This window comes from Haliotis asinina, chromosome 9, assembly GCF_037392515.1.
Source record: "Haliotis asinina isolate JCU_RB_2024 chromosome 9, JCU_Hal_asi_v2, whole genome shotgun sequence".
Taxonomy (NCBI): domain Eukaryota; kingdom Metazoa; phylum Mollusca; class Gastropoda; order Lepetellida; family Haliotidae; genus Haliotis; species Haliotis asinina.
This window is the reverse complement of record NC_090288.1, coordinates 57,529,277-57,779,181: the sequence shown is the minus strand read 5'-3', so window position 1 is coordinate 57,779,181 and position 249,905 is coordinate 57,529,277. Positions and strand designations below refer to the sequence as shown.

At 39.5% G+C, this 249,905-nt stretch overlaps 11 protein-coding genes, 1 long non-coding RNA gene and 2 pseudogenes across 14 annotated transcripts; 6 read left to right on the top strand and 8 right to left on the bottom strand.

The window, feature by feature from the left end:
• Positions 1–8,479: 8,479 nt before the first annotated feature.
• On the bottom strand, positions 8,480–12,283 carry LOC137295560 (mitochondrial potassium channel-like). Its single transcript, XM_067826955.1, has 2 exons — positions 11,937–12,283; positions 8,480–11,566 (listed from the first exon to the last, which is right to left on the bottom strand). Exons 1-2 carry the CDS (start codon positions 12,159–12,161, stop codon positions 10,715–10,717), a joined length of 1,077 nt encoding a protein of 358 aa, XP_067683056.1. The 5' UTR covers positions 12,162–12,283; the 3' UTR covers positions 8,480–10,714.
• Positions 12,255–55,420, top strand: LOC137295558 (origin recognition complex subunit 5-like). Of its 2 annotated transcripts, none has more exons than XM_067826952.1 (14): positions 12,255–12,550; positions 43,415–43,554; positions 44,176–44,268; positions 44,839–45,018; positions 46,477–46,551; positions 48,267–48,378; positions 48,711–48,841; positions 50,526–50,665; positions 51,589–51,641; positions 52,147–52,259; positions 52,414–52,470; positions 53,713–53,823; positions 54,238–54,350; positions 55,069–55,420. In XM_067826952.1, the coding sequence occupies exons 2-14, from the start codon at positions 43,435–43,437 to the stop codon at positions 55,112–55,114; spliced, it is 1,344 nt and encodes a 447-aa protein (XP_067683053.1). In that variant the 5' UTR covers positions 12,255–12,550; positions 43,415–43,434; the 3' UTR covers positions 55,115–55,420. The 2 variants fall into 2 exon arrangements, with proteins under 2 accessions (XP_067683053.1, XP_067683054.1); XM_067826953.1 differs by lacking the exon at positions 12,255–12,550 and adding an exon at positions 40,656–40,710 and having other exon boundaries at positions 55,069–55,419.
• Positions 26,478–40,478, bottom strand: LOC137295559 (LHFPL tetraspan subfamily member 3 protein-like). Its single transcript, XM_067826954.1, has 3 exons — positions 39,886–40,478; positions 29,455–29,694; positions 26,478–28,235 (listed from the first exon to the last, which is right to left on the bottom strand). The coding sequence occupies exons 1-3, from the start codon at positions 40,292–40,294 to the stop codon at positions 28,078–28,080; spliced, it is 807 nt and encodes a 268-aa protein (XP_067683055.1). The 5' UTR covers positions 40,295–40,478; the 3' UTR covers positions 26,478–28,077.
• Positions 55,421–66,015: 10,595 nt separating the features above from the next.
• On the top strand, positions 66,016–132,801 carry LOC137296184 (reelin-like). The gene is made up of 58 exons (XM_067827897.1): positions 66,016–66,302; positions 74,634–74,865; positions 75,358–75,428; positions 76,323–76,428; positions 77,418–77,514; positions 78,089–78,140; positions 78,323–78,422; positions 78,731–79,601; positions 80,540–80,688; positions 80,914–81,065; positions 81,948–82,060; positions 82,321–82,529; positions 83,012–83,140; positions 83,535–83,644; positions 85,414–85,477; positions 86,085–86,318; positions 86,790–86,951; positions 87,237–87,476; positions 87,799–88,098; positions 88,552–88,689; positions 89,574–89,760; positions 90,574–90,779; positions 91,359–91,518; positions 92,237–92,407; positions 92,820–93,034; positions 93,952–94,100; positions 97,763–97,970; positions 98,792–99,036; positions 100,009–100,197; positions 100,636–100,906; positions 101,417–101,557; positions 102,819–102,996; positions 110,802–111,001; positions 112,114–112,190; positions 113,179–113,341; positions 113,576–113,693; positions 114,141–114,361; positions 114,756–115,039; positions 115,872–116,025; positions 116,837–117,089; positions 117,277–117,418; positions 117,876–117,986; positions 118,266–118,434; positions 118,623–118,763; positions 118,984–119,161; positions 119,474–119,667; positions 120,565–121,110; positions 121,518–121,710; positions 124,736–124,911; positions 125,388–125,494; positions 125,808–126,043; positions 127,077–127,238; positions 128,477–128,715; positions 129,221–129,375; positions 130,023–130,239; positions 130,683–130,797; positions 131,051–131,229; positions 132,093–132,801. The coding sequence occupies exons 1-58, from the start codon at positions 66,101–66,103 to the stop codon at positions 132,133–132,135; spliced, it is 10,824 nt and encodes a 3,607-aa protein (XP_067683998.1). The 5' UTR covers positions 66,016–66,100; the 3' UTR covers positions 132,136–132,801.
• LOC137296200 (beta-1,3-galactosyltransferase 9-like) lies at positions 104,516–108,922 on the bottom strand. Its single transcript, XM_067827935.1, has 2 exons — positions 108,792–108,922; positions 104,516–105,913 (listed from the first exon to the last, which is right to left on the bottom strand). Exon 2 carries the CDS (start codon positions 105,893–105,895, stop codon positions 104,630–104,632), a length of 1,266 nt encoding a protein of 421 aa, XP_067684036.1. The 5' UTR covers positions 105,896–105,913; positions 108,792–108,922; the 3' UTR covers positions 104,516–104,629.
• Positions 132,802–133,475: 674 nt separating the features above from the next.
• LOC137296188 (protein CFAP20DC-like) lies at positions 133,476–166,451 on the bottom strand. Its single transcript, XM_067827905.1, has 21 exons — positions 166,369–166,451; positions 163,189–163,409; positions 162,723–162,809; positions 160,539–160,632; positions 160,299–160,371; positions 159,153–159,267; positions 155,522–155,678; positions 154,037–154,128; positions 153,567–153,654; positions 152,120–152,211; positions 151,390–151,438; positions 150,898–151,086; positions 145,535–145,663; positions 144,770–145,102; positions 138,726–138,876; positions 138,023–138,125; positions 136,627–137,079; positions 135,871–136,116; positions 135,432–135,511; positions 134,868–134,965; positions 133,476–134,333 (listed from the first exon to the last, which is right to left on the bottom strand). The coding sequence occupies exons 2-21, from the start codon at positions 163,207–163,209 to the stop codon at positions 134,194–134,196; spliced, it is 2,790 nt and encodes a 929-aa protein (XP_067684006.1). The 5' UTR covers positions 163,210–163,409; positions 166,369–166,451; the 3' UTR covers positions 133,476–134,193.
• A 231-nt stretch (positions 166,452–166,682) lies between these two features.
• LOC137296010 (uncharacterized) lies at positions 166,683–173,204 on the top strand. Its single transcript, XR_010957617.1, has 4 exons — positions 166,683–166,778; positions 170,720–170,775; positions 171,681–171,768; positions 172,973–173,204. It is a non-coding gene; the product is annotated as an uncharacterized lncRNA (long non-coding RNA).
• Positions 173,205–175,456: 2,252 nt separating this feature from the next.
• LOC137295789 (heme-binding protein 2-like) lies at positions 175,457–182,078 on the bottom strand. Its single transcript, XM_067827333.1, has 6 exons — positions 181,824–182,078; positions 179,420–179,529; positions 178,138–178,216; positions 177,702–177,831; positions 176,878–177,049; positions 175,457–176,248 (listed from the first exon to the last, which is right to left on the bottom strand). Exons 2-6 carry the CDS (start codon positions 179,515–179,517, stop codon positions 176,071–176,073), a joined length of 657 nt encoding a protein of 218 aa, XP_067683434.1. The 5' UTR covers positions 179,518–179,529; positions 181,824–182,078; the 3' UTR covers positions 175,457–176,070.
• A 936-nt stretch (positions 182,079–183,014) lies between these two features.
• On the top strand, positions 183,015–188,812 carry LOC137296719 (heme-binding protein 2-like). Its single transcript, XM_067828549.1, has 5 exons — positions 183,015–183,092; positions 185,068–185,164; positions 186,318–186,447; positions 187,427–187,607; positions 188,379–188,812. The coding sequence occupies exons 2-5, from the start codon at positions 185,072–185,074 to the stop codon at positions 188,560–188,562; spliced, it is 588 nt and encodes a 195-aa protein (XP_067684650.1). The 5' UTR covers positions 183,015–183,092; positions 185,068–185,071; the 3' UTR covers positions 188,563–188,812.
• Positions 188,813–202,874: 14,062 nt separating this feature from the next.
• LOC137296357 (uncharacterized) lies at positions 202,875–204,880 on the top strand. The gene has a single exon (XM_067828140.1). The coding sequence runs from the start codon at positions 203,056–203,058 to the stop codon at positions 204,418–204,420; it is 1,365 nt and encodes a 454-aa protein (XP_067684241.1). The 5' UTR covers positions 202,875–203,055; the 3' UTR covers positions 204,421–204,880.
• A 4,246-nt stretch (positions 204,881–209,126) lies between these two features.
• On the bottom strand, positions 209,127–214,216 carry LOC137296466 (heme-binding protein 2-like; annotated as a pseudogene).
• A 1,410-nt stretch (positions 214,217–215,626) lies between these two features.
• On the top strand, positions 215,627–220,615 carry LOC137296262 (heme-binding protein 2-like). Of its 2 annotated transcripts, none has more exons than XM_067828013.1 (6): positions 215,627–215,713; positions 216,757–216,839; positions 218,059–218,137; positions 218,444–218,573; positions 219,229–219,400; positions 219,816–220,615. In XM_067828013.1, exons 2-6 carry the CDS (start codon positions 216,769–216,771, stop codon positions 219,991–219,993), a joined length of 630 nt encoding a protein of 209 aa, XP_067684114.1. In that variant the 5' UTR covers positions 215,627–215,713; positions 216,757–216,768; the 3' UTR covers positions 219,994–220,615. The 2 variants fall into 2 exon arrangements, with proteins under 2 accessions (XP_067684114.1, XP_067684113.1); XM_067828012.1 differs by having other exon boundaries at positions 215,645–215,713; positions 216,757–216,866.
• Positions 220,616–223,280: 2,665 nt separating this feature from the next.
• Positions 223,281–226,442, bottom strand: LOC137295685 (heme-binding protein 2-like). The gene is made up of 4 exons (XM_067827166.1): positions 226,353–226,442; positions 225,031–225,190; positions 224,513–224,693; positions 223,281–223,464 (listed from the first exon to the last, which is right to left on the bottom strand). Exons 1-4 carry the CDS (start codon positions 226,440–226,442, stop codon positions 223,281–223,283), a joined length of 615 nt encoding a protein of 204 aa, XP_067683267.1.
• Positions 226,443–239,680: 13,238 nt separating this feature from the next.
• On the bottom strand, positions 239,681–247,649 carry LOC137296465 (heme-binding protein 2-like; annotated as a pseudogene).
• Positions 247,650–249,905: the final 2,256 nt, after the last annotated feature.

Below are 249,905 nucleotides of genomic sequence, written 5' to 3'. Positions count from 1 at the left end.
CCCATTGTCCTAAATATAGATCTGTATATCATGCAACATATTCTAATAAATTCAATATGGACGTTCCTGCTCGTATGTTGGTCGAAAGAGGCGGTTTGTTTGCAGTATTAATCACGGGATTATCAGGTCTAGACATTGCAGATTTTACAACACTTCCTAATGGTGTAAAATCATTTTGTCCACATTGCATTCGCCCCAAAGCCAAGAAGAAGCCGTCGGCTCCCGCGTTAAACACGAACAAGGAAGCTCTACCTTTCTTACATGTGCAAATGGTTGGTGAGAGTGGTTATGGTATGTGTAAGATCCTCTCTAATTAGAAACACGTCGCTGGGCCGTCCTAGTCTCATCAACGTAACAAAGAGGGTATCCATTATCACACGCTGCTAACCTCACATAGTACTACGGTGCAGTTGTTAAATATATTTTTAACACAGTGGCAATAGGAACTCGACATGAGCCATGTCTTCACTGTACACAGAAACACAGCATCCAATTAAGTGGTCATGTGTCGGAGACCGCGTGGTCTGTATCAGTGTGTTCCACTGTTTGTTTGAATGTCCATGTATTCTCAGAGGCTAACGTTCTGTGACGTGGAATCTTTTCACATGCAGTCTTGTGAATTAATTATTAGACTTGAACGGTGTGCTAAGATGGACGATGTTCTAAACGCAACCAACCACTTGTTCGAATTGAACGAAACTCCAAAGAAAAGTGACCAATTTGAGACAAAATGTACAATAATGTTAACTGTAAACAGGGATAATCTACAATCTGTATGTAGTCTCCCTGCTTTAAAGGACCAGGCTATCAGACGTTTATCATTTCCACCCAGTGCAGCCTTAAGAAATGCAGAAGACCCAAACCACCACTATTCATTGTTTTCAAACACACCCAGGGGACAAGGAGAGATGGAGCGCTACAGGTATGCTTCAGTCTGGTACGTAGTAGTGTGTCGTTGCTCATTGATTCAGCGTCCGCAGGGACACCATAGACAGTAACGTCCCAACGTCCCAGTAACGGCCCAACGTCAACACCAGTGGATTCGAACTATGTATGTACCCCTGACACACTTTCCAGACAGCAATTTCATACAGAATATACCATACTTGGGAAGAGAGATGCATCTGCCAGAACAATTCCATGCGTCTATGGCACCCGTGCAAAAGTCGGAAATCCAACATTCAAGCTTGGCGCCTGAACGTCGACGTCAACGTCTACAGTGGAGCAGACACCAGTTGCGATGGGGAACACAAGTGGAGAAGAGTTCTCTTTGCCGAGAGTCACGTGTCTTTCTTCACCGACTTGACAGGACACGAGTCTCCGGGAGCAGAGGCGCACGCTAGATCAGTCCATGAGTGGAAGGGGGTCGCCTTGGAGGTGGGGCGTTCTCCGATGGGGTAACAGCTGCAGCAAGGACGCCATGTGACTGGGGGAAACCTGAATGTTGTGAGGTGCCAGGACGAGGTTTTACAAATGACAGCTTTACCGTTTTCGCAACAGAAAGTCCCCGGAGTGACGTTTTAATAGACAAGTCCAGACTGCAGACTACGCCCCTGTCAGAGCAATGTTGTTGCCTGGCCCTGGTTCACAAGTTTCCCTGAATTTAATTAACACATCTGGGATGCAATGGACAATGTCATATATGGCGTCATCTGATTTCTCTAACAATGCCGCATGATCTCCTCCATATCCCGTCTTAGATGTTGAATGACCCTCCCCTGGACATTTATTGACATTTAGTGTCATCACTGAGGTGGAGGTCCCAGTGGCTTGTAACGCCAAAACTGCGATGAAGGTATGTACTGTCAACTAACGGGGTCTTAGCACTATATTAAAAGACGTGAGACACCATTTGGAACTTATGACGACACAGGTTCCCTTCAGCAATGTAGAAAGGGCTTCTATACAGTGCTAAGACCCCTTTTGTGACAGTGTACATACCTTGACAGCAGTTTCTAGCGTTACAAGCCCTTGCGGTGAAGGTGCCAGACCTACACCAATACATCAGGCGGGCACACTCGCTACTAACAGAGTGAACCCCTTCTTGTGTTGTGCAGAGTTCCATATTCCAGTACTGATCGTTACCATGCCTTGACACATGTGTCCTGCCATGGAATACCATGATGTTCGCAGCATTTTAACTCTGACTGTATTTGTTGTTAGTATGTCGCAGTAACGTTTGGTTTTTAGTATAGTAATGTCCATAAGCCCTTCAAAACAAAACTAGAAAGTATAGATAACTGTTACTTAAGTAACAAATTGAATTCTCTTAATTGATAGTACATTTGAAGAACCGCCGAACAACCGTGATAATAGACATCAGTATATAGCGTATACCTACTGTGCCGCTAATGGATAAGATCATTGTAAGACGTCAGTCAGTGCACGTCTCGACGACAATGGTTCTATATGACCACCGGACCAACCTTCGCATATGCAAACGTTACCCTTCCATAGCAAATACGCAAAACTTTTGACTGTATGCTATTTTAGTAAATAACAACAAGAAGGTGTATATTTGTACAATGGTTATCGTCATAGGCAAGAATATACATTAAGATGGGTTAGGTCACAGATAACGGCATAATACACCTTGATGCTTTACAGAATGTGTATGTTTGTAATACGTGTCACTTTTACGTTCAAGAATCCTGTATTTTTTTTAACAAATTCTGCACATAAATTCTTTGTTTGTTTGTTGACAACAAAGCGTTTTATGTGTGTCACATCACAATCACAACGCTTGTCGTAATAAGCAGCTAATGGGATCGGTTGGTTAGACATGCTCACTTGCTTGACAAATGTAATCGTATCCCGATTACATAGATCGATGTCCATGATATTGATCACTGGTTTGTCTGGTCTTGACACGATTATTTAAAGATCACCGACATATCGCTGCAATACTGCTGAATGTTGCCGAAAGCAATAAACAAACAAACAAATCTGGAATTAATTTGGCACAACATAATATTCATACACCAATCATGGATAATGTAGTGTTCACGAAAGCGTATGACTATCAACATTCACTTGACGACAAGGGACGTATTGCACTTGTATAATCGGTTGGGGGACCCCTTGTAGAAATAAACATTTCATGTCCCATTCATGGAAGCTTAAGGCAATACTCTGTGAGTCGCGAGGACATTTGGGAGTTGATGTCAAGAGAACCGTATATATAGATTCCAGACATCAGTGTCGTACTGCCCGTCACTTCCGCGGGTTGTCCCAAACGATGAACAGCGATTTACCAGGATGATGACAAATGAACTTAATGACAGCGTAGAGCGGAACTCGGGGTTTGACCGTACCGGTCCACACTTGCCGCATCCCCGTGAAGTCATCGATGTAATTGCTTAAAGCACACTAGCTTAGGTTCACGAAGTGTTGGGATGCTAATACGGGGCAGTTTGATGACCACACAGATCAAGTTGATTAAATACAATACGAATATTTGTTTAAACAGACCGGATTCTGCTTCCTAGACGCTCAGTGAACCCAACAAGGCTGATATGTCCGCCCTTTGAACCGTGTTAGTGATAGTCGTGGATGTACGATGTTGAAAATCCAAGGATGCGTCACAGAATAGGCTTAAATGGGAAATATGTTTGAGAAACCAGGGCACATACGTGATCTTTTATGTCTTTGCGTTCATTTAAATCCTTATGGCCTTGCTAATAATTCAACAGTTTGATATAAATTGTGAGTGAGTGTAATTTTATTAATTTGGCGGGATTATCCAAAAATATCACAGGATTGGACACACAAAAATGGACTTCATACATTGTAGCTGTGTGTGGATTCGAACTCATGACGCCGCAAGACAAGACCCACACCTTCCACCCAACCATTATTTTGTTTACTAAGTACCAGAGATCATATAATCTAAAGCAGGCATGGCAAGTAGAAATCACAGATATTGCACGACGTCAAACCACCATTATGAGAAGTAAAGTGAATTTTAATAACAGATGTATGGGCAAGAAACTCCTCAGATGGCCAGGCTTAGTGAGACGGTGAAGGCGAACATAGACAGCATGGATCATTGTTCACAATATCAACCATTTGACTAGATTATTTCACCGAAAGTCGCCCCATAGCTGGAATATTGCTGACTGCAGAGTTACACAAACACTTGCGCACAGACATGAATAATCCGCACCTGAACCTTCACGTGTACGTTTTAATGTTTTCGGCTGTTTTAGGATATCTGTGCGTTTACATGAAGTATAAATTCAAAGATATCTAACAAATCACTTTGCATTTTGATGCTCTGTGGTCTAAGCTGAATATTTAGTAGCTACCATGTTCCTACATTGCCGGTTACAGATAGGCCAAGAAATTAATGCTTTTAGCAATATTCGAACCCCGGCCTTCGGCGTCACGAGCGAACGCCTTAACCACTAGGCTACCCCACAGCCCCTGAGTAATGACGTCATGCTGATCGAGGATGTGTTTCCTTCCAGGAATGAAACAAATCGGCTCTCATTGTTAATGCTTGAATACCTGCCATTTTAACCTGGCACATTTTGGCATACCTTGCCACAAGCATTGAAGTTTCTGGTCAAATCCTTCCTGCTGACATATTTGGTCCTGTTTTCCGTGGAACGTTCTGGCTTAAGATAAATGTTGACGTAACCACGGTAACCACGTCTGGTTGAAAGTTTTGTAACGTGTTTGACGCGTTAATGTCCGCGAATTACATGTGTAACGTTGTCACGTGTTGTTAGATGCCATATTTTCACTTATACATCTTTATGATTCACAGCAAATCGTGTTTCATTGCTTGAGATATGTGCTAAATAACACACTACTAACCATTCGCCACGATAACTATTGTTTTCAAAGAATAGGAAAATGTTACACTGACAAGGTCCGCATGTACTAAAGAGTAAAAGAAGATGAATATGGTACACTAACTCCACATAATGAATTTTGGCTATCGAGCCTCAACCGGACAAGCTATGTATGTTTGTGTGCATGTGTGTGTGCGCGCGCATGCGTGTGTGTAAATGAATGCTGACTATGACCAATAATGATGTATGACATATACTGTTCAATTTGACGTCATGTGCAGCTCGTCCATTTCGCCTTCTGCGACTGCATTACGTCTGCATGTGTATGTAGATTAAGGTGTTAGTATTCAGTACAACCTGCAGTCGTCAGAACAATATTCAAAACAAATCTGCCAATATCAAATCAAACCCAACAAAACACCAATGTGGCAAGTACCTTATTCACTATATTAAGGATAGTAGGTGGTGTTAGGTACTGAGTTAGTCCATGTCCGTGTAATAAAATGAAACCTTTCTTTGGGTGATTAAAATCGAAATATATGACACACAGAATGCATTAACACCGTTGTCCTCTATTCACAAAAACTCTAGTTCATTAAAACAAATTGGGACCTTCGCTTAGAAATAGCCGTGGAGTAAGGAATCAATTTAGTGAGTGAGTGATATGAATTTATCCCCGCGCTTTCAACATTATTCCAGCCAAGTATATTATGATATAGTCACCAACATATCACCAACAACTTAGGTTACTCATTGTACTTATGTTGGGAATTGAACCACGGACCAGTCGTGTGTTTGCTGTGGCGTTTAAGGTTATTTTGCACAAATAAATGTCAAATCATTATGACAGAATGGTATATTTAGGAAGGGTTCTGTCAATAGTGTCACGTGACGCGATGGTGCAACCAATCAGTGCCCACTTCCGTTGCACGAGTTTTTCAAGCGCGTTAACTCAAGACAGAAACAGAAGCAGACGTCAGGTTTGTTTCACAACTGGACCGCCCCAAGTAAAACAGATGCCACCAAACTGGTGAGAATTCATTTAGAATCGTAACGTTGTGAAATACATAGTGCCATGTCACTACTACTTACGCGCTGTGGTTCACAAATGTTTAGCATTAATTCGATATGCGTCGTGCAGCATAAACACAACTGTTCATCTATCGGAGTAAACGTCAAAAATGAACGATACGGAAAGAACATAAACATGTATACTTTTCTTAAATTCTTTTATCCTTCTTATTATCTGTCTGAATAATAACAATGAATAGTACATCTAAATATTTCTCATGAACGTTTATTGGCAAAATGATGTTTACACACGGCTGTCACCAGTTTGTCAACATACAAATGACGGCCATGGTGACTGTTAAACAGTACGTAGCTCGCATTATAAATGCACAGCATGGGGTCATTGTTTTAGTTGTGTGAGTTTATTATTTAATATTGGGTGTTAGACAGACAACTAAGTGTGAGCGCAATATTTATCAGTTAAGTGTCGGGTAAAGGAGGGTGCACATCCAGATGTCATGGCTGTAAGTGGAACAGACAAGGAACTCGATGGTACTGTACTTTATACGGGGATCACAGCTGTGTTTATGGCATTACGTTTGCAGTGTTGACTGCAGACGGGGTTCGAACCACCGCCCTTCCACTATCCGGCATACGCTCTATCCGCTAACCATGAGTCAGATAATATTGAATAAACTTGTAAATCACATGCATACACATATATACACATGGGCATTTAACTGTGAATATCGCTCATCGAGGAAATATATAAATAACCTATACTGTCGAATTCCATGACGATTAAAGATTGAATGGTTCCGTTGTCCTTGGTAATACTTTGAAGATAAAAGTGGTGTTGAGACTAATTTCTGTATGACGCTATTTTTCATCTTTCCGACGTGACTGAAACATGAAACTCTCCATTAATGACTGCTATTGTGTTCTATACAATTCCACTCGGAATATAGCATACTGGAAAAGCCATTTTAGGCCAATACTCACCCATTTCTGATTGACCTCTTTGATTGGCATTTTAGAAGTTGAGTGGATGAAGAATGATGACCATATTTATTCTGTGAAAAGCATAATATATGAGGTTGTACATCCATAAAGATTGTCATCATTCTCGCTGCACCAACAGGAAAAAGTTTAGGTCACATGAAGTCCCACGCCCGATAACGATGTATAAGTTTCATTGTATTGCATAAATGTACTATTTGCAATGATCGGTTTATTACGATGGATAGTATGAATCCTCGATTTAGTTTCGACGATAGTAGAGAAGTGACTTGGATTTAATGTCAGTTTATCATAACTCTCATATATCACATACTAAGACGACCAAGGTGCCTGGACATCCGTTACACATTACAACTGTCCGTGATCATGTGGACTCCATTCCGAGAGAGCCATGTTATGCTGGACTTCCCTGAGAAGAATGCAGTCTGTAGGTTCAGGGGATGTATGTTGCTGGTTAGATTGTTCCGAGTTCACCTCTGCATGCATGGTGAAGTCAGTGGTTTTGTGGATGCTGTCCACACACAATGATACTCCAGTTACCGTAGACAGGCGGCTGTGGTGTCAGCTGAGGTCGTCCAGATGTTCCACCGGTTGTGTTCATATGTGTGGCATCCCTTTTTAACTGTTATAGCCCAGGCAGCATAGTCTTTCCACAAGCACTGTAAAGTATTGTTATTCCCAGTAAAATTGAAACAATGTGACTGAAGAACAAAACTGTAACCAGTAGGCATGAGTTGGAAATGAAACAGTGTACTGTTTGGTAAGATACCGTTCAACCATGGAATGTCTAAATAGCAGCTATAATTCAAAATCAATTTTCGTCCATGATTTCGTCAGTTTTAATTCTCACATGCTTTGATAAAAACGAAGGTTGAAGTGAAATATAATATGGTTTTACCTGGCCTTCAAGAATATGGCACTAACACAAAGTATTAAGTATTAATTAATATAAAGTAAGGTTCATGCATGCCAATTTCTGTTTGTATAGCAGTCTACATGCATGTGCATTTGTGTATGTGATCGTCCAGATCTCCACTTTTATACAGTGTAAAAAACAATGGCTTAGTTTTACATGACATAAGGGGGATCCACAGGGGTGTGTGTGCACATGTGCGTAACCCCTAGCCCCTCTTTTCTATTGTGTGTGGGTTTTTAAAAGCTTTTTGTTGTGTTTTTTTACCACTCTTATAAAACGGTGAAAATCACTTATGCTAGTCCCCTTTCTCAAAAAGTTGTATCTGCCCATACATCAGTCAAACTATGCATGAACCAAGCCAGCAACTATCCCGTCTGAGGGCAGGGGTTCTACAACACAGAGGCGGTCCACGTGAGGCTGCATAAAAAAATTAAATGTCTCTTGGGCACAATTCTTTAAACAATGACGTCAGTGGTAGGACTATAGTTTTAATTTTTGATAGGAAAAAAGTGATGAAGAAGGAACACATTATGTTTTTTTCCTCTCGGAAATACAGCTTGGGAAGGTTAGCACGTTTTCATGAGCTGTAGATTCAGTCAGTCCTTCTTACAGACACTCATCCTTATAGTGGACAAATGTATGATCAAGATGCGGCCAAGTCAAAATTAATTTTTGTAATGTCAATAAAAAAGTGTTACGCACACAAATAAAAGTGACACGTCAATGCCAAAGAAACATTTCACTTTTTTTATTGAGCCTTATCAGTGGCTGGAAATCAATGTACATGTTACAGTGTATATCACAGTGTTCTGAAAATACTCCCTTCCGAAAAAAGCAAACCAACAGTATGAGCAAAGATACCCACAAAGGAAACCAATCCTGGTGGAACCGAATGTATGTGTGATGTGTGTGTATTCGGCACACAAATTTGTGTGTATTACTGGAATATTGGGATAAAACAGTGGATGCGTGGGGGGTGGGGTAAGCATGTGTATGCATGTGTTGCATGTGTGTGCATGTGTTGGGTGGGGACAGGGTGGGTTTGGGTTGCATACACTGGTTCTTGGAAGTGTCAATATGTCCTGTATGTGGAGGGAATGTGTTGTCTGTTCTAGTTTTGTTCTTTTTAAGTATAAATCCAGAAAACATCTCCCATAACCCATGTGGGTGGCTAACATAACAAATTAGCTGTTAGTGGGGAGACTTAAATAAGTACACACACAGTCACACACTCTCTCGCTGGATTTGTTCCTCTGCATATCACTAGACATACAGACAGACAAAACAGCTCCTCCATGCAGAAAGAAGAGGAACTGGGAAGTTATAAATATATGATATATTTTTAGACTTCAAACCCAAACAAAATTTGACTTATCAAAAGGATAGGGGAATTTCAAGTATATGCAGTGTAATAAATATTATGTATGGCATGCATCTCGCATTTGTATTTATGTTCAACTTGTTCAATGGAACACTCAATAACTTTAGCATACTGCTTCACAGACATGGCAGGGGAGATAACTTCATTGATACTACCTCCCTTCCTCTACCAGGCCTGCAGTTGAGGATCACATCATGTGTCTGAATACATCCCAACATATTTTACAAGCGAAACACAACTTCTTCTCTGACTTTATAAACTAACATATTCATAACAGGCAACAAGGCAATCATCACACAGAAACTCCGACTGATACTCTTCATACAACAACCAGTGTAACAATCCATAAATATGCAAGTAACCAGCAGGTAAATGCTCTAATTATTTCTCTTTCTACTGCTTCCTGTCTCATGCTTTTACCATAATTATATTTCACAGATCACCTACTGGACCATTATGCAACTGTAATACATTTTGATATGTGCTTTATTAAATATGTCACAGATCTGATTGCTATGAGGCTCATGAATTTATAATGCCCTAAAAAAAGGCAAATGCATTAACTCGAAACCCTCGAAAAGATGCATGCAACTTATTATATCTCTCCTCCTGGACCTATCATGATCTGTGGCCATCTTCCAAATTTTTCAAAAGACTAAGTCATCAAGTGAACCCATCAAAAGTAATGTAATAATCAGCAAATGTAAGATAGGATTTACAGTACATAATAATTAATGTCCTATGGCTGGAAAATACCTAATCTCTAATACTCAGTCGCTCTGTTTACCACTTGCATTTTATAAGCTACACACTGCAGAATAAAATACTCTCATCAACAATGTTTTACTCTGTAAGCGAGTGAGTTAGCTTAGATTAACACCGCACTCAACAGTATTCCAGCTATATGGTGGCAGTCTGTAAATAATCGAGTCTGGACCAGACAATCCAGTGATCAACAGCATGAGCACTGACTTGTGCAATTGTGAATCAATGACATGTGTCAACAAAGTCAGCGAGCCTGACCACCTGATCCTCTAAGTCGCTCCTTATGACAAGTGTTAGTCACTTACTTGTGTGGAAAAACACACACACAAGTTGTTTCAGAGGTAAGGATTCTGAAGGAGGAGCAATTAAATTATTCCACACACAAACAACTCATTTACCACATTTGATTTATATTTGATGTCATTTCATCCACTATCCTGAAAATGACACATTCTGAGGATTCACACTGTTACTTTTTTCAAAAGACTCCCATTAAAAATCACCACTCTCTATTTGATTAAGGTTTATCAGTGCACAGTGTCATCATGATTGTCATCCTGCCACACAAATGTCAACAGGATTAGGACCAACTCAGAGGTGGTCTACAAAACCATATGCATATATTGGTCTGGAATGTCGTCTACAGATGAAAAGACCACCATCCTTTACATACTGTGTCAGCACAACTGTCTGCTCTTAGATAGTATCAGACAAGTAGTCTACATTAAATTGAAACGTTTACCTGAAAACTATACCTTTAGTTTTTTTTTAAGTGTTTATGATACTCATTTTTTTTTTATTCATATAACAGGAACTGTTACTTCAGCTTCCCTTGAAGAACGACAGAATGATGGGTATCGTCAGAGCGAGGGCACCATATATAAATGTTGCTGTTGCCAGTGAGTTCATTTTCATCTTCCATTCAAGGTTATCCTCCGTTGTCTGAAGAAGTGTCTTCACTTCTGGTCCAACATACACAACACTTGCTCCCTCCTCATCCTTTCTTGTCAGACCAAGAATCTTCTTGATGTCCTTTATTTCAGCATTTAGAAATAACTCCTGCTTCACCAAAGTTTCCAAAATTTTATCTGTTTGCTCATGGAGGGTGTGTTTATTTGCCACTGGAGCAGGGAGTGAGGCTCTAACGGTTGATGCACCTTTCTTGTCAATTGCTGATTTCAGATCTGCCAGAAAGCTGTCAAAGGTATCAAACTGGGTTCTTATAGCACTACACAGCTGTAGTGACAGATCTTTCAACTCCTCGTTACTGGAGACAGAGGTGTGTACAATTCCCTTCATCTCTCTCATTCTTAGGTAATTATTAACAGTTGACCCAGTGATACCAATAATGGCTCCAATGATTGATCCGATTATAGACCAATATTTTGTTTTCTCTGCTTGTGCTCTTTCCTTTTCATGACTTTCACGAACTGCAGCACTAAGGAGGGAAAAATACTCTCGTTCCTGCTTTTCTAGGTTACGTATATCCTCGACCATCTGGTGTTCTTCTCTGATTATTGAGTGTTCCATTTTGACAATGTCAAGATAGCGATCATCAGATTTGTTGGTCTTGTCAAGTTCTGCACTGACTGTTTTAAGTCGTGACTGGATTGTTCCAAGCTCTTGTTGTTTTGCTCGCCGCTCTTCTTGAGATAACAAGAATTTTGTTTCTCTCTTGAAAAATATGAAAAAAATTATCTTAGTAAAACATGAATACTAAACATTTCATAGAACAAACTCACGAAGACAATTTATTTCCTTTAAAAGACTTGAGGAAGTACATCTTGATGCTCAGAATCAAATTTTATGATATTGGGAAACCTCTGGTAGTTAATGATTATTCAATGAACTTCATAAACTCCAGTTAGAAGCAAACCACTATAAGCTGTAATATGGATGACGGCCTTGTCATCTAAAGTAACGAAAAAATGAGACAAAATGACATTAATTATGAATTTCCATGTTATTCTGGAAGTTTTCATTCTATTTGAGCAGAGACCATATAATATGGTCTCTGATTTGAGATTAATAAGTGCATACGAACCTGTAAGACATTGTTCTGCGCTTCCTTAACGAGAGTGAGCCCTACAAATTCTTCATATTTCTGCATCCAGGAGTTTATTAGGCCCTCGACTTTCGTTTGACCGTTCCCATTCCCACTACCGAGGGCACCAGTTTGTATGCGGTGCTTCCGCATGTAAAAACTTGGCTGCCACAGACAGAAACGACCCACTGTAAACAGTCTGCTTGACGCACTCAGTCGATCCATGGATGATTGTACTGCAAGACTGTTGGTTATTCCGACGCGTGTGTAAATAAATAGTACAGTTCTAAGAGGGATAATCTTATAATACAGAGTTCCAGAAGCATGACAGCAGGACAAGTTGATGAGAGTTATCTTTCCGTGACTAAGAAATCGCTACTGTTTTCGGTTCCTCATGCTGATTTGCCTGCCACTTGATTCAGCCAATCATATGGCATAATTTTGAAACCGGTTGTATGTGTTTTCGATAGACGTCGCTGTAGTCAAAATGGCGCTAAAGTGAAACCTTTTGAGAAATGTGACAGGACGGTGGACATATAATTCCAGTATAGTCTCACTTTGACAGAGCTGTACAATACCAGTGTTTATGAAAGAAGGTTTCCTCAGGATTCCATGTAAGTTTCTGTTTCGTCGTCTCATTTATTGATTCTGATGTGCTGTGTTCAGATTTCGATAGTGATGCCTGTGACGCTTAGACCAGGGAGCCTATATAGAGAGTTGTAGAGTATCCCTGCTTGGACTAACCATTTAAGTTTCCTTTGCTCTTAAATGTTTCCGTAAGTTAAATTTCGCATATCCATAACCCAGTCATTTTTTTATTTATGGGAATTTTTCAACCAAATTTGGTGTGTTACTAGAATGAAGTTTCAAAAACAACAAAACACTTTGATTTTCATATTAAAAAAATGTTAAAAAGTTCTTAGATTTACAAGACACCCACCCTGAGAAAAAAATACACATTTTTTTCAGCCATTTTTTTTGTTAGGAACACTTTAAAAATATTTCTGCACTTCCCAAAAACATGTTTTACTATTCTAGTTCTGTGATGGTATCCTGTCTATCCATTTTGGTGACGGCTGTCACATACAGTCAACTCTGTCACACTTGTTAATTACAAACACAAGATAATTAATTGAGACGATTTAATCAAGAAGTAACAATAGAGCAAGCTGTATAAAATGCTTACAACCGACCTGAGTTTTCATCAAGATGTCTGTCACGAGTACACCACCTGCTAGGCGAGCCTGAGTAGAAATTACGCCATTGATCAAGAAAGAAATCTGCCTTTTGGAGAAAGAAAAACCCCAGACAACACAACAACAAGTCATCACTTTTGCCGAGCAGAAGTTTGATGTGAAGATTGGACGATCAACCGTATCTGACATCCTGAAGCAGTCTGCTAAGTGATTGAGCATATCTACGACTAATTCCAATGCTTCAAGAGCTAGAAAACCCCAGCAGGAGGATCTTGAAAAGGCGTTATTTTTGTGGTTTACTGATGTTAGGAGTAGGTCAATTCATGTGAATGATGAACTGTTAAGAGAACAGGGGAGAAATTAGGAGTTACCAATTTTGCCTACAGTAGTGGTTGGGTGACTAGATTCAAGCAACGACATGGAATTAAAATGCACAAAATTCATGGTGAATCAGCCTCAGCCCCACAGATCGCTGTAGTTGCAGGAAGAGAAGAATTGCAGCAAATTCTGGCAGAATACAATCCGTGTGACATTTATATAACTGTGATGAAACTGGTTTGTTTTACAAAATTGAACCAAACTCCACACTCAGCATTTGCCCCGTGTCCGGTAAGTAACAATCAAAAGATCGCCTTACTGTTATGCTTAAGGTGAACACATCAGGCACTGACAAACCCAAACCACTGGTAATTTGGAAATTTAGCAAGCCAAGATGTTTTGGTAGAACTTTTGATCCTAATTCTGTGTGTCACTGGTATGCAAACAAGAAGGCTTGGATGACAGCGCTGATCTTCAAAGACTGGCTTGTGAAATTTGACAAACACATGTGCACACAGAGACAAACAGGTGATATTACCGGTAGACAACGCCCCTTCCCATGCCTCTGTGGATTTAACTAATGTCAATCTTCATTTTCTGCCTCCCAATATGACATCCCACATTCAGTCCCTAGATGCCGGAATAATTAAGAATTTCAAAGTTCTGTACAAGAAGCAACAGATGACATTTCATCTTGACAACGCCAGCGCAGACACGCCTTTACCACTGGACATAAAACAAGCCCTACTGTTCGTTCGATCAGCGTAGAGAGATGTGAAGCAGACAACAATCATTAACTGCTGGCACCATACAAAAGTCCTCCCACCCACTGACAGCCAGATCGACCCTGAAGATGAACCGACTGAAGATTTCCAAGATCTACAAGAAACGCTTGACAAGATCTACCCGGACGCACCTGTACCTGTCAGCGAATTCTTGGAGTATGATGCAAACTTGCCATGTGAGGAAGCCTTGACTGAAGATGAAATTATCGAGATTGTCCGACCTACATTTACTGCCGACGAGGAAATAAGCACAGAAGAAGACCAGACAACTGAACCAGTGGTTCCCAAGCTATCGGAGGTCAAAACATCTTTGAACATAGTGCAAACATTTCTGACACACCACTTAGATGTGTTTGATGTTAGTGACCTCGACTTCCTTGACAGTTTGAAAACGAAATTGCTGAGGGCCTCCGAAAAAACTGAACAACCAAAAACAATCAAAGACTTTTTAAAATAAATATGAAATATTGTTCACCAGACGTCAACATTCTAGGGTAGAAGCAGTTGTACGAAAACAGTAGCACATTCAACATCCGGTTAATGATGGCTGCTGATGTGTGGTAACAAACGTGAGTTCTGTGTCAGTGTAGTTATGACATTCATGTGAATGTAGGTATGAATCTGATTGATTATATGATTTTATATGTCGGTTATACCTTATATGAATGTTAATAAATGATAACAAGAATGTATTGTTATTATTTTTTATTACTGTGAATACTTTTACATATGATAACTGGATGTAGTGCATGCAACAGAATGGCGATCATGAGCGTTAGTAAACAGTGATACATTGTATTATCACACAAATACATTAATCCGACATATTTCTCTGCACCCACAAGTGTCGGATAAACGAGAGCTGACTGTATGTACAACATACAATATGAAAATCTGGCCCTGTAAGAGTAGCACCATATCAATAATATTTTCATTTTTTTCCCTTTTTATACTAAGTTTTCATGATTAATGTCTAAAGGTGAGTAAAACATCATCAAAATAGCAAACATATTCATTGTCATGGTACAACAGGCCTTTCTATCCCCAAAGAGAGACAGAAACATTAAAAAAAAAAGAATATTTTACAGCTTTCATAAAAATATACGTTCAACCTTAAAATTTGAAGGTCATGTGATACAAACATGTAAATGTATTTAGAAGAATATCTAGTGTTCTACCTTTAAAATTTTACAGAAAAATGGAAAAAGACAATAACTGTAAAAGGCAAGTTAGATGTTAACGAAAGTTTGTCAAAATAAATAACAACCAAGTAAAATGTAAGGACGTCTTGCTCCTTTCTTAAGACAGGAGCAGCCACATGAACTTTCTTCAAGTTTCCACAGACAACATAGTACCACTACAAATTGAATAAATTAAGTTCTTCTCCTACAACATGATCCAAAACATATATATCACTGGTAGTAACATAAACAAATCTCAGCTAAGCCCTTTTATATCATTTACAATATCTCATACATGATGGATTGACATCATATCTGATACTTAGAGGTAGAGTTGAGGTCTGTTTTGGATGTGATCATATACTTAAGCAAATACTTTCCAGCAAATACAGTTTTATTTGCAATAATCCTGCGGGCTTATGTATCCATTTTGGCAAATATTAATGTACAACATATACAGACATATTGTTATTCCTTGAAAGACTACCTAGTCTTGTTCTTTCAACTCACAATCACAAATTATCAATACATGGCAGGTACAAATGCCTCAAAGAAATCCTAACGACAGCATACAGGTCAAGTTACATGTTAATCATGCAAATCTGATATAACACTAGCCACCAATTTGTGTCACTTTGCAAAACATAAGTAGCCAGGCTTTTTGTCTTTCTTCTCTTCATTTGGTCAGCCCATGCAACTGAAAATGGAGATAAAACAACATAAAATGTCATCATGCTCAACTGTCAAATGTTACTATCTTGTGTATACACACAGTCAATCACATTTTAATTCACTGTCAGTAGTATTTCATTTTTGATAACCATGTCAATTCCATAAAAAAGTATGGCAACTCTGTCATTGTGCACGCTATTTACTTACACCAAATATGTGTTAAAATAGGATTGATTGGCGGTAATAAATGACTTACATTCGTTCATTACTTCAAAGATATATCATATCGCAAGTATGCAATATGTTATCACATACCTGTTTAGCACCAAAGATGATATAGCCACGCTTGTTGACAAATACGATCTCAGCTGGCAGGCTCTGTATGCATCCTTGTTCTGGGGCCTCTCAATATTAATGAGAGGCTCTGGAACCAGGATGGTTGCTTCATCTCAAGTGAAAGTTACTTCAGGTATAGACAATGGGGTCCTTTCCATTTTTATTTTGACATCAACACATTGTTAAAAAAATACAATTACTAGTGCAATTTGAAGCTGGATTATTCTTCTAACTATGTGAATTTTTACAAATGTGCGCTTTGCATAAATATGTCTTCTACACTTCGGAAGTTTTTACCTTCACAAAGTCAACAATTGACGTCATATATCTCAAATTATGGGAAAAGGTGTATCTAACTTTGTTGTCCTTCTTTTTATTGGTTCATTTGTATTCTTTGTCCAATCAGAGACAAGGTTACAAATGCGCGTAGACGTAGTCCCCTGTTTTTACCCCGTTTTCTGACAATGTTTTTGTGCTTACAAGAAGAGCTGTTTCAGTTATCTCCCCTGGCTGGATATCGCTAGTTAAATGATGCAGCAAATATAGCAAAACAAGTTGCAAATTATTGCATCTGATAAATGTTTGGATAAATGACATGGAATCATCACACAGGTGACAGCCTTAATTAGCATGATTAGGCGATAACTGGATTAGGTATTTTGTTTGAACCCAATCACACGTCTCAACTATTTCATGAATTCTACACACTCGTATTTTTGTGAAATAAATAAATCTCAGTGACTCAACCATGTAGCAAACATCTGAATGACAATACCTTGTTGATAACATCAGGGGCGTGATCAGCACCACGAGTGCCCACGAATGAGTGCTCGATCCTGAACGTCGGTGCACATTCGAGCGGCATCTTCATGATACATTGAGTAGTTACAGCAGAAATGGAAATGTGTGGCATTTTATAATGCTAAATAATAAAAGTGAAGTGTTTTCTGGGCATCAGCATGTCACTTTTATTTGTGCGGGTAACAATTTTTTTTATTGCCATTTAAAAAAAAATAATGTTCACTTGTCCTCATCCTGATCATCCATTTGTCCACTTTAAGAATGAGTGTCTGTAAGAACCAGTGTCACTGTATCTACAACCCATAAATACATGCAAAACGTCCCAAGATGTATTCTGAGAGAGAAAAAAATATAAAATAATGTTCTTCTCTCATCCCTCTTTTTCTATTAGAAATTTTTAAAGAAGTCTTGCCCCCCCACCCGTCACTTTTTAAAAGAAATGTGCCCAAGAAACATTTAATTTTTTTATGCAGCCCAAGGCAATGCACATGTGCTACTTGCTTACAGGAAGTAATCATAACATCTCAATGCATGTCCTTCACCTTTAAGAAGTTTGTATTAACTATATAGCATTAACTTTGAACAATATGTATTAGTATGAAAATAAAAATTTGGATATCACAACAAAAACTCAAAGCGGTTACTCTACTAAGCTATACTTCAGAACATGGTAACAGCACGAACAATACGCCAAAGTGCTGTCACATAGCCTTAGTTTTGATTATAAATATTTTATATTGGCAGTGTTCTTGAATAGTGTCTGACCCTCAGACAAATCTGACAGATTTGCCAATGGTCAGACAGAAGTTCCCAACCTGCTGGCCCCAGTGTCTGACTGAATATATTACAATAACTTGTCTGAAGTTGTTATTTGTGGCATGTGACACTTGTTCACTGTTTATAAATTTATGTTTATAATGTTTGCCATTATATAATGTTAATAATTTCAATGCCAATTATGAGAAATGTTAAATCTGAAATGTGAGCTTATTTTTATTCTGTGGGTCCTGTTAATTTTCAGTGGGTCAGACAGACATCTGAAACTTACAGGACCCCATGTCCTTTCACTTTGAAACACCATTCATAAACATTGTATTGATAGAGCAAAACCTGCAGTTAGAACTACACAATGCTAGAATATATCTCTCTTGATGAAATCGCAGTTTCAGATGCTATATTTTTCCTATCACTGCATCAGAATTTATCTAAAAAATCATGGTAAACTGCAGGCACATATGCACAGCTGATAGCTATTTCCTTCTCTGTATACAAGACAGATACGCATGGTAATCTTTTTCCTTGGATATAGTAATTAGTATAATACAATGCATTGGAAAAACAAATTAGAACTGGAGTGGTAAACAAACTTAACTGTCAGTTTACTGTCTTTACTGTTGAACTTGTCCTATCGGGGTTTTTTCACTCAGAGTGATATGTAGTGCTGTTTTCTTACCCCCTAAAAAATGTTTCAGAAAACTGGAACACATAGATATGCCAAAACCCATTCCAAACTGAGGGGCCCAGATCTAAGGAATTTCCTGTGATGCTGCTGTTGCAGTTGATGCTGCTGTTGCAAGTGTTGAGCCTAAGCCCATTTAAGGATACTCATGAGAATTGTTTTGATGGCATCAACATTAATAGAGGATACTAAACTACCTTCCATGTAATACCATTTTTATAGTATAGTAAAATTGCGACATCAGAATTAGCGTTGTGAGGTCACAACTTTAAACCATTTTGACGTCATACGTCAAGCAGTATTACACTAGTGCAATATTACCATAAAAATATTACGCTGCAGTATCTTCAACGGGCGAGTAATAACAGTAAATGCTTATTTAGTCAATAAGTACAGTGTAATCCCCCTTATTCCTTGGTGTCAGGTTCCCCTCTATTGTAACAGTTTAAATGGATTTCCCCTTTCCCCTGGATGCCACACTGTATCCCGAATAAAGATACAGAAGTATGTGGAAGTGACTGGAACTCTTGACCCTACTGCTGTGCTGTATGCCATCGTCAGACAGAACAGTCTGAGCACAGTCAAACTGTTGCGCAAATGGGGTTGTGCAGCGTAGAGAATATGACCTCTCTTCTTATACGCAAGCGAAGAACGGTCTGATATACCACTAATTGGGCTTAAAATGTCTAATAAAACATATTTCAGATGAGTGATTATTAAATATGGGGCTGGGAATCTGAGAGCACAACCTAATGAGGAAATGGGAGTGTACCTTTGATGGTAGCGATATTTTATTTTGACACGAAAAATATTTTTTGAACTGAAGGAAGGGCAGTGTGTCGGCAACTTTTGCTTGCTTCACTCGCATATAAAAAGACTGTCCATATTCTCTGCGATGCACAACCCCATGTGCGCTAGTTTGCCTGTGGTCTGAGGTATTCCATTTTCAACAGATCACATACTTTAGAAGTGACCAGTGACTATACCTGACGAGGTTGTATGCATTTCTGATCACTGGAAAGTTGCTGGAAAGTGCCATACATTAACATTGACTTACAACTATCTTAGCGCTGAGAGAGCTTTGAAAATCTATGTCCAGAACTCTTAAACAATTTAATGTTTCTTCACCAAGCTCGATACATAGATAGTTCTGATGGTGTACTGGTGCCTTTTTGTAATTTTTGAATGCTGAATAAAATATTTTGGTGTTTACATGGCAACAGCTTTGACAGACTGAAATTGGTGATTGTGCTCCTTTCAGGAGCAGAACTGTAAAAACCATTCGTTACTCTCCTTCCACTTTTCTGTGTACACACCAAAACATTTGGCATAATCATGACTTGTAGACATATTCGTGAAGGATATTTTGCCATTTCGGAAGATGCTGATGACTTTGCCTTCTTGCAGAGTAGTCATTTAAACAGGTATAATTTATGCTCTTCATGCCCAAAGACTATGATACAACTGCATATATAAACACACGATTCGACAACTGTACCTAGTTAGCCATGATCAATCAACACTATTGATTTCATAATCCACTCTTAGGCTGAATTGTTATGCCAGACATGAGTGATGCCAAATGCTTGAAAATATACCCGTGGAGATACGGGTCAGAATTGGTCATCGGCAACCCATGATTGTTGTAAGAGGTGACTATTGAAGGATATATTTAATCTTACCTCGCACATAAAAGTCGTTTTCTGATTGGCTAGGCACTCTTCCAATATTTACAATGTACCCCACTTACAAGCGATGTACATATCAATATCTTTTTACCCTGCTGCAGGTGGCAGCACTGTGAATGCATATCGATGGAAGGGAGATAATTCTATATCTGTTTTTCTAACATCATCTGCAAAATCTACTGATGACCACGAAAAGATTTGCATCGCATTCCTATAAATAAATTTTGACAAAACGTTCAAATGCAGTCTCTATGAAAATTAAGATGGGTAATTACACTGCAGAAACTTGACTAAGACAGTATCTGCTGGGAAAACATCAAGGTGCAAGATTTGAATCGTTTGATTCACACAGGATACCTGAAGTGTATTAAATTATTCACATACTTCAAAAAGTTCAGAATTAACATTGAGGTGTTCGGTAAGGTAAATACGTTCACTGGTCAGTTGAGGACCATGGGTTAAATTACCTTCCATGTCGAGGGGACATCAACCCATGCCCCCCATGTGACCATTGAACAACTTGTAATATTTATCAATATTTAATATTTATCAATGAGTTGACTTTTACTCTGTGAGAGTATCACAGAGTAAGTATAAAATTGTATCAACTTTGGACAGTTACTTATATAAGCACATGACTTTGTAAGTGCTGTAATTGTAAACAAGATGCTGATCCACAATTCATTTGATCCGTTTATTTCATAAAGTATAGAACAGAATTGTAGTGGTACTTGTGAGATTTTACAGCAGCTTCTATCAGATTATTTTATTGAGGTAAGTAGATGTAATAATTAATTCCACGGCAGCACTGACTGCCTGGATTTGATTCTCCACAAGTGCATAGTTACATTATGTGATGTTTATATCTTGTGTCCTATTCTGTTGCAAAAAATAACATAAGGTTCATAAATTCAATTTGCATTCTCACTACAGGGTTCAGTTCCTGGGTCCCTAGCTGACTCACTGATTACAATAATGCATTGCCTGAGTGTAATTATGGAAAAAATAGTACAAATAGGTTAAACCCACCTTTCAACTTGTTCCCCATCTTGAAGGAATAATTCCTAAATGTCAGAAATGTGTGAAGTGTCATATAATCTTCCTATTTTCACTGAGCACCAGGGTCTTAAGATCTTTTGTCAGTGGTGATAGGAAACCAAATCTGGCAAGAATTCAATTCACTAGTGCTTTTATTGATATTTATGGTTCAGCCTTTCATACATATAGTTAAGCCTCGTCAGAATCAGCAGGATGCCCATTGCTACTGAAAATGTGCGTGCGTGCGTGCGTGCACGTGTGTACGTGTATCGGAATACATCTGTTCACTATTGCTCACCTCACTCCATTATATCATCAAGTCTTGGAAATGAAGAAGAGTATTCCCTTCTTGCTATACTTGATAAAATACACGAATGTGTAGCCCAACCAAACATTGATGACTCAAGATGCATGTGAAATGTGTCTGACAACATTTGTAAACACCCTCCACTACATTCCCAAGGGGGCACTGGGGTAGGCTAGTGGTTAAAGAATTTGATCATCACGACAAAGAGCCGGGTTCGAGTCCTCATATGGGTACAGTCTGTGAAGTCTGTTTCTAGTGTTCTGTGCTGGAATATTGCTGAAAGGTGCTTAAAACTTACTCACTATATTTCAAAACAACACTGATCCTGGATCCTTCCCCATGGTTATTGTAATCGTTATTAACCTGGCTTCTGTTTACCACTTTTTGGTGCCTTTGACATTAATGAAGATGTGTATCCACGAACATCTTCGCTTGAATTGCGTGAGTAGATAACATGGGATCAGTGAGTGAGGCTCACGAATGTTGATATGTGCCATTTAGTCCCAGATATGTCAGTCGATGCTCATGATGTCACTCAGTGTACCAACACACTGTACAACAGCTTGCAAATTGATGAGTGTAGAGTTAAAGAACGGACTAGATTTGTGTTCCTATAGAAGGACTGCTTAACCAAGGATTGAAATGAGAGTGTGCGTGCATGTATAAGGGGATTGGTTAGAGTGAGTGAGTTTAGTTTTACACCACTTTTAGCAATGTTCCAGCAATATAACGACGGGGACACCAGAAATGTGCTAAACACATTGTGCCCATGATGGGAATCAAACCCTGGTCTTCCATGGGACAAGCAAATGCTTGAAACTGCTAAGCTACCTCTCCACCACTCCCTTGTTAGAAGTGGTATTATATAGCAGATGAAGTTCTCACGAGACATCCCCCACCAGGTGCTGTCTGTATGTCATGAATATCAGTATCACAAATGATAAAAGCTAAATATCTTAAACAGTGGATTATTCTTTTGGTATTATATAAATTATAACGATAGTTTCAGATAATTTGCCATCACTCTGTATGACTGATAATTTTACCTTCTACAGTGATCACTCATTCCTTACCTGTAATGAACACAGGTAGGTGAATATATTTATTAGAGCTGTTGCTAACCACTGTTACTTCAACTGAAACCTTGAGCATTCTATGGTAAGCTAATTGTAGGGCAGACCTGAGGGATTATGGGATAAAGAAGAACATGGGTCGGGATATGGTGACATGGGAGAAAATAATACCTGTGCACTCAGTAGTGTATCACTGGCAATGACTCATCATTGATATCTGTCTTCATGTTTCTCTTAAAAATAGTGCACAAACACAGTGATTTACCATAGGTCCTATAGCGGGCTATATTACAAATGAATTGCAGACATTACCAGTAAGATCTAACCAAAGGTCTTTCAGTGATTGGGTCTTAGGTGTATATCATGACTCATTGAGATGCCATGAACTGGATATTCAAGGTTGTTGATGAATTTGCTACAAATTATCTGCAACAAAAATATGTTTTGAGAACAACCTGGTGCACTTCATAGAATGGAAACATCAAAGTAGTTAACAAGGAGATATATTGCAACAACTACAAGATGCCATTGTGAACATGTTTCGTGCTCATTGTATAGATACAATCAGTCACTGGTTGGTCTGAACTGTCTGACAGAAGTCTTACCTGTCCTTAGGACTGATTTGAAATGACTGTACTAATGTTATTATCTTGTCCCTAGCTTTCAGCCTGATCCATGTAGTGATGTACGGGGGGATGTCAGTAAGTTTTGAGCCTTGCATAGAAAAACACAAAATATTGGTATGAACCACATTTATTTTTCAACATAGTCCCCTTGTGAGTCAAGACACTTGTTAAATCTTTTCTGCCAGGCGCTGATGCCATCTCTGTAGAAGGCGCCATTTTGGTCCTCAAACCAAGCCTCAGTAGCAGCAATAAGCTCATTATCATCCTGAAATCTACGACCATGCAAGTGTTTCTTGAGATTTGGGAACAGATGGTAATCACTTGGTGCCAGGTCTGGAGAGTAGGGGGGATGCAGCAAGATTTTGGACCCGCATTCCTGGACAGCAGCGGCTGCAATGCGAGAGGTGTATACTGGAGCATTGTCTTGATGTAGAAGAATACCATGTCTGATCTTGCCCCGGCGCTTGTCCTTGATTGACTGTCGCACTTGCCTCAACAATTAGCGTAATATTCCCCATTCATTGTTCTTCCTTTTGGTAAGTAATCTATGTGGATGACGCCTTTGCTATCACAGAAGACTGTTGCCATTACCCTCTGCACTGATCTGGAACTTTTTGGTCCTGGGAGAAGTGACGTGTTTCCATTCCATGGATTCTTGTTTACTCTCAGGATCATAGTGGTGGATCCACGTTTCATCACAGGTCACTAACCTAAAGTGAAAATCTTCTGGATTCTTGTCGTATCTGGTTAGCATGGAGTTGCTTCTGGTGACCCTTGTTTGCTTCATTTCATCTGTAAGCATTCTTGGCACCCATCTTTTTTGCACACCTTAGACATGACGAGATGTTCATGAAGAATTGTCTCGATGAATCCATGTGAAATGCCTGTGGTCTCCTCTAACTCGTGGAATGTGATTCGACGATTTTCCAGCACAAGTCTATGCACTCTGTCAATGTTTTCTTGGCTAGTGCTTGTTGTTGGGCGACCTGGACGGGGGTCATCTTCAAGACTCTCTCTACCATGCTTAAAGGTCACATGCAACCAAAAAATCAAACATAATTAAAACACATTTATCACTTATTCATGACATATAATATACATTGCTGCTTTTAAAAAAACAAATAAACAAAATTATAAGCGTACAATCGCGATTCAAAGGTGCAATATTTTGTACTTGGGCTTACTTCCCCCGAAACGAAGCCCTCGGGAGACCGAACCCAGTCATAGCGGGTGGATATGCACTCAAGTGTAACGACGGCTTCCGATTGGCTGTTTCATTTGCTGATATGCTGAGGGTTCATTGTGTGTACAGAAAGATGATCTGTTTGATGGGCATGTTAGAAGTATAGCCAGTCACAAGAAAGTAAGATTCTTTATGGATAACAACTTCTTTTTGTGTAGTTGATGCGTCGTTTCAGTATGGATTCATATACTGTTGTCAAACAAAATCATATACACTAAAAGAAGTCGTTATCCATGAAGAATGTATATAGAGATGTTGGGTTTGGAAAATACATGTTCTCTGAATTTTTGTTCGATCCAATCAAAAATTATCTCCGCAGAGTTGGTGAACTGGAAACTGTCGTTCGTCCAAGTACGAAGCAGGACTTGAAGCTGACAAGAGTTTGCACCAGTTTCCGTCAGATCCAGTCATCCGAAAAAAATGAATGTAGTTTGTTTGCAACCCACAGACATAAAAACATGTCATGTGTATCACACGTGCCTAGTTACATAATGTGGCAGACACGGGACTCGGGTGCATGAGTCATAAATCATCTTATTTTCTTTATGTCGTATAGTCTGATAGGTGTTAAGTTCAAATTGCACGTGGTCAATGATTGAAGCTGTGTATTGCATGTTGTCTTTAGCAGACAGACAGGCAGACATATAGGTGTGAATAAACCAGACACTGAGCTTTCTCTGTGACAGAGACTGCTTACCACAATCAACAAGGTTTTTCACGTAAGAAGTAGATTATGTACTTGTTTGTGTACACAACCAAGATTAGACTACTGCTCACGACCTCAGACGCTGGGCATGCATACTGTTTCAAGCTCCGCGAACCTATTCACTGCACATGCGTTATGGACGCAGCGCAGCAGAGCTATTGAAACCAGTTTTCCCCCCAGCGCTGGGGGGAATTTAGTGAAACGTTTGAACTCCGAGTTCGCGGGCTTTTTTTTCAACTTTATAGGTTGAATTGGCATTTTTTATGATTTGTTTCGGTAAGTGCATACCGAAAGGTATCAGAATCTGCAAAGTTGTGTTTTATGTTGCATGTGACCTTTAAATTCACTGACCTATCGTTTGATGGTAGCAGATGAATGGGAACACTTCCCATAAACTGCTGAAAGCCTTTCTTCAATGTTCTTCGCCGAGTTTCCTTCAAGAACTAAAGGCTCTATACGCAATTTTATTCTTTCTGTCAATGTGAGCTGTTCAATAACTTCTGAGAGTAGGATACCAAAACTTATATATCACATCAGCTACACCCCAAGGTTCAATATCATACCATAGGCAGTGACACCTGGGTATGAGAAATGCTCAAGGCTCAAAACTTATTGACATCCCCTCGTAGCATAAGTGCTCTCTGCTATATATTATACTCACTCGCTCGCCCGCCCCCTCACTCACTCACTCACTCACTCACTTACTCACAGTAGTCTTGTTTGTGTTTGTGGGGTGGTGGGGTAACTTAGTGGTTAAAGCCACATCAAAGGTCAAGGGTTGATTCCCCAAATTGGTACAGCGTGCGAAACCCATTCCTGGTGTTCCCTGCTTTGATATTGCTGGAATATTGCTAAAAGGTGTATAAAACTAAACTCACTCAAACAAAACAACAAAAACAAGCTGTTTATTAACTTTAGTGTTTAAACTGGGCCTAGGGTGATTGTTCGAACATTGTTGTACAGGTATTAACCTGGGCCTAGACTTTCAAAGCTGTCTTAGTGCAAATATAGTTGTTAGTTATTGTTAGCATATGGCTCTTACGATTATCTTAGCAGTAACAGAGCTTTGAAAATCTAGCCCCAGATCAATGGATAAATAACAATAGATGAAATGTTTCAAATATTTTATTAAAACGTATGAATCAGTTTAGTTCATAGATGTATTTTTTCATTCTTGAATGTTCTTTTTTAACATGGGCACAGATTTTGTTGTAAACATATAATAAATAACATGTCATGGATTAGATGGCACTGCTCTTTTGCATTTTTGAAGCAGCGTTTAAAATCCTGCCCGCCCAACTGTCAGGAACAGTCTGTTTTCATCTTGGACTGTCAAATTTCAAAATCTGGTAGATATTTCTTTGATCTTGATTTTGAGGCAGAAAATGCAACAGATTTCTAGTTTCTAAACCTTAGCCTTAATGTTACAATACATGCTGATTTTTCATGTTGAAATCCGGCGAGACAAGCTTGTATCTGGTCTGGTAATGTTTTAGAACTACCAGTCCAGGTGTGTGTCTTGGAATTTTGGGAGTTTTAAACGCTGTTCAAAGATTCTTGCTTAATTCTCTCTTCAATAACTTGACAGTCGTTGTGGTTACACACACAGCAAGTTTTCTTGAACTGCTACCTCAGCAGGATCGTATCAGTGCCTACATGCTTTCACTTCAGTCAGGGGGAACAACTCTGCATGATCTTTGAGAATAAAAAGTTATAGCTGTACAAATGTCTTAACCTCATTTTTTACACCTCTTAAAAGAAAAAAGTTCTCAAATATATGAACATGAAATCACAGATATGATATTTTATGAACATTCACAACCATTTTGAAACATTTTTTTTATAAATGTTATATACATCATGTAAAAATATGTACAATATGTTGTGTTTATGCTGTTGTAGATCGGGTCATTTGTTTCAGTATATATTTTTGTGGAATAAAGACTACAAACAATTGTATCGATTTTATTTCAGAATTTTTGCATAATGTTTTCAAGGCACATTTCATTGAAAATGAAAGTGACTCACAATGTCCTATGGTTTCTATAGAAACCTGTTTGTAGTCTGTTTTCAACCAAAATATTGAAGCTGTTAAAATATGTTGCCAGGTTATATTTGTAAGCAGTGATATGTTTTAACATTTCATAAAGTCTAGGAAATAACATAACTAAACATATTTTTAGTACCAAGATAAGATAGGTTGTAGTGTATGGACACCTGTCCTTAATTAATCGTGTTTTATGTACAAAAATATCAACTCTTCAAAAACAACCCAACTGACTTGACCATTTGTTTGGGTTACCCATTTTTCCCAAAACAAATTGTTTGGTGAGTAAGAGACAAATTTTCGCCATTTATTTTCATTTTGACAAAATGAGGACTGCACTGTGGAAAACATACCTAGACTTATGGTCATTAGTTCCTTTGAAGGTCATTTGAGGATGGGGACAACATTATTCAAAAGGTTTAGCATTTGGAGGAATATCCAGCTTTCAAGATGGCTGCATTCATGTTTGTATTTCGTATTCATGAACGGATCCTTTTATCAAAATAGGAATAGGTGAGTTCGGTATTTGTTTTCGTCCCATTGTATATCCCCTTTTGATGACATCGGAACAAACTAGCTATCAGTGCCATATGAAATGTACAATATCTGACACTTGTGCAGTCCATGGCTAGTCTGAGATTATATCTGCAGTCAACTGCTTTTCTTTAAAGCTGGAAGTTGCCATTGCCTTGCCGAGGACCAGTCCTGCTTGAGAAATCCGAGTATCGGTCAATGTCTGGTTGCATCTCAGGAACCGTGACGATGGGCTTGATTGGCACTGAGTGCTTGGAGAGCGTGTCCCCTGAGTAGCCATTCAGTTCAGCTGGAAAAGACATCATTGATTTTACATCTGGGCTGGGAGTGGTTGTGAATACACAATGTCATTTAGAAAGTGATCAAAATTGACATATGTGTGGGATTACACAAATTCTCAGTAAAGTATTTTTGTACTTTTCTTGGGTTGGGTGTACGATCCGTCATTCAAAACCTAGACCTGCTCAGTCACCATGACTCCCACAAAGTTTTGGCTAAGCGGGTCATGTGGCTGATTTTGTGTGCTGGTGATTTGGTACCTGACTCTTGGGTTTGGGTTCAAATCCTGGATGTCACTTAACCCAACAGAAGTATTAGCATCAGCACTTTACTGAGATAGTACTATCCCAAATGTAACTTGTTATATAGGAGTGGTTGGTCTTTCAGCAGACTTGACTGACATTACATCTGAGTGGCTGGTGCATATAGCATACTTAGGTTTGTTCAGTCTCTATACATGTTATAACATATTTGGGGATATAGTCTATATTACATATGGTGTAATTCTTCAGTCAGTATATATGTTAAAAGGGTGTTTGATCTTTATAACATAAGGCATGTTCAGTGTTCGCGTTTACGCAGAAACATGCATTTTTCACCCCCCCCCCCAAAAAAAATAATAAAACCACGCAAAAAATATTTTGTGCGCATTGTTTGGACGCATAGATTTTGATATGCATAATTTTAAAAAGTACCTTAAAACTGCAACATATAGACAAACAAATGTTAACATGATTCAGGATTGTACTGAAAATTTTACACGCAAAAGATTTGGACTAAATATTTGTAATTGTATATCTGCACACACTCGTACATGAATGGGGACATTGTAAGAATGGGAAAGCCACATGAACTCTGTCTAGTGGCTGCAAGAGTTAAATGAACCCCAGAGAGTTGAGATTGCTAATTGTGCCATTTGAAACTGACATCCAATAATTGAGGGGAAAACAAAGCGCCTTTGAGCATGTGATATGGATACAAGTGCTGTATAAATATATATGAATAAAAAAATGTGAATGAATGAAACTTTGTGTTCAGTTTCTACACATTATAGGGATGTTTGTTCCTTATAACATAAGGTATGTTCAGTCTTTATGCATGTTATATTTCATTGCTTATGAGAGGCTGCTTTTGGTCCGTATTTTTTTTCATGAGCAGGAATATTTAGCCTGACTTTGTCATATTATATTGCAACTAAAAACAATGACATTTGTGACATAGATACTTACATTTTGTGACTGTGCCTGTTGTGGAATAGATTTCAATCTTTGCCCTCTTGGATGCGAGGAAGAATGCAAGTATAGCTAGGACCGCTGCATCAAAGATTCCAAGGATGGCAAGAATATATGCCCAACGGATGCCACACTCTCCGAGACGATACTCGTCAGCGGCAGAACCGCACACACCCCGGACTTCCTTGTGATCCCAGCCACTGGGGAAGATGACGCAGGCCAGGAACATAAACACAGCTGGAAGAGAAGGACACAAATGTCATATTGGCTACTGTCATCATGCATTTGTGTTTATTGTTTGTGTCATGAGTGATTTGGGTTTTATTCTGTTTTCAGCAACATTCTAGCAAGGTCACAGACTTCATACGTCAGTTTGTGTCAAGAGGCTAAAATCATAGATGGAGCATTGGCATAGAAGAAGAGTTTCAGAATATTGCATGATGCTGCATTATAACTTTGCAGCTATTCTGAGATGTATGATTCATGTGTGTCTTTAAAGGTGACATATTTTTACTCTTGTCAAAAGGGTCTTATGTGTGTTTTTGGGAAGGGAGCAAGATGCTTGTATGTTTGCATTTCTGAATGAAGTAAATTTGATAGCACCATCTCATGTCATGATAAATTAAGATTTAAAGAAGTAGCTTCTTTTGGGTTTGTTAAGTGATGGTGACCATGATAAAAATAAGTTCAAATTGGACCATGTCTGACTGTAAACCTCTAAATCTTTAACTTCAGCATAATATTAAGGTTGACTACATGCTAAAAGTGTGAATTCCTGATAACTAACTTTTGTAAGAACACATCTACATCTAAACAGGAAAAATGGAATAAGCATACAACAGGTGGCTGACTTTGTGTGCTGGCAATTAGGTGCCGGACTCTGAGGGTGCGAGTTCGAATGTGACTCAACCAAAACAGTACTTGATTTTGTACTTTACTAAGAAAGTGACATCCCAAATATGACATATTTTGCCATTTTCTGAATTTCATCGTGTATTCATAGCTTTAGGCTGTGGGAGCTGTGCCAATTTACACCTATCAGAGGGGTACACAAAGTACGCAGTCTAGATTACCAGTTGTCCGACTTTCATTTTTGTGGAAGTCGCGGTGGCTGAGTGGGCTAGGCGGACGACTTTGTGTGCTTGCGATTAGGTGCCTGACTGAGGGTGCGGGTTCGAATCCCGGATGGGACTCAACCAAAAAAGTACTTTACTAAGAAAGTCAGTCTAAGTAAACTTTGTCTCGGGGTATTTCGTTACACTCCACCACTGAGTCTAACAAAACCTAGTAGAAGGTCGTGTCAGGTAACCTTTGAGCAACCAATGACAGTCCAATCAAATGTGAGACGATTAAATAGATTTAACCAATCATACAACGGCTACTATTTAGGGATCGGAGTGACTTTCAAAATATTCAGGTCACCGACACAGATCTCTCCACAACAAAAATCAGCATATGACACAGTTATTTGACCTGCAGTATATATGCTTTGGGTTTCTGTTGACAATAATGATGGTTGCCATTAGCTAATATTTCCGCAAGATAACATCCTTGAATATTGTCAAAAACACTATTTTCAGCAACTGTTTACTCACCGTTGTCATGGCTGTACATACGCCATGTGCATCACCTGGAAGCGATCGTACTCTAAATAGCATTCGGAATTGTTCGGGTACGAACCTTTTCGAGATGAAAAGTTCAAAAGGTATGTGCGAATGTGCACTTTTGTGATTTGGTAAGCTGTGTTCTGATTGGTCAATCTCAAAGGTTACCTGACGCGACCTCCTATAAGGTTTTGTTAGACTCAGTGGTGGAGTGTAACGAAAAGTACTGAGGATAAGTTTACTTAGGCTGCTAAGAAAGTGAAATTCCAAATATGACATGTTGCAGTTCTTAGTGGCATTTAGAAGTTTAGAGCATCAAGGAAAGCTAAGAATATACGGATGTACACCCTCTGTGTTACAGTGACAGCTATGGGATTTCTTTTGTGAATGTTCTAACACTGCTATCAAGATCATCATCACTTACTTAATAACAGTGTTGGAACCTTCTCCAAAACATTGCTCACTGTAATGAAGAATGACTACACAATGCCATTTAGAAAGGGGTCAAATGTAGCATCTGTTATTTTTGGGATAACACTTGCTTAGTAAAATACATATTCTAGTACATCTGCTGGGTTGGGAAGAAGTTGTTCATTCATCTATAGTTATCCTTCCTTCCTTACTAATGAATTACTCAATTACTTGTAGTACAGACATACAGGTAATTACCTTATAAAGATACTGAAGATATGTAAAAGAATTGACATAATCAAAGGGATTGAAACGAGTAAAACTTCTTAGAGGTGTGATCAGGTTTGCAGTAATCCACCTGTCTACAGACCGGCATTAATAGCAGTTACATAATTTATAACAATAGGTAGATAATGAAATATACCGGTATACCTGTAATTAGCACAGGTGTGTGACTATATGTATTGTTAGCCTCTTACTACCTGTGGCCTTGAGGGGGTGGAAGGCTTTCTACTGTAAGCTAATTGTAGAGTGGGCCTCAGGGATTGTACTATAGAAAAACAGCCTAGGGTCACTTATTTGGTTCAGCTATCAATAATACATTTATTTGTATGAATGTGAACCTTTGAGTCGGATTTAGCAATCTCAAACTAGCCTTCCAACAAATAAATAGACATTTTCTTTCATGTTTTGTGGAATTCGACAAAGAGTTTTATTAAAATGTTGTTTGTTTTTTTGTTTTTGATGATCAAGTATCAGAGATCAAGTATAAACAATGGATTGTTTCACCAGCGTCCAAAAAAGATATCTGATAGATACTTACCGGCAAATATTTGAATCAAAGATATTGCTATAAAATAGTTTAACTAACAGACAGTCAAACTTTTATGTTATTTACTAATTTGATAGTAGCCGGGGTTTAATTCCCCATATGGGTACAATGTGTGAAGCCTATTCCTGATTTTGCATGGTTATTGCTAAATAACCATATTCACTCACTCACTCACTATTTCGAAATAATTTTATTGGTGATAGAGTTTATTCCATATATCACAAAAGAAAGTTGATAACAATACAAGGATACACCTTACCCTGTAGCATTCACTATCTGCAACTGACTGCACAGGTGTCTGGATGAAAATCTGATAATGTGTATATGGCCTGTAAGTTGGTTCATTGTGTTTGCATGTGTGAGCAGATAATGCTTTTGTTGATGAAATTTACTCACTCGTCCAGTTTCTGCTTGGATTATTGTCAGACATTCCTGAGTATGCTTGAACATATCTCATTCTTCTTATTGACAACGCCCATCAATAGCCTGTGTCAGGTAGTATAATGGCCTTCCCATGTCTTTCCCAGTGTTCAGTATTTAGTATCTTGGGTTAGTTTTTTTTAGGAATGGTTTCCTGTTTTTGTCTGGTGTCCCATTATTTATAAAGTAACCTTGCTGACCTCATTGTAGGGGTTATCGTCATGGGAATGATTTGAAATGGCTGAAATGGACAATGGATTCTACGGCTTTTGGTACAGCATCCTGAGAGCATTGATCCTCGAGTGCAGAAAAGTAAACTTCTTTTCCGTTTGAAATTTTCAGACTTACCAAAATTCACAGTACCTATATATTTTTCCATGTTATATATGAAAATACCTATGTTACAAATTGTTATTGAGTTATGAACACTTCTTTTTTCTTTAAAAAAAGATTTTCTGAAGCATAGTTTCCATTAGACAGCAGATTTGTTATCTTATAAAGAATTTAGTAGTTCTGCACTAAATTTGATGATTCTTTTAGTGGTTGTACACAGAGAAAATATTGATAGTTTTTGCAGATCTACAATAAAATATGTTAATTGTTCTTTATTTTGAATCAATCCAACATTAAATGGAAAATATGAATTTTAGTGTTTCAGTATTTCTGTCTTTGGAGACATAAAGATAAACAAGTAAATATTCCTTCAGGTGAATGTCATTTATTATCATGGTTGGAATAACTGATTGTGCTGTTCACAGATAACCGCCATAAATACTGCGCTGATACAAGAGCATGTTAAGAGTGTTATACATAGAGTGGGGCCTTAAGAATGCAGTAAGGTGTGTTGTATGGCATACCAGCTTGTACATGGTTATGCTTGGTATGTACATTAATATGACAGCACTTGTTCATTTGGTCCATATTGTCATGAGGGCTTATGTCGAGAATACAAACTGGTAGGAAATATGGGTGGCGGGTGGCTTTGCATTTCATGAAATATTAATTTGGAAACCTTCTAAACCTTTATTTGTGACCCTGATTGGGTGTCCTGAGATTGTGACATTTCCTGCTACAGCCATTGCGTACAGAGACCTTTATCTCCCTTTATGTCTAGGACTGGTGAACACTGAACACATGGATGGCCTGAAAATGATATGCTTGTCTTAACAGGATTTGGTTGTCAGACTCACACTGGTATAGCTGATATTTGGCAGTTATATCCGAATTGTGTGGAATGATGCTCATGATATCCATCACTGGTTTGTCTGGTCCAGACTATAGTCCTTACAGACCTTAGTCATATAGCTGGAATACTGCTTAGTGCAATGTTGAAGTGAGTGGGTGTGAGTGAGTTTATTATTATGCCACACTCAGCAATATTCCAACCATATGGCATCGGTCTGTAAATAATCAAGTTTGGTCCACACAATCCAGTGATCAACAGCATGACCAGCGCAACTGGGAACCAATGACCTGTGTCAATCGAGTCAGCAAGCCTGACCACCCGATCCCATTAGTTGAACACCATGAATATGATACCTGAGACATGGTGATGGTTTTTAGTGCTTGATATGGGGATAACAATCTTTGATACAGATACTGCAAAATATTGTAAAAATTTGTCTATGAAATATATGATAATATCTGGCTATTACTGATGGTTGTCTTTAAGACTTTGTTACATACACTACTAATAAACCTGTTTTCATGTGAATTGATAATTGTAATTTGAAATATTAAAAAATATTAAAACATATTTAACTTTTGTCTTTAGAAATAATCAAGTCTCTTTTTAAGGCTCAAATGCAAAAATTTGGAACAGTGAAAATATCTGGCGTTTTCACTGACACTGAAGGCATATGATAAGCTCAGGCGCAGGCACACTGCAGACAGTCAGCATACACTGGTATTTGCTTAGAGGACCAACGCCATTGTATCTACTCCTACAAATATGTACAACTGATATCATCTACTTGGAAGACCACTAGAGGAACATGTTTTTGACACGTCATTTCTCACTAATCTGGTTTGAGGTGTTGCTTGTGTTAAATTCTTAGTGGTCCTCAAAATCTTTATCAACTCAAACGTTTTGCATGCAAAAATTTATTTCATACAATCAGAGTAGATGATTGTGAATTACTTTTACGAGGCTGTGGAATGTTTTTTGCAGAGGTTGAGGACAATTTCAGTGATAAAGAAATGGTATTCCATGTTCTAAATATGTGGTATGAATCACTGTTTTATTTGTGAATACACTGCAGATATTACCACACTGATAAACAAATTATCCCTGTATTTATGACTTAAGCATGTTTACAGATGCCAAGGACACTTGTACTCAATACCATTGTTTTTTTAAACAATAGTGAGTACAATATATTGTAATGTCGCTAAACATGCTAAAGCTTTTTGATATTGCGATAAACTGTGGGTTTCTTCTGATTGTTAAATGTTATTGAAAAATATTTATGTCACAAACTGTTAATTGAGATATGTAAACTGGCAATAACATATGTCAATACCTTTCCTGATTTCAAATGATAACAATGGGTACATGCAGTCAAAGTTTGTAACATAATAACAATATTGTTGACAAACTCTAAATGTTGTAAGGGAAAGTAAAATGGCAGTAGCATATAATTTACCACTAAAATATCTTTACTGGTACAGATTAACACAAAACTGGAAAATCATCCTGATTTATTAATAGTTGGCCTTTTTTAATTTAACAATGGCGACATTTTGGTATGTTCATCATCATGTTAATAGTTAGAGTTACCCAAGCTTTTACGTAATAGTAAAATATGTAATGTAATGAATAAGAAGTGACCAAGATATTACAACAAATCAGAAGTCAGATCAAAGTTTGGTACAGCAGTGTTCATCTGAATGTAAGCTCTAATCATGCACATCAAGTTTGTAAACTGCTAGGTAATTGGATCTTTATGTGATTATATGGATCATTTCTTACATCCTGGTACTTTGCATGAGTCATGTTTATAAGACATGCTTGTACTTTTCCCCTTTATGTATCCCAACAATCGTGTGTGTGTTTTCGCCTACTCAAACACAACATGTCAATGTAGGGAGCCTGCTCCTTCACAACAGGCATACAGCCCATTGTTGGCGATATTTACGGATAAGTTTAGTGGAGAATTTACTTTTACATGCAAGACAATCAGAATTAGAAGTAGTTTAGGAAACAGTGTTTTGTGTGAGTAGTTACAGCCTACAATAAGATAGATTGATTATGAAAATTAAGTCTAGCAGTAAACCTTAGACATTTCTGGTAGTATTTTAGTGAATACAGGTATAGTTTGAAATGTTATCGTTTTTCACATCATCTTCAGTCGAGCGCTGTTTGCTGATGTGATTCACATAACATCTGTTCATTAAGTAAATAAAGGAAGGGAGCAGTCCTTGTGAGTTTCTTTGTCAGTATGCACTTGTGGACAATGGTTTCGGAGAGAGTATTTGGAAATGATCCAGGCAGGGATGTAGATATTGAAACTGATTTATTATGATGATGTTGTAGCCTTATCAACTATTTGTTCTCCACAAATTCATGAGGGCGGGGGATTTCTCATCTTTTGATGACTCTTTTCTGATTGGTCTAAAGGAATTCCTGGCCTGATTTCATCCCTCCTACAGCTGCTTGTAAGGGTTGGCTTTGAGGCCATCCATATGTTTTTAAGTGTTTATTTTCTCCAACATTAAGCAGCCATAAGAATTACAAATAAGTATGAAAATATTAGGTTTTCCACCAACTGTGTAACTTATTTTATTAAATCTAAAAATTGGATTACTTAGTAATGTGCTTAAAATCTATTTCTTATTTATATTGGGTCACTGTGCATCATTAACAAATTATTACTAATGTTTATGAAGAAAGATATAGCTGTCTGTGTTTATGATGTTGAATTTGGTGTGGTTGTTGTTTTATGCCACACAGCAAGATTGAAGCAATATGGTGGCGGTCTGTAAATAATGAAGTCTGGACCAGACAAACAGGTGATCAACAAGTGCACATAAGTAACCATGTGTATTTCATCAAATTATTGCTGCATTTCCACAGCCATAGGGAAAAGTTAGGTAAGTATTATAAATTACCTCACATCAGAATATAATTTTTTATATTCAGGGCAGGTCAGGGATGAAAGAGAAAACAGGCAAACAAATGAGGAATGAGTGATTCATCATGCATAGATGCCATCAATCATTACTTATGCTTTTAACAACTGTATTTTATGCATGAATACAGCATGGATGACCTGACATGCATAACACTGAGACAAGTGGGAATATGAAGTCATTGAGAGGAATTTAGAAATTGGACCTACATAACAACTTCTTTTTTATTCGGTGCATGACGTTTGAGTGCCACTTCCTGGTGATGAAGGAACAAGAATTAGCTCTGAAACATTGTACAAAGAACAAAAAAACAGTTGTTTTCCATAAAACCATGTCTTTTATTCAGGTGGGAATATGTTTGTCCTTTGTTCCATGGAACACTGGCCTTTATGTTGAACCTTAACCCTGATAGTTTTCATACTTATTACTGGTTTGTTACTCATTGGAGACATTATGTCCAACTGTATGTGGGTTTTCAATGGACAGTTGTGCTTTAAAGGAAGGGGATATACAAACTAAGCATGATTTTCTGTGTCAGGATATGTGAGAGTGTGATATCATGTCGAGACGATTCAGGAACGTTGTATAGCGTTCTATATTCATGTGTGACACAGTATGTCAAGGGGCGGGGGTTACTTTGTGTTGCATGGAGGTGAGAGTTGTTGTGTTGTGTGTCGTGGTGTGGGAGAATTACGGAGGTGGTGACAATATCCTCATGCATATTTCATGTTTCTTTACTCCCTGAATACCCCTCTTCAGGTTTCTCGATGAGAACGTTTAAGAGTTTAACTTTGGGTGTAACAGTAAGCAGTATGTCAGTTATGTCATTGCAGATAAACCTCTGAAAATAAAAATTGTGTTTTGCAGGAATCAGTATGTCAGTCACATGACAGCATGTGCCATTTATTTACATATTGGCGTGTGTGAAGTGGTAGTAGTCCTGCTTGCTCAATGGTTTGTACACTTAACTCTTAAAGTTCAAACAATATTTTCGCTTTAATTCCTCAGTTGACAATGATAGATATCATTACTTCCTCATTCAGGAGTGTACAACCCAAGCTACCCGTGATATTATTAACAGTTACATTACCATGTCCTAGCAGGTACCCATGTATTGTTTGGTGAACAGAGGCATGTTTAGAACTAAGAGACTTTCCAAAGGAGACGCCATGTGTTTGATATGCTTAACTGAAGGCACACCAAATAAGGTCACCCATCCAAGTGCACTGCAATCCTCTTAGCATCACCTGAACTGTATGCTGTAGACAAGTGGAGCATGACATGTACATACTTATTCCTTGTTACAGAACATAACATTTAGTGTTTTTCAGTAATGAAACAAAGATTATCAATAAAAATGAATTTTTAGAATGTGTGTACCTTTATTGGGAAGATATATTTGTGGAAAAGTTAGTTAAGTTATGCAACAGTTAATTCATTTAAACGTTTTACTGTCTTTTAATTGCATTTTCGAAGTAACTAAGAGATAGTTAGTCTTATTTCTAGTTTCAAGACCATGAATTTTCATATGACCACTAACCTGGTCACACTTGAATCAGTCTGTTTAAGTCAGTGTAGATGACTTTTCAGGAACAGTTCCTAGATATGTGTCAGATACTGTCATTTTATAAGAACTGTTTTGTTAAAACTTCGTAATGAGGAACTGTTTTGTTACTAAGTCAATGGAATAGTTTTGTTTACTTGTTTTGTTCACTTATAGATACATTTTGCTAGGTTCATCTGCCTTAGGAGTTGGTGTCACTGAGTTGGTTTGGTGGGTGAGTTGAAGTTGGATATGGAGTATTGGGATGCCAGAAGACATGGAATCTTAGGGTCCTCGAGAGGGACTGGTGGGTGTTGTGCCATAAGGTTTTGAATAGCCAAGTCATTGACAGGGATATAATGGGGTATCATTGTTTGCCATGTATTGATGTACAGATTATGTCAAATACACAGTCAAATTTGGTTTGTTTTTTAATAATTTTAAATTTTTGTTGCTGTTTTACAGTAGTGCATGCTTAGTGTAATCCTTAGTCACAAATGAAAATGTAAATGGCAGTTCGACCAGCACAGAAATCTACAAAACGTGTTCATATTTGAATTTATGGAGACTGCATATTTAGTCAGTTGATAATCAGTTAGCTTCCTTTTGATTTCTTTGAATTCTGACATTTCTTTTGTGATCTGCTTGCAAATATATACTCATATTGTTTTTTTATTAATACGATGATGTCAAGTGGGTTTTCACTTCATTCGATATAGCCAAAGAAAACAATTTTGCGTCATTGCTCATATAATCGGAACTTCTAAAACTAAAAGTTTGCCAGTTAACTGCTAAGTGCTGATTAAATGCCTGACCTGCCTTACCTTGTTTTTTGTGTTATGAAACAATACCAGTTGATGTCTTGATGAGTATTTAATACTGAAGTTGCTCCACAAAACTATGTCCATGACTCCCTTGAATGACATCAAGGAGTAATTAGGACTCCTATATCCTTAGCCTTCGGGCAAACACTTGGGTATTGGCAAGTGCAGGGTGATTTCAAGATATCAATTAAGTGTCAGAAATAATAGGTACTGCTAAATCAAACCCAGACCTTCAGTGTGATGAGTAATCTATTAACCATTAGGCTATCCACCTTCCCTTTAATGTGTAGTGATCAACTTTGTTATGATTAAGTCCAATGTGGGAACAAAATAATACATCTACAGTTAATTTAGATCTTTGTGTCAGCTGTGTTATTTAAAAAGATTTGAATCTGGTAGGTATGATGTTGATTTGACAATGAAAATAGAACTGTTGGAGTTATTATCATTATTTCATGAAGGTAATAGCAGTTGTCAGTTTTGGCTTCATGGGTCTATGTGAGATGTGTTCTATGCATGAGAAAAGGGATTAACTTGTTAAGAATATTTACAACAACATTGACAGTTGACAACAGCAAGCATGTAGGTGCTTTTGAACTTGTCAACAGCTATGACTGCTTGAGGCACACCTTGAATATAAATAAATAAACATGTAGACAGTACCTGATATCAGCTGAAGAATTCCACAGAAGATGAAGACAGCTGTTTTCTTGAAGCAAAAGAAAAGAAGAAGGGCTGCAACCGTTATCAGCATGAGCAGAGCAGAAACACCTGCAAAAAATGTGGTCGCCTTGAAGGAGTCGTTGAGGATGGTGTTGAAGTCGATGAAGGTGCCGCTGCAGACATAGATAGCCCTAGATTGGTCAGGGTAGCAGTAGGAGTAAGCACCAATATGACCGTATCCTGAGCTTTCTGGGGTATCACCTATCCACTGGGGCTGAATAAATGCCACAAGGTTGAGGATACACCAGATGATGGACAGTAGGCCCCATAGAACACAGATTGCTCGGTATTCCTTCATATACCGAAAATAGTAAAACTTGGCTGTCTCCGGGTTGAACTTGGGGTCCATAGTGGACAAGTGGTGCACTGGTCAGTCCAATACAGGTCACTCAATGGCAAAAGACGGACTGAATTGCTAAAATGTATGGCCAAGGGTGAGGCACCGGTAGAGCTTGTTTCAGTATTATGTTGTAGTAAGCTCGTCAACTGACTCAAATATAGCCAAACCTGTCCAGCAGGTTTCCAGGACTCTTGCTTCTGCTTGTAGGCTGTCAATGAAGGCAGGGCTATAAATAGCTGTATGGGACTAACGATGTTGATATTCACAGGTAGCGTTATAGACCATAGCCACCAGGCGTATATATACACCTTGACAATTAGGTGTGGAGAGTTTTGTCCTCATTGAAAAAGTGGCGGGAACGTCTCCTTGCACATGTGTCTGTGATTTTAGCTAGATACACAAGGCATCATTGTAACAAGGAGAAGGTACATCTTTAGGAGCATGTGCTTCCTTCGGTTACAAGGCCTATTTTTTCATTTTAGCTTTGAACAGAGAACAGGTTATTTGCAGTTTCATGTTAGTTTTTCTCTCATTAGGTGAAACTGAATACGTTACCTGGATTATTCCCTTTGGTCAATTCATTATGTTGCCATGGTAATTTAGTTATTTTGAAAACATGGCACAGTTACAAAATAAGTTTCAGCTCCCCTTAAGAGAATGTTTAGATAATTTTAGTAAATACATTCATTAAAATATTAGCTTTATTTATTTTATTTTTTTATTAAAAAAATAGCTGATTGGAATTGACAAATATTGTCTTTTCTTCTTATTAGAATAAACCTAGTTAAACATTTTGCAAAAATCAAATGCAAGAGAGATAATTGCAGATGTAATTTCAAAAATAAAATATTCCCATTGGAATTTTATGAAGAGTTTTCTTTTCAATATTTCAGGATTGATATTTTTAGTAAACTTAGCCTCAGATAAGCTTAGACAGCCTATGCTGACCAGGAAAATCAGTTACCATGGTTACATGTCATTTTGTCCTTGCCTCATGAAGTATTTTTCAGATAAATGCTGGTGTATCCATTAGTAAATATGTTAACTGTATAATTCTATGTCAGCAGTATTATCTGTGAAAACAATAATATATGACAGGTTTTGGTGGTAAAAGGACACATCCAGTCTAGGGAAATAATGACACAAACTTGCTTTCCCAGTCTTTGTATAAACAGTAGTTTTAGTATAATCCTGTTAAATCCATGGGTATTGTTACATTGTTACCTATTGTTAAACAAACATAATGCTGCTAATTGGGTATGTTATATGGGTGTTATGCAATGCTGGATAACGCTTGATTTAGATATCATGTTTTAGACATACTTAACTTTTACCAAGACTCTCATAGTTCAGCTTACAACACAGATGTATTTATTATAGGAATATGAATGACCAGCAGCCTGTGTTAAACAAGATGGAAAGGGTGGTCAGACCTGGTGTTTTAATTGATTGCTTGATCTTGTATCGCAGGTGCATGGATCAGTTTGCTCAAGGTCAGTGAGAGTGGATTATCGTCTTTACAGACTGCTGGCATAATGGAATATAACAAACCAAATCATTGTGAAAATGAGCATGCTTATAATCAGGTGTTATAACTTACACAGACGAACAATAAATGGACTGAGTATCTTTTTACGCCCATTTTTAGCAATATTCCATCAATATCTTGGCACGGACACCAGAAATGGGCCTTCACACAATGATAGGTAGAACTGTTAAATTTAATTTAAGACTAAGTTGTTTGATTAATTGTTCAGAACAATGAAATTATTAAGTAATGGTCATGCCTGTTTGTACCACAGATGACAAGTTTATTTGCATTTGAGGCCTCATGACCCATAGTGCTAAGGTAAAAAAATCATCACATATTGTGCAAGATAAGATATATATATATATAGATATATATATACACACACTTAAAGTTTTCAACATCTCTAATAATAAGGATATAACAGAAGGACTTGGAATTTGTCTTACAGTTGGTCACGATCTCATAAACAAAGTAGTAACTAAACACTCTATTTTTATGATGCACAACAAAATGTATAGTACACTCTTAAGAGATCCTTTTAGTATAACAGCTCTAATACATACTTCCCTTTTCAAATCATACAGTGCACAGTATATATTGATATACAATGCACGACTACTTAACATGGTAATCTTGTTTTGAGGAACGGTGATATCCTCTTTATAAGAACTGAATTTACTGTTAACATGAATGAGACAAGTTTATCATGTGATGGATTGTTAAGATATTATGGTGGTATAAACAGTTCTCTATATGTCTTATAATGAGGACATGACAGAAGGAATTTATCTTCAACAGATCCTAAATTACACATTGAGGATAGCAGTTGAATACACTCTTTCTAACATTGAAAACGTTTAATTTGTGCTATGCAGTACGAAATTTACAGTTTGTAGCCCTTGAAATTAATGCATCTGAAGTAGACCATTGCTAGAGTTGTATGTAGTGAGAAGTATAAGTGAATCGGTCAAAGTGTTATGTTGCATTGGTTTGATTTCAGTCACAAAGCAGTGCAAACTTCAAGCATGTGATGTAAACATGCATCAAAGCTTTATTATGTATGCATTCGAAGTGTCACATATTAATATTCTTCCAACTTCTAGACACGAAAATAATATGACATCCAATACCCTGATATGACTGGAGAACTGGTAAAACCATCATAACGATTCATAATAAGGCAACTCAGTCATTCTTGATTGTTCATGACGCAAGAGTTTCTGTTGCTGTGGTTATGCGTAAAACCAGTGAAAGATCTTACAAGTTTAGTTCTTGATCATTGAGTCTGTGCTACTATGGTCACACATAAAACCAGTCTCATTGAAGGATGTCACCACAAGATTAGTTCTTTAAATTGTATTCAAGCTTATGTTACAATGGTTATGCATGTTACTACTCTCAGTGAAGGATCTCACCACAACTTAGCTACTTTGTCATAGTTCTTCTGTTTCATAGATAAGTCGACCTTCTACAGACTGTTTTTTTTGGTCCTCCAAATGTGGCTTATCTACTGTAATATACAGTAAACAATAAGATTTGAAACTTTTTTTCCATTTAAATAGAACATTTATCATTTAATATATTTGTCTTTTTCCCAGATTAAAGGTCTGCCTTTAAAATGCCAGTTGAGTTTGAGGGATACAGCTGGGGTCACGACCCTGCTGACCTTGAAAATCTCAAGAAGCGAACTCCATGCAGATCATCACAGATTGAAATTCTTCTACAGCTCTTTGGTGAAGTAAGCAAATTGTTCAAACAGTTTTGAAATTTGAAGCATATTATGGTTACCAGGTTGAAAGGACAAGTAAATTATACACTGTTTTCCTTTTGACTCTTGAGAGTTTACGCCGTGGTTGGACATTTTTTTCCTTGTCAAACTTTGCAAGAATATTAGAGTGATTATGGCTAGACTATCACAATCATGTAACAAAATCAATATCTGGTTATATTTGCAAATTTACAATACAATTTACGTCTATTTTTCTAATTTTTTCATGTTTTTTATCAAGTTGCTCAAGTACTTCAATGCATTTCATAGAAGGGACAAAACTTGTACTCTTCAAGCCACAAAATGCCAGCTTACTTCCACAAGACTTTAGTTGTCAGCTACCTTTATGGCCTTAGGAAGATGGGTTAGGAAAAGTCCCTAACTTGACTGCTTGCAGTAAGAGGCAGCTAAGGTGGATTGGTTGGTCAGGTTTGTGGATTTACGTGACAGAACAAAGCTCATGGGATCGGTCACTGGTTTTTCTTTCTGAAGGCTCTTGTGATGTGGCAGGGTGTTGATGTGGGCTGTGTAGGACAAAGACCATACAGCAAATGAAGGCTGAAAAAAGACATGTATGTTTACAATTTGCAGGCTGCTCACTACACTCCCCCAGCTCTGTTTGTGTATGGACATACAGCCACTGGCAAGTCTTGCATCGTCAACGGCATCCTCAGGTCACTGAAGGTGAGGGCGAACCATTGTCTTGGTTGTAGTTGCTGTATTTGATAGAAAGCACGAAAGTAATGAAATTTGTGTTTTAACCATACTAATGATAAAACATTCAGAATTATTTGCTCCTTCGATTAAATACTCTAGCAGAAGGACTATTAGTCACCTGTTATTTTTCAAAACTGAAGATAATTGTGATGATGTTAAGAGTACCAAAAGCACTTGCTTAGCTTAGCAGAATTCCAGAGTTCAAGGCACAATTTTCAATTCAGAATCACAGGTTTTTGTTTTAGTCAATTCTCAGAACAATTTTAAGAATAATTCTATACGTATATTTATGTTTTACCTGTTTGGTGATGGTGTGAACATTTGTGTTTGAAGAGTTACCTCCCTTGGTGTTTTTACCCCACAACATGTTATCATGTATCCATACAGCACAATTTTCCATTGTTTTAAGTTATTATGTTTTCTTGTAACTATGAACAAAATGTGTTTTGCTTTAATGGACGGGATCTAATTTTGTTGAATGGCTGCCATGGTTAGGTTTTAGTTATACTAACATTTGACATATTTGTCTGTCCCCAGCTTCCCCATGTGCCTGTGAACTGTGTGGAGTGCTACAGTTCGCGCTTCCTGTATGAGCACATCCTCAACAATCTCCCCTCCTCTGACACCAACACACGCTGTGACAACATGAATGACTTTGTTCGTCTCCTTCAGCAGGGAATACAACAATGTCAGCTCCAAGATCAGACAGTCTATGTTGTGAGTTGAGTGCATGTGGTGAACATCGCTTTTTCTGATCATCGGGTGTCCTTTCTTGTGAGCCAAGTTCAGATACCTGGGCAGAGGTGTTCACAGATCCAACGTTTCTCTAGATTTCTAGTTGTTAAAAAATCTGAAAGCAGTCAGTGCCAGAACATTCAGATTGTCATTGCAGACATTAGGTAGGGTTAGACTTGAATCCATGTTATTGTCACAGAGTTGCTTTCCCCTGCTGTGCTAGAGTTGAGACATGAGACTATCAATTTGCACCATATTTGCATGATGTTTTCCATCTGGCCCTGCAAGCATAAGGCTGTGGTAACAACCAGATATTTTTCGTCTCTCTAAATTGGTTTATGTTGATTTTTTCTAACTGAATTAGACAGATTTTGCCTTTTGTATCATGATATTGCAACACTAGCTTAAGTCGATATCTGACCTGCCTGCTAAGATCCAGCTTAAAATTAGACTTCAGCAGCCCTTGCTAGTCGTAAGGGACAACTGACAGATTCGGGGGGTCAGACTCGATGACTTGTTGGACACGTGTCTCATATACAGTTGCCTTAATTGATGCTCATGCTGTTGATCATTGTATCATCCAGTCCAGACTTGATTATTTACAGACTGCCTCCCTATAGCTGGAATATAGTTGCATAAAACTAAACTCACTCATGACATCAGATCCTCATCTTGTGAGCCTTGAACATATAATTGTTTGTATATAAACAAAAACAGAAAAAAAACACCTGAAAGACTAGATTTGTGTAAGATATTGAGGAGTCCTCCATGCTATGCTCCTCAAAGAAGCGCTGTGGCAGGTGCAGCACAGAGTAAACAAGGGTGCGGCACGGTATTGTGGGCGAGCTGGCTGAAGTGACAGGCTAGTGATCCAGCAAGTGTTGGGATTGAGTCCACCTGTGACCAGGTGTAAAAACCTTGGAGTCAACTTTGGGTGCAGTCTCTTTCCATGTTGTCACAACCCTTAGTGTGCAGTACACAACCCTGTCCACTTCAAAGAACCCACAAATCCACTGGTATATGACCAGATGGTGGCCACATGAATAGGTGCATACACCTAGTTGTGGGTACAGCAACATGCAGTAAACTTGGTACATGGGTACCTCGCTAGGATGAGAGCGTCACAATAAGCTTGGTGCGCCTGGTGGCAGCAAGAGTTGTATGTACTCCAGAGAGCTGAGACTGATAACACAATGTGATGCTGAGACGGCCATCCAATGATTGAGGGAACCATATACCAGTGCCTTGAGCAAGCAGTAGATGCATGGATATGTGCGCTACATAAATATCCTGCATTAATAATAATAATAAACCTTCGCATTCAAAATTTCATCTATTATTGTAAAATGCATAATAGTAAAATTTGTCAAATAAACTACCATGTGTTCGTTGCATGAATATGATGGTGAATCGTGACCCCTAGAGTGTTGCGTTTTGCAGGTGTTAGACAAGGCAGAGAGACTGCGGGACATGGAAGCAAATATCCTACCAGCTTTTCTCAGACTTCAGGAATTGGTAAGTTTATAGGTCAATGTAAGTTGTTCACTGGTCCCTTGGGGCCCATGGGTTAATGTACACTCTGTGTTTGCCTATGTTCCCCTTGCACAAATGTTGAGGGCCCCGTGAAGGTTCGGGGTAGAAAAGGCCTTCAGCAACCCATACTTGCCATGAAAGGCGACTATGCTTGTCGTAAGAGGCGACTAAAGGGATTGTGTGGTCAGCCTCACTGATTTGGTTGGCACATGTCATCGGTTCCCAGTTCTGCATATCACTGGATTGTCTGGTCCAAACCCGATTATTTACAGACCGACGCTATATAGCTGGAATATTGCTGAGTGCGGCGTAAAACTAAACTCACTCACTCACTCTCTCACTCACTCACTCAAACATTGAGGGTACATCAACCCATGGGCCCCAAGATACCAGTGCACTATGTATTTGTCTTACCGAACACCTCGGTGTTAATTATTAACTGTTTGAAGCATGGGTCTCGTCTGAGTTCCAGAGCTCAGTCTAAGTAAACTTAGTCTCAGTATTATTCGTCACACTCCTGCACAGAGTCTAACAAACCGTAGTAAAAGGTCGTGTCAGGTAACCTTTGAGCAACCCATGACCGTCCTATCAAATGCCAGACAGCCAAAAGAATTTTACCAATCAGACAACAGCTACTGTTTAGGGTTCCCCAATCACTTACAGTGATCTCTCAACAAACCAAAATCCGCATAAAACACAGATATTTGACCTGCACTATATATACAGGGTTTCTGTTGATATGGTACCATTATCTGTTATGTCCGCTAGCTGACATCCTTGAATATTGACGAAAGGCTGTTTTCACCAACTGTTTACTTACTGTTGTGGCTTGCTCTTTGTGCATCACTCATCAGTGTAAAATAGAATTCAGAATCATTTATGTACAAACCTTTTCGCTGCAAAAGTTCAAACGGTGTGTGCAAATGTCAACTTTCGCGATTTGGTAAGCTGTGTTCTGATTGGTCCTCCTCAAAGGTTCCCTGACGCAATCTACCAGGGTTTGTTTGACTCACTAGATGTATAGGAGTGTTGCAAATAATATTGAGACTAAGTTTACCATACCCATGTTTGTGATTTTCATGAAAAGGGTAAATGGCAAAGGCCTGTATCACTTTCCTCTTATTAGTTAAAGGGGCAAGTGGGTTTGCCTAGCATTTGCTTGTCACGCCTGTTCATTTCCCTACATGGGTACAATGTGTGAAGCCCATTTCTAGTGTCTCTGTCCCTCACTGTGATATTGATGGAATATTGATAAAAAGCAGCATAAACCTCTGCTTGCTTGCTCACTCACTCTTTCACTCACTTTCTCACTCACTCACTCACTCACTCACTCACTCACACTGTTTTTAGATGGTAGGCTCTGATATGACTGGAAACTGTTAAAAAGAGATTGAATTTATATATCACACTCTCTCGCTCTGACCTAATTTGAACCAGTCAAGTGTATATTGGTGTCTTATATTGGTAGGCTACACATTGAACAGGCAAATCAAGTACTGGGTGATATCAACACCTGTTTCATTTGTAAAAATAACATATGAATCTGATAAGATGGGTCCTGTAATTGATGAGACTCGAAAAAGTATGTTGGCAAAGGTATTTGTCTTGATGGACTTGAAGTATTATATACTGCTTAACGAGATTGTTATAAACTGTTTAAAGGGATATTGATGTGTGATATCTGTGTTGTGTTTCAGACTGGCATGAACGTGTGCACCATCATGCTGAGTGAGATTGTGTGGGAGAAGTTCAGATTCGGGACAGGGTTCTCGGAACCTTATCTTCTTCATTTTCCAGACTATAGTAAAAGTAAGTACACCCATTGTATTTTATCACCTGTTCCCTTACCTACATCAGGTAATGACCTGCTTGTCTCTATTGTCTTACCTGCATACTTTACAGTGGTACTATCTATTAGTATTCTGATTGCTGTATTATTTTACCTGAACAAATGGCTGAGGCATTGTCTCATCTGTATACCTGACTGCTGTTTTATATCACCTGTAAATGTGATTGTTATGATTGTTGATCCAGATCATATATACATATATATATATACCTGTTTTTTCTTTTGTCTCACCTGTAAAGCTGATTGCTGTATTGTCTCACCTGTATACCTGACTGTTGTATTGTGTCATCAGATGAGCTCCTAGAGATCATGAGTCTTGACGCCCCCACTGACTACCCTGCAGCATTGTATGGCAACTACATCAACCTCATCATGTCTGTATTCCACCTCGTCTGTCGAGATCTCAAGGAGCTACAGCACCTGGTGAGTCTGGATTATCTCCCTTTGAATGTTGCTACCTTCAATAATTTGTTATTGGTAAATACCCAAGCTAGAGAAAACCTTTTAATGTTTTTTGTTTTAAGAGAATAATTAATCTGAGTCAATCCTGTTAAGCTTAGGTGTTTGGAAGGTTGTGTGAGATACACTAAGTCCCAAGTGGCCATTTCCTTTAAAAGGGACTTTCTCCGGTGTAGAGGAAAGTAATATTCCGGCTATATGGCAGTGTAGAGGAAAGATGGCTGACTGCTGGTCAGTGTCGTGGCAAAATTTCTTATAAGATATAAGAGGTTGTGTTCAGCTTGGAGTGAGTATCCTGAATGAGGTATCTCAGTGGGCTAGGTCAAGAAAACAGCACTAGTCTGGTGACAGTCATGTATGATATGATAGGACGTTTATATAGCACTCATATCCAGGTAACAAGTACATGCTCAAGGTGTTTGAGTGTTCCCTTGATCCATGGGTGTCTGGGGTTTTTTTTACATGCCGGGGGATATAGTCGATGCCTCGTCTGTCCATCCATCCCCCGTCCGTCCGTCTGTCCATCCGTCCGTAATCATTTTGTTTCCAGAGCATAACTCAGAAACCATTCAATATTTTTAGACCAAACTTGATAGATATAGTAATCTCTGCCTATGGTTGTGCCTTTTGCTACTTACAGATTTTTGGCATTTATATTTTTTTTTTTTTTTTGGTGTTACTCTTATGGTGGGGTGGGCTTTGTTTCTGGAGCAGAACTCAAGAAACGTTCAATATTTTACTGCAAAACTTGGTAGATATATCAATCAGAACCTAAAGTGGTGCCTTTTGCTATGTACAGGTTTTTGTGCTTTATTATTTTATCGGTTTCCATGGAAATGTTTTGGACTTACTCTCAAAAGTGAGAGGTGTGTTCCGTTTGCGGAGCAGAACTCCAAAACTTCTTAATATCTGTCAGTAAAACTTGGTAGATATGTGTGGCAGACCCCAAAGTGGTGCCTTTTGCTATTTACAGGTTTTTATGATGTATTATTTTCTCAGTTCCATGAACACATTGCTGACTTCGTTTCCGAAGCACAACTCAAAAACCATTTCATATCTTTCAAAAGATCATGGCAGATATACAAGACAGATCTTGAAATGGTGACTTTTTCTGATTACAGATATATGGCATTTATATTTTTCATGAATTCCATGGAAACAATTCTGACTTGGTCTGAAAACACAATAAGTAACTGTCGGATGATTTGTCCTTTCAAATATGTAGGGGCCGGGGGGAATATGTCATCTTCTGATGACTCTTGTTTTGTTCGGGCATTCTTATGACCAACTCAACTCCCTGGGGAATATTTATGCAGTGCCTTTGGAATTGAAGAAGTATATACTGTTGTGTCACCTATGAAGAATAAGAGAACCTGTCAGCTATGGACATTTTTGTTTAATCTGTAACTCTACAGTGACAGCGTCAATGAAAGATAGTAACCAGTGGTTGTCTGCCGTCGACCCAGATGTCCATCACAAAGCCTGATTATGTCCTTGAAAAAATACTAATTGAATCTTAGAAAGCAGTGGATACATATGGTTATAGAAGGTTTAAAACTAATACCTACTATGGATTGTTACAGAGTAGCTAAATGCGTTTCTAAACATTTGGTATTATAAACCACGTATTCTTGTTTCATTACTAAAGGCATCGCTCAACTTCAGTAAGTATATTGAACCGATTGAGAAGGAAGAGGCTACTGTCAATGACTTCCGTAAGCTGTGGAAGAACATTGAACCCCATCTGAAGAAGGCACTGCAGACGATATACCTGAGAGAAATATCAAGGTAATGAAACAGTGTAACATATATACTCTTCAAAAATAGAAACTTGACATGCTGTATTGGAGCCTACTTACTGCGTGCATATAACTGATTCAAACTTGACATCATTGCTAAATTACGGTAAAAGTGTCACTTTACACATTTCCAAAACCTGATTATCCAGAAGGTGTTAGGTTAGACCACAGAGGGCTATCAAAGCTACTTGGTCAGAGTAAAATGTCAGTATCTGGTGTGATCACCATGAGCATCGATAACAGCTTGGCTGAAGAAGAAAGTAGATGCCGAAAGCTGTCTTGGGGAATGTTTTGACCCTTGTAGTGTCTGAAGTGGTGCAAGTGTTGATCAACAGTATCCCATAGATGTTAAATAGAGAACAAATCAGGTGTCCAAGTCTAAGTTTACACCTGAACATTGTTTTGCTGGAGGAAGTCCTGTCACACACGTGCAATGTGACGTCAAGCATCGTCATGCTAAAAAGATCAACTGTTTGAAACCAGGAGTAGTGATCTTAAGCGAAGCTAGGTCTGTCATTGACACTCCCAGTATTGTTGTATCATGTCCATAGGTTTGAGATGGTCTCTCTAGTGCCTTGCCACTTCATGTTGTTATGCCCATCCTTGTAAACAACCAATAGCATTCTGTCTTTTAGCTTCTGTCAGTCTTCCCTTTCTCTTGTTGTCCTCAGTGGCTTAAAGCAATGCATGTGGAGTACCATTGATGTGGCTATTTAAAGCCTACTGATGACTTACTATACTATCATTTCTATTATACTAGACATTTGTATAGCACCAATATCCAGTTGGCCAGTTCAACTGTTCAAGGGCAGTCTCAACTCCCTGGGAATCATACAACCAATCATTCCTGAATAATGTTGAAAGGGTTCACACACTTATTCAATGTGACCTTGTTATTGTTTCTTGTTTCAGCTCTCAGTGGGAAAAACTGCAACAAGAACAGGACTCTGCCTCCTTAAACCCCAGTAAGTTCTTTCATTTGCCCTTATTCCATGTTTAGCAGCACCATCATCCCGAGGGAAGAGGGCTTATTTTTCAATAATGCCCAGGGGTCATGTTATATCCAACGACCGAAGATATACTTTAGCTCCTTCTGGCTATTCTAACCATGGATCCACTGCTAGTCAGTTGTTTTGCAATCATATTGAGTGATGGCAAGACAAAGTTGTATCAATCTTTAAAACAAGTAATTATTCAAAGTAATTCAAGAGTGTATCAGATTTGAGAAAATTTGATGTTACAAGAAAAGTGTCCCCCCCTCCACAAGAACAACAGAGTGATGTCACTGTCGGTTTATAAAGAATAATAGGTAGGTCGGTTAACAGAGATTTGAGCATTCTTATCCTGTGAAGTTAAATGGAATTCTGTTATTACCATGAGAAAAGAGCTCAGAATTATGGGTGATTTTTTACACATTTGCTGATAAGAGTGGAGTGTTATGATTTAGTGACAATATTTCCTTGATTCCAGTTCCAGCATCACGATCTCATGTAGAACTTCCTTACTACTCCAAGTACCTGCTGATAGCTGCATACCTCGCCTCATACAACCCAGTCAAGTCAGACCGCAGGTTCTTTGTCAAGGTATTGTTTGCTCTGTCATTCAGGCTTTCCATGCTCTACATCCTTGTTTTAATACGGAGGATTGATATACACGAGACAAAAAAATAAACCTTTCAGAAATTTTGTAGAACATTGAGGGTGGTAACTCTTGTACACTGCTACCTTGTGTTTCCAGCATACAACAAAGACTCGGACAAAACCACAGACTGCCAAGGCCAAGAAGCATGAGAGAGTAAGTACCATGCACCCTGCTGATGATGCCTCAGGCTATAATGTAATACCTCATGATGTAATGTAATTATGCCAAAACTTTGACTGGGTGAATTAGCTTCAGAGTGATAATTAACTGGTCAGTTTTACTCACCAGTTAATGTTTATCAAAGTTAAAGTCCAATCGGTTTCTCACTGACAGTTTTTCATTGCTGATTGACATTACTCAATATGATTGATGAAACTTGAAGTAATGACCTTATTTTCACTAATCACAATTTTGGCTTGCCTGGTTACAGTGGTGTGAATGTTCCCAGAGAAACGCTGGCCTGATAACCAGGGTGACTTCTTTCCTTAATCATCACTGAGATGTTGTGGAAAGACCATGGTTATCATGTGAACGAATATCGGGAGAAAATATCTTCTTATATAACCATGACTACTCCTGTGCTTCAACTCATCAGTCCCGAAGCATGCCTGTCTAACCCAAGGGCAGCATAGCTACTGACTCTGCATGCTTGCTGATCACAGAATCAGAAACTAACCAATCAGCTTGGGATTATGATCTGTTGCTATGAATGGTGCATGGTGTAAACACCTTGCCTCTAGTGGGGAACTTAGAGATCCATTCATGGTGGGCAAGGTATCTGTATTGGACTCTTTGTAGTTGGTGTGGTTTTTGTAATTTAACACAAAAAAATTAAAGAATGTCAATCTATTATCCGTACTTAATATTGCCAGTTCATGATGTCCTTTCATCACATGCGCGTCTGAGGGGTGGCTTAGTTCTATTTACTTCACATGCTGATGATCCGGGTCACTCGTAAGAAGGCAAGACCTATCACTGAGTTGATATACACTGGGAGCAGAATAGTCTATAATTAGATTGCTTGTCCTATCCTTTGGCTCTAACCAGTGTTTCAGTTGCTTAGATCAATGCTCATTCTGTTGGATCAGTAGTTTGATCCATCAGTTGTGTCATATCAATGTTAAAAGATGGAACATGATGTTACCCTACTAGGCCGTTATGCGATTAAAACATTGGCCTGTTGCCTCAGTATGCTTTGAGTCATTATACTGTGTCTCGATGGGGTATAGATATCAAATTGTGCCTAGGTACCTCAAGGTACCTACTACTCTAAAACCAGCGCAAGTCAGAAATAGTAAAGGCAGCAGACCTATGAGTTCATGTTGCTATATATGAATCCTGTAGTCTTGACTGCAATGTTTAAGCCGATTTCACTTGACGTGTATTGTATTACAGGCAAGTAACCACTTACTGGGCCCCAAACCTTTCCCCCTCGACCGACTCCTGGCTATATTCTACTCCATAGTGGAAGGCAAGGTGGCCCCGACTGCCATTATATACTCCCAAGTAAGTACAACTGTCTAGTGGTGGATCCATGATTAGAATAGCCAGAAGGAGCCTGTGCTGGTCATGAGCAGCAACACTGGCTCAGTGACTTTGTTCTTTATGAGTCATTGTACCCTGACAGGTAGTACTTGGCACGGTGTTACCAATTTTCAGACACAGCTGTAATATTGCTGAGTCTCCAAAATAATGAAAGAGATGACAAAATGGTCACTTTTACCTCTTCGATTTTGTGTCAGCGGAACCTATGTTTCAATATATCAGTACCTGGTTTGTCTGGTGATTGGTGATTATTTCAAGACCACTGACATACTTAACCTTAGCAGTCACTCTACAGTGGTTTTCAGTGTTTCAGTGTTTCAGTAGGGAGTTTTTTAGTATAACACCTGAAGGATTATTCCATTTTGTTTTGGTCAGATTACCTCCCTTGTCAGCCTTCACCTCCTTGGGCCAGCAGCAGGTGAGGACCAGATTGATATGCCTCGATACAAGTGTCTGGTCTCTCTGGATTTCATCAAGTCAGTTGCCAGGTAACATTAATTACCTTGTTACAGAAGTCAAATGGAATTTTTGTGTTCTCTGATTTAGTGGAACAGTGGGGTAGCCCAGTGGTTAAAGTGATGACTTGTCTTTCCAAAGACCTGGTTTCGATTCCCACATGGGTACCATAGGTGAAGTCTGTTGTTCCCTGCTGTCATATTGCTGGAATGTTGCTAAAAGCGAATTTAAACCATACTTATTCACTCACTCACTCTTTGACTTTGCTTTCACCTTATTGTTTAAAACTAAAGCAGTATTTCTTCATTTTTGGCGGTATAAACCAGTGTCCACACTGTATAAATCCTTGAAGCATACACTCCTTGAAGTCATTTCCTATCAGTAAATATATATGCATTAGTAACTTCACAAACTTCTCATGTAAACCTATACACGTGGAATCTGTAGACAGTGCTAAATGTCAATCAGGTCAATACGAGACTAGTTCTATTATCAGCCAATCATTGCAGATGTGGCCTGATTACATTTAATTTTTTAAAAAGATATGAGTAGCCAATCAGTTTTCATGGCAGCCAGTCAGTTTTGGCACAGGGGTGAGTAAAGCAAGGCAACACTTGGCATCGATATTGCTTACTTTGTGAAATCATTGATTTTGCGATCCATGTTAAAATTGACGGATATTTTCTATTGGTTTATGCCAAAACCCCTTTGTGTCCACTTCCTGAAGTGTTTTTTGTTCATATGTTGCAGGACAGTGAGCTTTGAGGTGACAAGATATCTGTATGACTTTGCCTGAAAACTGGTACATGCTGTGTTTCATGAAATATGGAAATTTTGATGGCAGAATCAGACTGAGAGAGAGAACTGAAAAGAACTTCCAGGCCTATTCCACGAATGTTTTTTGGCACCTACTGTCACATTCATTTAACTATGTACGCCGGGAGCATAAATGGATGAGCGAAGCTGAGGAAGTCTCATGCATAGGCTCTGCAGCATGGTGTGGACTACCAGGGGAAATAAACCTAGTCCTTCAGTTATTCTGTAGGATTATTTTGTGTATGCATTCTGTGAACTTTTCAGAATAAAACATGTTTGTACATATGTTTTGATTTAGTCATTTTATGAAATTTAAGGTTTGGGATTCTGTCAACAGACATTACCATATTTACTTGTAAAAATTTTACATTGTTTCTTGGGAATCTGGTTGCCCTCATATAAGCTGTTTGCAAATTTTGGAGTGTGATGTACAGTTGTAAGGTGGAGCAGTGGATTAAATTCATTCATATCTATCGACATCTCAATAAATGGTGCATTTAATCTTGTTAAAATTCAAAGACTTTCTGATGGATGATTTTTCACATATTATGGCTGTGTTTACACTCTTCATATTTAAGGATTTGAGATGTCAAATCTCTGTAGAAGTAATGTTTGAATGATGTTTATAGGTCACATGCAACCAATATATCAAACATAATTAATACAAAGTTATCACTTGTCCATGGTATATATAAAATGCATTGGTCATTGTGAAGAACACAAATAAACAAAATTAAGAGCGTATATTCACAAATCAAAAGTGCAATATTTTCTATTTTGGTTTACCTTCTATACTGCTATACTGAACCCAGTTAGAGCCGAGGGTTGTGCACTCAATGTTACAATGCCTTGCCATTGGCCAATTGTTCATTAGCTGGTTCGCTTAGCTGGGTCTTTGTTTATTGCTTATAAGCCCGATAGGTGTTAATTTCAAATTGCATGTGCTCAGTGACTGAAGTTGTGCAGCTGCGTATTGCCATATAGGTGTTAATAAACCAGACATTGAGTTTTCTCTATGAAAGAGTCTGCTTATCACAATCAACATGTTTTTCTATGAAACGAGTAGATTATTTACTTGTTTTTGTACACAGCTAAGATTAGACTACTGCACATGACCTCATACTCCGGGCAGGCATACTGTTTCAAGCTCCGCAAACCTACTCACTGTGCATGTGCTATGAGCGCAGTGCAACATAGCTGTTAAAGCCACTTTTTCCCCCAGGACTGGGAGAAAATTCGTGAAACTTTGTACTCCGCTGGCTTTTTTTTTATTCTTCACATTTTTCTTTTTCAACTTTATAGGTTGAATTGGCCATTTTGTTTCAGTAAGTACATACCAAACGGTATCAGAATCTGCAAAGTTGTGTTTTACATTGCATGTGACCTCTAACAGTTCACTTCTTTATGAATGTCAAAGAGATAGTTTGAGTTTTTAGTCTTAGTTTGTTTGTTTTTAACTTTTATTATCCCCCTGGCATGTAAAGCGGCGGGATATAGTTGATGCCTAATCTGTTTGCCGGTCCATCCTTCTGTAATCATTTTGTTTCCGGAGCAAAACTCAAAAACCGTTCAATATTTTTAGACCAAACTTGATAGAAATAGTAATCTCGGCCTATGGTTGTGCCTTTTGCTATTTACAGATTTTTGGCATTTTTTTTTTTTTTCCATGGACCAATTTGGTGTTAGTCTCATGGTGGGGTGGGCTTCATTTCCGGAGCAAAACTCAAAAACGTTCAATATTTTACTGCAAAACTTGGTAGATATATCAATCAGCACCTAAAGTGGTGCCTTTTCTCGGTTTGAATGGAAACGTTTCGGACTGAGTCTCAACAGTGAGAGGTGTGTTTCATTTCCGGAGCAAAACTGTTCAAAATTTTTCTGCAAAACTTGGCAGATACTTGAGGCATACCCCAAAGTGGTGCCTTTTGTTCTTTATAAAGTTTTTGCATTATTATTTTTCCTGGTTTCCATGGAAACAATTCGGACTCTAATGGACGGATGGGCTTCGTTTCTGGGGCACACCTCGAAAAGCATTTCATATCTTTCAACAGATCTTGGCAGATATAAGAGACAGATCTTGAAGTGGTGCCTTTTGCTGTTTACAGATATAGGGCATTTATATTTTGCATGAATTCCATGGAAACAATTCAAACTTAGTCCAAAAAGATATTAAATAACTGTCAAATGATTTGTCCTTTCAATCATGTGATGGCCGGGGGGATATGTCATCTAATGATGGCTTTCGTTTCAAGGTCTAAACATTGTGATGGGCATCTTCATGGGCATGAGTCAAAGATTGTTTTGGTGTCAACTTTACTGGTGTTAATTTTTATTCGACCAGATATAAATTATCATGTACAAGATAAGTCATAGACTATTTGACATCGTTTTTTTCAGAAATGTTATTTGAATTTGAATGTGACAGTCATTTTTGACCTTTCATGATCTTTCCACCAGAAACTCTACAAATAATTGTTTGTAGCTTCTTAAGGCCAGACCAATTTTATTCCTTGTTTTAGGGATTTTTGTCCTCAGAAAACTTAAAGACAGGAGGTCAAAGATCTGGACTAATGTGAAAATGTAAGTATTGAGGTCAACAGCTTATCTAAATGACTGGCAAGTGTTTTGTTGTTTACATGATATAGTTTCTTTAGTTATGTTGGCAGAATTTGTTCAAAATATTGTAACAATGCAAAAAGATCTTTCACGGGCATTAAGAAGTGATGCACTTAAGGAAGAGAGTTTTACAGATGTCAGTTAACTTCTTTTTTATGAGTGAGTGAGTGAGTTTAATTTTACGCCACACTCAGCAATATTCCAGCTATATGGCGGTGGTCTGTAAATAATTGAGTCTGAACCAGACAATCCAGTGATTAGCAGCACAAGCATCGATCTGCACAAATGGGAACCGATGGCGTGTCAATGAAGTGAGTGAGCCTGACCACCCGATCCCATTAGTCGCCTCTTACAACAAGCATAGTTGCCTTTTATCGCATGCATAGGTTGCTGAAGGCCTATTCTACCCAAGACCTTCACGTGTTCTTTGTTATGAGGAACACAATGTTTCAGAGTATATGCTTAGATGTGACCTGATGAAGTAGTAATCATAAACCCCAAAATGTTGTGTTCCTCATAATAAGCTGACATCCATAAAACTCTCTTCATTATGTTGTAACAGTTACCATCTTTGCTGACATCCATAAAACTCTCTTCATTATGTTGTAACAGTTACCATCTTTGCTGACATCCATAAAACTCTCTTCATTATGTTGTAACAGTTACCATCTTTGCTCCCAACAAAAACCATAAAATCATACGTCTCTTGTTTGAAGAGTTAAGAACAGAATAATTTAGGTAAGCACTTCACTCTCTCCACTGGCTCACCTCTAACATCTTCGCTGTAAGGACAGGAAGGAAATAAGAAGCATTCTTTGTGAAACTAGTCACAGAAACTTGGGACTCACACCTCAAGTATTTCTTAGATCTGCTAGTTGATGCATTCATCTTGTTGCATACTCTGTATTCATTAATCACCTGACTTCCATTGCTCTTCTGTATTCTATGATCACCTGACCACCAAAGGTCCTCTGTATTCAATGATCACCTATGACTACCAAGAGTCCTCAGTATTGCATAATCACCTGTCCTCTGTACTCTGTAAACACTTAACTACCAAAGGTCCTCTGTATTGCATACTCACCTAACCACCAAAGGTCCTCTGTATTCTATAAGCATCTGACCACCAAAGGTCCTCTGTGTTGCATAATCACCTGACTGCCAAAGGTCTTCTATACTGCACAATCACCTGGCTACCAAAGGTCCTCCGTATTGTACAATCGAATGGCAACCAAAGGTCCTCTGTCTTGCACAATCACCTGACCACCAAAGGTCCTCTATATTGCACAATCACCTGGCTACCAACGGTCCTCTCTATTGTATAATCATATAGGAACAAAAGGTCCCCTGTATTTCATGATCACCTGGCCAGCAAAGGTCCTCAATATTGCACAATCACATGGCAACCAGAGGTCTATATTCCATGATCATCTGACAACCAAAGGTCCTTGGTAGTCTTTACCAAAGGTCTTCCATTGCAAAGGACTTCCATTGCTCTTATGTATTTTGTGATCACGTGACCACCAAAGGTCCTATGTATTGAGTGATCACCTATGACTACCAAGGGTCCTCAGTATTGCATAATCACCTGACCACCAACGGTCCTCTGTATTTTATAAACACTTAACTACCAAAGGTCCTCTGTATTGCATACTCACCTAACCACCAAAGGTCCTCTGTATTCTATAATCATCTGACCACCAAAGGTCCTCTGTATTGCATACTGACCTGACCAACAAAGGTCATCTCTACTGCATACTCGTCTGACCACCAAAGGTCCTCTGAATTCTATAATATAATCACCTGGCTACCAAAGGTCCTCAGTATTGCATGGTCACCTGGCCAACAAGGGCCCTCTTATATTGCACAATCACCTGGCAACGAGAATTGTGTATTTCATGATCATCTGACAATCAAAGCTTCTCTGTATTGCATAATCACTGGACTCCCAAAGGTCCTCTGTATTCTATTATCACTTGACCACCAAAGGTCCTCTGTATTGCATAATCAACTGACTGCCAAAGGTCCTGTGCATTCTATAGTCACCTGAGAGGTCTGTATTTCATGATCGTCTGACGACCAAAGGTCCTCTGTATTGCATAATTACTGGACTGTCAAAGGTCCTCTGTATTCTATGATCACTAGACTGCCAAAGGTCCTCTGCATTCCATAATCACCTGACTATGAAAGGTCCTCTATATTCCATAATCACCAGGCAAACAAAGGTAATCTATATTCCATAATCACAAGATTTCATGACATGTTTTTCTTTTTTTTTTTTTTCTTTTTTTTGTTTTGTTTAAGCTCTAGTCAGGAGTTTGATGGTGTGTATATAAAAATATATCCAAATGGCATATTTTCAATATTCATAAGGTGGTGAGCTGAATCTACCACTTTGGATCAAGATACCATGAAGGATTGTGTAACCATTATCACATACACTTTTAACATAATCCATGCCAGCAGACCAATAGTTTTGGTCCACAGTACAGTGGTTACTGATACTAGATACTCATCCAGATTTACATATTGCCTAACTTAAAGTCGGTTAGAAGCTGAATGGAAATTGAAATACTTCCTTATTTTGTTTTTGTGAAAAGAACATTCTCCTCATTTTTTCTACTTTATGTTAACATTTTCTGTCAGTCCTAATTAAGTTTTTATGTAACGTATAAACATGAGAGGCCACTTATCACATTATTAAGCTGTGTTGAGATAAGTTGTTGATAAAATCTGATATTTATGCAAGTCTGGGTAGCAATTTGTCACCTTTCTAGTGATTCTGATCCCAAGTCTGACAGAACTAAGGCAGACATGTGGCTGATATTGGATCTGTTTGGATTGCTGTAAGCAGCCATTTCCTATGTGAAGAACCTTCGCCTGCTAATTGTGTGCTCGTACAGTTATGGCGCATCGCCTTTGCGAGTACTGACGTATGTCTCGAATCATGTGACTGGTCAAGTTAGTGTGTCATAGTCAGGTTACTTAGTAGTCTGTGTGAGATATCTGCTAATTGGACACATTCTTACATTGTCAGCATTATTGAAGAATACATTTATACTTAGGAAGAATATATTTACATTAGGTAACTCAAATATTAGTGATGTATATTTTATTTAAATGTACACATTTTTTAACATAAAAGTAAATAATACCATATTTTGAAATATATTTACTTTGAAAAGTTTATGAAATGGGACATATTGACAAGAAAATTACCAAATTGAACATTTTCACATTGTACTTTACATCAAAATATATGAAGAAATCTGAATCTTATTTTATCTAGGCAATTTCTTACATAAGCTGGAATTAATTTAGAAGCTTGGGGAAAGTGTTAAACACATGCCGCTTTGAGGTGGTCGGTATCAGCTTCTTATCTGAGAGGCTCGGGGATTCCTGATAACCCTGCTCTCTGCTTGCTGGTGAGAAATTAATGTTTTTCTTAACCAGATAAATTTCAACTTTATCTTCCTTTGGTATTTAATCATAAATTCTTTCTGTGAAGGAAGAAAGCAAACCACATTGGTTTGGCATGATGGAAAGTTCCCTTTTGTTGAAGTGAACCTGGATGAAACTTTGTGTTCGTATCCATTTTTATCTTTGCATTTTTTCTCTGTCTTCTTTCACTGATGTTGGACTTCATATGAACTGAGGATTTTTGTGGGTTTTTTAAAGTGGATGTGAATTGTTCTTCATATTATTTAAGGAGAGTATCAGGTTTTGCATTGTACTTTGAAACTTGGATTATTGCGTCCAAGATTCCGGGTTCAGATATCGTAAAGCAGTCAGTACAAGAAAGGTTATATGACTGCTCCTGGATATTAGAATCTTTAACTGTTGGATGATAAAGGTAAGACATATGTTTCAAAGCTGCTTAACCTGTAAGTTATGACAATTTACAGGAAACTGGAGAAATATTCTTTAAGTGATAGAATTATCAATGTGTTTCAATAGAAATATCAAGAATCAATTCAGATGATCCTGAGTAAAGCAGGATGTTATCTAATTTATCAAGAGAATTTTGCCTTTATTGTTACACAAGTACCTTAACATACACAGGCTTTTGCTATGGAAATGCCATGATATAAAAAGAAATGGGTTTTTTTTGTGTCAAGACATTTTAATAATTTTACAGAAAATATCCTTTTTCACACACATTTGCTAAAATTGGACAAATCTGCTTCATGTATTACATATGAATGAACTATCGACCATGGGAAATTAATCATGAACTGTTAACAAACTGACTTATCATTTTTAAACTTTTCACATTAAACTTGAAATGTACAGATAAATGACATGTTATGCATGGGTTTATCTAGACCTTATCGTTTGCAATTTAACATTTTCAAATTTGAATTAACAGATTCACAATTCATGTTGTATAGCAAATATCATGGCTTTGTAGAGGTAACTTGGTTTCATTGATAACAGGGCAAAGTGTCTTAAAATATTTTTCAACCAGTTCTGCATTTATGAGTGTCAAATTTGTTATGATGCAATTATGCATCACATAGTTGTGGTTTGGATTTAATTAAGCTGTGATCTATGACCTTTATATGTCTGTCTCCTAACTTTAGTAGTGTAACTCTGGTTTGTGATACATACAGTTCCGTGTGCATCCTTTTATTGTCAGTTTTGTGAGTTTTGATTTACGGATGTCAGTTTTGTTTCTTGGTTTGTCAACACTATCCACAGCCTCATGATTCTCTTTGAATTGATTATAAAGCATCAAAGACAGGCATCATGTCAGACTTTCCTACTAAGTGTAGATAAGCCATGTTAGAACTGTAAAATCAATCAATGTGAAATCACATCCAACTCACTCTATTGTTAATGCATTTCAGTATTTCTAAACCTACTAGGCCAATAGAGTGTTATTGTTTCATAATTTGTTTGAATTATGGAGTGTTATGTCTGTCATCCCAGTCTTTTCTTTTCAGCATTGCTAAATTTCAGTCCAGTTTCATACATGTCTGCCATTGCAGATATTTTGAAAGGACCCTGTTGATCTGGGTTTTTTTTGCATGAATGATTGTGAAAGATGTTACATGACCAGTGGTATGTGCAAGACAGATAGGTTTAATTATTTGAATTTTCATTATATTGATCAAGTAGTGAGTTGTATTCACTCATTTTAATGCTTTGACATTACTGAAATTGCAAGACTTATGAAGTCAAATTTGTTTATCTATAAACATCTCATTTAGCGTCATGCAGAGGACACAGGTTGGATTCCCCTCACTCACTTACACACTCACTACATATCCTGGATGAACTGCAGAGCCTCAGGGATATCTGATTTCAAGTTTGCTTAGGGTACCAAGCTTTAAATCTCTCTGAATGAAGAAGGTCCATGGGAGATGAAGACAGTCATGGTCATACATATTTTATAACCAAGTCATACATTAGCCTGGACCAATTTTGAAAGCATGAGAAAAAATGATTGGGTAACCTTTTTGACATGTTAGATGTAAATATTTCCTGGGCATCGGCATGTCACTTTCATTTATGCTTGTAACAATTTTAATTGCCATTTAAAAAAATAATTTTGACTCAGCCGCATCCCGATCATCCGTTTGTTCACTATAAGAATGAGTGTGGCTGAATCGACAACTCATTAACACCTACAAAACACCTCAAGCCATATTTCTGAGAAGAAAAAAAAAGATCCTTCGGCCCTCATCACTTTTGAAAAAAAATGAGCCTGGGAAACATTTAATTTTTTTTTGTTTAGGCAGCCTTTAAAATTATTTTAAAGTATTAAAAGTGATGCAAAAGTGAGGAATTATTACACACAAAAACACAACTAATTAACTACAATATAACCTCAGGTTTCATCATTGAAGGTATTGGAAAGGGAGCTGTTATGAAAGATGCAAGCTTATTCAAGGCCCATATTTTGAACTTTAAACACAACTAACCTAAATGCTACTTTAGGAACAATGTGACTGGCTGGCAAAGGAGAACCCTTATTTTTGTCACTTGAGAAAAAGTTGGAGTTGCACCGTATCTCGAAATCGAAACTGTATTTCGAAATCACTAATGTTTGTTATTTATTTAGAATTATTTTGTGCATTTACTTTGGTGCCAGCAACAGAAAGATGAGTGACTCTGAATTTAGACTTGTTTGTCATTTTCTAAATATAATCAGCTGTGTTGGTGTAGCAAAATTCCAGCAAGACATGTTTTGACTTTATATCATTCTGTCTCCTATGTCCTTCTCATGCTGTCATTTTCTTCCACATCTGTTAATCAACTAGGTCTGTAGTGCTGAAATTTCATATGGGTCATCCCAGCTTCGGTAATTCTAATTCAATCCAAGACACTCTGCCTCACATACAAGTCCCTTCACAGCCAGTCTCCACCCTACATTGCAGATCTGATCAACCCCTACAGTCCAGCTCGCGAACTTTGCACACAACAGCAAATCCTTCTGACGGTGCCAAACTACAAACGTAAACCCTTTGGATACAGAACTTTCTCCTACACTTCCCATGTTTTGTGGAACTCGATCCCCTTTGATCTCAAACACTCTGAATCTGTAGACTTTTTCGAATCAAATCTCAAAACCTACCTCTTTGCCCAATATTTTCACCACTAGCCTTTATTATCCGCAGCAGCGTGTTTATCGCGAAGCAGAGAATGTAGTATCAGGCTCCGTCCAGCCATATGTACGGATTGGAATATCTTAAGAACCGTGAACTAGATTCTTTTCATGTTTGGCATTTAGGTTTATCACAGTAAAAGAAAGGTCTCAGTCAGGTTTGGTGACCTTGACCTTCATCTCAAGGTCAAAAGGAGATTTTAGTGTTATACCTTGTCAGCAAGACATCTCAAGCACCATTCACTGTCTTTTCTCCAAATTTAATATCAAGCTTTATCAAAGGAAGGCACAGGACCCAGTTGATTTTGGTAACCTTCACATCATTTTCAAGGTTGTTTGTCCATAAGTACGTACAAACTGGAATATCTTAAGAACCGTTCACCAGATTCTTCACCTCAAGGTCACAAGGGGACTTCAGCTTTTTACCGTGTTCGTGAGATATCTCAAGCGCCATTCACTGGATTTTCTTCATATTCAACATCAAGCTTTATCTAGGGAAGATGCAGGGCCCAATCGATTTTGGTGACCTTACGTTGATTTTCAAGGTCAAGGCAACTGTGTTTTTTAGGAGTTTCATTTCTTCTTAAGGCCAGACCAATTCTATTTCTTGTTTTATAGATTTTTGGCCTCTGAAAACCTAAAGGCAGGCGGGAAAAAAAATAAAAGTAAAATTTTCAATCAGTGTAATATTCCTTATAAATACTCAAACTTTTTTACTCTTGGCAATTTATGAAATGAATATGGGTGAAAAAGCCCTAAAAAGTATTTTCTTGTGAGTTTAAATTTTCAGCCGATAAAAACATAAGGATTTTATTTTTTGAGCGGGGGAAATTAATTTAAATTTTTTTTCTCATTCTTGAAAAAATACGGCAAGGGGATCCGTAAAACAAGAAATAAAATTGGTCTGGCCCAAGTTTGATTTGAAAACATGCAGCGGGCGATTATGTCACCTTAGTGACAATGCTTGTTGTTTATGTACTCTAATGCACCTATTGATTGAAATTTTCTTAGGTCTGTATGTACTATGCATGTATTTTAATGTATGTATGTGGCACCAAGAGCATACTTCTGAGCGTGGATATGAGCACATTTTAAATATGCTCTATTATAATTATCTAACACTTGTTCCCAGAATTAAATTCTACCTCCTTTAAACATGGCCGCCATTGCAGACATTTTGAAAAATGTCATTTTATCATTTCCGGCATGTATAACTTGTGAAGAGTGTAATAGGTGTAGCAACAGTATGATATGAATATGAAAATTGGCATTGATTTTTGATAAGCTGTCTGTCATACATGACCTTCATATTTTGAATGTCACAGCGGTATAGTAGAAGCTGCAACATTTGTTGAAATTACTATCATAACAGTAACCACTGCCACACTATCGTAAGTAGCATACATCTGTGAACCCTAATTTTTTAAGACCATGGTAATTTTAGAAACTGTTTTATTTGATCTGAAAGCTAAATTGTGAAGTGGCAATTTGCATCAATTGTTGGCTTAAAAATTAGGACACTTTTGGTTTTGATTTGAGCTGTTTTTCAAAGATGAAGGAGCTGTAGGTAAAGTGGAGTCAAGTATTGGGGAAACAGTTCAGGAAATTCCACATTCAGTGACACCCTACGCATGAAGTCGTTACGTCACGAGCTGGACAAAATATATGGCAGATACTAGATTGTATTCCATGTGACCTGACAAAAATGTAACAAAGAATTATTCCATTACAGATTCCATCATGGAGTTTTGGCAGATAGCGACCATTTTCGTGGCACTGTATCAGTACCACTCAGGAGGCCTTTTAACAGTGTCACCATTTTTCTTTCTTTGTAATTACCATGGAAACGTACAGGAATTTGGTGTTGAGAGGGGTGAGGTTGCCATCAGTGTGTCAGTAGAAGGGAATCCTCATTACTACGTACCTGGGAAGTTTTATCAAGGTGAGTGATTTAGTTCGTTTTATAGACAATTTTAGGATGTTTATGCATTTTTGTGGGGGATTTTGTAATCATGAATATACACAACTCGAAACACGTACAGAACGACAAATTCTGAATTAGTTCTGTTTGTTGACAATTTTAGGATGTGTATTTTTTTGGGTGGGAGCTTTTGTAATCATGAATATACACAACTCAAACAGAATAACAAATTCTTAAGTAGTTCTTTTTGTTGACAACTCAAAACAAGTACAGAATAACGATTTCTAAATTAGTTCTTTTTGTTGACAATTTTAGGATGTTTATGTCTTTTTGTGGGGGATTTTGTAATCATGAATATCCACAACTCAAAACAAGTACAGAATAACAAATTCTTTTTTTAATGCTGCAGTTAATGTGTTATGTCATTAGGACTTTCTGGTTTGGATGAAAACTGAAACCATTTGAGACAGGAAACTATTTCATATATTTTCACTGTAAATATTGGAGCTTTGTAAATAAGATAAATGAAACTGTTATGTTTTTGTACCTGTTCAAGCACAATAATAATTTTCATAAACATAATGTTACATTTTTAAATTGACTGACTTTGAAAAGTGGCTTTTCAAACTGAATGTCAGTTAATCATACTGCCCATTGCAGAAAGTGTTTTATGCATTGTACATCATGTACTATATGGGAGGCAAATTAAGCAAACATTTTTCTGTCTGGACAGAGATGTCATCCTAGAATTTGTTTATATTCATCCTGTTGTGACTGATACTAGAGATAAGAAGGGAGTTGAATACCTGGATAACACTATTTTAGATCTGAAATTATAATAACACTGATATTATTATCTATGGCGACTTTTAATGCCAGAACATGCTGCCTGTCAGATTATATCATTCCTGATAAAGCAGACCTTATTCCCGAGTTAGATGATGTTAACGACATCATTGACACATTCGATACCCCACGCTCTTCAAGAGACTCTGAAATAAATAACCATGGTGAGGAACTTATTAATATATGTTGCAGTTATGGAATACACATCCTCAATGGCAGATCAGACAGTGATCCACATGGAGCATATACATGTATTGCATGTAAAGGACATAGTCTCGTTGACTATCCATTGTGTTCTACTCATCTATTTAACTCAGTGATTTTAGTGTGTGTGCATCAGTAGAATCTGATTATTTGCCTATTGTTTGTCAGCTGAAGTGTTTCCTCCAGGGGACAGTCGATTCGGAGCTTTATAATACAATAATAATATAATAAAATATAAGTGGAGACCTTCCCACGCAGACAAGTTTGAAAGCAAACCTTGAATAATCGATCTCTAGGTGCAAAAATGCTGACGGACATTATCCAAGAAACTGCATCCTCTTGTGGAATGAACTCGAACTTGCTGAGGAGACGTGATAATCACAAACAGCAATGGTTTGATCAAGACTGTGAAGACTTAAAACATTATAAATATGAACTTTTGGATAGATTTCGCTCATCTGGGGATTTCCTTACCTTCTAGGGTTTCATAGAGTTTGAAACAAATTCAGAGAACTTTGTCGTCATAGGAAGGAGGAATATACAATATCAATAACCAATTCTGTATCAGCAGATTTTTCTTATGAAAGGGTTAAATCATTTTGGTCTCACGTGAGACATTTTAGTAGTGCTTCATGAAAATCGGTTGCATCAATTGACTGTTTGTCATGGGTTGAATATTTTTAAGACGTTTTAAATATTCAATATATATATATATATATATTGATGAAGAGTTTTCATCCTTTACAAAGGATTTAATTGTAAATCATGACGTGCAAGAATCAGTCTGTGAAACTTGCTCTGATGGTAAAATACATAATATACAGGGACATAAGTATTGATGAGGTGGAGTTTGCTCTTTGTAGTTTACGGCCTAATGAAAGTCTAGATGGTATTCCACCAGAGATGTTTAAGGGTACTAGAACTGTTTTGAAGTCATATTTGTGTACTTTGTTTAATGGTATTTTTAGGTCAGGTACGTTCCCATGTCAGTGGTCCTTTAGTATAATAGTCCCATTGCATAAAAAAGGAAGCATTAACCAAGTAAATAACTATCGTGGTATCTCTTTTATGGATATTTGTGGCAAAATCTTTACTTCCATTTTGAATAGGCGTTTGAAAGATGTTGCTGATGCGTTAGATCTGTCTCCTGAATGCCAAGGTAGCTTTCGTAAAGGCTATTCTACGGTCGATAACATTTTTACACTCCAAAGTGTTATACAGAAATATTTGTCAAAAACAGGAGGGAGATTTTATTGTTTATTGGTTGATTTCCGTAAGGCGTTCGATTCTGTAAATAGAGATCTTTTGTGGTTTGTTATATTGTCTAATAGTGTCCATGGGACTATGTTCAGTATCACCGAGACATGTATTCAAAGACAAAGGCTAGTGCTAAGTTCAATAATTTAAATGTTTCGGAATATTTTGATTCCTTCAGTGGGGTTTAACAAGGCTGTATTTTAAGTCCTCTTTTATTTGCGTCGTTTGTTAATCAGTTGTATATGGAAATAATTACTAGTTGTGACAGGTGTATTTATTGATCCAGAGTTTATGGAATTGTATTTACTTCTGTATGCAGATGATTTATGTTTGCAGATTCTGTCGTCAGTCTTCAGAGAAACATCAATGTTTTAGTAGAGTTTTGTTAAAAATGGGTTTTTTTTCGTAAATTTTGAGAAAACAGAGGTGTTAGTCTTTAGAAATGGTGGTAAATAAAGAAGATATGAATCATGGCATTTTTGTGATCACAAGTTAAATGTTTCTACATATTGATTATTTGGGTTTACTGTTTTCAAATAGACTTTCATGTTCTAAATCAGTTCAAAATCTGGTAAATAAATCGAATAATGCCTTGTCCACAGTTAAGGTTTTTTGTAGGAGACATAAAAATATTTCTCCAACTATTCTGTTCAATATCTTTGACGTTCAGATAAAGCTGATAATTTTGTATGCCTCTGAAATTTGGGGTTTTCAGAAATGGCATGTTATTGAACAGGTTCATATTAGGTTTAACTTAATAAAGTATGTGTTGGATGTAAACTATACATGCACTGACGCGGCTGTCTTGGCGGAATATGTTAGAAAGTATATTTATGTTGATAGTCTATTACGTGTTATGAAGTACTGGTTCAAATTTTACACTTATCAGAGGATAGAAATCCAAAGCAGTGCTATATTATGTTCCACAAATTAGATCAAGTTGGTCGAAAAACGGTATACTTTGTCTGGAATACCTGTTCAATTATGGTTTTGGTTTTGTGTGGGAAGCTCAAGGAGTAGGCAACGAGGAACAGTTTTTGAAAGATTTTTATCTAAGAGTTAGTGATTGTCATAAGCAATTCATACTTTCAGAGCACAAATGCTCATCGCTTGATCTTTATATTCCAGTATTAAAAGTGTATTTTGCATTGAGCCATATTTAACGTTTTTGAAATCTAAAGGTGCGAGGAGTAGAATAACAATGTTACGAATCGGTGCACTTCCAATATATAAAAATACTGGTAGATTCGCAGTTCCGAGACATCAAAAACTTTGTAATATTTGTAATGATAATTTTGTTGAAAATGAATTTCACTTCTTATTTGAATTTGAAATGTATCATGACTTGCGCTGTATGTATTTTCTTTCTTAATACTTTCTTAATACATTATCAGCAACTAATTGTTCTTCTTACATTAAGGAAGCATTGTCACTGTGTTCTTTATATATATGAATCTGACTTCAATTGCCACATTCTTATAATTACACTTATTTATTTTGTATTGTACGTGGGCCTAAGGCCTTGCTACGAAATAAACTTGATTGATTGATTGAAATATGGTATTACACGGGACATACTTTAGTATTCCATATATATGTGGTCTTGTGGTATGGCAGGCAGTTCTGCAGAAAATCCCTGAACAGCTCCCCAGCACTCAGAATAGATAGATATTTTTATTCAGTAATTCGGTCTCATAACTTATAATACAATTGTATTTGACTGAACACTTGCCACATAGTGAACAATACAGCTATGTTTCTGTTTCCATTTACATCTCCATAGGAACACATTTTTAAGAAAGATGGCGAATGCTCTTAAATTATCCTCATTATTTGTAGTATATTACTCAAGAGTTTCTCTGAGTAGTGATTAATACAGGAAAGGCTTGGGAGATATTTTATTCTCAGGTCATGATACTGTTTACAAATAAACAGGCCATGGAACTCCATAACGTTGAGATCACATTGCGAACAGAGTGAATTATATACATGTTCACTTTTGTTTGTGCATAAGTTAATAATGTTAAAATCATGAAGAGGTGTTCTAAATTTACATATTGCTCCTAGCAAAGACCTATCCGAGAGACACATTAAATATTTTTCAGGCTGCAACAAGGACTTAATGTTTCTATAAATACTTAGATAGTGTGAAGATCATATAAAACCAAGTTTCGCAATCAATCTTTCAACGGTTATTTGAATATAGTTGCAAACATAATAGAATCACCCACATTTTGGGAAAACCAAACATGACTGAAAACCTGTGTAAAATAGCAAATTTCTGAGACTTGACATGCAGTTTTGTTTTCAAGCATCATCTAATTTTGTTAACATTATGAAGCTTTGGTATGGATACTGAGAACAATTCATATGAAGTGTTTTTAACTGGTATCTTATAACCGTTACCTGTTTTGACACATACATTGTATGGCACCCTGTTTCACCAAGCATAGCCTTATTCAACCTGAATTTTGCTAACCTGTAAGAAGTGTTTAATACTGGGTGTTGACTATTTCTATAACTTCAAAGTATCTTGTCCTTCATATTTTAGACCTGTGCAGTAAAACTGGTGAAACTTTGCTATCAAATATTTTACAGGCCACCGGAAAGGATATGCAACTATTATTTCAATTTAATGTGAACAGTGATATCATTGTACGTGAAGCTTGAGCTGCTAGTGTTTGACATGCTTTTGCACAGGTCAGTGTTGATGAAAATAGAATACCTAGATACATAGCATATGGTGTAATGTTTAGCAACAATGCCACTGTTTCTGAATACAATAACACTGGTTTTGTCTAAATTGACATGAAATCCCTATCTTTCACAGAAATATTGGAGCACATTAAATTGCTTTTGCATCTCTGAAACAATATGAGAGAACATTGTAACGTCATTGTCAAACAAAAGTAGCATTATATCATAAACATTTTGTGTAACAAGTATAGCATGATCACAATTATCATACATTGCAGTCACAAGCCCATTTATGAAAAAGGGGAAAGGTATAGGACTAAGTCACTTCCTTGTCGAACACCTGCTGATGTGATAAAGTTGATGGTTCTTTTTGAGTTTGATCTCACACATGATTTAACTGATGAATACATATTCTTAAGGAAATAAAACATTTTCCGTGATGACCCTTTAGTACTAATTATTGTACTAACTTGTTACTGTCAACATAATCAAAGGCCTTCTTAAAGTCAATAAATACACAGTAGGACCTACCACATGGTTTACACAAATATTTAGAGATCAATGCTTGTAGAGAGAATATAATTTCGGTGGTAGAGTAACTAGACCTAAAGCTGGCTTGGCCTTCTGATATTAGGTCATTCAGTTCTATTCAAACCCTCAGAGGTTTTTCTAATGTAAACATTTTCCCCATAATGTTCAATCTAGAAATTCCCTTGTAATTATTAGGATCTGCCATATCTCTTCACTCATGGGGTGGAACAATCATACCTATATTCCAGGCTGTAGGAAAGTTTCCAGTTTCAAATACCTCATTAAATAAAACATGGAGATAATATATGAACACGTCACTGGAACACTTCAGGACCTCCGGTAGTATTCCATCTTCACCTGAAACTTCTCTGTTCTTTAGGTAATGTATAACATCACCTATTTCTGCAATCGTAATTTCCCCTGAAAGAAGCTCTTCAGTTACATTAAAATCTGAACAGGTATCACACATATGAGAATTAATAACATCTTTCAATCACTATTTGTCACCATGTAAGGATTCCATCTCAAACAGATACCCACCAACCCATGCAACATCATAGACCTTGCGATGACTTCATGATTAATGATTTATTGTTTATTTAAACACAACAACCCAAATCAGACCAAAGTACTCTATGAAGTTAGCAAATTTATGCTCAAAATCTGTCATTCAGTATACCAATGTTATTTGAATGAAATAAAAGTACACTCTGTAAGTCATGATGTTATTGATACCATATATGGATATATACTACCAACATGAAATAAGGGAACTAATGAAATAACAGCGAATTTGAAACTGCTTTAAATATCCACTAAATCAATTTTAGGCGTCAAGTTCAATATCTGGTGTGTCCACCATGTTGGGCAACACATTCACGGCACCTTGATGGCTTGCTGTTAATCAATTTCCGGATGGTTGCCCGTGGTATTGCCCGCCATTCCTCTTGGAGACCTGCACCAAGCTGGGCCAGGTTGGCGGGTCCTGGGTCCCTGGCGTACACCCTTCGACCAAGAACGTCCCAGAGATGTTCAATTGGGGACAAGTCTGGGGACTTAGAGGGCCAGTCCAATGTCTGGATACCTTCTTGTCAGAGATAAGCGGAGACAATTTTGGCCCGATGTGGTATGGCATTATCATCTTGGAATACAAAATTCCGGCGGATAACTCTAGCCAATGGAGCCACAACAGGACGCAATATTTGGTCAATGTATCGCTGACCAGTCATGGCTCCGTTAATGATGACCAAATCTGATCGTCTGTCTTGTGTAATCCCACCCCACACCATGACACTAACACCTCCATATCGATCATGGTCAAGAATTGCTGCTCTGGCATATCGCTCCCCGCTGCGACGCCAACAACGTTTTCTGCCATCTGTGAATTGTAGGCAAAACCTTGACTCATCAGAGAACATGGTGTAACGCCAGTGGCGCATAGTCCGTCCCTGATGCTGCCTAGCCCATGCCAATCTTTGGCGCTTATGGTGAGCTGAAAGGGTGACACCCTTAAAAGGCCGTCTTGCTTTCAGACGAGCTTGATAGAGTCGGTTTTTAACGGTTGAGGTTGAAATGCGTCTTCCAGTGAGTGTGCGGAATTCTCTATTGATGGCAGGGGCCGATTTAAACCTATCACGTAGAGCAATTAATGTAATGGGACGATCCTGTTGTGTCATTGATTTTGGTCTACCAAGCCCAGGTCTCGTTGCAACCCCACCCGTTTGACGGTACTTATCCCACAGGCGTGAAATTACACTTTTTGATTTACCCATCTGCCGGGCAACTTCACATAATGATGTCCCCACCTCTATCATCCCCACAATTCTCCATTTTGTTGCTTCACCGAGATACTGCCTCGGAGGCATTTCTGTCAGTAAGTGTCAATCTCTATTGCATTAGTGATTGCGACTTCTCCAGTACATTTACAGGAGTTAACTTCTGTATGCACGTGTAGCACGTGCTGGGCATGCATTATGCGCAATTCCATTGTCATTGGATGTTGCGTTTGGGAGATGCGCCACGATAACGGAACCTGTCACAGTCAAAGTCATCTACATTAAATTTCTTGGTTCCCTTATTTTCTGTCGGTAGTATATGTGATACAATCAATGTGTCATCATATGTTGGTCCATTTGCACTCAGTTACGCTAGTGATATGATCATGGGTATCATTACTCCCATGTTCTTGCACTGAATGAGGTAGTTCTGAAACCAGAATGCTTTCGTGCTAGTCGAAACAGGTGTCTGATATAAAGAAAGAATATATGTTTGATATTTAATGCTGGACTCAACGATATTCCAGCCATATGGAGGTGGTCTGTAAATAATCAAGTCTGGACCAGACAATCCACTGATCAAAAGCATGAGCACCATTCTATGCAATTGGGATACAATGACATGTCTCAACCTAAATCCAGTGATCAACAGCATGAGCAACAATCTATGCAGTTGGGATTCAGTGACTTGTCGACCAAATCAGCAAGCCTGATCATCCGATCCCATTAGTTGCCTCTTACGACAGGCGTAAGTTCTAACCTGGATCTGCACAGGTTCATGACTTCATTGCTGTCACAAATGTCAGATATCTGGTACAAACAGTATATAGTATGCCATATTATGGTGTCAAGGTTTTTGTCTGCATGGGCTAATGGTTGGGCTGTAGACTACAATAAATGAAATAATAAGCATTGCTAAGAGAACTATAGTTAGTGTCGTCATCTGCAATTGCTGACAGTGTACGTGGAAAATATGGATTACAATATGGCTCCAATACTTTATTTGTTTTCATTTCATCATGATGGAAGTTTTTTGTCTTAGTGACCGTGTCATCCAGTATGAACTTTGATGGCTTCCTATTGACGGGACTCTACACACTGACCTCGGACCTCCAATCCAGGATGATGGGTGGGCGAGGCTTCTTCGGCTCTCAGCCAATGGGAACTAACCTGATGTGCTCCATTGTCCACTCCCATGTCAGCAGACAGCCTGTGCACGAGTTGGCCTTCATGTGGATGGCGCCATCGGAGGGCACCGGCTGTGTCAGCTTCTTGTAAGTTGTGGCTGTTTGGACATACATGATGGGGTTTGGATTTTGTGGTTTGGTAGTTTCAAATGTGACACTTTACCACATGTAGATTCATGAGCTGAAATAGACTAGGTCATTCCATTTCTCCAAGGAATCCTGGGAAAAGAATACCTCATGCAGATCTTGGGAGATGAGAACGTCACTCTCTGGGATTATACTGCGTACAATGTCCCCAGTATCTCATCATTATTCCCAAGGGTGGTTAGAGGAAATACCTCAGGCTTGTCTCCTATTCAGTTCCAGGGCACACAGATCTCTAAAGTACCACAAGCTTGTCTATCATTCAATTCCAGGACAGACAGATCTCTTGTACCTCATAGTTGTGAAATTTTGTTTGAGAACAGTTTGATTTTTGCAATTCAATTTCCTTGATGTCATATATCCATCCTGATTAATACATTCAATAACTACAACCTGACTCTTGTGAAACTTTTGCCCTCATGTCTCTTTCCTCAGAGCAACTGCAACCTTAGGGCACCAGCTGCTGTTCAAGGACACCACTGTATTCCAGATGTGTGAAGAAGGAGGTGAGGGCTGACTTGGACAGAGTGATGATGCAAATTGTCCCTGGAGTGTGTTTAATAACTGAATAACTGAATATGCCACCACTAATTGGTAAGGGCATATGTGGTTCAGTGGTTTGAGACTCTGGATAAAGTTTTTCAGATTTGCATCCACTGGTTGTGTCAGGATTTGCTGATTGTGGATTCAACTTCTAAATATTGATCCTTCTTATCTATCCTTATGGGAATGCTTGTGTTTTGAACATGTGCATTCTACAGAGCTTTGGTCTTTCCACTGTGACCACCTCTTCTCTCTAGCTTGAACTTATTACACACACGCACACACACACAGGCACACGCACACACACGCACGCACTCTCACACACACACACACACACACAAAGAACAAACAAACACATATGTCTTCATTTGTGCTCATTTGTGGTATAGATGCTGTGGTAATCACACATGGTGCACTACATTAACGATCCAGAAAAATGGCAACAGCTTGCCCCTTCTCTAGGGCTAAGTTTCACTTGAAGTTAGTGTGGCAGTATACATCATCAGTGCCTCAACTGTTCTGTAATGCAGATTTGCTTGAAAACATGAGCAGGCTTCCTATATGTACATAAAAGAACATATTCTGAATGAATCCTATGTGCCAGGTATAAAATATGGAGTGTTCATTCAGTTAAAGCTCCAGAGAGGTAAGTATCTGTTGTATTGTTTAATCATTATATATGTATTGATGTTATCAGTACCAAAGATCTCCATTGATAAAAATCAATGATATTTCACCTTGTGATTGATGCATTACATTTGAACCATGGATGAATGTATTTTTCAACCAATTGTTGCACCAAAACATCTATCACAATCATGGTAATGATAAAAATAACATGCAGTTTAATCCTACAGCGGCTACCACCTCGCCACTCCGACCAGAACTTGCCGAGATTCACGCTGACTCTGTGATCCTCAGGGATGACTTTGACTCCCAGCCTGGCTTCAGGACAGATCTCTGGTGAGGAGAACTGAATCTAGGAAGATAAACTATACTACTCCTTTTTTGATAGGGATAATTTTACCTTATGATAAGCAAAATGATGTACACAATATGTCAAATTCATGTTTTAAGTATGTAATTATCCCAATAAAAAGTTGGGTAGGGTATTTGATGCATTGCAAATATTTGCATTAAGTTGGTTATACATTTATTTGATGATCTATGGTACATAGACACTGATAGAGGAATAGTGACACTACTGAGATGTGAAGCTATAATTTCAAGAGAGAAGGGTGAGAGAAAACGGGTATCCTGATCATGTCAAGTCAAAACTCCTCTATGTTGGTGACCTGCTTGTGCAGATAACACTTCTTACTTTCCATTCAAAACCCAAAACTAACAGTCCAGGGTTCCTCAAAGCAACCAGCCCTGGACCTCATTTCTCATAGAGTTAAGGTGATCATTACTTCCATATTTTAACAAAGACCTACAACAGTCATAGGGCTAAGATCGCTTTGTGGAACAGGCCCCTGAGATGTCGTATGTCCATGGTAAAGTATTGGATTACACTGGTCTTAGACTGCTTTGTGGAAGAGAGCCATATGAGGTGTTATTCTCAAGGTAAAGGCGTTAGAGTAGCACTGTCATATCAAGTGTGTGCACATATGAAGTATAAATTTCTGTAAATTATTTGTGGTGAGATTAGTTTTATCCAGTTTCAATTTTGAAAAGAATTGATTCCAAATTAAGACTCAAATGTTATGCAAAAGTTTTTGTTTTGTCTTTAAAATAGTCATGGGTTGCCTTGGGCAGTTTTCAACTAAATATTTTATGGCAGAGATCAGACTAGCATAAACAATTGATATACAATGTCAGTTTTACACATGACACTGTTGATGATGACACACTTTCCCTTGGTATAACAATCCTGTAAACTTCAATTAACTTTTATCAAAGAGGTTTGTGCTGCATCTTGAGCTGACGTTACATGAGGGTCTGTGTTCCAGGCAGGTTACTGAAGGAGGCACAGTGGGTGATGGATGCGGCACCGTCATGTTTGACAAAGCAGCCGTCTTCTGCAAGAGGGAAGGCATCAGGCAGATGGTAGGCAGGTGGTCACTGATGTTGCAGTACGACAAGAATATTTGGAGGGGGGGTCAGAGATGGATAGCTCTGTTGTACAAGGTTGCTTGCCTTCCTGAAGTTTGTTTGGTGTTCAGTGCCATTGTCTGCAGTAGTAAATAAGCATTTGTGGGCCAGACTAGTACAGCAAGTATATGGGAGGGAATTCAGAGCTAGATAGCTCTGTAGTACAGAGGTTGCTAGCCTTGCTGAAGTTTCTTTGTTTGGTGTACAATGCCACCCAAAAACATTTAAGCTGATGATGTAGTTATATAAAAATTGTGTCTTGACAAGAGAGTCCATGATGGAGATCATGAAAACTGGTATCCAAATTTGGATGTGATGACATGTGATAACCACATCAGTGAGTCTGACCACTCAAACCCTTTGTTGCCTCTAGCAACAAGCATGGGCTTCTGAAGTTCATCTTTATGGGGTTTTCCTGGAGGTCCTCATGTGACTTCAAGTTGTGGGTTTGCATGATATAATTTCTATTCTGAACTACAATATTTTGTGGGTATTCGGCTAATAATCTCTGTGTACCATTCCCTTCTAGACTACAGTGCCCCTGAACATGACGACGGCTCGAGTTGTCCAGTTTGCATTGTGTAAGTGTTAGTTAGAACCAGACCCAATTTTAGAAGACACTGGTCCATAAGGGTACACACTTGTACCTCGTGGGCAATAAGGGGAGATAGTTTTTTTTGTTGTCCTCTTGTGGATCCTGATGAGATGTTGATTGTTTTACATGCATTAATTGTGGTAAATGAGAATGTATATATGTTGGCAGCTGCTGGGACATGTGGTCGCAGCGACAGTGAGGATCGTGACATCATTGTGATGTTCGGGACACATGGCTGCACTCAGTGGGAGGAGATAGAGAGACTCAGGTGAGGGTACCTTGATTTGAGGGCATGTGAGGTTATATCAATGCCTGAGAGGAATGTGTATGTGCATTAGGAATGCTCATGTTATGTTGTACTAGGAACTGACTTGGAGCAGTGACTCTGATGGCTGCATTGCCCTTCAAGGAAATACTGATCCTGTTCATGTCATGAAATTTGATAAAGTAACATAAATCCTCCATACCAAAGCTTAAGCATTTTATTATATGCTCTGTGAAAATGAAATGCAACAGTAGTAAAGAGGTTGCAGAAGATATAGAAATTACTGTAGCTCTCCATCAACTATTTTCCAGACCACCGACCAGCAGTGAAGCCGAGATTCACCTAGTGACTTTACCTGTAGAAGCCAGGAGAGAGGGCATATGCCTAAGGTGGATTCAAACCCCCTACCCCACCACCTCCCCTGCCCCTCCCCTAACTACAACCCCTGAGTCCATAACAGAACCACAGCACTTCCCTGAGGGAGCCCATGATGGATCTAAAACATCGACACATGCTGACAGTACTATCCTGCATACAGAGATCATATCTACAGTTATGCTGACAGATCCACATACAACACATCCACCAGTCCATCTATCCACTCAACCATCCACCCAACCATCCACAGATGCATCCACCCAACCGACCACTCAACCGACCACTCAACCAACCACCCAACCAACCACACAACCAACCACTCAACCAACCACACAACCATCAACTCAACCAACCACCCAACCATCCACTCAACCAACCACCCAACCATCAACTCCACCAACCACTCAACCATCCACTCGCACAACCAACCCTCCAACCACCCACCCACCAACCTATCCAACCACCATGCCTACCACCCACCAAACGACCTCTCCCTCCTACTCTAACACCTTTCCTCCACTGCCCCTTATACCCTCTCAAGATGAGCCTTCATATTCCACCAAGTTCATAAAGAAATCGAAACAGCGACAACATGATGATTCTAGGTTTGTCAAGAAGGGCTTGTTCCGAACCAAACGGCACCGCCGTGAGTTGCGAGTGCTCACATCCAACACATTCAAGAGCTGCTGGGCAATAGATAACATACTAGTTGTTAATGTAGCTCACCCGCCCTCTCAGCTGAAGGAGACTTTTGACCCTGTGGATCCCAGCAACTGGATGTTCTTTCCAGGAGGAAATATACGGGTAGGTGCCAGGAGACAATTTGTTTCATTAATATGCTTTTTCGTAAAACATGGTTTATTTCAGCATAAATGTATTCAGAAAAAAGCCAAACCTTACTATCTTAAGTTAACACCAGAATCATGGCATCACAATGAAATTACTTAACCAAAGATCACTGGTGGGGTAACCTAGCTGTTAAAGTGTTTGCTAATCACATCGAAGGCCTGTGTTCGATTCCCTTTATGGGTACTATGTGTGAAGCCTTTCTCTGGTGTCCCATGCCATGATATTGCTGTAATATTGCTAAGTACATGTTTGAGTTGATGAATGGGTGGTTGGTTGATTGGATGGTTGGACGGATGATTGAGTAGATGTATTGGGTGGGTGGATGGTTGAGTTGATGGATTGTGTGGATGGTTGTGTGGATAGTTGGGTGGATGGCTGAGTGGATGAGTTGGGTGGATGGGTTGGGTGGTTGGTTGAGTGGATAGTTGGGTGGTTGGTTGAGTGAACGGTTGCATGGATTGTTGGATGGATGTTTGATGTGACAACACACCTGCAGAAATAACCTGTTGTTTCTTGCCCTCAAAGGTATTGTCAAAAACACCATGTATATTCCAAGAAACTGCAACCTACCTTCTTTGATCTGCATTTGAATCATGATTTTGTGTGAATCAGTACATGACATTGTGTACTAGTCAGTAGTCCTTACAATGATTTCAGTCACTAAGATGGCTTGAAACCTCAGACTGACCAGTCACATTTATACATTCAGGCTGAGTAGAAGAATAGATTGTCAATGATACCTACATTTCAATAACTTTCTATTTTTGAGTTATATTTTCTAACGTCAGTTTAAAGTATGCTCATCAGTTTTCCATTGAATAAATAGTATTGGCGTTAGGATAATTTAAAGAACAATTCTCTACAGTACAGTTTTTGCCATGTTCCCTCCTTAGCAAACATGCCAGTCAGACAGCAGCACAATGACCTTCACAGAACCTAATCAGACACTGAACTACATGGTGACCCGTGACCTTGACCTTAAACCTGATGTCAGCACAGACAGTCTCCTGTACGAGCAGTTTGAATCAGGAGTAGATTCAACGTAAGGATCTTTCACTGTTTCTTCAAGGAATATATGTCTTGGTGAAACAATAACATGCTTGAAATAATTCATAAACTGAAACTTTTGGAAAACAGAGAGAAGGCAGTACCACAGACTATATAACGACAGGTGGTCTCTGGCAGTGCTCATCAGGTTATTTTGTTGTTGTTCTTGGTTTACTTTTTCTCATGCAGCTTAACTAATGAAAATGACATTTATCTCCAGCTGGAGTGTTATAGGTGGTGCAACCAATGTGCTGTGTGGTATTGTGGACAAGCTGGATGCTCTGGTGATGTTTGAGACAGGAAAGCGGCAAGTCTGTACCGACTTTATGGACATAACAACTGCGAGCAATGTCCAGTTTGTCTTTGGGATAGGTCAGTCACAAAACTACTTGTTCGAACATCAGACACTTTACTCTGCTTCCATTTTGCTGAATGTTGCTAAATATTGACATAATATGCTCAATTGCAGTTTCATTGTCACAATGTTATTGTATTATGCCTTCATTGTCACAGTGTTACTGTATTATACGTTCATTGTCAAAATGTTACTGTATTATGCCTCATTGTCACAATGTTACTGTACTATACCTTCATTGTCACAATGTTACTGTATTATGCCTTCATTGTCACAGTGTTACTGTACTATACCTTCATTGTCACAGTGTTACAGTATTATACCTTTATTGTCACAATGTGACTGTATTATACCTTCATTGTCACTGTTACTATATTATACCTTTATTGTCACAGTTTTACAGCATTATACCTTCATTGTCACAGTCTTACAATATTATACCTTCATTGTCACAAGGTTGCAGTAGAAAGGCTTCCTTTGCACATTCTTTTTATAGTTTCAATGTAGCTGTGATTGTGTAACAGTGTTGCTGCTGTATAACCTAACACTGCTGTCAAGTCACCGATACTGCAATATGTTGCTATACTGTTACTACAATTGTCCTTGCTATACTGCAATCACAATACTTTGAAATTATTAGGATGTAGTTCTACTGTAATACTGATGTGATATTGCTACAATGTGGTTTCAGTGTTGCTATGATACTGCTGTTGCATCACTATGATACTACTAAACTGTTGCCATGATGTTGCTTTAATGTCACTAAAATATTGCTGAAGTGTTGCCTTGGAATTGTTAACATAATGTTGTACAATTCTGTGGTGATGTTGCTGTCGTGTTGTTACTCTGTTACCATAATGCTGTTGCTGTAATGTTGCTGATGACGTTTGTCACACCAGGTGTGGGTGGCTGCCATTCATCGGAGAAGGTGGCAAGCTTTGTGCAGGTGTATGTGGAGGACCACAATGGCAACACACACTTCATCGACAAACTCAAGCCAGAGGACTACAGGGTAGGACATCAACATCATCAGATGCAGTGGGGTAGCCTAGTGGTTAAAGTGTTTACTTGTCATGCTGTAGATGCATGTTTGAATCTACTTATTCACTCACTCAGAATCGTTTCCATTGATCTGATGAGTTGCTGATTGCCATAGTTATCTACTTGAAAACCCATTCTACCAGAAACTGATGTGACAAACATGTGATAGGTCCCTGCTGTCCACAAAGGAAAAGAAAATCAAAACAGAAGTGACTGACCCTTGTGTTTCAGCAAGCAAAGTTGGTGTCGCTCCCGCTGACATCGGTGGGACGGGTGTCAGAAGCGAGGATCTGCTGGCTACAGAAGTTTAACACAGGTCCGTATCGAGACATCTGGGTGCTAGATGGTGTCACTGTGCTGCCATACATTCCCTCAACCACAGACGCAGTAGTGCAGTTCAGCATCAACATGGAATGCGGATTAAACATACAACAAAACAGGTGTGATATTCTTCTGTGATTCTTGTTCTCCTTTAGTTTTTAAGAGAGCAGTAGAACACTTTGAATCTTTGAAAATTGGTGTTCAGAGTTGTGTCCCTTACTGACTAAGGATAGTGGTCTGGTCCAGTTACACATGGATTGTTAAGATCTGTTTGTGTGTTCCAGACACTTGACCTTGTGGCCTTGCAACCCAGAATGATCTTCTCACAAAGAAGCATAGTTGCATGTGTGAACCAATGAATGTAGCATTGATTAACTGACTTGGTTATCTGTAGTTGGAGAACATACTGCTCCATATATCATAGGCCTCACGATACTTTCAGCTATTGATTATGGTTCTCAAAAGCTGTTGCTTAAGTTGTTGGGAATGTTTTATACTGGTTAAAACTATAGACAGAAGATCTGTATTTTCAGATGTGATCAATGTAATTGTGTGATTGTATGGCAGTAAAGAATATTTCCAATACTGATTTTCCTCCAAGCATCAACCTGGAGTACAGTACTGATCATGGCGACACATGGTACATCCTGCACGAGCCATGTCTGTCTGGCCACTGTGACGGTGTCTACCAACCACTCTCTTCCACTATCCACAGCAAGGACCACAACCAGTGAGTTTAGTCTGTAGATATCTTTTGTATCTTTCACACTGTCTTGCCTCCCTTGTTAGTGTCAGGATCTACTAGTCAACACTCAGGGCTACAACCATTGAGCATAAGCTGTAGATTTCTTTTGTATCTTTCACACTGTTTTACCTCTTATCATATTGTTGAAATGTTGCTAAAAGCGTGGTAAAACTGAACTCACTCACACTTTTTGTATGTAAATTTTTGTCTTTGTTGACAATGTAAACTGTCAACTGTGTATATGATTGAGCAACAGTAACTTGCCATTGTTTTTATTGACATGCATTTAAAATCACAACTTTCAGTGTTTGCAAACAAGATGTTTCTGGTCATTCATAAGACAAAACATTTACTCTGTACCCACAATGTTCTTTACCAGGTGGACACGCTTCACGTTCCCAATCCCATACAAAGCGATGATGCCTTACACAAGGTTCCGGTGGCGCCAGGTGGATGAGTCCAGGGCCCCGAACTGGGCTGTGGACGATGGTAGAATTTCTCCTCCAATATGACTGTGTTAAGCCTGTATCATACATACATATTGCTGAGACCTGCAAAGATCCATGTTAACTTTTGTCCTTCCTGGCATATGCTTGTAGTATGAAACAAATAACAGAGCTTGCTAGTCAGGCTCACTGACTTTGTTGACATAAGTCATCGCATACCAATTGACTACATTGATGCTCATGATGTCTATCACTGAAATGTCTGGTCCAGACTTAGTTATTTACATACTGCCCCAATGTAGGTGGAATATTGTTGAGAGTGGCTCTTAACACCAAACAAACGTGTTGCTGAGTCCTTAGAAATGACCTGTTCATACCTGGAAAATGATTTCCATTTTGAAATGAATTGCATGATGTGAAAGAACATGAATTCTCAATGTACAGTGTTCCCAGAAATTATTGAGAAAATCTTTGTTTTTTTTCTAATGATGCTAAGATTGGAAAAAGGGCTTTCACTATGCACTAAGCATACTAAATAAGGGAGACAACTCTTGAAGGCTTAGAAGGAAGCTCATTACGTCAAGAGTTATCTCCCGTGTCTGAGCAGACGGCTTCCTGTGTTGACATGGCAGAATTTACAGCAAGAGAGAAAAGAAAGCTCATTCTAGATGATTTTGAAAGGGGTGAGGCTGATGCTAAAGTGTTAGCTTGTAGACATGGTATTCCTCTGTCTACAGTATACAGAACTTTGAAGAATATTCAAACAGGAACCGGGATAGAGCACAAAGCAGGGGCAGGTCGGCCTAGGAAATTCAGTGTTGTGGATCGCCGAAGACTTGGGCAGATTGTGAGTAGGGGCAAATTGAAAAGTGTTGAGAACATCAGAAATGAAATGATTAGCAGAGGAAGTCCTCAGGTATGCAATCCAGTTAGGCAGGAATTACAGAGACTTAATTGGGTGAAAAAACGTGGAATTCCCTCGCCGTTGATGAAAGATGCACAAAAGGAAAAACGTTTAAACTGGTGTCGGGCTCATGAAAATCAAGATTGGGATAATGTTTTCTTTCCGGATGAAAGTTCTGTTTGACTTTTCCCTAATTGTGTGAAAATTTGGACCAAAGATACTGTCAAACCTATCTACCAGCGACCAAAACATAGCCCGAAGTTTCACATGTGGAGTGGCATATCGGCTGCGCGGAGTGACGCCATTGTGTGTTTTCACGGGAAACTTGACAAAAGAAAGAAACGTTGACATTCTAAATGGTCACCTTCTTCCGACAGCACAAACATTGTATGAAGATGATTGGATTTTCCAGCATGATAATGACCCAAAACACACTGCGCGCTACACAAAACAGTGGTTGTCGGGCGAAAATGTTCAAGTTTTAGACTGGCCCAGTTACAGCCCAGACCTAAACCCAATTGAGAATGTATGGGGAGTTATGAAGGACAGAATAAACCAAAAGGGACTGAGAAATATTGAAGATATGAAGGCCGAGGTGGTCCAATATTGGGATACCCTGTCACACGATTACCTACAAACTTTGATGGGTAGTGTGCCTAGGCGTATTCAGGCATGCATTGCTGAGCGAGGAGGTCTAACAAAGTACTAAAACAAGACTGAGACTGTAAAAGGATGATGTTTTAACATGTTTATGTAAGTAAAACGCCAGAAGTTAATAAACGTAATGAGTTACATGACACAACATGATTCTCAATAATTTCTGGGAATACTATAGATATTTACAAAACTGATTTTTTGATGTGATGTTTTTATTCAGTCAGTATTAAAACACCTGGTGTTTATTTCAGTCTTCATTGGCAGCTGTCCTGATGGCTGTAACAACCACGGCACTTGTGGGTTGGAACAGTGCAGGTAGGACACAGATAGTCATGTTGCTTATTTCCTAGATCAACAAAATTTATGAATTTCTTAACTGATCATTCTTTTCAGAGATTCCATAAATTTTTTTTTTTTACATTTTCATCTTTGGTAAAATGCTTGACAACAGTACAATATAAGTTATCACATCGTGTCGAGGGAAATACAGGGTTTTATCAGTCTGGAGTAAGGTTGTATTCCCCCTCCGGCTAGGGGAATACAGCCTTACGAGGGACTGATAAAACCCTGTATTTCCCTCGACATGATGTGATAACGCATTTACCTAGCTGAATGTTTTCACTAAATCAAAACAAAACAACACGCATCGAATTGACTAGCTGCCATGTTGACACCAGCTGATTGTTTGACCTCATTGCACCGCACGTTACTAAAGGCTTGTCGATGCACGCTTTTCTCACTTCATGTCGTCACCAACTTCTAAAACGCCACGCAAAGAAGACGTAAAATGGTCACTCATGCGGAATTTGTAGTACACCATTTTTTCCTAACAGGAATGTTCAAGGTCACATTGTATCTGATCATCTGGAACTGTACCAGTAGTCATGGATAGATGTACTATTGTTATACTGCTCGTTTCCAGCTGTGACTTCGGCTACAATGGTGCTACCTGCAGGGATCCTGTGGTCCCCAGTCCTTCATCTTTCATGGAGAGTTTTGAAGACCCAATAGTGGCAACATCATCGATGTTGTTTACCATCCACGGGGCAACGGTCACCTTTGACTGTGGTGTCATCTCAGCAGGAAAGTCCCTCGTGTTCAATGGAAATGGACCAAGAGTATTCCTCACAACTGATTTCAATACAACAGATGCACAGTCAGTATATGTATTCATTTATTGAGGCTGAATGTCAGGTGACCTATAGAATTATATGAAAATGATTTGTAAGAAAGAATATGAATACTTCATGCACCATCACATGTCATAAACCATTGACACAGCGACAATGAAATTGCACATACTTGTTCCTACCTCCAATGATAAGCATGAGCTGGGCAGTCATATTGAAAAAAATATACACTGTCATTAATTTTACATGTTTTTTACATGTGCCAGTTGTAATTAAATTTGGTGGGGTTTTTTGGTTTGGTTAGAGATCTGTACTTTCTTCTATCTTCTGCAATGTTTCAAAAGGCAAATTTGATTCTAAAATATCTTGTCAGAAGTAAATAGAGTAAGACCGTCTTGAAACATGATAGTAATTTGATTTGACCTATGAAGCATCCATTAGTACACTACAAACTCCAACTCTGAACTCTGATGATGCTCCATTCCTGTTACTCCAAGATACCTCCAGTACTCAGTGCGGGTAGGGAGTCTGTCCACCACCTCTGACTGCCCTCCTCCAGATGACACATCTGAGTCAGTTTACCTCGAGTATTCCTGCAATGGTGGTGTCTCTTGGCACTTCCTACGAGAATTCTCTATCAAGGATTACCAGTCACCACGGTAGCGGTTCAGTTTATTTTCTAATGAATCTTTAAATGATTTTCCACAGGAGTAATTATTCCCAATGATTGTTGTCTCCCCTTGTAAAAAGTGTAATATGTTAACAATGTATCAGTTTCATATCACTGCCATTCATGTGTTAAGGACTGTGTTCCAAAGATAATGCTAATCCAAGTCAATCATGCATCGTTTTAACATCACAGCCAAACCTGCAGCAGAGCATGTGCAGTTCACTGATCCAATAAACCCAACAGCCAATCATAGAGTCTTATGAATTTCTTTCAGAGGAGATGCTGTATATCTTCCCAATTCTGCTCGAGACTCATCGTGTAGATTCCGGTGGCGACAACCCAATCACTCTGGTAGCGGCCATGATGTGTGGGCGATAGATGAAGTCAGTCTGGCTAAAGAACTCTCCAACACACTGAGTATTGAGGCAGCTGATATGAAAGACATGGATGAAGAACTAACCACAAATCTTGGCCAACTCGTGGACAGTTACTGTGGCGCTCCCAAGAGTATCAAGTGAGTTATTGCAGTCCTGGTACCCCAGGATCCTAGATCTCCTTTAAGTATAAGTTCCATACATGCAAATAGCCTTACAGTGTGAGACGTGGCTGAAGTCCTTGCATCTACTCTCTGCAACCAGCGTAGTCTAACTTTGCTGGATGTGTAATCTGTGCACATGGCAACACCACGGTCTCTGGGGTTATTGTGATCATTAGGTGTTGTCATAGGAAAGACACCCACTGATGTGGAGTTGTAGGCAATTCAGGTTAGAAGTGAATACCATTTTGATACAGACACCTGTCATTCTTTCAATACATGAGAGAACACTTTCTGTCAGTTTTGCAGGAAAGGAGAAGAATGGGCAAGACCGATTTCTAATGACTGACACAATGCAGATAGGTCCATCCTACATGGCACAGTTTGACCTTGTCATGGGTTGTCACACGGCATACACAAAGGACATTGACAACCGTGTGTATCTGGAATACTCCACTGACCATGGTTCCAGCTGGTACCTGGTGCAGGAGCCCTGCCTGCCACCGATGTTGTGTGATGAGTACCATGCAGGGACAGTGTATGACTCCACAGAGTTTCAGGAGTGGACGCGGACAACAGTCCTGTTGCCAGAAGACACATGGTTAGTGGATCAAATTTTGTAATGACTTCTTTGATAGGAGCACAGAAGCACGTTTTCAGAAAGCCACAAGCTGTCTAGAGCAAGTTCTGTCACCATCCCTTAGTAATATGATTGATAGGTGTGCTTTTGTATGTACTTACTATTAGTATATATTTATACATGTTTAAATTTAGATATTTTCTGTAATTGTAGTTAGAAAGTCAACATGACAGAAATGTGAAAGGATTGGAGCATTTTACCTCAAAGCGATCATAGTTCTACGGTTGTCATAAGTCTGTGTAAAAATATGGGAGTCACAATCATTATAGCCCTACAAACGCCTTGAGGAATGGGCACTCTTGATTTTGTTCGCTTGATACCAAATCATTAAGTTTTTTAATAAAAATGGTATTACATGAAGGTAATGTAGTATCCCCTATTCATCAATTACTAACACCATGGGTGAACTACCAGGTCGCCAGGCACCCGGTTCAGATGGCGCCAGTCCAACTGGAATCCAACAGACTCTTGGGCCATCAAACGGATTTACATCGGGCAGCAGTGTCCGTTCATGTGTTATGGTCACGGCAAGTGTAACGAAGGAGTGTGCAAGTGAGTACATATTGTTACGTATAATAACTTGCTGTAACAAAAGGTATATGAAATCCCCTCAGAACCAGCATAATATAACACAGACAAGTCCAAAATATTCAACAAAATGTATTGACAAAATGTATTGGCAAGATACAAAGATTCACAATAGAGGTTTCTAGTACAATGCTACTGAGTTAAATTTAAAGTACATGTAGTGGTTCACAAATATAATATCAACTCACCAAAGTCTTGGTTTTCAGTGAGAAATGGTTCTACTGAGTCTTTCAAGCTATCTTGAATGTAGGTCAGACTTGACGAAGAGGCAGACAGATGAAGATAGGCCGAATGATGACAATATGTACTAACAGATGCAGTATTGGAATTGATGCTATTGAATTGATGCTATGTTACAGTGTAAAGAACACCTGATAGAGATTATAGTGATGATTGTTTTGTCAGCATTCAAGAAGTTGATATGTCAGTAATGAAGCATATGACTTTATGGATACCAAGTTCTAGATTTATTTCATCAATTGGCATTTCAGTGTAGATTCTTACTCCAGTACCTTGGTTGATTCGCTCTTGATTTAATGCATGGAGCAACATGTTTCAAGTAGATACTCTTACATTGTTATCAGGCTAAGAGTGACTCATAGCTCAGTAACAGTGTAAGAATCTACACCAAAACATTGCTTCATGCAATAAATCAAGAACAGATAACACCATTATCAAGGTAGGAAGTTGTTATCATGAGAGTTATATGCTTTGTGACGATGATGATGGTAACAATGACCATTGCAATGATGGTGGTGATGGTGGTGGTAGTGCTGTTGCTGCTGCTGCTGCTGCTGCTGCTGCTGCTGCTGCTGCTGATGATGATGATGATGATGATTGTCTTTCAGGTGTGATGCAGGATTTGCTGGTGACAGCTGCCAACCAAGTACTGAGATGGACACTAACATGCATGCTGACTTTGGTATGAGATACGAGCCAGAGGAGGACTTCCACCGTATCACCGGTGGGGAAGTTGTTCGCAGCAACCAAGGATGTGGACCAATACTCTCTGGAGAGTCAATATACTTCTTCAAGGTCAGTTAGATCATACCTTTTGATCTTATGCTTTGGACATAATTATTACGATTTTGAAAATTAAATTATGATATTACACTTAATTTGTGAAAATTATGCTTTTCTACTCATTTTACTAAGTATCAATAATGTGGATACAATTGTACAGGGATGTGTTTTACAGGGAATTACAGTATTTTGTCGCATGACCAACAGTTTTTTATGTATTTAGTTTCATAATGATTGGTCACATGTATTTCTATTGAGAATCTTCTTTTGTGAAATTGTGCACCTTGTCGAAGTGACCTGCAGATAAGTATTACACTTTTAGGGTTTTAATTACACTTGTTGACCTCCAGCACTACATTAAGGCCAAAATCAGGGTTGGCATCTCTGCATTTCTTGACAAGTCTTATGCAAGTGAGGCACAGGGGTCCCAATTGTCAGAAGCCTGTTCTGTGCAGACTTTCTTCCCGTGGGTATCCAAGAAGTTTATGCTAGGGTTTGATTTCCAGTTTGCCCTGACAGTGCTTTTATTAGATTGTGATGTTTGTTGATTTAAGCAAAGATTTACACATCCAAAGCCTACGTCACAGAATATGGATTTAAATTTGTTCAAAACAAGTCTGCTTGCATAATTTTGCCACAGAGCGCATCTCTACTGACTACCATGGTATGTCCAACTACCATGGTATATCCAGCTATTATGGTAATATTTAATTACTGTGGTATATTTAACTCTCATGTTTATTTATCTACTATGGTATGTCTTAACTCCAATGGTATATCTTAACTCCCATGGTATATCTAACTCCCATGGTATATGTGATACAGGATGGTATACGTGAGCTGCAGACTAAGGACCTGGACACAACACATGAAGACTACATCCAGTTCTACATCCGTCTGGGTGGGAAGGACGAAGACTGTCATGGAGCTGAAGAACGATCTGAGTCTGTGCTGCTCCAGTCCTCTGTGGATGGAGGTATCATGTGGAAGTTGCTAGAGGAGATCCACCACCGTGAATACCAGCGTCCCAGGTGAGTCGCCGTAACTCACCATACTAATATCCTTGGTGAGTCTTAGTACTCCATCACACCAGCGTCAGTAACCACACAAGCTTCAGTAACTAACTTTAGAGGGATCTGAGCATCTCAGGTATGTCACAATAACTCAAACCCATGAAGGTCCGGGATAGAATAGGACTTCAGCAACCTATGCTTGCCACAAGAGGCGACTATGCTTGTCGTAAGAGGTGACTAACAGGATCAGGTGGTCAGACTAGCTGACTTGGTCAACACATGTCATCAGTTCCCAATTGTGCAGATTGATGCTCATGCTAACTCACCCCACAGGGTACTGTGATCCATGGCAATCTCACCAGCTCAAGACAGTACCAAACTCAACATGATTCACATCAAAAAAGAACTGAAGCTACCTATTGCTTTCTGCATAACGATTTCACCAAGGGTACGTTTTTCATGTGGGAAGATACCCAGGTAATGTTCCTGTAGTACCCTTTATGGCAACAATGATTCCTTCAGTGAAAGTACATGTTGGACAATAAATTTCCTTTACTTTTATCTTTGTCTTTGGATTAATCATGTATGTTCTACTAGGTTTGTGCACATAGACCTTCCGTCAGAGGCTCAGAACCCCAGCACCCGGTTCCGATGGTGGCAGCCATCACACTCAGGTCAAGGTCAAGATCAGTGGGCCGTTGATGAAATTATCATCGGGCATTATGAGCGCAGGAGGTTCATTGAAGATGATTTTGAGGTATTTGAAACTTCATGAAGTTGATTGTTTTGCCTTAACTGTCAAATTGCTGTTTTTCATTTTGTTATCACAGATCAGTGATCGAAATAACTGCTGCCCCAGCGGCCTAGTGCTGTTTGCTATTGTATCGGGACGGCAGCTTCAAATATATGCGGGCCCTTTTGGCTGTCAGTAAATTATCTGTCAATTATTTTTCAACTGGAATGATTTCGAGTTTGTCCTTTATTAATATTCGGGAATCATCCATGATCCATTATGTTGCAGTGACTTACAGTTTCACTTCCTGGTATTCAGCGCTCTGGCAACACCAGTCTAACAAACATTAATTCCTGTGTGTGCCATAGGCTTTGCTTGATTTTGTAGAAACAGTGTGAAGCTGTGTACAATGTAGTCTGTTTTGTTTTGGGTTTGTTTGATTTGACTTTAACCAAATGGGTCTGCAGATTTCATTCCGGGCCTGTAGATTTTAAAGCCTACATGTAGCAGCAGGCCCTGTTGGCTGGCTGGTAAATTTAACTATTGCAAACACTGTCACCGAAAATATAATTTTACAATGACAACCTTGTCAATTTAGACAATGTATCCTAGATTGATAAAATTTGGTATTATGGTTTTGCATGTTCACCATTTCCTGTGATTAAGTGTGTACTGTGATTGTTTTCCCTTTCTATTTTTATTTACTTTTTGTATCATGGTTCTCCATTTTCTGTGGTTTCAGAGTCATCCTGACCCTTTGGAATCTGGCAACTGGTTGACAGTGACGGAGGGTGTCATAGGAAAGTACTGTCAGCAGACCAACCCAGGTCTGGTCCTTGGTAACCAACCCAATGACAAGATTGTCATCACCAAAGATCTGTCACTGAAACCAAACGATGTCATTCAGTTCCGGGTAGGTCATATTGTTCCCAGACTTCCTGTATCACATGAGTACAAAACTGACTGGTTTATCTGTGTAGCATTTTAGTACAGCTAAACTCCAGTGAATAGTCTTGAGTTGTATTGGGTGAAGCGATCCTTACTTAGATCATGGACCTCCAGCACCTTCATTACTCTCTGATTGGTGATCTCTAAAACCTGTGATGAGTAGTCGACAATGACAAAATGCAACATTTAGCCATTATGTTAACTCTCGAAGTGTTGACATGTCAAAACGCCCAAATAGAAAATGCATTCTTGCACTTTGTCTTGTTTAGGACACTTCCAAAAGTCAGTTGCAAAAATGTCCCTTACTGTATTCCATACACTTTGTCCAGTGTTGGTACTCCATGGGCCAGCCATTCTATAACAGACCAATATTACAGATCAACGTTGGGTGTGGTAAGATCTTCCGATGGGACCACCCTGTGTACCTGCAGTACAGCCATGATGGTGGTCGGACATGGCAGTTGGTGACGGAGCCATGCTACCAGGAGCAGGACTGTGATGGGCGCCATGTTGAAGGCACCATCTACTACACTGGCACACATGGAGAATGGAGTCTTGTGGTCATCCCAGTCAGCACTGATGTGGCCATGCAGTGAGTTGTACAGCTTTTTGATAGTTGATAGCTCAGTGGTAAAAGCTGTGCCCTTGGATGTGCCAGGATCAGCTTATTCTTGCCCCATATACATTGGAAGCTGTGAAGACCGGCATCTGTCTAATCGAGCAAGTTGTCAACAATGACATGAAAACTAAGTCCTTTCCGTGGATTGTGCATTTTTCATCAGATCTACACACTTTGTCTAAAACATATTATGTTTTCAGTCCCAGTGAGTGCTAGATTATACATCTTCCACTGTATGATCCTTTGACTTGTCAGCACAATACCTGTGCTTGTTTGTTTCACAGGACTGGTAAATATGTAAAATTTGAAAACCTTTTGGATTTTGATTTCACGTACCACTGGATTTCTTAACTGAGGGAGTATCTTTTGTGGCGCTTATGGTTGTTGATTCTGCCTGACACAGTTTAACTCACTGTGGGGATTCTGGGTTTAATGAGGACCTAAGCAACCTATATAGTGTTTGTAATAGTTGATTCAGTGGATTGAATGGATCTTCATTGGTGACTTGGCATACTGCATTGTCTGGTCCAGACTTGAATATTTACAGACAGGAATTCTGCTGTGGCAATAACTCATATATACGCATTGCTACTTTATCTATCACTGAAAGCATTGATCTCCATGACTTTAGTGCTTGTAGATTTTGGACACTCACTGAACAAAAACAATTATCATTCCTAATGGTGTAACGATTTGCCGGGTGTATCGTAACGTGGTATCATGTGATCAGTTATATGACAAAACTATCATGAGAATACAATCACCTTTCGTTAATTAACTGACATCTGCTAAATATGACCTGAAAGCTTAATGATTTGTAAATAAGTGGATTGAGAGGTTTATGTTGTGCTTATGTGAAATAGAGCTGTTTACAATGTTCTTTGTCTCAGTCCGGTGATATTCCGATGGTATCAGCCAGGAGGTATGGCCCACAGCTTCAGCATTGATGACATCTACATCGGCCCTCCCTGTCCTCAACACTGTCTGCGGCATGGCTTGTGTCATCGTGCTAGCTGTGACTGCTTCGATGGGGCATCAGGTCAGTGATATAACTTATGTTATATATATCCTGACTCATGGTTATTATGCGTATCTCCTCTCTGTACGTGCAGATAGTGGAACAATTGAAATCCCTTCAAGTTCCTTTTTAACAGAAGTGGACATACAATACACTCACCCTCTGGAAACCTCCCTTTCCCGCCAGTGCAGTCACATGACCAGCCATGCTTGTCACTCTCACCTTCATCGCCTGACGAGGAGGGATGTGAGCACTTTGGGTCCCAATACAGTGATAAGTTTTTGCTTATATTTCGGTCCTTTAAACTAAATTGTGTCGTATTCACCCTTTTGATTGGTATTTTTTTCGTCAAGATGTAAAATTATGGTTGAAATATATAAATTTTCATGTGTTTTGGACTTGTTTTCTTCAACTTAGACATGGTCTCAGTTGATGAAATCGTGCTCCCAATGTAAGTTACAACTGTCGGCAGTTGATCTGCATATATTATGTCCTTCATACAAACTTATTTGTTCTTCCACTGTTCACTGTGAACTTTGTAGGAATATATTTGATTCAGAATTTGCATCATAATTTATGCACTGTTCAAAGTCTTGTGAAGGACAAAAAACAGAGTTTCTCTCATGTCATGTCTAATAAATTGGTTGATTCTGCTTCTAGTAACAATATGTGGACCATGACTGACTTTCATGATTTTAGTGATGAACCAGATGTACCCTGGGGACATTGTCGAGATACCAGTGAGATTTCATATAGACAGAGGAAGACGTTGTCAGAATCGGGATCAACCCTACCTAAGAAGTTGAATTTGTCGTCATCGTCTAAGACTATGTCTTCAATTACTAGATACTAGATCAGCTCCTAAACTACACTCAGCGTCTCCCATGAAGTCCTTCAGTGACGAGATCGTCCCTCCTGATGAACATTACATCTATGATGGCAGAGTTGAGGGCGTTGCTATTCTTCCCATATGGATCATATCAAAGCTTGCTTGAAACATCGAGGATATTCTGCTAAAGTGGCAGAGTGCTCTACATAGATGAACCTGTACCTTATACGACGATAAATGGATGCGGCTGAAAAATATGTCAGAAAGAAAGGCTTTACAGAATGAAGACCACACATCCTCAAATAGTGGACTACTTATGGCATATACAACAGACCAGAGGACTGAAAGGTTCTACACTACCTTAGCGGTACTCAGCTCTATTTTAACCATTGAAATGGGGATCAAGCTGACTAAAGTACCTGAATTACTCGCCATACTACACTTGTTCAAGCTGGAAGACTAAAAATGCAGATTAAAGGCTCCAGCTTGGGACTTGAATGTTGCACTATGTTACGAGAGTGTATTTTCTGTAAATTGTATTATTGATTAAGTGACATCGGACATCGCATGAATTATTGACACAGAAAATGCTGTTCCTACTTGTCCTAGCAACAGCTTCACTGATGTCAGAAATACATGCTCTGGACCTAAGTCGTACACGATTTGACTCCAGTCAGCATGAGATTGTACATCTAGGACTGAGATGGGATTTCATTGCAAAAAAATCAACTGCCTTGACAACTGGACAGACAGTCCCACATCCTGACATGATCTCGTCGGGCCCCATGATATGTCCAGGAAGAGCACTGAAAATATATCTCTAGCATACTGAGACAAGGAGACAATGTTTCAAGCACCTATTCATCCCAATACCTACGGAGACACCTATGGAAGTATCCTGCAACATCTCAGAATGGATGAGAGCCGTTATACTGAGTTCATACAAAGCAGCAGGATTTGAACCTCCGCCAGCCTCCAATCCACACGAAGTGAGAAGATGCACGAAGTGCATTCACCACTTTAGGCCACTTGTTGCACTACAACTAATGGTTCCTCAGAGGTGCTTAGTTTCTCTCACCCTTTTATTGCGTGACTTGTTGAAACCAAAACACTCTTCGGAGTATAATGGTTGAGAGTCCATGACAGCGGCTTGGACAGGGTAGCATGAGTGATTATGACCCTGTACTCATAATGGTCTTGATTGGAAATCTTGATATACAGTTGCATTAGACACTAGCTGATCTATATATCATCATGTTCCAGTCAACGCATGATTCAAGAGAAGACTGGAGGTGATCCCCCACATCTCACAGATAAATATTGGGAGATTACGACCAAACTATCGTTGTCAACTATAGCTGTCAGCAGAATCTGGTGTGGCCTGGCCTACTGCTGTTTCCGACAGATTCTTTTATAAGTATAATAAGCATGAGTCAGGATGAGGAAAGATATGTAATTTTCTAAATAAAATGAATAAAATTGATATTTTATGCTTATCCTGACTCATGGCCCTCCCAACCGCACCTCTCAGACATGCTTTACTCCCAGTAATTCTCATGTTGGGCTTATGAGATTCGGAGAGAGTGGCAAGCATGTCTGGTGATGTGTCTGGTAATGGCGGGAAAAGGAGGCTAGCGATTCTAGTTTTGTTGAGTCCCATCTCACAATGGATTTGGACTCTACCTGACAAAAGTACTAGAATTAGTACTTTACTGAGAAAGCATATTTCCAAATATTGTGTAAGTTGCATTTGATTGTTTTCTGAATGGCAGTGTGTATTCAGAGGACAGCTGGTGTATAACCAAAAGTGGTGGACTCAGAATCCAGAGTTTTATTCATGTTGTATATCAATTGCAAGTAATATGTTTGTAAGAGAGAAATTTTTAGTTTCGAATCTTAGCAAATGTGAAGCGAATTATTTGAACACAACAAACACACATTATTTTATTTGCATAAATAGCACAGTGGATGACTACCACAACTATAACCGTATCTAACCTTTCCTATGTGTCAAAGCTCTTAGAAAAGACTATGAAGACTCGTCTTGTAACACATCTCAGTGACAGTGGTCTTTATGATCCTTTTCAGTCTGCTTATAGATCAAATCATAGCAAGGAAACAGCACTGATCAGTGTTATGGATACTCTACTTGAAGCAGCAGACTCGGGGCAAGTTAGCGTGCTTGTTCTTCTCGACTTGTCTGACGCATTTGACACTTTAGACGACAGCAAGCTCATTGTGTGTTTACATTGGTGTTTACACTTTACACGCATAGCCTTGGTGAGCTGATCCACCACCATTCTGTAAACCTTCACTGCTATGCGGATGACACTCAGCTTCAGAGATCATTTTTCCTAATCAGTCAAAAACTCAGATGGCTCATGTTTTAGAGTGCATTTCTGATGTGAATCCTGAATGTCAATCAATAAGCTAAAGTTGAATGATAGCAAAACTGACATCAGTGGTCACGATCAAGATTGGTAATTCTGTGCTACCTTTCAGTACAACAGTAAAAAGCTTGGGGTCATCATGGACTCTATGGAGGATCATGTAAATACCGTATGTCGCACAGGCTACTTCCACATGAGGTACATTGCCATATGGCCATATTCATCAGTTTGACTCCAGTCAGTAGTCAACATGTTTTCGAATGTGTCAGCCATATTTGGCGGAGGTCCTGGACTGCGGTCTTCCTGAATACAGCTCAGGGCTTGGTTGCACAAACTGAATGTAGCACTAATGAGATACTGACACCTATACTTTAACATGGACTTTTGACTGTCACTGTGCTATGATCACTTTGTTGAATGTGTCTCTAGTGAATTAGAATATGTTTTCTCTTCCGTATATTCAGGTATTGGTTGCCAGGCTGATGAGCCAAGTCCTTCAGGTATGCTGGACAGGTTTGACAACAGGAACCAACCCACGGCATATTGGCAGAAGATCCTGGGTGGATACCTAGGTCGTGGATGTGGTGTGGTGGAGTATGGTAACTCACTATATTTCAATGGCGAGGGAACCAGGGAGGCTGTCACAGATCCTCTCGATACTACCAGTCTCAGGTAGGGAGTTCTTTCTTTGTGTTTCCAGGTGATGACTAGCTAGTCAGCTTGAACCTGATTCCTTCATGTGACTAGAGTGCTGTGACTGCTAGGTCTGGGTTAAGGTAGTGGAGTAATGACTGCCTCAGCACACTGACTACTTCATCAAACATGGGTGCAGTATCATGTTTTAGAGATTTGTGTGAGGTCAAAACAGTTTATGAAACTAACATGAAGACACTATTTTTAAAATATTTAATGGAATGTTGCTAGATTGTGACAGTAGATTTATAGTGTATCATCAGCATATTCCTGCTAGAATGATGTATTCCACTTAGTAAGCGCCAATGTACTGTTTCACTAGGATTTTAACTATGTTTGTAGTGTTGTTAGGTATTTGGAGTACTGTTATCTCCCTCACTTGCTCACCAACTAACCCAAAATCACTCACTCACTCACTCACTCACTCACTCACTCACTCATCCACTCACTCACTCACTCACTCACCCACACTCACTCACTCACTCACTTGCTCACCCACCCACTCTCACACTCACTCACTCATCCACTCACTCACTCATCCACTCACCCACCCACACCCACACCCACACACACTCACTCACTTGCTCACCCACCCACTCTCACACTCACTTACTCACTCACTCACTCACTCACTCACTCACTCACTCACTCACCCACCCACCCACCCACTCACTTGCTCACCCACCCACTCACCCACTCATCCACTCACCCACCCACACACACTCACTCATTCACTTGCTCACCCACCCACTCTCACACTCACTTACTCACTCACTCAGTCACTCATGTATTTGTTGTAGGATGCTCCAGTTTGTGGTGAAGATAGGAAGTCCACAAAACAGTTTTGGTTGTCGACAGCCAGAGAACCGTAATGAAGGCATCGTGGTGGACTACTCAGTTGACAACCAGATTACCTGGAACATCCTGAAGGTGATCGAACCCCAGCTATACAACTCCACCACACAGGTAGTAGTGGTGGAGCTCCCCGCGGATGCTAAGACCAACCATACCACCTTTAGATGGTGGCAGCCACTTGGACATGGAGGTCAGTCACTTACGGTATAACCAGCAAACATCCACAAAAGACAACTAAATTTTACAAGGTGAATGATTGTGTCAGCTCTGACAATTAATGAGGGACATGCATTCATCATCATCCTGTTATATATACCATAGGTTTTAGTGTATGGTTGTTGAGGATATGCCCAAAAAAATGATACTGAGTAAAATTATATCTGTGAAATATAATAGGTAAATATTATGGACCCAGCTGTATCAACGTGTAATTATGTAATCATCTCTAATCATTGATTAAAATCTTAGTGCTTGATTAGTTTATGAAGTGTATAAATATGATTATGTACCCTTATTTAAACACCCATTAACTAAGTATGACTGTAATGAATTTCAAAGGTCCCGTCATTAAACCATGATTCACCTAGGGGAATCCCCTAATTATTATCCATGATGCATTGTGGGTAAACACTCATCTGTTGTCTGCATGATGGTTGTCGTCATTAATCGCAGTAAAAACTTTGAAAGTTGTGAAATAACTTCTAACAGACCTAGTTGAAAATCATGTCAATGTATTACACAGCAACCTGACTAACTGATGACAAAATGATTCAGATATGTTACAAAATAATGTCGGAGATCAATAGCATTGGGGTAAGCAATAGAACATCCAAAGAAATCAAGACAAAATCGGACAATATCTTTCAAAATGGAAAATGCAAAAAAAAAACTGTTATGTCGTCTGCCATGTTGATACAGCTGATGATGAGTTAATGATATCCCCAAACCTTCATTAGCTTAATGATGGATTAATGAAGGGATTCTGTTATTAAGAGTTTCATGCAACTGAAGATAACCAGTGATCAGGTAGTCATAATATAATTCACTATTAAATCTTTCTCAAAGTTTGATACAGCTGGGTCCTGGACATCTGAAAATTACACTGAATCCCAGTCATTTTCACATGGATTAAATGGACTCCCTTGTCCATGGTTGTATGCAGGTGTCCCTCGTGCTCAGTGGGCTCTCGACAGTGTCCTCATTGGCATCAACGACACTAGCACATTCGGCTTCCAGGACGACTTTAGCTCCATGATGCCAGACCCTCATAACTGGTTCATCGCAGACAGCGCTGTGCCCAGGATTGCCTGTAACTCTCAGGGAAATGCACTCGAGTTCAGCACAAATAATGGTAATTTTTTATTCATGGTGCAGCCAAGTGGTTCCATCCTCATGAGCTGTGTTTGACTTTATATACAGATCATGTATGGCCTGTTATGTATGTAATGATGTAACAGAATCAGTAAATGCAAGACAGTACAGCTAACATGAATGGATTCAGGGTGATTGCTCATCAATATGTCTAATTGTTATATTGGGAAAATTGTCAGAGAATATTGATAAAAGATATTCATATCTTTTACAATAATGTTTTTACTTTGTGATAAGATTTCTATTGAAATTGAAAAGTAAGGTCAGTGAGAAAATGTTTCATGGAGCATTGTAAGTTATTACTGGCTTATCTGCTTCAGCTAAGGAATCTTATTTACGATCATCTTTGCTATCACTTTCTATAAATCATCACAATGTTCCCATCATTTCAGTCACTTTTCATGTCACACTCTTACAGGCCTTAGGTTTGCTGAGACGTGGGACTATCATGTGACCCCATCAACATTCCTCCAGTTCGACATTGCGATGGGCTGCGGGTCGCTGTATGGTACGCTGTACAACGTCATGCTGGAGTACTCTGTCAACATGGGCAAGACCTGGCACCCTGTGGTGTCAGAGTGCAAGCCCCCCAACTTCGAGTGCAGCGGCTACCATTTGAGCAGCGAGTATTCATCTGACCAGCACATGAACTGGACGAGAGTGACCGTGTATCTCCCTCCAGGAGCTGTGTGAGTACCAGAACTGTTCACTGACTCAAGGGTAGCCTTAATCCAAGTCTGTACTGATTGATAAGTCCATTGATGTAGAGTGACGTAATCCTTATGAAAGACAGGTCTGAGTAAAGAGATAGTACATCTGGATTTACCACCTGTTGTTAGAGGGACAACATGTTCTTATTATTTATATCGTCTATGACTTATGATTCAGAACAGATTATGTCCTTGGAGGCTTTTTATAAGTGTATTTAAATGGCTGCATTTTAAGATTTTCAATAGGTTCTAACAATTTTGAATTTGAGTTTTAAGTAAATTTTTCTATCCATATACAGTTGAAGATGACAATTTTCCACTGATCTGTTAATTTTATTTCAAGGTTTATCAGTTTAAATCCCTAGTTCAAAACTGAATACATGAAATGCTTCATCCCCTTTTCTGAGGAAGCTGGTGGGAATCTATTGATTAATTTATGGCATTAATATTACTGTAAAATTCTGTTGATTCCCCTTGCGTATAACACAGGTCTCCAGCGACTCGGTTCCGGTGGCTGCAGCACACATCAAACCCACGGGGCATGGTTTGGGCACTGGACAACGTGTACTTGGGCAGTGGTTGCCCTTGGCTGTGTTCTGGCCATGGCTACTGCAATAAGGGAGAGTGCGTGTAAGTGAACAGAGATGGTACCTATTTTGTTGGCGTATACATTTTCCCTCTATTGTGCAAGCCTTTTCCACCTCAGCTTCATGAACCCTTGCAGACTGTCCTTTCAAAGAAAAATAAAAGTTAGGGGGAGATAATTCCTGTTAGTGGCTCCCTATGTGGAGTGTAAGTTATGTCCCTTCACGGACCCTCCCAGAAAAACATCATATTGCTACTTCTTATTTTCCCTTGTGACTGTATAGTGGGTATAGGAAAATTTGCATCTGAAGTTTCTCTTTTGTGGGAAGCATCCCACAATCCCACAATGAACCTTGTTGGGAAGAACGAGAACACTTGAGAACAAACCATGAGGTTAATACTTACAATTTGTTGTTTCACCTGTTTGTTTGTTAACTCATACCACTGTCATCTATCCATCTCCGAACATTGCCACATACTCAAGCTCCATGATCCCTTCCCAACCAGAATAAACCTGGCTTGGAAGAATGAGAACACTTGAGAACACACCATGCGTTAATGCTTACAATTTGTTGTTTCACTTGTTCATTTGTTAACTCATACCACTGTCATCTATCTATCTCAGAACATTGCCACATTGCAAAACTTAAAAACTGTTTACTGTTTCATCACCAAGCTTCATACATCAGTAGGGCTAGTGGTAAACTTGTGCATTTTGGATTTCTAAATAAAATGTATTTTTTAGTGTATGTTTCCATAGCAACAACTTTGGCTTCAACTGAATTTGGTGGCAGTGCTCCTTTCTGGAGCAGAACTTTAAAACCTTTCAGTACTCTCCTTCCACTTGCTATATACACACAAAAACATTTGACACAATCATAACTCACAGACATAATCATGAAGAATATCTGGCTATTGCAGGGGATATAGATGACTTTGTCTTCTTGTCATCTTTGATTTTAAAAATCTGTTATAAAGTCACATGAAAGCTGGTTTGATAATTCCATAACTGGACTGTCTGGTCTAAACTCGACTAATTACAGACCTCCATCATATACCTGAACTATACCTGAGTGCAAACAAACTCAATGGAATCAGTGTATTTTCACAGATACTTACCCAAGGATAGATTACATTTTTCCAGTTTGTTGCATTTATGAGTTAAAAAGAACATATTCCTTCAAATTTCTTTGGCATAAAATTATGAAGTACTCGCTTTTGTCACTGAGTTTAGCGTTTCTGCAATTCTGCTACACAAAATATCCAAGAGGAAGATCCCTCTCTCCCAATGCTTGCACTATTCCAGGTGTGATGCTGGTTTCTCTGAACCTTTCTGTGTGCCGACCAAGCCATTACCCATGATGCTTCGTGATGACTTCAACACAGACACTGTTGATCAGTCCAAGTGGAGGGAGGTGTATGGAGGTGAAAACACCGACGTCTGTGGGAACATCGTCAGCGGTAACTCACTCACATTCCATAAGGTAAACTGTTAATTGTTTCCTTCCTTTTTTTAGGAACCATTTTGACAAAGTGATTCTAGTGCTATAATAATCATAACCATATTCTCTAGCATATATTTATATCTTTGATGGTTTGTGCAAATAAACCCTAAATCTGTGTTGGAATGTGCATGTTAATATTTTCATGGTGCTAAGATGAGTTTGTGCAAGTGGGTCCTATGTCTGTGTTAGAATGCACACGTTACGATTATCAGAGTGCTAAGATGACTTTGTGCAAGTGGGCCTATTGAGGAGAGGCTAATGGTTCAAGTGTAAGTGTGTGCATCTTTCATGGGCATGAATGCAGCATGAATTCAAGAGATCAAGGGCATGAATTAAGAAAATGTGTACAAATCAAGGGAAGGAGTTCAGAAGATGAGTTAGATGATTTCAGTGGATCATGTAGCAGATCAAACCATGAGGTTAATAACTCAACATACTGAGGACATGAATTCAGATGAACAAGGGAAAGAATTCAGCAGAACCAGGACATGAATCCATGATCGAGGACATGAATTCAGCATATTAAGGACTTGACTTCACCTGATCAGAGGAAAGAATTCAGCAGATCAAGGACATGAATTAGCAGATCAAGGACATGAATTAGCAGATCAAGGACATGAATTAGCAGATCAAGGACATGAATTAGCAGATCAAGGACATGAATTGAGCAAGTGAGTACCTTCAGCAGATAATTGTCATCATTTAAACTGATCAGTGGTGTACAAATAACATAGACAGATTCAGCAGATTAAGGACAGGAATTCAGAGACTATGGACTAGAATTCAGCAGATTAAGGACAGTAACACAGCAGATTATTGACAGCAATTCAGATAACATATGTCACCCAAGTCAGTGAGCCTGACCACCCAATCCTGCTAGTTGCCTCTTACGACAAGTGTAGTTGCCATTTATGGCAAGCAAGGGTTGCTGAAGGCCTATTCTACCCCGGGCCTTCACGGGTCATCAGGGACAGGGATTCAGCAGATTATGGACTGGAATTCAGCAGATTAATGACATGAAATCAACAGGTTATGGACTGGAATTCAGCAGATTATGGACTGGAATTCAGCAGATTATGGACAGGAATTCAACCGATCACTAGCATTGGTGAGTCACATCAGTAAGACAATAATGAATAAACACTGATATTATCATAATATATTTGTCATTTTTTCTGTATACAGTTCAATAAAATCAACTGAAAATATCAACTATATTGTATAGATAAAATTGTATGGTCATGTTTAAGTGATAGAATTATTATGGACATGCTTAAGGTTGGTTAGTGGGTTTGTGGTTTTACATCAGCTACATTTCAGCGGTCTGTAAGAAATCGAGTCTGGACCAGACAATCCAGTGATCCAACATGATAAACATCAATCTGCACAATTGGGATATGATGGCATGGGCTGCTGAGACTAAATCTAACCCAGATCTTCATGGGTCTATAATTGTATGGACATTTTTAAAGTGTACTGAAAGACATAACGTAAGAGGAAGGATTACATTAGTTTATTTACTGCTTCGTATTGGCATGTTATTTAGGTCATTCTTTACATGCTCAGATGAAATAAAAAACTAATTCAGTTTACTGTAAACCACCTTAAATTTTCACTGTCTTTTGCCTTTCAAAACTGTATGATACCTTTTCCATAGTTTTGTCATTTTATTCTTACATTTCCCTTCTAAGTGAAGAGCTGTGACTTTAGTGATTTCCTTGCCTGTGAAGAGTCTTGGATTGCATTGTCCATGAATGACCTCCTTGGAACTGACCCCTACTCCTGATACAACTCTCAGTACACCAGTTACAAACAAATCCTCAAGTGGTACATAGCGTACTTTCCGTGATGCGGCAAGTAATCCTGAAGCAACGTCAGATGACATCAAAACAGCGTACCCATTGCAGAAGCTTGGAAGAAAGTCAACTGGATATGTTGATCTCAACTTACGACTCTTCATTTTGTCAACAACAACCTTCATCGATCCTTCTTTACAACTAATGAAACGCTTACGCATGGACTTGCCTAAAATATTTTGGATGATCCCAAATGGATGGATGAACACATCATCATCAATTTTGAGAATAAATTTTGCTTGGGGGCAGTGGATTTTTTTCCAGTGGAGACCCATGATATGTTTTAGGGCCAGGTTTTCCTCAAGGTCAACAAACCCTCCTTGAATGATATCATGAAAGGTTGCAGCCTCTTGCTGAAGTTCCTCCTGTATTTTGGGATCACTAACAAGTCCTACGCTAAAAACATACACTATTTTCTTCCTCCATGATGACTGGATTAGACCAAAGGTTTTTCGGAAAGTTAACCTTTGCTTGACATCATGTGGCTGAGAGTGAACAATTGTCAATAGGAAGACAGGCTTCTTGTGACATTTGGATGGGCTGAGAGTATAATTGAACTGATGCTTATTTGCAAATGGATGCCTGACATCCTCGTCCATTAGAGCAAATGCTCTTATTAAATCATTTCGTACTTTGGAGTCGTGATGACTGAGCTGAACCTTTGCTTTCTTTCTCCTTTGCTTTACTTTGGGCTTGTGTTGCTTCGTTTCATTTGTGATTTGTTTCTTATTTCGATTCTTCTTCTTTTTCTTTTTCAAGCCAGCCTTCAGAAGGTTCAAAAACTTGGGATGTTTTCCATGACCTTGATTGTGTGTCCTGCCATGATTAATCTTTCTGTCTCTCATATGTTTTGGGAGTTTTCGAAAGATTCCATGTTTTCTAAAAGATCTGTGTTGTCCAAGGGATCTCCCTGTGCTGTGATTATGGCTGGAAGAGACACTGTACAGTATTATCATGATCAGGGCTCCAACCAGAGACAGCACCACTATGGTCTGCACAGCCTTCACACGCAGAACAATCATCGTCAGTTAGGGCAGGAGCTGTTGATAAAAACATACTGTCAATGAAACAGTGATTTAAGGAATGTGTGAGTTAAGCTTCTACGATGCTCTGAACAATTTATAAGTGATTAGCAGACAGTCTGCTTGTTGTGATCGCAGAAAGTGACTCAGGTTGTGGAAATTTTTCTCTAGACATAGTAAGACTACACCCATTTTATTTCTTGCTTTACGGGTCCCTGATCTTACTTTTTCAAGAATAAGGAAAGACTTAAGATAAATGATCCCAGCTCAAAAAATAATATCCAAAAGCCATGATAGTATATGGGAGTGAGACTATGACTATGCAAGGCAATTTGTTGGACACTAAAACACAGGTATGTGTTTTCACACTTGAAACTGAAGTATCTAACGATATTTGTGTTTGAAATCAGTCCTTTGAGCACATCAGTAGGTGTGAACTTAAAAACATGCTCCATCCAGACCTCGTACAGAAAATTTGGTCACTGACTTCCAGCCACAAAACTTCCCATCAGGTAACAAAATTAAACTCGAGCAACACGCAGTAGCTAAGTCCAACACCACCTCTACCGCCAGCCATGAAGCCTACCATCAGAAAACAGTTGTCAACCTCAGCTCCAAGACCTTGATACCAGCCCAGACCACCCTCCTTTCGAAAGGTCTGAAATTTGTACCACCTGCAGCACCATGAAATCAGATGAATTCATCACCAGTGTGGAAAGTGGTCTACAACAACTGGCTCGGAATGGCAACTTTGACTACCTCAGACACAAGATAGCTGAAATCATCAAGAAAACCCCTAAACAATGCACAAACCTCACATCTGATGAACAGAAGACCTTAGCAGAACTACATAGAGATGACAGCATCACCATCACCGAAACAGACAAGGGCAAAGCCACTGTTATAATGCACACCCCAAACTTCCTCAACCTTGTCAACACCACCCAGAGTGACACCTACCCATAGACCCAATAGCCAAGCTGGAATGTCAGCATAAGAAGACGCGTAAGACCCTACATGAGATTAAAGAAATATGTGACTCTTCGTTTAACAAATTGAATCCCACCAATTGCAAATGCAACCATCAAAATTCACAAAAAATTCTGAAAACCGGAATACTTCTATGTTTTTGTGGCTCTGTATTCTACAACACTGCTGAGTTCCTCTCCAAGTTATTATCACCATTAAGCAAAGAAGGTAAATCCTTCATCACTGACTCTGCTTCACTTGTAAGAAACTCTCTGACTTTCACTTAACTGGCACAATGGTTAGCTATGGTGTGGTAGATCTGTTCATCAACATTCCACTTGATGAAGCCCTCCACATCCACAGTGCCAAACTTGAAATTGTAGTAGCACCCTGGACACAAGACTCTCAGTAAACAGCATTGTTAAATTAGTTTTGAGCTGTTTTCAGACCTCCTACTTCACCTGGCAAGACAACAGCTGCCAGTAAGTCCATGGGCTCCTTATAAGTCCTTCTCTGTCACTTGTAATCACCAAGATCTTCATGTCCAGCTTTGAAAAGACAGCTTTGCTACATCCTCTTTCCAGCCACTCTGCTGGTACAGAAAGGTGGATGACACCTTCACCATCCTAGATCCCGACCATGACCCTGCAATCCTCTTCGACCATCTCAACAAGCAGCACCTGCACATCCACGTCACAGTGGAGATTGAAGACCAACAGAAACTGCCGTTACCAGATGTGTCCTTGCATAACTCCCCCAACAACATCACCTTTTCTGTCAACAGAAAACCTACCAACACGGACCAGTACATGCATTATCTCTCCAACCACCAAGCACAGATCAAACGCGCCATTGTATCAACCCAAATTAGACGAGTTAAAGTCATCTGCGACCCTGACCATATCCAAACTGAAATAGGCCATCTAAGAACAACATTTATCAGCATCAACTGCTATCCCAAACATCTTGTAGACAGAGCTGTAGCACCAACCATCAAACAGCATGAAGAGTGTCAACCCAAACCGGAGCCATCCTCGATTCCCCACCAAGGCCAGATCAGCCACCAGTTCAGACGACTGTTCAAGAAAACTGTTGGTATAGATGTGACCTTCAGCTCAGACAAAACACTAAAGACCATTCTGAAGGCCAATGGCTTAAGCACATCAACCAACACCACTGACAAGCCCTTTCATCACACATTGTGAACAGTCCGTCACACTCCATTAACTGGCAAGTGTCAACCATCATAGGTAACTGGTAACTACCTAAGACTGTCCATAATTCTATATGAAATTTTACATAATGAAGAATGTGTAAACAATAGCAATCATTAATGGATAAAATCTGTGGAAGCCATTTTTTATGAAACTAACTATAGCTTTTACTGGGTAAGTCAACAAGCTGTTTCCCCAATGTACTTAAATCTAAGATCTCCTTAAGGTTACATGATACAGCAACCCACATATGACATTCAGAGATTTTCAATATATAAAGGTACCATTTGCCACATATTCACATCTTATATTGACCTTGAAAACTAATAGAATTAGGTCAGTAACACAAAATGTCATCAGAAGAAATAATATGTTACCTCAACAACATGTGCAATGTTTGCAGTAAATTTCGTTTCATGTATTCTGACTTTATATCTATATTTGTGCTCATGCTGAATGTCCAAACTTTAGCATAGTGAAAGTTCTCTTTTGTTGTTTTGGCTTTCCAGTGCTAGACCATTGAGACTAAAAAAGCTTTAACACATCAGTAAACTTTATGATGTTGGGGAACACCTGTCATATGAGTATTCACATAATTAATCTTTGTATTTTTTTGAGAGAATTTCCTGTAATAACGTCTTCACCAATACTTACATTACTCAGAAACATGTCAGAGAGTTTCCTTGAATTGGAAAAGTAATAACGACACATACCTTGCATCCGCTCTAGGGAAATATGATCCTGTGTACTGGGAGACTATAACTGCTGTACCAACTGCTTGTGTCTTAACCTGCTGTTGATCAGGTTATAAATGGCTATATCAGCTACTTGTGTCCAACCTTCTGACTGACACATTGTAAGCTATCTTGTTAGTGGTAAACAGTTATTGATAAACAGGCACCTATTACAAATACACAGGCATCGATATACAATTATGATTCAATCAATTACACATGTTTCACTATAGATTATTTCCTTTGAAAGAGAATGTATTTAGCCAATACGTGCAGGAGCATGGTTTAAGTTGTTGAGCACTGAGGTGGTATGAATAGTGGGGAATGATGGACAATATCGACCAAGGGAACAGCTGCCATCCATGCGCCATGCTGTCTTTAGTTTCACTTTGCCATCAGCTCTCTATTGTTGTGACTGTTTATTAATTATATGTCATCAACTGGCTGCATATTTTGTGTATCCTATTTCAGATCACAATAGCACTTAGTCAAGGCTTAAAATAATGTTTTGAGCCTTTAAATATTAAACATATTGATTCAGCATATAAAATACATTGTGTTATACTGAATAGCTTTTGTTCAAATTGGAGTTAATATTTGGAAAATGTTCAATATATTTTCACTCTCTTAGTTGACTGTCTGGGTACCTTTGCAATAATAAGTTGGTATTTTTGTCATTTAAACAATCTGCTCAAAATGGTAAACATTCAAATGAATACTGATTTGTATCTGTTCATGAGAAATATGTTGCATTTACTCATGAGAGTGATGTTCATGTTTCATTAATGTGTTCATTGTTTATGCATGTTATGTCTGCATATGAGCCATAAAAATTGATCTGTTAAAATACTTATGCAAGTTAGAAGCCATAAACATCGTCATTATACACAGTGTGTGTTGGGATTTTGAATGTGTTCATGTTTTTGTTTGCTTTTGAGGCATTCACATAATTGTGACTTTTATTCTAAATCAAATTATTACTTATATTGTTGAAAAATAAGATTAAATATGTTTTCTGAGTGTGACATAATATGTTTTCAAAATAATGAAATTTGCTTTCATCCGGTTATATTCTTCAATATTTTATTCCATATTATTAAGTAGCAAGCTGATTTATGAATATTTCAGGAGTAACCTTGTTACCATTGTTCAGTAAATGTTTGACTGGCATTTCTTAGAAGTTGACACCTGACTTCATTTAAATACTATGATGTGTTATAGATTGTTATACAACTATCAGACAAGTCTCTCTATAATAATAAAGTTGACATCCACAAAATGTCCCCTTTTTTAAATGAAGTAGTTTAGTTAAGAAGTTGTTATCAACAGATTGTGTCTACTCTTGTTTCATACAAAAACAAAGTTGACATCAACATGTTTTACCCTTTTTGAAACTTTAATAGTTTAGTGAAAAGGTTGTGATCCATTTATTGTGTCTCTAAACTATAATATTTAGCAAAGAGATTGTTCTCAAAATTATAATCTTATTCCAGTCAATAACGAAGTTGTTCATAAATTTGCCCCTTTTTGACACTATAGTTTTTCAGTGATGATGTTATTAATACACATAGATAGTTTCATCTTGCTCCCTCTAAAACCAAAGTTGACATAATTTTGAAACTATACCAGTTTAAGAGGAACACTTTTAATGGATAGACAACTTCTAGTGTATTCTAAATTGTAGTGGATGCATTGCTTCAGACAACTTCTTTATTGTAGTGTATGCAATGCTTCAGTGTAGATCCTAACATTTTTAACAAGCAAATGATGATCACGAGCTTGATTATGGTGTTAGGATCTACAATGAAACGTCACATCCACTGCAATAAAGACGTTGTCGATCCATAAAAAGTGTTCCTCCTCATTATACCAGCTTCTGAATGCCACTTAACGATGTTATGATGGTTTATTTAGGAAGTTGTTGTCAATAGATTGTGACTACGCCCCACAAAACTCTCCAGTTCTGTCTATGGATGCTGTTTCTTCCAGGGTCAACTTAGAATGGCTGTCACAAGAGATATTGATACATCCATGCTCACGACTGCAGAATTCTATTTCCGGTATGGCTGTGAAGGCAAGTTGTTTGATTGGCCGAGGACTCACAGTGTTTTGCTGCAATATTCCACCAATGGCGGCATCACCTGGAAACTCCTCAAGGAACTCCATTACCGCAATACAAGTGGTGTAAGGTAAAGGTGTATCTTTCAAAATAATTAAGCTGGAAAACATAATTTTAGAAATGGTGGCAAATTTTGTTAAGTTTGGAATAGTTATCAAGACTTGGATGCAGTTTTCCGGCTATTGTACTCAGATAACACCACTCAACACTGAATGCTTGACTTGGGCTGCCATATAGCACAATATTATTTACTTATCAAACAGTCTTCATAAACTCTTTGCTGACTACAGATTCACTTAATGGAGGAAAAAGATTCAAAATTCCATGTAGTAGGGGCAATGCATTAAATAATGATTGAAAGAGTTTATTTTTATAATGTTTTTAGCAATATTTCAGCAGTGTCACTTCACTTTTAAAGTTACCCTTCATGAGGACAACAATTTGTTGATGCCAAAATTACAGTGGTTTCATCCTCCAGCCTTTCACCTTCTTCTCAGTAACACTTTCAGCATCATACGTTATGTAAAGGATCAAAACAAACTTCGAGTTTTTGTTTGAAAAAGTGAGCCCGTAGCAGCGGGAAATTGGGGAGGGCTTACTTTTTCAAACAAAACCATTGAGGAGGCTTTGATCCAAACTGACCAAGCATGTACTTGAGACATAATTTAAATATTTGGCATTTGGTATTTGGTATTTTGGGATGTGACAAGCAGCCGACACCTTGCCTTGCATGTTTGTTGCTCGCACTACCTGTATTGTGAAGAACAGATGCATATGGTTCATACTGACAGTCTCATTCTTCACAACAATTCTTCCTTCGTAGCCTAGTGGATAGAACCGCCAAGCTAGTAAGTGTAGGGTTACAGGTTTGAAACCAGGTGTCAGCACTGTATATTTGAAGTTTTCAGTAATGTGATATGTTACGATGATATTCATTGATAGCAAGACAATGTTATATTAATTTTCAAAACAAGTAATAATAAAAGTCAAGAGCTATTCCTCATAAAATCCCGGGATGTGGGCAGTTTTGTAGAAAATCTGTAGGATTTCATGGAGAATGGCTGTGAAACTGCATGTAGAGGTCAACTCGGTAAAAGAAGAGCCTGGCAAGACAAAAGAGTGACGTCACTGGAGGTTTATTAAATTACTCCACAATATTACTCTCACTCTCCTACCTTTCAGTTACTTCACAATATCACTTCCCATGAGCGCCAAGATGAATGCAACCAGATTCAGGTTCTGGCAGCCGGAAAATGCTGGTCAGTTTTCATAGTTATACATAGTTAATAATCCCCAGATACACAGACACGAATGTTATCACATTCTTCATTGCACAATACTTTTTCTATTGTATTATGTGTATTTCCTTTGAATTTGACCGTTATCAGCAGCATATTTTAATTTGTTCACAATACTTATGATGTGATTACACGATGCCATTTAGGAAGTGGTCAAATGCAACATATGTCATATTTGGGATTTCACTTCCTCAGTAAAGTACACATTCTAGTACTTTTTTGGTTGAGTCCCATTCGGGATTCAAACCCTTACCCTCAGAGTCAGGCACCTAATCGCCAGCACACAAAGTCAGCCGCCTAACCCGCTCAGCCACCGCGACTTCCACAATACTTGTGATGGTTTATGGCACACACTTACCTTATATATTTCCTGAACAAATTCCCTAATAAAAGTATCTTTGATCATAAGGACTTTCATCCCATCATGATATGCAGAAAATCACCTTTTCCAGTTGAAAATAATATTAAAAGCCATCTGATTGAAGTGAACGTATTACCTCATTTGAAAGATGGCTATTTTGAATGTAGTAGACCTGTGTTGAGTTCTTATTCACTGGAATTATTTTGATTGTATTAAATTTCAACCCCCTAAATATTGAAGGAATTTCAAAGGATGGAGTGGAATGGGTTTTATTTTTGGGACAAGGGACACCAGAAATGGGCTTCACATGTTGTATCCATGTGGCGAATCGAACTTGGGTCTTTGGTATGGTGAGCAAACTCTTTGACCACTAGGCTACCCAACCACCCCCTCAGTAGAGTAGAAATGTAATGCTTTGGAAATTGGGGTGATGACAGTGAGGTTAGGTGCTTGATTACTGTTCAGTTCTACCTGATGACAGGGCTATTACAAGCCCTGAAACTTTGTACTTCAGAATAAAAAAGAAAAGAATAACCCAGAAAAAAATCTGTATGTTCAGGTAACAAGGTCGTTCTTTGTGGGTTCCAGGTGAGATGCAAATGACCTGGTCAGTGGACAATCTGTTTATTGGCACCATGCCAATGAATCCTGGTTCTCTGTATGATGACTTTGATAGCGGAGAAACCGACCAAGAAGGTTGGATGTTTGTAAATAATGGACGTGTCGGGGAGTATTGTCAGTTTAATACAGGGTAAGTGTTCTCTACGAAGAAGATAAAATAGTTTCTTGTAACTTGGTGTTTGTACTAAATGATTTACTATTGTATGAAACGGACTACAGGGTGTCCAAGGTCCTGATAGATCTGGGTCCATGATGTTTTTGTGATATTTCATTTGAATATAGGGACATCTTATATGTCCCTTTGTGTTTTTGCATTTATTAAATAATTGACTATTCCCATGTTTAATATATTGAATCTCCCCAGGACAGATACGTCAACCTCTGGTGACTCCGCCCTTGTGTTCCGGAGGTCAGCTGGAGGGGAATTATCTGCTGTTACACGTGACCTTGACATTGGACCTATGTCAGTTCTACAGTTTGATGTAAGATTGATGATATGCAATATTTCTTAGAGGTAGGGTGACTTTTGAAAACATTTCACCACTATTATAATACTGTTGTAAACATTTTTGCAGCATAGCAAAAGCTTATGATTCTTATTTGGTTTGACATGATATCGATACATTTACTTCAGAGGATGAACATGAGCAATAGCAAGCCATTGTTCAATTGACCACAGTGTAAACCTCATCTTTGTCATGAGATACAAACAAAAGAGTATATTACCAGATTGATGTATTGATATGAGTGACTGAGTGAAAGAAAGAATGTGTGTTTGACATTTACAGTTTTTTGGGAAGCATTGGTTGGTGTTGACAATCTTAGGAAGACGATCTGTGGTGCCCTCGACGAATGGTAGACCATAGACCCTGCATAAGAATGGTAGGCGTCTTGTGGCCTGCAGTGACATGGTGTCTTTGTGTCCCCAGATCAATGTTGGCTGTGGTTCTGAGGCCACCAACAAGTACCCTGTCAGGTTGGAGTACTCTGCAGATAGAGGCAAAACATGGGCGTCAGTTGTGCCCAATTGTGCTGAGGTGTCAAGTGTCCGATGTTTTGACAGCACATTACCACAGACCGTCTACTATGGCGGTACATCTCCAAACTGGCGACGAATTATAGTACCTCTAGATAATCTTCTTGTGTGTGGGTTAGTATATTGATATGTACATCCTTGTTTTTATATGTATTTGCCCTGAGAGTGAGCGAGGGAGCGAGAAAGATGAGCCTGACGTTGCTATTATCAGTATTTCATATGTCTCATGGCACGTCAAAGTGTGATGAAAGCACACCATCATAGGTTTCTGGCATGCCTGAGGGATGCAACTCATATCTTAAGAGCCAAGATAATGAGCCCCATGACAAAGTGCAGCCAAATGTTTGATGGCAACAACCTCAGCTGTGATGACATTCAGGTGAATATGTTTATGCTGACACAAGAATTCTGATGCATCCATCAAAATGTGATATGGACCTATCCTGACACCCTACTTTGTTGCAGTCTGTTGTTTAGTGAATTGTTTTCTATACTGCCCATGTTCCAGTGCAATGAGATTCCGGTGGTACCAAGGTGCTGTACCCGAGTACGACTTTGCCCCAGAGTGGGCGATAGACAACGTGTACATCGGCATGGCCTGCATAGACCACTGTAATGGGCATGGGTTCTGCGTGAATGGCATGGTGTGCATGTGTGATGAGGGCTACTCAGGGGAGAGATGCGTGGTGGAGGGACATAAGCCCACATATCTGAAAGAGGACTTCAACCCACCCCGGGTCATCTCCCTGCTGCCCCAGAGGGGGGATGTGTCGCAGTCCAATGTCTTGGATGGTACGTGTCACAGTCCCAAAATACACATGGCATTCAAGCAGATCAATATGCTTCTTGTCAAATGGATGTTTGTCATTTAGGTAAAGTAAAATCTCATTAAAAATATATCTTACTTCAAAGAACAAAGAAGAACACATGTTCCAATTCACGTCCAAACAATTAGAGTGTCACTTAGTAACTGGGAATTTCAGAATATCTGTGTGCCATTAGTGACAGTGAAATTAAATGAAAGTTCTTTTGGGAGTGTCATGTACGGATTAATGTGTATACATAATGAAAAGATAAGTGATGCACAATTTAATGGATAAAGTGGCTTGGGTTTAATGGCACTTTAAACAGTATTCCAGTCATTTGATGTGGTGTTACCTGTGAAGACAGCTGAAGTGGTGCAGACATTTAAGACTTTGGTGATATGTATTGGGTGCTCACAAATCTAGAAACATAATCAGGAACAGGAGTTGGAACCCACAGGCTTCATTGTGGGACACTGCTATACTCAGAATAGAAAGAATTTTGGCAGCTTAATGACTGTGCCAACCACGACCAAGGTTGGTGGTTGGTTTATTGCTTAAATAATCGAGTGGATCAGACAATTCAGCAACTGACATCATCAATGTCCATCTACGCATTTGGGATTTGATGACTTGTCAGTCAGGTCAGCAAACCTGGCCACCCTATCCTGCTAGTCAGCTCTTATGACAAGAGGATCAAAGATGTTGGCAGTTCTATAAGTCTAATGGTATCACATGATAATCCTGGACTAGGATGTGTTATCCTGTTTTGTTGAGGGCTGAATATAACAAGTGAGTGAAACTGTTGAGTCGTTTTTCAGCCAGCCAGCAACTGGACCAGGAAAGGTGGTCAGTGTGGAGTGGAGGCAGACCGTCTGACCATTGTGGGAATCTCTTCACCGAGCCCAGTCTGCACTATGGCAACACTGGTGACAGAGTGCTGACTACAACAGAGATGGATCTCTCCCGAGTCAGGTCAGTTAGAGTTTGTGCTTTTTATCATGGGGAATGGAACTTTCCAATTCCAGTCAGTCCTCAGTGAACAATGAATGGTTGGTAAGGTAACCAGGGCTACCAAGACTACAGGATCCTTGTTACCCAGGAGAATGGAACTTTCCAATTCTGGTCAGTACACAGTTTCTGAAGTCTATCACTTCAAGAGATGTATGCATTCTCCTCCCACAAAGGTCACTCCTCTCCTCTCATGTAACCTCTGTCCTAGTATGATCGTTTCATGGTGTCAGTGTTCTGGATTGCAATTAGATTTAGTTGTGCAATCAGGGATGTTGTTTTCAAAGCCTTGGTAATTTCTGTATGCTTCGAGAAAACTAGAAACTCTTCACCTGCACAATGCACTAACATTTCGTCTAGACAGAACCCAGTCGTGTAATGGCGGATCAATGGTGTCTTCACCTCCACCCCCTAATTGACAATGGACAAACTCGCCATTAAATGTGTCACATCAACAAAAACATCTTGTTGACTAATTTTTGCCCTCTCTGTTGCGCTAGTATCTGCTTTTCCATTAAATATGAAATACCGAATGCATCCTTCACACATTCATCAGCTAACTCCACTGGATCTAAGTCGATGTAACATGTGATGGGATTGGCTAGAAAAAAGGGAGGTGATTCGCTTTCTGATTTTTGGCCACTAAAGGATTTTACAAGAAACGGGAAATATGGCTAGAGATTACATAGGAAGATATGACAGGAGTAACCACTGTGGTATGAGAATGAGATTTAAGTTGAACCAGAAATGACAAACCTGTTCATTTGTTTTGTAGCACACTGCAGTTCTACCTGAAGCTGGGCTGTTACCAAAGCGTCAAGCCATCTTTACCACTCTTTCTCCAGTATTCTGTCAATGGTGGCATCAACTGGGTCACTATTGAACAGTTTGACTTCAATGATCGAAGCAACCGCCCACAATATTTTGCCCTCCCCCTTCCATCTGCAGCACGCTCCAACTCCACCCTGTTGCGATGGTGGCAGCCATCGGTGGATGGAACCTACTCTGAAGACTGGGCTATTGACCAGGTATCATGCTTTACAAGGCACTCAAATAACTGACTGGTAAAATATCTTCATCTGATTCTAGAGTCATGTAATAAGTGCATGTGTACAACACAGATGTAAAGGTGATCAATTATTAGAAAGGGAAGAGAATTTCTGAAACTATTCCCCGGTGTTGGTCTGTGTTGTATGACACTTGTCCTGGCTGTAGGTCTACATCGGTGGCGACATCTATGGAGAGGATGTGCTTCAGGATGAACCTGGAGCTCCTCGGGACTCCACATGGCTGATGTACCCAGGAGGGGATGTGGAGAAGGTGTGCGGCTCTCCAGTGGAAGCCATGCACTTTTATGGTAAGATTCAATGAGAGAACTGACCTTTGAATCTTGATGTGAGAGACGTGAACTGTGAAAAATGACCTGTAATGCATAACAAATGAGACATGACCTGCATGATGGACAGAACATTATCAGTAAAAGAAAGGGAAGTAGATGTGCATACTTGAATTTTGCAAAACTTTAGGAAATTGTTCTGAAAAATGTTTTATTATGAATGAGAACTAATTTTTCTATTTACAGCAACTGTGTTTTGGGGTTTTGTTACGATTGGTGCTACTCTTCATCTCTAAATGTTGAGGCTCTATATGTGGAATATTTAGTATAAAGCAATGATCAATATGTCAGTTTGATATGATGAGATAAATTTGTATTCTGAAAATTGTTAGTATGATATGATTTTAGATTGTTAATCAGGTTAGAAGTCAGGATGTTCAAGGATCACGCTGTATTTCTGTCATGCTTTATGTGTCAGGGCTTGACAACATGAGGTACGCCATCTCAGCTGATGTTGATGTGAGAGAGGGGAGCTTTGTTCAGTTTGATGTGGCCATGGGATGTGAACCTACGAAAGAAAACTGTTATCGTAAGTAAGATTGTTCGACTTCATGAAATCTTAGTTTAATCAGGGATTGGACCTTTCCTTTGTGTGAAGATGCTGCAAGGAATTGTGAGCTACATAGTTTTCTTTCGTTACTTCCAGTGGTCAGTTTTACTGTTTTGTGTATTGCTAAAGTTGCTGCTTGAGGTCAACTTCCAAATAGTAGGTACACAAGGCAGCCACTCACTCACTCACTCACTCACTCACTCACTCACTCACTCACTCACTCACTCACTCACTCACTCACTCACTCACTCACTTCAGACATGGACCTTGAGTTCTCCCTGGACATGGGCAAGACGTGGAGTCTCCTGCAGCGGGCATGTGTACCCTCTGATGTGGACTGCAGCTCCTACTTCACCAGCTCTCAGTATCAGTCAGACATGTATGCTGGGTGGAACAGGGTCACCATACCTCTGCCGTACTACACCAGGTAGGTGTGTCAGTCATACTACTCAAGGTAATGTACCTGCATCTCACCTGAGACAATTGGTTGTCAGTGGGCTCATCCATATACTTGTATCAGTGCGTTATTTCTTAATGTGATGTTTTACAGGTATTGAATCCCACGTCCAAACAGCAGAAACATATTTTGATGTTTTGTTATAAATTATTTTCCAGATCTAAATCAACAAGATTTCGCTGGCAGCAGCCACCAGGATTCATACCAAATCAGTCCTGGGCACTGGCTCACCTGTACATCGGTGGGGAGTGCAGGTCCATGTGTAGTGGTCATGGTCGGTGCTATGAAGGCAGCTGTGTGTAAGTATAGTCAGTCCTGGCCACCTGTATATCAGTTTGGCCGAATTTGCCACGAAGAGTTATTTCGTGGCTGTATCAGTGGTATTTTAAAACAAGTTTCATATGTTGGCAAAACAGGCACAAGAAGCAGTCATCTCCTTGAAATCCTTGATATTATTGCTGAAGTAATTGATTAGGTAAATGGCGTATAAAATCAGCCATATTGTGTGTCAACCCACAGTTGTGATGAGGGATGGACTGATGCTGATTGCCGAGAACCAATCACTGCCCTTCCTGGCGAACTGAATGATGACTTCACTGTAGCTGCAGACGATACAAACTGGATCAAACTGGTTGGAGGAGAAGTAGCACGTCCTTGTAAAACTCTAGCCAATGGAAACTCTCTTCACTTTACAGGGGTGAGTTTTGTGAAATTTCACCCAGTTCCAGTGCTGAGATAATTTGCAAGGATTAGTTCTCTTGATGATTTATGTTCATTTTGAAATTGGCTGATGCATGCAGAAAGTATTTTGCAGATAATGGCAGATGTTTCCATCAACAGCTGCAGGCAGACTGCTCATAGTGTTTCAGTAAAATGTCTATAGTTGAAGAACACATACTTTTCCACACATGTATTGTGTCAAACAAATTTGAAACATTTTGGTATTTTATGGTCCTTTGTGGAACACGTCTTCAGGATGTTAAAGTGATGTTAAAGCTTCTTCTTTCAGAGTTGCAGCCGAGCTCTGATCACTCGTGACATTGACCTCTCTGATGCCAAATTCATTCAGTTCTACTTCCTATTTGGCTGTAATTCTCTGCCAGTGAACCGAGACCAGAGTGTTCTAGTGGACTACTCTGCTGATGGTGGTATCAGCTGGATTCCAGTAACGGAACTCTACTACAACCTGTACAGACAGCCAACGTAGGTAGCAGACATGATCTTAAACAAGCACATGCTCATCTGTGAAGATGCCCATTAATTGCTTTCTCTCAGAGAGACTGATAATCATTCTTACTTTTGGGAAAATTAACCAGTGATACCTCTAATGGCCATGGCCATTGCCTCCTCTTTGACAACTGGTCATTGCTCCCTCTGTATGGATAAACATTGCTTCCTTTGTGACAAATTCCCTAAGCTTTGCTTCCCTTTTTTACAACTGGCCATTGCTTCCTCTGTTACAAATGGATGTGTATGATGGGTGGTCACTGGAAAGTAGATGCACTGTGCAAAGTAGTTTCCAAATTTCTCAAGTGAGTCAGACTTGCTACGTGTAAAAGGTACTAACCCACTAAGGTGACTAACCCAATGTAAAACCTATCCAAAAGATTACAAAAATGTGAAATACCGTCAAAAACAAATAAGACACATGTCTAAATTTCTTCAATATTTTATTTATGCCAAAAAAACAAAACAAAATTAAGTCATCATTAAGGTTCTAATGTGATTAATAGTTATATTAGGTCACAATCTTGCATGATTCAAAAGTAAATTATATCTTAACAAGGGTGATATATATCTGCAAAAATAGCCCATGAAAATTTACCAGGCAACTGGGCCAATAACTGTAGAGACTTTCTGGCCCAACTGGAATTTTACTAGCCATGGGCTAGTGGGTCAGTGGATATTTTGTTCACTGAGTAGATGACAGATAGCCATTGATTGTGTGACAATTGTTCCTTGTCATTTTAATATTTTCTGATGGCATTCCTCTCAGAATAGTGCTGAACCATGATTTAGGCGAACACTTTTCTATGGTCTCAGAATCCCTATCTATACTAATCCAATTTACGACATGCTGTCTTCTTTCATACCATATAGATTCATTAGTGTGCGTCTGCCCCCTGGGTCCAAGAAGCCAGGTGTCAGAGTCAGATGGTGGCAGCCTCAACATGGTGGCCATATGCTGGGAGACTGGGTCATTGACAGTATTCGCATCAACGGCCAGGAAGACAACCCCACCATCCTCCACATCAACACCACAGACATCCTTGACCCCAAATACTTCCCAACAAGAGATAACCTTGAACTTGACGAATTTTGTGGATCTGCTGATGTAGTGGTTGGGACTACAAAGGATGGCGAAGCCTCCACGTTGATTAGTCGAGAAGTGAAACTGGACAATGGTGCCATGCTACAGTTTTATATAAATGTTGGTTGTGGAGTTTTAAGCAATGCGTCCACACCACCCGTTGAACTGAAGTATTCCACAGATCATGGGATGACTTGGGACTTCCTGAATCCTCAGTGTCTACCAAACGACCCCCAGTGTCGTAGTGGGGCACAGATGAAGACGATGTTCTATGGGGATCCCACAGCACGCTGGCAGAGGGTGGTGATCCCTCTTAAAGGGCTTCCAGTTTCTAAGTACGTCTCTACAGTCAGTCCTGATCTATATCTCTATGTTTTGACTCTGACTTAAGGTTCTGATGGTCTGACAACAATGTATATCTTGATGTCGTATATTTATTAAATCAAATAACAGTGTGTGCTTTCTGTAGTGAAGTCCATCAAAATATCTAAGTTTTTTTACATGACTAGTGTTTTAATTGCCAGATAGCATATTGTGTTTTTTAATATTGTTATCATTTCATACAACCACTGACCAAAGTCATAGCATAAAACCTGCCGATAAATCATGCAGGAAGGAGAATCACTGTAGGCTCCCATGACCAGGAATGTGGTTATTACTTTCATATTACTCTTTTAACCTGCTCTTAATGTACAGTAGATATGACGAATTTGTTTTTTAATATATGTATTCTGTCTGCCAGTGGAACCCGGTTCCAGTGGGTGCAGCGCCCCAACGGTTCCCCAACTCCTCACCACTGGGCCATCAAGGACATCTACATAGGACCTGCCTGCCCCAACCTTTGTAGAGGTCATGGACACTGTGAATACCCACGATGCATCTGTGATACTGGCTATGGAGGAGAAGACTGCAAGACTGTGGACATGAATAGGCCGGTAAAATCTGTCTCCATTCAGTTTTCTTGTCACAATTAATATGTCACAAGGCAAATGAGATAAGAGAGGAACCTGTGGAGGTTGTCTCGCATATATTTGATGCCTCATATTGCACACATGGGGCTGAGATCTGATGGGTTATCAGAAGCACTTGTATATTGGCTACACATCAGTGTGTTCACACATGTCTCAGTGTAAACTGGCTTGTTAATATAGATCTACCAAATTACAACCCTTTAAAAGTCTGATGTTAAAACCTTCTCTTGACAAAGCAGAATCAAGAATTGGTCCCCCTTTTTGACACAGGATAATCAGGAATTCTTCAGTGCAGGATATAGTTGATGTCAGAACATCATTTCCTTGGAGTGAGTGAGTGTGTTTATTTTTACGCCGCACTCAGCAATATTCCAGCTATATGGCAGCAGTCTGTAAATAATCGAGTCTGGACCAGACAATCCAGTGATCAACAACATGAGCATCGATCTGCGCAATTGGGAACCGATGACATGTGTCAACCAAGTCAGCGAGCCTGACCACTCGATCCCGTTAGTCGCCTCTTACGACAAGCATAGTCGCCTTTTATGGCAAGCATGGGTTGCTGAAGGCCTATTCTACCCCGGGACCTTCACGGGTCATTTCCTTAGTACTTTCCTATGAATTTGAGACTATTGAAGGTCTCTTGTAGAATACGCCTTACAGCAACCCATGCTTGCCATAAAAGGTGACTCTGCTTGTCATGAGAGACGACTAACGGAATCAGGTGGTCAGGCTTGCTGACTTGGTTGGCACATGTCATCAGTTCCCTATTGTGCAGACCGATACTCATGCTGTTGATCACTGGATTGTCTGGTCCAGACTGGATTATTTACAGACAACCGCCATATAGATGGAATGGATGGAACATACTATTGGTCAATACGCAGACAACACTGAATTGTTTTTGGACGGATCCGAAAGTTCTCTTAATGAAGCTATGAAATCTTTGCTCTCTTTTTATAAATGTCAGGTTTGAAAATAAATATAGACAAAACGAAAGCAGTATGGATAGGTGCAATGGCAGGTAGTCAAATAGTTTTATCTCACGATTATAAGCTAGATTGGCATAACAGGAACTTTGACGTACTGGGAATCAAATTAAATGCTCATTTAGAAAACCTATGGGTAATCAATACAAAGAAGAGGCTTGAAAATATAAAAAGAATTTTATGTATCTGGAGAAGACGTAATTTAACGTTGATTGGAAAAATAACCATCGCAAAAACTTTAGCTTTATCCACGATGGTCCACATCTTCTCTTCTCTCCCTAATCCCCCCAAAACATTTATCACTGAATTAAACAGATTGTTCTTCAAGTTTATGTGGAATGACAAAACTGACAAAATAAAATGAACTAATTTAGTGAGAACGTACGAAGAAGGTGGTCTTAGAATGGTCGATGTAAAAACCTTTGTCGACCCGTTAAAACTTTCATACTTGAAGAGATATATCCCTAATTTTAAGAACTATGATCTTGCTGGTTTCCCTTTGCAAAACCTTCTTCTCCTAGGAGCCAAAATTTCTACACACTATAAAGTCAAAAATCCATTTTGGAAAGACTCTCTTGATGCTTGGCATAGATATGTTAAAAGATATGCGTGTAATAATAACGACATTAACAAAATGTTCATGCAACCACTATGGCTAAATCACCAGTGTAACCAGTCAAGCTTGATCATTCATAACTGGATTAAATGTGGAGTAGTTTATATTAAAGATATTTGTAATGACCACAGCTTTCTAAGTTTTGCAGAACTTAAAAGAAATTCTGGCATCAAGGGTACTGTGCTTGACTTTAATCGTGTTATCCTTAGTATACCCAAACAATGGAAAGACGTGATACGAACAAAAACAATTTGAATATATTGAAGTTATCTATGTGTTCTCCTTGGAACGATTTGATCAAACCTGGTAAAGGCTCAAAGATATTTTACGATAATCTCATATCTGACTATAACATCCCGAACGTGTGTCTCAAATGGAACGGGGAACTTAGTGAGTCGCTGAATTGGAAAAGCATATTTTCACAGTATAGACAATCCACGAAAGACACGAAACTTTTAGATTTTCAATATAAATTTTTACACAGAGCCATTTACACTAAGCGAGAGCTACTAAGAATGAAATTGGTAGACAATGACCTATGTACATCATGTTGCTCAGCTAGCGAGCATATTTACCATGTATATCTTGAATGCCCAATCGTCAAAATGTTCTGGGCTGAATTTAACAATTTCACAACCCAGTTTCTTGGCAAAATGTACGAAACGTCAAACCACGATATTTTATTCTGTTGCAGTGGAAACCATTTACTCAACCACATGATTCTGTTAGTAAAGCACCACATTTTCGTTATGAATATAAGAGGACACAAACCCAGCTTCACTATCTACAGAGCATTATTAAAGGACGTTTATGAGACAGAGAAATTTATCAATAAGAAAAACGTCACCATGAAACACTTTTATAGAAAATGGAATGTCATTGCTGCAATCGTGTAACTAGAAAAGAGCCTCTTGCATTCGCTGTATCATCTATGTATCAGCTATACTGTTTAATCCAGATATTTCCAATATGAAATATATTGTACTGTCTGCCTTTCTACTATGCGATCTGTTAAATTATATTATACCCATAAATCCCATGGAACTGTAACCAAGTAAAGTGAATAAAAAATATCTCAAAAAAAAATAAAACATAAAAAAATATAGATGGAATGTTGCTGAGTGTGGCGTAAAACTAAACTCACTCACTCACCCCAATGAATCTGAAGCCTTTCAGGGGCAGTTGGGTAGTCCAGTGGTTTATCCATTTGCTCATCCCACCAAAGGCCCAGGTTTAATTCCTCACATGGGTAAAATGTTGTATTTTATTTCTGGTGTCACCACAATGATCATGTTAAACTGAATGAATGTTGGTCTCTGTTCTGTATGTTTGACGCTTTTTACCTTTGACTGTGACGTAGCTTTCTCATCTCTATGGCCAACAGACGCAGCTGAAGGACACATTTGACAAGCCTGGGGTGAACCACAGTAAGTGGACCATGGTCCAGTCAGGGGATATCCAAGATGGCTGCTCCACCCTGGTTGAGGGGACATCCCTGGTGTTTGACGGGCCAGGGATGAGGCAGGCTGTCACGGTGGACCTGGATCTCAGGAATGCCAAGTAATGAACTAACTTCTGTCGTGACTGGGTCATGGATGTATGGTTACATTGTTATTGTTAGTGATGGTTAGATATGTTTAAGCTTTAAATACATGCTTTAGAGATGAGTTTGTGCGTTTTCATTCAATGAACAGTTGAAACAAAAAGAAAACTTATTAAAACGTCAATTCGAGTTGATAGATTGGTTGACTGTTTTTTTGTCAACGTCACACTCAGCAATATTCCAGCTAAATGGTGGTGATAAAAAATTGAGTCTGGACCAGGCAATCCAGTGATCCAGTGTTTTATACTGCTTTTAAGAATATATTAGGAAAATCACAGCGGGAGACACACATTGTTACGTACAGTAAGTCTATCTAGGTTTTCCATTTGAAACTCAAAGTTTTGATTGCCTGTCTCCTACAAGCTCTGTAAATGACTCACTTTCCCCATCCACTAAAATCAGAAGATCTATACCCACTCTATTGTTGACACAGGTTCATGCAGTACACAGCAATGATCGGTGGCCAGAGCATCCGCCCCGGGTGCTACCTGCCCAGCTCGCGTGATCAAAGTGTCCTGCTTCAGTTCTCAGTAGACGGAGGTATTGCAGGCTAGGCTAGCATGTCCATTTCATGTCATCTGAAACTCAGTCATTGAGGGCTCAAAAGACTCAGTTGTTTCTCATTACTTGAGTGAATCTACCATGGATGGTTTTGTAACTATTGTAATATGAAATGATTGTTTTCTTGACCTTCCTACCTACTGCATATGATTGGTAGGGAAGACTTGAATGGCATTTTGTAAACAGCCTAATATTTAAAACGTTGCTTGTGATACTAAAGACTGGATTGGTGTTACCATGATTTGAATCAGGAAGAGCTTGGGTGGTATTCAGATAAACCTCCCTCCTACAGGCATCTCCTGGACCACACTACACACTCTGGACTATTCCACATACCTTACACCACGCGAGGATTACCTCCCTTTGCCAGAGGCCGCACGGACGGAGAGCACTCGGTTCCGGTGGTGGCAGCCACTGCCTGTTAATTCCCACATGGAGCTCCCCCTATGGGCGCTGGACAATGTCCTGATTGGCGGAACAGAGATCAATCCCAGTCAATTCTTCCACACCTTCAACCTCTCCATGCCGGTACAGTACAACTGAATTACTCGGCATGGATGGCTAATAGCCATTTAACATTTACCTGACATTTAAACTTTACATCTATGTGACATGGCTTAAACCTAATCATCATTTTCAGTGGCACGTATGTAATTGTGCATGAAATGTTTTGAAAAGAGAGTAATACGTTACCTGTTTCAGACTTTTCAATTTCCCTACCACAATTTTGTTTTATAAATCCTTCATTTTCTATAAAATTGAGGTGTTTCATACATGACCATGTGACATACCTACCGAAAGGGTCAAAAGTTTGCTGCCAACTGCCAAACCATATTTGTGAATAGAAAGCGAGATGTCATCCATCATGCTGTGCTTCTGAGATATCTGCTGCAGTCTTGTCCCTGATAGTCAAATGGTACAAAATATAGATTCACAGTCATAGCAAAATTCAAAACCTATTTGTTCATCTGGTTATGAAATTCTCTTTTGATGGTCTGGCTCTTGTTAGCTGATGCCAGTAACATGTTGACTGTCTCTCATGAGTATACTCGTAGAATCAGTTCTGGTCGCAGTTGTTACTACGAGTTATCTAGTAGGTAGATGTTGGCAAACAGGCACAAGAAACAAACAGGCACAGACACAAGAAACAAACAGGCACAAGAAACAAACAGGCACAAGAAACAATCAGGCACAGGCACAAGAAACAAACAGGCACAAGAAACAAACAGGCACAAGAAACAAACACCTCCTAGTGCTGTTTGTTACAGCCAGAAGGTGACTGCTTCTTGTGCCTGTTTGCCAAATGAAACTTGCTTTAAAATACCACTGATATACCTACAAGATTATTCACATCCTGCAAATTTTACCAGAATTGTTATGACCAAACTCATGGTGGCCGTCATAATAAAAACTTAAAACATAAAAATAAAACATGTTCTAAATCTGCTGTGTAGACAACAATTGACACCTAGACACCATCTCTTTGATTTCTTGTTTGCGTTATCTAGACATCACTCCTGTACATTTCTGTGTGTATTGGATGTTCCTCATCTTTTGACAGCAAGATGACTCTTCAGACTATGAGTTCAGTCCACATGGAAAGATTGAGAGTGACGTCTGCTCCAAGGCCGACAGTGCACTGTCGTACAAGGAGGGGTTGGGAGTTCGGGTATTCACTACAAACCAGCTAATTGTACAGGCTGGATACATGCTGCAATTCAAGGTAACAAATGGATACTTGAAACTTATTTCAATATTCATTATTTGTTTGACAACAATAAAAATGTAGCCCATGAGGTTCCTGTGCTTGTAAGAGGTTCAGTAACTTACTTGTACGCTAAAGACATGGATCATTCATAAAAACAATCTGATTGTCAGCTTCATTATTTACAGGCAACACTAACGAACGAATAAACTGATTTGTTTTATTCTTTTAATCATTAAATGTGAAAGACTTGTGGTTAAGTCTTAAGCGGAACACCAACTCATTCTTATAAAACTTGTGGTTAATTCATACCAAGCGATTAAAGGTTTCGGTAAACCACAGACAGGTGATGTAACTCTGTTGCCGGAGCCGTGCAGTGACGTCATAGGAGGAATGATTTTCAGTTAGTTGTGGGAAGCTCATCATTTTGCTGATTTCTCAACGTCAACAAAGACATGCTAAATTTTTGTGTTGCTGTCAATTGCTCCTTGGTGTCAGGTGATGGTGTCACTAGGCACAGATTTCCACCGGGCCCTGTAGTTTGTGCTAAATGGGTTGTTTGAGTGTGGGAAGTGAGCGATGTGGAAGCCTGTGCATCAGATGGTTCGTTCCCCCTCTCTCTTAAATAAATGACCTATGTATTTGCACCCCCTAGAGTATATGTGATCTTTGTCTGTAGTTCAATCTAGAGGATTTGATATTAATGGTGACGTACCCATCTATGACAAGTGCCACCTTCCATGCCTTTCGAAAATATTTCACAGCTTGCCCTTGTGCATACTTCATTTATGAGAACAGGTGATTTATTCATCTTTCACTACGAGCTGGCGGTATGGGGGTTGTTGGCTCAATCACAGGAGTCCCAACAGTTTCCTGTGCAGCTTTAGCCCTTGTCATGACTGAATCCTGTGACACCTTTTGCTCATCTTTAATGAGTATTTGATTATCCACATCATACTGGAGCTAGTGGATTCCACCAAGGGTACGGAAATCCAGGATCTGCAACACTGATTGTAATGTAAAGAATAGTAGTTAATATCCACTTCACCCCACTTCACTTGCTGCTGATGTACATGTCCTCTCTACAATGTACTCGAGGATGATCATTGTTTGCTTTAGAAGTGTGACCAGTACGGCTTCTAATATGGCTACAAAGTCTTGAAGGACCTATGACAGCTCCAGACTACGATTTTTTATGCTTTCTATGTAAGTCATGGCTTTATACTACATGTGCAATTCTTGTCTGATGTTTCCAGATTGTAGTGGGCTGCAGCCAACATTACAATGTCTGTGAGGACCACGCCCCAATCCGCCTTGAGTACAACAAGAACCCCCAGTCAGGGCGCTGGCATCTGGTGCAGCAGCTGTGTCTCCCTGACAACAACCAGATGGAGTGTCGGCCCCAGGTCCACCATCAGGCCAGCGTCTTCACCCTGGCAGACTTCCCTACCTGGACAAGGGTGACAATCAGCCTCCCAGACAGGGTCTTCTCAGGGTGAGTTCTAGACAGACAGGGTCTGAGCGAGAAACAGTTATACTGAATGTTACACGGGAAGCGGTCAGGCAGCGGTTATGTAGGTCAAGCGCTGACAGAGGCAGGCAGGTTGATATACTCCGTTACTCTGTGTGTCTGTGTCCAACACAATAACCAGTCTTTATATACAAACTCACTTATTCCTGAACATTTGAGCACGATACGACCATCGCCATTAACATAGAATTTTCTCCTCCTGCCTTGTGTTTATTTCAGTCAAACATTCTCAAATAGAGGTAACTCTAGAGAACTACCTTAAAGGTCTGCCGCTACAATACCAATAGCACTGAACATTTAAGATACGAAATGTGACCCATAATAATTATCACTTAATCAGTGCTACAATTTATAGAAAATACACCCTCTTAACAATATGTTATAGGTATTTATCATAATGGAATGGAATAGATACACTGGATAGTTGAGGGTGAGCTGCCAGCAATATTTCAACTCATCCTAATTCCAGGTCTACCCGATTCCGGTGGATCCAGGCATCACCGGACCAGACGTCTACTGGTTGGGGTCTTGATGACATCTATGTGGGGGAGAAGTGTCAGAACATGTGTAGTGGACGTGGAGACTGCCAACATGGGCGTTGCATCTGTGATGAGGGATATCACGGTATGTCCATCTTCCATCTGTACATCAAGCCAAAAATTACATTTTATGGTCACAGCATTTCTAAACACGACACATACTCTGTGTGGCACAATGGTTTCAGATATCCCGGGTTTGGGCCCATGTCCCAGATTTAGTACACTTCCTCCAGTAAAACATTATCTGATAAGACTTTTTCAAAAGGTGACTTGGGGTCAGACTGGGACAGCCCTACATGGGAGCTGTCAATGTGGCTGGGATTAATAAACAAATTTAAAAGGCAAGTTTTCGCTGTCTAAGGTGATTCATGATTTTGGTGTTGGAACACTAGCAGTTTTTGGTGAACCATGGCATGTAACTTTTGAAATAATGATCTGATAGTAACTATTTATAGCTCATTTTGTTGGAAATTCATCTTGCTTTCAATCCATAGGCCTCAACAGGGCCTTAAAAATATTTTACGTGGTGAAATGTAACTTTAATTGAGGAGGAGGTGGTTTTATCATTCCATCCCTTTCCTTTTATATGGTACTAGGGTAGGGCCTTTTCACGTATAATATAATGTCTCTCTTACACTGTTTCTAAGCAATACAAGCCCCTGTACTCCTCGGTGCACAGTCGGACAAGGAGTAACAAGCATTATCTTCAGTGTTCTTACTTCTGTGTTTCAGGTCCCACCTGTAGACCTAGCAGACGTCAGCTCCCAAGCAAAATGTTTGAATCATTTGAAGGTGGGATATTCTCAGCACACTGGGCAGCAGTGACTGGAGGTGGCATCGGGTTTGGATGTGGGGCACTGCTGCCATATGCTCATGGAAAGACACTGTATTTTAATGACTGTGGCACAAGACAGGCAGTCACTGCAGAGATGGATATGACATCAGCTGTGTGAGTATTCTGGATTAGAGGTGCAAGCAGTGTTCACAATGTAAGCGTGACAGTGGGAATGACCAAGAATCAACTCTGGTAGCTTACTTCCTACACAAATTCGTACATCCACAATACCGGGTACATAAGGGATTGTGCATGGTTTAAGTGCACTTGTTTTAGATTTCTTGTCTTTAGTGTTACGTACCTCCTTGTTTTGAAATCCTTGATCTGCCGATTGGGACAGATGAAATTGTGGCAAATGTTTTGGTCTGTGTGCATTTATGGAAATCAAAATGGTATCAACTTGTCTGGATCTGTCTACACAAGCCTACAAGCATCAGAGAGTTAGCTTTCACAAATCTTGTAGCAATATGAAATGAATGTAGTACACAGCAAACAATCACAATAATTTCACTTGTATTAACAGTATTAAAATGTGTTTTGTTTCGTTTTTGTTTCAGAAAAATAATATTTGTGATGCAGATAGGTTGTCAGGCTCAGACAGAGAACTGTAACGTGCGTCTGGGCAGCGGTCCTGACTATAGAGGTGTGTTGTTGCAGTACTCTACCAACAAGGTGAGGCGAATAGACAGGCAGTCTTCTTTTTTATAGTTATCTTAATCTTGGATTAACTGAAGTTTTTATACTACTTTAAACAGTATCACAGCAGGGTACATCAGAAATAGGATTCACAAACTGATTCACAGTTCCTCTATGTGAGGAATCAAACCCATACCTTCAGATTATAATCAAACATTTTAAGCACTAGGCTACCCAACCATCCCTTTTAGTCTGGGAGACCCAAATCATTAAAATAGATCTACCTCAGGGTTCTGACTGGAAGTTACTGGCCCGCCATGACCCAGAAGACTTCATGAGGCCGCGGCGTATGGCGTATGATGTCCCTTCCGCAGCCAGGGCTGTGGGCACTCAGTTCCGGTGGTGGCAGCCAATACACGATGGTGCAGGATCAGATCAATGGGCAATTGACAAAGTAGAAATTATTTCGTAAGTATGTTCTTCTGGAACTGATAAAGATTACAAAGATGAAACTGCTAGTGCATGTGTACATCCTTGTTTGTCTCAGTCCCACAAACCATGGCATAGCACTTCAATTCTGTCATTCTGTAATGTTATGGCCACATACAGAGCAAGTCAACATTTTCCAGAGGTTCTGAATCTGCCATTTCACTTGTACTCCTTTCCAATCCAAATGGTGGAGTTTTTCTATCAAAATACTATATCTTGAGAGATTGTGAGGTAGTCTGATGGATTGTGAGGACACAATGTAGTAACTATTGAAATGTGACAAGGATCAGGCTCACTGTCTTGGTTGACACAAGTCATTGAACTTCATTTGAGTTGATTGATGCTCAGGATGTCAGTCTTTGGATTGTCTCGTCCCTGTGAGGTTCTTGAGAGGTATTTAGAAGTTGGTATTCTAATATATGACAAAATGTTATGGATGTCAACTTCTTCTTTATTGTTTTCACAGTGTCTCTGGGCTTATTCCTTCCCCCTTTGTCAGGTGGTAGAAGGGGCAAGGAATAGCCCAGAAATGTTGTGAAAACAATAAAGAAGTTGACATCCATAACATTTTGTCATATTTCTCGTCCCTACTTGAATATTACAGACAGCCATCATATAGCAGAACATTTACTGAGTGCAGTAGTAAACAACAAACAGAACTTGAGACAAATGTGTAATACACAATATTCATGGTCCTACTAAAGTCTAGCTTCATCTGAATCACATCATGAAAAATGTCCACAATGCGATATAGAAACTTCCTTTTCATATATGAGAAATTTGTATGAAAATCCAACGTTTCATTTGCTGCAGCCTCTCTAATGTATGTTCTTGTATTTCAGTGGCCCATCACATCACGGCAGGAACAGATGGACAAGACAGTAAATAATGAGATACATCCAACATCACAGTTGTCACAATATCTGCAGAAATGTACCTAGAAACCGAGGCCTGACTAAGACATGACTGTGACGTGTGAAGGATTGTGTACATACACCGCTGTGTAGATACATGTAAATATTTCTACAGCTGACTGGGTGACACAGGCCAGCTAGTATAGAGTCTTGTCTAGTTATTTCTGCAACAGTGCCTTGAACTACATTCAGATGTACAAAATCAGTTATGTAAGTATATATAGTCCATGTATACAGATTGTCAGTTTACAAAATATCAGTACGAAAAACTGAAGTCATTTAACATCCAGTCCTTGTCGATTGCTTAGGTGCACTGGTGGATAGAATTGTCTTTTGTACGTTCTTTCATTATATTTCCTGTAGTGCCAAAGATGCTTCTTATTAAAAATACTTCTTAAAGTACTTTTCATCATTTAAGACAAAAATTGACATATTTTACACATTGCGCCACAGGTTTTCATTTTGTGTGTAACCCTTCACAACAACCCATGTTCACCAATACTTGACCAGTATTTTCTTCAATATTCTTATGGTGCATGTTCGGATTATATGACAAAACAAATCCTGTTGCCAAACTATGAAAGTAGAATTGTATATACTGATAGAAACATGTTAAGTCATTAAATGTTCAGTCTTTTGCACTTGTTAACATTTCATTATGTTCAAAAGCAAGGTGGAATGGATGGAAAAGTGGCCTGTATTCCCTGAATTTGGTGTGGAGTTAAGTCCCTTAGTCATGTCAGCATTTCCTGCCCATCGGTTCACACCCAAAATGGACCCCAGCGTTGGTAACAATGCATGTGTTGTCGAGTTGTACAACTATGATCACTTTGGATATGCCTGCAACACTGTCATGTTACGATGGGAGGACCCACATACACAAATCAATCTTAGTATTGTTGTATGTCTAAAATCAATAGCCCATACAGAGGAAATTTGAGCATATAAATTTTGTAAATATGCCCAGAGACTCATGATGAAGTTCCCAACAGCTGTAAGTGAAACAACAGTCTTGTTGATAAGATGATTCAGTGTTTGTGTGGAAGTGTTTTGGCTTTCATTTTTCTGATATAGCAGTCCATGGCCATATCAAATTGTTTAAATTCAAATTGCATCAATCCACACGCATTCATGTTGCAATATTAGTAAAATATTTGTAAAAGTCTTCAATGTGACACGCCTGTTTCAGTTCACCCCACACAAGAAAGATTTATTTCACTCTCTGGATCGGATACTCATATTATCACATAGAACACTGGATATCTGCATGACACATCACAGCACTACTTTGTCAACAAGAAAACAAAGAACATCAATCAATCTGTATTTTATATGTACAATTTACATAATTACAAAAATATTTGATCCAGGAAGGTATCAAACTCATAGCCCTGACTTTCCCTTCCCTGTCAATACACTGAATACAATAACAAGAAGATATATCTGCTTGCTATACAAGTGCTTTGTCCACTTGTTGATAACGAAACACCAACAGAGATTATTCTGATAACAGGAAATATTTTGAATGTACAAGTCATGAAATAATTATCACAGTAACAGTCGGATATTTACATCACAGATGGAATCTGTCCAGTAATATCAAACAATCTTATTCCATGTTTTAAGTGCACAGACTACCTATACTCCACTATATATTAACTAGTCTAAACTTCTGATCATGTTGATAACTTATTCATATATTAATAAACCTGACTGTCAATCTTTGAAGAGCCACGCGTATTTAATGCAGCTAGAGATGCTTGTTTTAAAAGGTAGACATACTTAAAAGGGTGCTGCCACAAATATGTCAAAGAGGGTAATTGAATGGCATTAAAAATCCAGGGCTGCCTTCCACTTAACTCAACAAATTGTGAGAAAATATGCATGGTATCTTTCTGGTTTAATACTTCACAGGGAGTTGCATATGTAATTGGAACACACACAGATCTGAAAAACTTCGTGGTGTGGAATTTTGCACGTGGAATATTGTCGCTATGACAACTGAAGACACTGGAATGCTTGGACTGGCTCAGCCTATCCCTGGTGTGCCCTTCAGTTCATAATACTTCCGCGTTACCGGGTCATAGTAACAGTTGAGACTGGGGTCAAACAGGAGGTTCACCTTATCATCATCCGTGTCTTCGCCATTTGACTGAAGACCACTAGAATCTGGAAAAGGAATTATGTCATCATTTACAGACATTCCCCTGACAAGTCTGATATGATGCCTACACTGTCCTACAGTCATCAGGAAAATAGCCAAGCCTATTTTGGTCCTAAGTGTAATAGTGGAGGTCAAAAAGGAATTTGAACCTACAAGGTCTACCAGTCAGTTCAATATGATGCACGTTTTCATGAAAGGAAGATTCTGGACAGAAATACACGTGACCAATCGTTATGAAGCTCCATATGTTGAAAATTGTTAGTCACATGACACAAAATTCCTTCCAAGTTAATTGGAATGAGCATAATGCTAAAAGTAAGCGATTCATATATCTGTAAGGCCATTTCTGAACCTCTGCATACTCTTAGAAGATCTGCCATCACATAATGAGGTCTGAGGTCTGTGCAGTATTAGTTCAACACTATTGCATTGCATCCTTACTTGAAAGAGTTAACAATGGCAGGTTTGAAGGTCACTAAATATTTTTAGTCTTATAAGTGAGGCACTGAGCACAGACATACATCTTGTGGTCCCCTCACCTATGTTGTGAGACTCTGGGATCTCCTCCACCATGTGGCCGGTGTGGTTCAGGTCGCCTGGCAGGACAATCGGGGGACTGTACACTCCACTCCAGTCTCTATAACATGCATCACATCAAAACTACAGTCTGCCTACTCAAGACTTGTTCCAGGATCTCACATAACACGACTGATTCTATAACACACACTGGTCTATATAATGAATAATAATAGACACAACGAATTGTTCAACACAAACAGTGCCATGCTCCAACTCCAATCACAAGACATCACTAGAATACTGTCAAAACTGATCACACTGCACTTTTTTTCTGTATGACAAGGTAAGGAGCGAAGGAATATTTGAAGCTGACTAAATCTTGGACTGGGAAGATCCATGTGTGACTTGGTTGATCAGTATTTACTAGTTTGTATACTGAACACTACATATACAGTTTGATAGCACCGCTATAATCATTACAGTCATGATACAGTGACATGTATTTTCTCACAGACCATGGCATGGTCTTTCAGCATTCACAGGGTAAAGTTTTGTATTCTCCCAGGGAGGGAAGAATCACCTACCTTGGGTTTGATGATGTTAAGGTATCACTGCTGAGCCGTGATTTCATTTCATCTTGATAGTTGTGTGGCATCTGGTGGATCTACATCAAAACATATTTCACTCAGTTTCATACAAACTCTATAAGCACATCAAAGAGGTGGTAATCATTTCAACACCACTGATAGTTTAGTGATCTGTTTCTGCTACGGCGTACATGAACATATATACATAAAGATACTTCATTTAACAAAGTTGTGATTGTAATTAGAAGACCACACTGAGAGTTCATTAAATCATCATCAGCTTCTGCTATAGTGCACATGAATCAATACAGACTTAGATGCTTCATGCATTGGGGCTAAAAAGCATGATCATGTACACATGATATATAATGCCATAAACCAGTATTCATCCCTTGAATCAACTCTAAAAAGAAGCTGTGTGTGCCTGCCGACTCACTGGGGCTTTCCAAGTGCTGAAGCTGGTGTCATCATCACTGGTGGTTGTTGGTGACTCGGAGTACATCTGTGGTGCAATGTGATCGTAGTGGGAGCGACGAGGGCTCCGGTTGAAGGTGTTCAGGTCTTTCCTCGGGGAATCAGGTGCTTCCTCCTCCTCCTGCTGTCTCTTCATACTGAGGAACATCTGAGCCTCGAAGGAGTCCGTAACATCAGCCATCTGGTATTTGGTGAAGTCGTACTGGCGCTGTAACACACAGAATATCTCCATACAGAGTACAGGAACGAATCTGTAAACATACGTAACTAGGTTGATTGTCAACAGTCTGCAATGTTTGCTTCACATCCCACCTTACTGATTATTCAGTTTGGTTAATTTGTGGTAATAAGTACTTAGAAGGAAGATATAATATGTAAATAGGTAAGGGAGTGCATCTATCATCCTTTTCTGACATGAGTCACTGAAACAGAATCACCAAAATACAAAGTTACATATTTGCTGTATTTAACCAACAGTCCAAATCTGATGTGTATGACGAAGGTTCACGTCTACTTCTACTTCTACTCAGAATGCTTCGTGTAAGTTTTTCAAGCACCTAAGTAAATTACAAGGGCAAATATGAGAGCAATATGCATGACATGTTAAACTTATAATTGGATTCACATATTAATGAAAACACTGACCATTCTCTATATGCTGAAACAACGGAATTGTTCACTACAAGGTGGCAATAAATTTGCTCAACTGAACACTTACTGAGGATGGATTGGCATTTGAGATTCTGGCATCATTACTTGGTATCTGTACAAGGTTCTTGAGACTCATCCTGGATATCACATTGCCATGCAGACCTCCATTCTGGTCGGCATATAATGCAGGGTTAAACTGCCCTCGTTGCTCAGGGCTAATGCTGGAAACTTTTGGCACTGTATCAACAGTTCGTGCTCGCCCACCACTATCCCCACGTTTGCCCCCTGACCCTCCTCTCTGATCCCGTGTTTTAGGACTCGACGTATTGGATGTCCCGCTATGAGGGCGTGAACTGCCACTGTGAGGTCTAGACCCTGGCTTTCTGTGTCTAGATGGAGTTGTCTCCTCATCAGTGCTTGACATGTCATTCACAAAGTCATCCTCTAGTCTTGCTCCACGGGCAGAGAGAGAATCCATGGCTGACCTTGGGTTGGATTTTTGGGGTCTGGCCTTCTTGGACTGGAAAATGATTCAGTAAATAACAAAAGAAAGGTATTTCATGGCTATTTTCAAGAAGGAAGATCATAAAGAAATGGTTATGGTTATAAATTTCATTTTCATGCTTTAGACTGTAATAATGCTTGAGGTTACTTTCAGGTTGAGGTTGTCCCTTCATCAGGATCTAATATTTTACTTCTTGACCCTTTTATAGGTCCTGATCCTGTGGTTATTTCTTGCCCTTTCATCAAGACCTGACTCTGTGGGGCTTGCCGCATTAATACGATCTGTCATCATGGGGCTACTTTATGTCCCTTCATCAAGACCTGATGTTGTAGGGCTATTTCTTGCCTATTTAATAGGACCTGACATTGTGGGGCTACTTGTTGCCACTCCATCAAGACCTGCATTTGAAGTCTATTTCTTGCCCCTTTTATAGGACCTGACATTATGGAGCTATTTCCTGCCCCTTCATCAAGAATTCAAATAGTGGGGATACTTCCTGTCCCTTCATCGAGACCTGATTTTGAGGGGCTACTTCCTTCCCCTTCATCAAGAATTGACATTGTAGAGCTATTTCTTGCCCCTTTAATAGGACCTGACACTGTGGACCTACCTCCTGCCCCTCATATGGACCTGACATTATGGGATCTACTTATAACACATCAAGATCTGCCCTTTTAGGTCTCAATCTTGTTCCTTCATCCGGAACTGACATTTCAGGGCTACTACTTGCCCTTTCATTAAGACCTGATTTTCAGGGACACTCTCATTTGTCATAACAGCAAAACATTAGTACTGGGTGCATGTTTGTAAGCGAGAGCAGTCAAACAAGTAAATAAAATGACATGAGACTAAAGCACCCACAATGACTGCTAGAGTTGTTCACTCAGTCTGACCAGTGACTACATATACTATACAAAGCATTCATCTATCACCTCCAGTCCTTCTCTCTCACATTTACCTGTTTGGCATCAAGTTCTGCTGTGTTAGGTGACATGTTCCTGTGAGGTGCAGTTGTTGGAGCGACCGAAAATACATGGAGATGGTTGTGGTCCGAGGAATCTCTGAAATCATTATACAGAATACATAAATTGCACTACAGAGCTAGTCAGCCAAAATTTATGCTGCTTCTTGGAATATTACAGCAATATCTCAGCAAGGACAACAGAAATGTACCTCTATTCCCACGTGGGGAATAGAACTTAGGTTTTCGGTGGGACAAGTGAATGCCTTAACCCATAGACTACCCCACAGCACCAATATGCTTTGGAAGAGAAATATGTAATTCTATTCAACAATATATTTATTTAGCTTGTTGGCTAATGTAGTCTTGGGTAATATTTAAGTCATATCATGTCAGTCTGTAAATAATCAAGTTTGAATTAGAGTATACAATAGCTGATAATGTGAGCAATTACTGACACCATCATGGTGCAATGACACTTTTCTATCAAGTCACTGATCCTGACCAATACATCTGGTTCCCACTTCCATTCAGCAAACTGGCAAATACACTCACCCAGAATCTCCACAAGGGTTACATGTAAAGGTAAATGATAAGAAACAAGTCAATGTCTGACATCTGTGAAACAGGTACAAACAAAAAATCTTCACATTAATTGTCATAATCAGCAATGATCCAGCCTGATATTGGCACTACTCACTCCTCACTGGACTCGTAGGACTTGGCCTCGGACTCACTGGACTCGGTGTCATTACTGCTGTCATCTTCTGCTTGTAGACCACGTCGGACATTGGAATGTAGAAGACCAATCACCTCACTGATAGACTCATCCCCATCCACTGACCTGGACTCTGTTGGACAGAGCAAGATGTAGAGCATCACTCAACTATCCATTCAGTGCAATACGGCAGCACACAGGTATTGTTTTTACAGAGCAAGATGTAGATCATCAAAATAACTCATTCAGTGCAATACGGCAGCACACAGGGATTGCTGGACAGAGCAAGATAAACAGCATCATCAAAATGTAATTTTCTGAATAAAATTGATATTTTATACTTATCCTGACTCATGCTTAACTGCTTTTCTCCTCTTCCTGGCAAAGGTAGTGGAACACCTGAAATCCCTTGAAGTTCCCTTCTAAAAGAAGCAGACGTAAAATTCACACTCACCCATGTATTACCTCCCTTCCTATGCACATGGTCAGCTGATCGGCCATGATACTTCACTCTCTCCTGTAATCGCCCGACATGAGAATACGAGAATTCAGCATGTCTGTCAGGGGTGGCTGGGAGGGCTTTCGTCATGAGTCAGGCTAAGTATAAAATATCAATTTTATTCAGAAAATTACATATTTTTCCTTATCCTGACTCATGCTTAATTGCTTACAGAATCCAACGAAAACGGTGGTGGGTCAGACAATGCTGGATTCTGCTGTCTGTTCCAAGTTACGTCCAATAATTTCCCCCCTAACGGGAACTTGTAACGGCGATAATTCAGTCCTATTCTTCTCACATTCATTGTACATTTAGGGGGGAATCACATCCAGTCGAACCTGTCCATCCATAGAAGGCTTTGTTGACTGGCACATGATGACACCAAAAGTAGCTAGTTTCTGATGCAACTAAATGTCAAGATAAAGCAATCGAGACTAGTTGCGACCTTTCTTCATGTTCAAATATCTTCATAAGGTCCTAATCACTCATACCAGTCTGTTCTAGATGTGCGAATAGACTTTCCACCAATATACTCCGCAGAGCGTCTGGCTTCCACAAGTCAAGTGATAAATCAGGTGAGTTAAGTCAGCGTCGTCGGGGAACTGTTAGTTGCTAACCAAGGACAAGTGGCCCAAACTGATGAATGCCAGAGACGTCCTCTGTGGCTATGTCTTGTAGATAACGGTTGGTAAACACCGTGTTTGACTTCCACAAGCAGCGCTCCATTATAGTTGATAGCGAGCAATTCCCACATAGCGCTAGTGTAGAGGCCAAGGCTCTGACTTCGTGTAAGTTGGAGGCTCATGGAGGATCCAATCCTGATGCTTTAGATGCTCTAAGTATAACAGTTCTTATCCACACTGAGATAGTGTTGCGGGATACTTCCATGGGTGTCTCAGTAGATATAGGGATAAATATGCGCTTGAACCGTTGTCTTCTAGACTTGGTACGGGCACTGTATATTTTCAATGCTCTGACTAGACATAATGATAAATCTTGTGTATTGTGAGGTCCTAAGAATGAAAACAAGGCCAGTATACAGAACTGTCTATCCAGTTAACCTGGTAGTTGATTCTTTGCTATGAAATCCAATCTTAGACCCAAATGAGCTGTTTCTTGATGACTTGTATCAAACTTTGTTCGATTAAAGTCTAAAGCATGAATTTCTGACATTCTTGCAGCTGTAGCCAGGGCAAGTAAAAATAGCGTCTTTTGATTCAACATTTCAATAGAAGTCCGATCAAGTGGTTCATACGCATCACTTGCAGGATGTTTTAGTACAATATTTAGGTCCCATGCTGGAGCTCCAAATCTGTGTTGTTGATCTTTCAACTTGGACAAACATAATAAGGCAAGAAGCTTGGGTACTTTAGTCAGCTTGATCCCTGTTCCCATGGTGAGAGCTGCTAAGTATGTAGATAATGTAGAACCTTTCAGACCCTTAGAATGACATAAATACCATAAATAATCTGCTATTTCATAATGAGTCGCCTTGTTCGCCGAAAATCTTTTTTTCCTGACGTATGTCTCAAAACGTTTCCACTTGTCGTCATAAAGTGTGCAAGTGGATTTCCGCAAGGCAAAGGTGACCACTTTCGCTGCTCTCGCAATATCCTCTGCGTTTTAAACAAGCCTTTATATGGTCCATACGTGAAGACGAAATACCGATGGTTGGACTTGCATTTGCTTTGTGTAGGGACGGATGAGAAGATTCTTCCACTCTGGTAATTGTAGTGTTGGTTGTCCTAGCTTTTCTATAAGTGTAGGAAACCAATCTCTCGTTGGCCAGTAGGGTGCGACCAAAATCAGTTGTAACCTCTTTGTTTGTCTGATTTTCACAATGACTTTTGGTAGCAGTACTGGAGGGGGAAACGCATACGCGTTTAGTCCTTCCCACAGAAGGCTGAGAGCGTCCGTTGTCCAGGCTAAGGGATCTGGTACTGGTGAAACAAAGGTTGTTGTCTGTTTGTTGAATCTTGTTACAAATAGGTCTATTTCCGGTCATCCGAAAGCTTGAGTTATAAGTTTAAACGTTAGGTGTAGTAGAGATAGTGATCTCGTTGGCCCTTGTTTATTTATGTAAAAAGCTACTGTTGAGTTGTCTGTGTGGATCATCAATAACTTGTCTCTCAATGCTGTCGTCCAGTGGTGGATGGCATGAATGACCACTTTCATTTTCAGCTGGTTGATTTGAAGAGCCTGTTCCTCTTCGTTCCAGATTCCTGCTGCTACCTCGTGAACTCCCCATCCTTGTAGAGATATGTCTACATAGAGGTGGTTGTTGAATACTGGCTCTAACATACAGGTTCCTGCGCAGACATTCGATCAGCGAGTCCAACACATCAGAAAAGGCTTCAGGCTGTCCAGGAGCGGAATCTGTCCTCAGTTGTTGAGATGAAGATTCAAGAATTGTTGTAAGGGACGTAACTGCAGTCTTCCTCTTCTGGTCATATCTTGCACTGCTGTAAGGAGCCCTAGTAGACACTGCCATTGTCGAAGTGTTAACGGAGAGAGTAGAGTTTGCATTATCATTTCTTAAATCCTGATCCACCGGTCCTCCAGAACTACAATCTGATTCAACGTAGTGATGAAATGAATCACAAATTCGATATCTTGTTGAGGTTCCAGTTCTGACTTTAGGTGATTTACTAACCAACCCAGTTGTGTTAGTAGCCTGATTGTGAAGTCTAATTGTAGTCGGAGTTGACTTTTCTGTTGATCCACTTGTATGCCGCCGTCCAGATAAAAAGCACTGCATAGCCCCCTGAGGTGTAGATAATTGACAATGGAGTTTGGTTATCTGTGTAAATAGCCATGGGGCCGAAGATATTCAAAACGGTAGGACTGTCCATTGGTAATGCTGGCCGTTGAAAAGGATTAGATTCTCAAGTCATCAGAGCTGAGTTAGTAGCCTGATAGTGAAGTCCAACTGTAGATCGAGTTGACTTCTCCCATGATGAGCTTGTAAGCTGTGAAGATGCATCATTCTTCAGATCATCAATGCTGAATGTGTTGACATTCCAAGGAAGTCTATTGATAGCTGGCTGGCGGTCTGATCAGAAACTGCCTTTCATTGCTGCAAGCCTCCTGATAGGCAATGTTGAGTCTGCTGTAGAAGATCTCTATGCCGTCTGAACAAATGACAAAGTAGACTGCTAAACTTGCGTGTAAATGACATCTTTCCATTGTTGAATGACTATAGGTCAAATGCAGACGACTTCCTAACACTGGAAAAATAACATCACATTCTGTGCAGGTCATTGTGTCTTGAGGACCAATCAGATTGTAGATGTAACGTCACTGGCTTTCTTTACAGGGCATTGTCTCTCAGGGACCAATCAGACTGTAGACATGTGTAGCAGATAACTGATCATTTTGAAATCTTGTTCAAACGGTGATACCCTTGCTAGCATTTAGGCTTATCCGTAACCATGCTGTTTGGTGAACATGTGTCTAGATTAGTAAAGCTCGCGAAAAAAAATTCCGCCGCTTGAAGCTGATGTAGACAAACTGTCTTCCAGGTAGATGTGTTGGAATTTTTCCACCGAAGAAAATACCGTCATCTCTTGTGATCGGAGGTGTAGCTTGCAGTAGTATGCTGCAGTCATCTTGAAGAATCTTCATGACATATTTATCGTTGAGAATTCCCTGCTTCTTTCAGTCGAATTGAAGACATTTACCCACAGGAGACGGTTGTATGGGAACGTCTGAGGGTGGAAAATTCCAGTCGTTCCGACCATGATCTTCAATGTTTACCTCCTGGACGCTCCAGTAATAAACATCTCTGGACTCTGAAGAATTTGGGCAATCATCCTTGCTTCCTCTTCAATCTTGTCAACGGAGTAGATTCAGTACCACAGTAGTTGAGACGAGGTGTTTGGACATAAACTGCTGATCCTTCTTCTGAGTGACGAAAGTTGACAGGAATATTCATTCTTCCCCGTTCGCAGGATTGCTGAATTTGAGATAAGAGTCTAAATCGAGCCTGTCTGAATGAACCTCTATCTTGCTGCTGATATGAATGCCATAGATAACTTTCTCAGAAATCGTAGATGCCGGAAACATTAATGCATGTCTTCCTTCTTCATCCTGTAAGTGTTGGGTTAGTCTCACTTAGTCTCAACATCCAAGGATTCCAACTAAGTCCAAACCATTCATGATTCACGATATGACTTCGGAGTCTGAAAATAGGGCTTCCTCCAGTGACAAATCACTATGGTGTCTAACTTCATTCTTCCTGGAGTAAGACGAATTCATAGATTGCCGACGATCCCAACTGTGTGAGTCTAAGTCCGAAGGGTAGGATGACAGCATACAGTGTCTTCTATGAATCCACAAGTGCACTCACATGAATGCCTGATGTCACTCACCCGAGTATAACTACTCGTGCGAGCGCACTCACTCGGTGTGGGTGTATCATTCTCTGTACTGTGACCTGATGATCGGGATCTGGATCTTCTGGAATGCGTGCGTGCATGCACCTCTTCTTCATCATCTGACGTGAGTGCAAGTCTAGATGAATGCCCTCGCTGATTCGCAAGTCAACATCATTGATGAGTGCAGTCGTCTTTCCTCTTGCAACCGTTGCTCCATAAGATTCATCATCTGCGTTGTGAATTGTTGCATGAAAACACCTGTGTCAAATGCATGCGGTGCAAAGCTGTGAACAGACTGTAAATATGATAAGAATTTTGCTTCAGACAAATTAATACAAAATTTACGAGTATGAGCAGAGCATAAAGGTTTACATGGAGGCAAAGTAAATGCGGGCCAACCGCCGACAGTCGTAACCTGCACTGAAAACACGATGAAATACATGTTAATACAATAATCACAAATTTGTATAATAAGATATATATATACAAGCCAAAAAACGCATACAACACAAATTTAGTTAAAAAAACCAAAAGAATGAAAGACTTATTGCTGTATACGGGACCCTGGGTGCCTCCAGCCGCCCTCGTCGGGCGATAGGGAGAGAGTGAAGCATCATGGCCGATCAGCTGACCATGTGCATAGGAAAGGAGGTAATACATGGGTGAGTGTGAATTTTACGTCCGCTTCTTTTAAAAGGGAACTTCAAGGGATTTCAGGTGTTCCACTACCTTCGGCAGGAAGGAAAAATATAACCCATTTAGTGCAATACAGCAGCACATACCAAAGGTCACTGGTGAAAAACAAGTACTTTCAGATCTGTTATCACATTTTTGATGCTCTGTCCATTGAAACAGACATTTTAATATGTTAATTACTTTAAATACTTTAACAACATAGATTATATGTTGCCCCTAACATGACCTAGTTTCAACTTAGATGAACAGGTAATGTTTTCATGTCACTTTTAGTGATGCTCCAGAAATATCTAACTTCCTTGAAAGGCATATTTTGAGGTCGCATCGCCTGAATAAAGTTGTTCATCCATTATCAGGACTTCACACAATGATACCATCACGCAGGAAACGCATTAAGCACTAAGTACTAAGTATCCCTAAAACCCACCCCACATAAGCAAGCTGCAGCAGCATACCTCTTGGTGTCTGTATCTCTGGGACGTCAGGACCAACTCCTCTGTCCTGTGACGACCTCAGGGGGTTCTTCTTCACCATTCTAGATCCCTGTAAACTTGGGAACTCCCGACGACGATGGTCAGACTTGTCCACAACTCCACTGAGGTTGACCGACTGGCCGATCACTTCTCTCTTTGATGTACTGCTCCAAACCGTGGCGGCCTCCCCAGATGAGAAGTCAGATGTGTCGCGGTCACCACTGTGGGTGTAGAGGTCCATGGTGTTGGTCACTGTCTGGTAGTTGCTGTCCCCGCCATGAGATATGGAGTCACTGCCCACAGAGGTAGGCTCTTCTGTAAACACACAACTCATGTTTTATATTTGAATGACACTAGTTAATATGTTACCAGGTTACATGCCAAAGATGTCAATGTTTAGTCTGACTCACAGATAAAATAGGCAAGCAAATTGACTTCTGAGGAATTTCATTCCAACCTGCTAATTGGTCTGGTCAGCATTAAAAAATCCTCAAAATTATTGAACATACTGACAAAAAACATAAAAAGGGAAACTGAAAACTAAACTCATCAACACAAATCATCAACATCAGCAAAGCAGAGCTACTCAATAAGGATATTGGACATCAATTCATGACTATCATTTTTGCCAGTACTCTCAACTTCAACTTCATGAAAGGGGAAAGTTGAAGTCAGGGTATAAGATAACATTGTACAAGGAGCAAATACATCAATACCTAGGCTCTTTGGCTATTCAAAATTCCTTACCTTTAACAGAGCCAGCACTGGACTGTCTCTCTTTAGCGTCAACATTCTTCACTCTTGGTCTGCGTCTCCTTCGGTCAGATGACGGCTCTCTGGGAGGGTGAGGGGTTACGATGGGGCCCTCTTTCACTCCTGAACATACAAATACATTCTAACAACACTTCACCAATATCACAATGGAAATCAATAACATATATCAATCTGTTTGCATGTCCAAACACTTACCGAACAGATGTTGAATTCTTTCTAATTCCTTCCAAACATTCCATGCTGAATTCTTTCTAGTTCCTTCTAAACACTGTCTGAACACATCTTATATTGTTTCTAATTCCTTCCAAAAATTGTCTGAACACATGTTCAATTCTTTCTTTCCTTGGCTACATGGTGAACGCAACTCATTCAATAAAATAATAAGAAAATTGTTAAAATCTAAATATTTTAGATATTTAAATACTTACCTTACCATAGGTTTATAGCATATTACCTCAAGCTTCGCTTAGTAGGAGATCTGACAGAGTTGAATTCAATCTTGAATGGCTACCTCGAATTCGACAACTGTAATTATACGGAAGTATCTGGATCTCCCCACAGCGCATGCGCGCAGACTCCACGAGAACTTCACTTTTACCTCACGGTCCGAAGAGTCCGTAGAGGGGAGGAGCATCCAGCGTTTGGAGGGACCAACTGCCCTATGGTAAGGTAAGTATTTAAATATCTAAAATATTCAGATTTTAACAAATTTTTTATTTACCTTACCATAGGTCTATAGCATGGATACAACAGACAGGACGGTGGTGCAGGACTCCAGAGTACCGTCAAAAGTCAATCACATATGCCTCTGGGCAGCCGGACCACTACTGATTTACAAACACTGTTCACAGGTCTGCTGCAACAATCTCTAGTGGAACCAGAATCAGAGTAGTAGGTCACGTACTAATCACCGGAGGAATACGGTACATTATCTCATGTAAGTACAAGAACCCCATGGACCAAGGTAAGTAAGATGGTACCTTATAGGGCAGAAGGACGCCTGAGTTGCTGTGCAACCACCAATGGTAAAAAAGACTGCCTATTACTTGTGGGACTTGGCAGTGGAAGATATGGAGGGGCTGCAGTCTTTTTTACCTTTGGTGGTTGCACACTAGCGCCAACAAAAACACTGTCTTCCTCATTAAGTGCTGTAACAGGACGTTCAGGTCCCACGCAAGCAGCCGGAACTTAACCTTTTGGTCCTCCAGTTTTGAATGCCTTCAATATAGCCACCAGTTCCATGATCTTCAAGACCTTCCTATCTCCTCTGACAGCTAACACTGAATTTAATGCTTACAGGTAAGTCCCAATGGTACTGCCCTTGAGTTTCCTCAACCACCATAAATATTTTAAAAACTCCGCAAGGAACTGGGGTGACGCTAACAACAGATCCTGCGATTTCTGAGCACAGAACTTCTCAAATGTAGCCCACTTGTCATCATAGAGTAACTGAGTGGAAGCTCTGAGTGCCCGGGCAGTGATCTTCGCCACCTGAGAGTATCCCTTTTCCCTCAAAGTCCTTTGCAGATGGTCCAGGTGCATAGATGAAACCATGCCGGATCCGGGTGCAGTGTCCGACTGTGGGGGTGGCGTAGCAACTGGTCCCACTTTGGAAGTCGGAACGGATCTTTTCCTGCTAGGCGGCGCAACTCTGGGAACCACGTACTCACTGGCCACCAAGGCGCATGCAGACGAATCGTCATCGTGAGCTCGAGTTTTGCCACTACTGCTGGTACTAGCACTGGTGGAGGGAAGGCATATGCTTCGAATCCCTCCCAAGACATCAAAAGAATGTTGACATCCCAAGCTGTCGGGTCTGGTATCAGAGACACATACACTGGAAGCTGAGTGTTCAACTTCTTGGCAAATAGGTCTATCAGTGGGTGCCTCTGATCCTGACATATGAGCCGAAAAATCTACGGGTGAAGCATCCACTCGGTCGGAGACGGCTTTCCTGGTCAGAGAGCGCATCGGCTAGGACGTTCCTGCAACCTGTGATATGACGAGCTCTGGCCTTGATGCCATTTGCGTCTAGAACACTGGCTAAGCGGAACATCTGATCCAGGAGGGATCTCAAAATCAGCCATACAACAGTTACGTTGTCTGAAACAATCAACAGGTTGGAGTGGCGTAGTAGGGGCGCCCAGTGGTCTACAGCTAGAATCACTGCCTCCTGCTCGAGATTGTTGATGTGCCATCCTGCTTCTACATCGGTCTAAAGCCCCAAGGTTGTCTGATCATTGAGGTGCGCACCCCAGCCCTGGAGTGACACGCTGACAAATAGTTTGTGATCCTGCACACTCCAACCAAACACCGTCGCAGACGTTCGACTCGATCGTCCACCACCACAGGTATTGGTGCAGATGTACCTGAAGCAACAGCAACAGCAACGTCTTAACATTGTCTATCTGTCTTCTCCCACCAGTCGAGAGGGATCCTAACACGGTCGTACTGTGTCTGGAACAGGCACCCGATAATTCCTGCGTGGGATGCAACTGTGACTTTTCCTGGTTGATTATCCACCCTAACTACTCCAGGAAACGGAAGTCTCGCTCTCTGCGTAGCAACTGAGGTTCGAACTGGTAGAGAAGGCAATCGTGTATGTATGGGTCGAACTCTATCTGCCTGAGATGAAGAAACCTACTGATAGGCGTCGTGATTCTGGGAAATAGCCAGGGGGACATGAAAATGCCAAATGCCACTGGTAATGTCGACCGTCAAATACGAACCTCAGAAACTTCCTGTAAGCCGGGTAGATATGCATCCTGTATGTTGAGAATGCACAACCACGTTCCCGGGATCAACTTGAGGCCCAACTGTTCCAGAGATACCATCTTGAAGTGAGGAGGCTCCATCAAGTAACGATCATTGAATGCTGCCATGTTGTGGATCATGTGCAACTTGTCGCAGTCCGGTAACGTAAGGATATTTGAGGATGGACCAGTTCCTCCAAAAGATGGCCAGTCTCCCACCTACTGGTGGCTGGATGCGGGAGGTCTCAGTCGTGACAGGTAACACCCTCAATGTCCTGAATAGGGGTGTTTCCCCTTCGCTCTGCTGGGGGTGGCGCGGGCGTCCCTGGTTGTGTCTGAAGGCTTGCAACGATTGGCTGCCACATTGCCCTGGCCACAACCTCTGATAAAGGTGGATCTAACAGATTCCCTCCTCGTGATGTAGCATTTCTTCCCCCACCGCATGTTCAAGCACTGTCATGAAATGCAGAAGATAGGGCCTCAAATGCTGATGACACCTCGGTGTTAGTTCAGCATGCTCCTTGTAAACCTCTGGGATAGTATTTCTGAAGAGGGCCTCTGAGGAAAAAGGAGTTCTCATAAGACGCCACTTGAACTCCTCCTGCCACGAACATGCGTCTAAAAAGCCTATCATATGCACCACCGTCGTCATAGCTAATGCTGTACGGACATGCCCCAACAGGTCATGAAGCACCTTGCCCTGCCATCGGGATAACGACGACAAATGTTCCAACCGGGATTCGTTAACTTCTTTCAAATCAACAGCCGCTGCTGACGTTGCTGACACTAGCACCGAGACTGGCTTCAGGATGCGCTGCAGGCCCGTATCAATCGCTTCCATTCTGGAATCCTGTACCCTTTCTGTGGAGTTGGAGGATAATCTCTTAATGGCCTCATCTAACACCACCCCAAAAATCGAGTCCGCAAAATCGAGACTGTGAACCTTATAGTCCTGCTTCTTTGACCTGGGTGTCCTAATCGTGGAATTTAATGACAACTTGGCAAAGACTTCATTCAAGGAGGATATGGCGTCGGCCACCATAGGATGTGGCAGAATCATCTACTCCGGATCTTCTGTGATAGCCCTGGCGCTGTCCTCACCTGACACTGGGGAAGGGCAATCTGGGAGTCTGTCAGATATCCAATCATACACTGCAAAAAGCGGCAGGTAAGAGCCTTCTTCCTCCTCCACGTAAGCAGGGTCTTCCTCATAATCATGGGAAAAATACTGCTCTTCATCCACATTCCAAGATATGCTCGAATTGCGCTCAGGTGCCTGCTTCCTGTACGCCGACTGCCTGGCTCTAGGAGGTGATGCCGACTGGGATCATGACCATCTGCTCCTTCTTCTATGGTGAAGAGATCAGGCCTGACAATCCGGAGATCTGGAATACAATTGACGACGCTTGACGAGCTGCTCTGGGTGCTTCTTGATCTAGATCTTTTGAAACCTGCGCGCTCTGCTCTCATTCTTCCACTGATGACAGTAGTGGCACATCTCGGTGCTCCACACACCAATGCGCCCAACCCTGGTGCCAATCTCTCGGTACTGGCGTCGACATAGCAACGTCGTCAGTGTCTGCAGCATGGGCTCCACCCTCGCCGAAGTATCAGGTGCCGCCCCAGGCAACTCCAGTGTTGTCTGTAACTCCAGCGTACAAGGCACCGACAATCTGAATCCTCAAGAGGACGCAGGAGAATGTGACATCTTGCGTAACTTCAGAGTTTTCCTCATCCTAACCACCACCAAGAAGACCTTAAACTCTGCACTGACAACCCCACACACGCTGCACAGCGCTGCTCAAGGGTACACGACACCATAGCACAATCCGGACACCAGGGGTGAGGATCCTTGCAAGACTTCAGGCCTTTACACACCACACACAAATGTCGCGTCATACACAATTATTGTAATAAAACGAAAATAAAAACATGACAATAAGGGTAAATAAAAAAACCCACATAATTGACTACTTGCATGTACATCAACTGTTTGCTATTGACAAGTGAAATGGCTGCCCCTCTGAAAAGGACAGCAAAATTACACGAAATTCAGCACCAAGTGACAAAAAATGAAACACAAAAGCTTAGATACGGTGGAAGAATTATAAACACAAACCAAATTGGCGACAAATAAAACCGATCCAGAAAATTACGGAGGCACCATGTGTCTCGTACAAGGTAGCCGACAAGTGTATGACAACGCATTTATATGCTATATCTGATACAAAGATTGAAAATATTACATACCACAACACCAAGAAACTGCAAAAGGAATCAGTGCAAAAGCATAGTAAGTCAAACATTATTAGCTGAAAAAAAGATAGCAACCCAAACATGTCTAGACAAGACGACGCTTGAAGTAAAAGTGAAGTCCTCGTGGAGTCTGCGTGCATGCACAGTGGGCAAATTCAGATACTTCCGTATCATTACAGTTGTGAAATTCGGGGTAGCCATTCAAGATTTAATAGCACTTCAACTCTGTCAGATCTCCAACTAAGCGAAGCTTGAGGTAATAAGCTAAAGACCTATGGTAAGGTAAGTAAAAAATTCTTAAAAATGAAGAAATGCAACAAGTATAACCTTTCTGGATATAACTTTGATTATCATTATCATCCACGAGGGATGGTTCAGACTTGGCCTTGCCATTCCTGGGTTGACTGGCATTGCTCCCTGCAGAGGAATCTCTCTGTGGCTCTCGGGTGGACAGTAGGCCACTCCGACTTGTGGAGCTCCCAGAAAGGTCTAAGTACGAGCCGGTGCCATAACCATCTAGATAAACACATAGAACAGACAGGTCTAAGTACTACCTGTGACATAACCATCGAGATAAAAACATAGAATGGACAGGTCTAAGTACAACTTGAGACATAACCATCTGAATAAATACATAGAACTGACAGGTCTAAGTACAACCAGTTATTTTCACACAAACACAAGTTGTCATACATCTAGCTTGAACATCTAGATGAACCTATCATTTGCTAACATTGTGAAGTAATGTAAACTCCCATGAAATCAAACTTCTAGAATATCCTTGTTACAGTGAAGTAAAACATTCAGTATGAACCTCACCATCCAGTCTTGAAGATGTTGACCTCATGCTCCGGTTTGTGAAGTTTCCCTGTAATAAGTAATCATCAACATTGTGCCATTTACAAAAGTCACATAATCATGACAAGTGATTTCCCAAGTTGGAAATCAAACCTGGTTCTTAGGCATGGTGAGCTAACACCAGGCTACCCTACCATCCGTAACTCACCATCCCAACATTCAAATGAACCATACTTTGCAACATATCAGTTATTTGTGTATTAGAGAGCAAGGATGAATCAAGAGTATTTTACACATGTAGAGGCATACATGCAATGCATATGTCAAGTGGAAACTAGGTCTGCTAAGTAAATAGGTAGAAAACAACGTGGACTATGTCTCAAACAAAAGTCATACATGGGATGACACCAGGGTGACATGATATCAGTTTGAAAATCCATGACCAATATGTCTCGGACATTAGGTTGAAAAGGGAAAGGAAGCCATAAAAACAAGTACACAGAGGTCATTTTCAGTAGTGAACATCTACTGCTAATTATAACAAATGTTTGTATTATTTCACACAACTGGGGAGACCAGACAAGTCGTGAAGGGTCATGAAAGAGCAGCAACTAATTTACTTAAGTCATGTTCAACATGAACAGATACAGAAAATAATCACACCTAGAATCACATATACACATGAAAACTCTGATGTCCAATGTATCATTTCACCCCAAGTCGGTGAAATAACATTATAATGTCAGCTCACCTGTCTGGCTGACTTCCTGCTGGTATCGGCCTCAGTTGGAACCTTGGAACCAAACGCAATGTGGTAGGACCTCTGGCTGTTGAGACTGGAGTCTTAAACACAAAACTTAAACCTCAGTAGTAACAAATACTTAAGTATGGCTGAACTGGCAATGGACCAAGCTTACCAAACAATAAACAGTGAAAAATATATTCACAACAACATAAACAGTTTGATTGGCACATGTGTTGACTGCTTGTGATTTGTGTACAGAAATGAGACAATCTCTTATCCATATGCTTCCATCATGTTGTAAGTGCCTTGTTATCCTCCCATCTCACATTTCAGATCGTCATATGTTTTCAATCGGCCATTACGATTCCCATTTATGGCGCAATAATGCAAGAAAATCCATGAGAAGCAACCTGCATGTCAACAAGGTGATACCCACTATTGGTGGCACATCAATATACTATGAATCAAAGTTTCATGTGTTAGCAACAGTAACAAACAACAAAAAATTTATTTTAAATCTGGGATCATTAATACAATATCTACCTCATAATCAAATGCATAAAAATCCAAATCTGTACTCCAAAGATGCCATTCATGTTTTGCTTGCTTACCTTACATACTACCTCACAAGATCATGTTACTAGTCATGTAAATATGCTGATAGATTAAGTTCTATGGCATGCCAAAATCACAAAATTGATCATGATAATCAGCAATGAATTCCAAAATTCATTTATAACGTTTCATTTATATCGGTTATGGAAGATTACCAATGCCAGAAAGGCCAGTTACCAGCAATGTAGTCAAGAGGCTCTAGATAATGATCATAAGGCTGTAGTTGGAAGGGGAATTCTAGGACTTTCCATAACATATGCTACCCTACATGATAAATTAAATGGGAAATCTTCTTCTGCTTGTGTTTGTTCTCAGCTACAGTTAAAATTGTTTTGGAGCACATAAGAATGGGAAATTGTTCATTATGTCTACATTTTGAAATGTCTGACTGTATTGTGCGAGTATCATACAACAGGTCCACCCTACTATTACAACATCGCTAAAAATATACAGCTAACAAAAGGATTGAAAACATATGATGATGAGACTTTGAGATTGCTTTGACAGCAATGGTGGGTTAATGATAGAAAAAAAAACACATGAAGGGAATACAACAGTTTCTGAAATAAATTATCTTTTCTGAAGGCAGGCTGAATAATGTTAAAATACTACATTAATTTTTTGTTCTCAAAATATTGTATCGTTAACTGATCAAGAAAATCAATACGCCAGGATAATACAACTCCATCACATCCTGCATGTACCTGTAGGTGTACCTTCTTGTGAACTGCTCAAGTCAGCCATTATCACCTGAATCTCATCCAAACTGTCTCCCTCAACACATATGTGAGACTAGGTAACCATTAGAACTGTCCCTATCATTCAAACAATAACCTACCTAGGTTAAGTGTTGACACAGGCCTGCTCAAACCCCCACTGCCCTCTCTCAGTCTCTCACCATGCTTGATCTTGTTGAGAGTTAAAACCTTGAGGAAGATAACGAAAACACTGTTACAGACATAATACACAATCACATGGATGTGTCTAATATTGTGCACTAGATAGGCCAACTAGGACAGAAATGGGTCATTGCAAGGCCAGTAGATACACATCAGAGTACAGGGGCACATATAGTCTGTCAGCATTTAGGACAAGCAAAGGGCATTCAGAATTAATTCTGAGGGTATATCTACAGAATACCCGATACTTACCAGCCACATTGTTCAGTGTCATGTCACCCTAATCCTTATGCTAACCTTAACCTCACCAAAAGTAAACTGCTTTGTTGGTGGAAGGTGCCCTGTATTCTGCAGTCTTACCATTGTGAGACTAACCCAGCAATCCAGTCACAAAATTCAAATACTGTACCTGAGTACACTGTGGGACATCTGTGGGAAGCTGGCAGTGTTTCGGGATGGGATCCACCTCACCAGGGTTACTGCTGCTGCACCCATACAGTTCTGTCATAGAAAACAATGTTACATACACACTGTGTTCAACACTGAATGGGGGCGAATGGGGTAGCCTAGTGGTTAAAGCATTCGCTTATCACACTTAAGATGAAGGTTCAGTTTCACCAGCTGGCTGATTTCTACTTTACCCTGCCACGATTAACACTATCAGGGTACTGTGACGTTGTTGACAGGAAACTTCTGAAGTCACCAAGTCTGATTGATGATCTAGTTGATCACCTTTACAACCAGCTAGGGCTGTTGGGGCCCAGCTCTAAACTAGCATCCCCATGGTGAGACCACAGAATCACAAACCAAGTTCAGTATATAATGTGTCACAGAACAATAAGGAATCAAGAAATACTTGCATGTGATCATGCCTTTTACAATATCTTTCATAAGTACCAATAAGTAACAGTTTCATGTGTTACCATCATAAACAAAAATACCACTTTTAGATATGAAATTTGTTCTTTGATTTGTACAGTCAGGCCGCGTTAGTCCGTACCCCGACAATCCGATTCCCGCGATATCTGAACAATAGCTAGCTGTAACCAATCTTGTTTACTATATAAACTCATTACCTGTTGATTCAGTAATCCGGTGCTTCACTCTCCGTATCCAAACGTTAATCAGCGATAACAGCTTAGCTAATTACACATAGTTTTGCTTCATTAATCCGGCGGTACATAAAAAAGGTTCTGATAATCCCTTTACACCTGAGCCCCATTCAGTGGTAATTGTTAAATGACACTTGCGAGTTGAAGATGTCGTTAGTTTGTGATTTTGACCAATTAGTAGGTCTCACTTTTGGTTAGTTGGAGTAATACCTGTCATGCTTACTTCCTGTATAAAACACTGATCGTGTCAAAATGAGATCACCTAACGCTTGATCGTTTCAGTAGTCAGTACGTTTCACTATCCGAACGTTTTTGATGAAAAACAGAAGCGTCCGGATTACCGCGGCCTGACTGTATAATCATTGAAAACCCATTTTCATATGGTGATAGACACATCTATTTTGGTATGCATATTATTGTATTGGTATAATGTTCACAGTCTATCCTAATGACACCTGTCAGTTTGTGCTTTCATAGTTTGTGCTTCAAATCTTAATGTAACATCACCTGAAATTTCACATCAACTGGTCCCAAGCACTATTTGAACTGTTTCACCATCATAACGTGCTTGAAACAGCTACCTTTTCAGATCACAGTTATTTACTGTAAGGAATATAATAATATTTCACTCTTTAGCTCTCATTTTGGCTGGACTGCACTGAAACAATTCAAAAAAGGACATTTTGTATGCAGCTCTTTAACATACTCAAGGAGAAACAGACGTTTTGTACGTAGCTCTTTACACATATTCTAGGAGAAACAATTACAAATCGGTCACTTACCATCATCATCTGTTGTGTCTGGAGGCTGAACTTTCATCGTAAACACACGCTTCAGTTTACAGTTGGCTGAGATTGCTACTGCCTCGATGGCCCGGTATGTCTCTCCCTTCCATGTTTCTCCCACAAGTGACACTAGGTCCAAACACAGGTTCAGCCACTGAAATTAGTCAATGTATCATTTGAGTCTTTCTTGTCCTGTGTAAAATCTGTTGCCAAGCTAGTTGCTAATGAAAAAAACACAACATTCATTCAAACACGTTCCTGTCTGCGATAAGCTGAAAACAAGAAAGAATTAGGATTAATGTTTGAAATGAATCACTTAACTGCCAGATGACTGAAAAAAAGTTCCTGAAAATACTCCAGTTGTATTGAATTGCCTGCTGTGGTATTTTAGACCTGTGTGTTTGTACGTCACTAAACACTGGACTTCATCACATTTATTTAGTAATTGAGTCAAGTAGTTTACACCATGAACGATGATGGGATATGATCATATTGCATAATGTGCATTTTAGGACAATTGTCTTTGAAGCTGTAGTATCAATGAAAAAAGATCATTCATACATCTAAATTTCAGTTTCAATGCATGTTTGTTTTGTTGTTAAATGCCAAACTCAGCAATATTCCACAATAACAGTGGTCTCAAAGTAATTAAATCTGGCCCAGACAATCCTGAGATTAACATCATGAGCATCAACCTAAACAAATTCATACAAACATAGAGGTAACTGATTCTTAGAAGAAAGTCATTCTTGGGGTTCATATCAGCATCAAAAGGTCCATTCTAAAATCCAACGACAGCTGTAACTATATCTTTTTAAAAAATATTTACATAAAAAACCTGAAAAAACTTGTTTCAATGTTTGTCTTGTGAGACAACCCCTACAGGGTCCCACTGTGCCCCCTACAGCCAAGGGCAGGTAACTCTCGCCATCTACCCCATGCCTCATTTTTCATCTTTCATGCTGAACGTATCATAATGAGGAGAGGTGGGTGGCCATACCCAATGGAGGAATTTCTTCAAAGAATCAGTTACCTCTACTGGTTTGTATGATTCTTTTTCAGCGGTCCTCCTTGGGGTACATACAAGCATAAGACAGACTCTCAAAGATTGTGAGTCAGGAGTGGCATTCTGTGTGGCAACAGTTAAACCCATGGAGGAGTGAAATCTACAACTGATAAGGAAACAGAAAAAAACACACTTACTGAGCCACTTGACCACTGATGGCAACAGCAGTAAATAGAAAGCCGAAGCTTATACATCAACTGGTTCAAATAAATTATGACATAAATCCCCACCTCCTAACCATAACAATGGAAAGGTATGTATGGGGAAATGCCAAAAATGTTAATAGTCCGAACCAGCGATGCAAGGCATAAGGGTTGGGAAAGCATAAAAACGTCTGAAAGCCAATAACCTAGGGCGTTAATAAGTATTGTAAACCAAAAGTCACTGTGTTCTGTAATCTGATTGGTTGAAAAACATGATCAAATGGTATTAGATTCCCGGAAACTGCAAGACTATTCACTGCGTACTTACACGTAAACAATTGTTTTATTGTGTCATCAACAGTGGTGACGTCATTCAAATCATATTGTGACGTAAAGTTAGAATGACGTCACAAATGAGGAACTCCAGATGCTACCATGGGAACCAGCTGAAATGGCCAGCTGATGACACTTTACTGCTGTACTCATACTCGATGTAAACGAGTGCAGACAGTAAAACCCCTTTGGTTTACCTTTTTGTTTACAATGTCGATAAACATCATGTGTTGGTCAATTTCCGGGTGTTATTGAGTATTTGAAGCACGGGAATATTTCATTTGAAACCTCCGGCTGACGCCGTCGGTTCCAAATGCATTCCCGTGCTTCAAATACTCAATAACACCCGGAAATTGGCCAACACATGATGTTTATCTCCTAACTGCATACTAATGGCTCAAATGCATCCCTCCTATTTGGAAGGTGGCTTTGCCAGGACCTCGATAAAACCCAGAGATTTTATTAGCATCACTAAAAACTTTGACGAAATCAAAGGAGTAGAAACACAACTGCACAAATGAAAAGCAGGATAAAACACCCCCACCAAGCTCTCTTGGTGTGAAGGGCATATGACTGGTTACAGCATTCAAAACCTGCCCTGCCTCTCTTGCTTTAGGTGGACAGGAAGTGAGGGATGTATGTACACCCAAACCCAGCCTGACTCAAAAGGGTGATAAGGCTTACAAGATGTAGTGATAGTAACCATTTCAACACTGAACACAGAACCAATGACCAGTTACGCACTTTCTCAGGGTGTCAGGACGCTCTCCACTGGAGAGAACCGAAAGACTGCATTAAGCATGATCCTTAGAACGTGTGTCAAGTAGGTAATGGCAGATGAAGGCGTTCAGCTGGCCCCAATGTGTGGCAGAACCGAAAACCTAATTCAGCAGTGGTGTTCTGTATTTCCAATGAAGCAGCATCTGCCCTCACCTGGTGGGCCTTCAACCCTTCAGGGGAAGGTGAACCTTAGCATTATGAGAACAATCATGGAAACAAACAAGCTAATGAAATAAAGTCTGCTTGCTAAGAGATTCCCCAGTCTTCCCGTCACCGAACACATGGGTACACATATGAATCCCTTTCACTGAGCACTCAAATGAGCGCAAATCGATCCCCGATATGGGAGACTGAGTAAAGGAGGAAGTTCAATATGAACTGTCACATGGAAAGCAATATCGATTTGAGAGTTGTAGGTATCTTGGAAGCAAATACAGACATGATCAGTATGATATGCTGTCAGTGTTGGGTCAGTGGGTATCGCATGGATGTTGCCAACCCTTCTACCAGATCTTACCACCACAAGTAAAGTCATCTTAAAAAGAAGTGAAAAATCAAAGCCAGACAGTCATTTGGCTATTGAGAACAATTTCACAGTGGACTTGGTTGCAGCTGAGTCGGTCAAACCCTGTTCATGTCAGATACAAAGCGCTGTATAAGAGGGTATAACGGGGTGATGCCCATGCAAAACAAAAGCATGGATATGATGACATTCATGAACTACGTCGGCAAGGCTGACCACCCAATCTAGATTGTTGCCTCTCACAATGAATACAACAAGCATGGGTTTCTAAAGACCAATAGTGAACAGGATCATAAAAGGGCTTCTTTCAATACTAATTACTACAGTGAGACCCCAGATATCCAGACATACTCAGTTTTTTGTGAAAGTCGTCCGGGTTACGGAATATCCGGATATCTGTCATCCAGTCTTGGGTGTTCAAACAAGCATACACTTCTGGTAAAAATCACTTCCAAAACAGCATCGTCATTTTGATTTGCCAGTTTCATTTCATTCAGTGTCAGGTGGAACTACCAATCATCACCAATAACCTGCTGATTAGTCATTAGTCTGGATTTTGTCTTGAGCCAAGAACTCTCACACTTCACTTCACACGATCAGCGGAAGATCAAAGCGAATAAGTGACTCAATTTTGTGTTGATATACCAGCTTGGTATGCAAAACTTGCCATCCAGACCTTTTCATAATGCAAGAGATGAAAACTGACTGGAAGGCAAGATTTCCTGACATCTGGGGTTTGGGTATCTGGGATCTCACTCTACATTAAGCCAGCTGAAAACCTACCACAGCTTTCCGGACAACATTGAGAGGGATCCGTGCATGTAGTGGCGTGACTTGCGTCTCCTTCTGTGAGGTAGACATCTGGATTCTGCGTTTATTGTTGTGCATATCTGTCACACTATACAACAGAGCAGATTGTGAAAAATACACAAGATGATTGGCAAAGGGATATTGACTAATGTTTGATGTAACTTTTTTGTAAGATATTTTTTTCAGAAACATACGATGGGAAATCTGACAGGGTGAATACTATATTGAATCAACTTACAGAAAAAGCCTGGGGCATTTATCTAAATTTGAAAAAGGTGAGTAATTTTAATGGATTCATATTCTATCCAGGGTGAGTGACTATGAAGATTTAATGCTGCAACTTAATTCCAGTTATATCAGAGAAGCAGGTCTTAGACGCATGCTGCTGACGAATCTTGAAACATAACTTGCACAAACCTAGACTTAAACCCATGATTATAGGATTCTAGAGTGTGAAAGGGATATATTTCTCCAGAGCAAACAGTGGTGCATAAGACCAATCAACCCTATTGCCATGATTTCACAATGTTCATAGTTCCTGCCTGCATATTCACAGTGAGGGAATGAGTTAAGTTTTACACTGCTTTTAGCAATATTCCAGTAATATCATAAAAAGGAACACCAGACATCCATTTGAGGATCCATTTAAACTCAAAACATCACTGATAAACAGTTTGATGGAAAGCTGATATAGGTGTTGAATCATTTGAATTTTTCAAACATGTTTCACGAACCATGGCGAGCAGCATTTTCATAAATTAATTTTCAAATGTGGCATTTCAGTATTTACAGTGCCATGAAATATTAAGCAATACTTTGATCCCTGGACTATTACACCCCTGTATTTCACTAGTCTCACAAGAGTCAGTGAGTTTCATTTCATGTCACTTCTAGCAATATTCCAGCAATATCATGGTGGCGCAAATGGGCTTGATGCATCATACCCATGTGGGGAATCAAACTCGGAGCATTGGTCTGACAAGAGAACACTTAAACCACTAGGCTATCTCACCACCCCTCAGACTTATGACAACCACAGCATTACTATAGCTTAGTGGAAGAAGCCCAGGCCTACATCTACCTATAATCAGCACCAATCACACTGGGAAGCCTACTTACCCAAGTTCTATGGAGAATTCTTGTCCCTTTACCAAGTACAGTTGTAATACAAGGTAGCGCTGAATCAGTGTCACTGAAATGAGAAGCCACATGATGGCGACATTAGACAGACAACAACAACATCCTTGTGAACCAAGACTTCTTCACCATACCTGTGCCTTGGTAACACAGCAGGTGTAATGATGTCATGCTATGTGAAACTACACTAAGTAAAGGAGGACCAGTACAAATGGGGCTTACATGAATGTCTTGAGTCCTTCGGCAGCTGTATCCTGGTGGTGGCCGAGGTGCCTTCCAGTGTGTACACATAACCTTTAACCTCCTTTTCATAAAGCTGTAACAAAGATATATGTACACGCTGCCAGAAAAGTGAAAAGGGAAATTTTAAGACATTTTAGATCATTCCTACCTTGCAGTGGATTTGTCAGTATTTGATCTGAATGACCTGTCCAGGTATGTCACAGACTGTGTATCATGTGTACCACCAATCAAAAGCTTTGACTCACTTAAAGCACTGACTATATTAGGTGTGTGCGAGTGTGCATACATGTATGCGTGTTTCATCAAAGGTGAATATCTCCAAAAACTTGGGGATGCCAACTACAAACCTTAAAATCATGCATCTAATTGCTGAAAAGCATGTGTAAATATCTTGCATGGGAACAGCTACATCCTGATGCAAGGTTTTGTAAGGAATTCACCAATTTTACTGTTTCATCACTTGCTGAACTCATGACAATAATCTTTTCAACATTGCAAATTTGTTTTACAATAAATCAGTTCTTGTGTAAACAGTACCTTTATACAGTATGGAATATTTCACAAAATCTAGTTTAGAACAGTGGAGTGAAGCGGCTACCTTTAAACTAGTATGAACTTTAAGTGAGTAGTATATATTTTAAACCTCTTCAATGATTAGTGTCAATAATTAAATATGAAGTCTGTGATGAACATACATTACAGAGGACGACTGTGTTAGTGCATGAAAATTAAATCTTAAGCTCTGATAAGAGCATCGGAGCATTCTGTGAGTCCAAATATATCCATTCATGAATCCATTTCATCTAATCATGGTCACTAGAATTGAAAATGACTGAATCTTAAAAAAGAGAATGTTTTTCACTTGAACTTGGGTTATTTACTGCTGAGAGATGAAAATGGAATACAGTCGAACCCTGTTTATCTGGACGTTTTGGTTTCACTCGAAAATCGTCCGGATAGCGAGATGTCCGGTCAACTGGATCAAACAAGCAAAACGTGAAAATTAAGTGAAAGCAAAAAAAAATTTCATGTACATATATCAACAGTGAATCACCATAGCATATAAAATGTACCGATATTATGTGCATGGAAGAACGCAGGTTTGTCAGGTTGTCTCGGACGTAATAGCTTGTGGACCTTCAGATGGTAAGTTAGATGAAAAACAAATCGATGACAAAAAGTTTCTATTTTGCCAACTGCATATTCTTTGTTTAATTTTAAATGCCCTAAAAACATGACATTGCGTCAAACTTATGCTGTCTGCAGAAAGTAAACTTCCAGACGGGATCACTTGACTTAGATCATGTGGCAGGCTATTTTTAACTTGCATCATGACAGATAGCAGGGGTTGATTTAAAAGTGTTATATAAAGTACAATTACAGTGTAGCTTACCTTAATTCTACTTAACATGCGTTTTCGTTACTGATGAGATGTTCTCACATGCGCCAAATCCTAATGAACAACCTGAGTGACATGCATCACTAGTGTTTTGATGGCTAATTAATCAAGTCACACCAAATGCCTTCCGACAGATTAAGAATGAAACCACATAGTCGACAACGGTATTGACTTGACACATACACAAGCATGCTGTACAGATCTCTCCGTCTGGATAACTGGATCATTTTTCAATGGAAATCTATGGGAATGGTTTGAAAATTCGCCATCCAAGTCCAGAAGCGCCGGGCGTGGTAAGCAAGTACAATTAATGAGCATAAGTTTTGTTTCACATAAAATTCGTCTGGAAGGCAGGGTTTCCGGACGCGTGGGGTCCAAGTAAACGGGGTTCGACTGTACATCTGACCATGCAGGATAAAACCAGCTGATTATGAACCTTGCCATTAAAATCAAGTATTAAACCAGGACTAGTCAATTCTTCAAAGTTTGACTAAGGTTATTAAAACAAACATATGGCCATCCAAAATATATTACTATATATATCAGTCTAGTACTCACTGAATATTTTGATCAGCTGTACCAATTATTACATGCTGACAAGAAAATCCAGAACAGGGATACCTGTACTCTTTTACTACTATACACTGACAGTTCAAATCCTATCCAACACTTGTTTCAAAGCACAAATTTCTACATTCAGTGCTCTGTTACCATGGTTATGACTGTCAAAGAGCAATGATCACTCAATAACAAAACTGTCTCACCTTCTTGATACCTGTCCCATTCTGCAGCTTCCAGTGAGATGTGGAATCTTTGCCCTGAGCGCTGAAAATTTCAAAGTATGGACCACCCTGAAAGAAACAAGCATGACTGTCTGAACATGGATATGATTTCGATTCAATCCCATCACAGGATGACAAAGCAACAATCACATTGGTCACTGAAAATACTGCTTTGGTGAAATACACAACCACAGGTATCATGACAAAGGCAAACTTCAGGCACAACAAATATAGCATGTCCTGGAGCTATAAACATGATAAAGGGGTGCAACTCTGCAAGCAATATTGCAGTCACACAGAACATTGGATCGTTATTAATTCACAGTATGACATGGAGCCCTTAAGTTTAATGCAAAAGTATTTAGGAATAGTATGCCTCTAATCTAATATTATGGTATGATAAGACCACTTCACTTTCATGCATAATTTCAAACACAGTCATACGTACCTGAAAATCATGCCTGAACATAGTGCTTGTAAAGGTCTTCAGTTTCCTGTAGCAACGGTTATACAAGTCAGTGGTTCACAAGGTAACTCTTCACCTCCTGGTGTCCAAATAAGTTTTCTTCCCATGGCCTGTCTTGAATCTTAAACTCTTTTCATGTAGGTTCCATTAACTTCTGTGTGTATTTCTTGTGTTGTAGTGTACATGAACCCTAGATATCGCATCTGGAACAAATAAAGACAGTTTATCAATATATGACAGCAACTACTGATATGAGGTTAGTTAGATTACAACAATATTACCGGTATATTGTCAAAAGGGAAAGATTGCATAATATGGATGTATGTTTCATTTAACAGGTGAAAATGTGCTGGAGTAGCAAATTTGGTAGTATCAGCTGTTACTCAATATATCCATGGAGTTAACAATTTGTCTGAAAGACAGATACACAACACTTTTAGAAGTTCTAAACTAACATGATCATGATGATATGAGTGATGACAGAGGATTTGAACAGAATAGATTAATGATGAAGATCAATTTTCACAATATTAAAGAGGCACTGACATTGAGCAATTCTCCAGGATTGGTGCTTGCATTTGTTACTGATTTGTTCTGGAGGGTAACTGAATGATATCCCAGAATTCTTGACTGGTTTATGAACAATGACATGCCGTCTGTTTGTACAACAGATGGTGTAAGGGCGAATCCTCTCACTGATCAACGGAAATGAAAGACATTTCCATCTTGGAATAAATTTGGAATTACAAGAAAATGACGTGAACAGGGATGGGTTTGTACCACTAAACATATATGACAACAAGGGAGCAGTACCAGTAATCATTATACTGTATGTAGTCAAAATGTCAATGAAATCCTGAAGGGTTCTTGCCGTTTTGCGGATATTGTTGCATAATACTATGTACATAATTTTGCTGTTCACTTAAGTTGACAACTGCACATGTACATATTTACATTATCAAAATTGGGTTGATTCAGTTTATGGCTTCAAATAAATCAATAAATGTACATGTTCTCTTTATCATAGGTCAACTGACATGGTATTATTACAGATTAATTCTGACTAAATTAAATATCAAGGTACAAAACTAGAAGGGGGATCAAAATCGGTCTCAATCATTATATCATCCATGCATAAAGAAATAAAATCTGAAATTGCCTGCACTGCCAGGATACTTTATCAAAGTCAAACCAGAACCCTCAGCGATATTTCTGAACAATTCCTTACGTATGCTTGTTTTATATAGGTTGAAGAAATTAATAAACATGTTCCCTTTTTATGTGTGGATCTTACATACCACTGTCTCAGACTGCATGTCAGCTGTCCTTACAAAAAGCACCCCAGTCTCATGCTATGCTTAACTGCATTTGCTGGTTAACTGTCTTGCGTTAGCTAACGACACCTGGATGGCAGTGTTAGACTGCTTGGTTAAAGTCAAATATTATCACAAAAATTATTAAACAGGCACAACAGCTCAACTTCAGTATATGTTATAAAAGTCTGGTGATGTGCTGGCTGAAAAGACGGATAAGCGCAAACATATTCAGTATTTATGATTACTGACCTACAAGCCAGCCCTAGTTATACAGGGTATTCAAATATGTGATCCCCCTACTGTGCTGTATTATGCTGAATGGGTCAGCACAAGTACTACATATTTGTATATCAGGTACATTTCTGTATACATGAACATATGGTATCCAAAATCAGTAAACAGACAGATAGAACAAGTCGATTCAACACCCTTCCTGGGTCAGAACTGTCATATCATTGTTCTATTTGATTGCACTGATAAGAAACGAGCAACCAGTGTCAGTAACACTTGAAATCAGGCAAATGCAAACTATAAGCAGTATTACACTCAGTAACCTTTATTTGTGGATATAGCGGAGGAGCACCTAAAATCATATTTTAACTACATGATTTCATTTTTCATACTCACTAACAGGTGCTAACAGTATCTCATTTATAAGGCTGTCTCCTATTCTCACGGGTTTCCTATTCTTGCGGTAAACACATTTTCTGCTGAGGTCGCCGATGCATGATACTTAACGCTTGTTTACATCATTGACCAGTAACAAGGAAGTGACCCAAGTCTGTGAATTATCAAAATTTTCCAATGTAATGAATATTTGTGAGTTTAAACCAAATTGGAAAAATCATAACTTTCCCCTGCCCTACCCGATAAGATTCCCCTTCCTTACACCTAATAACGTTACTTTCTCGTTGTACCGCTAGAGGAGGAGACGCCTCGAAAAGTCAGCGGCAGACGACCATGTTTTTCATTGAGCTCAAGTGAGATAATTCACTTGATGAGTCAAGCAGTTGATAGATGCAGATGTTAGAGGGGGCAATCTCTTCATTTAAAAACAACAAGCATACATATGAAAAGAACTGTATATATTAGTTTTTCAGCTGATATTCGTAAGTACCACGAGAATAGGAGACGCCAGCATACTTGATATTTTGTAAAAATAAAATTCAGTAAAAAATACATCAAAAGTACTGCATCCTGGGCTTATATAAAAAGACTTTTAATTAATGAGATAACATGCTGTCATAGTTATCCACAAATTTTGGCTATGGTTCTGAACATGGTCCTGTTTTGGTTAGGGATTGAGAAATGGATTTGTCCACTGTCTAGGGTAATGGGTACGTTCACTCATTATGAACCTGTTTTCAGTACATTCCTAAATATATAAAAACGTAGCTGGTGAAAATATCTGTAGTATCAGTAGAGACAACGACCACATCGGCCTAGTGTACTACTGTCCGTGCTGATCCTTATGATCGACCAGTGAACATGTAAAAAATCTCGTGGAATTTGTTTAACGCTGGCAACGGATGATAGATAATATAGATTGGCTTTACTTAGTTTCTCACTTTGAACAACTGTAATGGTATGTACTTTTTGTACAATGGTGAGTGTTTTGTAGACAGGTAGACAATAAACATTACATACCAATCTGTTAACTGTACACTTGTCAACTGACCAACTGAAGAATGAGGGAACGCTACCCTGTGAGGTTCATCCAAGTTGATTATCTTACTATCATTTTAAGGAATATAATTCCTCCATGGTTAAAGAACTGTCTAAGTATCAGTGCTGAAGGAAATGTGGTTGACAAGACAAATGAACCAATAGTAAATTAATTATTGACCTTAAATCTTTAAAGTTGACTGATCTCCTGCGTTGTCCGCCATATTTGTTGCTACAGCCAAGAAGAGATTCTAAAAGCCAATCAAAACTACTTTTACGTTGTAAGCACCTGCAGTTATTACGACCTTTCTTACTGAAAACGAAAAAGGATTTTGTGAGAGAAAAAATATATTTAACAGAGATAACCTCATTGAATACGTTGCAAACATATGTTTCCATATCCAGAAAGAGACATGATATTAAAACGTGATTTTCAGAACACGAAACAAATATGACAACTATTATAAAACGTTTTCATTTCGTTTCGTTAATACGCATTTCACAGGCCGTTCCAGTTTTGCATTTGGAAGAAGATTGCGCCACATGTGTTATTGTTGGGAATATTGAGTGTAAATATGTCAGGTCGTGCAGGTATGTCTTCTACGTTAAACAATGGTGTCATAATAACTCCGAAATATTTTCTTTAGTGTTTAGAACTCTTCACAGGACAGCAAACACATAGCCTAGTGGAGTGGGATATCGTCGATCACTCTGGTTTCGTTTCGATCGTAACTTTATAGTTCGATGACATAAACATCATAAAGAGAGGTTTGATGTCATGCAATAAGTAAGGGAAAACAACCGTTGGAAGTTAAATTTTAAAGTAAAGAGATAGATCTTTAAAAAAGTGAGTAATCTTGACCGAATTCAACTCGTTATTCATTATTTTCATTTAAATTTCTGAACGTTTGTTCTTGCAGTGTCTCGACACACTGTCACACAAGTCTGGCTTTCCACACACTGAATTGTGAAAATTTCCGTTTTGATTGTAAGCATGAGACAGCTAGATTTGTGTTGAACAAAGGATACTAAACCAAAAGTGTCCCCAACCCTTAGGATCGAAAAGGGTGCCACACCCAAACACTAGGTTCTTAAAGGGGCACTGATGCGGAGCGAATAATGCTTCTAGCCAATGGTCTAATTACGAAAGCAGACCGCTAATTGGTCAGCGCCCACTCCTTCGACCGTGACGGACAAAGGAACTGGGCTCCTGTCCATATAAGCAGAATTTATTCACCTCAACAGTCAGGAGGCCGGATGCCCATCACATGCCATTTGTTTAAAAATATCCATGGTATTCCTTGTCTGATCGTAACCATATATCCCAGCAGTGTAGTTCTTTTCGGATGCTTGGATGGTATACTTACTGATCCAATTTGATCCTATTTCTGTGTTTTTAACCTCGATATTTAATCATGAAAATATGATGTCTACAGGCACGTAGCAAGCCATTTGTTTCAGTACGGAAGATTGCAAAGCTTTATATTTAGGAAGTTTTGAGTGTTGGTTGAGCTGTGATAGCAAATAGCATACGTAAATTTTGGTAGCTATGGTAGCTACAATGGTTTATTATTTATGATAATAAAACACACAGTTGATTTATTTGAATTCGTAAACAAAAAAACGATGACTTTGCCTTTGGTAGAGAAATCTGAAAATTGTCTTACGTAAAAAAAAACTTATTTCACCTATTTACCAGAGTACACAGCAAATGCCTGTGTGTATTCCTTATGTAACGAAATTCCGTTGGTATCCTCAAAACAGTTTCGGCCCATAAGTGTTTTCAGGCTGCATGCGACACAGAGATTACATTTTTCCTTGCTGTAACTCGCGTTTGATGGTGTAAACCTACACGTGTTATTTGTCATCATTCTCTTGATGGTCAATTCATGAATTTATAACAGGTATAATTAGTAGCAACACCACTTCGGTTACTCAACAAAGGTTCCCATTTGGCATTTCTCCTGTCTGGAGTAAATACTCAACATTATAAATTAAGGTCTGTAATGGCAAATGTATTGTATGTTATGTAATATGTGCATGTAAGTGATGCAAGAGGGTTTATCAGCTGAGTTACAAAAACAAACATTGATCAAAGGATTAACCGATAACACACTGATTGATTAATTACTTTTATCTTCTAGCGGATTTGTCAAAAGGCAGTGTGTGTAGATGACTACACCCTGTCGTAAAGTGTGAGTGCAAAAACAACATCCTCCCTTCAAAGAATTAACCACCCTTGCATTGATTGATTGATTGCTCAATATTGGTTAACTAAATTACTTAGAATAGTGGACATCATACAATTAGTTGCCAGGTGTGCTATCTTGGGAGACCAATGAGAGGTTTATCTAGTTTTCACCAACGAAAGACGTGAAACAATGTGTTACTTTTTCGCAAATGAGACAGTTGTAAGACACGCGACACAGAGCAGGATTATTTACCAGCTGCAGATGAATGGAATACGATTTCTTTTACGTGGATATTGATGGATACATTCCTGAACAAGGTAGTAGCCTGACATTGTTGCTATAAAATTAGTCTGTTTTACATTCATTATTTGCATTTTGTTTTAATTTATTTGTTGTAGCATTCAGCAGAATCTGTATGACAGAAAACACACACTAGATCGCGTATGTGTGTGAAATAGGATCCATATTGGCAATCTATACAATGTATAAATGTTGCTGTTATGTTAGAAATTTACTATGAGTATAAGCAAATCGTGTGTTCTTTTATTAATTTTCAGAATCATACAAATATGACAATGAACTAATTAGGGTTATGAGACAAAATATAGAGACGTACATTGGCTTCGTTATTTTTCCGTCCTAATAGTTTTTTACCATTTCTACCACTGGCAAATGATTAACCTTCAAAGTGTTTCATTTGTTTTCATAATACATTTGTAATGAAGTACAAATGACTTCACCTCAGTTGATCTGTCTATAATTAAACTATCAGTTGCGCTTACGGACTGCGCAGCAGAGGTCACGAACCAGTCACGAATTCTGGGATATCATCCGGGTACTCACGGGAGAAAAACAATAACAAAAGTTTACACCAGTCCACGGAAATTGCTCCGCATCAGTGCCCCTTTAAAGGTACCCAAACATAAGGATCAGAAAAGATTCCATATCCTAACCCTGAAAATTGTGAAGCGTTGTTAGATTCTAAAGTTGCACAAGCTTCCTAAGGATTTTAAAGGAATCCTATAGAACTATTAAACTTTTGTGGTTTTAACATATGAAATTCATTCTTAGAAAACTTGATAATTACAATTTGTAGTAAATGTTTGATGACCAAAAGGATTTTACAGGACACCACTTGTAACATAACTCAGTGAAAATAAACCGAAAGTGCATTTATTCTCAGCCTAGCGGATGCTCGCAACAGGGCACCACCATTTGTTTTAATTATGTATTGTACCTCCTAGAGTATATGGGATCTTTAAAGGATTGGAGTCCTGCAGTGAACTGAGGCAGTGCAATTACTGTGTTGTTGCGGGACATAGTGCCATGGCATGATAATTGCTTGAAGCGAGCACTCTCAACTAAAATTATTGTTATGTAAACTCGTTGAGAAAGCTTCTTTATTTTGCTTATGGTTGGATTACCATGTACTTATTGTCATATTGAAGGGAGAGAAGGTAGTGTTAATCATAGCCAAGAGTACAGTTGAATACCCTGGTCATATGAACATGAACATGAAGAATGCACTCCTGGGCCCACTTGCACTAAGCAATCTTAGCACTGTGACTATCTTTAAATTCTTAAGCCTATGTTGGAGAATGGGAGTTATAATCATTGTAGCACAAAGATCACTTTGTGCAAGTGGTTCCTGTCCAATATTTCAGCCACATTGTCTACCCTAATCAGTGTATTCAGGATTGTCTATCTGGTTTTACATCAGTGTTTGTATACATTTAGTTAAATTCATGTCAGGAAGTGACCCATGAAAATTAATTCGTGGAGGTTAATCAACAGATGATCCTTCAGAATGTTGAGCATAATATGTATTAGCTGTTGCCATGTTTAGATGACTTTGTTACCAGTGTTGATTATTATGAAGATAGTGATTGAAATGCATTTATTTTGAAACTGAAGAGATCTCCATATAGAACCTGTAGCAAAGTCCACAATTTCCGGTTAACTGGATTAGAGAGTATGCATGGTAATTGGTATCCTCGGTATACCAGTAAGAACTATTACATCATAATAAAATTCAGTAAGATATGATCAGGTTACTATTTCTAAACCATGCTTTTAACTTACAATATCTGAGCCAGGTGTCCACACAACAGTATTTGATCAATATTTTCCTTTAGATTGTATTGCCACCATTCAATGCTTATGATTGCTAGCAATATCTGCTACTTTTGTTCACTGAGCAAAACTCTCAAAGAGTGCCACCTGAATGCAACAGAAATGCTTGTATGATTTGAAAGTATTTCCTCTTTGTATTTGTCCAAACTTTGTTTAATCTTAGCCATGTCCAATTGCTAATGTTTCAAGAACCTTCTGACTTTACAGGTGGTAAGAAGAAGCCTTTAAAGGCTCAGAAGAAGGAACAAAAGGAGTACAGTGAGGTAAGGACTAGTTCCTGGATTAGTTTCAGCATCCTTAATATATTACAGCTTAGTATATTCACTGTTGATGGTATCTTTCCAAGCAATGTAGTTTTGAGTATATGGGAAACAAAATTTAAGGTAATACCTGCATAAGAAAAGTAAGTCATGTATTTTTAACATGCTGGATTCAGACCTTTGGAGGAATTCGGACAAAATTTACCAGACTTAATGCAGGCATGAAGGAAATAGTGTATCACCACTGTATAAAACCTGTGAACATTATGTTGTCATCAGTGTATCAAAATGCCCACAAGAGTCTATCAAACAAGAATTCAGCATTGAGAAGCCAGGGATTACAGGAGGCTAGTCGCATAAAAATTGACAATGGACTCAACAAAATAGATGAGCGTGTTCATAGGGACGCAGAAAAAGTCTGAATACATATTTTTAAATGTTGATCGAGTAACAAGATGTTATCACTGAGTCTGCTACTAGCCGGGTTATGATATCATTTGCAATTTAATTACCATGATGATCGTGGTACACAAAACAATAACACTGACTGACTTGCAACAATAATAATATTTAAGTGTCTGGGACCGGCATTTTGTAGTCCAGAACCCCTGAAAATTGAGAGTACGAGTCCCAGAGATCCTCAAACATGGGACCCAAGATAAATCCTTGGGAAGCTACCAGCATGGTACTTGGTGGCAGATCTCAGGAGATAGCACACCATTTTGGGAAGTCAAAATGTGGGATTTCTAGCCCTATAGAACAATACAGACAGCATGACCAGTTAAAGTTCAGATGTCCATTATGTTGAACCCCACTTACCATGCTAAATAAAGAAGGTGAGACTACAGATCCTTAGTAGAAGATGCTTATGAGAAAATATTTGGACACATATTTGCCTTTGTCAACAGGAGGATCTTGAATTCAAACAAAAGAAAAAGGAAGAGCAAGCTGCATTGAAGGCAATGAGGGAGAAGGCTGGCCAGAAAGGACCTTTAAGTGAGTAGAGGATTCAGTTGCCCAACAGTGCCAAAACTTTAGTGTTTGTTACAAACCTGTTACTTGAGTACATTTTCTTCTTTAGTCATAGAACATCAGAAGGTCATAACTACCACCAGATACTAGATGTAATTTTGGAAAGTTCACAGTTATATAATTGTTCTCCATTTGACACCTGACCTGTGAAGGTACGTGGTAGAATATGGCTTCTGCAAGCTATGCTTGTCGTAAGCGGCGACTAATGGGATCGAGTGGTCAGGCTTTCTGACTTGGTTGACACATGTCATTGATTCCCAGTTGTGCAGATGTGCTTGCCGTAAGAGGCGACTAATGGGATCGGGTGGTCTGGCTGTCTGACTTGGTTGACACGTCATCGATTCCCAGTTGTGCCGATGGGTGCTCATGCTGTTGATCACTGGATTGTCTGGTCCAGACTAGATTATTTACAGAAAGCTGCCATATAGCTGGAAAATTGCTGAGTGTGGTGTAAAACTAAACTCACTCTTTTGACACCTGTGTGTTACAGGTGCATCATACAGAGTTGTGTCCCCTACTTGTTTGGTTAGAGAAGTTGTTGGTTTCATTTAACATGGAAACATATTTATTCTGCGCCACTTGTATAGTTGGGTCTAGTTGCTGTATTGCAGTTATTAGAACACACTTTTACTGTTTTTCAACAGTTGCCTTATTGTTTCAGTGTGTTGTGAAAGTTTATTTATAATTTTATGCTGAAGATATTTTGAAATTCACATTGATGTATTATTGTACAGCAAATAGTTGCAATACATCTGTAGTTCAATGTGTCATATCGTTATTAGTAGCATTTTGGTAGAGGATTAACTGCATGATCAAGGTGATAAGCTTGACTTGATTACTTATTATTAATATACTTATATTATTATATTACAATCAAATTTATTCAATGTGTAATTGTTCATTCAGGCAACTTTGTGGCATCCATGTCAGCTTTCTAGATCAGAATGACCGATGTCTGTGGGTGCCAAGACAAAACAATAGTATCTTAAAGCAAGTTTTATTCCTACGGCTGTAAAAATTGGGATTGGCACCAAAATTCAAGAGTCGGTTAGGTTATCGGAACCACAGCATTATTTTAAGGCCTAACTTCTCTTGAGTAGTACAGTTTATAACTCAGTAACACAAATGATCCTCATATCAGATTTATTTTTTTTCTTCCATTTTTCAGCTGGAGGAGGAATAAAGAAATCTGGCAAGAAATGACCCTTGCTTTGGCTGCCGTATTTTTGGAGGCGTTGATCATGTTTACCTGCAGAGAAGACTTTGTCATTACTCCTGGTCCATTATATTCATGACTTTGAGTGACTTGTCACCATGCAATGTTGGTCAATTGTTCGTTATGTATCTTATCATGTAATAAATTTTTGAACTCCTAAATAAAGCATTTATTAAAGTCTTTAGTTAGAGTTCAGAGTTCCTTTGGATGTTTACATAAGTTCTTGTCAATAAGAAACATGTGACATCAGAATACTTGGTAGCATGTCATATTATAGGAAGCTGGTGATAATGTAATTTTATTTACAACTAAGCCAAATCAATAATAGGAATAAGATTACCTTATTAACATGTAGTTTCGATGAAATCATAATTTTCTCAATTACCAGTCTTTACTCTATCTGTAATGGTTAAGTCAAATTCTCCATGCTCAGAGATGTCCCAAAGTCTTTGTGTTGGTCTAGTGGATAATGCCACAGCCTAGAAAGCAGAGGGGTGGCTATACTATTCCTGGTCTTGTCAAAAGAACGAATACACATTAAATCCAATAGTCATGCAGATATCATGCATGTCAACTGGTGTCATTGGCTGATCAGACCTAAACGTAGCACTTCATCGTATCCAATTTCTGTAGATCAATGTTCATTATGCCAATCACCAGTTTGTCTGGTCCAAGCATGCTTACTTACAGACCACTGTCAAATAGTTGAAAAATTGGAGAGTTATAAATGAAGAACTCGCAACACCAAAGACATGAATGTACGCAATTCAAAGACAAATGTACGGCCTGCTTAGGTTGGAGTGGGTATCCATGTGACAATTCAAACCTCGCACCATAAATGCACTACCATATCCAACACACCTCAAGGGGGAGATAACTTTTCTGACCATACATGATGCTCTATGTATTGTCACCATGAAAATGCCTTACAATTATGTGGAAATAAATGCCACAGCATAGAAACTCATCTGAATAAGCAGAAAGTATCCAACATGTTCAGAGGGTTTCTTTTTTTTGTAGTGTTATGTTAAATATCACGGATTGAAGGCAGTGAAAGTGTTATTGAGATGTTGCTGTGTCATGTGCAATCTGACAATATAAAAGCATGATAAAAGTACACGGTTCCATTTAATAAGTGGGTCAGATGTAAATTGTTATATTTAGGGTTTCAGATCATGGTTCAGGTTTTTGCACTTTTTAGGTGAATATTCCTAAGGATTCAGCTCTGAATTTGGTACCTAATCACCAGCACATTAAGTCAGTGATCTAACCCACTCAGCCACCATGGCTTCAAGGAAAATGGAACAATTGGTCTGACAACCAGTAGTCAAGATCAGATACATTGTGCACCCCTCATAGTATGGCTTCTTTGGGAATTGGTCAGATTCCTTCTTTGCAACAACTTCGTGGGTCATCTTTTAAGACTAGCAACAAGTCAAAGTCCAGTACTTGTCTATTAATGAGTGATTGAGTTCAGATATATGCATTCTCAATAATCTCCAGGATATATGTTCAAACAAATCTTCACTACACCCTGGATGCATCTGCGTCCCTGCCTGATGATCGTATTACCTAACTTGGCTAGCTATTTCTCCATTCCAGTGTCTACACTGGGAAGTGAATCACAACTAACATTCGCTTCTTCTATTATCTGAACGATTAAACTTGGCAACACAAATCAAAGCTGAAGTAACCTGGAAGAGATGGGACTTCTTGCACATATATTTTTTAAAGTTTTGGACATGTCAATTTGTATGATTTCCCCCCAAATCTGAGACGCACTGCAAAGAAACTTTTATGGCTGCAAACACAATCTTTGTTTACTTTTTCAAGATTTGTTGTAACGGCTGCTTTGCTAATTGGCTACAGTGCCAGCAACGGGAGGTAATAAATTATTGGGCCAAGCCTTAGATACTTCCAGAGTCTAGTGGCAATTTATTGCAACATATACTCTTGAGATTATGGATGAAATTTATGCTGCTTTAAGCAGTATTTCAGGAATATCACAGTATGGAGACACCAGAAAAAGGCTTCACACAGTGAGGGTACTTTCTTGGTGATGAGCGAACAATCTAACCACAAGGCTACCCCACAGCCCTACTGGTATATTAACTCTGAGAGAATGACAGATCATCATCCCTCTGTGCTGAAAGAGGTTGTGAGGTAGACTAGTGGTTAAAGAATTTGCTGACCACGTTGAAGACCCAGCTTCGATTCCCCACATGGGTACAATGTGTGAAAACCAATGATGTTGCTGGAATATTGCAAAAAGCAGCATAAAAACGCACTCGCTCTGTGGTGAAGGCTCATAGGTGTGACAGTGCAAGGGGCTTGAGAAGCCATCCCCAGTCTCTCACACTGTAAGCCTACATCACCATCCCCTTGTGTGGTGTGGTTTTGTAGGTGTGGTACTGCCATGAATAAATACTGAACAGAAAATGTTACAAAAATTTATTTGTACAAAAATATGCTTTTCATTTGACAAAATGTAAACAAAAAGTGGAGAAATTGTGGGAATATTGCCTTCTCAAGAAGGATAAATAGCTAAAACAGCAAAACATAGATGACAAAACATCACAGATGAGAAATATTGCTCTTCCTTCATACAAACTATACAAGTATACTAACTGAAAAAACTGATGATCCTATTTACTATGCATCCAAATGGAATGGCAAATTCGAAGGTCCTCAACATTTTCAGGGGTATAATCTTACACTGGAATATTCTTAAGATAAAGTGTTATGAATATTTGTCTCTGCTGTTGGACAAAGCCTTTTGCATTGATCTTTCCTGAATTATTCTACAACCAGTACATGTATTCACAGCTGTAGCTGATAAAACTGATATCCATTAAAACCTCTGACATAATTAAATTTATAAATATTTATACCTTTTTCTCATCTTCACACAAATCTGAGGAGATCTCATCAATAAACATGGAATATTTAAGAGATTCAGCAAAGAGGAGTTTTTTCCTAAAAAAAGATATATTTAAATCTGTGAAACAACAGCTCTCAATGTTGTTGTCAATACCCTGGCTTGCTTTAGGTTATTCAGCAATGAACCAGACTTCATTGTGTCTATCAAAGATGGTGAAGGGACTGTCATACCCAGCGGTATAGTAGTAGTCAGTGTTGTAGGAGTAGGTGCCGTTGAGGAAATTCCTCAGTTTGTCTGCCTCCTTCAACCATGGTTTGATGCTCTCCATATCGTAGCCCCCAAAAGATCTGAAGAAAATGATGTTCCAAGTATCAAGCCACGACTTTTACACATGCTCTGAACAATGTTGACCATGTTCCAAACGTCATCCTAGTACAAATGCTATAAAATGTTCTTGATGAGTTAGTGTTAAAAACTGCTCTTAGTAAAATTCTAGCTGTATGATGGCGGACTGTCAATAGTCGTGGCGACATACCTAACTAGGTTGCAACAAACCGTGACAACACATTTGACGGCTTCATCTTACTAGTCGCCTCGTACGATAAGCATGGGTTGCTGAGATCTGAAGTCCAACCCCAATGTTCACACTCAGACAATAAATAGTGGTAGTGACATGTTTGTGTTTTGAAAGGACTGTTTAACAGGGATGGCAATTTTCCACGAATCAGCAGACTTAAATGCAAATCAGTTGATCTTGGGATTTGTCTAAATCCAGGGAGAAAACACTTAGGGGGTTGAGGTCCCACTTATGAATGTCAAGTACCCACATCTGTGTCTCTTGGGCTATCTACTTTTAGAATTTCACTGTACCTTCTAAGATACATTCTTGCAGCCCCTTGACCACCAGCTGATTTTCACCTGAAATCACTTTCACCTGTTGCCAATCCTGGTTTAGGTGGACATATTTCCAGCTTACCTGACATAAGCTCTGAAGGATGGAAACCGCTGCAGAAAGACTTTAGAATTGGTGGGTGTGGGTGGGTTGTCTTTGGCTACGTAGAAGGACATGGTGAAGTTGGACTCGCAAGCTGGTCCTGGTCCGGGGATGATCTTTATGATGACAGGTGCGGTCATTTTGATCTTCTTACCTGGAGAATATCAGTCAAAAAGAATTATATTGAACACAGACATAATTGTGGTTGTTTTTTTTGTTCCAATATGTCCATTCAGAGCAAAACAATATTCCTTATGTCACAATATGACTATGTCATGAACGGTATTTTACGCTTTATTGCAATATATAATTCAGGGAACATATCTCAATACATGTACTCAAGTATACATATGTGATATTGATAATGAATTGCACAAACCTAGCATGCGGCATATGTTGTAATACTTAGTACATATATTTTTGCATGGAAAGCCAAGGGCTTTAAATTTTTTACGTATCTGAAGTAATATCTAAAATGAAACTTGATTTGAGATTAAACTGGTGTGTCAAAACTAGTGAGAACACAATTCAAGTCATGGAGATCAGAGTAAATAGGGATTCAAAGTCATATGAGAATGACCCCAAGCACCCAAGGGCCACAACTCTGCATGGCAACTGTTGCATCTTGACAACTGACCAACCCCTGCATCGTGATTAAAATGTGAATCACATCAGATAAGTGTGCATCATACTTCATGCATATGAGGATATTTTTTTGCACTTATCTAAAGATGAACTTCAAACCGCTAAACAAGATACGATATCAGTGATGAACCCTGATTCTGTAATTTCTCAGTAGAGACTACCTGCACTATTCTCGCCGGAGATGTAGTCGTACAGTCTCATGAAGTTGGTTCGAGATGCTTCGGCATAGTCCATGCCAGCTGAGTTGGTGCTCACCCACTGAGATGGAGAATATTCTCGAACTTCATACTCCTGTGTAAGATGAAAATACTTCAAAACTGAAATAGGTATGATTAAGCTGAACAACATTTCTTTAAAATATCTGGGGTTTTTTTTTTGTTTTTTTTTTCAAAACAATAAGTAGACATCAGCTTAGTGAACAAGGTCATGTGGCAATCTTTAGCAGGGGAAACTTGACATTGGTTTCAGCAAATTCACATATGTACCCACTCCGGGAATTGAACCTAGTCATTGGGACGATGAGTGAAAGCTTTATAGACTGGGCTTCCCGACCTCTTTAATCAGTATGAAGAATCAGGAAGATTAGGGGGTACTCACCCCTTTAACGCTCTTAAGAACTGTAAATCTAGGGCAGTCAAGGCCACGACAAAACTTAGGTGGTCGTTCTAACTGATCTCTGAAAAAGACACAAATATTGAAACATGTATATGGTGCAAAAAAGAAAATAGTCTGATGGAGGCCTTTTGCCAATACATAAAAAGAACTTGCCTTCACATCAATGCAAACAAAACTGGAATCATCTGTATGGTATATGTTCCTGTTTTTCCAACTTTAAAAAGCCTGTGAAAGACTTTCATGAGAAGGATTACAATTTGTACTTCCATATTTTGATACAGTCTGTAGACATACTGTAACGCATGAAATTTTTGCATCATGATATTTTTGCCAGTGCTGACCAAACGGATATTTTTGTGAGTGGCAACCAACAGAAGTTGCATCGTGATGTTTTTGTGACTTGCCTAATTCTCAAAGATAATTCAAAACTTAATTGTAACTGACACTATAGTAAAGTCCTACATGAAGTAACTCTTATCACATATCAAAGGTTGCCACTAACCTTGAGCTCAGTTCAGTAAAGAACTTCTGTGTGTATGCAATCAGTGATGTTTTCCTCAAGACAACACAAGTTGCACAGGCCAGATATGCTTAAAACATTTCAAAGGGATTACAAAAATCCCATTGCCAGATGCTCAGGACACATCAGTTTTCATTTCGGGCAACTAAATAATGGTATCTTACTTGTCCGTGGACTACCAGATAATTTCCACTTATGGTTTCACACTGCAAATAACCTTGGGATTTCATTTCATATCACTTGCCACAGGGCAAGGGCTTTTCAACATTTCTTAACCCCTGTGTTTATCTCCGGATAAGTTTTGTTTAACTGATCCACACCCATTGAATGGTGTCCACCTATCAAACGGTTTCTAAAGACAAAGAATGTGTGTTGTGTGGTTGGTGCTTGTCTGGACTATCAGACATACTGATTGCATAACTTCTGTTCATGTAATGCGTCTCATTATGAGACCACCAAGATCAGAGAACAGTTGTAAGATTAAGCACCTGCATCCCTCGGCAAACCATCCCAGGTCCTCACTCGTGCTGTACAAGATATTCCTGACATTGCTGCTGAACTTGGTAGTCTTAACAACCTCAAGAGAACCATTCAAAGACACGAGTTCAGCATCCCCACCTCCCCGACCCCAACCCCGAGCAAGCACCCAGCTCCAAGACAGTCACCATTCCCAGCCATAACATATTTTACACAAAGGGCAATTCCATGTATACTATTAACGTCAAACCGAATATTTTGACCTACCTGTCCTTGCTAAACTTTGGGACGAATCTGAGATATGGCGATGCACTGTTGCACAAGGAGACAAACAGACACACACTCAGAATAGCGAGTACTTCCATTGCCTTGGAAATCTGAAATATTTTGTAAAAGTTGCTGATACAAAGATTCTAAACACACCATTGAATGAGTGAACGAGTGAGTTTAGATTTACACTATACACTTTACTAAATAGTCCAGCTATATGGTAGCAGCGAGTAAATAATTGAGTCTTGACTGACAATCCAGTAATTAACTGCATGTGCCCTGTTCTGTGCTATGCATAACCAATGACACGCTGATCATTGGATTGTTCTGTACTGACTAGATTATGAACAGACCACTGCGCTGACACTAAGCTGTAATAATGCAGAGTGTGGTGTTAAAGGCCAAACTAAGTCATCACTTAAAACATGACTAAAACAGTGAACGAAGCTGAAATGCTTAGTTTAAAAAACCAGAATGCTAAATCATTACAATAAAGTAAAGTTAAAACAAATATGGACTTAAGAAATATCCCAGTTATGAACAAAACATTTTCACCAGTTTTCTTTCACTTACTTAACAATCCTTGACAGATTCCTACCTTTACCATGTGCACTCAAATTTTAGCTTATGTCTAAACAATATCTAACCAAGGAAAATGACATGTTAGAGACATTAACATGTAAAATGACTGAAAGCGAAAACTTGCATTTAGATAACCATTTCAAAGAATTACTCAGTCTACCAAGGTATGTACTGTCACTAACTTGCTCTCTGCACTTTTCTTATACATGATGCTAAGCTGGAGTGGAAATTCAAACAAAGACTATACTTATCAATTCTTCTGTACTGACACCAGTCCATAACATAAATTCACACACACGTCTACATTTTACCTTTAGATCTGTACTGGCTAGCGACCAGAATGATTTGCTCCATTATTTCTGATCAGAATGAAATAAAATTTGTCTTGATGATAGATCAGCTTTTCACCAATGTTTTCTGCTTGTTTACACTTGTAAATTGTGTTTCTCTGAAACGCAGTCAGCAGGGAGTGCTGTAGTGTATATTGTGCTTTCCCAACAACTAACAAGACCATTTCTGAATTTTTATGTTATTCACCTAATTTGACGTAAACTTGGTAATAAAACTATTGTTTCAAACACTGGCATATTGAACAAAACTCGCTGTCATATTAAATGTTGACAGATGCCGATATAAGCTGATGGGAATATGGAGATGTCACTGCCGGGTTGAACTTACGAAAGTTGACATTTCCTGGAGAAGTTTGCAATTTTCGCAATGTTTCGGGAAAAGAGAAAAGATAAAGGTTAAAAATGACAGTTATATTTTGTCAGTATCGTCTACATGGTATATGTGGAGTCCATAAAATCCAGATGGAAATTTGGGTCAATTCAAAGTTTAGTGATTGAATGTTGGCATTATGGGCATGTTCAGACAAATTAAAATCTGAACTTTTTATGGACAGAACTGTCAAGTCATAGATTCACAACACAGCCTGGATGATTTTCATTCACTTCTCATCGTTTATGAAATTTCAAATCAACACATTAATGGTCACGTGACAAGCACCCGATGTGTTTGGGTCTGGTCTTCAGAGGGATTTACATTTGTAACGTACACAACGTAATATACTCACAATAATTTTACCTCTTCTAACCAATCGCCTTTTTGGATGTGTGAATGAGTCAAATACTACAGAAGTACAAGTAAAGCTGTCTGCGCAAGCGCTACAGACAGGTAGTGGGGATAACTGGTAGGTGGCGGTAACTGGTTGCTAGCCAGTACGTAGTTCTTATGAGAGGACACTGATGCAGCTCGAGAATGGTGGGGTGCACAATTCAGAAAGGGTTCGGGGGTGCACACAGTTCTTTTCAGCTATTAACGCAAGGGTTTCAATGGTCATTTCACAAATAGTTTGGGCAAGCCCCCTTGTTCAGCTAGCTGTATCTTTGTACCCGTATCGAAAGATCTATCCTTTATGTACAAAATCCGGGGAGCACCTTTAGAATTCAGCACCACAATTTCTCTAGCAGCCCCCACCCCTCTCCATTTGGATCTTTCTACGCTTTAACACGTTAACTGACACATGATCTTTGATAACAAGCCATGTGAATAAATGCACAGTTAATATATATCAATTACCAATGCCACGCAGTAATATATTTCCAGTCATTTAGCACATCTCGATCATCTCTTCCTAGTCGTAAAATACTTGATCAAGTGAAGCATCCCTAAATGGGCCCCACCGTCATTTTCCCATGCATTTCCCTAAAACAGTGCAAAATCGGTTTTTCGACTCATTTGACATTCTGTTCACGTATGAATGTCAACATGTACGAACATAAACAGCAGCAAACTTTCCACAACACTACAAACTTACTCAAAACACTTGTTTCTGCTTTTTCTCTCACCGTGCCGTCTTCTTGAGTCTGTCATCCACAATGCTTACGGGTGAACGTTTACGGGCATATAGGACGAGTCCAGGTTTTTCATGAGGGGCATAAGACATCGAGGAATTTCAGTATTTTGATAAGTATTTAATTACACCCACATTCAAGGTAATTTATCACACAAGAAGGACCAAATACATAGCTAAAAATAACATGCACTATTCACGTAAATCGTTATTGTAATTAATGAAGCACTGATCACCTCTGCCATCCCCCTTACTGCAATAGACTCTTCCAGTATGACCACGTGAACAAATAAACACTGTTATGAAACGTATGAAACGTTAGGTCATGTGATGTTTTCACATGTTACGAAATAAGTATCGATTTACATGAAAACATAACGATACCATATCGAACGAAATTGAAAGAGAAATAAGTTTACACTCGAAACTGAATTATGGAATAGTATAGAAATTGTCATGATTTAATAATCACTGTACAATAGGGGTATGAGCCTTGTATGGCTCCTATATATGTATAGAATTCTTCAAATCACTTTCAACAAACTAATGGCGAAGTAATTATACATTGAAAAATTCACTTTTTATTTCAGTAAATTAACGTTAGATATTTGACTTAACTAAGTAGCACTCGGGATTCCTCTCTGAAAATATCAGCATGCACACAGTCAACTAAAGAAAAAGTGAAAGACTGATTCGAATACACGCACAAAAGTAAAAACACACTGCATTGAGAAAATAACAGAATCTGTGGGGGTGGGGGTGGGGGTTGGGTGTGTGTGTGTGGGGGGGGTGTGTGTTTTGTTTTGTCACGGACATCTGAGGGTGCGGGTTCGAATCCCGGATGGGACTCAACCAAAAGAACCATATATGTATGACATATGTTGCATCTGACCACTTTCTAAATGGCATCGTGTAATTATAGAGATGTTCTGTAAAGGGAACAAAAACTTCTAAATCGTTCAAATACTTATTACTGACCAGTCTTTTGATTAAGACTTTTCTTTTTTTCTTTATCAAAACATTAGCTCACTAAAACAAGCAAATCGTGTAATGTCTCTGATGATTTAAACAGTTGAACTTTGCACTTGACTGCCACAAAAATACATTGTTACCTATGCACACAACCCATAAAGGGCCTCTTTGTGGCACGTTTTGCCTCACGTGTCCCAAGCGCCTATGCCTCGCTGCACAAGAAGACTTCCTAACGCTCTTTGCTTCTTTCATCAAATTTAGGTTGGTGAGATTCATATTTTGTATGCATCCCATGCATTGTCGTTTGCATGTCTGTTGAGTTTGTTTTCATCAATGTGCTGACCGGATCGAGGTCATAACAATTATTTAAAGACTTCACTTTGGTCCTCTTACCACAACACTGCCAACAGCCAGCGTTCGACTGAGCTGAGTGTGCATGCATTGGCCCATGACTGACTTGTTATGTACCGTTTTAGACAGAAAGCTTCAGCCGTCAGTAATATTCAGCATTTGTTCAAGTTATCATATAGTCTGTCGGTCAGCTGTTGTCAATTAAGTGTATACATTAATACATAGATGACTAGCATCGCGGCTCTCGGCTAATTCATGACATACCATTTAACATTGTTGAAATATGATAAATCGGTGAAACGTGAACACCGGCGTATGCCTCTGTGGTAATTCGCACAGTGTGACAAATATATAAATATATGTATGTCTACTGGAGTGTGTCGGAATATTAATACAACAATATTCATCATGCCATGTGTGTAGATATCTGTATATGTGTATATCCCGAGAAAGCATTTACTAACTGTTGTGTAAGTTACTGCGGGAAACTTGTCCTTTGTAATGGACCCCCATCAACAGTACAGTTGTATAACTCTCATTTCATCACTTTGAAAATATCAGGTGACCCAGTTAGGTCGGTTGTATAATCCCAGCTATATATGCGCCAGGCTGGTGCTTTGGGGCAACAGATCGAGCTACCCTCCGATCAGAGAGCAAGGAACACTGACAGCTTATTGACAACTAATTGCAATATAACATTGTGCCAGATCTGACTAATTTCAGGTAAGAGCTGCTGACATAAAAACACTAAAGTGATGCACATTATATATGTTTATGTATGGATTTTATTGCTTTGTTTTGATATCATTAGTTCTGTTAAGGACTGAGTTAGGATCTGTTTTGGTTTCAGATTAAATTCTTGTTATTGACAATACAATCTACTTGTTAATAAATTGTGATATTCAGGACAAATTTAGCTATGTGACAAGCCAGAAACAAATAGATAAATCTCTGTAACATCTAGATCAATCTCCAGGAACAAGTAGATAAATCTCCTGTAACATTAAGATTGACTGCAGTAACTAGGTAAATCTCCTGTAATACTTATATTGATCTCGGTCCTTAAATAAATCTGCTATAACAATTAGGTAGATCTCAGTAACAAGTAGATAAATCTCCTGTAACATTTAGACTGATCTCAGTAACAAGTAGATAAATCTGCCATAACAATTAGGTAGATCTCCAGTAACAAGTAGATAGATCCCCTTTAGCAACTGGATAGATCTCCTGTAACATTTGGACTAATCTCCTCTAATAATTAGATAGATCTCCTGTTACATTTAGAGTTTGACAATTTGAAACTGCTTTATTTGTAACACAAATGCATTTTTAAAAATACATTATGCCCAAACACCTTCAGCAATACATTCACAAAAATCAAACTGTCTGCTATTTTTGAGGTTAATATCAATTTCAGTAAATTCAAGGAAATGTATTTTCTCAAATTTGAGTAAAAAATTGAACCTAAGTCAAAACTCATACTTAAGTTTGTTTCGAGAAATTGGGGCCAGGTCTGTCGCCCACAATTCAACATGCAGGGAAACAACAAGTATCATCTTTAAGTTGTTTTGGTTTGATATGGCTGAGGCTCAGACCATAACTTGTTGCCAGGAGTGGCAGTGCTGCAGCCTAATGGTAAAAGCATTTATTTGTCACACCAAGGACCTAGGTACAATGTGTAAACCCATTTCTTGTGTCTCCTGTCTTGATATTGCTGGAATGTCGCTAAAACAGTTGTAAAACTGAACTCACTCACTCACTCCCGGTAGATGCACCATCCACCAGACCATGAATGTGATCAGCTCTCTAGTAGTAGTAGTTGTTTTACATTTATTATACATTACACTTTTATAGCAACATGTTACAATTTATCTGATAATTTCAGCAACATGAGTGGCATATTCGCAGCAGTTAAGACGGCCTTCACATCAAAAGGACTTGACACTCCCAAGTATAAGGTTAACGAGGATGTCAAACAAGAGGTGGGACCTATGTGATGTATGATCTATGCACTGCACATTACACATGTAGACAAGGAACTTGACATTCAGTTCTAGTGATGTCTGGAACTAGAAGACACATTTATCTAGGAAATTGACTGAAGTAACTATGTATTCATAATTCACTTGTGAATACATTGGACCATTTAAAACAACCAAGAGAGTTAAAAACTAGCTTATTTTGAGTTTTGTGTGTATGATTCAGACAGTCCCATGTGTCGTTTTCATATGGTCTCTGGGTATTCATCATGATGAGTCACCATGCTATTTCATTTCCATGAATTATTTTCCTTTGCCATGTATCAGCTTACCTGTTTGGTGACAGCAGATGCCATCATAGCAATTATTTGAAGCTGTTATCCAAGTGGCTTCCTTTTTACATGAAAGCAGCCAAGGATCACCTTGAACATGGCTTAACACCACAGTCAGCCATATTCCAGTTATTTGGTGGTGTCCTCAGATTCTGTGATTAGTATTGTGAACATGAAGCTAGAGGGGGAGTGGGGGACTGTCAGCCAAGACACTGAGACTAACCACCCAATCATTTTGGTCACCCCATATCCAGTAAGGGTTACAAGGGGATATATGGGGGTAGGGTGGGCGGATGTGTTTAAGGTGGGGAGGCGGGGATGGGGATGGGGATTTTGATGAAAATGATTTTTATGTACCCCCAATATGTGATTTTTATGGAGAAGCATGTAGAATATGAATATAATAACTTTGTGAATTGTTTTTATAATAAGCAAGAAGCAAACAAGACATATTTTTATTCATTTTTACATTTGTGGTCGGTTTATGTGCTAAGCAAGTCATGCAAAAGGGTATATGCATTCAATTGCAAAACTCGAAAAAAATACTCCTGAATGAATTTTAAAGTACTTTATCATGCTTTTATGGCCCTTAGTGTACTCAAGACGTGAATTGATACATATTCACTGTATGCACCAAAATCAAGTAGTTCATGCTGAATGTGAGTTTGATCACTGGATTGTCTGGTCTTGACTTGATTCTTTACAAGCCGCCGCCATATAGCTGTAATATTGCTGAGTGTGGCATTAAACAACAAATTAACCAACCTTATATGTATGTATTTTGAATTCATGGATAAATATTTACTGCTCTGTGTGGTATTTAGGGTTTTGAGGAGCGTCACTACGAGGCCTGCAAGTGGGTGAGCACGAAGGTAATGGCTATGTCCTACAAAGATGGCGTGAGCACCGGTTTCTGGAAGCTCTTCCAATACATCAGTGGAGAAAATGAACCAAGTAAGTAAACATGTGATAAACGTAGTTGTTCAGAGTATCAGGCTGGAATAAATTTATGGATAACAATATTATACACATATATCTTGACAGTAATCATGGTACATTTAATAGGCCTAATCAAGGAGAATAAAAAGAAAACCAAAACATATATAACAGATTGGAATTGTTGAGGTCCTTTTTGTTATTCTAAAAAAAGTTAATAATTACATTGGTCGTCTTTAGTGAAAAAGCCAGAAGTAAGTTGTCATGTCATTAGGATGCAATATACCCACATTACCCCCCTACAAGATGTCATGGCTTGTCAGTGCATATGAAATGGGGAGTTGATACCACCTTATCATCCTCTAATCTGACCTGCCTGTGACTGTGTCCTCTAGATAATGTGATGTAACTTGATGTGAGCATAGCATACGTGGCAGTGGCTCTAATATGGAATCTGGGTTGATATGGGGTATGATGTGATGCCTGTTTTAAATAACATCAGAGTATCAGCACATGATGTCACTGGCATTTGCATTTTGTTTCTATTGGAAAATACATTGTAATTTATAAGCTCATTCCCCACCAAATCAAAATATAATATTGTGGGCATCAAACTCGTACGTTTGTGTGTTCTTGAAAATCATTGTTTAGTCAGTCACTTGACCAGCTATTCCTCTATTCTTAGTATTCATGCTTGAGACTGTGAAAACTTTCTTGTTCTCTCTATCCTTTGTTAAAACGGCAGAACGGACACTTTATATGTCACTCACGAAATCGTCACGGGTGCAATATAAAGAGAAATAACCCTTCCTGTGACTTGTTTGTTGGACACGGATGTTCAATTCAACTCTGCATATGAGCTGTACCATATCAGTTGTTTCAATACAATATATATATTTACACATGACAAGAGTACATATTAGTATTGTTTGTATTTGAATTCTTCATGGAAAAAATAAATTAATACAAATTTAATTTTGTGTGATATTTTTTCCAGAACAGAAGGTGGAGATGACGGCACCAGTGGCCACCCAGGTTGTGCCAGGGGCGGGTCCCAACTGTGAGAGCACCTTCACCGTCTCCTTTTACATCCCCACTGAACACCAGACTGACCCCCCCAAACCCACAAACCCAGACGTCTTCATCAGCGACTGGCCAGAGATTAACTTTGCTGTCAAGTACGTATGCCTTACAGTTGTGTCCCCTCTGTATTTTCAAGGTATTCCCCAGCAATATCTACTGATAGGTAATGAAGCAGACAAAGTCCTTTAATCTGTGGTATTAGGCTAATGACAAAATAAATATCTTAGGGTCATTTTTAAAAAGCTGAAAAGATTGAAAGAGGAAGAGTCAGTGTCAGTGGGTACTGTTGATAGTGCTGGTTTATGTTACTGTTATTTGAAGAATGTTTTGAAGTGGCCAATAAAATTGGATGGACATACATGATTTAAAGCAATGCCTGGTTTGGTGTAATAGCCTAATGGTTAAAGCATTTGGTCATCACGTCAAAGACCGGAGTTTGATTCCTCACATGGGTACAATGTATGAAGCCCATATCTGGTGTCCCCCAACTTTGATATTGCTAAACTCACTCAATGAAGTGATGTCTGAGAAGCAGTTTGTGTTTTAACTTCGTCCAGTGTTTGTGATCTGTGTGGATGTAGAGAAAATGCAGTGATTGTGTGAAATATGCTCTGGGATCTGTTTTAATGAATGTTAATTTGGGATTTGTTTTACTGGATATATGATTTGGGATTTGTTTTACTGGATATATGATTTGAGATTTGTTTTACTGGATATATGATTTGGGATTTGTTTTACTGGATATATGATTTGGGATTTGTTTTACTGGATATATGATTTGGGATTTGTTTTACTGGATATATGATTTGGGATTTGTTTTATTCACTGCATACTCTGCGGTCTTTAAGAGGTGGTGTTATTTTCAGATCTTTCAGCGGTTTTGCCAAGGAGAGTGACTGGATTTGCAAAGGGAGAGAACTAGCTGAAGATGTTGAGAAAACCGACTTGAAGAACAAGTTTGTAAAGGATTACTACTTCACAGCTGGTTATGACAGCCCATTTAAACTGTTTGGACGCCATAATGAAGTATGGTTCCAGCTGGAGAACTGAACATGGACTTGATGGAGGCGAACTCTCCTTATACTGCCATTGAAATTAGCATTAGTTAGTGGGATGGGACTCTTATAGTCTGAGAGGGAGACATTGTGGTTTCTCCTCATAATACTAGAACATTCAGAAGGCACTGAGAGATATAGGTGTGTGCGTGTGTGCCTTTGTGCATTTGACATATGACGAAAATGCATGGACACATGTGAGTGGAGTTTTATGACTGAAAGTGGCATAATAATGTTTGACAGAAGAGATTCATTGAATGTCTGTTGGTACTGAAGCAGCCCTGTAGTGACTGAGAGAGTGACAAGGAGAAGGGTGAGAGAAAAAGAGTGATAGTCTTTATTGCCTTAGCCATGTAGTCTACCAGTATCATATGGGCTCTTACACCTTCAGTGTCTTGTCAATACTGCTGTCTTACTTTACTTCTTGAAGTAAGTGTGCAGCAATCATGTATAAAATACCAGATCCACCTCTGCTGATGATCAAAAAGAAAGGTGCAGTTTTCACCTGCTGAGGCCATTTTATCATTTCATCAACCCAACAAATGTACTAGAATCTGTACTTTACTGAGAAAGTGTAATCCCAAATACCAGATGTTACATGTATTCAAGGCCTTATCTGTTAAAGCTCCTGAGTAAGTGTAGGTGTATATATATATTACTGTACACTTAACTGCTCAATGGGTTTGTGTTTTTTCTCTTCATTATGAAATGTCTAATGTTTACTGCCACTTATGAGGTATTGTCAGTATAAAAGTTTTATCTGATATTTGTTGTTGGGAACTACAAAAAGTATGCGTCTGTAGTTTCTTTTGATAGGATTGTATATTGAAATAGTAACGTCAGGATAAATGTGATGGACATGGGTTGTATATTCCTGACTCATGAGTAATATTTTGAAATTTCTGATGCCGTTCTATTTATTTTGTATGTATTGTATTGTATGTATTGAAAATATACTGGAGGATGATTAAATGACTTGAAGGGTGAGTGAGTGAGTGCAGCATATGCTTTTGGATTACGCACAAATGAGCTTCCCAATTGTGTACAATCGAAGATTGGTGTTCAGCAACAAGTGAATGCTTTAACCTTTAACCTGGCCTCTGTTGTCGGGGGGGGGAGGGGAGTTTTAGTTGTATGCTGCTTTTAGTAATATTGCATCAATGCCACGATTGGGAACACCAGAAATGGGCTTCTGACATTATACCCTTGTGGAAAACTGTGGTCTTAGGTGTGATGAGCAAAGACTTTAACCACTAGGCTACCTCACTGCCAATGTTGTCAGAATAACATTCAGTATTCACAGAATATGCTGCTGAAATGTGTGCAAGAACATGTGAGGTGAGACAAGGAAGTGACTTAACACACAGCCATGCAGGGCATGTTCCAACTATCAGTCAGTATAGTTTAATTTCTTTCTCTGCACATTTACCCCAAGTACTGAAAATTCAAATGTTAATTGATAGTGTTTGAATGATATATTCTTTCAGCATGTGCGCTGCTTGTCTGGCAATCTCAATGAACTGTTGTCATGGTAACTTGTTACACCATAACATATTTTGTGCTCATTTTGTCTTTTTATTGACACTATTTTGTATACTTTGTTACCTATATAAATAAAAAAGCCATGAGCACTAATTTGTTCATTTTGTTTGTATTGTGTGTTAAGGATTTCAGTGTTGGCAGGGGATAGTGCTCCTAGATATCTGACTGATGTAATCATGAGATAAAATCTAATTTAACACTACATTGTAGCTGATACAGTGAAAATATCATAGTGCAATATAAACATGGAGTATATATTTCACTTCATTGACCGCCATTTTTATTCCCCATTGTGTTGTGATGACTAACAGCTCCTTAACCACTTCAACCACTTATGTGAAAGTTTGGATATTTCTTTGCTGCTGATTCCTAAAACAATTATGGAATCTTTCCAACATTTGACATGGAGAATATTGTTAGACTGACTACTTATTGACCGACCCTCGTAACGTTGTACATCACTACATGGATGCTTCTTACCCTGTCTCGGGTGGACTGAAAGGTCGGCCATTATTTTCTCCAAGGGGAAGTTGAGCACTGCTGCTGATATAGGCCTACCACCCCGGGAGAGGTGTGTATCCCTTGTTATTGTTGTGAAGCACGTGGGTGAGTGTTGTGGAACCTGCTGTAAATATGTAATATCTGGCTTAGATCGTGACTTTGAGGTACTTTGAGGGATTCGTCAAGGGAATCTATAGTTTCATTGGACAGAATATTACAGCGTGGCCAATGTCTTCAGTTAAGGTATATTTTCCACCTGCTACTCTCAGTGGGCAGATTATGACTGGCGCTTTAGCAATGCACGGCAGAGTCGTATTTCAGTTTAAACAATTAGGTGATATCATTGGGTTGTTTTGATGTCCATATTCAACTTAGTTGACGGAAACTCTGGAGGATTGCCACCGCTGCAGATAGACTTGTGGATCGATGGGCGTGGGTGGGTTGCCTTTGGCAACGTAGGACATGGTGAAGTTGGATTCACAAGTTTGTCCCGGTCCGGGGATGATCTTTGTGGTGATAGGCGCAGTCATATTGATCTTCTCGCCCTGGGAAGATCAGTTTAGAAAGCATCAAACAGATATAAACGGGTTGTTATACGCATGGTGTTGATTGATAGTGAAAATATATTATAGATGTCACCGTAACCGTGACAATATGAGTATGTTCTGTACTGTAAACCGCACAATTTAGTTAATGCTACATGAGTGAGCTTGTAAGAGAGTGAGATTTATGACGATTTGAGTCATATTCCAGCAAAATAACGGAAGGCGACACGCTTCATACATTTTACTATGTGGGCCTTGGTGGTGACAAGCGAATGCTTTAACATCTTGTTACCACACTGTCCCCCATATCATGAATTCCCTTGTGCCTACTGCGTGACACGTACTGTGGAGTCTTCACGCACCTGCACTATTGTTGCCAGAGATGTACTCTAATAATTAGTCTCCTGCAGTTGGTTCCAGATGCAGATGCAAAGTCCACGCCAGCTGCGTTTGTGCTCACCCACAGAGACGGAGAATAATATGTTTTTAAAGTGTCTCGGATGTGATTGAGTTGTATTGACATCTTTTTAAAATATTATCTGACATTTCCTAAAACAATAAGTAGACATTAATTTGAGTGAGCAAGGGTGTGGGTGAGTGTGTGAGCTAGCGAGCAAAGTATCAGCAATATCAATGTAGGGGACATTAGAAGTAGTATTTCTAATTTTGTACCCATTTGGGAAATCGAAACCAGTCCGTGAAGATCGACTGCGTTGACCACGAGACTTCCAACCCTTACTATTGAGTCAGGAGGACGGTACTCACACCTAGGGGACGTTTAAGAACTGCAAATCTTGGCCAAAACTCAGGCTGCCTTACCCTGCCCAACTCGTCACAGCCACCATCAACAATACCCTCAAGGACCGAGAACCCCGCCTCAAGCCTTCTCCATCACCCATCAGAGTAACCATACCCTACCTTGGCCCCATCAGTCATCAGATATCACGCCTCATCAAGACCAAAGCCGGCATCAATGTCACCTTCTCCAGCGGCAAGACCATCAAGACCTACCTAAGAGCCAAGAGCTGTGAACACCCTAACCCGAGAGGATGCATCTACCAGATCCCTTGCAACTGTGGCGACCTATACATTGGAGAAACGCTGAGACCAATCAACACCAGAATGAAGGAACACCAGACCTCCGTCAGCAAATTCGACCAGAAATCGGCCATCTCTGAACACATTCTCAAGAACCCTGGACATACAATTCGATGGGATGACACTAGGATACTATCAACAACTGTCGCCAAAGGAAACTGCAAGAGGCCATCGAGATCCGGAGACAGAAACCAGCAATCAACAGTGACCAAGGAGTGTACCTACCAAGTGCCTGGGACTTATTGATAAATTAAACTTATTATAAATTGATCTTATCTATCTGTGTACATTCTATCATGTAATTCATTAGTGTTTACACAACAGTGTGCCAGTGTATAGCCATCTACCCGTGTACATCCTTATCAACTTGTGTTTGTACATCAACCTTCATGTAATCATGTCCATCAACCCCCATGTAAATCTAGTACATCATCCTTAATCCCCATTCATGTGTTATGTAAACATCATCCAATCATGCGTAATCTATCACCATTGGCTTCCATCTTTATCCCCAATCATGTACATCGTCCTTACCCCAAATCTGTGTTATGTAAACATATCCTATCATCTGTAATGTATTACCATTGGCTTCCATCATTGTTATCATCGGCTTCCTGTCAGTGCTTGTTTATACTGGCTTCCAGCTTTTGTTAACTCATTCTACTTTTTACTTTGTTATTGTTTTACCTGCACATATAAATATAGCTCTGTACCCCATTCTCATTCACCTGATGAAGGAGTAAGCATTAACTCCGAAACGTTGTGTACTCATAATAAAGAAGTTGATATCCATAAAATCTTCATTATTATGTATTTCACTTCTAAATGCCCTTCAAAGACTTGACATCTCACCACCACCGTTCTTCCCGCACAACCCCTTCTCACTACTATCAAAACACACATTTCTGATGCAGCTGCAACAGCTGCAATAGGACATCAATACTTGAAAAGCATATGTAAAACGATACATTTAGTCAGCTATGAACTGTTGTCACTCGTAAATAATTATTATTTAATCATTTTATTTTGAGTGTATTTACACTATAGGTAATCATACGACCAAACCGGAATGTGACCAGTAAATATTTCTACTCACTCTGCGCATGCGCACAGTGAGTCTGAAATTAATGTGAAACCAACGAATTTTGAAACTCCTGGTCCTTGTAATTGTTTGTGTGCATGTAAACCATGTGACACGTAAATAAAATATTTTCTTATTTAATGTTATTAATGGTGTATCACTGTACACAGACATCTGTCTCTGCCCTTCACATGGCCGGATAATATGAAGGCTCTTCACAACACACACAGCGTGTGTTAATCAGCCATGGATGAGTCTTTACATCAGCCGAGACGCTTATGTCACATACACACAACACACACAGAGTGTGTTAATCAGCCATGGATGAGTCTTTACATCAGCCGAGATGCTTATGTCACATACACACAACACACATCTAGAGTGTGTGAATCAGCCATGGATGAGTCTTTACATCAGCCGAGATGCTTATGTCACATACACACAACACACATCTAGAGTGTGTGAATCAGCCATGGATGAGTCTTTACATCAGTCGAGATGCTTATGTCACATACACAGGCCCCCCTAAGTAATTGAAGGAATTGCAGCACATTTGAAGGAACTGCATCTCAAATATAAACAAACGCAGCCCACTCGCGAAACAGTTGCAGTGATATCGGTAGTTTAGCGGAAGCAATGTCGGTAATACTGGAAACACGCTCGCCCATCTTGGGAGATTTTTCGGTAGCGAGCGGAAACTCACGCAGCAAAACGTGGAGTCGTTGGAAGAAGCGCCCGTCTCGGTACTTGTCGTTACACTCTACTGCTGAGTCTAACAAAACCGTACTGTAGCATCAGGTAACCTTTGAGACTGACCAATCAGAACGCAGCTTACCAAATCCCGAAAGTGCACATTCGCACATACCTTTTGAACTTTTTATCTCGAAAAGATTCGTACCCGAACGATTCCGAATTCTATTTAGCGTACGCTCGCTTCCGGGTGATGCACACGACGTATGTACAACGGTGACAACGGTGAGAAAACAGTCGGTGAAAATAGTGTTTTTGGCAATATTCAATAATGTCAATTTGTGGGAATATTAGCTAATGGTAACCCTGTCAACAGAAACCCCAAAGCGTATATACCGCAGGTCAAATAACTGTGATTTTTGTTGGTGGAGAGATGTGTGTCAGTGACCTGAATATTTTGAAAGTCCCTCCGATCCCTAAATAGTAGCCGTTGTCTGATTGGTTAAATCTATTTAATCGTCTCGCGTTTGATTGGACGGTCATGAGTCGCTCATAGGTTACCTGACGCGACCTTTTACTAGGTTTTGTTAGACTTAGTGGTGGAGTGTAACGAAATATACTGAGACTAAGTTTACTTAGACTGCTCGAATCTCAGTCTGCTCGAATCTCAAACCGTGCCTAACCGTTGTGACTCATGAGCAAACAGCAACTCTAAATACGGAATCTGATCTAATTCTCTCATGGTTTGGGGGATGCATTTTAACCTTATAACATACATGATTTAATAAATGACCATATTTGCATTAAATACACATTTCCTTTTCCAGAAAAATATACATTCACACCATACTAAATACGTTCGTCGTCTAGCCACGTGTTTTTCAAACTGAATAGTTTCATCCACAAGATAAACTGCCAGGCTGTTTTGTACTTACAGAAATGTGCAATACAACATCGGGTTTGAAAGGCTATGTTATACCACATATATGCCTTGTACAATATGAAGGTCAAACAAACGTCACTGGAAAGATTATCTCCCTTTACAGAATGTTATTTTGGATTATCTCCCTTTATAGATTGTTATTTGAGAGTCGCATGTAAAATGTCATTTCACAAAGGTTAAAGAGAGAACAAGCATTTCTAAATTCTTGTGCGCGAATAGTAAGAACGGAAGAAAAGCAATTCAGGTCCTGCGACTGATCAAAACCATATTTTTGGAAGACCCACAAATGTATTAGTTTGATGCAGACATCATACTTTGATATTTTGGGAAATGAACAAGAAGAAATGAAATAGAATGTGTTCCAATGGAAACAGTATGCAAAATACCTGTAAGATCATGTCTTGATACTCAGATTTTATTTATTTACAAATAATAGAAAAATAACAAAACAGGCATCATATCAAATCCCACATCAACCGAGACCCATATCAGGGCCAGGTATACAACATAGAGTTATATCTGTTTGCAAGTACATTTCACATTGTCTAGAAAAGATTGTCTCAGAGATGCCAAATGAGGGGATGACAAACTAAGGTATGCACCTCAAATATTGTACCATCAGTGGTGGGATTGATCGAATGTTCATTTGAAACGCACCGACAAGGTAGGGAGCGGTAGGGTAGCCTAGGTGTTAAAGTGCTCGCTCGTCACTCCGAAGACACGAGTTCGATTTCCCACATGGGTACAATGTATGAAGCCCATTTCTGGCGTCACCCATCGCGGTATTGGTGGAGTGTTGCTAAAAGCGGCGTAAAATCATACTTACTCACCTGGTACTCACATGACACATACATTGTGCGCTTATGAAATTGGGTCTACCTGGATGACGTGATATAAATGTTTTCAAAATTGATGAAATATTCGTTACAGAACTCTACAGTCAGGCATGTCGTATCATTACCAGCACGGTGTCTCCAGTAATCAAACAGTTAGTGCATAGATTCCCGATGTATAATATACCACGATCGAGTACACAAAGTTTTCAACAGGGTCATAGATATATTATTATTTTACATATTAGAAATGAAATGCAGCAGAGAGGGTTTGGGTGATCCTGGCACAGTCAGGCTGGTAAAGCTCATCATCAGCTCAGGGCCCTCGCCCCCTCTACACGCAGCCCAGACAGCGAATGGGACTTCTCCCAGGAAACACTGCCTAGTCGAACCCACCAAGAACTTTTCGGAGAATATGGGGGCTCCCCAACACTGCAGCCTTCTGCATTACCCAGATTGTCAGAAGGGCTGTGCTCCCGGTGGAGAACCCGGGCACTCTCCTGATCTGCGCCAAGAGATCAGGAGGTACCAAACCAAGGGCACCGAGAACAATGGGGAGCCTGACGACTGTGTACTTTGGATGCAAGCGAGACATTTCAAAAGCGAGGTCCGCATATTTATCATGTTTTTCCTGAATCTTGCCAATCACATTGCTGTCAAAAGGGACAGAAAATTCAATGATATAAATAATTTCATTGGTTTTATCAAAAAGGACAACATCAGGTTTGTTGGCTGGAATTCGTCTCAGGCTGTATATTGGCCTGTTCTAGAGACGTTTAAAAGCATCATTTTCCAGGACGCCCTGGACATGTTCAGGGTCGTACCATGGATGGACTTCGGGGTCAAAGCCACAGGCATGGCGGAGACGATAATAAAAACAGCGAGCCATGCCATCATGTCTTTTAAGATAAGCTGTTTGTGCCAAGGAAGGGCATCCACTGACAAGGTGTTGGACAGTCTCTGTAAATTCATTGCAAAGACGACATTTCATATTGATATTTTCTTTAAGAATCACATTCTGGCGATTGCGAGTGGGAATGTGACTGGTCCTGAGCAGCAAAAAGGAAGCCCTCAGTTTCACTTTTGAGACCAGCCGACTTCATCCAGGCGAAGGAGTCGGTTGGATTGCTGTTCTGTTCCACACACTGCATATACACACGATGCAATGGCTTCTCAGACAGCTTCTCCACAAAGGACCGACTCTGGGCAGACTTGGTGAAAGACTTCACCTGGTTTACTCCCATCGCTGTACCGTCCAGCAGTACATCGCCATTAACACAATCAACTTCAAATATCAGATTGTGTCCAACAACCTTGGCACGCTTAAAATAACTGTGGAATTCCTTGCTTTCATCGTGAGCCTTGACGTGCATCACTAGAGGATCATCCGACAAATAAATATATGTGCAAAAATACACAATAGAATTCTATCATGAAGAGCTTACACATTAATCAAAGCCTGACCTCCTGAGTTGATTGGCATATATAAACAATTAAGAGAGGAACGAGGGTGGTGTGCTCTGTTATCTGACATGATCCTTCTGGTCAGGCGGTCAAGACCCTTGATGTCTTGTTTTGTCCAATCAACTACTCCAAAGGAATAGGAGAGGACTGGCACAAAAGTATTGGTGGTTTTGACTTTGTTTCGAGCATTTAGCTCGGAGTTCCAGATTTTCTTTAAACAAGATTTATACTCAGCCCGAAGTTTATCTTGAATCTGGGCATTCTGGAGCTTGTATCGAACTTGCATCCCAAGAAAGGTGTAGGCCTGATCTTCCACGAGATGCTCAATAACTCCTCCCCCTTGTAACTTGACCGATCCATCATTAGTTACCTTGCCACGTTTCAGATGAAGAGTATTACATTTGTCGAGCCCAAAGGTCATGCCAGTATCATTAGAGATCCCTTTCTCGCCCACTTCTGCTCTCTGTAAATTATCTCATTGGACGAGCAGTAAGATGACACGAGGTTTGTCAAGCACCCCGTGAATAATTTATATTGAGTATTCAAACACGTGATAGGGCGGAAGTTTTTGGGATCAGTCAAGTCTCCCGTTTTTGGGAGAAGTATTGTTCGACCTTTGCAGAACCATGGAGGAACATCACCTGTGTCCACAAGAGAACTGAAAGAGTGAAGTAGTGGTGCTTGGACACAGGGAAACAGTTTCCAATACCAGTTTCGAATGCCATCAGGCCCTGGAGCTGTATTAGATTTGGACTTTTTAATGACACGTTTCAGTCAGTCTGGTGAGATGTAACAGACAAACGACCTAGATAGTCTCTCATGCATTGCATGGTCATAATCACTGACCCATGGTGCCTCCAGGTTACAGTTGCCGGGTATAGACCACAACTGTTTCCAGAACCTTTCATTGGCAGCCATGGGAGGCCGTTTGTCATGCTCATCAACACCAATTTTCTTGAGTTGCCTGTAAAATTGCTTTTCATTATTTTTAAATAGTTTATCTTGTTTGATAAATTTGTTTCTCTTTTCCCATTTTTTCTTTCTTTCAGTCCAAATTTTTATTTTTTTTTATGGGAATCGACAATTTGGAGAAGTACCTTTTCTCTTGTTGTCTTGCACTGTAATTTTAATTTTCTCCAAATTGCCTTTTGTCGTTTAGACATGGGATTCCCTGATGATCTGAATTTCAGGCACAGCTCTATCCAGGAAATATATTTTCCAGTTTCTGTTAGTTTTACTTGAAACCGGTTTTTTCTTGGTTTATTGTTCTTAGTATTGGGAGATTTTTCTTTGGAAACTGTGTGAAGTTCCTCCAAGGTTCGAGCGGCAGCATAGACACAACAATTTACTTCATGTAATGAACAGTCCCCAGTGAGTTTTAGAGAGATAATTTCATTAAGTAAATCAATTTCATTTTGGGGAAAAGACACGTTTAGTTGTTTAACTGGCCTCCGTTTCTCTAAAGGTAAATCACAATATTTTCAGCTGATCACTGGTGTGTAAAACGGTACACAGCAAAGGGTCACGGACCAATGCAAGTGCACTTAGGCCAATCAATGATTGTTGTGTTGACTGAAAGTTTTCGTTATAACCTTAGCCCACTCAGCAGGCGATATAAAACAAACTAAACAGATTCGGACAAACGACAATGCATGATGCGTATGCAGAATTTAACAGTCACCCAGCTAAATATGATGAAAGAAATTTGAAAAATAGTATTCGGATGAATCCTTGTTCACACATCGTAGGCATATAGACAGTTGGGACACTTGAGGTAAAAACGTGCCACAAAGAGGCCCATTGTGGGCTGTGTATAAGCCCAAATGCCAGGTAATAATGAATATTCCTGACAGTCAATTATCATCCAACAGTTTAAAACATGAGAGAACGTTACAAGTTTACAAGTAACCTAATGTTCAAATAAATAGTTAAAATTATAACGAACTCACAATGCTTTGCTGTCCTATTTCAAGATAAGAAACACGTAGAGATTACTTTTAATCTCAGACTTCATATACACGTTCACTATAATACTTTTATAGAAAATGTCAGAGTTAACTTTGAGTCATTACTTCAGTGCTGTAACTCCCTTGAGTAATATGTAACAGTTTTATGGTAGTTATACAGAGTGTTGGTTATTTACACTTTAATAGTTTAGGCACCATCCAATGATCTAAACTACACGTGAAGACACGGGGTACAATAGGGCTTCAGCAACCTATGCTTGCCACAAAAGGCGACTGTGTTTGTCGTATAATCTGGGATCTCGTGGTTAGGAACGCTGACTTGCTTGACAAATGTCATCAGTTCCCAATTGCGCAGATCGATGCTCACAGGATTGTCTGACCCAGACTCGATTATTTTCCGCCATATAGCTGGGATATTACTGAGTGCGACGTAAAACTAAACTCGTACACTTACTCAATAATTTAAATGACGTTTAACGAGTAAAAGGATTATGCTGTCACCAAATTTCTACATCTACTCTCTATGTCAACAATTATCTGTTCCACATTCCAGATATATATTATTTCTAGATGTTCGATTCTCCACATGGGTAAATTGTGTAAGTTCATTTGCTTGACTACAGGTAAACGCGGCGTAAAACCAAACCCACTCACGCACTCTCGATTTTCATACAGTTTGTAGCAAACAAGTGGCCTTGTAATAGGTTCCATCATCTCCAAGCAATGTGTTGTCGATCACATTCGACATAGTAGATTTACCGACTGCAGTCAAGCTATGATTACACGATGCCATTTAGAAAGTGGTCAAATGCAACATATGTCATATTTGGGATTTCACTTTCTTAGTAAAGTACAAATTCTAGTACTTTTTCGGTTGAGTCCCATCCGGGATTCGAACCCGCACCCTCAGAGTCAGGCACCTAATCGCCAGCACACAAAGTCAGCCGCCTAGCCCGCTCAGCCACCGCGACTTCCACAAAAAATGAAAGTCGGACAACTGGTAGTTTAGACTGCGTACTTTGTGTACCCCTCTGATGAGTGTAAATTGGCACGACTCCCACGGCCGAAAGCTATGATTACACGATGCCATTTAGAAAGTGGTCAAATGCAACATATGTCATATTTGGGATTTCACTTTCTTAGTAGTAGAATTTGTACTTTACTAAGAAAGTGAAATCCCAAATATGACATATGTTGCAGTCAAGCGTTAAGTAGTATAACGCCTTGTGTCTTTGTTTCTTCGTCATAAATAACTTCCTAAAGGATTTAAAAGGTCCTTTCCCTTTCATAGGACATCTCTACGCCAAAAGCGTCACGGAACTCATGCTATTATTTTATTGTCTTCTGTCAAACGACCAGCTTCACTAGTCTTTATAATCCCTTATTGAATAAGTATAGGAAATTCACGTCTCCTATAGAAACGTCGCCTTCGCAATGCATGACCGTAGACAAGTCACTAAAGTAGTCATTGCTGAAGAACAAGCTGTGCAAGCTGTGTGAACCACTATTTCTCGTTACTAGTCTGTGTGTGTGCGTGCGCGCGCGCGCGGACGCGCGCGTGTGTAAGAGAGGGAGAATCAGAATATATTGCAGCTGCATTTTTCGGAATGTCCCAAATTTCATAATTACCTCTAAACAGGTTGTTATTGCAGGTCTGTTGTTGTTTTGGGTTTTTTTTGTTCGGTTTTGGGGTTGTTCTTGTTTGTTTGTTTGTTTTACATGGACACTGCGCAAATTGCATTTGCAAAGTTGACATCCAATTAGGAGATAAACATCATGTGTTGGCCAATTGCAATTTCCGGGTGTTATTGAGTATTTGAAGCACGGGAATGCATTTGGAACCGACGCTTGACTGCAGTCGGTAAATCTACTATGTCGAATGTGATCGACAACACATTGCTTGGAGATGATGGAACCTATTACAAGGCCACTTGTTTGCTACAAACTGTATGAAAATCGAGAGTGCGTGAGTGGGTTTGGTTTTACGCCGCGTTTACCTGTAGTCAAGCAAATGAACTTACACAATTTACCCACTTCATTGTTTGGCTTAGACTCGATCAACTACAGACTGCTGCTATATAGCTGGACTAGGTGCAAGGTCTGTAAACTCCGATGAGCTTTCTGGTTTCGAATAGTCCCTTGGCAGCGATATTGAGACTGTGAAATTTGACGTAACCTGTGGTTCCAGTATACATGTTCAGACCTGGAGTATGTCGCGGGCCCATGATAACCTGGGTACAACGAGACCAAAATAACATGAAGTAACTGCACGTCAAAGGGTGATGTCATATTTAGTACAACAATATATGTATGTATAACGTCATGAAAACATTTCAGATTTCCCCGGCAATGGAAGTACTCGCAAGTCTGAGTGTGTGTCTATTGGTCTCCCTGTTCCATAGTGTCATGTGAGTTGACAATGTCATGTGGGTTGAAATATTCTGTTTTAAATGTATTATCATTAAACTGCACTTTGTGGTTAATTCAAGAGAAATATGTAATGGCTTGGAAAGGTGACAGCGAGGAGTGTGCCTGTACCTCGTCCATCACCTTGGGAAGTCAAGACTAGACTAATGCCCTCGATCATGTCTTTCCGTATGTACCCTTAGTATCGTGTATTTTTATGTGTAAGTGAGTGGATTGATATTTATCGTCACATTGGCAATATTTCACCCATATCGTGACGACAATATTTAATTGTAACATCATAGATGAATAATAAAGCTAAAAGCCTGTTGTGGATGACAATTAGAACTACTAGGATATCAAAGCTACCAATGTAAAACTAACATGTTATTATTATGCCAAGCTGCAGCGCAACAGTCGCTGCCACAAAATAATTTAACGGTTAGTGACAATAGTTGATGTTGATCCGCCTTTGTATTAAGAGAAATTTCATGATATAACTGAAGAATATTATACATTTATAGACTGGCGAAGAGGTCAATACAATACCTATTGTATGGAAATGCGAAAGGTAATATTGACGAAGTTGGAGTCTGTATGCTTTTCTCTACACGGTCACGTGACTGCCTCTGCTAATGAGTGTTGTTACACAAAATGACGCGAAATGGCTAACCCTCTCACGCATTTCACAAAATAGCTAACCCCCTTAGCCATTTCACGAAATGACTGATATTCACATTAAACACATATTTTTGCTACAACCTTTAATAAATACAGTGCATACAATTTAATTGCATACAGTGATACACGTGCCTTTACTGGAAATACGCTTATAAACAGATGACAGAGGAATATATTCATGCCACAGGTCAATATTTTACGAGATCAGTATAAATCATGTATAGTCCCTGAATGTTGTTGCCTTAACTGGTTTCAGTACCCTACAAATCCTGCTCAAGACACGTTTACTAAAGACTGAAACGAGAGAAAATATGCGTACAGTGTGTTGTCAATTATCAGCCCGGCAAGTTTGTCGACAGCCAGTGAGATCACGAACATTCCAGAAGCGGCCTTCGCTCGATAAGCTCCGCCCACTGTGCTATTTTAGAACTCGCGATTGCGCACTGGCGTTGTTTTGTCACATCCGTAAACAGAAACACGCTGTCATCTCGTTCTCGAAAGAACTATTACTTTCTCGTTGTGATTTCTGGAAGAATCGCGAGGCTGTCGGTGCATTGTGTAGTCGTATATAAGGCTGTGAGATTTAACTGGTTGTCATTCCAGCATTCAGCTTCAACACTGAACAGAACCAACAACTGAGAGAGAGCGAGAGCGTGTATACAACGTAGCTGGTCATATACTAGTACACTGAATTGACTACCTACAGCCTTGTTGATAGTGAAATACCATTAACAACCATGTTGTTCCACGTGGTACCCGAAGATATTCTCAGAGATCGTGCCGTATATTCAAGGTCTTGTTGTTTCCAGAGAGGCCCGCGTTATCAGCAGCAGCGGTTGGGTAATGTGGACTTTCTGCATAACATTCTCCGTCCTCTCATGGTGATGTCGCACAACAACACTGGGCCGGAAAGCTGTTATGGTAGACGCCCATGTGACACACAAAAATGTCAGGGTGGCAAACGTCGAGGGGCACAGATTTCGGATCATCCTTCCAAGAAACGGCATCCGGAATCCATGACTGCATGCCTGGATTTCCGAGGGTTTTCTGCAGATGAAATAAAAGTGAAAGTCACAGATAACGCCATAGTTGTGTGTGGACGACATGATGACCACAGCAACTCCTTCCAGGTCACAAGAAGGCTTCCGCTACCACGTGGTGTTGACAAGACAGGAGTTACCTGCAGATATATTGACGGTGATGTTATCCTCGAGATCCCCGCGTCCACGATATACAGCGTGGAGGACAAACCAGAGAGGCGAGAGGATGAGAAGAAAGCTGAACACAAAGAGAAGGCGACATCTGACCCAGCCAGGACACGTGACGCAGATAACAAAGAGGATGGCGGTGGAATGGAAATAGGAAAGGACGTCCAAGCAGCTTTTCAAGAAGGCATGAAACACGTACTTTCCTCTGTGTTTGGTCTTCCTGATGTTGAGATGAAGGAGAAGAAGGATTTGCTCAATGAGTGTTCTGAGAAGGAGGAACAAACAGAACAGACGTCCACAGACAAAGAAGAGTCTTGTCCAGAAGAGCACGACAAAACGACAACCGGGTCCTTTGAGAAGCAAATGGATGTAGAGGAAGAGAAAGGACAGGAGGGAGATACCTGCCTAATGTTGAAGTATGACGAGAAACCGTCTCTCAAACATGACCCCACTGATATCGCCTACTTAGAGAAGCAGACAGGTGACAGTATTCCAGACGAGCAGACGAAAGTCTTAAAACTGGACGAAAAAGTCGAACGACTGATGTCAGATGTAGGGGAAGATGTACACGTCAAGGCTGATGAGATTATTCCTGTCTCCTCAACATCACAAGATTTCGAAATTCGGTTCGATCTATCCAACTACAAACCAGAAGACATCCGGGTAGTTGTAAGAGATGATGACGTCATCGTGGAAGCCGAGCGCGAAAGCATTCGTGACGGGTACAGCGAAACTGAGACACTGCGAAGGCGCATTCGCCTCCCAGACAATATGGACCAGTCTATGTTGACGAGTGTCCTGAATGCAGAGGGCGAGATGATCATTCAAGCGCCATTCCTGTCTCGGACCATCAGTGGGAACGAAGAGAAAAGTATCCCAGTTGTTTGGGAGTGATTTGATATCGTGCTCTTGACGGATACGCATGCAGGACTCAATGTGTTGAAGTGGTCTGTCACGTTTTGACTGTTGTATACATGTATATATACAATTTCGTTGAAATAGGCGTCTTGATAAATATTCAATGTCAGCTAAGAATTCCTATGAAAACAATGCAATGATGCTGATATTTGGATATAAAACGTTATACTTGTTAGATACCAGTAATTGTTCACTTATAGTTATATTTTTGTCTCAAACGTATATTTTCAAATGTGTCGAACTGCTTAATTATCAGTATTAGGTTAGTGTGTACACACTGGCGCCCCCTGTACATTATTGTCCAGTAACGTTCTTGTAAATACGGTCGGCATATTCTCCATCTTCTTGATCATTATCTGTATGTTTATACTTGTCATTTTACGCATTTGTATTTCTGATGTACGTTTCGTGTTTCACAATAATAAAATGTCATAAGTGCATAATTCCATATTCTGGGGTTTTATTTTGAATTGTATGTGACATAAGCATGAAGTAAGCATGACTCATCCATGCCTGATGTGTGTGTTGTGAAGAGCCTTCATATTACCCGGCCATGTCAAGAACAGAGACAGATGTCTGTGTACAGTGACACACCATTAATAACATTAAATAAGAAAATATTTAATTTACGTGTCACATGGTTTACATGCACACATACAATCACAAGGACCAGGCATTTCAAAATATACACCACTCGACTAGTTGGCCTGTGAGACACGAGGTGTCTGAGACATGGTAACAGTAGAGTATATGGCATCAATCAATTAGCCTATAATGCAACTTATATGGATGTATTGGAAAGATCTCCCGCAACACCCACATTACGTGTAACAATATAGACCTATGGGCGTTTATCTATCTATCTGTCCGTCTGCCTGTCTGTACTCCATCTATCTATCGTGTTGGGTATCGGGGTATTTAGGTACCTGACTACTGTGACGACAACAGGAATTGTTGGGTATCGGGGTATTTAGGTACCTGACTATTGTGACGACAACAGGAATTGTTGGGTATCGGGGTATTTAGGTACCTGACTACTGTGACGACAACAGGAATTGTTGGGTATCGGGGTATTTAGGTACCTGACTACTGTGACGACAACAGGAATTGTTGGGTATCGGGGTATTTAGGTACCTGACTACTGTGACGACAACAGGAATTGTTGGGTATCGGGGTATTTAGGTACCTGACTACTGTGACGACAACAGGAATTGTTGGGTATCGGGGTATTTAGGTACCTGACTACTGTGACGACAACAGGAATTGTTGGGTATCGGGGTATTTAGGTACCTGACTATTGTGACAACAACAGGAATTGTTGGGTATCGGTGGATTCATGTGCCTGGCATGTCTCGTGAATCATCAATGAATCTATATTACACTGGTTTGAAACATGCTTGTATTGATCTACACGGTGTAGCTATACAGGGAACTCAAAATTATTTAAATCCTTCTTATCTGCACTGTTCGCAGAAATCTGTATTTTTCAGACACAAAATAATAAAAACACACATAAAATATGGTGTGTGCGTGTTTTGGACTAGTCGATTCTGATGTACTTAATTTTAAAAGTGCCTTAAAACAACAACATATAGATAAACAAGAAATTACGATATGAGTCTTGACTGAAATGAACATTTCACGCGCAAAAGATGTGAACTACATATTTATAATTTCATTTCCGCACACACTCTAATAAAACACTGTGTCCAGGTCTTTGACGGGCACTTTAAAGCTGGAAAACATGAACTTGAGAATCCTTTCACAGATGATTCTCGTTCCGTTATTGATGTAGGTCCAGATCTTCACGAGGTAGCCATCAGTCGTTTTTCTCATCCAGTACATTTTTCAGAGAGTCACGGCAGCCGTGGTTTTGCCGTGGCCAAGATTTGCAGTTCTTAAACGTCCTCTAGGTGTGAGTACCGTCCTCCTGACTCTACAATAGTAAGCCAGTGTGGGTGAGCACCAACGCAGCTGGTTGCATCTGCATCTGGAACCAACTTCAGGAGACTAATTATTAGAGTACATCTCTGGCAACAATAGTGCATGTGCGTGAAGACTCCACAGTACGTGTCACGCTGTAGGCACAAGGGAATTCATGATGTGGGGGACAGTGTGGTAGCAAATCGTCATAAATCTTACTCTCTTACAATCTCACTCCTATAGCAGTAACTAAATCGTGCGGTTTACAGTACAGAACATACTCATTGTCACGGTTACGGTGACATCTATAATATATTTTTACTATCAATCAACACCATGGGTATAACAACCAGGTTATATCTGTTTGATACTTTCTAAACTGATCTTTCTAAGTCTATCTTCAGCGGTGGCAATTCTCCAGGGTGTCCGTCAGCTAAGTTGAATATGGTCATCAAAACAACCCAGTGATATTACCTAATTTTTTAAAATTAAAATACGACTCTGGCGTGCATTGCTAAAACGCCAGTCATAATCTGCCCACTGAAAGTAGCAGGTGGAAAATATACCTTAACTGAAGACATTGGTCACGCTGTAATATTCTCTCCAATGAAACTATAGATTCCCTTGACGAATCCCTCAAAGTACCTCAAAGTCACGATCTAAGCCAGATATTACATATTTACAGCAGGTTCCACAACACTTACCCACGTGCTTCACAACAATAACAAGGGAAACACACCTTTCCCGGGGTGGTAGGCCTATATCAGCAGCAGTGCTCAACTTCCCCTTGGAGAAAATAATGGCCGACCTTTCAGTCCACCCGAGACAGGGTAAGAAGCATCCATGTAGTGATGTACAACGTTACGAGGGTCGGTCAAGTAGTCAGCCTAACAATATTCTCCATGTCAAATGTTGGAAAGCTTCCATAATTTTATTAGGAATCAGCAGCAAAGCAATATCCAAACTTTCACATAAGTGGGTGAAGTGGTTAAGGAGCTGTTAGTCATCACAACACAATGGGGAATAAAAATGGCGGACAATGAAGTGAAATATATACTCCATGTTTATATTGCACTATGATATTTTCACTGTATCAGCTACAATGTAGTGTTAAATTAGATTTTATCTCATGATTACATCAGTCAGATATCTAGGAGCACTATCCCCTGCCAACATTGAAATCCTTAACACACAATACAAACAAAACGAACAAATTAGTGCTCATGGCTTTTTTATTTATATAGGTAACACAGTATACAAAATAGTGTCAATAAAAAGACAAAATGAACACAAAACATGTCATGGTGTAACAAGTTACCATGACAACAATTCATTGAGATTGTCAGACAAGCAGCGCACATGCTGAAAGAAGTATATCATTCAAACACTATCAATTAACATTTTGAATTTTCAGTACTTGAGGTAAATGTGCAGAGAAAGAAATTAAACTATACTGATAGTTGGAACATGCCCTACATGGCTGTGTGTTAAGTCACTTCCTTGTCTCACCTCACATGTTCTTGCACACATTTCAGCAGCATATTCTGTGAATACTGAATGTTATTCTGACAACATTGGCAGTGGGGTAGCCTAGTTGTTAAAGTCTTTGCTCATCACACCTTAGACCACAGTTTTCCACAAGGGTATAATGTCAGAAGCCCATTTCTGGTGTTCCCAATCGTGGCATTGATGCAATCAATATTACTAAAAGCAGCATACAACTAAAACTCCCCTCCCCCCCCCCCCCCCCCCCCCCCCGACAACAGAGGCCAGTGTAGGCCTGTAGGTTACAGCAATTTTCGATAGTACACAAAGTGGGAAGCTCATTTGTGCGTAATCCAAAAGCATATGGTGCACTCACTCACTCACCCTTCAAGTCATTTAATCATCCTCCAGCAGTCAGTATATTTTCCTCAAAAGGACAACGTAATCAACAGGACAATACAATACATACAAAATAAATAGAATCGCATCAGAAAGTTCAAAGCATTAGTCAGGAGTCAGGAACATACACTCCATGTCCGTCACATTTATCCTAACGTTATTATTTCAATATACAATCCTATCAAAAGAAACAGCAGACACATACTCTTTGTAGTTCCCAACAACAAATATCAGATAAAATTTTTTTTTATACTGACAATCCCTCATAAATGACAGTAAACATTAGACATTTCATAATGAAGAGAAAAAACACAAACCCATTGAGCAGTTAAGTGTACAGTAATATGTATATACACCTACACGTACTCAGGAGCTTTAACAGATAAGGCCTTGAATACATGTAACATCTGGTATTTGGGATTACACTTTCTCAGTAAAGTACAGATTCTAGTACATTTGTTGGGTTGATGAAATGATAAAATGGCCTCAACAGGTGAAAACTGCACCTTTCTTTTTGATCATCAGCAGAGGTGGATCTGGTATTTTATACATGATTGCTGCACACTTACTTCAAGAAGTAAAGTAAGACAGCAGTATTGACAAGACACTGAAGGTGTAAGAGCCCATATGATACTGGTAGACTACATGGCTAAGGCAATAAAGACTATCACTCTTTTTCTCTCACCCTTCTCCTTGCCACTCTCTCAGTCACTACAGGGCTGCTTCAGTACCAACAGACATTCAATGAATCTCTTCTGTCAAACATTATTATGCCACTTTCAGTCCTAAAACTCCACACACGTTTCCATGCATTTTCATCATATGTCAAATGCACAAAGGCACACACGCACACACCTATATCTCTCAGTGGGAGGGAGTGAGTTTAGTTTTATGCCGCACTCAGCAATATTCCAGCCACATGGCGGCGGTCTGTAAATAATCGAGTCTGGACCAGACAATCCAGTGATCAGCAACATGAGCATCGGTCTGCGCAATTGGGAACCGATGACATATGCCAACCAAGTCAGCAAGTCTGACCAACCGATCCCGTTAGTCGCCTCTTACGACAAGCTGTGTCGCCTTTCATGGCAAGCTTGGGTTGCTGAAGGCCTATTCTACCCCGGGACCTTTACGGGTTGGAGAAACCACAATGTCTACCTCTCAGACTATTAGATCAGACTACTAGTATCCCATCCCACAAGCTAATGCTTATTTCAGTGGCAGTATAAGTCGAGTTCGTCTCCATCAAGTCCATGTTCAGTTCTCCAGCTGGAACCATACTTCATTATGGCGTCCAAACAGTTTAAATGGGCTGTCATAACCAGCTGTGAAGTAGTAATCCTTTACAAACTTGTTCTTCAAGTCGGTTTTCTCAACATCTTCAGCTAGTTCTCTCCCTTTGCAAATCCAGTCACTCTCCTTGGCAAAACCGCTGAAAGATCTGAAAATAACACCACCTCTTAAAGACCGCAGAGTATGCAGTGAATAAAACAAATCCCAAATCATATATCCAGTAAAACAAATCCCAAATCATATATCCAGTAAAACAAATCCCAAATCATATATCCAGTAAAACAAATCCCAAATCATATATCCAGTAAAACAAATCCCAAATCATATATCCAGTAAAACAAATCTCAAATCATATGTCCAGTAAAACAAATCCCAAATTAACATTCATTAAAACAGATCCCAGAGCATATTTCACACAATCACTGCATTTTCTCTACATCCACACAGATCACAAACACTGGATGAAGTTAAAACACAAACTGCTTCTCAGACATCACTTCATTGAGTGAGTTTAGCAATATCACACTTGGGGGACACCAGAAATGGGCTTCATACATTGTACCCATGTGAGGTATCAAACTCCGGTCTTTGACGTGATGACCAAATGCTTTAACCATTAGGCTATTCCACCAATCCAGGCATTGCTTTAAATCATGTATGTCAATCCAATTTTATTGGCCACTTCAAAACATTCTTCAAATAAAAGTAACATAAACCAGCACTATCAACAATAACCACTGACACTGACTCTTCCTCTTTCAATATTTTCAGCTTTTTAAAAATGACCCTAAGATATTTATTTTGTCATTAGCCTAATACCACAGATTAAAGGACTTTGTCTGCTTCATTACCGACCAGTAGATATTGCTGGGGAACATCCTGAAAATACAGAGGGGACACAACTGTAAGGCATACGTACTTGACAGCAAAGTTAATCTCCGGCCAGTCGCTGATGAAGACGTCTGGGTTTGTGGGTTTGGGGTGGGGGGTGGGGGGTGGGGGGGGGGGGGGGGGTGTGTGGGTCAGCCTGGTGTTCAGTGGGGATGTAAAAGGAGACGGTGAAGGTGCTCTCACAGTTGGGACCCGCCCCTGGCACAACCTGGGTGGCCACTGGTGCCGTCATCTCCACCTTCTGTTCTGGAAAAAATATCACACAAAATTAAATTTGTATTAATTTATTTTTTCCATGAAGAATTCAAATACAAACACATCTAATGTGTACTCTTGTCATGTGTAAATATATATATTGTATTGAAACAACTGATATGGTACAGCACATATGCAGAGTTGAATTGAACATCCGTGTCCAACAAACAAGTCACAGGAAGGGTTATTTCTCTTTATATTGCACCCGTGAGGATTTCGTGAGTGACAAATAAAGCGTCAGTTCTGCCGTTTTAAGAAAGGATAGAGGGAACAAGCATTTTTTCTCAAGCATGAATACTTAGAATAGAGGAATAGCTGGTCAAGTGACTGACTAAACAATGATTTTCAAGAACACACAAACGTACGAGTTTGATGCCCACAATATAATATTTTGATTTGGTGCGGAATGAGCTTATAAATTACAATGTATTTTCCAATAGAAACAAAATGCAAACGCCAGTGACATCATGTGCTGATACTCTGATGTTATTTAAAACAGGCATCACATCATACCCCATATCAACCCAGATTCCATATTAGAGCCACTGCCACGTATGCTATGCTCACATCAAGTTACATCACATTATCTAGAGGACACAGTCACAGGCAGGCCAGATTAGAGGATGATAAGGTGTTATCAACTGCCCATTTCACATGCACTGACAAGCCATGACAGCTTGTAGGGGTGTAATGTGGGTATATTGCATCCTAATGACATGATAACCTACTTCTGGCTTTTTCACTAAAGACGACCAATATAATTATTAACTTTTATTTAAAATGACGAAAAGGGCCTCAATAATTCCAATCTGTTACATATGTTTTGGTTTTGATTTTATTCTCTTTGATTAGGCCTATTAAATGTATCATGATTACTGTCAAGATATATGTGTTTAATATTGTGATCCATGAATTTATTCCAACCTGATACTCTGAACCACTACGTTTATCACATGTTTACTTACTTGGTTCATTTTCTCCACTAATGTATTAGAAGAGCTTCCAGAAACCGGTGCTCACACCATCTTTGTAGCACATAGCCATTACCTTGGTGCTCACCCACTTGCAGGCCTCGTAGCGACGCTCCTCGAAACCCTAAACACCACACACAGCAGTAAATATTTATCCATAAATTGAAAATACATACATATAAGGTTGGTTAGTTTGTTGTTTAATGTCACACTCAGCAATATTACAGCTATATGGCGGCGGCTTGTAAAGAATCAAGTCAAGACCAGACAATCCAGTGATCAAACTCACATTCAGCATGAACTACTTGATTTTAGTGCATACAGTAAATCTGTATCAATTCACGTCTTGAGCACACTAAGAGCCATAGAAGCACGATAAAGTACTTTAAAATTCATTCAGGAGTATTTTTTTCGAGTTTTGTAATTGAATGCATATACCCTTTTGCATGACTTGCTTAGCTCATAAACTGACCACAAATGTAAAAATGAATTTTAAAAAATGTTGTCTTGTTTGCTTCTTGCTTATTATGAAAACAATTCACAAAGTTATTATATTCATATTGTAGATGCTTCTCCATAAAAATCACATATTGGGGGTACATAAAAATCATTTTCATCATCCTCATCCCCGCCTCCCCACCTTAAACACACCCGCCCACCCTACCCCCATATATCCCCTTGTAACCCTTAATGGACATGGGGTGACCAAATTGATTGGGTGGTTAGTCTCAGTGTCTTGGCTGACAGTTCCCCCCTCCCCCTCTAGCTTCATGTTCACAATACTAATCACTGCATCTGAGGACACCACAAAATGACTGGAATATGGCTGACTGTGGTGTTAAGCCATGTTTAAGATGATCCTTGGCTGCTTTCATGTAAAAAGGAAGCCACTTGGGTAACAGTTTCAAATAACTGCCATGATGGCGTCTGCTGTCACCAAACAGGTAAGCTGATACATGGCAAAGGAAAACAATTCATGGAAACGAAATAGCATGGTGACTCATCATGATGAATTGCCAGAGACCATATGAAAACTACACATGGGACTGTCTGAATCATACACACAAAACTCACAATAAGCTAGTTTTTAACTCTCTTGGTTGTTTTAAATTTTCCAATGTATTCACATGTGAATAATGAATACATAGTTACTTCAGTCAATTTCCTAGATAAATGTGTCTTCTAGTTCCAGACATCACTAGAACTGAATGTCAAGTTCCTTGTCTACATGTGTAATGTGTAGTGCATAGATCATACATCACATAGGTCTCACCTCTTGTTTGACATCCTCGTTAACCTTATACTTGGGAGTGTCAAGTCCTTTTGATGTGAAGGCCGTCTTAACTGCTGTGAATATGCCATTCATGTTGCTGAAATTATCAGATAAATTGTAACATGTTGCAATAAAAGTGTAATGTATAATAAATGTAAAACAACTACTACTACTAGAGAGCTGATCACATTCATGGTCTGGTGGATGGTGCAACTACCTGGAGTGAGTGAGTGACTTTAGTTTTAGCGACATTCCAGCAATATCAAGACAGAAGACACAAGAAATGGGTTTCACACATTGTACCTAGGTCCTTGGTGTGACAAATAGATGCTTTTACCATTAGGCTGCAGCACTGCCACTCCTGGCAACAAGTTAATGGTCTGAGTCTCAGCCATATCAAACCAAAACAACTTAAAGATGATACTTGTTGTTTCCCTGCATGTTGAATTGTGGGCGACAGACCTGGCCCCAATTTCTCAAAACAAACTTAAGTATGAGTTTTAACTTAAGTTCGAGTTTTTACTCAAATTTGAGAAAATACATTTCCCTGAATTTACTGAAATTGACATTAACCTCAAAAATAGTAGACAGTTTGATTTTTGTGAATATATTGCTTAAGGTGTTTGGGCATTATGTATTTTAAAAAATGCACTTGAGTTACAAATAAAGCAGTTTTAAATTGTTAAACTCTAAATTTGACAGGAGATCTATCTACTTATTAGAGGAGATCAGTCTAAATGTTACAGGAGATCTATCCACTTGCTAAAGGGGATCTATCTACTTGTTACTGGAGATCCATCTAATTGTTATGGCAGATTTATCTAGTTACTGAGATCAGTCTAAATGTTACAGGAGATTTACCTTTTTGTTACTGGAGATCTACCTAACTGTTATAGCGATTTATCTAAGTACTGAGATCAAAATACACGTTACAGGGGATTTATCTAGTTACTGAGATCGATCAAAATGTTACACAGATTTATCCATTTGTTTCTGGCTTGTCACATAGCTAACCGTTGTCATGAATATCACAATTTATTAACAAGTAGATTGCATTGTCAATAACAAGAATTTAATCTGAAACCAAAACAGATTCTATCTCAGTCCTTAACAGAACTAATGATATCAAAACAAAGCAATAAAATCCATTCATAAACATATATAATGTGCATCACTTAAGTGTCTTTATGTCAGCAGCTCTTACCTGAAATTAGTCAGATCTGGCACAATGTTATATTGCAAATAGTTGTCAACTGGCTGTCAGTGTTCCTTGCTCTTTGATCCAAGGGTAGATCGATCTGTGGCCCCAAAGCACCAGCCTGGCGCACATACAGCTGGGGTTATACAACCGACCTAACTGGGTCACGTGATCTTTTCAAAGCAATGAAATGCGATGAAAAGTGATTAAATTGTTGTGACCTCGATCCGGTCAGCACATGATAAAAACAAACTCAACAGACATGCAAACGACAATGCATGGGATGCATGCAAAATATGAATCCCACCAACCTAAATTTGATGAAAGAAGCAAAGAGCGTTAGGAAGTCTTCTTGTGCAGCGAGGCATAGACGCTCGGGACACGTGAGGAAAAAACGTGCCACAAAGAGGCCCTTTATGGGTTGTGTGCATAGGTAACAATGTATTTTTGTGGCAGTCAAGTCATAGTTCAACAGTTTAAATCATCAGAGACATTACAGGATATGCTTGCTTAAGTGAGCTAATGTTCTGATAAAGAAAAATAAGAAAAGTCTTTATCAAAAGACGGGTCAATAATAAGTATCTTAACGATTTTTTGTTCCCTTAACAGAACATCTCTATGATTACACGATGAAATTTAGGAAGTGGTCAAATGCAACATATGTCATATTTGGGATTTCACTTTCTGAGTAAAGTACAAAATCTATTACTTTTTGAGTGGGTTGAGTCCCATCCGGGATTTGAACCCACACCCTCAGATGTCCGTAACAAAAAACAAAACAAAAAACCCCCAACACTCCCAGTAAAAAAAAATAAAATAAAAAATTGTTATTTTCTCAATACAGTGACAGTGTGTTTTTACTTTTGTGCGTGTATTCGATTCAGTCTTTTACTTTTACTTTAGTTGACTGTGTGCATGCTGATATTTTCAGAGAGGAATCCTGAGTGCTAGTTAGTTATGTCAAATATCTAACGTTACATTATTGAAATAGAATTGAATGGGCATTGATTTCTTGAATTTGATTTGGAGAATTCTATACATATAGGAGCCCTACAAGGCTCAAACCCCTGTTGTACTGTGATTTAAAACATGACAATTTCTATACTATTCCATATTTCAGTTTCGAGTGTAAACTTATTTCTCTTTCAATTTCGTTCGATCTTTCGACATTGTATCGATATGTGTTTTCATGTAAATCGATACTTATTTCTTAACGAGAAAACATCACATGACCTAACGTTTCATAACAGTGTTTAGTTGTTCACGTGGTCACACTGAAAGAGTCTATTGCTGTAAGGGGGATGACAGTGGTGATCAATGCTTCATTAATTACAATAACGAGTCACGTGAATAGTGCATGTTATTTTTAGTTACGTATTTGGTCCTTCTTGTGTGATAAATTACCTTGAATGTGGATGTGATTAAATACTTATCAAAATACTGAAATTCCTCGATGTCTTATGCCCCTCAAGAAAAACCTGCACTCGTCCTATATTCCCGAAAACGTTCACCGTAAGCATTGTTGATGACAGACTCAAGAAGACGGCACGGTGAGAGAAAAAGCAGAAAGAAGTGTTTTGAGTAAGTTTGTAGTTTTGAGGAAAGTTTGCTGCTGTTTTTGTCCGTACATGTTAACATTCATGCGTGAACAGAATGTCAAATGGGTCGAAAAACCGATTTTTCACTGTTTTAGGGAAATGCATGGGAAAATGACGGTGGGGCCCATTTAGGGATGCCTCACTTGATCAGGAATTTTACGACTGGGAAGAGATGATCGAGATGTGCTAAATGACTGGAAATATATTACTGCGTGGTACTGGTAACTGATATATATTAACTGTGCATTTATTCACAAGGCTTGTTACCAAAGATCATGTGTCAGTTAACGCGTTAACGCGTGGGAAAGCACAATATACACTACAGCGCTCCCTTCGTAGCATCATATATAAGAAAAGTGCAGCGAGCCAGTTAGTGACAGTACATACCTTGGTAGACTGAGTAATTTTTTGAAATGGTTATCTAAATGCAAGTTTTCGCTTTCAGTCATTTTGCATGTTAATGTCTCTAACATGTCATTTTCCTTGGTTAGATATTGTTTAGACATAAGCTAAAATTTGAGTGTACATGGTAAAGGTAGGAATCTGTCAGGGATTGTTAAGTAAGTGAAAGAACACTGGTAAAAATGTTTTGTTCATAACTGGGATATTTCTTAAGTCCATATTTGCTTTAACTTTACTTTATTGTAATGATTTAGCATTCTGGTTTTTTAAACTAAGCATTTCAGCTTCTTCCACTGTTTTAGTCATGTTTTAAGTGATGACTTAGTTTGGCCTTTAACACCACACTCTGCATTATTACAGCTTAGTGTCAGCGCAGTGGTCTGTTCATAATCTAGTCAGTACTGAACAATCCAATGATCAGCGTGTCATTGGTTATGCATTGCACAGAACAGGGCACATGCAATTAATTACTGGATTGTCGGTCAAGACTCAATTATTTACTCGCTGCTGCCATATAGCTGGACTATTTAGTAAAGTGTATAGTGTAAAACTAAACTCGCTCACTCACCCATTCAATGGTCTATTTAGAATCTGTGTATCGGCAACTTTTACAAAATATTTCAGATTTCCAAGGCAATGGAAGTACTCGCTGTTCTGAGTGTGTGTCTATTGGTCTGCCTGTGCAATAGTGCATCGCCATATCTCAGGTTTGTACTAAAGTTTAGCAAGGACAGGTAGGTCAAAATATTCGGTTTGATGTTAGTAGTATACATGGAATTGCCCTTTGTGTAAAGTATGTTATGGCTGGGAAAGGTGACTGTCTTGGAGCTGGGTGCTTGCTCGGGGTTGGGTGGGGGGAGGGTGGGATGCTGAACTCTTGTGTCTTTGAATGGTTCTCTTGAGGTTGTCAAGACTACCAAGTTCAGCAGCAATGTCTGCAGGAATATCTTGTACAGCACGGGTGAGGACCTGGGATGGTTTGCCGAGGGATGCAGGTGCTTGATCTTAAAACTGTTCTCTGATCTTGGTGGTTTCATAATGAGTTATGCAATCAGTATGTCTGATAGTCCAGACAAGCATCAACCACACAACACACATTCTTTGTCTTTAGAGACCGTTTGATAGGTGGACACCATCCAATGGGTGTGGATAAGTTAACAAAACTTATCCGGTGATAAACACAGGGGTTAAGAAATGTTGAAAAGCCCTTGCCCTGTGGCAAGTGATATGAAATGACATCTTAGATTATTTGCAGTGTGAAACCATAAGAAGAAATTATCTGGTAGTCCACGGACAAGTAAGATACCATTATTTTATTGCCCGAAATGAAAACTGGTGTGTCCTGAGCGCCTAGCAATAGGATTTTTGTAATCCCTTTGAAATATTTTAAGCATATCTGGCCTATGCAACTTCTTGCATGTTGTCTTGAGGAAAACATCACTGATTGCATACACACAGAAGTACTTTACTGAACTGAGTTCAAGGTTAGTGGCAACCTTTGATATGTGATAAGAGTAACTTCAGGTAGAACTTTACTATAGTTTCAGTGACAATTAAGTTTTGATAATTATTTTTGAAAATTAGGCAAGTCACAAAAACATCATGACGCAACGTCTGTTGGTTGCCACTCACAAAAATATCTGTTTGGTCAGCACTCGCAAAAATATCATGATGCAAAAATTTCGTGCTTTACAGTATGTCTACAGACTGTATTGAAATATGGAAGTACAAATTGTAATCCTTCTTATATAAGTCTTTCATAGGCTTTTGAAGTTGGAAAAACAGGAAGATATTCCATACAGATGATTCCAGTTTTGTTTGCATTGATGTGAAGGCAAGTTCTTTATATGTATTGGCAAAAGGCCTCCATCAGACTATTTTCCTTTTTGCACCTTATACTTGTTTCAATATTTCTGTCTTTTTCAGAGATCAGTTAGAACGACCACCCACGTTTTGTCATGGCCTTGACTGCCCTAGATTTAAGGTTCTTAAGAGCGTTAAAGGGGTGAGTACCTGCCAATCTTCCTGATTCTTCATACTGATTAAAGAGGCGTGGAAGCCCAGTGTATAAAGCTTTCACTCATTATCCCAACGACTAGGTTCAGTTCCAGGAGTGGGTACATATGTGAATTTACTGAAACCAATGTCAGTTTCCCCTACTAAAGATTGCCAGATGACCTTGTTCACTAAACTGATGTCTACTTATTGTTTTGAAAAAAAAACAACAACAAAAAACCCAGATATTTTAAAGAAATGTTTGTTCAGCTTAATCATACCTATTTCAGTTTTGAAGTATTTTCATCTTGCACAGGAGTATGAAGTTCGAGAATATTCTGCATCTCAGTGGGTGAGCACCAACTCAGCTGGCATAGACTTTGCGGAAGCATCTCAAACCAACTTCAGGAGACTATACAACTACATCTCTGGCAAGAATAGTGCAGGTAATCTCTACTGAGAAATTACAGAATCAGGGTTCATCACTGATATCGTGTCTTGTTTAGCTGATGTTATTCAGATTTTAATCAAGATGCAGGGGTGACTCAGTTGTCAAGATGCAACAGTTGCCATGCAGAGTTGCGGCCCTTAGCTGATGTGATTCAGATTTTAATCAAGATGCAGGGGTGACTCAGTTGTCAAGATGCAACAGTTGCCATGCAGACTTGTTGCCCTTGGGTGCTTGGAGTCATTCTCATATGACTTTGAATCCCTATTTACTCTGATCTCCAAGACTTGAATTGTGTTCTCACTAGTTTTGACACACCAGTTTAATCTCAAATCAACTTTCATTTTAGATATTACTTCAGATACATAGAAAATGTAAAGCCCATGGCCTTTCCATGCAAAAATGTATGTACTAAGTATTGCAACATATGCAGTATGCTGGGTTGTGCAATTCATTACCTGAATTAATGTCACACATGTATACTTGAGTACATGTATTGAGATATGTTCCCTGAATTATATATTGCAATAAAGCGTAAAATACCGTTCAGGACATAGTCATATGTTTTTTACTCTGAATGGACATATTGGAAAAAAAAACAACCAGAATTATGTCTGTGTTCAATATAATTCTTTTTGACTGATATTTTCCAGGTAAGAAGATCAAAATGACCGCACCTGTCATCATAAAGATCATCCCCGGACCAGGACCAGCTTGCGAGTCCAACTTCACCATGTCCTTCTACGTAGTCAAAGACAACCCACCCACACCCACCGATTCTAAAGTCTTTCTGCAGGGGTTTCCATCCTTCAGAGCTTATGTCAGGTAAGCTGTAAATATGGTCCACCTAAACCAGGATTGGCAACAGGTGAAATTGCCATCCCTGTTAAACAGTCCTTTCAAAACACAAACATGTCACTACCACTATTTATTGTCTGAGTGTGAACATTGGGGTTGGACGTCAGACTTCAGCAACCCATGCTTGTCGTATGAGGCGACTAGTGAGATGAAGCCGTCAAATGTGTTGTCACAGTTTGTTGCAACATAGTTAGGTATGTCGACACGGCTATTGACAGTCCGCCATCATACAGCTAGAATTTTTCTAAGAGCAGTTTATAACACTAACTCATCAAGAACATTTTATAGCATTTGTACTAGGATGACGTTTGGAACATGGTCAACACTGTTCAGAGCATGTGTAAAAGTCGTGGCTTGATACTTGGAACATCATTTTCTTCAGGTCTTTTGGGGGCTACGATATGGAGAGCATCAAACCATGGTTGAAGGAGGCAGACAAACTGAGGAATTTCCTCAACGGCACCTACTCCTACAACACTGACTACTATTACACCGCTGGCTATGACAGTCCCTTCAAAATCCTTCATAGACACAATGAAGTCTGGTTCATTGCTGAATAATCTAAAGCAAGCCAGGCTATTGACAACAACATTGACAGCTGTTGTTTCACAGATTTAAATATATCTTTTTTTAAGAAAAAAATCCCCTCTTTGCTGAATCTCTTAAATATTCCATATTTATTGATAAGGAGATCTCCTCAGATTTGTGTGAAGATGAGAAAAAGGTAGAAGTATTTATAAATTTAATTATGTCAAAGGTTTTAATGTATATCAGTTTTATCAGCTACAGCTGTGAATACATGTACTGGTTGTAGAATAATTCAGGAAAGATCAATGCAAAAGGCTTTGTCCAACAACAGAGACAAATATTCATAACACTTTATCTTAAGAATATTCCAGTGTAAGATTATACCCCTGAAAATGTTCAGGACCTTCCAATTTGACATTCCATTTGGATGCATAGTAAATAGGATCATCAGTTTTTTCCATTGGTATACTTGTATAGTTTGTATGAAAGAAGAGCAATATTTCTCATCTGTGATGTTTTGTCATCTATGTTGGGCTGTTTTAGCTATTTATCGTTCTTGAGAAGGCAATGTTCCCACAGATTCACCACTTTTGTGTTTACTTTTTGTCAAATGAAAAGCATATTTTTGTACAAATAAATTTTTGTAACATTTTCTGTTCAGTATTTATTCATGGCAGCACCGCACCTACAAAACCACACCACACAGGGGGATGATGTAGGCTTACAGTGTGAGAGACTGGGGATGGCTTCTCAAGCCCCTGGCACTGTCACACCTACAAGCCTTCACCACAGAGCGAGTGCGTTTTTACGCTGCTTTTTGCAATGTTCCAGCGATATCATTGGTTTTCACTCATGGTACGCGTATGGGAGTGAGTGAGTGAGTTTAGTTTTACGCCGCACTCAGCAGTATTACAGCTATATGGCGGCGGTCTGTAAATAATCGTGTCTGGACCAGACAATTCAGTGATCAACAACATGAGCATCGATCTGCGCAATTGAGAACCGATGACATGTATCAACCAAGTCAGCGAGTCTGACCACCCGATCCCGTTAGTCGCCTCTTACGACAAGCACAGTCACCTTTTATGGCAAGCATGGGTTGCTGAAGGCCTATTCTACCCCGGGACCTTTACGGGTCGTACGCATGTGGGGAATCGAAGCTGGGTCTTCAACGTGATGAGCAAATGATCTAACCACTAGTCTACCTCACCAACTCTTTTCACCATAGAGGGATGATGATGTTGCCTTGTGTTTGAAGTGTGGGCTTCTATAGTCCCTGTCACTGTTGGTTGAACTGATCTGTGATTCTCTAAGAGTTAATATGCCAGTAGTGCTGTGGGGTAGCCTTGGGGTTAAATTGTTCGCTCGTCACCAAGAAAGTCACCCCTCACTGGTACAATGTGTGAAGCCTTTTTCTGGTGACCCCATATATATATTCCTGAAATACTGCTAAGAGCAGCATAAATTTCATCCATAATCTCCAGAGATATGTTGCAATAAATTGCCACTAGACCCAGGAAGTAACTAAGGCTTCGCCCAATAACTTATTACCTCCCGTTGCTGGCTCTGCATTCTCACTGTAGCCAGTCAGCAAAGCAGCCGCTACAACAAAGCTTGAAAGTGTAAACAAAGATTGTGTTTGCAGCCATAAACGCTTCTTAGCAGTGCGACTCAGATTTGGGGGGAAATCATACAAATTGACATGTCCGAAACTTTAAAAAATATACGTGCAAGAAGTCCTATCTCTTGCACATGTGCACATGACACAGCAACATCTCAATAACACTTTCACTGCCTTCAATCCGTGATAATTCACATAACACTAAAAAAAGAAACCCTCTGAACATGTTGGATACTTTCTGCTTATTCAGATGGGTTTCTGTGCTGTGGCATTTATTTCCACATAATTGTAAGACAATTGCATGGTGACAATACATGGAGTATCATGTATGGTCAGAAAAGATGTCTCCCCATTGAGGTGTGTTGGATGTGGTAGTGCATTTATGGTGCGAGGTTTGAGTTGTCACATGGATACCCACTCCAACCTAAGGAGGCCGTACTTTTGTCCTTGAATTGCGTACATTCATGTCTTTGGTGTTGTGAGTTCTTCATTTATAACTCGCCAATTTTTCAACTATTTGACAGTGGTCTGTAAGTAAGGATATATGGACCAGACAAAGTGGTGATTGGCATAATGAACCTCGATCTACAGAAATTGGATACGATGAAGTGCTTCGTTTAGGTCTGATCAGCAGATGACACCAGTTGACATGCATGATATTTGCATGACTATTGGATTTAATGTGTATTCGTTCTTTTGACAAGACCAGGAATAGTATGGCCACCCCTCTGCTTTCTAGGCTGTGGCCTTATCCACTAGACCAACACGAAGACTTTGGGACATCTCTGAGCATGGAGAATATGACTTAACCATTACAGATAGAGTAAAGACTGGTAATTGAGAAAATTATGATTTTATCGAAACTACACATTAACAAGGTTTTATTATAATCCTATTCCTATTATTGATTTGGCTTAGTTGTAAATAAAATTACATTATCACCAGCTTCCTATAATATGACATGCTACCAAGTATTCTGCTATCACATGTTTCTTATTGATCATCAAGCGCCAAGAACTTATTTCAACATCCAAAGGAACTCTGAACTCTAACTAAAGACTTTAATAAATGCTTTATTTGGGAGTTTTTGTTACATGATAAGATACATAACGAACAATTGACCAACATTGCATGGTAACAAGTCACTCAAAGTCATGTATATAATGGACAAGGAGTAATGACTATTGAATTTTGGTGCCAATCCCAATTTTTACAACCGTAGGAATAAAACTTGCTTTCAGATACTATTGTTTTGTCTTGACACATCGGTCATTCTGATCTAGAAAGCCACATGGATGCCACAAAGTTGCCTGAATGAACAATTACACATTGAATAAATTTGATTGTAAACAAAATATAAGTAATCAAGTCAAACTTATCACCATGATCATGCGGTTGATCTTCTACCAAAATACTACTAACGGTATGACATATTGAACTACAGATGTATTGCAACTATTTGCTGTACAACAATGCATCCTCCAGGTTCAATATAACTGAGACACTGTTTAAAGAGTTAACTTACCAATTTGCTTTCGCCATTTTGACAACTTATATCATGCATTCTTCATTAACTACAATATCTTTACATATCCTACTCGCTGTTTGTCATCAAATGACTGGCTATCATATAATCATAGTCAGAGTGGTTCTGGCATCAACAGGAACTCAAAAGTCAGTACACATACAATATAACTCTCAGTCTTCAATTTTGAACCACACCTCGTTGCGACGGCCCGTCAGTTTTGCAGGTGCGTCGTAACCGGCAGTAAAGTAGTACTCCTTCACGAACTTGTCTTTCAGGTCAGTTTTTTCTACATCTTCAACGAGTTCTCTCCCTTTGGCAGCCCAAACACTGTCATTCGCAAAACCGTCGAAAGTCCTGAGCAGAGTGAAAACGGTTTAGCATAGGCAAATATTGTCTTCAGTAATTTTAATTCCTATACCAGTAAATGACATATACCAACAAACACCAACACAAACCGAATATGGGAACCAACGCGTGTAATGATATCATTTCCAAAGAAAACTTGAATAGCAAACCAATAATCTCTGGTTCCTGTCCCTAGCAAGGCCCACAACTCTGCATACAGAATTGCTGAGCGTAGATACAAAAACAGACTGCCCGTGTTCCCAATTTGAATTGCGCAAATGTCTTCCACCCACATTTAGATAAACGAAGAGCCTTGTCTATGTTTACTCCGCGAGATCTTTTCGATCAATTCGGAATCGATCCTGTGATTGATATAAAGAGCAATAGTCCACGGCTTCAGGATACGATGGCGTGGGATCGAAACAGCGGCCGAGCTTAACCACCCTATTCATATTTCTGACCATCACTTACGACTAGTGGAGCTAACTTTTGAAGCACGTGAACAAAGAGGTTAGAATCACAGACCCTCGTTTCTTTCCGAGGATTAAAGATTAAAGATTAATGAAGTTTTTGAAATGACCCCTGACTCGAAATGCTTCACAGTACAATACATTATGGCAAGGTAATGGGGTATTATACTGTGAGGCATTACGAGGGGGGGGGGGGGGGGGGGGGATCGGGGGTCATCTTAATGCTTTAGATATTTGGAGGGTTTTTTTCTAATCTTTAATCCTAGCAAAGACACGAGGGTCTGTAATTAGAATCGGTCTTCATGACACCAATGATATGGCTGGAAGGAACAGACGGGATCAAACGGTCAAGCTCACCGATTTGGTTGATGAAAGTTTTTCATTGTATCCGATGTGAGCGGATCGATGATCGTGTGGCCAGTCACTAGATTGGTCCACACTCTATTGCTAACACCTGCCGTTCTGACCCAGAACTCTCATTACGACCAACACGGGCAGTTGTTCGACCCAGAATCCCTACGTCACTATTTAACTCCTCAGATCCATGCATCACTCACTAATTCCACATGACATACGCAGCAGGAGACAAGGCAACATATTTGACTGCCACCCTGACCTCCGGCCAATCGCTGATGAAGACGTCTGGGTTTGTGAGTTTGGTGGGGAGGGGGGGGGGGGCAGCCTGGTATTCAAGGGGGATGTAGAAGGAGACGGTGAAGGTGTTCTCACGGTTGGGACCCGCACCCGGCACATTGCTAGTTTCAGATGCTAAAAATTCAATATAGGTGAAATCATTAGAGATCTTATTTTTTCCCCAAGATATTGCAGAATGATTATTACTCACATTTTCCAATTGTAAAGACTAGGGGAATCGAACCAGCATTTCATGGGTGGCAAGCATTCCACTAAGAAATACCTAGAGAGTGGTTACCTCCCTTGCGTGTTCAGTGAAAAGGCCAGTTTGGGGTTATACTTTTTATGTTTTCTGTGTTAAACAGTCTTTTGATTGAATGGTACAGTTCAGATATAGTGCAAGAAGACAGCATCATGTTCGTCAGATATCAGGACGAGTCTCCTTGGAGGTTAAAGAAAGGAGCGTCGTGACGAATGGACTGTATTGTCTTATGTCTCGTACTTATGTCGTTTTCTCCACTGATATTCTTGAAGAGTTTCCAGAAACCTGTCGTCATTCCATCCTCCAGGCTGATAGACATGGTCCTCGTGCTCACCCACTTACATGCCTCATAGCGCCGCACCTCGAACCCCTGCAGACAAACACAGTCTACAATGAACTTGTACTTCATTTACAACATTCCAAACGTGCTGGAGTCAGTTAAGTTTTACGCCGCCTTTAGCAATATTCCATTACCAGAAATGGGCTTCACACTTTATATGCATCTGGGGAAACGAACCCGCGCCGTCGCCATGACAACCGAACGCTTTAACCACTAGGCTACCCCACCACCCAAGAAGGGATTTGGACAAACCTTGGAGTTATTTATGTTACAGTGAATCATTGTCAAAACGACACCGAGAATGCGATATATTCATATCATGGAATATATCAAAAAAGCATGTCGAGATCAGCCCCCCCCCTAAGTAATTGAAGGAATTACAGGAAATTTGAAGGAATTGCATCTCAAATGTAAACAAACGCAGCCCACTCGCGAAACAATTGCAGCGATATCGGTAGTTTAGCGGTAATAACAGAAACACATCGGCCCTATCGGAAGCAATGTCGGTAATACTGGAAACACGATCGGCCATCTTCGGCGATTTTTCGGTCGCGAGCGGAAACTCACGCAGCAAAACATGGCGTCGTTGGAAGAGGCACCCGTCTCGGTGAGATTTGTTTTTAGTTCCTACTATTACATTTTCATACTTATCCATCTTTGACCACCCGCGTTGAATGCGTTTAGGTATGAGGTGTTGTCGGGGCAATAGCTTATGGTTTTAGGAAAAGATTGTCACTGCAGAAGAGTGTCACAAGTCATGCCCCTGGAGATTGTTTACATCTGAACATCGAAGTCGTGCCGATGATTACGAACATCATGAACGTGCGCCATGAAGAAGTTTATGAGCCATAATTTTTCTTGCTACGAAGTGCAATTGACAAACACATTTTACAAAAAAATGATGCTATATCTGGCGCACGTTCGTAATCATCGGAAACTTTGCACCCCTCGATAATCTTCAGGGTAAACGTTCCGATAAATCTCCACTAGTAAAGGTTAATTGGAACGCATACCCTGGAGATTATCGAGGATGGAAACCTTGGCGCTTAATGCGTTTTTAACCTTATAAGTCTTCCCAAGTTGTTTCAGTTATTTTTACGAACTTTCACACTCAAAACATTTTCAGAATAAAATATACATTGATAACGGTTAATGGTTTCTGCAATGTTATGTAAATTCAAGAACATCTTACTTTGTGTTTTGCAGTCACTGACGATTTTGGAGTATCCAAATTTTCAGGCGTGGATACCGATTTAGCCGCCTCGGTGAATATATTTGCCATGTTGCTAAAACAACAGAAACAATTTATAGCAGATTAATAATTGAGAGAGATAGCATATATCCCGCATATACAGCTACGCGTATAGTTAAAGTACAACACAATAAAGGACCGAAACAGTATGCGGGGCGTTTTTTTAACCAAAAAAGAAGTTTTTTATCCACTGACGTAGTAGTAAAATTCAACCGAGCAGTTTAATGTTACATACCTTTCGTAAACTAGTCTGAAGCGTTAAACAGAAAATTGCCTCGTGCGACTAGTTGGAATCCGCTGACTGATGGTTCAGCCGCCGCCTGACTTATCAATATGCCAATGTTCATCTAACCGGCCTCGTTTTCGCCCACGTCACGTGATACATGACTGTGAACAATGCGGACACGTTGAAAGCAGGTTCCACCCATTGTGTCAAAAAGTTATTAGCATGGACTGAATCACATCCAGTGGACTGCAGAAAACGGACGCGATAACGCCGGAATGACTGCTATCCTTTCAGTGCGGTGACCCATTTCACTGAAAGTACACGTGACCCAAGCAGACAACACCCGTGTGTGTTGACCACGCCTTGGTCATTTCGCTTTACATAAAGCAATGTTTAAACAACCTACAACCTGTCGGCCAGCACAGCTAAAATCACACCATCACTTATACGATCAGAACACAGGAATTTGTCCAGATAAACATGAAGCTTATACGTATGAACTTACATGAATGATATTACAGTAGTTATATAAGTGTACGTCAACTGCGAGGTTAGATAAACACCTCATTTCAAACATTACAGTCTGGGTACGAAGGAAACTCGAATTCTCGAAGACGAATTTACCTGTATGAGGCAGTCGTTCTTGTAGCGTTTTGCTAAATGCATCTCACTGACTGTGGCATAAAACAGCATTCAAGCAAACAAACTGAATGCATATACACTTGGGAGAGTTCTGTGAATATGCAATTTCCTTTTTATTAATATGATCCTTTTTAAGTTTTGAACCCGGATCTTAGGCCTGACGAACGAATCCTTTAACCACGAGGCTACCAGAACAGGATCTATTTGCATGAAGGTATTTTAACTCGACCTTCAAGAACTCCGGAATTCCCATTCTACAGAGACTCATTGTAGTCTTAGCGCTGGGGTCACTTTGTACAGTTCAGACCAAGGTCACGTTTCATGACGCCGTCAAATCAAGTCGAACCTCAGAGCTTGTATACACTTTATCCACTGGACCTCGCAGGTTTTCTCCTCTACTTACTGAGCAATACAGTCCCTAGCTGGCCAATGGTTGCACAGCATACTCGGGCGTTATGCTGCAGTAACCACTTTCGAAGGGACATCTTTAACCTTTAGCCTGCTGAATTAATTTCAGCATAAGACGCTGATAAGAGGGTGGGTGATTTCAAACAGTCGGTTTGTCACTAAATAAGGAACAACTCAAAAAATATTCAGCTCATTAATACTATGAGGTAAGATTCTTTATGGATAACAACTTCTTTATTGCATATGATGCGACGTTTCGGTATGGATCCTTATACCGTTGTCAAGCAAGAGTGCAGAAATAGAACAAGAGTGGAGTAATACATCATATCTCTACACTGTCCCAAATTATGCTGTGATTGGGACATTTGATGATGTGGTCGGATATAGCAGATTTCCGATCTGATTTGGTTGTAGATGATAAGTGTTCTTTGATTCTGATGTTTATGGGCCGGGAGGTTTCACCTACATATGCCTCGCCATAGTCGCAGTTGATTTTGTAGACGACACCTTTCGGTGGCTGTTGTTGTTTAGAGGTGTTCCTGCCATTCGCTTTGAGCATGGTTTTCAGCGTTGTAGAACTGGTAAAGTAGGTTTCAATGCCTGCTTTTTGCGTTAGGAGACGGCTGATGTGGTAGGAGGTTTTTCCAATGAAGGGTAAAGCGATGCGGATAGGTGCTGGTTCGGGTTTGTTGGTGGGCTCTTTTCTTGTCGGGTGGAGCATAATTTGGGACAGTGTAGAGATATTATCCAAAAAATCACAAGGACTTCACCCAAAGAAAACTGGCAGAAGCAGTTCAAATCAGGAGACACAAGCCCTCAGTCAACAGAGATCAGGGATATCGCATCCCAACTGCATACAATGAACCCATAAAAATAACAGATTAGAGCTCACCAGCCACCATTACTAATTACCCTATCAGCCATGCATACTTTGTCACAGCTACAGCCACTAGTGGCTTCCTCTTATTGTCTCATCATTACTACCACCCATTGTTGTTGTTGTTAATCCCCCGCCGTTGATTCATACCTACATGTTGTTATTACTTTATCCCTGTCCATGTATATAAGCCTGTTCTATGATGTATTACTCCACTCTTGCTTGACAACGGTATATGGATCCATACCGAAACGTCGCATCATATGCGATAAAGAAGTTGTTATCCATAAAGAATCTTACCCTCTTATCACTTACCAGCTTCTAATAATGCCAATCAAGCAAACCATTAATACTAGACAGAAAAATAAACATTATTATAAAAAAAATATCCAGATAATTTCAAACGGACAGATATTAATTACAAGACAAAAGCAAATAAAGTACATTTTCCTGAATTTACCTGAAGTACTCGAATGACAGCCGGATGCGTTTTATATGAGGAACCGTATAAATTGTCCAATTATCGCAAACCGATTTCAATATTCTTACTGATATTTCATAAAGTATCTGACTTTAGTTTCGCATATTTGTATCGGCAAATATCCCTGTGACGACAAATTAAAAATTAAATCTGAAAAAAAAAAAAAATCGAAAACGTCCGTCGTAAACAAATCATATTTTCGATGTCATGACAGGTCTTGCTGAATTGGCACTATTACGTTTATTTAAACGTGTCATGTCATGAAAATAGCAGAATAAAATACATGATCTATAAACATTCATGAGTGCAAATTTCAAGTGTTACGGTTCATTAATTTTTGCACAAACCCTCAAAAAGCTGGTGTTAGATCGTGTTACACGTACGAAAAACAAACATGGCGCGCTTCGTCCAACTCCTACATAAAATATAGCTTTTTTGGTCAGAAGACAGATTACAGAACTCTTCTGTGTAAGACCTGGCGAAAGAGGGAGAATTTCTGATTCTACAAGTGTTACATGAATCATTTTCCGTTTAGTATGACGAGAAACAGACGAAAATTAAGATCGTGAAATCTAACTTGTTTTCTGGTAAGTGCAAAGGTCACCGGATGTGATGTCACAGGCAGGGATTGCCTGATGAAATTCATTCGCGATTGAATATTAACCGAAAAGTTGGAAATATTTCACCTGAAAAACCCAAATTTAGCACAAATAGCTGTTTAAAATGATTAATCAGAGCTCACAGAAATTTCTTGGTGTATTTTTGACTATATGATTCACACATAACCGAACCAGTTTGACCTTGTATGCTCCCGTGACCCGGAAACGGTAGTCGATGAACACTGCCAATGCAAGTTTTTCAGTATCTTTTATTTGAATTTTTGTTCATATTAGGCACATTACTTTATTGTCCACTGAATATAAATAAAGCAAAGATATAATTGTGATGCATGTTGATCCCAGCTTATTCTTTTTTTCACATGGTCCGACACAAAAACGTTTACAAACATCATTTTCAACAACAAGTGCACGGATATGGGCGTGGCATTTGTGTATCAAAATAACATCCATGTTTTTCTTTTTGTGACGATGCAGTGTAGTAGCAACTGCAGTATACATGTTTTATAAACTAAAATATATTTTCAGTTATAGTTTCACATGAAATCGGAGATGATTTGATAAATATTGCGTTCATATTACATGATTGGAAAAATTATGTCTCACCTGAGAACAGGTTAAATTACATTCATAATTTTATGCAATAAATTAACGTTCTTGTTGAATAATTATGATAGATTTGTCAATGCTTTATGTTTCATAACTGGTTACAACTTTAAATCTTTTCATATATTTTCACGTGTTAATTGATATTAATGATATGACAATTATTTTTCTCTCCCAAATAGACATGGGCAAAGACAATCAGGATCTGTCAATGCATTAGCAACGTGTGAATAATCAAATTTTAATTAATGTCTTTCAGTAATGTGGAAAACTGACAATTCTAAACAATTCTTTAATAGAACTTCATGTATGCCACAAAATATATGGATAGATGTTATATATTATTTTGTGTATTTTATTTCTTTATAATTCCATACCAAAATGTACATCAAATACAAATGGGTGATGAGCTATTTTTGTTTTCAACAGTACCCCTTTGTTTGCTGAATTATTTTGAATCACACATGACTAATGTCATATATGTTGTTGCAGTAACAGTATATTTATCAGAAAATGTTATCATTTGATGAAAAAAAAGAAACCATGTACATAAAATAAGTTGTATTGTCTCTGGTGAAAGTAAACAGGCTTCATATTCTGTAAATATATATTATACTACCTTATTGTCTTTTCCTGGGTTTAGGAGCAATGTCACAATATGAAATGAGTCTATTGAACTTTCAAGGATTGTTTCTGTTTGCTGAAGTGTCTGATGATGATATACTCCAATTATTTAGTGTTCAATAGCCTAAACCATCATAAAACAAGAAACATCAAGAACAGTCTTCTTTGAATGACAAAATGCCAAGGACTGAGCAGTCTTTCGTTTAAAATCTGGAAGCATTTGATATATATGTCTTTGCCATATACATATGGCAATGAAAAAAATCCAAATTGAAATCTTAATGAAATAGCTCCAAACTGGAAAACAAAAAACACTCACTGCAGAGCTCAGTATTAGGAAAAACAAATCTACTGGTGCCACCACATGATTACCTTGATTCCACAGACTAACACAGGTTGCACCTCCTGCTCAACACTCAATTATCTGTCACTTGAAGATTTGATATTCCATGTTCAAAACATCACTACAACAAAAATATTCTACGTCTGGTATGATAATTACATATTACTCCATGAAATTTCATCACAAGAAAAAGATGGGTCTGCCTTTCAATCACTGTCAGTGTAATCATTGCTCCAAGAGTTTGGATCATCAGTCTGTTTCCCAGATGAAGTCTGTTTTAACAGTAAAATATGAAAATAGACAGTGTGAAAGTAGGTAAAAGGTATGGCCATAAACAGGAGGTACATTTTGCAGTTCAGGTTGCACAAGTGCAATATCTAGAAGCTGCATGGAGCCACGGACTGAGCCACATGACATAATTTTTTTATGCAAATATGCACACACGTCAAACAATTTGATTTGAAACATTACCTCCATTATTCTAGGTAGAATTAACTCCGAAAGCTCTGATGTTTGGAGTAACAAAATAATTTCAATTTTGCTCCAAATGCGTGAACAAAAGATGTGATGTTAGCTGTTTTAATGTCTAAAATAAATACTGATTCACAAAGACGATGACAGTTGTTTCCTGAGCAGTCATTACTTTTTATGAAATACATTTACTGTACGTTACATTCTCACACTAGCTCTGGTTTCGTTCGTTTCTGCGAAAGGAAAAATGATTTTATTCATGACATCTTCAATCATCAAAATTGTACTTCTTGTGACGATATACACAGAACAATATAATGTTATTGTTACGACACACTCACAATTTATAAGTCTCCCCGTGTCAGAACATTCTTTGAAAAAATAGACCGCGAAAATCATCAACTTCGGATTTGCTAAACTAAAGATCAACACATCGACGGCTAACTTGAGCAGAAATACTACAACACAAGCAACAAATGACAACTGCTATTGAACACAACTAACAGTAAATTATTGAAGATGACTGAAAGGTAATTTTGGTGTATAGTATGGATCTTACGGGAATTTGAATCAATTTAGAAAATGTATCAATGGTCGTTTTCCAACTCGTTTATATTTTATCTCCACGAGTGCCATGCCGTGTACGCGCTTCCGGTTTCATCAAGGGTGGCTACAATTACAAATATTGTGACATTGTTTCATGATCTGCATTATATATGTACTGAGTCGTTTTTTTCAATGTATGTGAATTCAGATTCTGCTTATGAACGCATGTTTTCAAACATCCTTCGTGTCTTGTCACTTAGAAAAAAAAACCCATGGTTGGCCACGCCCTTTCGGGTCACCTACGGCTGTCAACCTTGTGAATGTTAGAAGGTTTATCAGACAAAATCAAAATAAACTCGCTAAATATGGTAATTTCTGTGCAGCGACAATAACATTTACCTATTCACACCATGTAATTAATTCCAGATAAAACAGTTTGATATATCAAAAGGATGGCACATTTTCTTCGGCCTCACGATGCATGTGGACTTGTTTGTTTACCGCCGTTGCCATGATCGTTCCTGTTCGTCCAATCGATGATGTAACATTGAGATTGGTTTTGTTTGTAATTATTTAAGCCGAAAGTTACCGATTTTTAGAAAATGGGAAACCTGTGAGCTTTCCCTTCGTCAAAGAACAAAAATATTGATTAAAGTATCAAAAAATATTTCATTATGAAGAAAATATTATACTGGGTACCACTCGACCTGGTGTGCTTGAAAGTCAACAATGGCCGTTATTTTCGACTGCGTGCCGAGAAATTTGGCGATCACATTTTTAATTCGCAGGTATTTCGTTTTAAGGTACATATACATTTTGAGTATTATATCTTTATAAAGCTGCGAATTAGTGCATTCCATACACAATTCATATGACACGTAAATCCGACTCGTTGAATAATTATTGCAAGTTTTATTTGGAGATGTCATTTTCCTGCACTCCTGTCCAATGGGTTCGACGGCAGCACTGAGAGTATTAATCGACTGCATGAACTAGGCATTTAGAGCATCAAATCCGGCCACGTTAACATTGAGGTGGTCACATACTGTCTGTCAAATTCAAACAGAACTCACTTCCAATAGAGGAAACATTGTGTATCATCACGGCTTGCTGGAACTCGATGGCATGTCTCCCATTCAAAAGAGTCAATCAACTGAAAAAATATATAGAATGTAGCATGTGTAACTTAAGTGACTTTGATTGGAGGGGCTGTTAACGTGGGTTCTGGAATTACATGGATTAACATTTATGTACAAAGTAAGTGAACCTCCCTCCCTTTCACCCCCCAAAATCAATTAACAACTCACACCACCCTCCCATAACTTTAAAATATTGATATGTACAAAATCCATCATAAACTGGTCAAATATTCAGCATTTCCGTTTTTCACTGTGGCTATTGTGATAAGGGCAACAAGCCTTTCGCCGCTAAAGTATACTACAAACAAAAGGTACAGGAACACTGTAAGATTACACTTAAAGCCGAACTTAAACGTGGAGAGGTTTTTTTATAGTCTAAGATGAAACTATAAAAACTATGAAACTTTTGCTTAATGGGCACTTTAAACGACATGTTAGGACATGCAGTGAACCAACCGAACCAATATTCGTTGAGTTTGAGTGAAATGAATCATTTAGGAGATAAACATCATGTGTTGGCCAATTTCCGGGTGTTATTGAGTATTTGAAGCACGGGAATGCATTTGGAACCGACGGCGTCAGCCGGAGGTTTCAAATGAAATATTCCCGTGCTTCAATTAGGAGATAAACATCACGTGTTGGCCACTTTCCGGGTGTTATTGAGTATTTGAAGCCCGGGAATGTTTCATTTGAAACCAGCCGGAGGTTTCAAATGAAACATTCCCGGGCTTCAAATACTCAATAACACCCGGAAAGTGGCCAACACGTGATGTTTATCGACATTGTAAACACAAAAGTAAACCCCAAGGTCCACACGCGTTTTTCTGTCCGCACTCATTGACCTTGAGTACGGGCACAGCAGTGAAGAGGCGTCAGCCAGTCGTTTCAGCTGGTTCCCATGGTAGCATCTAGAACTGCTCATTGATACTGTAGGGGAGTTTCTCAAAATGGTCTTATTCTGTCATCATGACAAGGAATGTGGGCCTTTTTCTGTTCCTCAAATCATAGGAGCATTGTCTTAGGTCAAGACAATTACAAAATAAAATAATTTGTCTGCTTTGGGCAAAATATGAAAAAGAACAACCTATACACCCTCCAATCAAAGTAGTTGGAATCTTCCACATTCGAAGGTATCTCTACCAAGAGCCCTCCGTGGCATGCAAACATTGACACAACCTTAATCGAGATTACAAAATGGTTTAAAATGACAACAAAACAGTTTTTTCAATTTAGGAAATTCATTTAATTTGCACAATTATTCTCAGCGGTAGTAGGCACTCTGGGCCGCTCTTTTCAAAATCTAAATTTTTTAATGGAAAGAAAAGCTTAATATCCATGAGCACCCCTATTGCGAACATGGACTGTTCAGTTGACCCAGACTACTGGAAGTAGTTATTTATAGTCACATTTGAGTTTGGCATGTGGAAAAGGCCACGTGTAACAGTTTCAAAAGAACGATTCACTTGGAGGTTTGTCAAATTTGACAACTGAGTTCGCTGTACAGTTGAACCCCCTACATCACGCCGCTCACCCTGCAGAATCCCTGAATATGCACGTTTTTGAGCTGAACTCGATTCAACTGAGTATGATTTCAAAGATTCATCATTACGATGACCAGTGATTTTACATATTTCCCGGTTTTCAACTCCCGCGTGAGACAACAAGGTTACAGCGGTTGCGCGAAGGCAGTGGTTTGTGTATGTGTTCTCAAGACCGGCATCTTTACTGATGTCTTTCCTGAACAGTGCAAGAGAATTTTTGCCAAGCGGACGGGTGCTATACCAGACAGTTTCAGATAGAGAAACACATCGTTTGGGCTGCTGGAAGAAAGCATGGTTATCCGGATTCATGTGTGAAACATATTTTTCAAATGAGGACACTGGACAGAACCGTGTGTTCGTGGCATAAATTCGCTTGTTGGGCTCAACTTCATCTTTCAGGTCACCACGGTGATTTTTTGTCATTTCTGAATGTGTCATTTCAATATACTTGTACTGATTTTCATCCGTGGCAACTCTGAACGATGAAGCGACAAGTTGACGTTGGTTCTCCGTACCACGACGAGCGAAACCAAGGGTCAGATCAAACCAAACCTTCCGAATTAAACCAAGAGGGTTATCTGTGTCAAAACTTTCACGGATTATGTCAAGTTCACGTGAAGGGATTGCGGCGTGATGTTTTGTGTTGTCAAGTCCTTCTTTTTTTAGCTTTCTTATCATGGACAAAAATACATTGTTTGCTGTGTGAAAACCTTTATCTTGGAGGATGTTTATGTTGCGATCATAAGGAGACGCTCTTATGTGCCTGTGAATAGCTGCCCTTAGGCTGACAAAGGTTGACTTGGAGTACATATGGCCATTCACGTTCCGAACTTCGGCATAGAACAACCTCAGCCTCTCATTCTGCTCAGAGCTTGCCAGAAACTCGAATTCCCTTCCATATCCGCGGAAATCCAACCATTCTGTAAAAGACATTGCCCCAATTTGAATCCAGTGAGTATTTATATCTACATATTTTTTCTAACAAAATTTTATAGTGTCAAGCGTAACAGAACGTGGCATTCACCGGTAAAGTCTGTAATATGTCCTTATTTGTTTTGAATTTGAGTGTGTTAATTAGTTTCACAAAGAGGAAAGTAAATTTCGAAGTTATAACACGTTTTCTATGTATTATGAACATGTACAGTGAACAAATTAAATGCAATGTCAAGCCCTCCAGGTTAATTTTTGCAGAGTTGTTGTATCATGTGGGTGGCAGGGGACATAACTCTAAATGTCTCGGTTTGTTTACATTTTTGGATTTCTTACGTTTGAAGACCTTTACACCCCATGCAGTGTTTCTTTCAGTAGCTTTAGATAATGAGGTTTCCATTATTCCCCTCAGCCCCACTTCATTCACGGTAGCAAATCTCCCCGTTTCTGTTGTTGCCTTTATGTCAGCTGTCTCCGCCTGAACGCTGGGTTGAGAGTTTGCAGTTGAAGCAGACGTTGATGGAGCCAATTCCATATGTTCATCAAAATCTGTAATTTTACGATGATTTCTAACTAAATTACGTGAAAATCATACTTTTTTGTCTGTTTTTTTTTAATAATACTTTACTTGTTATTTTTTATTTTAAAAACTGGCAAGCAATCTGCATTACATTACTGCTTCCAAACGTGTTATGTATTTCTTGATCTACTGTCAATTCAATTTAATTACTTACAATCATCCTGCATTAATAATTCCAAGATGTTCTCGTCTATTTCTCCAAAAACGTCCTCAATGGTGCCAACATCAAAATTTGGAATGTCCAAATTTTCAGGTGCTGTGGAACACATCTTGAAAATGATGGAAGCGAAAAAAGTGCCGATTATTTGAACGTATTTATACGCAGCGAATAGTCTTGAAATTTCAGGGAATCGAATGCCATTCGATCATGTTTTTCAACCAATCAGATTACAGAACACACTGACTTTTGGTTTACAAATACTCAATAACACCAGGAAATTGGCCAACACATGATGTTTATCGACATTGTAAACACAAAAGTAAACCAAAGGGGTTTTAGTGTCTGCACTCGTTTCCATCGAATACGGACACAGCAGTGAAGTGTCATCAGCTGGCCGTTTCAGCTGGTTCTCATGGTAGCATCTGCAGTTGCTCATTTGTGACGTCATTCTAACTTTACGTCACAATATGATTTGAATGACGTCACCACTGTTGATGACACAACAAAACAATTGTTTACATGTCAATACGCGGTGAATAGTCTTTCAGTTTCCGGGAATCTAATACCATTTAATCATGTTTTTCAACCAATCAGATTACAGAACACAGTAACTTTTGGTTTACAATGTCGAAAACAGTGAAAAACAAGGGTATTGAAACACACCAGCACCATGTTTGATTCACACGCCAAAAACACAGCAGCTTAGTACATGTGGAAGACAGACACCCCACTGGTAGATGGATTTATCCACTAACATGGGGAAACCAACTGCAAACCTTTACAGATGAATTGCACTTAGATCATGCATCAAATTTCTGAAAGGCAGATATCGAGTTTGTGAACAGATGCCTTTTGGAGTAAAGATTTGTAAAGAATTTGCCAATTTTCATTGATTTTTGTCATTTACTCAACTCATGAGGACAATCTTTTCAGCGTTTCGAATTTGCTTCACAATACGCCAGTTCATGTGTAAACAGTACCTTTGTCCTATAATGAATACTGAAACCTGGGTGAAATTGATATGCGCTTCCCCACCCATTTCAATAGTGTGCACCCCTGTTAAAGATTCATATGGTTCTGATCACTGACCACCAAAGGGAGTTGTTCCAGCCAGATAATGCCAGACCTCACACATCACATGTCAGTATTCAGTATCGTTAAGAATGAGAACATTACGGCGCGTCCATCGACTTTCAGATGGCTTCAGTTCAACCCAATCGAACATATGTAGGATGACCACGACCGAAGCGAACGTTAGATCAACTGTCACGGGCATTAAAAGAAGAATGGGCCAGGATTCCACATGGCCGAATTCAAAGACTTGATCAGTCCATGTCGTGACAGCGCAGAGCACTTTTAGGGGCACATGTTGGTCACAACACATACTGATGACAACGCCCAACTTCGGACGCCTTCACGTACTGGACTTTCTATCAGCTACAATACATCTTAACAGACATTAGATGTATACCATGAAACTAGGCTGCAACTGATACATGTGTCATCTCACTTTAAAGTCATCCTCGATATTTCCAGGGTATACGTTCTACGGCTCGTCCCGACGATTTCATTACCTCCCTTGGTTGGTTTTTCATCCAATCAGATGACGATGGGAAGTGGAGCGTGCCAATTAGGAGATAAACATCATGTGTTGGCCACTTTCCGGGTGTTATTGAGTATTTGAAGCACGGGAATATTTCATTTGAAACCAGCCGGAGGTTTCAAATGAAATATTCCCGTGCTTCAAATACTCAATAACACCCGGAAAGTGGCCAACACATGATGTTTATCGACATTGTAAACACAAAAGTAAACCAAAGGGTTTTAGTGTCTGCACTCGTTTACATCGAGTACGGGTACAGCAGTGAAGTGTCATCAGTAGACCGTTTCAGCTGGTTCCCATGGTAACGTCTGGAGTTGCTCATTTGTGACGTCATTCTAACTTTACTTCACAATATGATTTGAATGTCGTCACGACTGTTGATGACGCAACAAAACAATTGATTACGTGTCAATACGCAGTGAATAGTCTTGCAGTTTCCGGGAATCTAATACCATTTGATCATGTTTTTCGACCAATCAGATTACAGAACACGGTGACTTTTGGTTTACAATCACAATTCACTTTCGCTTCTTATAATTATCTAATAGATGAAACTTGGCAACATACACGTTGCAGAGGTTCCCTGCGAGATAGGAGACGTTCTTGCATTTATAAGTTTTGGACCTGTCAATTTGTCACCCTCTAAGCCACTCACTTTCCACACAACCCATTTTGACACTTGGCAAAGACAATGGAAAAAGTTTCATGGAGTTTTTGTTTATCAGTATGCAAGTATATAACATGGTCAGTGAATATGAACATTAATGAAACATCGCCCTGCGGTAAAGCACAGGCAAACAGTAGCTCAAACTGGGTTGCGTCAAAGAGAGGAAAGTATGCTTGAAGTTCGCTCGCATATAGGAAATGCCCATTTTACTCTCTGTTGCGCAATACAGTTTGCCTGAGGGTGTAGAGTTACCCTGGCAAATGTTCCAGGAGAGTGTCAGTCACATACTGAATAATATATCAAAACGTATTTCAGTACATCACTTTTGACGTTTTTGTGCAGAGAAGAGGAAATGTTCTGACAGAAGGTTTGAACGCTTCCACATTCACCTCCATAATCGCAACGCCCTGTGCTAGTATCACCCAGTAAACAGACCGTCCATACCGTCGTGTGTTTGGCGCTAGAAAGGCAGTGATTGGGTGGGCAGGCTCGCTGACTTGGTCATCGTATCTCAGTAGCGTAGATCGATCGTCATTGTGTCATTTACTGGATCATCTACAGACCGTCGTCATGTACGCTGGGGCATTGCTGAGTGTGGTGTTAAACAATGACATATAAACAAACACTTCTCGATACAGCTGTTTTAACTACAATACAGACATCCGTAAAACAACTGAACTTTTCACTTACACATACCATCGTTTCTCTTTACAACCGCTTTGTTTCATCATACAGTCCCACCACACTAACTAATATGCTACTTTTAATGGCAGTATATTGTCTCCACCACGTTCATGCTTCAGTGCTCTAGCGGTACCATACTTCATTATGACGTCCGAACAGTTTGAACGGGCTGTCGTAACCAGCTGTGAAGAAATATTCCTTCACAAAATTGTTCTTCAAGTCCGTCTTGTCAAGGTCTTCGGCAGGTTCTCTGCCTTTGTTAATCCAATCTTTCTCCTCAGCAATACCACTGAAAGATCTGAAGAAATAACACAATTTTACTAGTCCAAAAAGCATATATACAATAAGAGCATAACTGCAATTCCATTCTCATCAATTCTTAAACCAGAAATTTAGCCACTTGGGGTTTCCACTACTGTATATATAACAAAGTTTCCATAACACAAGACAGGGTGATATTCGAGGGCCTGCTTGCAGAGAGCAGTCTGGATTTACAATAATTGTCGTGTGAGCGCTAAGATTGTTTTGTGCAAGTGGGTCCAGTTCAGGTAAGTAGCTTCAGGGGTAGATGTAAGCTGGCCCCCGTCTCGCTCAAAAGGAGCCGGGAACAAGTTTGGGGTAGATGTGGAAGAGACGTCATTGATTTTGACATGCTGGTAGCCGATAACACCACAGTGGTACCTATATCTCCCAGCTTTGACGTTTGACTTCACCCAAACGATCTCTCCTGTGGAAGCCAGTTTAGAATGATGGAAATAGCTTCTCGCTCATTTTTCCTTTCCCTAAATATTATATAACCCTACTTTCACTTTCTTCTTGGAATAATGAGTCCTTGAAACTGTTGATCAGGAAGCCTGACTCTGCTTCCTTCTTACCCAGTTTGTTTGTTGTTTGTTTGTTACTAACGGCACACTCAGCAACATTTCTGTTTCATAACTATAAGTAATCGAATCCGGACAACACAGTCTTGAGACTGATACCATGAGTGTCAATCTGCGCAACTGGCATACTATGAGTCTGACCATCCCAACCCGTTATTTAAACATTTGTTGCTGAATACCAGTTGAATATAGTTAAGTATATTGCTGTACATCTTCGCGAGACAAGTACTTATCTTACTCTACACGAGTAGTTTCCAGCCGTCTCGACAGAGGCGGGAGGTCTGTTTTGGCTGGACAAACAAGTTACAGTCAATCAAAATCATGTACCGAAATCGCCATCCGGGTCTTAAACATATTGGCTTCCACTGCAGGATTACCGTGAGACATTTAAATATCACAATATTGTCATGTTTACAATCAAAGTGCCCAATGATTTGGAACACTTCGAGATACGAATCGTTATAAGATCTCGATAGTGAATTAGATCGTCTTGCCGTCATGTTATCTGAAGTAAATGCTGTCGGAAAGATGGAACATGATTTGTCAATGCGAAGGAGAGCGAGGGGACGTAACTCTCAGCCAGTTAGTTTGACCAGGATCAAAATGGACTTTTACATTCAGATATGCCCTTCTTTGACAATACTTACTTGACGGCCAGTCTGACCTCCGGTCATTCACTGATGAAGACGTCTGGGTTTGTGGGTTTTGGGGGGTCAGCCTGGTGTTCTTGGGGTTTGTAGAAGGAGACGGTGAGGGTGCTCTCACAGTTGGGACCCGCCTCTGGCACAACCTGGGTGGCCACTGGTGCCGTCATCTCCACCTTCTGTGACAGAAAATCTTCATTTCTTACCAATATGACTTCTTCTAATAGAACTATTTAGATTGACGTAAACAATCTACACTACCACTCTGCTAAAATAAGTGTTATCATGGTAGAATTCCCCATAATCAGTGTATGAAACTGCTGGCTAGTTACATGGTGGGCTTACAACTTTATTTTATAGTCAGCCCTGTGGGCCAATACATTTTCCATGGGTATATATTTTACAATGTCATTGACTACGGGTGACATTTGGAAAATATCTTACAATTGTGGTAGCTAGACACGTCTAGATCAGTCTACCCTGTTATCAAACACTAAACGTGATTGGTCTAGAGAATGCTGTCAGTGACCAAGTTGTATATGTTAAATTTGCTGTTGCACATGTTTACTTTTTACAAGGAGAGTTACAAATCCCCTGTACTCATTGTATGAAGAACATGTAGAGACCATTATTGCCAAAGATACTGACCATTCTGACTTTGCTTGGTTTTTTTCTGATTCAGATGGAGGTGACACTAAATGAATGACCACCAAGTTATGATTTATTAAATTTGATTTTCAAGTTTACCTCACAACAAGCAATTCATAAATTACATTATTTTAACACCTTAACTCAGTTTTTTGTTTTTATACAGAGCTGGTTATATTTTAACAGGGCCAGCAACATTTATCAGCCCTGTTGTTTTTTTTCAGAGGTTTCACACACTGCCATAACTCACTATTTTCGCATGCCAACCAACCTGGCGGCTACTCATACATCGATGGATCACGGTTAACGGGTTTGGTTTCAAATTTGATTTTGAGCTATCTTAAATCCTTTAGATTACTGGTAATTTCATAATACAGTTGGTTTACCTTCTGTTGGTGTTCAGTGAAAATTTATGATTTTAATTAATGTGCTTGAGCTATGTACAATATGTGTCTCATGCATACAAGTTATTTTACTTATGTGGTGTTCACTTACTTGGTTCATTCTCTCCAGTGATGTATCCGAAGAGCTTCCTGAAACCTGAAGCCTTCCTTGTAGGACATAGCCATTACCTTGGTGCTCACCCACTTGCAGGCTTCGTAGCAACGCTCCTCGAACCCCTAAACACCACACACAGCAGTAGATATGATTCCATGTATTCAAAATACACAAAGACAAATAACTAATTCAGCATGGCCTACTTGATCCACTTTTACTTCACTGAGTTGGTTGGTTTGTTGTTTAACATCGCACTCAACAGTTGTCTGCTATATGATGTAAAGATTCGAGTCTGGACCATACAGTCGGGTGATCAGCATCATGAGTATCGGTATACACAACTGGGATACGATGTGCCAACCAAGCCTGATATGTTACTGTTAATTTCACTTTATTTGATTTACTTTTTTGTTTAAAGAGAAACGCTTCGGTGCGTTTTCACTGCAAACGGACTACAGATGTTGCCATTTTATTGAGAAATTACAATGATAAAAATCGTGAGGACTGAATGTGTGGTTGTTTGATTGTGTATATAGTATTTATATCATGTCGTGCAGTTATCGTATGCCATACATCACATAGGTCTCACCTCATGTCTACCATCCTCGTTAACCTTGTACTTGGGAGTTTCTAGTCCTTTAGATGTAAAGGCCGCCTTAACTGCTGTGAATATGCCACTCATGTTGTTGAAAATAGTAAACAAATCCATGACATCTTGTAATGAATCTATAATGAAAATACATACCAGAAGAGGAATGACTCCTAGAGAGAGCATGCAAGTGTTTGGCTGCTTGTACAGGTCTGTGACGGGGCAGGTGAATAGCTCTAACTCGTTGGATGAGTGTGTTGTATATATCCTAGCAGGGTACACAAGAAATGGACGTCTGTAACACAATGGGGGATAGGCCAGGCGCGACATGAATGCTGCCTTGCGATCCGGCTGACCGTGACTTGCCCTATCGGGGATTAGAGACCAACGTCTCGCCCGACACTAATGGGGGACAAGATTGGTGTGGTGGGGTCACGCGGACCAACCTGCCAGCTACCTGGATCAACCTGCCAGCTGGGTGGAACCATATGCCAGTTGCCCCTTCCCCTTGTGTCAATCAAAGCGGGGGATGAGCTGGATAAAAGGGGGGCCAGACCCCACACTCCAGCAGACATGAACTGACACTCGCCAAGTACAGTACAGTTCGCCGAGAGGGCCCCCTCCTGCTTCTGCCTGCCTCGCCCTGCCTCTGATGCCCCTGGTCGACCTGCCGGCTGATGTTATGAAGAAAATAAAAGTCGTTCCTTGAAAACCTCTGGTTGTCGTCTGCTTATACTTTGTTACAAGTATAGGCTATGCAGTGGGTTCATCAACTGGTGCCGTGACCCGGATCCTCATCAAAGTAAAGGACTGCCGACAAGAAAAGACACAGTGCTGTTACGTCGAGACTGGCCCAACGAGAAACGAGTGAGTAGACAGGGTTTTTGTTAGTACTCTCCAACATTCATGATGGCTAACCAGGAGATAGGTGAATTCTTACAAGGTTTGACCAACCAAATTTCAGGACACTTAGCTAACTTATCAGCTAAAATTGGGACTCAAGGAATATCGGCGGTAGTTAGGAATTTTGATGGGGATGGATAAAAGGCATAGAAAAATATTCAGTATTGACCAATTCAGGTTCAAACCAAAAAAAAATGATAGCTTATCAAACCAGCACCGGGGTCGTCAGCGATTTTATATTTAGGTTTATGAATGACCACGAACAGGCAACGTGGGAGGAGTTGAAGGAGGAATTAGCCAGGCGATTTGCAGAAATAACCGACCCGCAGCATGCTTTTATGTTGCTTCGATCACTTCGTCAAAAACCTGGGGAAAGTGTGCAGTTATTTGCTGAACGCCTATTGAATTTGGCTGAGGAAGCCTATGCCGGCCTAGGACAGGATGGTAATGGTATGGCTGTAGAGAGACAACTTGTAGGTTTCTTTAAAGATGGGCTTGCCTTCGATTACTTACAAAAGAAATTAATGCGAGAAAATCCCCCCAATCTGGCGACAGCTGTCACCTCAGCTACCCATGAGCAGAACATTAGGGCTCGTTTTGAACCAGTAATAAAGGCAGGACCTCGGGAAATATACATATGGAAATTAATTAAGCAACACCAAATTCAAAGACACATAAAAACTTAACAAAGTTTAACGAAGTAATTTTGATGATTGATTATTCAATTTTGATGTATTGACATACAGCATGAGCTTTTCATGGGTTGATATGACGCGCGTGAAGCTTGCACAGCGCACGTGCATTGCTTTAACCTCAACTTTCGAAAAATGCACTTTTTCCCTGGGGTGTTTACAAGCGCAGGTTGTCGATTGCATTTGGTTTTTCATTCATTTCAATGTCATGGCACGTAGGAAATTATCAGAGGCCACTCGTTGGCAAATAATCGGCATGAGGAATGCTGGTATGTCTCTAAGACAAATCGGGACTCAAATCGGACGACATCATTCCATAATTTCAAAACTTTTGAAAAAATACCGGGCCACTAATGAAGTTAAAGACCTGCCTAGACCAGGAAGACCCAGGAAGACCACAGTCCGGGAGGACAGAGCTTTACTGAGACTTGTACGTCGCAGGTCCTTCGACTCGAGCTCTCGGTTGAGACAGGAGTGGCTTCCAGGGAGACCCATCTCGAACAGGACTGTTCGGAATCGTCTGAAAGCTGCAGGATACCGGGCAAGGAGGCCAATCAAGCGACCCAGACTGTCTCCAGCCCATAAGGCAGCCCGACTGGCCTGGTGTAATGACCGTTTGCACTGGAACATTGCCTCTTGGAGGAAGGTCCATTTCTCAGATGAGAGCCGGTTCTTGCTGCACATGGTGGACGGTCGTACTCGGGTCTGGAGGCAGAGGAACACAGCAATGGCTCCACGGAACATCCAGGAGACTGTGGCCTTTGGGGGAGGTTCCGTTATGGTATGGGGGTGCATTTCCATGAACTGCAAGTTGGATATCATTACCATCCGTGGCAACCTTAACGGTGTTCGTTACCAACAGGAGGTTCTTGACAGGGCTGTGGTACCTCATTTTGAGAACCATCCTCTGGCAACGAGACCCATATTTATGGACGACAATGCTAGACCTCACAGGGCGCATGCTGTAAATGATTTTTTGTGGCAAAATGCAATTGACAGAATTCCATGGCCTGCCATGAGCCCTGACCTCAACCCCATTGAACATTTGTGGGACTTTATTGGCCGTCGTGTGAGGCAGAGAGACCCACCAGTCCATAATCTCAACGAATTGACGGCTGCCCTGCATGAGGAGTGGAACAGGATCCCCCAGAATCAGATCCGGAGACTCATCCAAGGAATGAGGAGGCGTCTGGAATCGGTGGTGCGTGCGCAGGGAGGACACACTAGATATTGATGAAAGTCGGTGTGCAGACTCTCAGATGACTGTTCTTTCTTTCCATGTGACATTTGTGTTAATACACCTGACAACAACGTCTGTGGATGAATAGTAAATTGTGTCCATTTTTTCATGAATTTAAGACAGTTTTAAGAATTTGGATTTCGTTGCAATAAAGCAAAGTCTTGATACTTTTTCCCTTTAAGTTGTTTGTCAGAGATCGTCTGTTGAATAAAAAAGTGTCAAACTATATCAACCCGGCATATTTTGATTGTCAGAACACTTCAAAGTTGCTCCAATAGAAAAAATTGGGGTGTTGCTTGATTAATTTCCAGGTGTATAGTAGGGAAGGAATGTTCCTAAATGAACGAAGGGAAGAAGCGATGGACATAGACCACTTAAAGCACAGGAAATGCTTCAAGTGCCACCAAACAGGGCATAGGGCTAGGGATTGTAGGATCCCAGCTAGTCAGAGTGGGTTACAGTCGAGAAGAGGAATTCATGCAGTAGTAGGGACAGGGCGTCCACCCTCCCCAAAACCCATAGTGTGTTGGTTATGCAGTCAACCGGGACATGTTAAGAGGGAATGCCCGACTAGACGCAGGGTGACCTTTGCCCCCACTAATGATAGAGCTTTAAACTAGAACCTCTTCCCCACAAGGAAGCCACTGGGGAAGAGAGTGAAAAGAGGTACTCAATTAATCTAGCAGGAAGACCAAACTCATGCAGCATAAAGATAGGTAAAAGAAAGGTCAGGTGTTTAATAGATTCAGGAGCAGAAGTTTCAATAATACATAGGAGAATCTTTGAGCTAATTAAGGGATTTTGCAAACTTGATAAGAAAGAGATTTTGCTACAGGGAGTCAATGGAAATGCTCTGAAAGTAGATGGCAGTGTCAATCTCACTTTCAAGCTTAGGGGTGTCACTCTCAATCATACGTTCTATGTTGTCATGTATATGTAACATGAATCGGAATATGATACTCGGCCATGACTGGTTGACCCAGGCTGGTGTTTGACTTTACTTTGATCTTGGTAGCTTAAGGATTGGCAAGACTTATGTTCCCTTAGAGGAAGATATTCACATTTCCTCTGTAGCGAGGCTAGCAGCCAATGTAACAATAAAACCTCAAAGTAAAAATGTCTTGAGAACTAAAGTGAAGAATAGGGATGGCATGCAGATTGATGATGTGTATCAACTGACCGCTATTGATACTGGTTATTTGGCAAGTGAACCTGGTGTCCTAGTTACTAACTCCATTGTCAGGGTAGATAAACACAGGGATCGGATATCCCCGTCATGTTAGTCAATAACACAAACTTGGTCAAGATGTCAGACCTGTCAGACAATGACATACTAGATGACAAGGACACTGACATTAACGTACCACCGGAACACAGGGATAATGTCTGTGACATAGTTAAACGTAACCGTGACCTCTTTGCAAAAAATGACATGGGCTTAGGACATACAGACACGGTGACAATGAAAATAGACACTGGTGACCATCCTCCAATTAAAATGAAGCCCTATAGAACCCCGTTGAACAAGCGTCAGGTAGTTGATTAGGCAATTAATGAAATGCTTGAAGCTAGAATCATACAACGATCAAGGTCACCGTGAAGTTTCCCAATAGTAGTGGTTGACAAGAAGGATGGCAGCAAAAGGTTTTGCGTCGACTTCCGATCGCTGAACCGTATTATTCGCCCGATTTCAACGCCTTTACCTCTGATCGATGACATCCTCGCCCAATTAGGAGATTCTAGATACTTTACAACCCTGGATTTAAAGTCCGGATATTGGCAGGTGTCGATGGATGAAAAGGACAAAGAGAAAACTGCATTCGCCTGTCACCGAGGACTTTTTTGAGTTTTCCGTAATGCCATTTGGCTTATGTAATGCCCCGTCAATCTTTACAGAGCTAATGAATATCGTTTTAGAGGATCTTGAGGCTTTTGCTATTGCCTACCTTGACGATGTCCTTATCTTTTCTAAAACCAAGGAAGAACACCTGAAACATATTCAATTGGTCTTTGACAGAATCCGGCAGCATTCACTGAAACTAAAACTGTCAAAATGTTCATTCATGCAAAAAGAAACTAACTATTTGGGGTCCGTCATCAATCAGGATGGGATCAAACCCGATGGGAAAAAGGTCGAGGCAATCCGATCCATGGAGGCCCCGGCCTTAGTTCGAGAAGTCCGCAGTTTTGTTGGTATGTGCAGTTACTATAGGAGATTTATACCAAACTTCTCGAAAATAGCAGAACCAATTGTGAAACTAACCAAGAAGTATGCTCGATTCGCTTGGACAAAAGAATGTCAACAGGCCTTTCAGTTCTTGAAGAAGAGTCTCACGGTGGTACCCTTGCTGACATATGCCAGCGACAGCTGTGTGGGTGCCTGCCTAGCACAAGTACATTATGATGACAGTACATCCGCAGGGGTTGAGAAGCCGATCCATTTCCTCTCACACAAATTGACAGATACCCAGACGCGGTGGTCAACCATTGAAAAAGAAGCGTACGCTATCCATTATGCCTTACAAAAACTTGACCACTATCTGCATAATGCCAAATTCATCATCCGAACAGACCATAAACCTTTGAAGTACCTTCTGGAGTCACCGATGCAGAATAAGAAAGTGCAGCTTTGGGCACTGGGGATTGCAGGCTACAACTGTGAAATTGAGTACATTGCAGGAGTGACCAATACCTGTGCTGACCTCCTGTCAAGAGTACCTACCAGAAGTCGATACCAATCCTGAGGATGAAATAGTACTAGATGGTCCTGACAATGCCCTAGAGATTAATGTCTTCGACTCTGGCAAATTCTCTACAAAAGAGTTTGCTAGCTGTGAGCCTAAACAAAGTGAGGCCCATGAGATTCTCAAAACCTGTAAACAGGGTCTTGACATGAGATCCGAACAGCTGAAGGACAAGAACATTCAGGATATCAAGACCAAGCTGGAAAAGGGTAGTGGAGATGAATCACCACTGAGAAGATTTCTAATCACAGATGGGCTACTCTATTTTATGAGTGATGCAGACGATGAGCCAGTACCACGGTTATATGTGCCTGAACAGCTGCAGCAAGATGTAGTGACACAGTATCATGACGAAAATGGACATATGGGAATTGACAAGACATTTGAGTCAATAAAAACCAAATATTATTGGCCGAACCTATACAAAAAACTGTATAGCTACATCACTAGGTGCATCACTTGTCAAGTCCGTATGATGAAAGCACAGAAGCCGCCGCTACAAGACACTGATATGCCACCCTACCCATTTGCCAAGGTTAGCATGGACCTTTCTGGACCATACCCTACTTCCTTGTCTGGGAACAAGTACATCATAAGCTTTGTGGATCATTTTAGTGGTTGGCCCGAAGTGTTTCCCGTCCCAGACAAAACAGCAGAAACCGTGGCCCACTTACTGATCGAGGAAATTTTTCCACGTTTTGGCGCCCCGCTTCAGATCGTCACGGACATTGGCACGGAGAATGTAAACCGAATAGTTAAGGAAACTCTGGAGGCACTGGGGGTAAATCACGTGAAGACCTCATACTATCACCCACAGGCCAACAGTCGAGTTGAGCGGTTCCAACGGACTTTGCACGATGTACTCGCTTATTCTTGTTGTATAATCGGGATGTTGTGTTACCCATTGATAATCTACTCAAGCCGAGGCGAAAGTACACCGGAGAGGATGAACACAAGATCGGGTTACAACAACAACACAAATCCTTCGTACTGGTTCATAGAAATATGAAAAAGGCTAAGCGCACACAGAAACAGTATGCTGACAGGAACAGGAAGCCGAACAAAATAAAGAAAGGAGACCCAGTCTTCTACAGGCTCCATCAGCGGAAGAGCAAACTGCAAAACAAATGGAAGCCATTTTACAGGATCATAGATCAAACCTCTCCTGTCACCTATATCATCCGATGTCAGCTTGATGGCTCAACGACAAAAGCCCATGCAGAGCATCTGAGGATAGCTGATATAGACGAATGGGATATCCCGAATGATACCAGTGGTCGGCCTAAGAGGAAGACTGCCTATGTTGTCCCTCCCTCCTCTGAATCAAGTTCAGAAAGTTCAGACACCAAGACGGGGGATCCTTTAGCTAGAATCGCGAGACGATATCGCCAGGAGAGATCTGATTCTGAGGATGAGGAGGACATCCCCCTAGCCGAAGCGGCTAAGGAGCAATAAGCGGGAACTAGAAATAACCAAGGGTTATGACTCTGACCAGTGTACTGATAGCTC

Bases quoted from the DNA above. Each gene is read 5' to 3' on its own strand.
- LOC137295560 (XM_067826955.1), bottom strand. From the start codon at position 12,161: ATGGATCGACTGAGTGCGTCAAGCAGACTGTTTACAGTGGGTCGTTTC. The intron at 11,567-11,936 runs GTTCGTATGCAC...ATATTTTTCAAG, and splicing joins CGCAGAACAATGTCTTACAG to AGAGAAACAAAATTCTTGTT.
- LOC137295559 (XM_067826954.1), bottom strand. From the start codon at position 40,294: ATGGACCCCAAGTTCAACCCGGAGACAGCCAAGTTTTACTATTTTCGG. The intron at 29,695-39,885 runs GTACTGTCTACA...CTTCTCTTCCAG, and splicing joins AATTCTTCAGCTGATATCAG to CTGTGTTTATGTTCCTGGCC. The intron at 28,236-29,454 runs GTAAGTATCTAT...TGTCTTTTCCAG, and splicing joins AACAGGCACAGTCACAAAAT to CTGAACTGAATGGCTACTCA.
- LOC137295558 (XM_067826952.1), top strand. From the start codon at position 43,435: ATGCCAGTTGAGTTTGAGGGATACAGCTGGGGTCACGACCCTGCTGAC. The intron at 52,260-52,413 runs GTATTGTTTGCT...TTGTGTTTCCAG, and splicing joins ACCGCAGGTTCTTTGTCAAG to CATACAACAAAGACTCGGAC. The intron at 54,351-55,068 runs GTAACATTAATT...CATATGTTGCAG, and splicing joins TTCATCAAGTCAGTTGCCAG to GACAGTGAGCTTTGAGGTGA.
- LOC137296184 (XM_067827897.1), top strand. From the start codon at position 66,101: ATGGAGTTTTGGCAGATAGCGACCATTTTCGTGGCACTGTATCAGTAC. The intron at 80,689-80,913 runs GTAAGGATCTTT...ATTTATCTCCAG, and splicing joins GAATCAGGAGTAGATTCAAC to CTGGAGTGTTATAGGTGGTG. The intron at 128,716-129,220 runs GTGAGTTCTAGA...TCCTAATTCCAG, and splicing joins CCAGACAGGGTCTTCTCAGG to GTCTACCCGATTCCGGTGGA.
- LOC137296200 (XM_067827935.1), bottom strand. From the start codon at position 105,895: ATGATTGTTCTGCGTGTGAAGGCTGTGCAGACCATAGTGGTGCTGTCT.
- LOC137296188 (XM_067827905.1), bottom strand. From the start codon at position 163,209: ATGTTCAGGCATGATTTTCAG. The intron at 151,439-152,119 runs GTGAGCTGACAT...TACTTATTACAG, and splicing joins GCAGGAAGTCAGCCAGACAG to GGAAACTTCACAAACCGGAG. The intron at 145,664-150,897 runs GTTATACTTGTT...TTGTATGTTCAG, and splicing joins TCAAAGTTATATCCAGAAAG to GAGTGAAAGAGGGCCCCATC.
- LOC137295789 (XM_067827333.1), bottom strand. From the start codon at position 179,517: ATGGAAGTACTCGCTATTCTGAGTGTGTGTCTGTTTGTCTCCTTGTGC. The intron at 177,832-178,137 runs GTGAGTACCCCC...CATCTTACACAG, and splicing joins TTCTTAAGAGCGTTAAAGGG to GAGTATGAAGTTCGAGAATA. The intron at 177,050-177,701 runs GTAGTCTCTACT...GATATTCTCCAG, and splicing joins CTCCGGCGAGAATAGTGCAG to GTAAGAAGATCAAAATGACC.
- LOC137296719 (XM_067828549.1), top strand. From the start codon at position 185,072: ATGAGTGGCATATTCGCAGCAGTTAAGACGGCCTTCACATCAAAAGGA. The intron at 186,448-187,426 runs GTAAGTAAACAT...TATTTTTTCCAG, and splicing joins CAGTGGAGAAAATGAACCAA to AACAGAAGGTGGAGATGACG. The intron at 187,608-188,378 runs GTACGTATGCCT...TGTTATTTTCAG, and splicing joins GAGATTAACTTTGCTGTCAA to ATCTTTCAGCGGTTTTGCCA.
- LOC137296357 (XM_067828140.1), top strand. From the start codon at position 203,056: ATGTTGTTCCACGTGGTACCCGAAGATATTCTCAGAGATCGTGCCGTA.
- LOC137296262 (XM_067828012.1), top strand. From the start codon at position 216,769: ATGGAAGTACTCGCTGTTCTGAGTGTGTGTCTATTGGTCTGCCTGTGC. The intron at 218,138-218,443 runs GTGAGTACCTGC...CATCTTGCACAG, and splicing joins TTCTTAAGAGCGTTAAAGGG to GAGTATGAAGTTCGAGAATA. The intron at 218,574-219,228 runs GTAATCTCTACT...GATATTTTCCAG, and splicing joins CTCTGGCAAGAATAGTGCAG to GTAAGAAGATCAAAATGACC.
- LOC137295685 (XM_067827166.1), bottom strand. From the start codon at position 226,442: ATGGCAAATATATTCACCGAGGCGGCTAAATCGGTATCCACGCCTGAA. The intron at 225,191-226,352 runs GTAAGATGTTCT...GTTTGTCTGCAG, and splicing joins CAGTGACTGCAAAACACAAA to GGGTTCGAGGTGCGGCGCTA. The intron at 224,694-225,030 runs GTCACGACGCTC...TTGAATTTTTAG, and splicing joins TAAGACAATACAGTCCATTC to CATCTGAAACTAGCAATGTG.